The sequence below is a fragment of the Rana temporaria genome, chromosome 8 (assembly GCF_905171775.1).
Source record: "Rana temporaria chromosome 8, aRanTem1.1, whole genome shotgun sequence".
Classification (NCBI taxonomy): domain Eukaryota; kingdom Metazoa; phylum Chordata; class Amphibia; order Anura; family Ranidae; genus Rana; species Rana temporaria.
This window is the reverse complement of record NC_053496.1, coordinates 110,365,418-110,621,579: the sequence shown is the minus strand read 5'-3', so window position 1 is coordinate 110,621,579 and position 256,162 is coordinate 110,365,418. Positions and strand designations below refer to the sequence as shown.

The 256,162-nt window shown below is 44.5% G+C and overlaps 1 protein-coding gene across 1 annotated transcript; it reads right to left on the bottom strand.

Annotated features, from left to right (window-relative positions):
• Window positions 1-53,011: 53,011 nt before the first annotated feature.
• On the bottom strand, window positions 53,012-229,652 carry LOC120910433 (microsomal triglyceride transfer protein-like). Its single transcript, XM_040322192.1, has 18 exons — window positions 227,948-229,652; window positions 220,992-221,179; window positions 215,203-215,340; window positions 206,565-206,672; window positions 199,411-199,527; window positions 175,975-176,114; window positions 175,033-175,189; window positions 150,897-151,048; window positions 145,122-145,290; window positions 126,575-126,682; window positions 116,228-116,440; window positions 111,129-111,343; window positions 110,776-110,873; window positions 108,478-108,599; window positions 103,753-103,977; window positions 88,724-88,848; window positions 73,267-73,437; window positions 53,012-53,534 (listed from the first exon to the last, which is right to left on the bottom strand). The coding sequence occupies exons 1-18, from the start codon at window positions 229,650-229,652 to the stop codon at window positions 53,363-53,365; spliced, it is 4,323 nt and encodes a 1,440-aa protein (XP_040178126.1). The 3' UTR covers window positions 53,012-53,362.
• Window positions 229,653-256,162: the final 26,510 nt, after the last annotated feature.

The following is a 256,162-nucleotide window of genomic DNA, read 5'->3' as shown; positions in this document are numbered from 1 at the left end:
GCTGAATTTGGACCTGAAACGGACCAACAAAGACACACGTTTTTCCAGCGATTCGCAACGGACCTGCTGCACGGATATGTGAACTGGCTCCAAAGGGAGCCAGTCACATTCTCCTGCTATGCGAATGGGATGTGGATGTTTTTTTTTATAAAAATCCCAGCAGTGATGAAATACCACCAAAAGAAACCTCTATTTGTCTGAAGAAAATTATAAAAATTTCACATGGTTATAGTGTAGCATGACCGCGCAATTGTCATTCAAAATGTGACAGCTCTGAAAGCTGAAAAATAGGCTGGGCAGGGGCTGGGCTGGGAAAATGTCCTGTAGGTAAGTAGTTAATATCTTGCTGGTGGCAGAACATGTGCCCACATGTCGAGGAAAAAAGAAGACATGCTCTCTTTTTGGCTCGACGAGATTCTCGACAGTTTCCTCATCGAAAAGTGTACACACGACCGGTTTCCTCGGCAAAAAAAAAAAAAAACAGCAAGTTTCTTGCTGGTTTTTGCTGAGAAACTCGGTTGTGTGTACGAGGCTTCATTGCAAGATTTTCCAGCAAGATTATCTCTTCAACACAGCCGTGTGGCCATCAGAACAGGTGATTATTGTGTGCTTGCTTTGCAGGGAGTCTAATTAATCCAGCGGTCAATTTAGACAAATGATCACAATTTTGAATTTGAAAAGACAGCTTAAACCTGCAGGCCTGAATTAACGTCTAGCCGCCAACCAGTTTCTTATAGAACCCTAATGCCCTGTACACACGATAGGTTAGTCTGGTGAAAACGGTCTGATGGATTTTTCCATCAGTTATCCAATGAAGTTGACTGATGATCAGTCGTGCCTACACACCATCAGTTAAAAAAACGATCGTGTCAGAACGTGGTGACGTAAAACACAATGACGTGCTGAAAAAAATGAAGTTCAATGCTTCCAAGCATGCGTCGACTTGATTCTAAACATGCGTGGATTTTTAACCGATGAAGGTGCCTACAGACGATCGTTTTTTTCTATAGGTTTTTTATCCATCAGATAATTTTAAAACAAGTTCCTATTTTTTTTACTTATGGATAAATAACCAATGGGGCCCACACACGATCGGTTTGGTCTGATGAAAACGGTCCATCAGACCGTTCTCATCAGACTAACCTATCGTGTGTACGCAGCATTAGGCTTGTGGTGGAGATAAAATTAATCAACTGTCACGTTACAAACCATCAAAGAACTTACCATCTCGGTTCACACATATGCAATGCGAGAACCCATGTGAATCCAACAGGGGGTCCCACATCGCATAGGACTCGCAGGCAGTTCACACTCCCTTATGCGAACCGCTGGGAGTGTCAATACAAAGTTAATGACACCCCCCAGATCAGTTCTCATTTTGCAGTGCGAACTGTCAGTTCAAACATGATTTAGATTGCATGGGTGTGAATACCCATGCGATCCAATTCTGGTGCGGACCAAAAAAGGGTCCTGCAGGACTTATATCGCTTTGAATTGCGTTTTTTGGTCCATCCTTCATGTTCCTGCCCTGCTCAGTTCTGTCTCAGAGCTCACCTCGATCTTGCAGCCATCCACCTGCTGCTATACAGGCTCCGCTAGTCCGCTGCTTTTTCCAAAGGAGAGAGAGGCCGGAGGGGGGTGCATATTGCAAATGTATATCACTGCTGGCGCCTGCAGGACCTGCAGCCGGAACTATAGAAGCCATATCAGAAAATGTGGCTGGTTTACTTCATGGCTGTGGTCCCTAGTCCCTGCTCAATCACCTCCCACTCGCAGCACAGCTGTTTTTGTCGGCCCGAACCTGACCCCAATGGTGACTGTGATACACAGACATGTTGCAGCAGTCAGCACTAGCACTCTAGCAGTGAAAGCGGCTCCCAGTTGATGGTGGCTTCACATGTGGATTCTCTGACCAGAAGTGCATTCTTTGACCAAAAGTGCCTGAGTTAAAAACCTGGAGTTTGCTATCAACTGCTTCTGTTTGCAAGGGTTGATTTTTTCCCCCTCTTTTTCTCTGACACTTTTTAAACAGCTTTTTTTTTCCTTCTCCTTTCTGCTAATTAAGGGGAGGGTTTAATTGTTCACAGGTGTGGGTTTGTTCACAGGTCTTCACAGGTGAGTATAAAGTGGCTGTACAAGCTCCCAGAGGAGCTGGCTCCCAGTTGATGGTGGCTTCACATGTGGATTCTCTGACCAGAAGTGCATTCTTTGACCAAAAGTGCCTGAGTTAAAAACCTGGAGTTTGCTATCAACTGCTTCTGTTTGCAAGGGTTGATTTTTTTCCCCCTCTTTTTCTCTGACACTTTTTAAACAGCTTTTTTTTTCCTTCTCCTTTCTGCTAATTAAGGGGAGGGTTTAATTGTTCACAGGTGTGGGTTTGTTCACAGGTCTTCACAGGTGAGTATAAAGTGGCTGTACCAGCTCCCAGAGGAGCTGGCTCCCAGTTGATGGTGGCTTCACATGTGGATTCTCTGACCAGAAGTGCATTCTTTGACCAAAAGTGCCTGAGTTAAAAACCTGGAGTTTGCTATCAACTGCTTCTGTTTGCAAGGGTTGATTTTTTTCCCCCTCTTTTTCTCTGACACTTTTTAAACAGCTTTTTTTTCCCTTCTCCTTTCTGTTAATTAAGGGGAGGGTTTAATTGTTCACAGGTGTGGGTTTGTTCACAGGTCTTCACAGGTGAGTATAAAGTGGCTGTACCAGCTCCCAGAGGAGCTGGCTCCCAGTTGATGGTGGCTTCACATGTGGATTCTCTGACCAGAAGTGCATTCTTTGACCAAAAGTGCCTGAGTTAAAAACCTGGAGTTTAAAACAGGAGGTAAGACAGGAGTCTTCATTATTTTTTTCAATCACTGATCCAGAACAAGCTTGCAGCTAATAAAGTTGGAACTCTTGATATACTGAGAGCCCCCGGCGGCAACTCGGTATTCACCGGCTTGGCGCCCACCCCCCCCCCTGATACACCATTCACCTGCCAGCTGCACATCAATCCCCCCTGACACCAGCAAGACCCCCCTCTTCCCTAGGGCTTGAACTGCATCCCGGTAGCTACCGGCGCACGCCTCCTAGGAGTAGGACGTGTGGCCCACGGGATGTAGATAGGTAGGGCCCCCCCCCCCCCCCCCCGATTCATCGCCACGACCTGCCAGCTGTTCATCAACCCCCCCCCCCCCTCGGACACCAGCTGGACCCCCCTCTTCCCTAGGGCTAGAACTGCATCCCGGCAGCTACCGGCGCACGCTTCCTAGGAGTAGGACGTGTGACCCACGGGATGTAGATAGGTAGGGCCCCATCCCCCCCCTTTCATCGCCGCGACCGAGTGGCTCCCCGCTCCTCCCCTCCAGATACCAGCCTGCTACCCCCTTGTAATTGGGTCACCTACCACCATCTCCTGACTCAATAACTACCAGTTGGCAATCCCCCCCTGCCCCCCCCCCCTCGAGGTCACCACCTTGGCTCTTTGCAGCCAGAGTGGTGGTCATCTTGCAACACCCTAGCCCCACTCCCCCTCTCTCAAATACCATTTGTACTTGATCCAGGGTTCGCCCGATTGCCTCTCAAGGGGTCAGGAAGGAATTTTTTTCCCTGTCGTAGCATATTGGCGTAGCACAACCAGGGTTTTTTTCGCCTTCCTCTGGACCAAGTCAGGATCGAGGATTAAGTTAATCCTTGATAATCCCCCCTCCCTCCTCCTCCTGGTGTTTGGCGACTATGGTTAATCTGCAATACTCTGCAGAAACCATTGGGGATCTGAGGCAATTTGCCGCAATACTACCAGCCATCACTAAAAAAGCCCTAAGAACTGAGCGACTTTTGAGAATCGATCGACTATCAAAAATCTCAGCCGTGTACCCCAGCCTAAGCATATATCATGTGCTTTGATCAAGACAAGATCGGCAGTAAAACACCGACTGGAAATCCATGATTTCATTCTACAATATGATTTAGACTGCCTCTTTATTACAGAGAGCTGGCTTACAGCCGACTGCAACACCATTCTAGGAGAACTGGTGCCAGAAAACTATCGTATCATAACTGAAAACAGAATAGGGCAAAGAGGAGGAGGACTGGCGGTGATCCATAAGACTCATCTTGCAATCACTAAACATGTCCTTCAAAACCCTCTTCCATTCATGGAAACCCTTACCCTGCAACTACAAACAAACTCCCAGGAGACCGTCCGGATTCTACTCTGCTATAGGCCACCTGGCCCAAAATCGCAGTTTCTCCCATCATTGACGGACTTTATCTCCACCTATAGCCTTAACAGCAAACACCTTTTGCTGCTCGGGGACTTCAATCTCTGGGCCAACTCCCCGCAAGACCCCGTTGCCGACGCCTGCATTGATCACTTCGAAGGATTAGGGCTACAACAACTAGTATGTGGGCCCACACATGCTTCAGGTCACACACTCGATCTTATTTTCAGACAAGATCTGGAAATAAAAATCTTGGAAAATGAACCATTGCCATGGACAGATCACCATGCAATTAAATTCATTATTTCCGATTTCCCACCCTTAACTAAAACATCAAATCTAGTGACAACACACTGGACTAGATGTCAGAAGAAGCTCCACTTGGAACTCTTCAAAGCCACGTTAAGGAAAAAAATAAATACAATTCAGCCGCATCAAACGGCTGAAGAAACGCTGGATACCATAAACACAGCCCTATTACAGTCAGCCGACTTAATAGCGCCGAAACGTAAAACCTGCATCCGGAAAAATAACTCCAGCTGGTTCAACAACCAACTGGCATTACTGAAGCAAGAGCGTAGAAGGGCGGAAGCCGCCTGGAAAAGAAGCTCTTAAGATGAGAACCTCATTGTCTACAAAGCAACAACAAGAAAATACCACAAAGAAATCTTCAAAGCCAAGAAAAACTATTTTTCCGAGGCTATCAACAGCGCCCTTAATCGCCCACGCGAACTCTTCAAATTGGTCACTCAGACCATAAATCCAGGATGTCTTGAAGCCCCCAATTCGGACTCACAAGAATTTTGCAGTGAATTGTCGGATTACTTCATTAATAAAATCGAGGGGATCCGACAAAGCATTCAGCAAAAAAATTCCCCCCTCAACCCTCCCCGTAATGATTTACACAATACCTGCAGTAATTCACCACAACCAGGTAAGTTCACGCTGGAACCTATCTCTATCCATGCCACTAAAAATATCATCGGTACTCTGCGTAACAGCACCGCGCCGAATGATATCATCCCCACTAAACTGCTGAAGGAATGCGCCGACATCCTGGCACCTCCTATCACGCAGCTTATCAACCAATCCTTCAGGGAAGGCATAGTGCCCTCCCAGTTGAAGGAGGGTATAATTCGACCCATCTTGAAGAAACCCAACCTGGACCCCAAGGACCCACTCCACCGTCGTCCAATAACAGGCCTAAATGTACTCTCAAAGGTAATGGAAAAAGTAGTGGTACAACAGCTGCAACAGCATCTAGATACCCACAACCTACTTGACCCATTTCAATCGGGATTCCGGCCTGGACACGGGACAGAAACCGCATTGCTCAAAATATGGGACGACGCTCTCGAGGCCGCAGACGAAGGAGAATCTTGTCTTCTGGTTCTGTTGGACCTAAGCGCAGCCTTCGACACAGTAGACCACAAGCTTTTATTGACTCGGCTAGCTGAAGTAGCCAGAGTCGCAGAAGGCGATTTATCTTGGTTCTCCTCTTTTTTGGAAAACCGATCGCAAATAGTGAAGTTAGGACCTTTCACTTCTGAGAAACGCACATTATCGTGCGGAGTCCCTCAAGGATCCCCCCTGTCGCCGGTGTTATTCAACATCTATCTTCGCCCTCTTTTTGAGATTATTAGCAGTCAAAAACTGCTCTACCACTCATATGCAGACGACACGCAACTATATTTCCGCATTTGCAATAAAAAGGATCATCACCTCAATCTAAAGACATGCCTCTCTTTGATAGAGGACTGGATGACAAAGAGTTATCTTAAACTCAACGGAGAGAAAACAGAACTTCTCCTGTTTCACGCCAAACGTATGAATCAACCTACAACAACTTGGACCCCCCGCCCATTCTGGGCAAAATCATCACCCCTAGCGCCAAAGTAAAAAGTCTCGGGGTCATCTTTGACTCTCACATGACATTGGACGCACAAATAGGGTCAGTAGTCAGCGGATCTCACCATCTGCTGCGCCTACTACGCAGACTTACTCCTTTTATTCCCAAGGAAGACATATCGGTCGTGGTGGGAGCTATTGTAAACTCAAGATTGGACTATGCAAATGCCCTTTACCTCGGACTCCCCAAGTACCAAATCGCTCGTCTACAAGTCGTTCAAAATACGGCCGCTAGACTTGTGACTGGGAAAAAACCTTGGGAATCAATCTCACCTTCACTGAGAACCCTTCACTGGTTACCAGTAAAAGACAGAATCACTTTTAAAGCACTCTGTCTAACGCATAGATGTATCTATGGGAATGCTCCCGATTATCTATGCGAAAAAATAAAAGCTCATAATCCCAATCGCGTTCTGCGATCCACCAATCAAAATTTACTCCAGATACCCAAAGCCAGATACAAGTCCAAAGGAGAAAGGAGATTCGCGGTCCAAGGGCCTAGACTATGGAACGCTTTACCAACCAGCATTCGGTTGGAGGAGAACCACTTGACGTTCAGGAGAAAGATCAAGACTCATCTCTTTTGATACCAAAGGAGACAGGAACAACAAGCGCCCAGAGGCGATTAAGTTCACATGTGCTGCGCTATATAAGTTTTCATTCATTCATTCATATGATTGATTAGGCATATATTACTATATTTTATTTATTGAATAAATAGGAGTCTCTATACAGACTCCTATCTTATTTATCAACAATGCAGCTCAGACTGCACAGAAAGGGACTGTCTTCGGTTCCTTTTATCTGTCTCAAAAAAGAGACTTTAGAAATTTGTTTAGACCCCTTATAATAAAATAATAATAATAATGATAATAATATAAAATGCAAAAAATGTAATTGTACCTGTACAGAAAAAAATTATTGTAAAAGAGTAAATAGATAAAACAAAAAAAAATACCAAGAGCCTTTTTACCCAGCGGTCTTTGTAAAGCGGATCCGCCTGCTCAGCAGGGGGTGGGGTTTCCATAAGCTATGCCAGTGGTTCTCAACCTGGGGGTCAGGACCCCCTCGGAGGTCAATTGATGATTTGCCAGGGTTCACCAAATCCTGGGCTGTTCCTGAAGCCCGTACCATTCTCCCAGCCCTTTTGCGGCTACCCAGCAGGGTGTCTCTGATGCCCGTGGCCACCCAGCTGGGCTGTTCCTAAAGCCCATGGCCGCCCACTCAGCCTCTTAGCAGCTGCCCATTCAGTTTACGGCATGCCTGGGTGCCCGAGACTAAAGGTCAGCTGACTGCTGAGGATTGTGAGGTGGGAGGGGCTGGAGGAGATCCTATCTCCTGATTTCCTAAGAGGGGGAGGAAGAAAGAAAAAGGGAGAGAAAGAATAAGAGAAAAAACAAGAAAGACAGCTAGAAAGAGGGATGGGGGAAAAAAAGAAATTAGGATAGCGAGAGATAAAAGGGAAAGGAGAACAAAGAGAGAGTGGTACATCCTAAAATGTACCATATGAGGTTTTAATACTGTACGAGTGGAGGGGACTTAGGGAGCACGAAATGTCCGTGAGTTAGGGGCGCAAATTACTTGCCTTGCCTTGGGTGCAGACAACCCACGCTACGAAAATAATGTTACTGTTAGGGGTCCACACAACTAGGAAAATTTTATCAAGGGTTCAGGGCACTAAAAGGTTGAGAACCACTGCGCTATGCAGAGGGGACACGTACACAGCCTGCTCTCCTCTATAGGGCAGTTCTGTTCATTGCCATCCGACCTGCCAGACAGATGAGGAATAGATCCAGCATCTGTCTGTTTTTTGTGGAATTGGATCGGATGGCAGCGTGTGTCAATGGACAGGAAGGGGTGGGATAAATTTAGATGGGGATGTTCCCGATTTTAGTCTTGCCTGGGGCAGCACAAAACCAAAATACACCACTGCTCACAAACTACTTGTCTGTGTAAAAATGGGGTTACCCATCAGCAACATGGTCTCTGTAAAGATTCTCAATTACATTGTACATTAACAATTCTGTGGACCAATATATATAAAGAAGGAATGAAAATACTACAAAATGCACATAGTTCTAGCCTATTAGCCATGGCATCAGGCCTAGTTTTTGTGCAGAATAACATCAATAAAAACGTGTGTAATATGAGTCCATGTCTGAAGATGGGAGATTTCCCAGTCCCAGAACAGTAACTTAGATTTGAAGTTTGTTGATCACATATTTTGTGCGGAGCTCAATCACTGTCAGTTCTCAGCAGCGGCTTTACATTCCTTAAGCGTCATTTGGTGAATTCTGTTATGCCCATGACACCCAGGAGTAGAGAGGATTATGGTGGAATGTGGTGTTAATAGAAGTCCTCTCATTGACAGGCTATCATGTTCCCACCATTGGAAGACTTACGCTGTGTTTAAGGGGCTCCGATAAGTGTTGTTCTCTTGGCATGGATTTTCACACCATCTCCTATTACAGACAGAAATGACTTGTACCTCAGATAGCAGTAAAACAAATTATCTCAGCAGTGTTTCACAAAGTCTGCTTCACTGATTATTATGGATTACTTTAAAATTATTATACATTGTTTCCTGACCTATTGATCCAGCCAGTAATCAATCCACTGGCTCAACTGATATAACCATTTCTTTAAAGTCCATTATTTTGTTTAAAAAAAAAAATGAAAAAAATAATGTGCATATATTTGCTGAAAGAGAAGTGCACGGTCATGCGACGGTGTAGACAGAAACAAAATTGACATCCTTTTTTTCCCCAAAAATAGAGCTTTCATTTGGTATTTGATCACTTCTACGTTTTTTTCTTGCACTATAAACAAAAAAAGAGCGAAAATTTGAAAAAATTGCTGCTATAATACATATTCCAAAAATATATATATAAAAAAAAAAATGTATCCATCAGTTTAGGGCGATATATATTTTTCTACACGTTTTTTGTTAAAACATATCGCAATAGGCATATATTGAATTGTTTGCACAAAAGTTATCGCGTCTAATAACGACAGGATCGATTTAGGGATTTTTTTTTTTTTTTTCCTGGTAATGGCCACGATCTGCGATTTTTAGCGAGATGTCTGTATGCGCAGGAGTGCCATTCTAGCAACGTATATTGGCGTGAGCCGGTCAGTAAGTGGTTAAAAAATCCTGCATACATTCTATGTAGACATAGCTCCCAACTGTCCCTGATTTGGAAAAAAATCCCCCTGTCCCCTCTTTTTTCTCCTCCTTTGTCCCTCAGTTTGATCTGATCTATATAGTTGTATATAAAATGCACTTTTTATTTTTCAAAAAGTGTTTCCCAGTGCTAAACCTTTTATCCAATTTCTGAATTGCTGCATTTGTAACTTTAAAAAAACAGTATAAAGGAATCGTAGAGGTTAAAAAAAGCACTTGTGGGTTTAACTAATCATTTGTTAAAAAAAGAAATTAACTCATGTACAGTGGCATGTGGTTGCCATCATCCCTTAGTCAATCATAAACTGAAAAAACCTCAATGAGAGTGGGATTTTCAAGGCAACAAATATAAAGCGCAAAAATTCATAAAAAGGTATACATTTATTACAAAACATGTATATAATAGAAAAACATTATCAACAATGAACAAAAAATGTCATTATAAGAACAATCCAAGTGATACTGTCCGTCAAAACATGCCCGTCATCAGCAAGCTGTTGGCATGCAAGACAGTTAGGCAGACACGTTTCGAATGTGTGACATTCTTCTTCAGGGTAATTTACAGTATCGGATTCTAAAGTAGAAAAATACAAAAAATACAAAATAAATACATATTGAGCACTCAAAAAGCTGATCATCGCCATACCACATCCCCAAGAGTAGACGTGAATAATGACTCACTTTTTCCTTAAAAAGCATGTGTATCAATGTCTCAGGATGTACATCTCACAAATTCCCTGATGGCCATATTCACTCTTGGCGCCAAGCATTAAAAAGGCTCACCATCCCTCCAACCCATAGGGGGGCAGAATGAAAAGATTCAATCAGACGACATTCAAAAATCCTCTCATCATATCACTGTGGTGAAAAAAAAAATATATATATATATAATGAGAATATAAATATAGATCCACAAAAGGGGATTGATCATGTAAAAGAAAGTATGAAAAATAGCCCCCCAAGGGGAGAGAAACACATGTTCCTCATTGATTATAAAATTAATGAAGGTTCTTACCATGTTTCAATGGAGAAAAAATTCCAAGAAATATCCATATGAGGATCCATATGTCCCAAGAAGAACCAGGCCAATGGAAAGGCAAAAAGTGTCGTTATTAATAGAGGCAGAAAAAAGCATTTAGTGGCCTCTTAACCCTCCTGGCGGTATCCCCGAGCGTGACTCGGGGTTGATTTTTTCTACCAAAATCGGTAACCCCGAGTCACGCTCGGGGTAGATATGCAGAGCCTGCAGCGTGCGCTGGCTTACCTTCTCCTGGATCCAGCGATGTCACCACGCTGTGTGAGCGAGCGGGACCTCGCTCGATTCACACAGCGTCCTCCTGTGCCGCTGATCTCCGTTCCCTGCGACGTTACGACGCACGGGAGTGGAGATCGGCGCCAAATTCAAAAAAGTAAACAAACACTATACATACAGTATACTGTAATCTTATAGATTACAGTACTGTATGTAAAAAAACACATCCCCTTTGTCCCTAGTGGTCTGCCCAGTGTCCTACATGTCATTTTATATAATAAAAACCTTTCTTTCTGCCTGAAAACTGTAGATTGTCCATAGCAACCAAAAGTGTCTTTTTCTGTCAAAAATGATTTTAGATCAGCTAGAAAACAGCGATAATAAATTATAATCACTTGCAGAATTGTGCGATAGCGATTTGCGGGGAAATTCGTCATAAAAAAAAATAATAATGACAGCAACAATTCTGCAACTGAGCAAATTTCAGTGATTTTGAGTTGATTACATTATTGAATAATTTTTATTTTAATTATATTATTACTTGCTATAATTATTTATAATTATTTATTATATAATAATTAAAAATTTAGTTTTTAAAAAAATGTCATACCCGGGATGCCTATTAGATTCTTGTTTGGTCAGATTTAAGTGAGTTATTCCTAAAAATCACAGGCCTACAGTATAAAACACCAAATTTCCTTGCAAATAATTGTACCGCTTTTCAGCATGTTTCAGAAAGAATCATACCGCCAGGGAGGTTAAAAAGCCCTCCTGGTCATCCCACAGGTGCGAGGAGAGTGATGTCGAAGTGCCCCTCTTGGCGTCCGTAAATACTCACCTTGTCCTCGTTCCAGGTGGTGAGTTCCGCCCCTATTTGCGACCATTCCATACGGTCGATTACCTAACAAAAACAGGATCGTCATGCGTGCCGCGTCATCAAGACGCGACATGCATGGGAAGCCGTCATTCGTCGGCTTTCGCGAACGTCATTTTTCGGAAATGACGTTGCGCCCATCTTGGTCATGGGTATTGGCTCTATCAGGGAAACTGGCAGCCGCTCACAAAGAGAAACCGATTGGTCTCAAATCGAAAAGCAAAAAACGGCACAATCCCCAATGAGGGGGACATTGAATATAGCAAAAAGGATCCCTTAAAAATGGAAAAAATAATGCCATATATATCGCGGCAATTATCTCCAAACCGGAAATCGTGCAGCGACCATTTTACTTATGGGCTCCATCGTACCCGAAACCCGGCGGCCACTCCGAAGGAGAGACCCCCCCCAGCTAGGGTACAATTGGAGGAGGCAAATATAGTTTCTTAACAGGGAGAGATCTAATTATAATATAAACACTCCCAAAGTCACCCCAGAGGGAAAATACCCCAAAAGCCGCGGAGATAGTCTCCGAAACCGGAAGCGTCGCCGCGGCCATTTTGCTTAGGGGATTGACCACCTCTGAGGCCTTGCTGGTCCTAAAAAGATGGAAAAAAGAAAGAAAAGGACCCGACCAAGGTTGAAAATTAATAAAAAAAATACAAATTTAAAAAAAAAACGGAATGTAAAAGGGGGAGGTATGTCAGATGGCGCATATACCCTTTAGGAAAAGCCACGGGGGATAGCCCCACCGATATAACTTGGAGGGACGTATATGGAGGGAATTGGATTCCCTCTAAAACAAATCTGATGCTCAGTACAGGATGAAAAGACCTGAGCAATATGACATAAGGATCAAAAACCACCACTGCCAGGGGGTAGCCTTAATGGATGTAGTTATACATCCCAGTGGGCGTAGAAAAACAGGGTATACCTGTATCCCTCCCCCTGGCAGTGGATGGGAGAGGGATTAGTGAACCCCAAGAAACCTGCCAGGCATCAAGGTAAAGGGGGAGGTAGAGAGTTGTAAAATCCAGAGACATTTACCACATACAATTAGTAAGTGCCAATATGTTAAACAAAAAACTATATGCATATTTTGACAGCAATTTGTCTAGAAAATATAAAGCATAAAAGGTCAAACAAGACCAAACAAAAAATCTTATTCATATATCTCCAGGAGCTAATTTAAATCAAAAGAGAGGAGAAAAGTCTCCCATACGGTCTGTCAAATAGAGTGTACCAGGGAGGGTAAGAGGAAATATAAATCCATCAAAGCTCTATCAAAGAACGAGGGCAGGAAATTAATCCGTCTTCCCCAAGCTGAAGCCCTCCAAGAAGGGTCTATAGCTTTCCATTTCATTTAGTCCGGGGGGGGGGGGGGTGGCCTTCAGATACCTAATCCAGCGCATTTCACGTTGGAGCAGGACCTTGTTCCAATCCCCCCCCCAGAGTGGAATGTGAACCCTGTCCAAAACGGTGAAATTAACCATGGGCATGTGGTAATTGTGTTTTTTGGCCACATTTCTACCTAGAAGAAGATATAAATTACCTATCCTCATGGAATGTATATGTTTTTCTACTCGTTTATGGAGTTCCTGTTTGGTTTTTCCTATATAAAAAGAGCCACACTGGCACTGCATGAGATATACAACTCCCCGAGTCTTGCAGTATGCAAAATGTCTCAGGGAGAAGGTCTCTCCATTGGGCAGTGCCAGTGTGGTTCTTCTACCTATAACCCTGCACTGGGGAAAGTGCAATGAGTTTTGCTAGGATCTTTTTTAAGATTACCCTTATATTCACTTTGGACCAGCATGATACCAATCGATCCAGCTTGTCTAAAAGTTATTTGTGGTCTGTTCATTATTAGATTTTTGAGGATGGGGTCATCCGTAAGAATGGGCCAATATTTCGAAATTATTTCCCTTATTCTTGAATGTTCATTTGAATACCCAATAATAATTCTTGTGTTATTTTCTTCCATCTTTTTCTTTGTTTTTGGCTTAAAAATCTAATCATTTGTTTGGCATAATTCTTCTTTAAGGAGACGTGGAAGGGGGGGAGGTGTCCTATGCCTTCATACTGTATGTTTGCTAATAGATGTCCCTCGTTCCCATCTCAAAAGCTGGGAGGCAGGGGCGTTGCTAGGTGCCAAAAAGACCAGGGGCTTCAGCCCGAAGCCAAGCCGGCACCGGGGGGGGGGGGGATTTGCGGGCGCCGCCGGTGGAGTGGCGCAGGGTGACCTACCTGACACATGCCCAGACCTACGTGAGTGTGTGTATGTGTCAGTACACACTGACATAACCTGCATACACAAACACTGACCTGTCCTGACTACACTGACCTGACTACACTGACCTGACCTGCATACACTACACTGACCTGACTACACTGACCTGACCTGCATACACTTCACTGACCTGACCTGCATTGCATACACTGACCTGACCTGCATTGCATACACTGACCTGACCTGCATTGCATACACTGACCTGACCTGCATTGCATACACAGACCTGACCTACATAACCAATCACTGACCTGACTACACTGACCTGACCTGACTACACTGACCTGACCACACTGACCTGACCACACTGACCTGACCTGACTACACTGACCTGCATTGCATACACTGACCTGACTACACTGACCTGACCTGACTACACTGACCTGACCTGACTACACTGACCTGACCTGATCTGCATACACTGACCTGACCTACATACAAAATCACTGACCTGCATACACTGACCTGACCTGACCACACTGACCTGACCTAACCACACTGACCTGACCTGACTACACTGACCTGACTACATTGACCTGACCTGACTACACTGACCTGACCACAGTGACCTGACTACACTGACCTGACCACACTGACCTGACCTGACTACACTGACCTGACTACACTAGGAGTCGTGGAGAGCCTCCAAACCGAGCGGAGATGTCGCATTGCTCGCCGGGCGGCATTGTAATTCCCGCCTTCTAAGCTTGCGGCGCCTATGATGGACGTCACACGTCCCGCGGTCCCGTTGGGCCAGTAGGACGTCTATCATAGGCGCTGCAGGCTCCAAAAGGCGGGACCTGCTCGGCGGCACTCGGGGCTATTTATTAAATGCTCTATGGCCGAGACTCTGGGCTTTTCATCGACCCATTCGGGGCTCCAGCCTACCCCTAACAACGCCTGCTGGGAGGTATGTATGTAGAGGTCAGCAAAACTGCCCCCCCCCCCTACAATCAGCACAAATAAAAACTCAAGTGTGTTTCTTTAGTGCTACGTTTGTAATGTTTTGTGCCATAACAATTTCCATGTGTGCTGCTTGTATTTTTAAGATATTAGCATATTGGTTTTTCCAGACTATGACATCACCTGTTCCCCCTACAGCAGACAAATGAGACAAAACCGGGCTGGTTGGCTAGTGCCACGTTTGTACGTCGTTTGCGTAAGTCGTCCGTGAATGGCGCTGGACGCTTTAGCGCAATGCACGTCGGGTAATTTTCCCAACGGAGCATGCGCAGTATGTTCGGCGCGGGAACGCGCCTAATTTAAATGGTGCCCGCCCCATTTAAATTAGGCGGGCTTGCGCCAAGCGGATTTACGTTACACCGCCGCAAGTTTACAGGTAAGAGCTTTGTGAATCAGGCACTTACGCTGTAAACCTGCGGCGGTGTAACGTAAATCACATACGTTACGCTGCCGTGGAGCAACGTAATGCTTTCAGAATCTGGCCCTTAGTTTCCACTTTTGATAGCAAAAGAAAAAAGACATTTGCTTTAGAACACAAATGATCAAAGGTCAGTAGGTACAGTAACCACATGTTTTGTAATATATTAAAAACCACACCACAAGTAAAAATGTGTGGTTACGTCAACTGAAGTAATTTGTTATGTCTGCTCAGCTCAAACAAGCCAGGGACACGACGTGTGAGAGGAGGGATTGGTCATGTGTGTGATTACCGTATATACAGTTGGCCCAGTTTCAGCCTGGATCATAGATTCAGACGCGTGGGATACTTCTGCCGAGATGAAAGCCTGACCATGAGACTTCAAGAGGAAGCACAGACATAACCGATATCTCTCTTGGTTTATTTATTTTTTATTGTAACTCAGATCTCACCATATTAGTCACGTGGTGGGTTTTATACCATGGCTAAAGGACCATTCAAGTGGTTGTAAAGAGAAGGTTTTTAATGCATTCTCTGCATTAGGGTATAAAACCTTCTGTGTTCAACTTCCCCCCACCTCCCCTAAATACTTACCTGAGCCCGATCTCGATCCAGTGGTGCGCCCCAGAGCACCGACTCGCTCCTCTCTCTTGCTCCTCACTGGAAATGGAGGCAGCAGTGGGAGTCATTTGCTCAATCACAGCTTGTAAAGAGAGAAGGGGGGATTTTAGAGGCTGAGCCGTGCTGTGTGTGTCAGTAGACACACAGCCCAGCTCAGGATCAAGTTTGCATGAGTGCCTCCTTAGCAGAAGTGGGCAGGAGCTCAGAAGAGTAGGACCTGGGCTTCTATGTACAAAACCATTGCGCAAAGCAGGTAAGTATGACAGGTTTGTTATTTAAAAAATAACTTTAAAATCACAGGTAGATTACCAGTTAGTTTATGAAATTTTTAGCCACTTGCTGACCACCTTATCACAGATTTACTGCTACAGGGCAGAAGCTGTGCGCAGGATCCCATATATATATTGTGGGAGATTAGCTCATGGGGATCACCTTTTCTCAGAATGAAGGTCAGTGTACAGTAGAGCTGCACGATTCTGGCCAAAATGAGAATCACAATTTTTTTGCTTAGAATGAAGATCACGATTCTCACGGCGTAAAATCTTTTACATTTATACAAAAAAAAAAAAAAAAAATGGGCTAACTTTACTGGCTAGTTTTTTAATTCATTAAAGTAAGTAAATTTAAAGACTGCTGCGCAAATACAGTGCAACATAAAATATTGCAAAAAACGCCATTTTATTCTCTAGGGTCTCTACTAAAAAAATATATAATGTTTGGGGGTTCTAAGTAATTTTCTAGCAAAACATTTTTTTGTGCCAGATCCAGAGAGAATTACATCCGCGTAGCGTATCAGAGATACCGTACCTTACCTGGCGGAATTTCGAATCCTCAACGATTTCACGCTGTAAGTTACGGCGGCGTAGTGTATTTCTGGCGGCGGAATTCAAATCGGCGATTAGGGGACGTGATTCATTTAAATGAAGCACGTCCCCGCATTGAATGAACTGCGCATGCGTCGTCCCGAAATTTCCCGCCGTGCATTGCGCTAAATGACGCGTCGAAATTCTAATTTCGACGCGGGAACGATGGCCATACTTAACACGGCAAGTCTATCTATACGCCGCAAAATACCAGCTTTAACTATACGCTGGAAAAAGCCGACAGGAGACGACGTAAGAGAATGCGTCGGCCGCGCGTACATTCGTGGATCGTCGTAAATCGCTAATTTGCATACCCGACGCGGAAAGCGACGAGAACGCCACCCATGGGATGCCAAAGTATTGCATCTAAGATCCAAAGGCGTACGAAGCCGTACGCCTGTCGGATCTTACCCAGATGCTGTCGTATCTTGGTTTGAGGATTCAAACTAAAGATACGACGCGGGAAATTTTAAAGTACGCCGGCGTATCAGTAGATACGCTGGCATACTTGCTCTGTGGATCTGCCCCAATGATTTTAACTTGAAAAGAGCTGTCAGAAAAAGGTTTGGTGTTTAAGTGGTTAAACGTTCCCTAATTTACATACAGAAGTTTATTCCTTTGATGTGATACAATGTTTAGACTTAACATTCCACTGATAAAGAATCAGAATCAAAACTTGTCAGGCTGCCCAGACTTTGACTTTTGGCTGAGAGTAGAGAGGAAATTATTTTCATGTCAAAGATCGTGAAACCCTGTGTCAAGAATTGCAACGGGAAAAAAGATCGCGATAACGATTCTTGACGATTAATTGTGCAGCTCTGGTGTACAGGCAGTTTCTTTAAAACCTGGCGTGTTGCCAGCTTTATTTACAAGTGGTTTGCAATAGTCATAAAAAATAAACAAAACAGTAAGAGCCCATTCACACAGGGGCAACACGACTTCTAGCATGACTTTGGGAGGAAACTCAGACATGACTTGAGTATGAATCATCAGGCAACTTACAAGGCAACTTCATGTCGCCTCCGGGACAGGAGGCTTTCCAGTGGCCAATCAAACAACAATCAGCTCTGTGGGAGGGAGGTTTGCCTGAGAAATGTATGTTATCTTCCTGTATTGTGAAAAAGGAGGGCGCTAGAAAGTGATTATAAGAAACACTCATAAATATTAAATATACTAAAGTGTTCTCACTTTAGTATATTTAATATTTATGAGTGTTTCTTATAATCACTTTCTAGCGCCCTCCTTTTTCATAATACAGGAAGATAACATACATTTCTCAGGCAAACCTCCAAATACAAATCATAAAATTCTCCCAAGTGGATAAACCAGTGATATACAATTAGTGGTAATAAATCTTTAAAATAAATCACCAAAAAGTATTGCACACATAATATAAGTCCATAAAGAAAGTGTTTGACTCTTTCTAAGGAAAAATATACAAAGCAAAAAAGATAAAAAAAAATCCCAATTGAAAAAAAAACAAATAATGTGATTAATTTCCAAAATCCATCCACCAACAAAAAACAAAATCTTGCTGTAAAAGGATTGTTGTCCAGACAGTGTAGACTTGTTCCTTCACCATACACAAGGATAAGACACCCAAAGTGCACAGAAGGGGAATGTGCTTACCAGATTCAATGGATCTTTTTGATTAGAAAAAGATCTCATGCGCTTAGCAGGAGCATGCCTGCACACTTGGCCATAAACAGGAGATGTGGGTATTGGCTCAAGACCTCCATTGCAGCGATGGAACATGGAATGAAAAAGCCAAAACTTCCATAGTGCAAACCATTTAATAAAATAATAAAATGACAGAACAAAAAAGGCCAAATGGCCGCTTACATTAAAAGGGGGGCTGCAGACTCGTAATTAAAAGCACTTGTGGTTCCTCCACTACCTCTACGGCGTGCGTTCCACCAGTCGGAAGCGCAAGCCAGATTGCCGGATGTGATGTAGGGAGTACATGTGACCAGGCTGCGCCGCAACGTACGTTTCGTAAAATTAATGTCTTCAAGCAGGCGCCTGCTTGAAGACGTTAATTTTACGAAACGTACATCAAATCCATTTGTTCCCTTAGTAAAAGCAGCACACATAGTACAGACAAACACTGGCTAGGCATGCATTTAACCCTTTGATTGCTCTAGATGTTGAACCCCTTCCCAGCCAGTGTCATTATTATAGTGACATTGCATATTTTAGCACTGATCACTATATTAGTGTCTGTGGCTCCCACAAAATGTCAAAAGAGTCAGTTAGTGTCTGATTGGCAGCCACAATATCCCAGTGCCGCTATAAGTGGCTGATAGCAACAATTACTAGTATAAAAAATAAATATTCTAATATATATCCCATAGTTTTTAGACGCTATAACGTTTGCGCAAACGACTCAATATACACTTATTGGGATTTTGTTTACCAAAAATATGTAGCAGAATACATATTGGCCTAAATATATGAAGACATTTGATTTTTTCGTTTTTTTTTATTGGATATGTTTTATATTATCAGAAATTAATATATATATTATAGAATTATAATATTATATATATATTTTTCAAAATTTTCGCTTTTTTGTTTATAGCACAAAAAAAAAAAAAATGCAGAAGTGATCAAATACCACCAAAAGGAAGCTCTATTTATGGGGGAAAATGACATAAGTGTCAGTGTCGCATGATCGCACAACTGTCAGTTAAAGAAACGCAGTGCTATATTGCTAAAAGTGGCCTGGTCATGAAGGTGGGTAAATCTTCCAGAAGTAAAGTGGTTAATAACACTGCAGAATAAATATGAAAATATTTCAGGGACATATTTATTTCAAAGTAAGTGTATAATGGAGATAAATGTTTTCTAGTGTGCAGCTGACAACTCCCAGTAATCCCACTCAGCAATAATGAGCTGAAATGACAGCTAACATAGAACAAGAGGCTGTACTGAAATTCTATATACATGTCAAACTTCTTTTGTGTAAAAATAATTTGCTTTATTTGTGTATTTCGTAAATTACAATACAAACTTTTGATTTTAGTTTTGAAAGCAGTAGAGAAATGTTACAATTTCTGCCAATCTTTTTGATGTTGTCTGTGTTTTAGTTGGGCAGTCCCCTTATCTTCCTATGTGGTCACCGGTACAGGCCAGGAAGAACAATCTATCCAATGTGGGTCAGAATGTGATCTGTATGGAGCCATTTTCTAGGCTAATAAGCAAAGGACTTTCAAACAAATGCCATGGGAGGCTGGACAGTGCCCTTGGGGATCCTTGTGCCGAATCTGCCCACTGGCCATCCCGTCCTTCAGTGCACCCACTTTTATTTTAACACTCTTACAACTTAATATATGAAAATGAAAAGTGTATTCCAAGTCTTCAGTGTATGCTTTCAAGATTTAACAGTGAAGCCTCGTACACACGATCAGTCCATCCAAAGAGAACGGTCTGATGGACCGTTGTCATCGGTTAACCGATGAAGCTGACTGATGGTCCGTCGCTCCTACACACCATCGGTTAAAAAAACGGTTGTGTCAGAACGCGGTGACGTAAAACACGACGACGTGCTGAAAAAAACGAAGTTCCATGCTTCCAAGCAGCATGCGTCGACTTGATTCTGAGCATGCATGGATTTTTAACCGATGGTTGTGCCTACTAACGATCATTTTTTCCCATCGGTTAGGAATCCATCGGTTAATTTATAAAGAAAGTTTATTTTTTTTAACTGATGGTTAAATAACCTATGGGGCCCACACACGATCGGTTTTGACCGATGAAAACGGTCCATCAGACCGTTGTCCTCTGGTTAACCTATCGTGTGTATGAAGCCTAAGGAATATATTTTGGGCAAAAAATGTGAAGCCTGCCCCTATGACAAGGTAGTTTTGAACAAGACACTACAATAACACTAACTGCACATCTTTTCAATGCCCCCAACACCTACCTATGTCTAGATAAAACCCCATAACCTAACAATCTCTATAAAAGTGTAGTACCCCCTAGCTAGTGTGCTAGAGTGCTAGATATTGTTGTTATTAGTGTAGGTAAAATGTTCAGGCTTGGCTGGCAGCCAAGTCTGTGTTTGGTTTATCTGGGTCTGGGCAGAGACTCAGGAAAGGCTGATGACTCACAGACAGCACCCCTAAGACCCCGTACACACGAGAGGATCCATCCGCTGAAAAATCTCAGCGGATCGGTTTCAGCGGATAGATCCCCTGGTGTGTACGTTCCAGCGGATATTTATCCGCGGATATTTCCGATTTCCAGCAGATAAAAATTTGTAGACATGCTTACAAATCTATCCGCTGGAATCGGCTCCAGCGGATCGATCCGGTGGTCTGTACAAACTCACCGGATCGATCCGTCCGAACCCGTCCCTCGCATGCGTCGTAATGATTCGACGCATGCGTGGAATTGCTTATATGACAGCGTCGCGCACGTCGCCGCGTCATCATCGCGGCGACGGCGCGACACGTCACCGCGGTGTCAATTCGGCGCGGATTTCGATCCGATGGTGAGTACACTCCATCGGATCAAAATCCTCAGAGGATTTATCCGTGGATAGGTTGACAGGGGGCATGCCCCCTCAAATGCTCCAGGCCAGCCCAGCTGGGGCAGTGGAGTTTGAGTGGAAGATAGAGATGGAGTGTTAGGAGGAGACTTCCAGAGACCCTTTAGGGTAGCACCCTAGTTTAGGGGGGTTGACCTTGGGTCTGGGAGCTTGGATGCGGAAGGGACCCTCTTCATGACACACAAAGGTGTCTTGGCCAGTGGCACGGGTGCAGGTGTGAGAACAGTAGGGGGAGAACATTGCTGGGCAAATCTTTAAGAAGGAAGACAGCTGGCTGGTGAGTTTTAGAGTCAGGAGGACTGAAAGGCAGTCTGAGAAGACTCTGTGAGAGCAGTCTGGGATGGATGCAGAGCAGGGACATGCAGTTAGGGGAGGCAGGTGAGGCAGAGCATCAAGGGTTGTAGCTCGGTGATCTGAGGTCATTGAGGGTAGGTAACCTAAGTCCTACCCCACCACTGGTAATAATGTGGGGTGCCTATGACCTATGGTTCCAAAAATATGGGGCTCCTTGCTCAGCCTGTCAGAAGCTAAATACAGAGCAGCCACTTTAAATACAAACTGGCACACTCTGTTTGCAGCAGACTGAGAGGTTGAGCTCACAGTGCCTCTCACTTCTTGTCAGAGGCACTGAGCTCAATAAACAGCTTGGAGTCTTGGACCAATAGTAAAGTACCATTGGTCCCAGCTGTCCAATAAAAATGCTGCAGTGGAGCCACGCCTCTCACTTCAGTGTCATAGAAGGGGGCATGTGTCTAATAGACACATGCTCCCTTCCAGCTCAGCCATCTTAACTAGAAGGAAAAAACAGGTGTTTATGTGTATAAAATTTACCCACAATCCCATGTTTTTCTCACGCAGTTAAGAGGGAGAATGAAAATCTGCCGCTGTTAAAAAGGTATTGTTATAATCAACCTAAATCATATATTTATATGCTATATGTTATAAGATAATAATTTATTATTTATCTATTTACTGTGAAATTACTGGTTTGAAGTTATAACTTCAAACCAGTAACTTTTTCATTGTTCGCTCTCATGTCTCTCATCTTTCTCTTGGCAATGCCCCATAGATTCTCTATGGGGTTCAGGTCAGGCGAGTTTGCGGGCTAATCAACCACAGTAATCCCACGGTCATTGAACCAGGTTTTGGTGCTTTTGGCAATGTGGGCAGGTGCCAAGTCCTGCTGGAAAATGAAGTAAGCATCCCCATAGAGTTCGTCTGCAGAAAGAAGCATGAAGTGCTCCAAAATCTTTTGGTAGATGGCTGCGTTGACCCTGGGACTTAATGAAGCACAGTGGACCAACACCAGCAGATGACATGGCTCCCCTAAAGCAACACAGACTGTGGGAACTTCACTTCAAGCATCTTGCAGTGTGTGCCTCTCCATTCTTCCTCCATACTCTGGCTCCTTGGTTTCTGGCTCCTTGGTTTCCAAATGAGATGCAAAATTTGCTCTCATCAGAAAAGAGGACTTTGGACCACTGAGCAACAGATCAGGTCTGTTTTTCTTTAGCCCAGGTAAGACGCTTCTGACGTTTGTTGTTCAGGAGTGTCTTGACAAGAGAAGTACGACATTTGAAGCCCATGTCCAGGATCCGTCTGTGTGTGGTGGCTCTTGATGCACTGACTCCAGCCTCAGTCCACTCCTTGTGAAAGTCCCCAACACTTTTGAATGCCCTTTTCCTGACAATTTTCCTCTCCAGGCTGCGGTCATCCCTGCTGCTTGTGCACCTTTTTCTTCCACACTTTTCCCTTCCACATAACTTTCTATTAATGTGCTTTGATACAGCACTTTGGGAACATCCAACTTATTTTGCAATTACCTTTTGAGGCTTTCCCCCCTTATGTAGGGTGTCAATGATGGTTTTCTGCACAACTGTCAAATTAACAGTCTTTCCCATGATTGTGATTCCTACTGAACCAGACTGAGAGACCAATTAAAGGCTCAGGAACCCTTTGAAGGTGTTATGGCTTAATTAGCTGATTTAACTGTAAACAGAAGCAGAGGAAGTGATGTCACTCTCCCCGTGTCAGTCTTTTGGTCCGGCGCCAAGGAGAGAAGACATCTCACAGTACACTGACAATAGTACACGTGGGCACACTTTTCACCCCCCCCCAATCACCCCCTGCACCCCCAGTCACAGTGTCACCGTTTTCTGTGTTCATTTATTTACTAATCACTGCATTTGGTGTCATTTATGATTGAAAAAAGTGTTAGGGCAGTTAGTGGTAGGCCTCTTTAGGGTACCCCCCTAACCCCCAATAAAGGTTTACCGCCTTGACCGCCCCCCCAGGTAACCCTTTCACCCCCTGTCGCCAGTGTCACTAAGCAATCTTTTTTTTGATCACCATATTAGTGTCGCGGGTGACGCTAGTTAGCCTGTTAGTTATTTAGGTTCACTGTCAGGTTTTTATAGCGTCAGGTACCCCCATATACTACCTAATAAAGGTTTTAACCCCCTGATTGGATCAGATCTATACTAGTGTCCCCAGCAGTTTAGGGTTCCCAAAAACGCAATGTGTTAGTGGGATCAGCCCAGATGTGTTAGTGGGATCAGCCCAGATACCTGCTAGCACCTGCATTTTGCCACTCTGCCCAGCCCACCCAAGTACAGTATCGATCGATCACTGTCACTTACAAAACACATAACTGCAGCGTTCGCAGAGTCAGGCCTGATCCCTGCGATCACTAACAGTTTTTTTGGTAGCGTTTGACTCAGTTGCTGACAGCCTAGGTGCTTTTTTTCCTTTGAATCTCAGTAGTTGTACCAGCAAATTTAGAGCCCAAAATGGCAAATCGAAGGTACACTAGTGAAGAGGCCTACACGTTTCTGAGCATGACAAATAGTGAAGAAGTCACTCATCTGTCAAATTCAGGCTGAGAATACGATCCTGTAGACGACAGCGGCTCCATGACAGATAGCACTGATGACAAAGTTGAGGTCCCTGCTCATACTTCTGGTGAACTGGCAAGTACCAGCGGCCTAGTACACCCTGGTCGTAAATCCAGCACTGCAATAACACTTGGTGACTAGTGTTGAGCAGAATATGCCATATTCGATTTCGCGATATATCTCGAATATATATTCGAATATTCGAGATATATTCGCTAAATTCGAATATTCGTGATATTTTATCGAAATTAATTGATTGCGATTTTTCGCTATTGCGAATGCGAAAATAATTGCGATTTTTTAATAACTGCGGTAGGAGCGCTCTGATTGGCTTAGAATATTCGTGATATTTTATCGAAATATCGCAACATGCGAATGCGATATTTATTGCGGAATTTCGAGATATGCTGGAGGAGCGCTCTGATTGGCTCAGAATATTCGTGATATTTTATCGAAATATCGCAACATGCGAATGCGATATTTATTGCGGAATTTCGAGATATGCTGGAGGAGCGCTCTGATTGGTCTCAGAATATTCGTGATATTTTATCGAAATATCGCAACATGCGAATGCGATATTTATTGCGGAATTTCGAGATATGCTGGAGGAGCGCTCTGATTGGCTCAGAATATTCGTGATATTTTATCGAAATATCGCAACATGCGAATGCGATATTTATTGCGCAATTTCGAGATATGCTGGAGGAGCGCTCTGATTGGCTCAGAATATTCCTGATATTTTATCGAAATATCGCAACATGCGAATGCGAAATTGATTGCAGATATTTCGAAAACTGCTGTAGCAGCACTCTGAAATCGAATATGTATGATATTTTAACCAAAATACATATTGCGATTGCGATTTTTTCGATCGCGCATGTGCAATTGCGCGAACAACACGCGACCATTTCCTGGAGCCTTGCCAGTTTCCAACTTATGATCGCAGCGCAATCACACAGCAACATGGTTGGAAGCAATTTCACTAAGTCTGAGGAAAAGTTGCTGATTTGTGTAAGTATTTTGACCACTGTTATTTCATCATCTTCAACTGCATTTTAGTCTAGTTTAAAAGTTAGTATATATGATCAGATATTAGTATTTCACAAAAAATGTGTCTCCTGCTTTTACAAAACTACAAGTCCCAGCATGCCTGGACAGCTGCAGACACCCTGGTTGGCAAATGTGTATTTAGGCACTTTTCCTTGTTATTTAGCATAATGAATTTAACATTTTTTTGGACATAGGACGTATGCGAACGTCCTGACTTCAGTGTCCTCAAGGCCCAAGGACGTTCGAATACATATTGCCCTTTAGATGTTGCAGAACTACAACTTCCAGCATGCCTGGGAATGCTGGCACTTCTAGTATTGTAAGTTCTGCAGGCCCCCGTTTTTCAGGCCTTTATGCACGGGTCTCTAAACTGTGGCACCCTAGATGCAGCAAAAGTAAAATTCTTAGCATGCACTGACAGACCGTGGCTGATGGGAGTAGTAGTTTTGCAACAGCTGGAGGTGGACTGGTCTTGAAACCCAGAGTTAGGTAACAAACCCGTAGTGTTTTGCAACCATCCTGCCTCCAGCTGTTTTTTTCCTGTTGAAAAGCCTGTGGCGTGCAAAACACAACCCAAAAACTCCACCCGGTGCAAGGAAAAATTTGCACACACCTAAAGACTGACATCACAAAAAACTGCGGCGGTTGCATACGTCAGTGGTCCTCCGAAAAGGTCCCGTCTCTGACCCCCCGGGGCGTTAGGCTCCTGACAGGGAAAAGAGTTACTGTGGTCCATACAGCCGAAGCCATATGGACCCATCTCGGTCCAAGCAGCGCAATCAACACGCGAACAACACGCGACCATTTCCTGGACCCTTGCCAGTTTCCAACTTTTTGATCGCAACGCAATCGCAGAGCAAGATGGTTGGAAGTAATTTCACTGTATCTGAGGAAAATTTGCTGATTTGTGTAAGTATTTCGACCACTGTTATTTCATTATCTTCAACTGCATTTCAGTCTAGTTTAAAAGTTAGTATATATGATCAGATATTAGTATTTCACAAAAAATGTGTCTCCTGCTTTTCCAAAACTACAAGTCCCAGCATGCCTGGACAGCTGCAGACACCCTGGTTGGCAAATGTGTATTTAGGCACTTTTCCTTGTTATTTAGCATAATGAATTTAAAATTTTTTTGGACATAGGACGTATGCGAACGTCCTGACTTCAGTGTCCTCAAGGCCCAAGGACGTTCGAATACATATTGCCCTTTAGATGTTGCAGAACTACAACTTCCAGCATGCCTGGGAATGCTGGCACTTCTAGTATTGTAAGTTCTGCAGGCCCCCATTTTTCAGGCCTTTATGCACGGGTCTCTAAACTGTGGCACCCTAGATGCAGCAAAAGTAAAATTCTTAGCATGCACTGACAGACCGTGGCTGATGGGAGTAGTAGTTTTGCAACAGCTGGAGGTGGACTGGTCTTGAAACCCAGAGTTAGGTAACAAACCCGTAGTGTTTTGCAACCATTCTGCCTCCAGCTGTTTTTTTCCTGTTGAAAAGCCTGTGGCGTGCAAAACACAACCCAAAAACTCCACCCGGATGCAGTGAAAAATGTGCACACACCTAAAGAGTGACATCACAAAAAACTGCGACGGGTACATACGTCAGTGGCCCTCCGGAAAAGGTCCCGTCTCTGACCCCCGGGGCGTTAGGCTCCTGACAGGGAAAAGAGTTAGCAACGCATATCTCCCCTATACGTGTATCCTGTGTTGTTAATAATATATTCATAATTATGCAAATGATAATGGCTGCTATATTTATGCAAAAAAGGTGGCGACCGAAATGGCAGGATATAAAATCTGTCATGTTACCCCTGTCATTGATTAATAAGGCGAGAATGCTTCCAATTGTTGAATAGCATACATTTACGTCATATATCCATAAGGCTGTCAACAGAAGTATTACAATATACTTTGTTCTTCATCTTGCAGAAGTTCCTGAAACAGGATACGATAAGCTGCGGAGGCAGCCAGAGAAAAGGGCTGTGGTCAGCGCCCTAATCGCTGACTTTGGCGGCCAACACGACCACAATGCAATTGTGAAGAAGTGGTCTGACCTGAAGAGGCGCCAAATGGATCAGGTCAGACGTCTTCGGGCTAAATATCATCCAGGTAAGTTATTGTTGACAGTTATGTTTTTTTTTTAAAAAGTGTATTTTGTGCGTGAACTCGAAAGAGAGAGGAGCCGGCCTGCAGGAGTTGGGAGGCCTCCCCCAGAGGCAATCTGCCACCTTTCTCCATGCCCCGGTTGGCAATGGCGGGTGTGAGGGGGTCCTCCCAACCCAACCTCGCATAGCACACCCACCAGGGGCGGGGCTGAGACCACCAAACTCAATTCACAGGTAGCCGAGAGCGGGATCCGAACCCCTAGCTGCAGAGGTGAATCACTTGTCAGTGCAGTGGCAATCGCGTGGAGCCACCGCAGCTCCTTTGGTGACAGTTATGTAAGGTCATATGTAATTCATGTAAGGTCAGATGTTGTTAACCAAGATGCCATGTTGTGCTAACATATATCACCACCAGCCAAGGTATTCATAGTACTGTTGAAAAAAGACATGGGACAGCAGACAGGAACACAGAAGTTATGTGGGAACATAATTTTCCCATTGCTTTGCATGGGACTTTAAAGAAAAACCCCGACCATGGCAAGTGGGGGTGGGTAAGGTTTAAACCACCTATCCTATGTTTGTGGCTGACATATAAGTAACCTGTGTGCCAAGTTTCATATAAATATCTTTAGCCGTTTGTACGTGATGCTGGAACATACATACATACATACATACATACATACATACATACATTTATGCACACACACACACGTTGAGTTTTATATATATAGATTACCACTAAATTCCTGTGTTAGGAGTGGGGTTGTTATAGTAATCCCGTGTGCTCCATCAGGCCCTTTTTTTAACATGAGATGGTCTGAACAAAACAAAGTAGACAAAAACAGCTCATTTTAACATGGTTGCATCCCAGCTCACGCTCAGTCCCCTGTAGTGCCCACAAGACCCTTTAATATAACATTGTCCCATTGGTTAACTGTCTATATAAATCAATTTGTATTCATATACAATACAGCAGAGTACACAGAATTTGCATACGTCATTAGAAAACATTTTTATAATATATGAACATTGTGTTATTATAGGAGCTCCAATGCCAGTTGTCCGCGCCAAGCGCAGAAGGCGCCAGGCCGATGAGGAGGAGGAGGAGGATGCGGCAGAGGAGGATGCGGCAGAGGAGGAGATGCATGAGGAGGAGCAGCCAGGGCCCTCCCACTCCCCAACCCCAGCTCCTGTTGAGGAGCAAGCTGAGGAGCTTCCCCCCCCCCACCACCCCAACTTCTCAAGCAGAAGAGCAGGAGGAAGAGAGCGGTCCTGTGAGCCTCATTCAGGAAGGTAAATATGTGCACAATGATTAATAACATTTCAACAACAAAATGTAGATATAAAAATGGACAACATATAAAGCGCACCTGTCAGATTGTAGAACCATAATATGGTATTGATGCTAGAAGTATACAGGTAGTGCATAATTATTAGGCAAGTTGTATTTTTTGAGGATTCATTTTATTATTGAACAACAACCATGTTCTCAATGAACCCCAAAAACTCATTAATATCAAAGCTGAATTTTTTTGGAAGTAGTTTTTAGTTTGTTTTTAGTGTTAGTTATTTTCGGGGGATATCTGTGTGTGCAGGTGACTACTATTACTACTATTACTGTGCAGAATTATTAGGCAACTTAACCAAAAAATAAATAGATAGCCATTTCAATGATTTATTTTTAACAGTGAAACCAATATAACATCTCAACATTCACAAATACACATTTCTGACATTTAAAAACAAAACAAAAACAAATCAGTGACCAATATAGCCACCTTTCTTTGCAAGGACACTCAAAAGCCTGACATCCATGGATTCTGTCAGTGTTTTGATCTGTTCACCATCAACATTGCGTGCAGCAGCAACCACAGCCTCCCAGACACTGTTCAGAGAGGTGTACTGTTTTCCCTCCTTGTAAATCCCACATTTGATGATGGACCACAGGTTCTCAATGGGGTTCAGATCAGGTGAACAAGGAGGCCATGTCATTACTTTTTTTTATTTAATACCCTTTCTTGCCAGCCACGCTGTGGAGTACTTTGACACGTGTGATGGAGCATTGTCCTGCATGAAAATCATGTTTTTCTTGAAGGATGGTGACTTTTTCCTGTACCACTGCTTGAAGAAGGTCTCTTCCATAATCTGGCAGTAGGACTGGGAGTTGAGCTTGACTCCATCCTCAATCCGAAAAGGCCCCACAAGCTCATCTTTGATGATACCAGCCCAAACCAGTACTCCACCACCACCTTGCTGGCGTCTGAGTTGGACTGGAGCTCCCTGCCCTTTACCAATCCAGCCACGGGCTCTTCCATCTGGCCCATCAAGACTCACTCTCATTTCAGCAGTCCATAAAACCTTAGAAAAATCTTTCTTGAGATATTTATTGGCACAGTCTTGACGTTGCAGCTTGTGTGTCTTGTTCAGTGGTCATCGTCTTTCAGCCTTTCTTACCTTGGCCATGTCTCTGGGTATTGCACACCTTGTGCTTTTGGGCACCCCAGTGATGTTGCAGCTCTGAAATATGGCCAATCTTGTGGCAAGTGGCATCTTGGCAGCTGCACGCTTAACTTTTCTCAGTTCATGGGCAGTTATTTTGCACCTTTGTTTTTCCACACGCTTCTTTTGTTTGATGATCACGCTTCAGAAGCTTTGCAACTTTAAGAGTGCTGCATCCCTCTGCTAGATATCTCTCTATTTTGGACTTTTCAGAGTCTGTCAAATCCTTCTTTTGGCCCATTTTGCCAAAGAAAAGGAAATTGACTAATAATTATGCACACCTGATATACAGGGAGTGCAGAATTATTAGGCAAGTTGTATTTTTGAGGATTAATTTTATTATTGAACAACCATGTTCTCAATGAACCCAAAAAACTCATTAATATCAAAGCTGAATATTTTTGGAAGTAGTTTTTAGTTTGTTTTTAGTTTTAGCTATTTTAGGGGGATATCTGTGTGTGCAGGTGACTATTACTGTGCATAATTATTAGGCAACTTAACAAAAAAAAATATATACCCATTTCAATTATTTATTTTTACCAGTGAAACCAATATAACATCTCAACATTCACAAATATACATTTCTGACATTCAAAAACAAAACAAAAACAAATCAGTGACCAATATAGCCACCTTTCTTTGCAAGGACACTCAAAAGCCTGCCATCCATGGATTCTGTCAGTGTTTTGATCTGTTCACCATCAACATTGCGTGCAGCAGCAACCGCAGCCTCCCAGACACTGTTCAGAGAGGTGTACTGTTTTCCCTCCTTGTAAATCTCACATTTGATGATGGACCACAGGTTCTCAATGGGGTTCAGATCAGGTGAACAAGGAGGCCATGTCATTAGTTTTTCTTCTTTTATACCCTTTCTTGCCAGCCACGCTGTGGAGTACTTGGACGCGTGTGATGGAGCATTGTCCTGCATGAAAATCATGTTTTTCTTGAGGGATGCAGACTTCTTCCTGTACCACTGCTTGAAGAAGGTGTCTTCCAGAAACTGGCAGTAGGACTGGGAGTTGAGCTTGACTCCATCCTCAACCCGAAAAGGCCCCACAAGCTCATCTTTGATGATACCAGCCCAAACCAGTACTCCACCTCCACCTTGCTGGCATCTGAGTAGGACTGGAGCTCTCTGCCCTTTACCAATCCAGCCACGGGCCCATCCATCTGGCCCATCAAGACTCACTCTCATTTCATCAGTCCATAAAACCTTAGAAAAATCAGTCTTGAGATATTTATTGGCCCAGTCTTGACGTTTCAGCTTGTGTGTCTTGTTCAGTGGTGGTCGTCTTTCAGCCTTTCTTACCTTGGCCATGTCTCTGAGTATTGCACACCTTGTGCTTTTGGGCACTCCAGTGATGTTGCAGTTCTGAAATATGGCCAATCTGGTGGCAAGTGGCATCTTGGCAGCTGCACGCTTGACTTTTCTCAGCTCATGGGCAGTTATTTTGCGCCTTGGTTTTTCCACACGCTTCTTGCGACCCTGTTGACTATTTTGAATGAAACGCTTGATTGTTCGATGATCACGCTTCAGAAGCTTTGCAATTTTAAGAGTGCTGCATCCCTCTGCAAGATATCTCACTATTTTTGACTTTTCTGAGCCTGTCAAGTCCTTCTTTTGACCCATTTTGCCAAAGGAAAGGAAGTTGACTAATAATTATGCACACCTGATATAGGGTGTTGATGTCATTAGACCACACCCCTTCTCATTACAGAGATGTACATTACCTAATATGCCTAATTGGTAGTAGGCTTTCGAGCCTATACAACTTGGAGTAAGACAACATGCATAAAGAGGATGATGTGGTCAAAATACTCATTTGCCTAATAATTCTGCACTCCCTGTAGAGTGTTGATGTCATTAGACCACACACCTTCTCATTACAGAGATGTACATTACCTAATATGCCTAATCTGTAGTAGGCTTTCGAGCCTATACAGCTTGGAGTAAGACAACATGCATAAAGAGGATGATGTGGTCCAAATACTCATTTGCCTAATAATTCTGCACTCCCGGGATGTGTTAGACACATAACAAGTGTATACACATGATAATGATTGATTAATAAGCAAAAAAAAATATTTATTTATTTGGTAACGTTATTTGAAATCCAAATGTTTTTTTATTATATCCTAAAAGCATCAAGAGATATGAGGAGGCAAAACAGACTCATCGAAAAGACCCACCAGAGGATCCTGCAAAACCAGCGGAAGATGAGCTACCTCACCCAACAAAATGCTCTGCTAGAGCAGCAGCTATCGGGTCAGATTGCGGAAATGCACCGCATTCAGAAACGCATTGAGAGCTATATTTAAATTTATTTTTGTATTAAAAAAACTTATTTTTTGGAAATGTTTCATTTCTTTTTGAGATAGAGTTGTAGGTTTTTCAACACATCTAACTTCACATCAAACAAATCAACATCAACACATTTAACTTCATAATAAGCAAAAACATTTTATACTATTATTTTATTTAACATTAACCTAGGACAAACTAAAGCACATGACACAGACACGACGAACACAAAATAAACTGTTGAAAAATGAACATAACAAAAGCAACAATATATATATATATACAAAGAGAGAGAGAGGGAGAGCAAGAAAGAGAGAGAATGCAGATGAGCTCTTGCAGTCAGCCCAATGGTTGCAGTATAAATGCCGCAAAACAGGGTTTAACATAAGGTTCATTGTTATAGTTACACTTGCTGTTTAGATCCGGTCTGGTAGTCCGGTCTGGTAGCTTGTAGCGGAGGCTGTTGGTGGATCCGCTGTGCCAGAGAGGTCATGAAGCTTTACTCAGCATGGAGGCAGCAGCAGGAGTATTAAAATATAATATAACTAGACAATGCATTTCCTGAGGAAAATGCGAGTGGGAATGCTGAATAGCTTAATTGGTGAGCCCCTTGCCAAAGACATTCACCATAACCACTACACTATCTTTAGGACACACAGCTTCTTTCTCTATCTGCAAAGTATAGAGTATGCTGACTTCCTGGTCGCCCCTCCCCCCTCAATAGGTTTCCCCTCCCCCCCAGGTCAGTGAGGAGGAATATTGCACTGAGGTCAGGAAAGTTATTTATGGAAAGAAATAACATTACAAACGCTTTAATTCACAGATCTAATACATGATTTAAGCCTCCAAACAAAGCTTAATAAATCCTCAAACGTACATGCAATTGATACAACGACTACACCGTTTGAAATACACGGCCCTTGTAAACGCATCGATATGAAATTTATGTAGATAAACTTAAAAATGTGGCCATGTCTGCGATTTAGAAAAGAGCGTCTTTGTGAGTTCTGCAGCAACATTTTTTAGATAATTTCACATGAGAGTCTATGAGACATAATTTCTGGCTGTTGCTCCAATAATTAAAACTAAAATACGTATCGCAGAATTGGTCACATTGCCATAAACCAGACAAGCATAGCTACGTTTTGATATAAAAATTGTGTATGAAAAGTAGATCTTGTGGGCGTGAGACCAATTTGTTTCCCCTTTTTGTAAAGATATTTTTAATTACAAAGATCTCCAATGTTAAGGTCACATGACAGACTCTAAATCCCCTCCATAGGATTACATTATAACCTATTGCATTTTTGTGAAAAATTCGCAAAACGTAAATTGCGTTTTCACCAAAAAATTGTAAACGATAACGATCTGAAAAGTCATAGCCGGATAGCTAAATATTTTGTGACCGCTTTAAAGTTTTTTCAGTGTCTGTAAGTGAAAGTATGAAGTAGCTGAAACTTTTGGCATGGCATGTGAATTCAAAGGGGAAAAGGATGTTCTCATTGACTTCAATGTTAAAAAAAAGGGTCTAAAAGCTTAAAATTTATAAAAGTGTAAAAAGTAGAAAAAAACTTGAAGAAGTCCCATCATTAGCTGAACGAGACGAACATTTTTACAGTTGAATGGTCTCAATAGCTGAAAGTATGCCGAAGTTACGCAGAACCAAAAAACGTAAGGAATAATAAGATTACTAAATTTACGGATATCAATACTGGAAATGTTTATTAAAGCATTCACACTAATTAAGATTAATACATTTACGGGTATCCATACTAGGAATGCTTATTAAAGCATTCCCACTAAGTATCACACAGGCATGATTTACAAGCAGTAGTGGTAATAGTAATACATAGCATAAAAACACTTGGGGAATACTTTACAGCATCAGTAGTGGTCATAGTAGTCAATAGTGTACCAAAAAATTGGGACACAGGTGTCTTGACTGAGCTGTAATAGTAGTAGTAGACATTGACAATACAGTGTCAAATCACTCAGGCAAGAGGTGCCATGATGAACAGCAGTCTTAATAAGAGTATATAGGGTGTGAAATAACTGCTGACATAGGTGTCTTGACTGGGCAGCAGAAGCAGCAGTAGTAGTATTAACAGTAGTAGTTGATACAGAGTCATATCACATGGGCAGGAGGTGCCATGATGAACAGCAGTAGGAATAGGAGTATATAGAGTGTCAAATAACTGCTGACATAGGTGTCTTGACTGGGCAGCAGCAGCAGCAGAAGCAGCAGTAGTAGTATTAACAGTAGTAGTTGATACAGAGTCATATCACATGGGCAGGAGGTGCCATGATGAACAGCAGTAGGAATAGGAGTATATAGAGTGTCAAATAACTGCTGACATAGGTGTCTTGACTGGGCAGCAGAAGCAGCAGTAGTAGTATTAACAGTAGTAGTTGATACAGAGTCATATCACATGGGCAGGAGGTGCCATGATGAACAGCAGTAGGAATAGGAGTATATAGAGTGTCAAATAACTGCTGACATAGGTGTCTTGACTGGGCAGCAGCAGCAGAAGCAGCAGTAGTATTAACAGTAGTAGTTGATACAGAGTCATATCACATGGGCAGGAGGTGCCATGATGAACAGCAGTAGGAATAGGAGTATATAGAGTGTCAAATAACTGCTGACATAGGTGTCTTGACTGGGCAGCAGCAGCAGCAGAAGCAGCAGTAGTAGTATTAACAGTAGTAGTTGATACAGAGTCATATCACATGGGCAGGAGGTGCCATCATGAACAGCAGTAGGAATAGGAGTATATAGAGTGTCAAATAACTGCTGACATAGGTGTCTTGACTGGGCAGCAGCAGCAGCAGAAGCAGCAGTAGTAGTATTAACAGTAGTAGTTGATACAGAGTCATATCACATGGGCAGGAGTTGCCATGATGTACAGCAGTCTTAATAAGAGTATATAGAGTGTGAAATAACTGCTGACATAGGTGTATTGACTGGGCGGCAGCAGCAGCAGAAGCAGCAGTAGTAGTATTAACAGTAGTAGTTGATACAGAGTCATATCACATGGGCAGGAGGTGCCATGATGAACAGCAGTAGGAATAAGAGTATATAGAGTGTGAAACAACTGCTGACATAGGTGTATTGACTGGGCGGCAGCAGCAGCAGCAGAAGCAGCAGTAGTAGTATTAACAGTAGTAGTTGATACAGAGTCATATCACATGGGCAGGAGGTGCCATGATGAACAGCAGTAGGAATAAGAGTATATAGAGTGTGAAACAACTGCTGACATAGGTGTATTGACTGGGCGGCAGCAGCAGCAGAAGCAGCAGTAGTAGTATTAACAGTAGTAGTTGATACAGAGTCATATCACATGGGCAGGAGGTGCCATGATGAACAGCAGTAGGAATAAGAGTATATAGAGTGTGAAACAACTGCTGACATAGGTGTATTGACTGGGCGGCAGCAGCAGCAGCAGAAGCAGCAGTAGTAGTATTAACAGTAGTAGTTGATACAGAGTCATATCACATGGGCAGGAGGTGCCATGATGAACAGCAGTAGGAATAGGAGTATATAGAGTGTCAAATAACTGCTGACATAGGTGTCTTGACTGGGCAGCAGCAGCAGAAGCAGCAGTAGTATTAACAGTAGTAGTTGATACAGAGTCATATCACATGGGCAGGAGGTGCCATGATGAACAGCAGTAGGAATAGGAGTATATAGAGTGTCAAATAACTGCTGACATAGGTGTCTTGACTGGGCAGCAGCAGCAGCAGAAGCAGCAGCAGTAGTATTAACAGTAGTAGTTGATACAGAGTCATATCACATGGGCAGGAGTTGCCATGATGTACAGCAGTCTTAATAAGAGTATATAGAGTGTGAAATAACTGCTGACATAGGTGTATTGACTGGGCGGCAGCAGCAGCAGAAGCAGCAGTAGTAGTATTAACAGTAGTAGTTGATACAGAGTCATATCACATGGGCAGGAGGTGCCATGATGAACAGCAGTAGGAATAAGAGTATATAGAGTGTGAAACAACTGCTGACATAGGTGTATTGACTGGGCGGCAGCAGCAGCAGCAGAAGCAGCAGTAGTAGTATTAACAGTAGTAGTTGATACAGAGTCATATCACATGGGCAGGAGGTGCCATGATGAACAGCAGTAGGAATAAGAGTATATAGAGTGTGAAACAACTGCTGACATAGGTGTATTGACTGGGCGGCAGCAGCAGCAGAAGCAGCAGTAGTAGTATTAACAGTAGTAGTTGATACAGAGTCATATCACATGGGCAGGAGGTGCCATGATGAACAGCAGTAGGAATAGGAGTATATAGAGTGTCAAATAACTGCTGACATAGGTGTCTTGACTGGGCAGCAGCAGCAGCAGAAGCAGCAGTAGTAGTATTAACAGTAGTAGTTGATACAGAGTCATATCACATGGGCAGGAGGTGCCATGATGAACAGCAGTAGGAATAGGAGTATATAGAGTGTCAAATAACTGCTGACATAGGTGTCTTGACTGGGCAGCAGCAGCAGAAGCAGCAGTAGTATTAACAGTAGTAGTTGATACAGAGTCATATCACATGGGCAGGAGGTGCCATGATGAACAGCAGTAGGAATAGGAGTATATAGAGTGTCAAATAACTGCTGACATAGGTGTCTTGACTGGGCAGCAGCAGCAGCAGAAGCAGCAGCAGTAGTATTAACAGTAGTAGTTGATACAGAGTCATATCACATGGGCAGGAGGTGCCATGATGAACAGCAGTAGGAATAGGAGTATATAGAGTGTCAAATAACTGCTGACATAGGTGTCTTGACTGGGCAGCAGCAGCAGAAGCAGCAGTAGTATTAACAGTAGTAGTTGATACAGAGTCATATCACATGGGCAGGAGGTGCCATGATGAACAGCAGTAGGAATAGGAGTATATAGAGTGTCAAATAACTGCTGACATAGGTGTCTTGACTGGGCAGCAGCAGCAGAAGCAGCAGTAGTATTAACAGTAGTAGTTGATACAGAGTCATATCACATGGGCAGGAGGTGCCATCATGAACAGCAGTAGGAATAGGAGTATATAGAGTGTCAAATAACTGCTGACATAGGTGTCTTGACTGGGCAGCAGCAGCAGCAGAAGCAGCAGCAGTAGTATTAACAGTAGTAGTTGATACAGAGTCATATCACATGGGCAGGAGGTGCCATGATGAACAGCAGTAGGAATAGGAGTATATAGAGTGTCAAATCAGGAAAAAAGAAAATTGCGCTAATCGAATAAGAATTAAGTGAATAAATGGGAAGGCTGCAATAGCGTGAACTAACACAAAACAAATATAAAAAGGAAAGAAAAATTGCGCCAACCAGTAATATAATAATATGAACAGTGAAGTCCTTTGTGTTTTCTACAAGTGGAACACAGAAAAAAATGGGTGCACCATATGAGTGCATAAAACATGAACAAATTATTAAAAGTCCATAAACGAAAATGTGTGCACCATATAAGTGCATAAAACATAAACAAATTGTTAAAAGTCCATAAACGAAAATTCCAACCCGGACAGCACCCAGTGTGAAGATGATTGACAGTTGTGACCCGCCACCATATGGACTGAGGCTTACCAAAAGGTAACTTGATAACAGCGTTATTCAAATTACTGTAGGATACTTCCAAAGCGCCGGATAACAGCCAGGAATAGATCAGGTCACGGTCCCTTTAAGAGATCCACGATGGGATGCAGCAGCATATACTAACGATAATCGTCCTCATAGCATGTCACAGCCCAGTCAGTGCCTATCATCATGGCACCTCCTGCCCATGTGATATGACTCTGTATCAACTACTACTGTTAATACTGTTAATACTACTACTGCAAATTTGCTAGACACAGATCAGGCTGCATTGCTGCACACTAATCGGGCTGCATTTGATGGACACTGGCAAGGCCGCATTTGATAGGCACTGACTGGGCTGTGACATGCTATGAGGACGATTATCGTTAGTATATGCTGCTGCATCCCATCGTGGATCTCTTAAAGGGACCGTGACCTGATCTATTCCTGGCTGTTATCCGGCGCTTTGGAAGTATCCTACAGTAATTTGAATAACGCTGTTATCAAGTTACCTTTTGGTAAGCCTCAGTCCATATGGTGGCGGGTCACAACTGTCAATCATCTTCACACTGGGTGCTGTCCGGGTTGGAATTTTCGTTTATGGACTTTTAACAATTTGTTTATGTTTTATGCACTTATATGGTGCACACATTTTCGTTTATGGACTTTTAATAATTTGTTCATGTTTTATGCACTCATATGGTGCACCCATTTTTTTCTGTGTTCCACTTGTAGAAAACACAAAGGACTTCACTGTTCATATTATTATATTACTGGTTGGCGCAATTTTTCTTTCCTTTTTATATAGAGTGTCAAATAACTGCTGACATAGGTGTCTTGACTGGGCAGCAGCAGCAGAAGCAGCAGTAGTATTAACAGTAGTAGTTGATACAGAGTCATATCACATGGGCAGGAGGTGCCATGATGAACAGCAGTAGGAATAGGAGTATATAGAGTGTCAAATAACTGCTGACATAGGTGTCTTGACTGGGCAGCAGCAGCAGAAGCAGCAGTAGTATTAACAGTAGTAGTTGATACAGAGTCATATCACATGGGCAGGAGGTGCCATGATGAACAGCAGTAGGAATAGGAGTATATAGAGTGTCAAATAACTGCTGACATAGGTGTCTTGACTGGGCAGCAGCAGCAGCAGAAGCAGCAGTAGTAGTATTAACAGTAGTAGTTGATACAGAGTCATATCACATGGGCAGGAGTTGCCATGATGTACAGCAGTCTTAATAAGAGTATATAGAGTGTGAAATAACTGCTGACATAGGTGTATTGACTGGGCGGCAGCAGCAGCAGAAGCAGCAGTAGTAGTATTAACAGTAGTAGTTGATACAGAGTCATATCACATGGGCAGGAGGTGCCATGATGAACAGCAGTAGGAATAAGAGTATATAGAGTGTGAAACAACTGCTGACATAGGTGTATTGACTGGGAGGCAGCAGCAGCAGCAGAAGCAGCAGTAGTAGTATTAACAGTAGTAGTTGATACAGAGTCATATCACATGGGCAGGAGGTGCCATGATGAACAGCAGTAGGAATAAGAGTATATAGAGTGTGAAACAACTGCTGACATAGGTGTATTGACTGGGCGGCAGCAGCAGCAGAAGCAGCAGTAGTAGTATTAACAGTAGTAGTTGATACAGAGTCATATCACATGGGCAGGAGGTGCCATGATGAACAGCAGTATTAATAAGAGTATATAGGGTGTGAAATAACTGCTGACATAATTGTCTTGACTGATCCAGAGGAGTCATGGGAGAAAATCATGTGGTCAGATGAGACTATAATATAACTTTTTGATCATAATTTCACTAACCGTGTTCGGAGGAAGAATAATGATGAGTACCATGCCAAGAACGCCATCCCTAATGTGAAGCATGGGGGTGGTAGCATCATGCTTTGGTGGTGTTTTTCTGCACATGGGACAGGGTGACTGCACTGTATTAAGGAGAGGATGACCGTGGCCATGTATTGCGAGATTTTGGGCAACAACCTCCTTCCCTGAGTTAGAGCTTTGAAGATGGGTCGAGGCTGGGTCTTCCAACATGACAATGACCCAAAGCACACAGCCAGGATAACCAAGGATTGGCTCTGTAAGGAGCATATCAAGGTTCTGGCGTGGCCTAGCCAGTCTCCAGACCTAAACCCAATAGAGAATCTTTGGAGGGAGCTCAAACTCCGTGTTTCTCAGCGAGAGCCCAGAAACATGACTGATGTAGAGAAGATCTGTGTGGAGGAGTGGGCCAAAATCCCTCCTCCAGTGTGTGCAAAGCTGGTGTAAAACTACAAGAAAGGTTTGACCGCTGTAATTGCAAAGAAAGCCTACTGTACCAAATATTAACATTGATTTTCTCTGATGTTAAAATAGTTATATTCAGCACTGTAAATACATCAGGTCCGGGGCTTTATCAGGGAATGCATGACAAGGGACCCTTCAGCGCCCTGAACCGACGACGGGTGCCAGAAAGTCACCGCCGATCCAGGACTCATTCATCTTTATGAATGTGAGTCTGTCCACGGAGTCTGTGGACAGACGGGTCCTCTTGTCCGTGACCACCCCACCTGCCGCGCTGAATGTCCGCTCAGATAGTACGCTGGAGGGGGGCAAGACAATAACTCCAGCGCATACTGAGCGAGCTCGCGGCAGGTGTCCAATCTGGCAACCCAGTACTCCATGGGGTCGTCGGTGCTCATACTGTCAGAAGCACCGACGGACGCCATGTAGTCTGCCACCATGTGGGCCAGCCGCTGGTGGTGACTGCTGCTGCTGCTGCTGGTGGTGGTACTGGGTCGCTCGGTTTGGAAGAACATCCTCATCTCTTCCATTAGGTCCCCTGCTCGGCTGCAGCTGGGTGCAGCCACCTGCTGGGTGAGATGAGGGGGGACAACTGGAGGCCGGGGAGTTGCCTGCTCCAACCGTCTGACAATGGCTGCCTGCAGTTCCTCCATCCGGTGCTGCCTCCGGCTGGCTGGGATGAACTGCTCCAGTTTCCCCTTGCACCTGGGATCCAAAAGGGTGGCCATCCAGAAATCATCCCTCGTCTTGATGGTCTTAACCCGGGGGTCCCTCCTGAGGCATCTCAGCATGTGGGCAGCCATGGGGAAGAGCACAGCCCGCTGTGACTCCTCAATGCTGGCCAGGTGAATGAGGTGCGACTCTTCATCCCTGAGGCGCTGCTGGTCAAACTCAGACATGCCCAACCCCCGGACTATCGGTGCCCCCAACACCGGCTCTCCCTCCTGACCAGGCCCTGACTCCGGGACGACACCAGCAACCACCTCCTCCTCCTCTTCATCATCATCCTCCTCCTCCTCCTCCTCGTCCTGGCCCTGGTCTCGGTGGAGCATTGCTGACTCCTCCTGCTCCACCAAGGCACTCTCCCCAGCCTCGAGCAGGCGATCTAGTGTCCTCTCCAGCATGAACAGTATTGGCAGCACGCTATTGAGGCCAATTTGCTCACTGCTGACCATCTTGGTCGCCTGCTCGAAGGAGGACAACACTTGGCAGACCTGGTTTATCTGCCCCCACTGCGCACAGGCGATGAAAGGGAGTTGTGGTGAAGCCCTCTCAGTGCCTAGTTCCATCAGGTACTCCCTCACCGCCCTTTGCTGCTCCCACAACCTCTTCAGCATGTGGAGGGTGGAGTTCCACCGCGTCACACTGTCCACAATCAGCCTGTGAAGGGGCAGATTGTACTTCCGCTGCAATTTGGACAGGGACGCGGTAGCGGTTGGGGAGCGCCTGAAGTGGCTGGCAATCCTACGCGCCTTTGCCACAATGTCACTCAACCCTGGATAAGTGCGCAGGAACTTCTGCACCACCAGGTTGAGGACATGTGCCAGACAGGGCACGTGGGTCAGACTGCCAGCACTAAGGGCGGCGAGTAGGTTGCTGCCGTTATCGCAGACAACCATACCTGCCTGGAGCCTTCGGGGTGTCAGCCACTTCTGGACCTGAGCCTGAAGTGCTTTCAGCACTTCTTCTCCAGTGTGTCTCCGGTCCCCTAAACTAACAAGCTGGAGCACGGCCTGACAGCGCACGTGCCCCACACTTGAGTAGCTACGGGGGCGCTTGCTGGGAGGCTCAGCAGCTGCGGAGACAGTGGCTTGAGGGAGACCAGCAGTTCTCCCCTGGACACCCCGGGGCGGCACCACAAGATCGGTTGCCGCCGATCCCTCACCGACGCCTCGGAGGGAAACCCAATGGGCCGTGAAGCTGATGTAGCGTCCCTGCCCATGCCTGCTGGTCCAGCCATCCATTGTCAGATGAACCCTGTCGCTGACAGCGTGATCCAGCGACAGGGTTACATTCTGCACAATGTGCTGGTGTAGGGCAGGGACACCAGTCCTGGCAAAGAAATGGCGGCTGGGGACACGCCATTGGGGTTGGGCCTGCTCCAACATCTGCCTGAAGGGGTTGCTGTCAACTATGTTGAAGGGCAGCAGATGTTGGGCAATAACCCTTGCCAGGAGCCCATTGAGGGAACGCACACGTCGGTCTCCAGGGGGGAAGGGAGTGGTGCGGTCAAAGGCGTCTGAAATCGACGCCTGGCGCCGGACGGCAGTGCGGGACACAGACGTGGAGGGTGCTGTGGAAGTAGAGGTCTGGCTGCCGGTACCAGTACCTCTACTAGAGGGAGCGGGGGGGCATGACCTGCTGGAAAGAGATGAAGATGTGGCAGGGGCTGCTGTACCCTGCTCACTTGTGGTGGTGGCGCTGCTACCACCACCACGCTTCATCTCGTCATACAACGCCCAGTGGTTTATCCTCAGGTGCTGGTTCAGGGCTGTGGTACCCACCCGAGCCAAACACTTCCCTCTCTTCACCCTCACTTTACAAATCCGGCAGATGGCCACGGTAGGGTTGTCTGCCACCAGGGTAAAGTAATTCCAGACAGGTGACTTCAGCACCGCCCTCCTGTCAGATGGGGTGACGCTTACTTGCACCTGCTGGGACTCGGTGCGCACAGGTGGAGCTGCCTGCTGCTGCTGCTGCTGCTGCTGCTGCTGCTCCTCCTCCTGACACCTCCTGCTGCCATCACCAGTGGAGACCCTGACGATGGTCTCCCTGGTGGTGACCTGGCGCACCGTTTCACCAGGGTGCCTACCTTCCCCGTCGTCACTGACGTAGTGAGCCGACGCGTCAGATGGCAACCATGATGGGTCACCCTCTTCGCCCCCAGAGATGTCAGACCAAGGGCTGAAATGTGTTGGTCTGAGGGAACCACCTGACATGGAGCCTCTAGCCTGGCTCCGCTGTCCCCTCACCCACGCCTGGGTCTGACTAGGTGCTGCTGTTTCCTGCACCAAAACAGCAGCACCAGTTTGAAGGGATGTCTCTGGGATACTGCCAGCAGGTATCCCATCCTCCTCATCCATCCCTTCGAAAAGGTCCTGACCATCAGGACAGAGCTGGAGGTCTGCCTGATGCATGGCCTCCCCCAAGAGATCCCTCTCACTGTCGCTGTCGAACAGTAAGATGCTGGACTCTTGGGGGCTGGGGGGGGGTAGTACAGGCACCGGTGTAATGGTGGTACTACTGTGAGTCGGGACCGACGACTCAGTGGCACTGCTGTGCCCCATGTAGTCCACCACTACTTGAGCCTGAGATGGCAATATCGGGCGGCTGCCCGATGGGAAGAACTCCCGGATCAGGCGTACTCCCCTTGCACCCGATCCTCTACCACTAGTAGGGGCACGAGAGGTACCCCGTGCTGGCAGCGATCCAGCACTGGGAGTAACTCCCCTACCCCTGCTGCCACGGCCACGGATGCCGCTCATTATTGCTGATATGTGTGTGGGGGGGGGTAAACTTTATTTGGGGGGGGAAAATGTGAACAAAATGTGTTTTTGTGTATTTTTTACAAGACAGGCACGCAGACAAAGACGTACACAGACAGCTACTAAACTATAAGAAAAGTAGTACACCAGACAAGGACTACAAAATTAAAGAAAAAAAAAAAAGCACTAAACAAACACTAACTTTTTTTTTTTTTTTTTTTTAAACACAAAACACAGACACTAAACACACACTAAGCTAAGCTAGATGAAATAAATGTACACTAACAGTGTGTACACTTACTACACAAAATTTAACTAAACTGAACACAAAACTTAGCTTTTATAAAAGCTCTTTAGGGAAAACTAAACAAAATGTGAACTGAGATGCCTATCAAATATCACTGAACAGCGAACCTGCAAGATCTAACAGTAACACAAGATGAACAAAACTTAGCTTTTAGAAAAGCTCTTTTATAAAGCTCAGCAAAATGTGTTCTGAAATCTCTTGCAAATATCACTGAACAGCGAGGATTGCAGGATCAAACAGTAACACAAATGAAAAAAACAGCACAAAACAGCACAAAACGTAGCTTTGAAAAAAGCTCTTGGGTCTATTGCTTTGAAAAAAGCAGTTGATATACTGGAAAAGATCCACTGGAATCACTAAATAGCAATGCTGGTGATGATCTAAATCAATCAAGAACAAAGACACAGGAAACCAGGAACACAGAAACAGCCTCCACACTCTAGCCAGCTTCTGCAATGAAATGGTGCTGGGAGTGAGCTTATATAATGTCCATGCAGGCAGGTTCCTATTGGTTGCTAACCTGTGACGAGTGTGGAAGGAGAACTCTGATTGGCTCTGATGCAAAAGGGCGGAGCAAATAATCGCGCAATATTCCTATTGCCGAATATTCGCATTGCGAATATTCGGCAATATAAAATGATCGCTTCAGCTACTCGGCCCAATGGCTCTAATCATACCAGCAATGCTTTCAGACGTCTATGGAGATCACTAGGATGTGATCTGTTTTAAAAATGAAACTGTAAAAATCGCTCTGATGCGGAAGATCGGGGCGAGGAAAGTAATCGCGCGATATTGCGTTTGCCGAATAATCGCATTGCGATCTTTCTGGAAAATTCAATGAACGCTTCAGCTACTCGGCCCAGGGTCTCTAATGATACCAGCAATGCTTTTAGACGTCGATGGAGATATCTAGGATGTGATCTGGTTCAAAAAAAAAATTGTAAAAAATCGAATATTCGGAATTGCGAATATTCACCGCGAATTTCGAAATATAGCGCGATTTCTCGAATATGCTATATTCGAGTCGAATATTCGCAATGCGAATATTCGTGAGCAACACTATTGGTGACGTGGCGAGTCCCATAAGTACAGTTCAAGCTGGCGAGGTGGCAAGCACAAGTAGTGTCCCGCTGCCACCAAGAAGACAAAGACAGGCCCATTGTGCCCATAGTGTCCTTCTGCAGCACCTGTACTCCCCCCATTCACTGGCCAACCCGGAATTCAGGTTGATTTTACGGTACTTGATTTTTATTTGCTGTTTTTCACGGAAGATCTCTATTGATCTAATTTGCTCGTTGTGAAGTGGAGGGATAATAATATTTTTTTCAATCTGTTCTCTCTTCACGCAGACACGACTATCCAAATTCGTACAGAGACTGGTGTTGTGGAGAAACCCCTCTGTGTCCACCAATATAACCAAAATATGAGAGGGGTGGACGTGACCTCAATGACCAGTTGTTGGCGCTGTACCTAGTTGCCCATAAGTCCAGACACTGGTACAAAAAAGTGTCTGTATACTTATTTCAATTGGCTTTGCTGAACGCTCATGTGCTATACAGAGCTTCAGGATGGACTGAATCTTTTCTTAAATTCTAGGAAGATATCGTCAGAGCCCTCCTGTATCCAGGCGGTGCTTCACCTCACCCTCCCCAACCAAATGAAGTAAGCTGGCTGCATGAGAGGCATTTTCCCTATGTCCTCCCTGGTACCCCTACCCAACGAGCTCCCAAAAGAAGATGTTGTGTCTGTAGCAAGCATGGATATAGATGTGACACCCGTTATTATTGTCCACGCTGTCCTGACAATCCTGGTCTTTGCATTGGTGAATGTTTTGAATGCTATCATACACTAGTGGAGTATTGGCGTAGGGTAAAGCATTTCATAGAATAGGACACACTTACACAGGGTCTCCCAAGATGCCATCGCATTTTGAGAGACCCGAACCTGGAACCGAATCGTTACATTTACAAAAAAAAGTGTAAAAAAAAAAATATATATATATATATATATATATATATATATATATATATATTTATATATATATATATATATATATATAAATTTAAAAAAATAAAATAGTTGTTTTATTGTTCTCTCTCTCTCTCTCTCTCTCTCTCTCTCTCTCTCTCTCTCTCTATTCTGCTCTTTTTTTTTACTGTATTCTATTTTGAAACGTTTTATTGTTGTTCCATTTTATCATGTTTGCTTTTCAGGTATGTCATTTTTTTATACTATACTGTTTACTGTGTTTTATTGTTAACCATTTTTTTGTTTTATTTTAAAGCATGTCGTGTTTGGTATCCATGTACTCAGCCTAAGATCATCTTTTTTATTTCATGAAACATTTGGGCAATATAGTGTGTTTTAGTGCAATAAAATAAAAAAAGTGTGTTTACGCCCTTAGAAATCCTAAAGGCGGTGATTGGTTTTTGGGGCCCGTATGCGGCTAGGCTCACAAAAAGTCCCATACATGTGGTATACCCGTACTCAGGAGAAGCAGCAGAATGTATTTTGGGGTGTAATTTCACATATGCCCATGGCATGTTTGAGCAATATATTATTTAGTGACAACTTTGTGCAAAAAAAAAAAAAAAAGTTTTGTAATTTTCCCGCAACTTGTGTCAAAATATAAAATATTCCATGGACTCGACATGCCTCTCAGCAAATAGCTTGAGGTGTCTACTTTCTAAAATGGGGTCATTTGGGGGGGTTTTGTGCTATTTTGGCATTTTATGGCCTTCAAAACTGTGATAGGTAGTTGTGACAGAACCCACTGTCACTGTGTGTTTTGGAAGGGACTGTGGGCTGGCCTGTTACCCACAGATTATGGCCCAGAATACTGTAGATACTGGAGACCTGAAGACAAGCTGGCATTGAGATAATGTAATGTAATGCTACAGCCCTTCTCCCCCCATCCCCCCTCTTGTTGCTGTGTCTAATTGTGTGGGTTCATTGCACATAGACAATGGTCTAGACTGGAGACGTCTCTCCGCAGGGGATGTGTATTGAGAGGCTGCCTGCTTACCATAATCTCATTATGTTTATCTGTAGCCTGTTTCAATGTACAAATGTTCAGTTCCCATTGGTTGTTCCTTGTCCTTCTCCCCTCTTCTCCCTAACTGTGTGTAAAACTGTATGTCTTGGATTTAATAAACAGTTTTGTGCTCTGCATGTTTAACCCTCAACACCTATGTGGATTGTCTAGTGATTGAGGGGTTAAGGGCTGGTTATGGCGAATCTGCAGGCTGCGGGTGCGTTTGGAGGACAGGAGACACAGGTCTGGTGGATATGCCCACCTGGGATATCTGAGATCCGTCACAGTAGTGATGGGTAGTGAGGAGTGAAATCAAAAATTTACGCCCTTAGAAATCTTAAAGGCAGTGCTTGGTTTTCGGGGCCCCGTACGCGGCTAGACTACCAGAAAGTCCCACACATGTGGTATCCCTGTACTCAGGAGAAGCAGCAGAATGTATTTTGGGGTGTACTTTCACATATGCCCATGGCATGTGTGAGCAATATAGCAATTAGTGACAACTTTGTCATTTTCCCGCAACTTGTGGCAAAATATTAAATATTCCATGGACTCAACATGCCTCTCAGCAAAAAGCTTGGGGTGTCTACTTTCTAAAATTGGGTCATTTGGGGACGTTTTGTACTATTTTGGCATTTTATGGCCTTCAAACATGTGATAGGTTGCGAGGAGTGAAATCAAAAATTTGCGCGCTTCGAAATCCTGAAGGCGGTGCTTGGTTTTCGGGGTCTCGTACGCGGCTAGGCTCCCAAAAAGTCTCACATATGGTATGCCCGTACCCAGGAGAAGCAGCAGAATGTATTTTGGGGTGCAATTGCACATATAACCATGGCATGTGTCAGCAATTCAGTCACTTGGGACAAAAAATGTAATATTCAATAGGCTCAACATGCCTCTCAGCAATTTCCTCGGGGTGTCTACTTTCCAAAATGGGGTAATTTGGAGGGGTTTTGTACTGCCCTGCCATTTTAGCACCTCAAGAAATGAGATAGGCAGTCATAAACTAAAAGCTGTGTAAATTCCAGAAAATGTATCCTAGTTTGTAGACGCTATAACTTTTGCGTAAACCAATAAATATATGCTTATTTCATTTTTTTTTACCAAAGACATGTTGGCCTAAATGTACGACTAAAATTGAGTTTATTGGATTCTTCTTATAACAAAAAGTAGAAAATATAATTTTTTTTCTAAATTTTCGGTCTTTTTCCATTTTATATCGCAAAAAGTAAAAATCGCAGAGGCAATCACATACCATCAAAAGAAAGCTCTATTTGTAGGAAAAAAAGATGCAAATTTTATTTGGGTGCAACATTGCATGACTGCGCAATTACCAGTTAAAGCAGCGCAGTGCAGAATCGCAAAAAAATCCTCTGGTCTTTAGGCAGCCTAATGGTCCGGGGCTGAAGTGGTTAAGTTGCATTAGTGAAATAAATGAACTTTTGCATGATATTCACATTTTTCGAGTTTCACCCGTATATGGCTGTGCAGATCTGGTGAGTGGTTCATCTTACCACACGTGGTGGTGGAGCACTTTGTTGCGTAAAGAAACAGCCATGGATATTTTCATGGTGTATGGACACTGAACTCAAATGCATAAAGGCTTTGAATGTATAGTTGTATGGACCCTGGTGAAAGAAATCTTTATAGACGCTAATTAAAAAATAATTTGGCCATTTGTCCGCAAGTAATTTTCATATTTATTTTTCATAATTTTTGTTCATTTCACTGTTACTTTTGTTTTATTTAAAGAGGAATGTATTTATGGATGTGCATATAGAGATAGAAGTAGCGCCCACTATAATGATCTATTTACATGGGGGCAGATCCACAAAAGGATCACTGATACGCTGGCGTAATTTTAAATTTCCCACGTCGTATCTTTGTTTTGAATCCTCAAAACAAGATACGACGGCATCTGGGATCAATCCGACAGGCATACGTCTTAGTACGCCGTCGGATCTAAGCTGCAATTTTTCGGCGGCCTCTAGGTGGCCTTCCCGTCGAAATCCGCGTCGAGTATGCAAATTAGCTAGTTACGGCGATCCACGAACGTACGTCGGCCCGGCGCATTTATTAACGTTGTTTGTGTTCGGCTTTTTCCGGCGTATAGTTAAAGCTGCTGTTCTGAGGCGTACTCAATGTTAAGTATGGCCGTCGTTCCCCCGTACAATTTTGAATTTCTTACGTCGTTTGCGTAAGTCGTTCGCGAATAGGAATTTGCGTAAAATGACGTCACCGTCGTAAGCATTGGCTTGTTCCGGGTTAATTTCGAGCATGCGCACTGGGATACCCCCACGGACAGCACATGTGCAGTTTAAAAAAAACGTTGTTTACGTCGGGTCACAACGTATTTACATAAAACACGCCCCATCACTTCCATTTAAATTCCGCGCCCTTACGCCGCAACAGATACACTACGCCGCCGTAACTTACGGTGCAAATTCGTTGAGGATTCAAACCAAAAAAAAGTAAGTTATAGCGGCGTAGCGTATCTTAGATACGCTACGCCCGGCGCAATAATGCGCTGTTGTCTGTGGATCTACCCCATAGTGTTTTTTGTATCTAAAGGGGCAGCTGCTAATTGCACTTAAATATACTGTAGGAAGATTGGCGCCCTTTATATGCTACATTTTTTATTTTAGGAATACATGATTTTACATTTTGAGCATAGATACACTTTAACATTGACCAATGTATATGTACAATCAAGTTCTTACGATAAATCCAACTGACGCTTATTAGAAAAGCATAGTTATACTTTCAATACTAATTCCTCTTTTATCCTTATTTTGCTCCATGCTGTAATCTCCATAATTGCCAGATTCTGTCTGATTGGCTGCTATACACAACACAGCTATTTTTCCTTGAGGCCCGTTGTCACTCATGCCATGCTGTCCTTGAATTAAACTGCTAACTTGCAGGGAGGAAATAGGAACTACTGATTTTCTCAAGATCACACAGTTATGCTAACTACTGAGCTGATTCATTCCCATGGATATCTACCAGGGGGTAGTCTGAAAAGAAGTAGCTGTTTGCTAGAAGGAAATGTAAAAAAAACTCCTGTTTCCTTCTCCAAACATTATTTTTTTATTTATTTTTTAAGCAAAATAGCCACTTTGGTGATGTATATTTGTACTGTATATATGTTTGGGATATACTGGATGTACAGTACCTATTAAACTGGCAATTTGAAAATGAAATGTATTACAAAGATTTCATGAGCCCATTGAATACAAAAGGGAATACAGGGATACAATCGGGAACATTTCATCACAGGAAAATAATGTGAATACCACCGTGCACCAGGTGCAAGTGGGAGCATTCAAGTCCATACACATCAGAAAGACACATGTGTTTCAAAGACAAAGGCTGCATACATGTTGTGTCCATGATACTTGGTGGCGACATCAAAAGTTAAACTACTTTTGCATTTGGCAACCAGTACGGCCACTGAATGCAATATATTTACAGTGGGTATAGAAAAAATCACCCCCTTAAGGTCCCTTTCACACTGGGGCGGTTTGTAGGCACTATTGCACTAAAAATAGCGACCTGAAACAGCAGCTGTTGTTTCTCCAGTGTGAAAGCCCGCTAGCAGGACAGCTCCAAAAGTCCTGTTAGCTGCATCTTTGGAGCGGTGAAGGAGTGGTGTGTTTACCTCTTCTTCTCATTGAAAGCAATGGGAAACCGTGGCTATACCGCTGGCAATGCGCCTCTACAGAGGCGCATTGCCGGCGGTATTAACCCTTTCCGGCTGCTAGCAGGGGGTAAAAACGCACTGCTAGCATCCAAATCCCGCCGCAATTCCGACGGTGGCGCTTTACTGCCACCGCACCTCCTGCCCCAGTGTGAAAGGGGCCTTAGCCATGTAAACCTGCATTGACAATGTAGAGTGTGTCCAGCACAGAGCGCAGTGATCTCCTCCTCCTCTTCCATGACACAGCCTGGAGAGCCTCAACTTCTAAAACTAGCTTTCCCTGCACTGGGTCCCCGGGATCTGCTCAGGATTATTTCGACATCCTGACCCTCCCAGTGTGGAGGCAGAGAGCGGGGCCCAGCATCCAGACAGCGGATTCCACAACCTTATGTTATGCTTGTCCATTGGTGGCTTTGAGTGATTACACGTGCTTCACGTGACTTCTCTTGTAATAAGAGGGTCATGGCAATTTGGTAAACAGACACTTCTACTATACTTTGAGTGATGGTGAATGTTGGTGACACTTTTGGAGTTAAACACTTTATCAAGATTCAACTGGATTTTTTTTGGACTTTAATTTCACTTATGAAATATAAGTACACCATATGATTGACTCAATCCTTACTTTATATAGTCATCTTTCACTTTGAATTTATGTACTCTATATACACTTATTGTTCTATTTATTACTGTCCTTTTATACTGTGTGTATATATATATATATATATATATATATATATATATATATATATATATATATATATATATAATATACACACACACACACAGGTATATATATACAGGTGGTTCTCAAAAAATTACCATATTGTGATAAAGTTCATTATTTTCTGTAATGTACTGATAAACATTAGACTTTCATATATTTTAGATTCATTACACACAACTGAAGTAGTTCAAGCCTTTTTATTGTTTTAATATTGATGATTTTGGCATACAGCTCATGAAAACCCAAAATTCCTATCTCAAAAAATTAGCATATTTCATCCGACCAATAAAAGAAAAGTGTTTTTAATAAGAAAAAAGTCAACCTTCAAATAATTATGTTCAGTTATGCACTCAATACTTGGTCGGGAATCCTTCTGCAGAAATGACTGCTTCAATGCGGCGTGGCATGGAGGCAATCAGCCTGTAGCACTGCTGAGGTGTTATGGAGGCCCAAGATGCTTCGGTAGCGGCCTTAAGCTCATCCAGAGTGTTGGGTCTTGCGTCTCTCAACTTTCTCTTCCCAATATCCCACAGATTCTCTATGGGGTTCAGGTCAGGAGAGTTGGCAGGCCAATTGAGCACAGTAATACCATGGTCAGTAAACCATTTACCAGTGGTTTTGGCACTGTGAGCAGGTGCCAGGTCGTGCTGAAAAATTAAATCTTCATCTCCATAAAGCTTTTAAGCAGATGGAAGCATGAAGTGCTCCAAAATCTCCTGATAGCTAGCTGCATTCACCCTGCCCTTGATAAAACACAGTGGACCAACACCAGCAGCTGACATGGCACCCCAGACCATCACTGACTGTGGGTACTTAACACTGGACTTCAGGCATTTTGACATTTCCCTCTCCCCAGTCTTCCTCCAGACTCTGGCACCTTGATTACCGAATGACATGCAAAATTTGCTTTCATCCGAAAAAAGTACTTTGGACCACTGAGCAACAGTCCAGTGTTGCTTCTCTGTAGCCCAGGTCAGGCGCTTCTGCCGCTGTTTCTGGTTCAAAAGTGGCTTGACCTGGGGAATGCGGCACCTGTAGCCCATTTCCTGCATGTACACGGTGGCTCTGGATGTTTCTACTCCAGACTCAGTCCACTGCTTCCGCAGGTCCCCCAAAGTCTGGAATCGGTCCTTCTCCACAATCTTCCTCAGGGTCCGGTCACCTCTTCTCGTTGTGCAGCGTTTTCTGCCACACTTTTTCCTTCCCACAGACTTCCCACTGAGGTGCCTTGATACAGCACTCTGGGAACAGCCTATTCGTTCAGAAATTTCTTTCTGTGTCTTACCCTCTTGCGTGAGGGTGTCAATGATGGCCTTCTGGACAGCAATCAGGTCGGCAGTCTTACCCATGATTGCGGTTTGGAGTAATGAACCAGGCTGGGAGTTATTAAAAGCCTCAGGAATCTTTTGCAGGTGTTTAGAGTTAATTAGTTGATTCAGATGATTAGGTTAAGAGCTCGTTTAGAGAACCTTTTCATGATATGCTAATTTTTTGAGATAGGAATTTGGGGTTTTCATGAGCTGTATGCCAAAATCATCAATATTAAAACAATAAAAAGGCTTGAACTACTCCAGTTGTGTGTAATGAATCTAAAATATATGAAAGTCTAATGTTTATCAGTACATTACAGAAAATAATGAACTTTATCACAATATGCAAATTTTTTGAGAACCACCTGTATACAGTATATATTTAGCACAACACTTTATTACTCTTCTATATTCACTGGGAAGGATACCTTCTTTAAGTGTTTGCAGCTTCTAGGATGACTATGGTTGGTGTATTTTGGGGTGCACAAGTTCATGGTTATTTTTTATTTATTTAATGTAAGTTTACTGTCCTGCAAAGCATCATTGTATATTATGGTGTTGCACAAACAGAATGTCTATTCTTATTCTGTTCTTTTAAAAAACTTAGATTTTTAATGAATTTGTGTCTTTATTAAAATGAATGTCAAGCAACATCAACCGTGAGGACCTATATATTAGGTGAAATATTAGGTGGATTCTTTCCTAGAGTCTTTGAGATCTATGGCTTGTTTTCTTGTCTTCATTCAGAAAGACAAACATTTCTCCAACAATGGAAGCACACCTTAAACCTCAGCTTTATATAGAGCGACTCAATCACAGACTGATTTTCCTTCACAATGGATTTTATTGACCTCTTCAAATTACAAAGTCATCGTGCAGCTGTGTAACAAGTTTTGTCGACATGCCTGGTAATTAGCGGGGCGCAGTACATGGCTGTGGGAGATATACATCTGTCACTGTCATGCTGTCAATTTTGTGATTACTTCCTCCTCTGCCTTCTGTAAGACGCACATCTCTGAGTTTGCACGGTGAAAGAGAAAATCTCGCCCCCTCAATGTTGATTTTCTTCCTTTTCGCACAGTATGGGTTGTGTGTGCCTCTGGATAGGTTTCTGTTATAATGTATGTCTCTCTGCAGGAAGAAAGAGGAAAATAGATGTTAGTTATGAGCAGCATATAGACATGGTATTTGTACATGCTGTTAAAAGCGTTACAAACATTTTATCAGCCTGAATCTCAGGGCTTAAATACACCTCAACATCACACTGCACCACAACGCATGTTGTGTTCATTCAGAATAGCACTGGCACATTTCACCACACCACAAAGCATAGCAATGCACTACACTGTGTAGTGGTGTACTGCCTCAGAAAAAATGCTGCCTGTGCATTTGTGTTCTGTTCCCAGATAGCAAGCAATTATGCTGTAAGTTTGAAAATGACTTGCTAAGCTATCGCTAGACTTAGCAGGCTTCACGGGTTTGTTGCACAATTGCAGCAAGTTTACATTGCATGACTCCAGATCAAGTTTTGTGCAATAGTCAGCCCACCACAGGGGTTACTGTGGCTGAATTTTCATGCTGTAGACTTGCAGAGCTCTTGCCGTAGACTTACCACTGCAACTTTGATTTTGTTAGAGACTTGCCACGCACATTTGCTACAAATTGGAAACTAGAACTTGTACTTCAAGTGCTCTGCGTGTGTACAACTTACCAGTGAAATTGTGCAGCAAGATAATAGACTTACAATTCAACACTGACACAAATTTGTGGCAAGTTATCCTTGCTATCTGGGTATATGTTGGCGAACCCATTCAAAATTAAAAGGTGGCCTTAATGCAACACCCATATGTTGCATTAATGCAATGCATGAAAACAGAGAAGTGTGAATGGGCCCTAAAAGAGATTTTGATGGCATGTTTTAGCAGTTTATCAATACCGACCTGTTATACATTTCAGTAATACTCCCTGTCAAGCCACACAGGAATGAGAGAGGTTAAAATTGTAGTAGCCTTCTAGATCTTCAAAGAGACAGGAATTCTTTAGAGGATGTAAAGAAGGATTGTAGGGGATGCAGACCCAGAAGATGTAGTGTGCAGGATCTTGACACTCCATCTGTGTATATTAGCAGACATTAAGGTCTGCATTGAGCTCTTGGACTGGAAATCCCCAGCGCCGTACCGATCACCCCCTGACTGTCCCCCATATGCTCCTCTAATCCCCCTCCATTCTCCTCCGGTCCCCCTCCATGCTCCTCGGCCCCCATCATTGCTCCTCAGCCCCCTCTGTCCTCCTCAGGACCTCCCCTGTCCCAGATCTGTCAGGATGATAGAAAAGGCTCCTTCGTTTTCCAAAGGCACAAAGTCAGTGAACACTGACTCTGTTCATTCATAACTGTCACTGAGCATCGTAAACTGTTTTTATAAATGGAGAGGAGCCTCTGTCTCTTGTCCATTCATCTTCAGTGCATCTGAGGCTGCAGAGAAAGGGACTGGGGAATGTATGTCCTCAGTCCCTTTTTCTGTCAGGGTCTGTTAAGACCCCTGATCTCTCACTAAATCCACCCCCAACAGGGCTAAAAAAAAAAAGAATTGTAATTAATACATTTTTAAAAATTTAAAATGTAAAAATAATAATAAGAAAAACAAACTGAAATGCAATAAAAAAATTGAAAACGTTTTTTTTTTCTTTTTCTTAATAAAAATAAAGGGCCAGATTCTCAAAAGAGTTACGCCGGTGTATCTACTGATACACCGGCGTAATTCGAAATTCCCGCCGGCGTATCATTGTTTTGTATTCGCAAAACAAGATACGCGGGAATTAGGCTAGGATCCGACTGGTGTAAGTCACTTACACCGTCGGATCCTAAATGCAATACAACGCTGACCGCTAGGTGGCGTTTACGTTCAGGTCTCATTTGACTATGCAAATGAGCCTGATACGCCGATTCCCGAACGAATTTGTGTCGCGTACTCGTCGTTTCTGTAAGCGTAAGGTTACCCCTGCCATATGAGGGGTAACCTTACGCCAGTCCGCCGTATGCCATGTTAAGTATGGCGTCGGGTCCGCGCCGTCTTTTTCCGTCGGTTACGTTGTTTTCCTAAGTCATTCTTGAATACGACTTTACATCAATGGCGCTCACGTTGGCGTCATTGACGTTTTCCGTCGTGAGCTGGAGCATGCGCACTGGGCTATTTTTCAGCCCGGCGCATGCGCAGTTCAATCAGCGCGGGGGCGCGCTTAATTTGAATACAAGCCGCCCCCCTTTGAATTACGCGGCCATACGCCGGGCCATTTACACTACGCCGCCACAAATTACGGAGCACGTGCTTGGAGAATACGGGACTTGCTCCAGTAAGTTGCGGTGGCGTAATGTAAATGGCTTACACTACGCCAACGCCGATTCTACGAGAATCTGGCCCAAAATGTCCCTTTAAGGCCGTTGAGCGAAAGTGAAGTTTGACGTTGCTTTCATCATCCAACGTCATTGAGTTGACTGGGGGCCATCATTCCCTCACTCGACACAGTGCCTCAGAGGGGAAGGATCTGATCGTCTCCACCGCTACCGATGGCTCGGAGACGACTGAAACGAGGCTAGTGGGGGATGGGCACCTCTCCCGCCACCGATTAAAATTGATCTTACGGCGAATCCCCCACGGAGATCACTTTTATTCGAAAGTAAGCCGTCCGCCGTTTAAGAATATACCGGAGTTATGGCATCTATCTGCTGCCATAACAACGGTATTCAACGTCAAAGTATCGACGTAGAACGACGGTGGGCGGTCCGGAAGTGATTAATGTCCACTCCATCAAACTGATATCCACCCATCAAGATATTTTGATATTTTCATACCCTCTCAAGAGTCAACCTGTGCTTGCATTGGGGCTGAGGGCTCTTGAGAGGAGTACTATAGCAGGGTGTTGTGATGTTTCCAGGGAGCCATGTACAGCATCCTCTCCCCCCAGCAAATATCTGCCTACATAGAGAAGCACTGTGACCTACTGATTATGCCACTGGATCTAACACACTCAGTCCTGGTGCAATGAAAGAACTTGTATTGAAATAATGCTGAAACAATTCACAAATAACCCGGTGGGAAGGCTGCACAATCGGGAACACTCACAGTTCTAAAAGTGTGTAGAGAGAAACGAACTGACAGCATCTGTAGAGAGGGGAAGAATGCAGCTTGGCCATCTTGTGCCCGATAGTCAGGTGTCGAGAGAGGTTGCAAACCCTACACTTTCTCTTCTAATTTTGGAACCTGGGGCTTTTTTAACGTTTGAGTTAAAGGTTTAAAATACGGACCTTTGTAAGCACCCCTGTCAGTGTCATAGCATGAACCTATATATACAGTATATACACATACACACGCATGTGTGTTTGAGCTTTGGCGTGCACACCCAAATGCAATAGACATATGGTCAATGTTGAATGGTTTGTCGCATCCCTGTAACTGATACATATGCAAGTGAGATTATTCGGTTGAAAAACAGCAGACCTATTGGCCAGATCCCCAGATTAAAATAAATAAATAAACTAATGCCAACATAAAATCTAATGCTGGCCATACACTATACGAAAATTCGGCCGAAAAATCGGTCGTTCAGACAGTTCTTTCGTTTTTTGGCCAGTTAATGGGCACAAAATCGCTATTCGTTGGGACGTTTTTGAGCCGAAAAAACGAAGGACACATTTGAAAATTTTCTGCCGAACGAACGATAAATTGGAAGGTTAATGTGTTTCCCTTCCAAACTTTCTGCACTAGGTATATGTAAAAAAAATGAACCAAATTTTTTTTATTTACCGTATTTTCCGGCGTATAAGACGACTGGGCGTATAAGACGACCCCCTAATTTTCCAGGAAAATTTTTGATTTTGGGATATACTCACTGTATAAGACTACCCCCTTCTTACTAGTCTTTCTGGAAGCTGAGGGGTAGCCAGAACCGCTGACAGAAACAGGCTTTTTCAAATCTCACTGTGCCATTACATTCCTCACTGTGCCATTACATTACATGCCCAGATGCCCAGACTGTGCCACTGTGCCATTACATGCCCCCACATTGCCATTGTGCCATTACATGCCCCCACATTGCCACTGTGCCATTACATGCCCCCACATTGCCACTGTGCCATTACATGCCCCCACATTGCCATTGTGCCATTACATGCCCCCACATTGCCACTGTGCCATTACATGCCCCCACATTGCCACTGTGCCATTACATGCCCCCACATTGCCACTGTGCCATTACATGCCCCCACATTGCCATCACTTGCCCCCACTGTGCCTGAACTTGTTGCCCCCCCCCCCCCCCCCCCAGTGCAATAACACTCACTTTTTTTCCCCAGCGCTGACAGTCTAACATGCTGCGATCGCGAGCGTGTATTGATTTCAAAGCCGCGCCTTCACTGCAGAGTGTTCTGTGATAGGAGGAACAAAAATTTTCCCAGCAGCGCCTCTGTTATGTTTTCCGCCTATCACGGATGTCTTCTCATCTCGTCCGAGGATGAGAAGGCATCTGTGATAGGAGGAACAAAGAACAGAGGCGCTGCTGGGAAGATTTTTGTTCCTCCTATCACAGAACACTCTGAAGAGAAGGCGCGGCTTTGAAATCAATACACGCTCGCGATCGCAGCATGTTAGACTGTCAGCGCTGGGGAAAAAAAGTGAGTACTGAGACTGTACCCGGCGTATAAGACGACCCCCGACTTTGGATGCATGTTTTTGCATCCAGAAAGTCGTCTTATACGCCGGAAAATACGGTATGTCCACTGAACGATTTATCGGTCATTACATGATGGCACTATCGTTTGCGCTCACGACCGAACGTTCGTTTTGTTCGTTCGGACGATTTTTCGTGGAGTGTATGGCCAGCATTAGACTTGGTAAACTGAAATAAAATAAAGGTTTGCTTTTGGATTAATACCACAAATCACATATAATTTGTAAACTCGTGGAACTTTAAATGTGAAGGCTTGTTTGGTGGTGCAGTTTATAAACTGCCCAGTGCACAATAAATTTAGAAGCAGCCATCTATTTGTGAGTGCCATTAAAGTGATGCTTTTTGCTGCCGTAGGGCAGATGTACTCTTCTCTGTACTATACTCTGTGAGCAGTAATATCTCTTCTTTGTGGCTTGTGATAAAGCAGACTATTGGTAAACCAGGCCACTCTCATCTGCTTTTTATCAGCAATCTAATAGGAACATGAGTCATATTTTGTCTGGGGAAATAGAATTCTGGGTGGCTTTTACAGCATACAAATTTGGAGGACTGTTAAATAATGCAAGAGATAGGGGTGTCTTTTGTGCTGTGATTCAAGGTTCACTGAAAATATTATTATTTTGTAGCAATTATCTATAAAGCAGCTGTAAGCATTAAAGAAACAGGACTAGATTAAAGTATGCCTTATCTTTTAAAGGGAATTAGCCCTGAATTAAAAAATACATATTGAAGAATTATGTAAAAAAAAAAAAAATATTGGGCTTACAAATGAATTTTTGGGTTTTAAAAATATTATTCTCCTGCTCTATTAGTTAAATACCGTACTTATTGGGGTATAGCGCGCTCCCGCGTATAGCGCGCACCCCTAAAGTTGGCCAGAAATTCCTGTGGAAAAAAGGATTTTGTACACAGTTTTGGTGTCTTGCGTGGCGTCCATTGGCGGCCTCGTCGGGTCCGGCGTCCGTCTGCGGCTTCGGGTGTCCTCTTCGTCGGGTCCGGCGTCCTTCTGCGGCGTCCTCCTCGCTCGTTTCCCGCTTTCCCGCGCCGAGTTTGAATACTGCGCCGGCATATACCGAGCGCAGTACACTCGGGCAGGCTCGGCTACTGTCGCGCTCACGTCCTGTACGTCCAGGACGTGAGCGCGGAAGGAGCCGAGACTGCCCGACTATACACGAGTGTACTGAGCTCGGTATATGCCGGCGCAGTATTCAGACTCGGCGCGGGAAAGCGGGTATCGGCGTATATCGCGCACCCACGATTTTGCCCCGATTTTCAGGGCAAAAAAGTGTGCGGTATACGCCGATAAATACGGTAGATACTCCAGGAAGCAAAAAATAAATAAATCAGTGAACTGATATTTCTATCCTGAAAAAACTGCAATTGTGCAAAAAGGTAGAAAGTACATTCAATGAACTTTTGCACTCACTGGCCACTTTATTAGGTACACCTGTTCAATTGCTTGGTAATACAAATTACTAATCATCCAATCACATGGCAGCAGCTCAATGCATTTAGGCATGTAGGCGTGGTGAAGATCAAAACGAGCATTAGAATGGGGAAGAAAACTGAAAATTTCCTATCAAATACTTACCGTAATTTTTCTTTCCTGATAGACTCCATAGCAGCATACGTGTGGGTTGGCCCCGCCTCCATAACTACCCAATAGGACACCTCTCCCATAAATCTTTTCTCTGGACTACCAGCCATGTCCCATAACTAGCCCACACCAAGCATTGGGAGGTGTGTTTGGCGAGTTATTTACCACACGTATGCTGCCATGGAGCCTATCAGGAAAGGAAAATTACAGTAAGTATTTGATAGGAAATTTTCCATTTTCCTGACAGGCTCCATGGCAGCATATGTGTGGGAAATAACTTGCCAAACACACCCGGGTGGGCAAATTCTGAGAAAAGAAAAGAAATGTATTTAACACCGTCAACCGACAAGAATTGCAAACCAAAATTAACGGATGACAAGGCAGCTGGTTCAACACAAAAGTGAGACACAAATGTGTTGATAGACGACCAGGAAGCCGATCTACAGATTACTTCAGGAGCGACATGTCGAGAAGCCGTCCTAAAGATCGAGATACTCAGAATTGAGTGTGCAGTCACTGCCTCTGGAGGAGCCAGGACTTTCGCTTTACAAGCCCTTTGAATGGTCTGCACGATTCATGCAGCAATGGATCTAACCGAAGCCCACTTTCCTTTGTTTTTCCCGTGCAGAAGGATGAAAACAAAATCCGTTTGTCTAAATGGTACCGTAATTTCCAGATATTGACTTAAGACCCGTACACAAGATCAAACTTTTTGACAACAATTGTCCGAAGGACCTGTTTTTGCAGACAATGGGCCAGATTCACAAAGAGTTACGCCGGCGTATCAGTAGATACACCGACGTAACTCGCAATCTAAGCCCGTCGCATGTTTAAGTGTATGCTCAAACTGAGATACACTTAAACCTACCTAAGATACGACGGCCTGCGCCGTCGTATCTTAGGGTGCAATATTTCCGCTGGCCGCTAGGTGGCGCTTCCATTGAGTTCGGCGTAGAATATGCAAATTAGTAGATACGCCGATTCACGAACGTACGCTTGCCCGTCGCAGTAAAGATACGCCGCTTCCGTAAGAGGTATGCCGGCGTAAAGATAAAGCTGCCCACTAGGTGACGTATCCTATGTTAAGTATGGCAGTCGTTCCCGCGTCAAAATTTTGAAATTTTACGTCGTTTGCGTAAGTCGTCCGTGAATGGGGCTAGACGTAATTTACGTTCACGTCGAAAGCAATGACGTCCTTGCGACGTCATTTGGAGCAATGCACACTGGGATATTTTACGGACGGCGCATGCGCAGTTCGGTCGGCGTGGGGGCGCGCTTCATTTAAATGATACACGCCCCCTACCTGGCGAATTTGAATTCCGCCGGGGGATTTACGATACGCCGCCACAACTTTACAGGCAAGTGCTTTGTGAAGAAAGCACTTGCCTGAAAAGCTTGCGGCGGGGTAACGTAAATGAGATAGGTGAGCGGATCTAAAGATCCGCTCACCTATCTGAATCTAGTCCATTATGACAGTGTGTACGCTCCATCGGACACACTTTTTCGCTTTTTCATCGGACAAATGTTCGCTGTGAGAACAGACAAACTTTCCGGCAACAAATGTCCTACATCAGCTAATCCGATCGTGTGTACACAAGTCAATTGGACTAAAGTACAAACACGCATGCTCAGAACCAATTCTAAAGATCAGCCAACAATAGCAGAAGCTGACCAAAGGGTGGCAGTAAAGAGCAAAAAAAATGCATAGACCTGCTACAAGTCTCTTTCTACTTCTCTCTTCTCTACTTCTCTATTGCCAAGACCTCTCATTTACCCCTTGTCTTTATGGACCTTGCTTTGTGCAGTGGTGCACAAAGCAAGTGGTGCACTTTGTGCATGTGGTGGAGGGGGATTATGATGTGGGGTTGTTTTTCAGGGGTTGGGCATGGCCCTTAGTTCCAGTGAAGGGAACTCTTAAGGCATCAGCATGCCAAGACATTTTGGACAATTTCATGCCAACTTTGTGGGAACAGTTTGGGGATGGTCCTTTCCTGTTCCAACATGACTGTGCACCAGTGTACAAAGCAAGGTCCATAAAGACATGGATGAATTAGTTTGGGGTGGAGGAACTTGACTGTCCTACACAGAGTTCTGACCTTAACCTGATAGAACACCTTTGGGATTAATTAGAGTGGAGACTGCAAGCCAGACCTTCTCGTTCACATCAGTGTCTGACCTCACAAATGCGCTTCTGGAAGAATGGTCAAACATTCCCATAGACACACTCCTAAACCTTGTAGACAGCCTTCCCAGAACAGTTGAAGCTGTCATAGCTGCAAAGGGTGGGCCAACTCAATATCGAACCCTATGGACTAAGACTGGGATGCCATTCATGTGTGTATAAACTTGGCAAGCGTCCCAATGCTTTTGGTAATAAATATCAAGTACAAATTTTAGGAACTGCAACCATTTATATACACTGCGCCCTCCCCCCCCCCTACATTTTCAGGGGTTCGAATATAATTGGACAAATTAATATAATCATAAATAAAATAAAACATTTTTAGATTTTGTTGAGAATCCTTTACAGGCAGTGACTGCCTGAAGTCTGCAACCCATAGACATTACCAAAGACTGGGGGGTAGATTCACGTAGAATGGCGTATGTTTGTGCGGGCGTAACGTATCCTATTTACGTTACGCCTCCGCAACTTTTACAGGCAAGTGCCGTATTCTTAGAAGAAAGTTGCGGCGTAGCGTAAATAGGCCGGCGTAAGCCCGCCTAATTCAAATTGTGAAGAGGTGGGCGTGTGTTATGTAAATTAACCCTGACCCGACGTGATTGACGTTTTTACACGAACGGTGCATGCGCCGTCCGTGGAATTTTCCAGTGTGCATTGCTCCAAAGTACGCCGCAAGGACGTCATTGGTTTCAACGTGAACGTAAATGACATCCAGCCCCAATCACGGACGACGTACGCAAACTACGTAAATTTTTCCAATTTCGTCGCGGGAACGACGGCCATACTTAACATTGGTACGCCATATATATGCCTCATATAGCAGGGTTAACTTTACGCCGAGAAAAGCCTAACGTAAGCGTAAATGTACTGCGTCGGCCGGGCGTACGTTTGTGAATTTGCGTATCTAGCTGATTTACATATTCTAGGCGTAAATCAGCGTACACGCCCCTAGCGGCCAGCGTAAATATGCAGTTAAGATCCGACGGGGTAAGAGACTTACGCCGGTCGGATCTAATAGAAATCTATGCGTAACTGATTCTATGAATCAGGCGCATAGATACGACCGGCCAGACTCAGAGATACGACGGCGTATCTGGAGATACGCCGTCGTATCTCCTTTGTGAATCTACCCCAGGATTTCCTCCTTTCTGATGCTTTGCCAGGCTCTAACTGTGCAGATGTCTTCAGTTGTTCTTTGTGTGTCTTTCTGCCTTCAGTTTTGCCTTCAGAAAGGGAAATGCATGCTTAATTGGGTTGAGATCAGCTGATTGTCATGGCCATTACAGAATATTTCACTAATTTTCCTTCAAAAATCTCCTGGGTTGCTTTTGCAGTGTGTTTGGATAATTTTCCATAATTTTCCATCTTTTTCCATCTGTACTGTGAAGTGCTGTTCAGTCAACTTTGCTGCATTTGGCTGAATCTGGGCTGACCGTACATCTCTAAACACTGCAGAGGTCATACGACTGCTTCTGTCTTCTGTCACATCATCAATAAACACCAATTACTCAATTAGTAAGCCATGCATGCCCATGCCATCACACTGCCTCCACCATGTTATACATATGACGTTGTGTGCTTTGGTTCATGAGCTGTTCCAAGCCTTCTCCACTCCTTCTTCTTCCCATCATTCTGGTACAGATTAATCTTAGTTTCATCCGTACAAAGAATGCTTTTCCAGAACTGGTCTGACTTATTTAGATGTTTTTTGGCAAAGTCTAATCTGTTTTTTCTATTCTTCAGGCTTATGAACGGTCTGCTGCCCAGCCTGATGAGCCACTGTCTGCTGCCCAGCTTGATGTCCCAGTGTCTGCCTTCCAGCTTGATGTCCCGGTGTTTGACTTCCAGCCTGATGTCCCGGTGCCTGCCTTCCAGTCTGAAGATCCGGTGTCCCAGCCTGAAGATCCGGTACCTGTGTCCCCGTTTGAAGGTCTGGTGTTCCAGTCTGAGGTTTCGGTGGCCGTGTCTCGGCCTGGGGTTTCGGTGGCTGTGTCTCAATTTGAGGTTTTGGTGGCATTATCCCAGGAGATGCAGTGCCTGTTGCCCGGTCTGGTAAACCAGTACCTGTTACTCGGCTTTCTGGACCAGCGCCTGGTGTGCAGCTCACGGATCCGGGCCTGTTACCCTGCCCACTGTGCCAGGGGCCCGTCACTCTGCTTGCTGAGCTGGTGCCTGTTACCCAGATTGCCCAGATGTGCCCGCTGTCTGCACCGATGTGCCTGCTGTCTGCCCAGATGTGCCCGCTGTCTGCCCAGATGTGCCTGTTCAGCTTAAAGTGCCTGATGACCAGCCTGAAGTACCCTCATCCTTTGTGCAAATCGATACCATAGATGATGGACAATTAAGTCTGGCTGGAGCGTCCGGAGGCCTCTCCTTTAGGGGGGGTACTGTGAGGAAAGGCTTCACCCACTGGTGGCGCTGTTGGTCCTATGGATTGCAGTACTAGTGTCCATCAGCGTGTGTCCTCTTGTAGCCAGTATCTTTGAGAAAGGATCTCACCTGCTGGTGGTAATGTCTTATCCATGGGCTGTAGTACCCGCATCCACCAGCGGGTGTATTCTGGCAGTGTGGGGCAGGCAGCACTTCCTCCGCTAAGGCTGTCACATGAGGACAATCACTGCAGTCCTGTAAATACCCGGTGAGCCCTCACATGCTCGCCTTGGTATTTCTCTCTCCCTGACCCTGCCATCCACTGGACCACCAGGGATGGCCATATAGACCACCAGGGATAAAAAAAAGGATGCCACCCTAGACCACCAGGGATGAGGAGGACACAAAAAATGGATGCCAATCAGTGCCGCAATGGATGCCAATCAGTGCCCACAATGGGCATCACTGATTGGCAGGCATTGTTTGGCACTGATTGGCATCCATTAGTACAACACATACAATAGTGCCCATCCGTGCCACCTATCAGTGCCCATCCATGCCGCCTATCAGTGCCCGTCCGTGCCGCCTATCCGTGCCCGTCCGTGCCGCCTATCCGTGCCCGTCTGTGCCGCCTATCCGTGCCCGTCTGTGCCGCCTATCCGTGCCCAGCCATGCCACCTATCTGTGCCACCTATCCATGCCCATCCGTGCCGCCTATCCAAGCCCATCCATGCTGCCTATCCGTGCCGCCTATCAGTGCCCACCCGTGCCACCCATCAGTGCCGCATATTAGTGCCCATCAATGCCACCACATCAGTGCCACCTCATCGGTGCCCATCAGTGCCACCTTATCAGTGCCCGTCAGTGCAGTACCATCAGTGCCCATCAGTGAAGGAGAAAATGTACTTATTTACAATGTTTTATAACAGAAACAAAAAAAAACTTTTTTTTTTCTAAATTTTCGGTAATTTTTTTATTTTTTTGCAGAAAATAAATATCCCAGAGGTGATCAAATACCACCAAAAGAAAGCTCTATTTGTGGGTACAAAATGATAAAAATGTTGCTTGGGTACAGTGTAGCATGACCGTGCAATTGTCATTGAAAATGCAACAGCGCTGAAAGCTAAAAATTGGTCTGGGCGGGAAGGTGTATAAGTGTCCTGTATGGAAGTGGTTAATGTGCACAATGAAGCCAAGGAAAGAATTGAAAGACTCTTGGCTGGCTACAAAAAGCGTTTACAAGCTGTGATACTTGCCAAAGGGGGCAGTACAAGATATTAACTCTGCAGGGTGCCCAAACTTTTGCAGACGCCATTTTTTTGTTTTCTGTCATTTTGAAAGTGTAAATGATGGAAATAAAATCTAACTTTTTTTTGACATATTATAAGAATGTCTAATCTGTAATTTGATGCCTTTTGGAGATGTTTCCATCTTTCCTTGGCTTCGTTATGCACATTAATACAAATTTTTACCTGGGGTGCCCAAACTTTCGATCCCCACTGTGTGTGTATATATATACACACAAACACACACACAGTATACTATTATATATATACATATATACACTATTTATTTGTGCTGAACATGGCACATAGCCTTAAATATTTTTTTTTAACTGTGTGCTCTTTATCTTGTCATAATAAGTTTGTCAGTGGGATTCCAGTGAACACAGAATCCTGCTGCCAATTTTGTGATATAACCTTGTAGTACTGCAGTTACAAGTCTATTAACATTATTTTTTTTACCGCAGCTCACATGAAACTAACATTTCCAATGCTATTGAAATCTATTTTCCTCTCAGCAGGCAGATTGCACTATACCACCTACATTCCCTGACACAGTCTATTCCATTTTATAGGACCAGTAAATCTAATACAAACTTCTACTACAGAGACTCTGTATTTGGATCCACCGAAGAGTCTTCTGAGTGACTCACTTTTTAAGTTTTTATCAAATCAACAAAAGTTATGGAATATTTTAGTGGATATAATGTGAATGTCAGTGGCGGCTGGTGCTCAAAGTTTTTTTGGGGGGGGCGCAAACGAAAAAAAAAAAAAGAAAAAAATTGCAGCCTCACTGTGCCCATCAAATGCAGCCACTGTGCCATCAATTGTCACTACTGTGCCATGCCATCAAATGCAGTCACTGTGCCATGCCATCAAACGCAGCCACTGTGCCATCAATTCGCACCACTGTGCCATGCCATCAAACGCAGCCACTGTGCCATGCCATCAAACGCAGCCACTGTGCCATCAATTGTCACCACTGTTCCATGCCATCAAATGCAGTCACTAGGCCATGCCATCAATTTGCACCACTGTACAATGCCATCAAACGCAGCCACTATGCCATCAATTGTCACCACTGTGCCATGCCATCAAACGCAGCCACTGTGCCCATCAATTGTCGCCACTGTGCCAGTTGTCACCACTGTGCCCTTTAATTGCCGACTCTGTGCCCATTGATGTCACTGTGCCCTTTAATTGCCGCCACTGTGCCCATTGTCCCCACTGTGCCAACTGTCACCACTGTGCCCATTGTCACCACTGTGCTCATTGTCACCACTGTGCCCTGTAAAATGCCCCACCCGGCACTTACCTATCTGGAAGTCAGCCATCCTCCTAGTCCTTCCACGTCCCTCGATGTCTTCTCCCGTCCACAATGACGCTTCAGCCAATCAGGTTACCGATAACCAGAACCGTTGAACCTGATTGGCTGAGACGCCTGTCAGTCTTATCCAAGGAATGCACCCCCCGTACGTTCCCTGGATAAGCATCCGGAAGGCTGAGGACTGTACTCAGAAAGCCCATCAGAGACACTGGCAAGTGACAATCCGCAACGTATGGCAGGTGACGTGGCAAGTGACAATGCAACGTGTGGCAGGTGATGTGCCAAGTGACAATGCAACGTGTGACAGGTGACGTGGCAAGTGATGATGCAACGTTTGGCAGGTGACGTGGCAAGTGACAATGCAATGTGTGGCAAATGACAGTGCCAAGTGTGGCAGGTGACGTGGCAAGTGACAATCCGCAACGTGTGGCAGGTGACGTGGCAAGTGATAATGCAATGTGTGGCAGGTGACATGGCAAGTGACAATGCAATGTTTGGCAGGTGACGTGGCAAGTGACAATCCGCAATGTGTGGCAGGTGACGTGGCAAGTGACAATTCAATGTGTGGCAGGTGACGTGGCAAGTGACACACTCGGGGCTCCCACTGATTCTGTAATATGGTGAGTTGAACTATATCATTTTATATTACAATGTAAAAATAGAAATAATGCACTTGAATCATCCGGACAACGTGTGGCAAGTAAATATCCGCAACGTGTGGCAATTGACAATGCAACGTGTGGCAATGCAACGTGTGCCAGGTGACATGGCAGGTGACAATGCAACGTGTGGCAAGTGACAATGCAACATGTGGCAAATGACAATGCCAAGTGTGGCAAGTGACAATGCAACGTGTGGCAGGTGTTGACTATATCATTTTATATTACAATGTAAAAATAGAAATAATGCGCTTCAATCATCCGGACACCATAACAACCATGGTGCCGGGATGATTGAAACGCCAACACCAGCCATTTCCCCGATAAATTGCCCGGAAAAAAAACAAACATATTTTCTGGCAGTGCCCCTCCCGAGCAAGTGACAATGCAACGTGTGGCAAGTGACAATCTGCAACGCGTGGCAAGTGACAATCTGCAACGTGTGGCAAGTGACAATACAATGTGTGGCAGGTGACGTGGCAAGTGTCAATGCAACGTGTGGCAAGTGACAATGCAACGTGTCGCAATGCAACGTGTGCCAGGTGACGTGGCAGGTGACAATGCAACGTGTGCCAGGTGACGTGGCAGGTGACAATGCAACGTGTGGCAAGTGACAATGCAACATGTGGCAAGTGATAATGCCAAGTGTGGCAGGTGACGTGGCAAGTGACAATTCGCAACGTGTGGCAGGTGACGTGACAAGTGACAATGCAACGTGTGGCAGGTGACGTGACAAGTGACAATGCAATGTGTGGCAAGTGACAATGCAATGCCACTTGCCACACGTTGCATTGTAATTAGCCAGGTGGCAGGTGACGTGGCTAGTGACAATCTGCAACGTGTGGCAAGTGACGTGGCAAGTGATAATGCAACGTGTGGCAGATGATGTGGCAAGTGACAATGCAATGTGTGGCAGGTGACGTGGCAAGTGACAATGCAACGTTTGGCAGGTGACGTGGCAGGTGACAATGCAACGTGTGGCAAATGACAGTGCCAAGTGTGGCAGGTGACGTGGCAAGTGAAAATCCGCAACGTGTGGCAGGTGACGTTGCAAGTGACAATGCAACGTGTGGCAGGTGACGCGGTAAGTGACAATGCAACGTGTGGAAAGTAACAATGCAATGTGTGGCAGGTGACGTGGCAAGTGACAATCTGCAACGTGTGGCAGGTGACGTGGCAAGTGACAATGCAATGTGTGGAAGGTGACGTGGCAAGAGACAATGCAACGTTTGGCAGGTAATGTGGCGAGTGACAATCCGCAACGTGTGGCAAGTGACAATCCGCAACGTGTGGCAGGAGACGTGGCAAGTGACAATGTGCAATGTGTGGCAAGTGACAATCTGCAACGTGTGGCAAGTGACAATCCGCAACGTGTGGCAGGTGACGTGGCAAGTGACACACTCGGGGCTCCCACTGATTCTATATTATGGTGAGTTGAACTATATCATTTTATTTTACAACATAAACATATTTTTTGGCAATGCCCCTCCCGAGACTAGACTCTGGATCGGCCCCTGCCCTATACTGATGTCTGAGGCCAGCTTTACCCTGTGTTACTGCTAGACTTGCAGCATAGGAGTCTGGTAACTGACTGGTGTGGACAGCTGCAAAAACAGTAACAAGAAAAAAAAAACTGACACATCTATGGCCATAATGTTAACCCTCTGCAATCTCCTGGGAGTGTTTTGGGTTTTTGCCTGCATAATCATATGACAAATTTGCAGCTGTTATAAAGCCACTGACAGGATGACAACCCTGTTATTATAAAGGATGTTTAAAAGTGACATTTGGAAGTATTAAATTACATTACTGAACAGGAGTCATCTGTGTCTTTGAAAATAAGCTACCCGCCATGGCATCTTCGTTACATATGTACTCAGTCCCTTAGGGCTCATTCAGACGGCAGATTAGTGCCATCCTCTGTGCAGATCTGCTGGCAGGTGTGTGTGTGTGTGCGTTCACCTTGGAGCTGTGTGCAGGCTGCCTATAGAAGTGGATGCACATGCAGCGTCGTCACAGACACAAGTTGACATGTGGGCAGGAGCGGGTACACAGATCCGAATTCAGAGCCTCCATGCACCTGCTCCTGTCCACATGTCAAACTTTGACATGTGTTTGTGTCTATACCACTGCTGCATGTGCACCCACTTCTATGGGCTGCCTGCACACAGCGCCATGGTGAGTGCACACGCATCTGCCAATGGTTCTGCATGAAGGGTGGCATTAATTTGTTGTCTGGATGAGCCTTAAAGTGGATGTAAACCCAATTCATGAAATTTGAGCTGGGCACATATCTGCAGTATTTTGTTTTCTCTCTTCAAAGAGCTAAGTCCTGTAGCTCTCTCCTGAACAGTTCCTCTGTTATCAGCCTGATAACTCCTGACAAATTCTAGGCACATCAGATAAAAGAAACCTGAAATTTCTGTCAGGGGAGGCTGCTATAAAACACTCAGGGCCAGCCCTACCATGGGACCCGATGGTACCATTGTACCAGGCGGCACTTTCAGGGGGTGGCAAATTGTCGCACACCCGCCATCCCATTTCGCCAGCTCCCCTCTCCGCTCCTCCCGTTCCGCTCTCTGCCCACTGTGGGGCTAATGGCTGAACGCCCGCCTGCTCCGCTCAACGCTCCTCTGTGCGGCTAATTCCCGCCCGCTCCTCCCGTGGGCGACGAGCGCCCTGTGACTGACCTCACGGACAGAGTCATATGCGGGTGGCGGGGCTGGCCTGTAGGCAGGGGCGGACTGGGCCGGGTTGCAAGATGGAGATTTCCCCCCAGGCCGCTTACATAATCTTTAAAACGTCCGCGGCCCGTGGTGCTGCCGATTGGCTAGCTGGCTGCTGCTGCGCTGCATTGTGGGAGTTGTAGTTCGGCCGCGCTAAAGGTAAGGAACATATTAGCGCAGCAAACTACAACTCCCACCTCCCAGGAGTCTCAGAGGCAGCCAGGCAGGTCATATGGCACGTCAGGGGAGGGTCAGGGTACGAGCGGCATCAAGAACATCACATGTGACTCGTGGGCTGGCTGTAGAGAAGAGAAGTGACCGCACTGACCGTGACAGAAAGAGAAACATCATCATCATCACCCCTCCCCTGAAGAGGTGCAAGGACCTGGCTCTCCACTGAAAGGCCGTTAAAGTAAGGCGTGATGACCTCTGTTAAAACGTATTTATTACTGTATACCCTTCCTTCAGTAGTATGATGCATAGCATAATCAGCCAGCACCCCCCCTTCCAGTAGACTCAACCAGCACCCCCCCCTGCCAGCACACTCAGCCAGCACCCCCCCTCTTGCCTGCCAGCAGGCTCAGCCAGCACCCCCCCCTGCCAGCAGACTCAGCCAGCACCCCCCCGCCAGAAGACTCAGCCAGCAGACTCAGCCAGCACCCCCCCTGCCAGCAGACTCAGCCAGCACCCCCCCTGCTAGCAGACTCAGCCAGCACCCCCTCCCCGCCAGCACAGAAGACTCAGCCAGCACCCCCCCCCACTCACCAGCCAGCACCCCCCCCCACTCACCAGCAGACTCAGCCAGCACCCCACCAGCAGACTCATCCAGCAACCTCCCCCCTCATCTAGTAACCCCCCGCCAGTGGACTCATCCAGCAGACCCCCCTCATCCAGCAACCCCCCGCCAACACACTCATCCAGCAGCCCCCCCCGCCAGCGGACTCATCCAGCAGCCTCCCCATCTAGCAACCCCCCCCCCGCTAGTGGACTTATCCGGCAGCCCCCCTCATCTAGCAACCCCTCCGCCAGCGGGCTCATCCAGCAGCCCCCCCTCATCTAGCAAGCCACCCGCCAGTGGGCTCATCCAGCAGCCCCCCTCATCTAGCAACCCCCCCGCCAGCGGACTCTTCATGCAACACACGCACGCACATAGCCACCCCGACCCCTATCTGGTTTGCGGAGCCGACTGATCCAGGAGGACCCCCGCCCACTGTCTGCCCGGCATTTACCCCATCATCTAGCTCTAATCAGGTTATTAAAAAAAAAAACTGCCCGCTGTAATTCATGTGCCCGGTGACCCGAAAGGGGCCAGATGCATGAATATGGGGTGGCAGTGGATAGATTCATGAATCTATCCACTGCATATCGAGGGTGGAGAGGAGAGAGTGAGCGGCACTCGGGCACCCCTAATGGGCACTGTCTGCACTGGTGAGGCTGCACTGATGGGCACTGTCTGCACTGGTGAGGCTGCACTCCTATACACATGTATAGAGTCATGACCAGCCCTCATTATACTCCTACCTACATACATGTATAGAGCCATGACAGGTCCTCTTTATACTTCTATATACACGTATAATGCCATGACAGGTCCTCTTTATACTCCTATACATGAATAGAGCCATAACAGGTCCCTTTTATACTCCTACCGTGTTTCCCCGAAAATAAGCCAGGGTCTAATATTAATTATGCCAACAAAAGACACAGTAGGGCTTATTTTCAGGGTAGGTCTTACCCTCCCTGCCTGTCAGGAATCCCCAGTGTGCCATTCTGCGCTTCCGTGACCCGCCGGAGCTCTCTTCCCCACAATTATATTACAGAAACACACACATTGTACATTATATACTACTATAATAGAGTGGATTTTACAAGCATTTTTAACTAGGGCTTATTTTCAGGGTAGGTCTTATATTGCAGCCCTCCTGGGAAATAATGCTAGGTCTTATTTTCAGGGTAGGTCTTATTTTTGGGGAAACAGGGTATATATGTAAACAACCATAACAGGTCCTCTTTATACTCCTATATACATGTATAGAGCCATGACAGGTCCACTTTAGTTATGATAAAAAAATAATGGATGTGGGGGCATTTTGGTGGGCGTAATTTTTTTGTGGGGGAGGGGGCAGCATTTCATTCTTGGTACCAGGCAGCACAATGTCTTGGGCCGGCACTGAAAACACCCCTGAGAGTCTCTGCCTATGAGGAGAGGGGGTATGTGCCTCCAATCAGCAATTTTAGCTATTGTATATTGGCTGTATGCCCAGACATCACACTTTTTGTTAACCAGGAAGAGAAAATTTCCTAACGCAATCTGAAGTTTCTAAACGGTATATAAATGTGAAGACAGCAGATATACATGTAAAAGGGAAATCTCAGGCCTCATACACACGACCGAACATGTCCGCTGAAACTGGTCCGCGGACCAGTTTCCGCGGACATGTCCGACCGTGTGTACGGCCTAGCGGACCGGTTTCCTGCCCTAGCGGAAAGGTTTCCAGCGGACAAAAGTTTCTTAGCAAGCTAAGAAACTTGTCTGCTGGAACCATGTCCGTCGGACATGTCCGATGGTTAGTACGACTCATCGGACATGTCTGCTGGTTATGACGTATAACCAGCGGCCCCGAAATCCCGCGCATGCGTCAAATTGATGCGTGGAAGCATTGAACTTCCGTGTCAGAGAACGTCGGTGTCTTCTACGTCACCGCGTTCTCTGTCCACGGGGATTTTGGTCTGATGGTGTGTACACACATCAGACCAAAAGCTCCCAGCGGACCGTTTTCATCGGACATGTCTGCTCGTGTGTACAAGGCCTCAGTGTATCATCTGAGGCTGTTCACTTCACTGGGTGTATGGAGGGTTTACATCCACTTTAAATTCCTGAAACTTTTACATAGTACATGTATTTGTACTAATTCTGTCATGGAGGAAACCGCTATAAACATTTTCATATACATGCAACCTTCATTTAACTATTTCCAAAGCACATATCCATTACCTGTAAGGAATATCATCATGCCGCAGCTCCATACACAATGACGCTGGAGACTTAGAAACTGTTGTTGTGGTGTCTTGGTCAATAGTGCCCTCTGCTTCAACCTTAGCTGTCATGTCAACATGGAAGAAGGAGGTGTCAACTTCTGTCTTCAACTCAAACACAAGACCAGCTCTGTCATAAAAGAAAACACATGGTCACATCCAGTGGTGCAGCTACACATTCTTTCACCCTAGGGCAAAGACTTAGTTCAGTGTTCCAAAGAGGATGATGTCAATAAGGCAGTGAATTTTGTCAGTGTTTTTTTTATTTTTATTATAATTTTTTTTTACAATCCCTGTTGGGGGGGGGGGGGGGGCTTTAGTGGAATATCAGGTGTCTAAACAGAACCAGGTGACGTGGCCGGGTGGCCCTGCCCCTTGGCTATTTAAGAAATGTCACGTTAGGCAGACCGCGTGAGCATACGTTGCGTGCAGAGCTTTTTTTTTCTTTTTTCGGGTTTGGTGGCGGGCATTGTGATTGATAATGGATCAGGGGACATTGTTTTTTTTTTTTTTTAATAAAGGACTTGTCAAAAGCTCTTGTACTAGCTTTATTCACTTTTATATTTTTTTGGTGAATGGGTAGGAGTACTATGTAACCCATTCTCATTCACATAGGGGGGCAAGGATCTGGGGGCCCCTTCTTGTTAAAGGGGGCTTACAGATTCTGATAAGCCACCCGCCTGCAGACCCCCACAACCGCAGCCTAGGGGTGTGGGGAAAAGGCCCTTATCCGCATCAACATGGGAACAAGGTGCTTTGGGGCGTGCAACCTGGTATGGTTCAGGAGGGGGTGGGAGCACTTGCTCATCCCTTCCCTTTCCTGACCTGCCGGGCTGCATGCACGGATAAGGGTCTAGTATGGATGTGGGGGTGGGCCCCATGCTGTTTTTTTCACAAAATGTTATTTTGAAGCAATTCTTTTTTTTTATTCAGCTGTCAGCTGATGAACCCAGCTGACAGCTGATGACTCTTTGGCTTATAAGGACATAGTGGCCTTCCCGGCCTGTCACTTGGCAACCAGCTATATACAGTGTTTTTAAAGGGGAGAAAAAAAAAACACAAAATGAATCAAAAACACTCCATTGAAGTCTATCATACACAAAACACAATCTACTGGGGGGATAAAAAGTCCTTGACCCCTTTAAAAAAATGCAGCACCACAAAATGCACAAATGTGAACTACATCTATTAGAAACAATGTTAAATGGACTGTGGACTGTGGAGTGAACATAGGGATAGTCTAGTGATTACATAATAAATAAAAAATAAAAAACTGCACTAATGTGAGTCACAGCTGCTGTTGACCCCGTTTTATAGGAGGTCAAATACGCTTTGGCTTAATACCCAGCTAGGGCCTTTGCACACCTATAAGTCCTCTTGGGTGCCTACATCTATCCTCCCGATAGTGATGTTGTCAGGGAAATGGCCGTAGAAGAAGTACTGGCAATCTTGTCAGTAGAAGAAATGGGCGTCATAGACACATCATGTGACAGGTGGATCCTCCTGCTGGCCTATTCTCAGGGAAATGGCCATAGAAGAAGTACTGGCAATCTTGCCAGTAAAAGAAATGGGTGCCATAGGCACATCATGTGACAGGTGGATCCTCCTGCTGGCCTATAAAAGGCTGTCACTCTCTGATAAAAAATGCTGGATTGTCGTCAGCCTTTCTGAGCCTCTGTGCTACTGCTGTTTGGATTTCCTGTTGTGACCCGGCTTGTTCCTGACCTGTCTGATCCGCTCTCCTGGTTTGACCCCCTGGCTTGCTTTTCTGACTTGTTACCTTCTCCAGCACCTGATCCCGGATTGTTTCACAGACTTTGCTTCAGTTATCTGTTCCTGCCTGTTTTCCTATACCAGACCTTTGGCTTGTCTCCATTCCTGCAACCTGAATCTCCTGCCTGCATCCACAGTGTTTGATCCCCAGCTGGCTTCCACTGTTGCTCCTTGTGCACACCTTGCCAAGTGTTACCGAGGATTCCTAGAGACTGCAGCCCAGCGGTGTTTCCTGTATTCTCCAGTATTCTTCAGGCACTCGCCAGCTTTTCTCTCCTGGATCCATTCTCTGGGCACTACACCCTCTGTACCCAACCTCAGAGGTGTACTGCACTCAGCCACAAGGGGAGCCCTGTCGGCATTTCGGCCTTCAACCAGGTACGTGACAGATGTCATATAAGCATCCAAAAACAAAAAGCGCTCCACATGGCATAAAACCATATGTACTTTATTAAAAGCTACTTTAGATTGCACTTACATCAAGTATAGTCTTAAAACACCTTTAAAAATGGAAGCTCCGACCTGCACTCATACAGCACCTGTCCTTCTGTTTCCCACGATCACAGTGACATTAGTACGTCGTCCACCCTATGCGTTTCATCATAAGTTGACGTCTTCCAAGGCGGAAGACGCCAACTTATGATGACACGCCTAGGGTGGACGATGTGCTGACATGACCACGATCGTGGAAACCCGGAAGGACGGTTGCTGTATAAGTGCCGGCTGGCACTTATGTTTTTAAAGGCATTTTAAGACTATACTTGATGTAAGTGCAATCTAAAGTAGCTTTTAATAAAGTACATATGGTTTTATGCTATGTGAAGCTATTTTTGTTTTTGGATGGTTATATGACATCTCTACCGGGAGGATCGATGTAGACACCCAAGAGAACTCACAAGCGTGCAAAGGCCCTAGCTGGGTATTAAGCCAAAGTGTGTTTGACCTCCTATAACACGGGATGCTGGTAAGCAAGCATTTTGCCATTTGGTGGTGGTGATATCACAGGACGATTTCTTCCAGTTATGGTGGTGGATGCCGTTTGATTTTCAATCAATTATCTTATTTCTACACTTTTGGACTTTTTCTAATTTATGAATTTTTCACTAATTATTAGGATTGTGTTAGCGCAACTCATTTTAAAATATAATGTTTACATAAGCAAGAAATATGTGTATCCTAAGGCCGTTCAGCTTGGTTTTATGCAGTTAAATGCATTTAAATGTAGGTGACTTAATCTGGAAAATATAAAGTTTTTTGCATTTTGCCACTCAGCTGACCGGAGGGATTTGCACTGCAATATAAATTGCTACTTATTTCTGGTGGGGAACCTGCAAAGCTTTTGGCCAAAAGTTTTTCAAATCAAGAACTGTGTGAATCCCAGCAATTCGCCAAAAACCCAGGCATGCAGTAACCCCTAATATCATTAGAGATGATGTTTTGCATCTTTTATCATTTATTTTTTATTTTTTATTTATAGATAACCTTCAAAAATAACACATTGTTCCCTTTTCCCCTCCCTATCTCCCGTTTATACCCCCCCCCCCCTTCATCCCCCCTTTTTTTTCCCATACCAGCATTGAATTCTTGCAGATAATTGGGGAATTATTGTTTTAGGGTCTCTTATGTTGAATCTTATGCCGCAAAACTGCATTTCATTGTGTTTGTGACTTTGATTGCAATTTCCGATTGTTTGTGACGACAGCCATGTACCATTGTTATGTAGTTGGTTTTTATTTTAATAAATACATTTTCTTAAAAAAAAAAAAGAAAATAACACATCATATTTTTCACATAGTGGTGAACGAATTGGTAAATCAGGAAAATCTGAATATATTTTGATCCTGCTGATTATATGCATGCTAATTTGTCAAATCTGCAGCGGGTCATAACTCATGAGTCAATTTTACCTTAATTTATGAATACTTCTGATAAAATATACATACACATAACATTCCGCTTAATCAAAAATGAGGAAATCGCAAATTCTCCTATAATCGCCACCATTTATCATGGATCTTGTGCAAGAGACAGTACTGTGTGTGTGCTAAGTAAAGTGGATCTCAGCAATGTCTCCAGCATTTGATGTGCTTTGCATCAGCATGCTGGCTTTACTGGCAGTGATATATATTTTATAAAGATATGACACATTATTTAATAGGATAAAACATCACACAGAGACTGCTAAGTTAATGGGTTCACTTTCAAGTTTAAATCACACAAAGATCATCTGAAACAGCATGTAAATTTATGACTCCTATCAATTTTAGCCATAGCGCTGCAAAATGCGCAAGTATCTGGAGATGTACCAATGGCTCCATCTTGTGGAAGCATGTAAAATATACAGTCAGGTCAACTTAAAGGAATCTATACTGCGAGCGGTACTATAAATAGCCACTTATTACTGTATAAATGTCACTGGCAGGGAAGGGGTTAACACTAGGGGGCGATCAGAGGTTAAGTGTTCCCTAGGGAGGTGTTTCTAACTGTTGGGGGAGAGCACTGACGCAGTAGAGAGAGAGAGATCGCTGTTCCTGATAGGAACAGCAGATCTCTCTCTACTTCCCTGACAGAACGGGGGATCTGTTTGTTTACATTGACAGATCCCCATTCTGGCTGTCTGAGGAGCGGTTGCGGTCACCAGACATCGGCTTCGGCGCATCGTCTCTGGCATCGCGCCCCCTATAGTTTTTAAAGCGGGCAACGTAAACCTACGGCAGTTTGCACAGCCGTATAATGACGGTGTCTGGTCGGCAAGAGGTTAATGCTCATAAATGTGCACGAAAAAGCCTAAAAAAAAGGAGTTTTTGGCATTTTCAAGTGTACATTGATTATAGTGAAAAAATTGCAAAGGGGAATGCTTTGTAAAAAAGGCTTGTAAAAGCCACTGTTCATAAAAGTGCTTAGAAACTCTTGTGCGATATGAGCCACTATGAACATTTTTTTATGGTGATTTTTTTGCCAGAGGTTCTGTCATTTTTTTCTCTCCCTAGTGTGCATGGACTCATACACCGATCGATGACTTCAGTACATTCTTAAGCCTCGTACACACGATAGGTTAAACAGAGGACAACGGTCTGATGGACCGTTTTCATCGGTCAAAACCGATCGTGTGTGGGCCCCATAGGTTATTTAACCATCGGTTAAAAAAAAGCCAACTTGCTTTAAATTTAACCGATGGATTCCTAATCGATAGGTCAAAACCGATCGTTAGTAGGCACAATCATCGGTTAAAAATCCACGCATGCTCAGAATCAAGTCGACGCATGCTTGGAAGCATTGAACTTCGTTTTTTTCAGCACGTCGTTGTGATTTCTGTCACCGCGTTCTGACACAATCGTTTTTTTAACCGATGGTGTGTGGGCGCGCCGGACCATCAGTCAGCTTCATCGGTTAACCGATGACAACGGTTCATCAGACCGTTCTCATCGGATAGACTGATCGTGTGTACGTGGCTTTAGTCTTTGACCTGGAACAGGTATGCAGATCAGGAGCTCCAGCCTTTTCTAATCTGCATATTCACTTGAAGAGCCGCCTCTGCTGACAACAATGTCGCCGCGGCGTTAAGCTCCGGCCAGCAGCGGGTTAGCATGCCTGTAAACTCCACGGCCAGGCAGTGAAGAGAGGGGTCGGAGCGTGGCTGAGTGTTAAGGAGGAGGCGGGGCCAGCGCTGTGTAGTCCGGGGGAGAAGGGGAGGAGATTCCAGCAGCCAGAGCACAATTCCCGCTGCTCCGGAGATCGCGCCCCCCCAGCCTTCACCCCCACCGCTGGAGTGCTCAGCGAATCGGTCCCCGCACACCAGGAGGAGGCATCTGGCATGCTGTGGAGGGGTAGAGGAAGGTACTGCGGAGGAGGCCCCACGAACGCTGTATGGAGCCGATGGTAGGAGAGAAGAAGTGTCCGAGCGGCAGGCTGGGAGGCGAGATGAAAGAGCAGCGGTGAGTGCTGCTGCAAAAGACCTGCGAGCCCGAGGAGCCAGTGAAGCCTCATGCAAAACTGCAAGTAAGTTTTTAGAGGCTACAGACCTTTCACTGTTGTCACAGTGACTTTGATTAACTCTTTGGGGGGGGGGGGGGGTTAATTTACAATGGTAATTTTAATATGCAGCATGGAGGGGGTTAATGTACTGACACTGGTCACTGATGCATTGGTGACCAGTGGCAGTTAATTAACCCCTTTGTGCTGCATTATTGACACCAGTGTCAGTGTTAATTAACCCCTATATGGTGCAGCATGAAAGGGTTGATGAACACTGACACTGGTGTCACTAATGCAGGACAAAGGGGTTAATTAACTGCCACTGGTCACCAATGCATCAGTGACCAGTGGTGTATTTGATACTGCCCACCCCATACACTCCGCACCCCTCTCCTGTACATACCACCCACCCCATACACTCCGCACTCCTCCCCTGTACATACCACCCACCCCATACACTCCGCACCCCTCTCCTGTACATACCACCCACCTCCATTCACTCCGCACCCCTCTCCTATACATACCACCCACCCCATACACTCCGCACTCCTCCCCTGTACATACCACCCACCCCATACACTCCGCACCCCTCTCCTGTACATACCACCCACCCCATACACTCCGCACTCCTCCCCTGTACATACCACCCACCCCAGACACTCCGCACCCCTCTCCTGTACATACCACCCACCCCATTCACTCCGCACCCCTCTCCTGTACATACCACCCACTTCCATTCACTCCGCACCCCTCTCCTGTACATACCACCCACCCCATACACTCCGCACTCCTCTCCTGTACATACCACCCACCCCATACACTCCGCACCCCTCTCCTGTACATACCACCCACCGCCATACACTCTGCACCCCTCTCCTGTACATACCACCCATGTGTAAGGAGGGGGGGTCAGTATATGTGTAAGGAGGGGGGGTCAGTATATGTGTAAGGAGGGGGGTCAGTATATGTGTAAAGAGGGGGGTCAGTATATGTGTCAGGAGGGGGGGTCAGTGTATGTGTAAGAAGGGGGGGTCAGTGTTTGTGTCAGGAGGCGGGGGTGAGTGTATGTGTCTGTGATTTTTTTAATATGCAGCATGGTGGGGGGACGGGGGTAAATGCACTGCCACTGGTCATAGTAACTGATGTATTAGACCCCTTTCACACTGAGCCGCCCATAGCCTCGGCGGTAAAACGCCGCTATTTTTACCGCCGACAATTGCGTATAGTTTACTGTGTTTGTGTGTGTGTTTTCAAAAATTAAGTGGGCCGGTCTGGATGAAGTCCAGGGCCAAATTTTTGTCCCAGTCCACCCCTGGTCCTATGTCTACATAAGTTCGTTAGTAGGTGTCCCTCATTTCCATCTCAAAATGTTGGGAGTTATCAGGCTGATAACAGAGGAACGGGTCAGGAGGGAGCTACGGTACATAGCTCTTTAAAGAGATATCAAAATACTGCAGATATATGTGCCCAGCTCAAATTTCATTAATTGGGTTTACATTAGGGTGAACAGACGTCCCTGGTTTCTGGGGACAGTCCCCGGATTGAGGACACTGTCCCAGGAGCCCGCTCATCTCCGGATTTGTCCCTGGATTCAGTGGCTTTGTTAGGGGAATGGACCGGGGTGAATGGCTCAGTGGTGTCAGTATTGTGCTCCTCCCATCTCCCTGCCTTATGCTTAGATTCTGAACACTGCTGAGTCCACCTCCTGCTGCCAATCTTCTCAGATTGGCTGGTATACTGGTGTAGCGCCTGATTACTTTCCAGTACCAGTGCTATGTTAAATTTAGAGGGTGTCAGAGAGTTAGTCCACTCTGACCATGTTGATTTTGTTGATTTGTTTCTGGGGTGCTGATCTCACCCCAGGTCGGCAGGTGGCAGCAGTGGAGTCAAGGTTTGGGTGCTCTTGCCTAGCAGCCTATCAGGAGGGTTTGGCCTCGCTGTGCATGCTGGGAGAGGGTATTTAGGAGGCAGACGCCATCATCCAGGGTCTCTCCTCGTGTGGCGCCCACCTTTAGGGTAGTCACTTCACGCTGCCCCGGCGAATGGCCTTCCGGGCTGGGGGTTGCGCGTGCAACGCAAGGATCCTGGCTTCGGGACCACGTTGGCCCGGAGCAATTGATCTGCCGCTTGGGGACTCTGTAATCGACTGGGTCCCACCTATGAAGGTCCTGGGTTGTTCGTCCAGTTGGAGGAGGCCATACAGTGGAGAGTCTGTCTGAGGAGTATCAAGAGAGGCTGGTGTTTTCCGATAGGGGCCTGACTATCCATTTGGGACCAGGGGAACCGCACACTGAAGGGCTGGATGTTGGCCGCCCGTCAGTCGGTACCCTAATGCAAAACTACCTGAAGGAGATCCAGGTGCCAAGTTTGCTAAGGAGGATTATCTCCGCTGCTCATTTACCAGGAGGGTCTGTGGCAGAGACTTTTTCCTAAGGTTTAAGTAACATTCTGGCTGCCAGGCCGGTGAGAGAGGCCTGTCCAAGTGCACTATACCCACTCAGGCCGGAGTGGTGAAAGAGACGTTACACGTGGGAGCAGGACTGTTTCCCTATTCCTGACATCTGGATCTGCTATCTTCATTCCTTCTGAATCTCTACTCTTCACCAAGTTTATTGTTTTTACCCGGCTGGGTAATAAAGAGCACAGAAAAAGACATTCCGTTACTACAACTTTCACCAATCACCCCTAGACATCATACAAACACAAGGTAACATGTCACCCAAAACAAACCAGCAGCTCCTTCGGGGGTAGTGCTACACTGGCTACAATAGATCCTGCCTCTTTCCCTGCCCACCTTTTACTCATAGCTCTGTGCACACTGCCCGGGCTGTGCCGTGCTGCTGGGCTAGGATGATGTCCTTATATGAGAATTAGGGGGGGGGCAGGCTTTACTCCTGCTCGAGAGTCTCCTCTGTCCCACCCACTTCTGTTCTGCACCATCTTCTGCCTGCATGATGACTTTGGAGCAGTGAGCCTAGGAAACTGTACTCACCACAATACAGGAAGATGACACACAAGGTTACTTCAAATAATTTTAATTGGTACTCACCTCTCCGCCGGCTTCCAGGCCTTCAGGGAGTTGCATCGGAGATCCAGTGACGTCACAGACACCGGCGGTTCTTGCCGTGTCCATCTGAAGTGCTCCTTTGCTGTGCCTTCATATCTACATGCCGGCGGGACCTTACTATCTGCCACACGCAAGGGCTGTTACACTTCCCTCTATCAACCTGGGATTCTACAACTATCCACTGGGTGTTGTGATAGTTCCCTTCACGGGACATTTACATGCCGATGAACTGATGTTAACCTCTCCTCATCTGGATTCAGCAGTGGCATCGTTGTACACATTTTATACCAGTATCATACTTAGCAACATGTTTTTATGACTGCTTTTGTTACCGTTTGGTATTACTCGCACCATTTTTACAGTTTATGTAGCTACAACGATTTTATCTCCAGTGTAATATTTATTTTGTTACCTACTTGAAGACTATAAAAGTTTTAATGCTATTCCCATTAAGCGCTGCCTTTGTGTGTTTTTTTGTATCCTGCTATCCATTTTTCCAGTGGTTGGTAGCTGCACTGGGAATCAGCCTGCAAGGAGGAGATTAGCTAAAAGTAGTTGGATCTGTATGTGCGTTATAATTAATCGAAATTAGTCGATTAATCGATTAAAAAAAAATCTATTAATCGAACACAAAAATTTTGATCAGTAACAGCCCTAGAATTTATTGTTCACCTCAGTCTTTACGAGAGAAACGGGGGGGGGGGGGTCAGTAACCAAGACTGCAATGTTTATCAACATGTAGGGATGAGCTTTAAGTTCGGTTCGAACATGAGTTTGACTCGAACAATTTGTGGTGTCCACGGCAAATTTGAAAGCCGCGGAACACCCTTTAAAAGTCTATGGGAGAAATCTAAAGTGCTAATTTTAAAGGTTAATATGCAAGTTATTGTCATAAAAAAGTGTTTGGGGACCAGAGTCCTGCCCCAAGGGACATGTATCGATGCAAAAAAAGTTTTAAAAATTGCAGTATTTTCGGGAGAAGTGATTTTTAATAATGCTTAAAGTGAAACAATAAAAGTGAAATATTCCTTTAAATTTCATACCTGGGGGTGTCTATAGTATGCCTGTAAAGTAGCGCATGTTTCCCATGTTTATAACAGTCCCTGCACAAAATGAAGTTTCTAATGGAAAAAAAGTCATTTAAAACTACTCGTGGCTATAGTGAATTCTTGGGTCCCGGCAATACAGATAAAAGATAAAAGTCATTGAAAAAAACGACATGGGTCCCCCCCAGTCCATTATCAGGCCCTTTGGGTCTGGAATGAATATTAATGAATATGAAAAATCATGTTGATGGGGACAAGGGCCTCATCCCCACAACAAAGTAAAGTCCTTTAATAAAAGAATAAATAAAAAATCCAGCGCCGTAATCCTTCCACGAGTCCAACCTGCTGCTACACAATGATATCGCCTCCACAGGAGGCTCCCGGCCAAATGACGCACGACCCATCTGACAGCTCTTTTATAACTGAGGGACGGGTGACCCAGCCCCCTCTGACGTGTCACAGGAAGCCCCCGTTGCGTCAAGGGGGGTGGGGTCACCCATCCGCGTCATGGGGGGCCCTTCCCTCGGTTATAAAAGAGCTGTCAGGATTACGGAGCTGGAATCTTTTTTTATTAATTAAAGGACTTGTCACAACTTTGTGTGTGTGTTTTTTTCCATTTTTTTTCACTTTTTTGGGTGAAATGGTAGGGGTACAATGTACCCCGTTGCCAATTCACATGGGGGGGCGGAATCTGGAGGTCCTCTTTGTTAAAGGGGGCTTCCAGATTCCGATAAACCCGCAGACCCGCACAACCCCTGGGCAAGGGTTGTGGGGAGGAGGCCCTTGTCCCCATCAACATGGGTACATCCTCCCCATGTTAAGGGCATGTGGCCTGGTACAGTTCAATGGGGCACTCTCTCGTCCCCCCATTTTCCTGCAGCCTGCAGGTTACGTGCTTGGATAAGGGTCTGGTATGGATTTTTGGGGGGAACTTCAGGACATTTTTTTTTATTTGGCGCAGGGTTCCCCTTAATATCCATACCAGACCTGAAGGGCCTGGTAATGGAATTTGGGGGGACACCTATGCATTTTTGGGGTTTGGGGTTCCCCTTAATATTCATACCAGACCCAAAGGGCCTGATAATGGATTGGGGGGGAAACCCATGTAGTTTTTTCAATGTCCTTTATTGGAATATTCACTTTTATTGTTCACATTGGGATTGCAGATGCAGCTTCTGTCATGCGCTTTACAGGCGTTTTTTTATAAATGCTAAAGCGCCTGAAAAACACCCCAGTGTGAAAGGGGTCTTAAACTGCGTAGATGGTTCTTTACTGTTAGAGTGCTAAGGATGTGAAATTCTCAAATAAAAAATAAAAAAATTAAAAACTATTAGATAGCACCTTAACGACCACAACATACAGAGATATACAATGTAATATAAACATAAAAGCACACACACAGGTTGGACTTGATGGTCTTTTTTCAACCTCACCAACTATGTTACTATGTTACTATGTAAGGAATGTACACATCCCTTGTAATAGAAAAACCCAAATTCTTTACCTTTAAAAGCAAAAAAATAAATAAAAAACTACTTCCAGCCTGCAACGGAATTGACATCATGGCATCGCTCCGGTACTCCAAGGCCATAGAGGTGATCAAAGAGTAGCCAGCTGCACTGTCGGATCATTTCTCGGGTGGAAATGATAAACCCAAGAAACACTGACTTTCGGGCGGGAGGGGGAGGACATCCCCTCCTGCTACTTTGAAAAGCATTCCAGTGGATCATGAGCTGCTTAAAACAGCTTTCATGAGAAAAGATAGGAAGAAATAAGGAGAACCTGCGCTTAGAATTGGGCCAAATATAAGACTGCAGCCCCCCTAATATATTCCCCCTAAAGAGAGCATAAAAAGTAATGATGAAAGTATGAAGAGGGTGATGGCGCTGTCTGGATATCCCCCTAATTTGCAGAGGTGATATATAAGCTGTACACTCACACAGTGGATCAGCAAGCTGGGTTGCCTGCTAGAAATATAGTAAAATGTGATCCCAGGATGGGATGAGAAGTGGTGTCTAGCTGTGAAAACTGTGAGGCCGCCTACACACGGTCGATCCATCCGATGAGAATGGTCCGACGGACCGTTTTCATCGATTCACCGCTGAAGCAGACTGATGGTCTGATGTGCCTACACACCATCGTTCCAAAAACTGATCGGGTCAGAACGCGGTGACGTAAAACACACGACGTGCTGAAAAAAACGAAGTTCAATACTTCCAAGCATGCGTCGATTTGATTCTGAGCATGCGCAGGTTTTGAACCGATGCTTTTGTGTACTAACCATCGGTTTTGACTGATGGTCAGCCGTCCATCGGTTCGATTTTAAAGCAAGTTCTCTAATTTTTGTCCGAAGGACAACAGACCGATGGGCCATACACACGGTCGGTTTGGACCGATGAAGCTGGACTTCGGGCCGTTTTCATCGGTTTGGACCGACCGTGTATACGCGGCCTGAGTGAACCTGCCCGTGATAACAAAAATGCTAAAGGCTCTAGCAGATGGATATCTTAGAATCACGATACCCGTAGCTAGTGTTAGACCACAGTGGGTGGGTAGTGTGTAATGTGCATAGGCGCCAGGCGGGGACACGCACACTTGCAAGCACGTCACTTCCGGGAGAGCCAGATGGGATGTCTACGCTATACAGCTGGAGCGCACGGCGTTTGTAATCAGCACGGCTGACACATTACTACCTGGAAGTTGGCTGCCAGTTTAATTATTTTAAATTTGTTTTTATTGGCAAAATTTTTTGTTTAAGCCAAGCTTGTTTCCTGCATCCCCCCAAGCACTAGTGGGGGTATTTTTACTACACTATGGAAGCCTGTTTTTTATATTTCTTCTGATAATTGTGGATTTTTGGGAGCGGATCACAGTGTATCCAGACTGACCCGAACACCGTCCCACAGCAGACATACAAGGAGAGAAAAGGATACCTACAACAGAGGCGTGGAAGCCTTATACTACATGCTGTCTACCCCTACAGGGGTTAGGCTATCTGGTGAGTGGGGACCCTGGTGGGGGAGCATCGAAATCACCTTGGAAGCACTATTGGTCGTATAGGAGCACTCATCTGTCACGGATTGTCTATTTACATGTCACAAACTGCATCAAGATATTCTATGGATGGGACTTTTTATGCCGTCACAGACTAGTCACTTGATATGCTGATTCTCATTTATTTTGATCCACTTCTGGACATTTGATTATTATATATTTATATATATTTTGTTTTATATTTATACATTGCACATTATTGAGGGGATACCCACATGTTTTAGCTAGCACTCTCCTGAGTGATTGGGGTATTATTGTGCCTGACATAGTGGTTTGTGGTGGTATATATATATTTCTTGCACTATTAATTTAAGTGGCACGTATAGCATAGGTGTGCGCATATATACACACAATTTTTGGTTATTTTTGGTTGATTACTTATATTGGTCTATTATTAGCCCATTGTGGTTTTGTGGTATAACTACCGTTTACACTCCCACTGACATAGCGCACAACTGTGCGCCTATGCACATTACACACTACCCACCCACTGTGGTCTAACACTAGCTACGGGTATCGTAATTTTAAGATATCCATCTGCTAGAGCCTTTAGCATTTTTGTTATCTTGGGCAGGTTCACTCACAGTTTTCACAGCTAGACACCACTTCTCATCCCATCCTGGGATCACATTTTACTATATTTCTAGCAGGCAACCCAGCTTGCTGATCCACTGTGTGAGTGTACAGCTTATATATCACCTCTGCAAATTAGGGGGATATCCAGACAGCGCCATCACCCTCTTTATACTTTCACATAGCTTTCATGAGAAAGCCAGCTACCAACTGCAAAAAATTATACCAGGGTTATGGCTGAGATCTTCAGCCATAATCCCTGTAAACTAGGCATGTCCAAAGACAAAAGATATATATCATATTTATCGTTCCTCCAGGGAGGAGGCAAGACGAGTGCCATCAGATTACATACAGGAGAATCTCCTGTTTACTTGGCCGTCTCTGTAATAGGAAGTCCCATCTCCTGGGCTGGCACTGGACTTTGTATTAAAAAAGGCGCAGAGTAAACAGGAGATTCTGCAGCATGTAATCTGTTGGCGCTCGCCATATCCCCTCCTTGTCCCCTTCGAGGCTGCAGATGGGCATGGATCAGGCTGCAATGATGGCAATGGCGAGGCTGAATTCATGGCAATAGTGAGCCTGCACTAGGGGCTGCATTCATGGCAATGGTGAGGCTACATTCATATCAATGGTAAGGCTGCCATCATGGCAATGGTGAGGCTGCAGATGGGCACTGATTAGGCTGCATTGATATGCACTGACCCTTATTTTGCCTTACAGTTCCTTTTTTTAAATTTAATTTTTTTCCTGAAACTTCCCTCTTAAAGTGAAGGTGTGTGTTATACACAGATAAATAGGGCATATCCAAATAACATGCCTGAGCTCATCCTTAAGCCTAATTCACACCTATGCATTTTTAGTGCTTTTTGCAGAATTGCACTACAGATCGTGTTCCATAGGAAACCATGTTTAATGGACTGTAGTGCATATCTGCAAAATGAAAAAAGCACTAAAAATGCATAGGTGTAAATCGAGCCTTATGCCGGGTACACACGAGAGGATTTATCTGCCGAAACGGCCCTCCGGACCGTATCCGCGGATAAATCCTCTGGCGGATTTTGATCTCCTGGTTGTACTAACCAGGAGATCAAAATCCCCGCGGAATTCCGTCCGCGGTGACGTGTCGCCGCGATGATGACGCGGCGACGTGCGCGACGCTGTCATATAAGGATATCCACGCATGCGTCGAATCATTAAGACGCATGCGAGGGAGGGAATCGGACGGATCGATCCGGTGAGTCTGTACAGACCACCGGATCGATCCGCTGGAGCCTATTCCAGCGGATAGATTTCTTAGCATGCTAAGAAATTTTTATCCGCTGGAAATCGGTCGGCCCGAAATATATCTGCGGATAAATATCCGCTGGATCGTACACACCAGCGGATCTATCCGCTGAAACCGATCCGCGGATCAATTTCAGTGGATCGATCCTCTCGTGTGTACGGGGCCTTAGACTCTTTACCACACACAGCCACAAAGGCAAGAGAATTCTTGTTGGGCAGTGCATTAGTTAATTTGCATTTCATTTTAATGATTCAAAGAATGTCAGGCAAAATGGTCGGCCCTCATGCATGTTCACTTCATCAATACTGGCCTTCTTTGAAAAAAGTTTGGACACCCTTGCCGTTAATCATTTGCAAACCACAACTTATATATAGGTATTGCGGTTAGCAAGTGGTTAAATAAGTTGTAACATCAACAGTAAGTTTTGGGGATAAAAGTCTTCTAAAACACGTAACCTTAGAACATTTTAAATAGATAATTTTATTACATAAAAAAATCTCATCTCACGTTTATGCATGTTGTAAAATCTGCAGATCCTTTTAAAAGTTATCTCCATGATAAAACATGCAGTGATTGTAATCAAGTCTACAAATTTTACATGACTTTTTCTTTTACAATGTTTAAGCAGAAAATGACATCATACTTGGCATTGATGTTTGCCTTTGTTTGCTGGTCCCAGATGCTGACAGCAATGTTGGTTGAGATGTCGTAACCAAGTCCACCCTGATACTGGACCATGGCCTGTAGCCCAGACTGCATTGGCAACCACTGAAAGAAAGGGAAACATAATGACCAAATTAAACCTGCATAATCTTTATGTATATCAGGCACCTATGCCAGAAGGCATTTGAGACATCTTATCAAAATGTTCTGAAATGTAATGATATCATAGATTTTGCATTGCATAGCACTCAAGATAATCAGGTTTGCTTAAAATGAAACAAAAATAGCTGTTTGTTTCACCCCGAAGTTGACTCACTAAAGACAAATAGGAATATTCACTGTGCAAAATAAATTTTCCCTTAGCTTTGTGAATGAGGTGAAGCTCTGCTGACTTCCAATATCCAATCATGGGCAAGCAAAAACGTATTTTTCTTGTATGTGATTTCACTACATTCACTAATATTGGAATACCTTTGTGCAACAATTACATCAAGCAGTAGATGGCAGTGTTTATAAGTTGGTAGCTACATCTATGGTTAAACTCTGTCTTTTATCTATAATAAAGTTCCTTTCCTGTCTGCAATTAAGGTCCATGTGGACTGTGCAATCTCTGTTTGTTCTGTGGGGCTATATACAGAATTTCTAACAGGTTATGGGCCCAGACACCCACCCAGAGAAAAGCTGATAGCCCAGACACCCACCCAGACACCTAGAGAAAAGCTGAGAAACCAGTCATAGCCAGCTACCACATATAAGTTCAAAATACAGCAACAGAAAGAAGACTGCATGAAAATAAAATGGCCAGTAACACAGCTGCAACAAAGCTGTCAAGCTATCATTTGCAAATTTGACAAACCAGAACTACCAGTCTTGGAAATTCAAGATGAAAATGCTGCTAATAAGAGAAATTATGTGAAAATGTATAAATTAAGTCAGGACAGAACACCCTTCAAACAAGTTGATAGAGCAAGATCAGAAAGCTCTAAGCACAATCTCTCATAGCATAGAAGATTGATCAAATTATACATAAATGTAAGTGTCAAACTGCTAAAGAAATGTGGGAAGGATAACAAAAGGCGCATAAACGAGCTAATCTCAGCAATAAACTGTATTTGATTAGAAAGGTATATCACACCAAGCTGATGAATGGCCAGGATATGCAGGATTACATAAGGCACACCTTGAAAATGATTGAACTCCTGAGAGGTATAGGATAAGAAATAAAAGATTTACATGTCACAGCACTATTACTCAGTGGTTTACCAGAAAGTTATGAAATGCTTGTCACAGCACTTGATGCTCATCCAGATGATGAACTGGCAATTGAATATGTTAAGGGAAAGCTTGAGGATGAATATAAGCGTAAAACAGAAAGCATTATTAGCAACAGTGCTTCTGTCGCAGAGTTTGCTTTAACCGCTTGCCGACCACCCACCATAGTTTTGCGGCGGCAGTTCGGCTCGGCTGCGCAAAATCACGTAATATAACATGATTTTGCATTGCGGCCACTAGCGCCCCCTGCTCGCCCCTGGTGCTGACGCGTGTGCCCGGCATGCACGATCACCGTCGCGCACCCGCGATCACTCGTGACAGTGCGAGAACCGGGAGCTGTGTGTGTAAACACACAGATCCCGGTTCTTTCAGGAGGAGAAATGGCTGATCGTATGTTCATACAATGTATGAACAGCGATCTGTCATTTCCCCTAGTCAGTCCCAACCCCCTTCAGTTAGAACACAATAAGGGGAACACATTTAACCCCTTCCTCGCCCCCTAGTGTTTAACCGCTTCCCTGCCAGTGCATTTTTACAGTAATCAATGCATTTTTATAGCACTGATCGCTATAAAAATGCCAATGGTCCCAAAAATGTGTCAAAAGTGTCCGATGTGTCCGCCATAAGGTCGCAGTATTGATAAAAATCCCAGATCGCTGCCATTACTAGTAAAAAATCAGAAACCCTGTTGCTTGCATACAAACCTGTTTAGTGTCTTCATTAAGGAAGTAAACATTACACACGTGTTCTCATACCGGTTATGTAAAAAGAGGGGGTAAATATTGCATAGAAGTGATAAGTTTGTAAGCTGCTGTGCTGTACCGCTAATGACCCCGAAACTAAGCATATACACAATCGTTCGCGTTTTGATAAGGGTAATAACAGGTACGGTGGGACAGTCTTAGTTGTGTTCGCCAATAGGCAAATTACAGAAAATTGCCTCGGTATCCACCCGGGGGGCATCTTGCTGTGCAGCACAGGGGTTCTCAGCTACGGCTGGGTGTATGTAACCTTATTCTGTGTTCATTTTGGGGTTTTGGTTTAATACCTTGTTACAGTAAAAGCAAAGAACTGTTTCACAAAAGTTGGTGTCAAAGTTGCTTTCCTCGTTCGTGACTTCGCTGTATCCTGGAGAACCCACCCCAGTACACGGTTTACAACTTGGCGTAGTCGGCAGGATACAGCGACCGTTGTGGACGGGAACGCAGCGGAAGACCTTCCCCTGGCGCCAGTGGCAACAGATCAGAACCCAGCCCAGGTTGTACCAGCGCAAGGCCAGCCTGCCCCCAATGCCATGCCCGCCCCAGTAGGATACATCCCCATAGGGGCGCTGCTGCGTCATCTGCCAAAGTATGATGGCCAAAACATGACGTTACAGGACTAGGCTGAAAGGGTGCAGAGTGCAATTAGAATGTGTAACCTAACCCCTGAGCTGCAGGCAGAGGTTGCGTTGGGAGCTCTAGAGGTTGACGTCAGGCGGGCAGTGATGGTAAGGCCTGAATCCAAGAGGGACACCCTAGAGAAAATATTCTCCCTGCTGGAGAGAGCATTAGGGGACCGTGCTAAAGTAGTGCAGATGAGAAGCCACTTCTTCAACCGACCACAGAGGGAGGGTGAGACCCTGATGCAGTACTCTAATGCCCTACAGTAGACACTCAATGAAATACAGCAGCGGGACCCAGAGGCCATGGGAGCCTTTTGGGAAGTAGACCAGCTACTAAGAGATCAGTTCATAGTAGGGCTCTCCAACAAGTTCCTACAGGACAAGCTGCAAGAAATCACCCGGACGGCGGCCGACATGACATTCTACAGTGTTTACCTAGCCGCCGCGGAGAGAGAGGAAGAGCACATGCCTGTGACAGCGAGAGTAGTGAGTAGCACCCATGCTACAGGACGTCAGTCTGCATCTGAAGACTCTGATTCCTTAAAGGATACGGTCCAGGCCCTGCGGACAGAGTTGAAAGAGCTCCGGCTGGAAGTGTCCCAGATAAAGTCAGGATCGCCCCGGCCCCCGAAACTGACCCCAATACACCACATCACTCCACCCAGGATAACTCAGGTGCGGGGGCACGTCAAAAGAGGACCCCTCTGTTGGGCTTGTCGACAGTACGGCCATATAGCCAGAGAGTGCCCAGAACAGATGAAGTCTGAGCCGGCGATAAAACTTTCGACTGCTGCAGTAGCTGGGCGTACTGCGGCGGTACACCAGAAACTAGGCCCTATGTGTGAGGAACATGACCTGTATGCCAGCAGCCCCGTTATGGAAGTCGAGTTGGAAGGCCAGAAGGTACGCTGCCTAGTTGATACAGGGTCAGAGTGCACCCTTATGCCCCTGAAGTTCTTCGAAAGGCACTTCCGGCATATGATGGAGCCCGAAGACGGGAGCGTCATCAGGCTGACGGCTGCCGATAACCGAGAGATGGACGTCCGAGGGATAGTATGGATGTGGGTCCAACTGTTTGGGCAAGACATTGGCAAGAAGGGAGTCGTGTTGGTGGACCATCCGTCTCGGGAAGGAATGGACGTGACCCTAGGTATGAATGTACTGAGGGATCTAGACCATCAACTCTATGCCAAAGAAGGGCCGAAGTACTGGCAACGGGCCACCACACATCGGCCGACCCAGAAAGTTTTACAACAGATGGTGAGGAGCTGTAGTCTGCAAAAGAGTAACATGTCCGGTCGGCCTATTGGAGACGTGAAGGTGCCACGGAGGACCTCGGTGAAGACTCTACCTCGACAAGAGTAAATTTTGATGCTGCCGGTGGGGGCTGGACGACGACTGAATGGACTGGAGGTCCTCATTGAGCCCTCTTATCAAGAGAAAACACAGATTCGCCCACTGGTAGCCCGGGCCCTCGCCATTGTGAGAGACGGGTGTGTGCCTGTACGCTGCCTCAATGTTGAAGACGGTGAGCTGACCATTCCCGGGAACACCCTGCTGGCCAAAGTCTATGTGTCCGAAGGGGATGTCTCTCGACTACGGGGTTTCACGCTACAGCCTGATAGGAGATCAGCCTGGACCTATTCTATAGAGGTTCAACAAAGGGAGGCCCCGACGATGGAGTGGAATGGTCGAGTGACCATGGACCAAATGGGGGTGGACTGCAAGACTCTGACTCCCGGACAACAAAAGTTGCTGGAATTTCAAGAGGCATTTTCGCAACATGATGGGGACTTCGGGTGTGAGTCCGCCATTGAACACAAAATCCCTACCGGCAATGCGGCACCAATCAGGGAACATTACTGGCAAATCCCACCTAAAATGTACCAGGAGGTGAAGGATATGGTAGCCAGCATGTTGGAATACCGGGTGATCCAAGAGTCAAAGTCCCTGGGGGGCTCCAGTAGTCTTGATGCGGAAGAAAGATGGGAGTCCCCGATTCTGCGTCCATTGGAATCTGAATGCTCAGACCGTCCGGGATGCTTACCCACTTCCGCAGATTGAGGAGTCGTTGTCAGCCCTGAGCCATGCAAAATTCTTCTTGACTCTTGACCTGGCCAGTGGATATTGGCAGGTACCGATGGCTGAGAAGGACAAATCGAAGACTGCTTTCATTCTACCTATGGGACTCTACGAGTTCAACCGGATGCCATTCGACCTGTCCAATGCCCCAGGAACATTCCAGCGGCTGATGGAGTACTGCCTGGGGGATCTCAACTTCGAGTCGGTATTGATATACCTAGACGACATAGTAGTGTTTGGGGCCTCCTTTGAAGATCACCTCCAGAAGCTGCGACAGGTCCTAGGACGGCTACGAGACCATGGGCTCAAGATCAAGCCCAAGAAGTGCCAACTGTTTCGGTAACAGATCGAGTATTTGGGACATGTAGTCACCTAGGAGGGGGTAAAGCCGGCCCCCCAGTAAGATAGAGGCCGTCCAGAAGTGGCCCCAACTGCGGACACTAAGAGAGGTGTGGGCATTCTAGGGACTGGCCGGTTACTACCGGAGGTTCATACCCAAATTTGCTCATTTGGTGGGCCCGTTAAATTAATTATTAAGGGGCACTGCGTGGGGCCCAAAGAATTGCCCCATCGAGTGGGGATCCAGACAGCAAGAGGCCTTTGAAGCAGTGAAGGAGGCGCTGATCAGAGCCCCGATTCTAGCTTATGCCCAGTTCGACACCCCATTCCTGTTGTACACTGACAGAAGTCTACATGGTCTGGGGGCCGTGTTATCCCAAGTCCAGGATGGACGTGAGAGGGTCATTGCATATGGCAGCCGGTCTCTGAGGGAATCAGAGTGCAACCCTGACAATTACAGCTCCTTTAAATTGGAACTACTGGCGCTGGTGTGGGCCATGACCGAAAGATTTGCGGAGTACCTGACAGGTGCAGAGGTGACCGTGATGACGGACAACAACCCGTTAGCACATCTGGAGAATGCCAAACTTGGTGCGCTTGAACAGAGGTGGATGGCTCACCTTTCTAAGTACCAATACAGCATCAAGTTTCGGTCAGGCAGGGAGAACAGCAACGCTGATGCACTCTCCCGAGTCCCTGTAGGGTTGTCGGCTCAGAGTACCGACGAGGAGCTGGAAGATACTGAAACGCCTGACCTTGGTCGTTTACCCCTGTTCCAGGATGTGGCACATTCAAGTGGGGTGGCGTCTGGGATGTCTCTGATGCTGGGAAAGTCATTGGCCGATTGGGAGAGAATCCAGAATGGCTGCCCGGACTTGTGGAAAGTGAAGGAATGGGTTCGGACTAAGATCTGGCCACGGCCAGAAGAGCGAGCCAGACTGTCCCCAGAGGGCCAAAAGTTGTTGAGACAGTGGGACAAGTTGACCATTACCCAGGGACTCCTGTGCCGGACCATATACTTACAGACAGAGCTGCAGTACCGACAACAGATTGTCATCCCCATGTCATTGGGACCGGAAGCCGCCAGGGAAGCCCATGAAAGGGGAGCCCATTTCGGGTGCGACAAAACGTTCAAGTGGCTCTAACGGCTGGTATATTGTCCAGATCTGGCTGACATGGTGGCCAAGGCATGTCTTAAGTGTCGACCCTGCGGGTTGAGTAAGAGTACTGAACAGCGGGCCCCTGTCCAGACCATCCAGACCTCAGCACCCCTGGAGCTTCTGATGATTGATTATGTGCAGATTGGATATTCTACCTCAGGACACTCGTACTGTCTAGTCATGACAGATCACTTCACCAAGTATGCGGTGGCTGTACCCACCAGCGACCAGACAGCAGAGTCACCCGCTGAAGCGGTCTGCAAACACTTTATTCAGGTGTTCGGTTGCCCACAGAGAATACATTCGGACCAGGGAGCGTGTTTCCAGGGTACTCTAATGTATGAACTGTATCAGCTGTATGGGATCGAACGCTCCCACACCACTCCGTATCATCCCCAAGAAAACGGGGCGTGCAAACGCTTTAACCGCATCTTGCTCCAGATGCTGCGGACTCTGGAGGATAGCCTATAGGCCCAGTGGCCCGAATACCTACCTGAACTAATGTGGGCCTATAACAACAGGGTGCACAGTACCACTGGATACTCTCCCCATATGCTTATGTTTGGGAGAGCCGGACGGGAGATTGAAGACCTTCACATGCCCGACCCGATGGAGCCACCACCAAGAAGTACCACCGCATGGGTGCAGGAACACCAACGCCGACTGAGAACTATCTACAAGATTGTAGGGGAGCGCCTAGGGCAAGTGGTACACCCCAACCCGAGACTAGTGCAGAGGGATGGGTATGCCCCGGGTGATCGGGTGATGGTCAAGGCCAAACGGCCATCTGGGAAGTTGGATGGGCGGTGGGAGGCAGTTCCATGCACGGTGAAAGGGAGGGTAAACCCTGCCATTCCAGTCTATGAAGTAGAGCCAGTGGGGACTGGAGCACGCTCACGAAACTTGCACCGTAATATGTTAAGACGTTGTAATTTTGATGAACCAGTGTGTCTGGAGGAGATGCCTTCTCACGCTCAGAGTACAGAGGAGGAGGAGGAAGAGAAATGGTGGGTTTTTCCTGCCCAGGTACCCAGCGAGGCCTCGGCTGAGGCACATTTGCCACCCAGAGAGAGTGCTGAACCAGAAGTAGCTCCTCCGCTGACAGATATGCCTGATGTCCCCAGTACTTCTGAGTCCCTTTCTCTAAGAAGATCAATAAGGCCCAATGCTGGTGTGCCCCCACGGCGCTATGCCCAGGATGAGTTTATTGTATGTAGTGGGCAAACTATGTTTCCTACGACCAATTACTATGCCCACTAACCTGGTATCAACAGAGTGTTACCCCAGATGATGCAAACTATTGTGAAACGCGTCGGGACTCTGCTGCTGCCATGCACTATTTCTTATTGATGTCCTTTTTATTCAGCAAAACTGTAAGTGTTTTTAACCGTTATTAAATCTCAACATTGTTACGGTATCACACTATGTGCCTTCGTTTTCCTTTATGCACTTTGGATACGGCCTGATCCTTTGAGAATTACCTCCAAGTTGCTGCCATTCCCCCCTGTGCTGGTTTACGTGATGTCTTCAGGGTATCCTCCCAATCGTATATCCAGATCCGGTTGATGTGGTCTTCACCAACTTACATTCAGCTTGTATTGACCCTTTAAGCGTATGCTTATTTGGGTTCAATACCTCTGGTAAGCCTCCGCTTCTGGTGGTGGTCATTTTCACAAATCATTTACTTTGATTCACCGTGGTGTTTGGAACCATTCACTTGATTACTCATCCATCAACAGTTTATTTTTAACTATCTACTGTCATTGATTTATTATATATGGACTTTTTCATTTGATTACACTGTCAATTGGTGTTAACACAGATTATTAGTACCATATCATCATCATTATTATTATTTTTAGCGCCACAAAATTGTTTTCTGTTTTTTCACTGCTTTCTTGTTTCACTGGATTGTTTGTGGCTGCTAAGTATTTGGATAGCGCAGATTTATTTTTGTTTTTGTATGCCCACTAACCTGAAAGTTGCCATTTTAAACTGTCCAACAGTAAAAAAAAAAGCACATGGAGCAACATGCAAGTAATAATAATAATAATAATAGGAACACAGGACAAATACATACTTTTTTTGAAGGACTTTATTGATCCTCCTGTACTGGTCGTGCTCCCTCAATTTCAGGTCTGACCAGCGTTTCCTCAATTGTTCTTTGAATCGCCATTCCCCGAAATTCCTGTGCAGACTCCTCACAACTTTAGACATGATCTTGGCCTTTCTCACATTAGAGTTCTTGTACAACCCATGCTTCCCATCATAGTCGGTCCTCCTCAAGATGTCCACCATCACCACAATCTCCGCAAAGGACAAATTTGAGGCCTTATATCTTCTCCTGGATCGGGACGTTTCTGGCTCCGGGCTTTCCTCGTTGTTCATGGAATTATCAGCCACCTGCTGTGTCTCCGTCATGTTCCTCTCCCACTGCGCGCCGAAAGAGAAGGGGCGGGGAATATACTAGAAAGAACGTCAGGGGAGTTTCACGCATGCGCAGTGTATATAAAGCTAACACGCATGTGCCGTACCTACGTTCTGTGTGCGGAGTAAGGAGTAAGCGCTGAACGTGAGACCGGAAGCTTCATTTTAACTTGGGTCATCAGTGGCCTATACTGCTTCGAGATTATGGTCTATATGGGTGTAGCGCTACCCCCGAAGGAGCTGCTGGTTAATTTGGGATCGGCGTATTAAGTTACCAAATTCTTCTGTCTAATGACAATGCTTGTGAGTGTGGATAAAAGAACAAGTGTCCAGCAAGTAGCGTGAGGTTTTTTAATCCTTTTTTCCGGAGCCAACAAGGCAAACATCAACATGACACACAGTATAGGAAAAAGGTTGATGAGTAGGAAGGACTTGTAGCGTCAGGCCTTGGATATCAGAAAAACATAGAGAGCAAGCCTGCTCTCGGCTCAGATCATTTAAACGTCGCCACCCTCGTCAGGGTGGATAAGTGCCCCTTGGACAGGCAATTAAGTTGGACCTGGCAGCCAAAGGGTCGCTCGCAATAATCAGATCACTGGGAGGAAACAATGCCTCTGCCACAGGCGTAGTACATTTTTTTGGTATAATTGAAGTGTAAGGATAGAGAATCCTCCCAGCAAGTTTTGTTCTACAGGATCACCCACTGACAGCAAAAGAAAAATACCTGTCACGTAAACATCTGAGTGTTTGCATATATATATATACACATGATGTGTACTGTACAATAGCAAGGGTTGATTTAGCGCATTCATCCTATTTTATCCAATAGCACCAGACATTCCACCCACAACTTTATGGATGGCACATAAGGTGGTTATGAGAGGCCATTTGATCAATAGTGCCTCAACCAAAAAAAAAATCTGAACTCGCTGATATAAGATCTCTTACAAGAGATCTAGATTTCTTGTATCACAGGAACAACCAAGACCCCTCCAGTAATCTTTTTAAACAAATTCAAGAAAAACGCACAGCCTTATACCCCATACACACGACCGAACATGTCTGCTGAAACTGGTCCGCGGACCAGTTTCAGCAGACATGTTCGGTCGTGTGTAGGCCCGAGCGGACAGGATTCCAGCGTACATTTGCCCGCCGGGCCTTTTTCCAGCGGGAAAATATTTCTGAACTTGTTTTAAAACAGCCCGCTGGAATCCTGTCCGCTCGGACATGTTCGGTCGTCTGTACAGACCTACCGTACATGTCCGAGCGCCCGCCATCCCTCGCATGCATCGAATGACTTCGACGCATGCGTGGAAGCATTGAACTGGCAGGGCCGCCCACGTCGCCGCGTCATCGTCGCGGCGACGGCGCGGCCATGCCCCGCGTATTGTTTACGCGCGGATTTCTGTATGATGGTGAGTACAGCCACCATACAGAAATCCCCGGGCAGACATGTACGGTGAAAACGGTCCATCGGACTGGTTTCATCGTACATGTTTGCTCGTCTGTACAAGGCAGGTACAAGACTCATTACTTACATCAGATACAGAAAAAGCCCTTAGATGGTCTAAAGCTAGATTTTTGCTTAATAGCAATTCATACTCTACCTTGTTTGCCAGAAAACTAAATCAAACAACAAAACCTCCCCTCACCTATAAATTAAAGAATTCACCAGGCAACTTAGTATCCCATCCCAAATAAGTCATGTACATATTTTTAGACTTCTATAAAAAGCTTCTCTCTACTAGTCCCCAATCCTCACCTAAACAATCTTCCCTGAACTGGCTCAATGATATCACACTACCCATTCTATCTAACCAACAAATAGAGATGCGCAACGCTCCATGCTCAGACAAAGAAATTAATAGAATTATAAGCTTGTTAAAAACCTCTGAGCTTCAGGCCCTGATGGATACTCCACATGCTATTATAAAAAAATTGCCTCCACATTAACCCCACACCTTACAAAATTATATAATCATATCCTACAAGAAAATCATTTCCCATCAGAAATGCCAAAACCAAATAAAGATCATTCCATCCCCCAAAATATCGCCCAATTTCAGTCATTGATAATGATCTTAAAATATTTGGCTGAATGCTAGCTGACAGATTAGCTGCAATTATTTCCCCATTAATAAATCCAGACCAAACAGGATTCATCCCGAACAGACAAATAACGGATAACATAAGACTGACTACAAACATCATTCAAGAGTCTAACTTACACTCTAAATCTACACTCCTACTCAATCTTGATATACACAAAGCCTTTGACAGCATCAGCTGGTCATAGTTAGACACACTACTCCCTAGATACGGCATAAACACCAAATTCTTACATGGTTTCAAAGCCCTTTACCATAACCACGCATCAAACTCTTCGGCAATAATTCTGACTTTTTCCCTGACTTTTATTCTTTTTTAGAGCCCTTCCTCTTACATTGCCCAAAAATACATTAGATTCTCTCTCCAAAGAGAAATCAACAAATTCATTTGGCAAAACAAAAAACCAAGGTTTAGCTACTCCTTAATGTTTAGACCCCAACTAAAAGGAGGTCTAAATATCCCAAATTTATGGCTATATTATCTGTCAGCCAGATTCACCCAACTAGAACAATGGTATGCCCCAGCCTCCCAAATCCCCTGGCTCCTGTTCGAAGAACAATCAGTCCTCCCTTACCACCTACAAGGACTACTCTGGTCCAAGTCTATTTCACCACATAAAATAAGACCGTTAAATATAATTGTAACACATTCCCTACAACTGACAGACAAGATACCAAATTTAACATGTGTTCAGACATCCCTCCCCTAGTATCCTTTTCTAGGAGACCCTCACTTCACTTCCTTAGATAATAACCAAAACTTATTAGCAAAATGGAAACTGCATAATCTAACAAATCTAAAATTACTTACCCATAACAATACATGTTACTCTTTCACTGAGCTACAAACAAAATATGACCTTTCACCTACGTAACATGAAAATTATACAAAGATAAAACACTTCTACCAAAAATACTACTCACTCACTCTAAACCTTTCATTCTCCTCTGAACAATGGGAGACCATTTTTGAAAACCTACACAAATGCACCAAAACTACCACCATCAGAGAATCTGCCACAAACTGCTTTATAGGTGGTATCTCATCCCTGCCAAGCTCAACTCATTCTACCCATCAACATCCCCACTCTGTTTTAGGGGCTGCCCTGCACATGGGACACTACTACATATATTTTGGGATTGCTCCCATCTAAAAAACATTTGGCACAATGCATGTCTCATAATTGATCAAATTTCAGGCAGAAAGATCCCACCAACACCCCAAATGTGTTCATTCAACATACCATGACCACAGGTTCTTAACCGTATGGCAAACATCAAACTATCAGAGAGAATACACCACACATTATATGATACCATGCATATATACCAAAAAAAATGGTCTTTATGGGAGACCTCACTATTGGTGTAGTATCCACTACTGTTATTCTACTTAAAGGGGTTGTAAAGGAAAACATTTTTTTCCCTGAAATAGCTTCCTTTACCTTAGTGCAGTCTACCTTCACTTACCTCATCCTTCGATTTTGCTTTTAAATGTCCTTATTTCTTCTGAGAAATCCTCACTTCCTGTTCTTCTGTCTGTAACTGAACACCGTAATGCGAGGCTTTCTCCCTGGTGTGAAGAAAGCCTCTTGAGGGGGGAGGGGGTGAGCAGGAGTGTCAGGATGCCCACTAACACACAGCTCCTTTCTCTATCTGCAAAGTAGAGAGTGTCCTGACCCTTCTGCTCGCCCCCTCCCCCCTCAAGAGTCTTTCTCCACAGGGAGAAAGCCTTGCATTACGGTGTTGAGTTAAAGACAGGAGAGGAACAGGAAGTGAGGGTTTCTCAGAGGAAATAAGGACATTTATAGGCAAAATCGAAGGATGAGGTAAGTGAAGGAGGACTGCACTAAGGTAAAGGAAGCTATTTAGGGGAACAAAAAAATTCCCGTCGGAAAAGCATACAGGTGAACGGTTTTCCCGCTAGGATTTTTTTCTTGATGGGAAAAAAGAGATCCTGCTCTCTTTTTTGTTTGCATATTGCATATTTTTGCATATTTTTGCATATTGTGAAATATGAAGTTATGCCGAGTAAATAGATACCTAACATGTCACGCTTTAAAATTGCACACACTCGTGGAATGGCGCCAAACTTTGGTACTTAAAAATCCCCATAGGCGACGCTTTAATTTTTTTTACTGGTTACATGTTTTGAGTTACAGAGCAGGTCTAGGGCCAAAATTATTGCTCTCGCTCTAATGTTTGCGGCGATACACATGTATGGTTTGTACACTATTTTCATATGTGGGTGGGACTTACATATGCATTCTCTTCAGCGTATGAACACAGGTGGATTGTATTTTTGTTTTTCTTGTTAATTATACTTTCTTTTTTTTTTATTTGACACAAAAAAAATATATGATCACTTTTATTCCTATTACAATGAATGTACACAGCGACTATGATCGTTCTCATGGTGTAGGGAATCGCCGGCTGAAAAAGATGTATCTACAGGCATCATTCAGATATACCCGCTCAAAGTCAAGGACATCATATGACGGCCAGCGGGCGGGAAGTGGTTAAACCAGATGAGTAAATCTGGAGATAATGGGGCAGATCCACAAAGATCTGCACCGGCCCCAGCATATCTAAGATACGCTACGCCGCCGTAACTTACCTGGCTTTGGTTTGAATCCTCAACGAACTTGCGCCGTAAGTTACGGCGGCGTAGTGTATCTCTCACGGCGTAAGGGCGCGGAATTCAAATGCGGCGGGTAGGGGGCGTGTTTCATTTAAATGAAGCGCATCCCCACACCAAACGAACTGTGCATGCGCCGTCCCTAAAATTTCCCGCCGTGCATTGCGCTAAATGACGTTGCAAGGACGTCATTGGTTTTGACGTGAACGTAAATGGCGTCCAGCCCCATTCACGGACGACTTACGCAAACAACGTAACATTTTCAAAATTAGACGCGGGACCGACGGCCATACTTAACATTGAGTACGCCACCATAAAGCAGCTTTAACTATACGCCGGAAAAAGCCGAACGGAAACGACGTAAACAAATGCGACGGCCTCGCGTACGTTCGTGGATCGTCGGAAATAGCTCATTTGCATACTCGACGCGGATTACGACGGGAACGCCACCTAGCGGACGCCGAAAAATTGCATCTTAGATCCGACGGCGTACGAAGACGTACGCCTGTCGGATCTAACCCAGATGCCGTCGTATCTTGTTTTGAGGATTCAAAACAAAGATACGACGCGGGAATTTTGAAATTACGCTGGAGTATAAGTAGATACGCGGGCGTAATTTCTTTGTGGATCTGCCCCCATGTTTATAGTAAGGGAATTTGTGCATTTTTTTAAGGGACAAACAATCCAATGTATGAGTTTTGCAGATGGTGTCTTCTACATCCACTAATGCAACCTCTTGGGTTATGTTTGACTATGTCCCAGGAAGGTCTCAACTTTTGGCAAGACACATATACAAATAGAGTGTACAGTAGTAATGGGATATATGGCTCAATTAAGTGTTGTGTAAGCTTGAGAAAGAGGCCTGGGATGGGCAGGGTGGCCTCGAAATGCTGGCTCCTCCCCTCTGGCATCCCGATGACATCACTTCTGTTCTGCTCTGCATCCCACAAGACGCCCTCTGCCATCTTGTTGGTTTTTACTTCCTCATCTAAAATGTCATCCAGCCTGACTTTCCAGGCTGCAAGTTTTAGAGGCTTCCCATCACAGATGCATTATAATTACATCATGCATCTGCATACAAAATTGCCATTTTGTCTTCTTCCCGTGTGAGTTTCTAATTGACTAATGTTTCTCAGTACATTAATGCTGCACTTAGTTTGGCTCCCTCAGTGTGTTCTCTTGGTCCTGCAGGTGTATCCATCCACCCAGTATTCCTATCCTAGTTTGAGGTTCCCTGTTGTTGTGAGATTGTGCATCGGAAGCCCTTATTATGAGCCTGATTATAACTGTCACAATGTGAGTTGCCATTTTTCATTTCACCACAATAAATCCCTTAATACACTACACTCAAATTGCGCCCTTCTGTTCTTCTACTCTATAAAAATATAATACCTGCTTCAAATTTACATGTCCAGCATTCTAAAGGGACTAAAGAATTTGTGAAGATCGGCTGAAACACGTAAACATTGGTACATACACTGCGCTTTTAGACTGATGAGAATGTCCAGTGTTTGACACTTCTATACACATAGATGCAAATGTTCCTTGCACAGAGATGTCACATAAGTCTTAAACAAGCAAAAACTTTTGAAAATATACCTGCAGATAATCAACTAGTAGAACATTTCCTTTCACCGTACTTAAAGGTTCTCCACTTGCTGAAAGCACTTTAGATATTAGGTCCATGTATCCTTGGAAATATGTCACTGGCCGCAGCTGGACATCAAACAAGGCAGTTGACAATGCAACTGATGCATCTTCTCCTTCATCCTCCCTTTCCTCATTGTCGATCAGAAATTCCAACCCTTGAGCTTCAACAACGAACTATGTGTGAAAAGTATATATAAGGAGCTTCATCATTTTAATTCAAATTCTTCTACAAAACATAATATGCCGGTGAATGTGACATAAAAACTTTCAGCATAAAAATAAAAGGCAATAACAGCAAGGGGGATGATTTATAAACATTCATAATTGAAGTGTGATTAGTGTAGTATCAGTTCCTTCTGTATTCTAAAGTGATGTGCTGCAATAAATTATTCTTACCAGCAGAAAGCAGTCCATATACACTCACCGGCCACTTTACTAGGTATACCTGGCTAGTAGTGGGTTGGATCCAGTGGCGGCTGGTGCTCAAACTTTTTGTGGGGCGCAAACAAACTGAAATAAAAACATCAATTGCTGCCACTGTGCCCATTAAACGCAGCCAATGTGTCCATCAAATGCAGCCAGTTTGTCCCCTCAAATGCAGCCAGTTTGTCCCCTCAAATGCAGCCGGTTTGTCCCCTCAAATGCAGCCAGTTTGAGCCCCCAAATGCAGCCAGTTTGTGCCCCCAAATGCAGCCAGTTTGTCGCCCCAATTGCAGCCAGTTTGTGCCCCCAATTGCCGCCAGTTTGTCCCCTCTAATTTCAGCCAGTTTGTGCCCCCAATTTCCGCCAGTTTGGGCCCCTAATTGCAGCCATTTTGTCCCCTCAAATGCAGCCAGTTTGTGTCCCCAAATGCAGCCAGTTTGTGTCCCCAAATGCAGCCAGTTTGTGCCCCCAATTGCAGCCAGTTTGTCCCCTCAAATGCAGCCAGTTTGTTCCCCTAATTGCAGCCAGTTTGTCCCCCCAATTGCCGCCAGTTTGTGCCCCCAATTTCCGCCAGTTTGTGCCCCCAAATGCAGTCAGTTTCCCCCCAGCCCAGCACTTACCTTCCTCAGGTCAGCGCCATCCTCTCCATGCTTCCTCAATGTCTTCTCTGCCCTCGATGTCGCTTCATCCAATCAGGTGACCAGTAACCAGACCCGGTGCACCTGATTGGCTGAGAGGCGGGGCAGTGTTAGGGAAGCGATTCCCTAACACAGCACTGTTTAACCAGGGAATGCACAGTCTGTGCGCCCTCTGGTTAACCATTTGGAAGCTGATTAGAGCCTGCAGGCTCTAATCGGGAAGCCTATTAGAGCATCTCGCTCTAATCAGGCACTTCCAAAACATGCCCACCGCTGTTATTCAGATGGCCGGCGCTCAACAGGGGGCCGGACATCTGAATAGTGGGTGGCAGCGGCAACAATACATTGCTTCATGCAATGCATGAAGCTATGTATTGTTGATTGATGGGTGCAGAGAAGAGAGGGCGCGGCGCTCCTGCGCCCACTATGGACGCACCGCCACTGGTTGGTGAGATGATTTGATCTTTGTGACATGGTGCATTATCCTGCTAGAAGTAGCCATCAGAAAATGGGTACACAGTAGCCATAAAGGGATGGACATGGTCAGCAACAATACTCAGGTAGGCCATGGCGTACAACTGATGCTCAATTAGTACTAAGGAGCCTAAAGTGTGCCGAGAAAATATCCCCCACACCATTACACCACCGCCGCCAGCCTGAACCATTGATACAAGGCAGGGTGGATCCATGCTTTCATGTTGTTTAGGGCACATTCTGACCCTACCATCTGAATGTTGCAGCCAAAATCGAGACTCATCAGACCAGGCAACATTTTACAATCTTCTATTGTCCAATTTTGGTGAACCTGCTGCGAATTGTAGCCTTGGTTTCCTGTTCTTAGCTGACAGAAGTGGCACCTGGTGTGGTCTTCTGTTGCTGTGCCCATCTGCTTCAAGGTTCAAAGTGTTGTGCATTCAGAGATGGTATTCTGCATACCTTGGTTGTAACAAGTGGTTATTTGAGTTACTGTTGCCTTTCTATCATCTTAAACAAGTCTGCCAATTCTCCTCTGACCTCCAACATCAAAAAGGCTTTTTTATCCACACAACTGCTGCTCACTGGCTATTTTCTCTTTTTTGGACCATACTCTGTAAAACCTAGAGATGGTTGTATGTGAAAATCCCAGTAGATCAGCAGTTTCTGAAATACTCAGACCAGTCTGTCTGGCACCAACAACCATGCCACTTTCAAAGTCACTTAAATCCCCTTTCTTCCACATTCTGATGCTCGGTTTGAACTTCAGCAAGTTGTCTTCACCACATTTAGATACCTAAATGCATTGAGTTACTGCCATTTGATTGGCTGATTAGCAATTTGTGTTACCAAGCAATTGAACAGGCGTACCTAATAAAGTGGCTGCGGAGTGTATGGTCCCCTTTTTTGACATAATCATAGGGGTATTTTCACCAAAAAAAGCTGGATCTATATTCAAATCATTCACCTAACCAACACAAACTCTCACTATGTTTTGCCTAAGGCCTCGTACACACGACCGAACATGTCTGTTTCAGCGGACATGTTCGGTCGTCTGTACGTCCGACCGGACAATTTTCCGGCGGATCGGACAGGTTTCCAGAGGACAAATGTTTCTTAGCATGCTAAGAAACATGTCCGCTAGAAGCCTGTCCGTCGGACATGTTCGGTCGTCTGTACGACTTACCGGACATGTCCGCTCGGCCGAAAGCCCTCGCATGCGTCAAAGTGATTCGACGCATGCGTGGAAGCATTGACCTTCCAGGGTCGCGCACGTCGCCGCGTCATCATCGCGGCGATGGCGAGGCCACATCACCGCGTATCCTGTACGCGGGGATTTTGGTTTGATGTTGTGTACAACCATCAGACCAAAATCCGGCAGCGTACATGTCCGATGAAAACGGTCCGGCGGACCGTTTTCATCAAACAGTCCGTCCGTGTGTACGAGGCCTTATACATCTATTTCCTATGATCGCATGCTCCATCTGGTGGCCAAAATGCAACATATTCCTGAAATTAGAAAAATACAGCATTATGGCCACTAGATGGAGCTGACCATTCAATGAAATAAACATTTTGGCGAAAATGCAGTAATAACCCACAATTCCCCCAGTCTGTTTTACAAGAACTCAATCTATAGGAACAACAAACCTGTCATAATAAGCGACACTGGAAGCATTTCTTGGTGAAGCCCAACATTATATCTAAATGTGATCTTGGCAAAATACCATATGCTGTATGTAAAATCTGAAGCTGGAGCTTGCAATCCCAGTAGAATGAAAAAGCTACAGAGAGATTTGGGGTCATTTGTACTGAGTATCAAATAGGAGAATAATGTATGAATGTATAATGTATTGTAATATAAAAGGTACCCTCTGTAAAAAGTTATTGGATGTAAGAACTGTAGGTGTGATTGTTGGGGGAAACCTGCTACTAGACAAGGCTCAGGAATGTGCCAGTCTAGAACCAAGGCTCCATTTACACCTGAGCGATCCGAATCGCAGACGGAATCGCCACAATTCTGCCCACGATTTGAAATCCCGGCAAATTGCGGGACATTTGTGCAATGCCATGACTTCTTAAAGCGATTCGAAGAATTTCAAGTAAACCATAATGATGTTGTTAGCCTAAAGCAGAAACACCGTGTTTCCCCGAAAATAAGACGTACTCCGAAAATAAGCCGTAGCGGGATTTCGACGCAAGATCGAAATATAAGACATCCCCCCGAAAATAAGTCGTAGCGATGGCGTGTCGAATCCCGGAAAATAAGACGTAGTGATGGCGTGTCGTATGCGTAGCGGCGCGGGCGGGAAAACAAGACGTGATAGGCGTACTGTACTGGTGCGGAGCTCAGGAGCTGTAAATAAGTCGTGCAGCCCTTCTTATCTGCTCCACGGTATCTCTGAGGCCCCGTACACACGACCGAGATTCTCGGCAAAATTCAGCCAGAAACTCGGTCGGAGCTGGATTCTGGCGAGAAACTCGGTCGTGTGTACATGTTCTCTATTATCTCGTTGGTCAATGGGAAAAGTCGGCCCGCCGAGTTCCTCGGCGGCTTCCACACTGAACTGGACGAGGAACTCGATGTGTTTGGCACGTCGAGTTCCTCGGTCGTGTGTACGGGGCCTAAGTGACCGGAGAGGTGTCGGCAGCCCTATATATACGGTAAGGTCGGCTCCCCCTGTCAGGTGAAAGTGAAAGTAAAAAGTCTCCTCAGTGAAGTGAGGAGAAGGACGCTCTGTACTCAGGGGAAGAAGTAAAGCTTCTCCCCAGCACTGACCAGCAACAGTCTCTCACCCCACACAAACACCAGGGGATAGTTGAATAAATGTAGATTGTTGTACCATACTGTTGTACCATACTTGCCGGTAAAAAAAATAAGACATCCCCCGAAAATAAGCCATAGTGTGATTTCTGGAGGAAAAATAAATATAAGACGGTGTCTTATTTTCGGGGAAACACGGTAGTAGAGGGCTTGTATACTGCAGTGAATTTTTCTATTACAGTTTAGCTGATCACAGGAATGAATGAGTTGCTTTAGTGAGGAATGGGGGAAGGCAAGGGGGATTTCTGTCTTCTCACAGTCTTTATCTCACCGTATCATATGTCATCATACAGTATATACAGCTTTAAATCAAACCTGCATTGTCTTGAGATGATGGTTGCTGTCAAACAATGTAATGTCAAATGCACTTCTTTTCAGTAGCCCAGAATCGGCGAAGAGAAGGTCAGCACCATACGTGGAAGCCAGATCATCTGTAGCTAAATAAAGTAATATAAATATATTGAACTACCTTTGCCTAATTCAGCAAGCATTTGCACCAGTTTCAGTAACCTTTACCGACATGGACAAAAATCCAAGTAGATCTCACAATTGCCACTTTAACCACTTGAGCTCTGGAAGATTTTGCCCCCTTCATGAGCAGGGAATTTTTGTTTGCTATTCAGCACTGTGCTACTTTAATTGGCAATTGCGCGGTCATGCAGCACTGTACCTAACACGTTTAAATAGAGCTTTCTTTTGGTGGTATTTGATTATCACTGGTGTATGTTTATTTAAAGCCAGCAGCTATGCTTTTTGTAGCTGCTGACTTTTAATAAACATAAAAAAAGGCTGGAACTCCACTTTAATCTTTAATACAGTTTCTGATTTTAATAAAAGGTTTCTATATTCTCTGTAACCATTTGGTTGCCCTTAAAATCCCATTGGAAGAACTTAGTAAAAATATACATTCTTCACCTATTGCTAGTTATCTGTCACTTGATGTTCCCCAAACTTGATTCAGATTGATAGTTGCTGCATTATTAGGCAATGTTCAGATCGAAACATGCTATTTTAATTCTTACACCGACATACATCTGCTGACTTATATCATTACTTACTAATTCATCTAATACTGAATATAAAAAAAAAACAGTTAACAATGACTACTCTGCCAACAGGAGTTTATTTAATTAAGCACGCCATCTTCAGACATTACTCATATCACACATGCCATGCTTATATTTAGGAATGGTGCACATGGCTGTTAATGCTCTGCTTCTACCCGTCTCTGCTTTCCGTTTCAGCGTTCAGTAACTTGACTGAGATCTCAATTTTGCGCTTGGTTTCACAGACAGAGGAGGAGGACAGGAAATAGACATGGCATTCACAAATATAATTAGTTCTCTGTGCTCATGAGGGCTTAATACACAGAAACCTCTAAAGAAAAGGATGAAAGAAGGAAGGCTGACCATACGAGATACTAGATTTATGTGACTATCCTAGATCACATAAATGTTTAAATTAAAATGTTCATTAGTTTATTTATTTACAATATTAAGTTACTGAATTATAATGAAAAAATGTTGATGTACAGTAGATCTCCCTTCGATTCATTACATGCAAAGTTAGAAATGTGGCAGAAATAATCCATTTCCATATGGTACGTCTATTTAAATAGAACATAACATGACAATCCAAAAGTTTCAAATTGACATGCAGTAAATGTAATTTGCAATAACACAGTCAGGTAAGGTCATGATGACTCAAGTTAACAGCAAAGAGAACTCAAAACTGATAATTCAAGTGGGCTGAGTGACACAGGGATTCCTTCAGAATAATCTCTGTAGTGGGGTTCCCTCTTCTAACACCACCACCATGTAGTTAATTTCCTCCTACCAATAAATAAGTAGTACAATAAACAGGGAGAATCAAATCCTTCAGTAATGACTTTGGCAGGTGGGCAGACTTGAAAGTTCAACATATCTTGTCCATGCAGAAATATAAAACAACATTTTCAGGCACTCCGCTAGTGCTTGCCTAAATATTGGTGGACAATACCAGAAAAAGCTTACAATTAATGTTGTAAAATATTATTTTGTCATTTCTGCATTAATCTCACTAGTTACCTGCAGGGCCGCTGATAGGGGGGGACCACCAGCCCTCCTGCAGGGGGCCCAGGCAAACAGGGGGGCCCTGACAGAAAAGGGAATCATTGTGATCGGATGGAGGGGCAATTACAGAATTACTTCCCCTGCACTGACCCCCTCCCTGTTCTGCCTTCTTTTGATCCCCCCTCTGTGCCCCCTGTCACTATGCTGTCTCCCCCCCCCCCCCCCACGGCACTGCTGGCTTACCTGTCTCGTATAAAATAACAAATTATAAAATAAAATACATTTTAATATATTTTAACATTCTTTAAAAAATTATATAAAAAAAGTTTAAAGATTTTTAAAAACTATTTTAAAAAGGGCCAATTCACACGGGTTCTCTGTTATGTTTGTGTCCGCTAAGAATGATTTTAGTGTATTTAGTTGGTGAAAATATTGTTTGGATATATTTTGGGGGGGCCCTGTCAGGTAGGCTGTACGGGGCCCCGTGATTTCTAACAGCAGCCCTGGTTACCTGTTATATCCCACAACAGAATTTAGGTTCATAATAAATTAATGATCTTACCAGTCAATAATCCAGAAAACACAACAGATCTTCCAGGTTGTGACAAATACCAATAGTTATGGTGAAATATACTTTTACTATTGTTCTTGCTGAGTTTCCTGCATAACAAAAACACAGAAACATTGTACGTTCGGTGAAGTTATATATACATAAGCCTTAGAAGTAGATATAACTGACTAAATGTGCTGTAAAGCTCACATTTCTTATTTCTAAAATGGATTTATATAATAAAAAAATATTTTTAGATCGAAAATATGCTTAGCTCCAGCTCAATTCCCATTCTTCTAGTAAATATTTCTTCATAGATATTCTTACATTCCAAAGCATATTCCATTCTAAAATTGAATCATTACTTTAATGGGTGTTGGAGGTTCAGCCTGTTGTGCAGCTTGGATATCAGTAATTTGGAAGATTCAATGTCCATCAGTTGTAAGCCCGCTGAAATATTTGTAAGCTCCTCCAAAGTGCAATCTGCTAACAAAAGAGTCTCTGCTGCCATAAGCCGACTCTTTTTATCGTGAAGTTGGTGTGTTTGATGGAGAATACTCTTCATGGCGTCCTTTACCTCCTAAAATAAAACATGAATTATTTCTTGCTTGCAAACCTTATGTTTTATATAACTAAGAATATCCATCACAATGAACAGCCCACATATTATTTATGCAATTATAGATAAAGAAAACTGACTGACATGGTGTTCAACTGGTTTCCAAGTGGGCCTAGGTGGCCCTTCAGTGCTCATTTGGTGTCCCTCTACACCTTAAAAAATATTTTGTGCTACATAGAATTTTTGCTTCATCAACAAAGTTAAGCACCTATAATCAGTAAAGAGTGTAATTTTGCTTTCAACATTTGTACTAAGAACCTTACTAAGTTATGATAGTTTATATGGTGTATATTATAGCATTACACATCAATATTATATACACACACGATTTGATGTATCATTGCACATATAGTAGTATATATCAGCATTATTTGCACATGTTGTTTATATCTCATGTTTTATGTATATATCGTTGTATATGTACTGATGTCCCCAATATTCAAAAATTACACTTGTTAGAGATGTTGATTACTGAGAGGAGAAGTATAGGTCAAGACATCCTTTTTAAGATGTGTAACTGTCAGTATATGTAGGCTCTGATGATGTCCTAATTGACGAAACACGTTGGAAAGAGCTGAATGCACTGCTGCTGTCTTAGGGTGAAGGCAGCAGTGTTTTATGTATGTTTTTTTTATGTTTTTATTTGTTTTGTTTTAATGAACCCAAATCATTTCTTTATATAATATTTTCGCACAGTTTGGGAGATTAGGTTGTGGAACTTCTGTGTTACACAGGCCAGTAGAGTCCACAGAGAAGTTTCAATCACTGGAGTTGTCTGACAGTTTGATCTTATTATTAATGTTCTAAAGCTGATGTAACCTAAGTGCATGGTGGTCAGTCTCTGGTAAATGTGCATTCCACTTATTTGGTGACAGTATCCACATGAGGGGATCTTTTTTACAGAGAGATTGTCTTCTATGTTTCGAGCTTGTAGTCAGAGTCTTCATTCGTGACATGCAGTAACCCTAACTACCAATACCTGCGGTGTGCCTTGATCTAGCTACTCGGTACGCCTAAAAGAGGGCATACCCTGAATAGGAGTATGAGAAATGTATGAGGTATATGAAATGAAAAAATTGGGGAATGGGAGAGTGGAAACCAGGAAGATGAGCCGACGAGGGACATGCCAGAGGAGGAGAGATATATACTCCCCCAGACTCCTCCTCAGGCCAGCCTTCTAACTTGTAGTCAGAGTCTTCATTCGTGACATGTGGTAACCCTAACTACCAAGACCTGCGATGTGCCTTGGTCTAGCTGGTCGGTACGCCTAAAAGAGGGCAAAAAGACACAAAGGTAGGTAAAGTGTGAAAAGCTTTAATGAAACGGGTAACAGTTAATCCAATAAAGTGGCGAATGCTCTGCAAACTTCTGTATGAGGTTCAGGAATGTACTTGATAATGTAATATGGGACCCTCTGCTTAGAAGCTGCAGACGCAGCCCCGATCCTGAATGAATGCCCAGAGAATAGCTTTGGATCTAAACCTAACTTGGCACGTAAGATCCTGACATACCTAATTAATTTTTTAAAAGTAATAGGATGCGTAGGGAATGGGAGCAGGGGGCTATCCAAAGGAGTCGCTACGAATAAATTGCAAAGAGAGTCAAGTACCTCAACCGGGCACCAACTGCTGTTGGTTCGGTAGTATTTTACCACAAACCCCTGACCTGTCTGCCTATTCCTGTTGTTGGGAAGCCGTAACTTGTAATGCTCAGGGAATCTGGAGAGACTATCTCTGAGCAGAACAGGAGCATGTCAGCTGGCTTTGAACACTTCCCCGGGTCGGAGGAACCCAAAGAAACTGAGCTAAATAGCTGCCTTGAGCACTAAGCTAAGACCTGAGCCAAAAGGGGAAGTAGACAGCATGTCCGACATATCACGGAAAATATGGCTGTTAATAGGTTGACGAGACAACTGAGATGTTCCCTGGGTTCTCTGTATACCCCTTAGCATGGCTTTCAAAGGGTGAGCCGCAAAAATGGATGGACTCTCAGGCGCATGCAGGGACCTAAAATTCTGAATACTGGACAAACACAGCTTGATGGTACTAGCAGACAATGCCAGCTAACTGTGGCAATACGCAGTAAAAGTCATGACATAGTTGATATCCTTGGGGCAACTGCTAGGGTATAAAGACATAAACCTAAGGAAAGTCATCCAACCCATCATGTACGCTCTCAGCGTATTCCTGGACAAGGACCTATTGGCCAGATCGATCGCCTGAGTCCAGAAAGTGTTTAATCCATGACCAATAGCAAGTAAGGGGTGACTGGATGGCCCTTCCGTTCTGCTGCTGGATGCTGTTAGAAAAATTGTGGCATGTTGAGACGAGATAAAGCATCAGCTGCGCCATTGCTATCCCCACTAATAAACTGAAATGAAACTTGTACGTCAAGTCCAGCCATGTCAACCTGCGCATAAAAGACTAAAGGGACCCGATCTACCTTTATTGACAATTTTGGCTGCGGCCAAATTATCTGAAAAGAAGATGACCAAGTTGCCTGACCAAACTGAGCCCCATGTGATTGCTGCCGCCAGAATTGGGTAGATTTCAAACAATTCTGAAGTGGGAGTAAACTTGGGCAGATGGAAATCCTCTGGGGGCCAACGGCTGGCCAACCATTCACCGGCAAAAATGGCTGAAAAACCGACTGAAGCGGCAGCATTTGAAAACATTTTGGGAGAACTATCTATTGGATGCAAAATAAACATAGAGATGCCATTCCAATCACACAGGAACTGATCCCACATGATTATATCGGCTCAGGCACATGGATCTGTACCAGCGTGAACACTGGCAGAGACTGTGCACTTCCGCACAAGAACAGTGACGCAATAGGTGGAGCGCAAACAATTCCGTCTGCGCTCCACGTTGTCCAGCGCCGAACCCCCACGTCATCACTGTGAGACCCGCCCACACAGCACACTCGTGTCATGCAGAGAGAGCCAAAACCAACTAGGCTAGACAGACACTTCCTTTGATCGTCGCCATTTTGGTGAAGGCCAGGCTCATGAGGCACACTGATACACTCCCAGAGTGTGTCACTACGAAATGGCTAATTCTTATAAATGTATTTATTGATTGCTATACTTGCATTATTGCACTCCATGGGACCAAATATCTTGTAGAGCGGCCGGGTCTCTCAGACTGTAATTATTGCAACTGCCACAACGGCTTGCAGGGGCAGGCAAAAAATGCTTGTTTGCTCTAAGGTTGCAATTATTGTCCTGTGTTGTTATGGTGTCAGGGGATAAATGGTACCTGATTCAAGATGCATGGAGCAAAGGGTCAGATTGCAGGAAAACAGGATCAGATCCTGGTTCAGGTCAGTCTCTGCCCTGCAGGTAGTTGAAGTGGAGTCATTAACCTAAACTGTAGCATTGATGTAGTGACATGAACCAACAGGTGCTTATTGGTAGGGCAAGGCAATGCTCAGATATCAGCTATTCCACGAAGCCATACAGTAATTTTTCAAGACCCTTTTCTTATTGTTAATGAAGACAATTGGTCACTGGCTCCTGAAATGGATGTTCTACCTCCTGAACGTTGTGTTAATAAAAAAAAAAAAGGAAATAAACTGGAATTTAAATAAAACAAATGAGTCTAGAGTGCATAGTATTCTATTAAAGCCCAACTCTAGCCAAAGCGTTCTTTTTTTTGTGTTGTTGTTTGATAGGAAAGTGAGGAAGAGTTACCACCTCTCACCATTTGTTATTGCTGTGTTTCTATATTGTAATATTTATCCTCATTTCCTGTCGATGTGACAGACAGAATAGGAAATGAGTGGAAGTAGCACCAGTTCGGACAGGAGAGTGGTGTCAAAAGAACAAGAAATTACCCCAATGTGTACACATACTGTATTAAAATCTAACTAATATAGAGAAAAGCTAGCACGCCAAAGTCCTGTCCAAGGTGCTTATAAGTGTTTTTTTATGGAGCTCCATTAAGCACTTTTGGCTTTTTTCTATAATGTCTTTTACACTACGCCACCTTCCGCCACATCTAGAGGTTCGATTTTTTTTTACTAGAGTTAGGCCTTAAGCTACAAAATGTAATTGTTTGCTGCAAATGATTTCAGATTATACCTCTTCTATTATATAAATGTAACATTAAAACACGCCAATTATTTTACTTTCCCTAACAATGGTGCATTGTAAGACTGGGAAGCGCCTGCCATGTATCAGAAAGACAGACATGGTATTTGGTTGGGAAATATAAGGAATTTATCCAGAAGAACAGATTACCCTGAAAATATAAATACGCAATAGAAATGGCGCACAGTGAAGGACACAAATTATTAATATATTTTTTTTACACAGCCTAAGATCATGTTACTCTAGGTATATATACAATCAAGAGAAGAACATATATGTATTGTTATTATAGACCCTTCACCTTACTTAGTAGAATTAAGTACAGCCTCACAGATGCTCATGCTCTTATTATTACCCTTTTCCTGGCAATTTTTTAAGTCTTCATAAAAAATAAGCTCTGGGCAGCCAACATTGTAGCTGCTGAAGGGCTAAAAGAAACAAAAAAAAAATAGAAAATGTACTGGGAAAATCGATTTACATTTTGCTAAATAGAATATGTTAGTGCAGGGATTTTCAGTATACAACATATTCATTACGACAAGGTTTTTACAATATAAAAACAGCAATGAGGTTATTTAGTAAGTAGTTGTTCTTAGAGACACTGGCCATTCACAGCAGGCATTTAACAGAGAAAACTATTATTTTTTCTTGTAGGTGTTGAGTGAGGTGAATGTACAAGGAACATACTGTATAATGTAGGGAAGAAAGAAGTCAAGTTATTGATGCATTTGTCTGTATCCAGGCTTCAGTACCTGATCAGATAAATCGTATGATGGGAAGGCCTGCAGAGCAGACAAGGCTGTACTGCACACCTCCCCTGTGTGCTCCTCTGCATATTGAAGTAGAGTAGGGATGGTTTCAGGCAGCTGAGCATTCTTCAAAGATAGAAGGTATATTTTCATCTCACCATCATCCTCTGCATTATTCAACCCTTCCAAAATCGTGGCCTTTGCTAGTTCAACATCCTGCAAAAGAAAAAAAAAACAGAAACAGATTTATCAAGTTATTTATCGTATGTCCAACTTTTTTTTGGACAAAGTGCAGCAGGGCTATAACTAGTGTTATGTTTTAATTAATGTCTGCTGCACCATTGGGAGCATTTTGTTCACCTGCAATATACATAATTGGAATTGGACAGCGCTACTTTGTAACATATACAAAAAAAAACTGTGTAAATGTGTACACTAATCCCTACATGTCACAATGTGTGTCACGTACATTGTGACATGCAGGGATTAGTGTACACATTTACACAGTTTTTTGTATATTTTATATTTATTTTTGCATATATTACATATGTAGCACTATCCCAGAGGGAGCTGCTGGTTTAGATTTGGGCCTTCCGTTACCTAAAGCCTCGTACACACAATCAGTCCATCCGATGAGAACGGTCTGATGGACCGTGTTCATCGATTAACCGATGAAGCTGACTGATGGTCCGTCGCGCCTACACACCATCGGTTAAAAAACGATCGTGTCAGAACGCGGTGACATAAAACACAACGACGTTCAATGCTTCCAAACATGCGTCGACCTGATTCTGAGCATGCGTGGATTTTTAACCGATGGTTGTGCCTACTAACGATCGGTTTTGACCTATCGGTTAGGAATCCCATGTGTGTACGAGGAAACCTATCGTGTGTACGAGGCCTTACTGTTCCATACAATCGTTTCAGGGGTTTTTCCTTGAAGAGTTGTCCACAGAAATGTTTGCACGAAACACAAAGTCTCTTTCAAGGTTTTTATTGAACAAAGTTCTCCAACAGAGGGGTAGAGGGATGGGGAAAGACTCAGGTACCTTTGCTTTGCGGATCACGGGTACAACTTAGATCAAGAGGATTAACTCAGCTCCACTCTGGATTTCAGCAACTACCAGATAGGCCTACTCTCACTGGCCTAGCAGCTGGCGCGAAGCTCATCAAAGTCTCTGCCACAGACTTAATAAGTGTTGTCAGGCCGTCCCACGATCTTCTGCCACAAGATCGCGTAACCACTCACACACTTTGCACAGTTCCAATAAAGTACACAACTCACGGTGCCAAGGATCTTTCAGCCGGGCTGGCAGCACAGTGAGGTAAATTTGGCAGGGTAAGTCAAAAATAAAGCACTTTAAGTTATGCAAGGCAAGGTGTTGACAATGAGTAAAATCTCAAATAACTTAAACACACTATAGACAAACAGGTGAGAACATGGTGGGACATTACCACATTGGAACAATATGTTAAAGAGGGTATCAACCCAAAAAGACTGAGTTGGGATATAGCACCCAACGATGGTTTGGATAGTCAAGAAACCACAGAGGAATGGTATAATTTTTTTTTTAACACTAATGAACAAAGATTATAAATAAAATACAAACTTTAGGAGAACAACTTAACTCTATATTGAACACGTCTGAATACAAAGACAAAATGGCACAAATACAAGAATATATCATATATATAAAAAATTCCACCGGGACACCAATGATTATAAACAAGGCTTGGTGTATAAATTGTAGGAAAAAATAGAAGAAATGCCACAGTCTGGGGAATCTTCCCCAGAAAGAGAGAACATAGCATACACTCAAACTCTCACACCCAACAACCAAGTAAGGGGAGGAAAGGATCTTGTAGGAGGTAATAGGTATGAATTGAGAGACACTTCACAACAACGTAATAGACCACAATATGAGAATAATACACCACGTTATAATATGCCTACAAACAACAGATATGAATCCATCACACCTCACACCCCACCACCACCCCCCCCCCCCCTCCACCCTTCAGAGGAGACCCCTGTTACCAAAGACCTATAAACATAACAGGTACCCACTTTATTATGGAGGGGATATTTGGGAGAGGGGCCATGGCAGACCTCCCTGGAGAGGACAGAGGGGGAGAGGAGGATATTGAGGTCCACCCAGGTGTTCCACAAATTATTGGAGACCGAGAGGAGGGTACAGAGGTTACCCCCCACAAAAGTATACAGGGGAAAGATACCAACCACAATACAATGGAGAAGGAAGAGCAAAGGCAGTATAGGAGGCCAGAAAAAGAAAAATAGAAGTTTAGATGGAGGAATTTTTAACTTTAGTAGTATACAATTTAATGATGAGGAACTCAAAGTCTTGGAATTGGGTCTGAAATATGCTCCACCCAAGAATATTAATACATTTAGAACCTTCATAGATTTACCTAAGTTCATTAGAAGAGTAAATATTAAGAAACATTTTGCTATGAAAGCTCAGGATATTACTGACACAGATTCACTGTTTGAACAAAGTGGACTGAGGAATAAGTCCACATGTAACCCTAGGCACGGTAACAATCAATGTCTTGATGTGTTTAAATTATGGTTGAACAAGACATAGAAGAGACCCATATCCATCCCATTAGGGGTAATAAAGAATCCAACAGGGCCTTAAGCAATTAGAAAAAAATAAAGATATTATTATAAGACCAGTGGATAAGGGGGGGGGGGGGATAGTGGTATTAAATAAAATGGATTATAAGAACGAACTAAACTGCCTAATAGAGGACAAAGAAACATACAATAAACTAAGAGGATACCCTGTGAATAAATTAAAAGCCACCTTAACTAAAAATAAATAAAAAAAAGCCCAAGAAAAAGGCATATTGGACAAAAAGGAAGCCCAATATCTAATCCCGACAGCACCTAAGACCCCTATTAAATATCAGGTTCCCAAGATACACAAAAACATCCAGAAACCCCCAGGATGCCCCATCATTAATGGGGTAGATTCTCTATTCTCCAGAGTTGGGGAGTACTTGGGTCTTTACTTACAGCCCATTGCTCAACAATTTCCATCCTATACAAAAGATAGTAGGGATCTCATTAATTTCATCAAGGATATCCTGACCAAAGATCACACGTTCTTAGCAAGTATAGATGTTGATTCATTATACACTAATATCAGACAAAAAGATGCAACTTTGGCTATTAAATGGGTGTTGGAAACTAAAACAACGTTACATAACACACAAAAAGACTTCATGTTGGATCTATTGCAATTGGTGATGGAAAATAATTACTTTTGGCATGACAAACAATACTACAAACAAATAAGGGGAGTCGCCATGGGAGCAAACATTTAAATGGGAGTCAGAGGAAATATTTGGAAGAAACATCCCAGGATTAAAAAAAAATACAACAGATACATTGACGACATTTTCCTAATTTGGGAAGGCAGTGAGAAGTCTTTGAAAGAATTTTTACAACATATTAACATTAACAAATATAACATTTCCAATATGTTGATTAATAGATTTGAACAAAAGGCATACAGATAACAACAACTTATCAAAACACAACAAAAAGTAGGATTAATGGACAGGAAGCAATTCCTTATCCCTAAACCAAAAAAGGAAGGAAAATACAATATGACCTTTTGTACAGAATTGAATAGACAACATAAACACATAGAAAAAATCATTTAAACACATTGGCCAATTCTACTTTGAGATCTGGTCCTGGCTAAGGCTTTAACATCACGCCCAAAGTTTATCTACAAACCCCCCCGCCCCCCCATTTTGAAGGACAAAATTGACAAAAGTATCCTTGACCCCCCCAAAGTCACTTTCCTTGATCAAACAGGCTTCTTTAAATGTGGTAGATGTTTAGTATGTAGAACATGCAAAGGAGATAAGAAAAAAATCACTTTAAATCTAGATCTTCAATATATGAAATTATCAAATTTATAACCTGTGGCACCACTCACGTACCTCTTAGAATGTGAATGTGGTCTCTCCAATATGTGGGTAGGACAACAAGAGAACGTAGACCCCTTTCACACTGAAGCGTTTTTACAGCGTTTTATGGTTAAAAATAGCGCTATTAAAACGCTCTACATGCATCTCAATGGACCCTTTCACACTGAGTCCTGCAAGCAGCATCTTTGGAGCAGCTTTTGGGCACTGAAAAAAAAAAACGCTCCAAAAACGCCCCTCTTCATTTAAATGAATTGAAAGTGCTGTAAAAACGCCTTAAACTTTCACACTGAGGCGTTGCACTGGCAGGGCATTGAGAAAAGTCCTGCAAGCAGCATCTTTGGAGCAGCTTTTGGGCACTGAAAAAAACGCTCCAAAAACTCCCCTCTCTATTGAAATCAATTGAAAGCGCTGTAAAAATGCCTTACCCTTTCACACTGAGGCACTTCAAAAACGCAGCGTGAATGCGGCCGGCGTAAGCGCGCCTAATTCAAATTAGGCTGAGGGGGCCTGTTTTATGGTAATGGAGGGTGACTTGACGTGTACATATCCCAGTGTGCATTGCGGCAAAGTACGCGGGAAAGGACGTATTGGTTTCGACGTGTACGTAAATTACGTCCAGCCCTATTCACGGACGACTTACGCAAACCACGTAACATTTTCAAATTTCGACGCGGGAACGACGGCCATACTTAACATTACTAGTCCAACTATTTGATGGAATAACTTTACGCTTGAAAATGCCTTACGTAAACGGCATATCTATACTGCGACAGGCGCGCGTACGTTCGTGAATAGGCGTATCTATTGATTTACATATTCTACGCCGAGCGCAATGGAAGCGCTACCTAGAGGCCAGACTAAATATTGCACCCTAAGATACGTCGGCGCAAGCCGTCGTATCTTAGATAGGTTTAAGTGTATCTCTGTTTGAGAATACACTTAAACTGAGGATGACGCAGATTCCGAGTTAGGTCGGTGTATCCAACGCCGGCCTAACTCTATGTGAATCTAGCTATTAGAGTATAAAAGACTGCCAATTACAGACTCCATAAGCTTCTGATGACGCCCAGTGAGAGGGGAAAAACACGCCAAGCTAAGGAAAATCTGTGAAGGTTGTATGCCAAGGCAGCAATTTTGCATGACTTTGCATGAAAGATTTTTGATGTAAGTGTAATATTTTTTGAACCTTTTAACCACTTTAGCCCTGGACCATTTGGCTGCCCAAAGACCAGCGCACTTTTTGCGATTCGGCACTGCGTCGCTTTAACTGACAATTGCTCGGTCGTGCGATGTGGCTCCCAAACAAAATTGACGGCCTTTTTTTTCCACAAATAGAGCTTTCTTTTGGTGGTATTTGATCACCTCTGCAGTTTTTATTTTTTGTGCTATAAACAAAAATAGATTTTCGAATTTTGAAAAAAAGCTATATTTTTAACTTTTTGCTATAATAAATATCCCCCAAAAATATATAAAAAAAACTTTTTTTCCCCCCTCAGTTTAGGCCGATGCGTATTCTTCTACATATTTTTGGTAAAAAAAAATCGTAATAAGCGTTTTTATGGCATTTTTATAAAAAAAAAATTCACTAGTAATGGCGGTGATCAGCGATTTTTATTGTGACTGCGACATTATGGCAGACACATCGGACACTGGTTACTGTAAAAATAATACTGGCAGTGAAGGGGTTAACCAGTAGGGGGCGCTGAAGGAGTTAAGTGTGTCCTAGGGATGTGTTCTAACTGTGGCTACGTGTGACATGACACTGATCACCGCTCCCGATCACAGGGAGCTGTGATCAGTGTCCTATCACTAAGAAGAATTGGGAAATGCTTGTTTACATCAGCATTGACCCGACGCTTCCATCTCAAACTTGATTCAGAGCATGCGTGGAATTTTGTGTGTCGGAATTGTCCACACACGATCGGAATTTACGAGAACGGATTTTGTTGTCGGAAAATTTGAGAATCAGCTCTCAAATTTTTGCTGACAGAAATTCCTAGAGCTTGGGTTTTGCAGATTCCTCTGTGCTTGTTGCCTACATCACCAAACACATACAAACTTCCAAGATATATTTGAATCCTACTTACTGACTTATTTTTACACCGGAAGTTTTGTGTGCAAAAGGCAGCAAGAAGCCTGCAATAGGTGTGCTTGGAAATTCTTCTATTGCATCATAAATGAATGTTCTAAAATCACCAGTCTACCAGCAGTACAAAGTGGGATGGCCTGGTGGGCAGTCAGTCTGTGCGCCCTGTAAGCATTTCAAGGTTCCATTTTCAGTTGTGATTGGAATGTCCCTTAAAGCAAGACTTTAATGAACTGTAAAGTATATGTTGATCTACTATAAACTGGCTGTGAGCCATTTCATAAGATTACTGTCAGTTTTTAATACACTTGTACAAAGTTTTATGTTCCAAGCTAACTGTGAGCGTTTGCCAAGAAATAGATGTACACATTTAACTCCAAAACCACTAGTCATGGTGTAAAAAGTTATGTTGCAGGCATGTACGTGTATTCTATCCTAAAAAAAAAAATATTCTAAAATCAAGAACTGAAAACAAGAATGGCACACCTTTCCATCAAAACCACATCACAAGTACTTTAACACAACTGCAACCACACATTTCTCACTGGTCACCACTGTACCTACACACTTCTCCGCTCAACAACATTGCACTTACATACTTTTCCACTGGTCACCACTGTACCTACACACTTCACTGACCAACACAACAACCACTCACTTCTCCACCTACTAACTATACAACCACACACTTCTCAACTGACCAACACTGCAACCACAAACTTCTCTACTGGTCCCCAGTCACCATTTCACCTACACACTTCTCCGCTTAACCAACATTGCACCCACACACTTTCCACTGGTCACCACTACAATCACACACTTCTTCACTAACCAACAACACGGCAACACACTTCTCTGCTGGTCACAACTTCACCTACACACTTCTCCACTCACCAACATTGCACCCACACACTTCTCTACTGGTCACACTGCACCTACACACTTCTCCACGCACCAACATTGAACTCACACACTTTTCCACTGCTCACCACTGTACTTACACATTTCAACATGGCAACCCCACACTTCTCTACTGGTCACCACTAGACATGTGCAGACTGGAATATTTTGTTTTGTTTTTTCGTTTTAGTTTGGAAAATAAATGTATTTAGTTACTCCCGAAAATCGTTTTGATTTATTTTGTTTTTTTCTTTGGGGAATAGCTTTCGTCCGAAAATCCAATAATACTTGGCTTCTGTCAAATGGTCAAAAGAATATTCGCCGGAACGTCGAATCTTTGTTGGTTTCTGTCTAATGGTCAAAAAAATCAAAAAAGTCGAATCGTAAATTTCTGTTCGAATATTCCGCCTACAAGAATTCTAATGTTGTATGACTAGTAATAATGTCGAATCTATTCTCTATAATGTCGAATCTATTTTCTCATAAATCGAAATCTATTCTCTGTAATGTCGAATCTATTATTTCTATAGTGTCGAATCTTTTCTCTATAATGTCGAATCTTTTCCCTATAATGTCGAATCTCTCTATATGGAATTTTTACCGCAACGAAAACGAAAATAAAGCATTTTTTATGTCGGATCTTTTGGTTTTCGATTCTTGCACTTTCGTTATCGTTTGTTAAAACGATAACGAAAAAACCTGATTTTCGGACGAAAATGCATTCTAACGGAAACGAATGCACATGTCTAGTCACCACAACATCCACACAATTCAACACAGGCCAACACTGCAACCACATACTTCTCCACTGATCACCACTGTACGTACACCCTTCTCGACTCACCAACATTGCACCCACACACTTCCCCACTGGTCACCACTACACCCACACACTTCTCTGCTGGTCACAACATTTCACACACACACACACACACACACACACACACACACACACACACTTTTCCACTGGTCACCACTGTACCTACATACTTCTCCACTGACCAACACTAAAACCACACACTTCTCTACTGGTCTCCACTGCACCTACACACTTCTCCACTCACCAACATTGCACCACACACTTCTCCACTGGTCACCACTACACCCACACACTTCAACACTGACCAACACTGTAACCACACACTTCTCTACTGGCCACCACTACATCCACACACTTCTCCACTCTCCAACATTGCATCCACACACTTCTCTACTGATCATTGCTACACCCATACACTTCTCTCCCGACCAACACTGCACCACACACTTCTCCACTGAACAACACTGCACCCACATACACTGTATGTTCACACTTCTCGACTCACCAACATTGCACCCACACACTCTCCACTGTTCACCACTGCACCTGCACACTTCTCTACTTACCAACATTGCACCCACACACTTCTCTACTGGTCACCACTACATCCACACACTTCTCCACTGACCAACACTGCAACCACACCCTTCTCTACTGGTCACCACTGCACCTGCACACTTCTCCACTCTCCAACATTGCATCCACACACTTCTCTACTGATCATTGCTACACCCATACACTTCTCTCCCGACCAACACTGCACCACACACTTCTCCACTGAACAACACTGCACCCACATACTTTTATCCCTGATCACACTTCCACCCACACATCTCTCCAGTGGCCTCTGCTGCACTCACACTCTACTTATATTGCACTCACACCCTTCTTCACTGTCTGCCACTGCACCCACACAATTCTGTAGTGACCACCACTGCACCCTAAAAATATATATTCAAATTGTGCAGTGCTACACTTTACAAAAATCTATTATCCACTTATAAATATGTGATTAACCCCCTCGTGTTAGAAGATAGCACATTTATTTTGTGATGTTTATGTGAATAATGTGTGGTGTTTTCTGGGGCGGTAGTGGGGGGCTTATTCACACATGTATTTTTAAGTGGTTTACACTCTGAGGGATTTTTGTAAAGTGTAGAAGACGCATTTTTATGTTAACTACTGCACCCTTCCTCTTCTTTACTGACCAACACCGCACCCACACACTTTTCCACTGACCATCACTGCACCCACACACTTCTCTAGTGACCAACAGTGCACCCACACTTTTCTACACTGATCAAAATTGCACATACACTTCACCAACCTCCACTGCACCCAAACACATCTACGTTGACTGCCACGGCACCCACGCACATCACCAGTGACTGTCACTGCACCTACTCTCTTCTACACTACACTGCACCCATATGCTTCTCCATTGACTTCCACTGCACCCAAATATTTCTCCAATGCCCAACAGTGCATCCACACACTTCTCCGCTAAATAGTACTGCATGCACACACTTCCCTACTGAAATCTGCTGCATCCACACACTTTTGCACTAACCACCACTGCATCCGCACACTTCTCCACAGACCTACACTGCATCCACACACATTTCTCCCTGATCAAAGTTGCTCCCACACTTCTGTCCACCACAATCATACTCTTTTTACACTGATCAACACTGCACCCACACGCTTCTATACTCACCGCTACTGCACCCACACAACTCTCCAGTGACCCACACTGCACCCACGCATTTCCCCTCTAACCACCACTGCACCCAAACACTTCTCTAGTGACCAACACTGCCCTCACACACTTTAACAATGTAAGTAGGCACACTCAGGTGTCTTAGCCCAAAGACTATTACCAAATTATTCAATAAAAGTCCCAGGAAAGTCCATTAGGTAATGTGGCAGAGCCCATTCACATGGGCAAGCTAATCTTGAAGCTATAGTAAAAAGCTCTGTATGCAAACAAGGAAACAACATAAGGAGGGAAGCACCTCTAAGTGTAGCATGGATTATAATTGTATTAAAGAAATGCCAAAGAACCACTCACAATTAAAATTTATGTAAAACCTCATCAGAAGTTGGCACTGTGCCCACTCACTACTTCACTGACCAACCCTGCACCACCTACTTTACTCCCTGGTCACAGCTGCACCCACACTTCTTCACTTATGAATGCTGTACCTGGGCACTTCTCTATAAACCAATGCTACTACAGCCAATTCTCCACTTTATGTTGTATGACATACCACTGTTGCACTATGCTACGCATTCCATTACATTCCTGAGACTGCTAAACTCTGTACAGTGCAGTGTACAGTTATTAAAAAAAATATATAGGAACTTGGAATTTCATTCAATGCAAAACTCATTCAATGAGCAGGCATTCTTTTGTAAGCACATATAAACAAAAGTATACTTGGGAAAGAAATCATTTTTCAGAGTACACGTCAAAACATATCTGGAATCAATAACAGTCATGACAACAAACCCCTTAGGACTTCAGGGATAATGTCAACCAGAAAGGAAAGTCTTAAGGAATTAATGGATGACCTACCTCTTCTTCACAAAGGTCCATTCTGCAGATCTTGCCAATAATTGCTCCTGCTATAATAATTCCTGTTTCCATAATCTCTGGGGTTGCCACTTTTGCTCTAAGCTTATCCTGTAAATGAAAGTCAGTTCTCAATTTTTATACTTACACCACAGAATATATTATTTTTTGTATACGAAAGCAATCAAAAGCTGTTATATGTTACAGTGTGTTATCCATAGGTAGTTGTAATAAAAAGAAATATAATGCTACATGCTACAACATTTCTCCCACCTGTCTGGACATTCCGTACCTTCATTAAAGCGGAGTTCCAACCACAATTAGCATTTTTTAAATGTATGTCCTTTCATCCTGCGTTTTTATAATATAAATCTGGTCACTTACTATTTTACAATCCGCCGCCGATCCGCATAGATATTCAAAAAAGATAGTTTATAAAACTATATCTACACCGTTGTCATTTTGCTTGTGTGCATTGTGAAGCCTACAGGCACTTACTTCCTGGAAGTCTTGGATGGGGAGTGATAATTGGACAGCGCACTGCATCATGGGAAATGATGACACACATTTCCCAGGAGCATTAGAGGGAGATGATGTCAGAATCCTAGGTGGTTTTAAAGGCAGATTTCGTGGGACCGCATAGCAACAGGCATTTCCAGATGAGTAAAAAAAAAAAGTTTTCTTTTTTTTTTTCTTTTTTAGTCGTAAGCTACAGTTTAAAGCAAAATTGTTTTTTTGATGGAACCTCCACTTTAAAGCTGAACTACAGAAAAATAAACACAAAGGGCCAGATTCAGGTACATTGGCGTATCTTTGTGCCGGCGTAGCGCATCTCATATGCGCTACGCCGACGTAACATTGAGAGGCAAGCTGAGTATTCACAAAGCACTTGCTCCCATATTTACGCCAGCCTAACGTAAATAGCACAGCATAAGCCCGCCTAATTCAAAGTGGGCAGGTAATGGGCGTGTTGTATTAAAATGAATCGTGACCCCATGTAAATGAATGGCCGTACGAACGGCGCTTGCGCGCGCATGCTCAGAATCACGTCGCATATACTCCCCAAGATACGCCGGCTCAATGCCTACGACGTGAATGTAACCTATGCCCAGCCCCATTCACATACGACTTACGTAAATGACGTAAAATACGACGGCTGTTCCGACGTTTCCGACGTCCATACCTTAACATGACTTACCCCTGCTTTATGAGGGGTAAACTTACGCCGGACGTACGCCTTACGTAAACGGCGTAGATTACTGCGATGGGCGTAAATACGTTTGTGAATCGGGGTATCTTGCTCATTTACATATTCAACGCGTAAATCAATGGAAGCTCCCATTGCGGCCAGCGTAAATATGCGCCCAAGATACGACGGCGTAGGAGACTTACATCGGTCGTATCAAGCCAAAATTCAGGCGTATCTTGTTTCCTGAATCAGGCGCATCAGGCGCATCCTAGAACTTACGCGGCGTATCACCATATAAGTCGGCGGAAGTTCTCTCTGAATCTGGCCCAAAATCAAAGCAGCTATGTATATTAATTTAAAACCATAGCATGTTTTTTAAATGTGTCTGGTGTAAGTACCTGAATTTACTTTGATTATACTGTATATTTTTCCTGTAATCTCCAAAACTGGGAGAGGGAGGGTCAGACTCAGCAGTAAAACCAATTAGGTTTTTCTGTATTTCAGTGTGCTGACAGGGAACATACTGCCAGTAGAAGAGACCAAAGTGAGCAGAGGGATGGTTTCTTCAATATACTGCTGTTTCTGCATTACTCAATCAGCAGGCTGAGGGTGTGCTAGACTAACCTATGCTGCTAAATCCATTGGCCCAGATTCAGGTAGATTCGCGCAATATTTGCGTGGGCAAAGAGCAAAAATTTTTCTCTGCGCCCACGCAAATATTGCGCTTTGCCTGCGATTCACGGAGCAATTGCTCCGTAAATTGCGTGGGGGCTATGCTAATTAGCCCTGCGTAAGGGCGCCTAATGTAAATGATCCCGCCAGGGGCGGGAATCATTTAAATTAGGCGCGCTCCCGCGCCGAGCGAACAGAGCATGCTCCGTCGGGAAACTTTCCCGACGTGCATTGCGGCAAATGACGTCGCAAGGACGTCATTTGCTTCTAAGTGAACGTGAATGGCGTCCAGCGCCATTCACGGTTCACTTACGTAAACGACGTAAAATTTGAACGTCGCGAGCGGGAAGCGCAGCTATACTTTAGCATTGGTTGCGCCTGCTATTAGCAGGAGCAGCCTTATGCTAAAGTCGCCGTACGGAAACTCCGTACCTTGCGTGCGCAGGGCCCCGCGCAACTTTTGTGAATCGGTGGTAGTATGCAATTTGCATACTATACGCCGATCACAATGGCCGCGCCCCCTAGCGGCCAACGCAAGAATGCAGCCTGGGATGTGAAGGCATAAGGAGGCTTATGTCTGTCACATCCTAGGCTGCAGTCGGTGTAACGAGGTTCCTGAATCAGGAGCACTCGTTACACCGGAGCAAGTAAGCCCTTGCGCCGCGCAACCTATGGTTGCGCGGGCGCAAGTGCTTCTTGAATCTGGCCCATTATGTCCAGCTCCTGTATGTGCTTTCTGGCAGGGGTGCTTGGCTAAACAGGATTAGCAGTCCTTCAGCATGTAAAACAGTGCACACATACACATATGTCAGTTGCCTATACACCTTTTTGCACAAAGTTTACTTTATATTACTTTTAATATAGGCTGGGTTTGCCACAAATGTGGGTGTGGTTGTTGTGGTCAGTTAAAAAAAATGATCGAGTCCAACGCGGTGACGTAAAACACAACGGCGTGCAGAGAAAAATGAAGTTCAATGCTTCCAAGCATGCGTCGACTTGATTCTGAGCATGCGCGGGTTTTTAACCAATGCTTTTGCGTACTAACCATCGGTTTTGACCTATCGGTTAGGCGTCCATCGGTTGAATTTTAAAGCAAGTTCTAAATTTTTGGACCGAAGGATAACTGACCGATGGGGCCCACACACGGTCGGTTTGGACCGATGAAACGGTCCTTCAGTCCGTTTTCATCGGTCTTGACTGATCTTGTCTACGCGGCCTTAGGGTTATACTGCCATCTACAGAATAAATAGCCACTGGGCACATAGAAACGGCAGGCCTTCCCCCTTGGAACACACCCACTTAACACCTGCACAGTTGTAGCAAACAGTATGATAGAAAATGAGGGGAGCGAGCTGTGTCCCTCAAAGGTTGCTAAGAAAAGGATATTATCATAAGTACAAAAATCACATTTTCCTTATCATCCACTGAGGCAGAGATGTATTATGGCCTAGGCCGACAAGGCCCAGGCCTAGGGTGGCACTTTTTGTGGGGGGCAGCGAAAAAGCCCACCCTGTCCTCCTGTGCTCATCCCACCCTGTCCCCCTGTCCTCATCCCACCCTGTCCCCCTGTGCTGATCCCACCCTGTCCCCCTGTGCTGATCCCACCCTGTCCCCCTGTCCTCATCCCACCCTGTCCCCCTGTGCTCATCCCACCCTTTCCCCCTGTGCTCATCCCACCCTGTCCCCCTGTGCTCATCCCACCCTGCCCCCCTGTGCTCATCCCACCCTGTCCCCCTGTCCTCATCCCACCCTCCCTCTGTCCTCATCCCATGAAAATGACAGGACGGGTCTTAAAAAGGAAGGGGTGCATCATATATAAAGTAGGGGGTGCGCGAGTTTCACCAGGCCTAGGGCAGCACAAAACCTAAATACACCCCTGCACTGAGGTACACAGTTTCATGATAATTAAGCAACCTAGGGACATCTAAAAACAGTCCAAACTGAGAGGCAGACATGCCAAAACATACACAGGTGAACCAGCCCAACAAGAGCAAAAACAGAACAAAAGGCAACCAAGGTCGTTAATAATCCCTTGCATAACCTTTTGGTCAAAACTGGTATTTGCAAAGGCAGACGCATCAGTCTTGTCAACCATTTGTAAAGAAGACTCGGTTATAGCTGTGCAGATTTGAAACATAGAGGCCTGATGATGAAAAGCCTAAGAAATACTCACTTCCCTGGTGGGGTGAGCTTTAATGGGAAAAAGAAACAATTTATTTCTAAACTCATAAGGGCAGATCCACAAAGGAAGTACGCCGGCGTATCTACTGATACGCTGGCGTACTTTCAAATTTCCCACGTCGTATCTTTGTTTTGAATCCTCAAAACAAGATACGACGGCATCTGGGTTAGATCCGACAGGCGTACGTCTTTGTACGCCTTCGGATCATAGATGCAATTCTTCGGCGTCCGCTGGGTGGCGTTCCCGTCGTAATCCGCGTCGAGTATGCAAATTAGCTATTTCCGACGATCCACGAACGTACAGGTGGCCGTCGCATTCTTTTACGTCGTTTCAGTTTGGCTTTTTTTGGCGTATAGTTAAAGCTGCTATTTGGTGGCGTACGCAATGTTAAGTATGGCCGTCGTTCCCGTGTCGAATTTGAAAATATTTTTTTTTGTTTGCGTAAGTCGTCCGTGAATGGGGCTGGACTTAATTTACGTCCACGTCAAAACAATGACGTTCTTGCGACGTCATTTAGCGCAATGCATGGTGGGAAATTTAGGGACGGCGCATGCGTAGTTCGTTCGGTGCGGGGACGTGGTTCATTTAAATGAAACACACCCCCTACTCGCCGATTTGAATTACGTGCCGTTACGCCGCGAGAGATACACTACGCCGCTGTAACTTACGGCGCAAATTCTTTCTGGATTCAAAGCTTTGAAAAGTACGTTACAGCGGCGTAGCGTATCTTAAATGCGCTGCGCCCATGCAATTGTACGTGAATCTGCCCCATAGTATTGCACAATAACAAGTCTAATCTATCTACAGCCAACAGTGTATCCAGGAGCCAGAGAACCTCTTTTAGGACCTTCTGAAGTTACAAAAAGATAACATTTCTGCCTAAAAAAGCAGTGTCAGAAAGGTAAACCCTGATTGCCCTCAACATATCCCAGGAATTGAGAGAAATCCTAGAGGTGAGCTGATGCCAGACACAGGGAGGGCAATACAATAACTTCATGAAGTGAAAAGCAGAAACCACTTTGGGTAAAAAGAAGGTCCTTGGTTCTAAAACAACCTTGTCTATGTGTAACAACAAATGGGGCCTCCTAAAGGACAATGCTGATTACCCATAAACCCTTCTTACCAAAGTGATGGCCACAGGAAATACTAACTTATGGGATAGCAATGTCAAAGATATTTCCCAAATAGATTCAAAAGAAATTCTTCATACCACCGAAAATACTAGATTTAAATCCCACACTTGGATCACAGGGAGCAGCATTTGAAACCCCTTTTATAAAAGTACATGTCAAAGAATAATTAGCAAGAGGACATTGAAAAAGAGGGGACAGTGCAGACTCATGACCTTTGAAGATGCTAAAGACTAATGCCGCGTACAGACGGTCGTTTTTTGAGATGAAAAAAAACGACGTTTTAAAAAACGTCATTTAAAATGATCGTGTGTGGGCAAAACGTCGTTTTATGTCTTCAAAAAAACGACCAAAAAAAAATTCGAACATGCTCGAATTTTTTGTGTCGTTTTTCAAAACGTCGTTTTTGTTTCACAGAAATTGACCGTGTGTAGCAAAAAACGACTTATAAAACGACGTTTTTAAACCCGCGCATGCCCAGAAGCTAGTTATGAAGTGAGCTTCAATGGAAAAAAGTGGTGAAACGTAACCTCGCTTTGCTAGAGCATTGTGAAAAAACGATGGTGTGTAGGCAACTTCGTTTTTGAAAATGATGTTTCAAAAACGTCGTTTTATTTCATGATTTAAAACTTCGTTTTTTTTCATCACAAAAAACGACCGTCTGTATGCGGCATAAGGGCCAGATCCACGTACATCGGCGCATGTTTACGTCCGGCGTAGCGTATCTCAGATACACTACGCCGCCATAACTTACAGCGTATTTCCCGTATCCACAGAGAATTTGCGCCATAAGTTACGGCGGCGTAGTGTAACTGTGTCGGCGTAAGGGCGTGCAATTCAAATCACTAAGTTGTGGGCGTGTTTTATGTTAATACGTCTTGACCCAACGTAAATGAAGTTTTTTTTTTAACGGTGCATGCGCCGTCCGTGGGGGTATCCCAGTGTGCATGCTCCAAATTAACACGCAACAAGCCAATGCTTTCGACGTGAACCTAATTCTACGCAAAGCCCTATTCGCGAACGTTTTACGCAAACGACGTAAAATTCGACGCTGGCCCGACGTCCATACTTAACATTGAGTATGCCTCATATAGCAGGGGTAACGTTACACCGAAAAAAGCCTTACGGAAACGGCGTAAAAAAATGCGCCGCCCGGACGTACGTTTGTGGATTGGCGTATCTAGCTAATTTGCATACTCGAGGCGGAAATCGACGGAAGCGCCACCTAGCAGCCAGCGTAAATATGCACCTTAGATCCGACGGCGTACTAAGACGTACGCCAGTCGGATCTAGCCCAGCTTCAGGCGTATCTTGTTTTGTGGATACAAAACAAAGATACGCCGGAGCAACCTAGAAGTTACGCGGCGTATCAATAGATACGCCGTCGTAACTTCTTCGTGGATCTGGCCCTAACTGGTGGTATACCCCCAAATGGAAGGGAAAAAAATAACAAAGCCCACTAAAAAATCCCCAGACACTTACACCAGTATAAATAAATCTTCTAGGTTTGATGGGGAATCTTGCTGGAAGAAGACAGGCCTATTATTACCAGGTAAGAATTACAGAATCCCAAAAATATGTACAGTGGAACCTCAGATTGCGAGTAACGCGGTTAACGAGAGTTTCGCAATACGAGCACTGTATTTTAAAATATCCTAACTTGGTTTGCGAGTGTTGTCTCACAAAACGAGCAGGATTCAGACCAAAGCGGTGTTCAGTACCGCGTTTGGCCTGAAGTGGGGGGGTGCCGGAGCCAGAAAGGAGTCTTTCCGAGGTTTACCGAGGTCAGCCGAACTGTCCTCGGGCCTTTCCAGCCATTTCCAAGGCTCTCTGGCGCCCCTCACCTCTGGCCGCATGTGGTATTGCATGCCATTGAAGTCAATGCAGAACAAATTATTTTCGTTTCCATTGACTTCAGTGGGGAAACTCGCTTTGATATGCTAGTTCTTTGGATTACGAGAATTCTCCTGGAATGGATTATGCTCGTAATCCGAGGTTCCGCTGTATATTTCAGAACCTTGTTTCAACAGCCAGGTAGTCAAAGCCACTGAAAATTAGGGGGGAAAACTGGTCCATGGGATAACAGATCTGACTGATCGGGTAGAGGCAACGGAGCTTCAGCTAACAGATGATGTCCTGGATCCTAAGATTTCTAGTCACAGTACTTTGCATATGCCAGCTGGTCACAGTGCCAGTGGCCTCCTACTGAATATGTGCTGGCTGGACACAGTTCAGTATCTTCTAGTAGCCTCTGCTGAGCATGTACTGGCCGGACTGCTAGCACCTCTACCGCTGTGCACAGGGCACACTCCTGAAGGTAAAAAGAAGCATCAGAATGGGGGTAAACTTTCTTGGTTGAGCTTAACCACTAGCCGACCAGCCACCGCAGTTTTACGACGGCAAGTCGGCACAGCTGCGCGAAATCACGTAATATAATATAATTTCGCATTACAGCCACTAGGGGCGCTCGCTATAAAAATGCCAATGTTTTTGTTTTTTTCAAAATTGTCGCTATATTTTTGTTTATAGCGCAAAAAATAAAAACCACAGAGGTGATCAAATACCACCAAAAGAAAGCTCTATCTGTGGGAAAAAAAGGACGCCAATTTTGTTTGGGAGTCACGTCGCACAACCGCGCAATTGTCAGTTAAAACAACGCAGTACCGAATCACAAAAAGTGGCCTGGTCATTGACCAGCAAAATGGTCCGGGGCTGAAGTGGTTAATGTAAAGAGCAGTTTTACCTTCAGGGTTTATTACAAACTGAACTGTGGCAAACCATCAGTGATTTATTACATTGCTTGGAGTACTTGCTAAAAAGTTTGATACCATCGATCCTAGCACTCGCAAACAGCTTTGCAGGGAAGATGGATGTTGGGATTGAAGTTGCTAAGCCTGAATCAGCAGTTGCATCAGTATCTTCTGATTCTCAAGATATCTTTAAAACATGTCTGCGCTACTGTATAAGGATTATTTTGGGACTAAACACCCCCATCCCATTAGAAAATACCTAGGGCCAGATCCACAGACGAAGTACGCCGCTGTATCTACGCGTCGTATCGTTGTTTTGAATCCTCAAAACAACATACGACGGCTTCTGGGTTAGATCCGACAGGTGTACGTCTTCGTACGCCTTCGGATCTAAGATGCAATACTTTGGCGTCCGCTGGGTGGCGGTTGCCGCGTCGGGTATGCAAATTAGTGATTTACGACGATCCACGAAAGTCGTCTGTAGGCGGCTTTTTCCGGCGTATAGTTAAAGCTGGTATTTTGCGGCGTATAGATAGAATTGCCATGTTAAGTATGGCCGTCGTTCCCGCGTCGAAATTTGAATTTTTTTTTCTTTTGCGTAAGTCGTCCGTGAATAGGGATGGACGTAACTCACGTCTAAGTTAAAAAAATTACGTCCTAGCGACGTCATTTAGCGCAATGCACGGCGGGAAATTTCGGGATGACGCATGCGCAGTTCATTCGGCTCGGGGACGCGCTTCATTTAAAAGAAACCTGCCCCCAACCCGCCCAATTTCAAATCCGCCGCCAGAAATACACTACGCCGCCGTAACTTAAGGCGCGAACTCGCTGAGGATTCGAATATACACCAGGTAAGGTACGGCGGCGTAGTGTATCTCTGATACGCTACGCCGATGCAATTGTATGTGGATCTGGCCCCTAGTGATTAGTCTATCAACTCGTGACCTCTGTGTATTAATGTGTTGGTTGCTTAGCCGTAAACTATGATCAATCAGAAATATTGATATAATCATACTAGCAACATTAAAGTAGTGGTCAACAAAGTATAAACAAACATTTCATTATTTTAAACCCCCTTACACACGGGCTGAATGTCGGCCAACATTGTGCCTGTTAAAAAAAAACAGCCGACATTCGGCCCGTTTGTATGGCACCCTGTCCAACAGAACGCCCGTTTGGCTGGCTTCTGTCAGAGGAGCATGCCGGAAAATCAGCAGCCGATCGGCTACTGATCAGCGCTCTTAGCCAATGGCAGAGAGTGCTGATCAGACTGTTCTGGTGGAGGAGCCGTCCCCCTGTCAGAACACAACAGCTCAGTGCGGGAGATCTTTGTACTGATGTCGGGTCATTAGTACAGTGGCTCCGACTGGAGCTGAGTTATTTTTTTCGTTCTACTGGTAGATCAGGCTGGATATTGGAAATCTTCTCTCCAGTTAGACAATGAGGGGCAGATCCACAAAGATCTGCCCCGGCGCACCATATCTAAGATACGCTACGCCGCCGTACCTTACTGCAGTTTGGTTCGAATCCATAAAGATTTTGCGCCGTAAGTTACGGCGGCGTAGTCTATCTCTCGCGGCGTAACGGCTCCTAATTCAAATCGGCGAGTAGGGGGGCGTATTTCATTTAAATGAAGCGCGTCCCCGCGCCGAACGAACTGCGTCCCTAAATTTCCCGCCGTGCATTGCGCTAAATGACGTCGCAAGGACGTCATTGTTTTGACGTGGACGTAAATTACGTCCATCCCGATTCACGGACGACTTACGCGAACTAAAAAAAAAATTCAAATTAAATGCGGGAACTACGGCCATACTTAACATAGCAGGTGTAACTATACGCCACAAAACAGCAGCTGTAACTATACGCCGAAAAAAGCCAAATAGAGACGACGTAAAAAAATGCGACGGCCGCTCGTACGTTCGTGGATCGTCGGAAATAGCTAATTTGTATACTCGACGCGGAAAACGACGTGAACGCCACCCAGCGGACGCCGAAAAATTGCATCTTAGATCCGAAGGCGTACGAAGAGGTACGCCTGTCGGATCTAACCCAGATGCCGTTGTATCTTGTTTTGAGGATTCAACACAAAGATACAACGCGGGAAATTTGAAAGTACGCCGGCGTATCAGTAGATACGCCGGCGTACTCGCTTTGTGGATCTGCCCCTGAGTGTACATGCACAGACTCTTTGCCATCCTACACGTGTCTCTCCTCAGTAGGAGCTCTGTCTGAGTTCACACTGATGGTACTAGAAACTAAACAATGGGAGATTAATTTTGCAGTTTAGTGACCTTACACAGCCTTACTTCAGAGAATACAATGTTTTTTTTTTTTATAAATTAACAAACATGTCATACTTACCTGCAGTGTGCAATGGTTTTGCACAGAGCAGCCCTAATCCTCCTATTCTAAGCTTTCCATCTGCGCTCTGTGCCCCTCCCCCTGCCAAGTGTCCCCATAGCAACCTGCTTGCTATCGGGGAACTCATGTGTGTTCGATCGCGAGCCCCGCTCTAAGTAGAGCGCTTTCACACTGAAGCAGTGCAGTTTTCCAGCAGCGCAGCACAGAGTACTGGTGGTTTTCGTATAGGTTATTTGCGGTTTGCCATAGACTTCTATTATGTCCCATGGTTTTGGTGTGCTTTCTCAAAGCAAAAAGTGAAAGAAAGTGTATCATATCCAGTAAAGCAGAGTTCAGAGGTCAGTGCTAAGTGAGGCAGAGTTCAGAGGTCAGAGCTAAGTGATGCAGAGGTTGGGGTCAGTAGTGACACAGTAGTGCAGTAGTAAGTGACCCTTTGTCTCACCTCTGTACTGCTTATCTCTGTTCTCTGTTTATTCCCTGGGACTCTGCCCATTACTCATTAATGCAGCTCTAACTCTGCTCCCCCTTCTCCTATTCCCTGATCCAGTAGGTGGAGCTAAATTACAGCTACACATAGCTCTGTCTACTGGACCAGGGAATAGGAGAAGGGGGAGAAGATCTGAAGCTGCAGTACCTTGAGTACTGTGATGAGTCCCAGGTATAAGAACAGAAGTAAGCCAATTCTATTTCTGTGTCTCCCCTGCAGCCAGGGGTGGACTGACAACTCATGGGGCCCCCGGGCAATAGGAGATTATGGGGCCCCCAGGTACTAGATTTTGGGGGCACACAGTATACACATACAGTACGCATACACAGTATACACACACACAGAATACACACACACACACACTGAAAAGGTACTGGAGAGGCAGGGCAGCTATAATCTTGGGATTTTCGACCAAAAGTATGTCAGTAAGGGACATTTCAGGGACAGATGTAAAAAAAAACGGATTTTTACATGCTGTCCCTGGTTTTGCTGAGGCAACCCTGATAGGGCCCCCTAGTGGCATGAGGCCCTCGGGCAGTGCCCGAGTGCCCGCATGGTCAGTTCACCCCTGCCTGCAGCTGTGCTGGTCACAGACATCTACGGAGGAAACGCTGTTTTTTTTTATCCCAGGGAGAGGGAGTATGACTATGATTGGCTTGTAGCACTGCCCGTACTGCCATTGCTGCCCTTTAGCACCCACACTGTCAATCACAGCCCTGCCTTCCTACTCCCTTTGCCGGAAATTACCACCAGCCCCCTCCCCAGAATAAACAGTATTTCTTCTGTAGCTGCCTGTGGGGACACAGAAGCTAATTAGTGAAGATGAGTGTCGGAATGGCTCTGGGTTTCAGCCTGGATTGGCAGGGCATTGAGATTTAACTCAGGTCTCGAGACAGTCCCGCCCAATCCAGGGCAGTTAGGAGATATGCACATGGGTCGATTAGGATGTGCCCAGGCACATACAGCATAAACAGTGTGCATGCCCTTTGCCCAGTGAATTGACAGTCCCCAGGTGATACACAGAGATAAAACAAATCCTTCTACATCTATAGATTTCTCTCTTCTCTACAGCTGTTCAAAGTGCACAATTTATACAGCTTCTCTGAGCTTTTAGAAAGCAGGGGGCATGAAGCAGAATTTACACTCTGCAGAGCTAAGGAGAGCTAAGAGCTGATTGGAGGGAAGGGACACGCCCCCTTCACATAGCACACAGGAACAGAGCTGAGGATGTCAATCTCAGGCTGTTTGCCCTGGCTGGGCTATAGCCACATGCCTGGTTTTGCTTGCCATCTGGTAAGCAAGTTATTCTATAGGAGGTGGCACACTTGGTTGAGTGATTCACTATGGTGTTAATGCTAGAATAAGTAATTTATCATCTTACCAATGTTTCATCATTGAAGCACGATATATAATTTTACTACCGAATACATTCATTTAACTACTTGGATTATACTAGCGCAGCTTTTCCTACTAAGGCCCCTTTCACATTGGACCTGTAGCCGCGGTGGCGGTATAGCGCCGCTAAAAATAGCTGCGCTATACCGCCGGTATTGCCGTGGCAATCGGCCGCTAGCGGTGCTGTATTAACCCCCGCTAGCGGCCGATAAAGGGTTAATACCGCCCGCAATGTGCCTCTATAGAGGCGCATTGTGGGCGGTATTGCCGCGGTTTCCCATTGTTTTCAATGGGAAGGAGCGGTGAAGGAGCGGTATACATACCGCTCCTCTCGCCGCTCCAAAGATGCTGCTGACAGGAGATTTTTTTCTCTCCCGCCAGCGCATCACCTCAGTGTGAAAGCCCTCGGGCTTTCACATTGAGTCTGCAGTAAAGGAGTTTCTCTTATCGTCCATGGACGGACACAGCTCCTTAAATCTTGACAAGTGGGTTATGTTCCCTGTTTACAGGAGAGGACTAGGCAGAAACATGTTAAATAGTTAAATACATGTTACATTAACAGAGTTGAACAGCCCCGCCCAGGGGGCGGTCCCTCCAGACATAACCCTCCTCACTGCAGCTTGCAGCCTCAGTTTCGTTCTGCCTAGCAAAGGAGAAGGACGTATGGCTCCCTTTGGGCCCAGCGCCCTGAGGAGAAATTTTATTTTATTTTACTTTTTCTTGAAGAATCTTCTTTCAACTGTTGGCTGAGAGACAGGCTGGATAATATAGATCCTTGTAGTCTACTCAGTCCGACCAGCAAGCGTGGGCACACCTTTGCAAAGAGGCTTGGTCTGCCACGCCATACCTCATGACTCCTGAGGTGGCCGGTGAGCTTTGCTCCGAGGTCCACATATGACTGGGCTGTGGTGTTGTCTCACTCACAGTGGACCGGGCCGACAGCTACCTCCATTTCGGTTGTAGTTCTGTCAGGAATGCGTCAGCGAGTCCTCGCTTGGACGGGTAAGTACAGTCCCTCCTGCTTCGGTGGGTTGGCACGGCTGGGCATTCCTGGGGTTCGGGGGTCCCTTCCCCTTACTTCCCTGCTCCTTTCCCTTGCTGCATTGCTAACATTGCCACTGTCAGGGGGGAGGGGGCCTTCCTGAGGGGACTGTGTTATCTGGCCTGTGTTTTTTCTTTTTTGTATTGGGCTTTCCTGTGAGGTAAAAAGCCCTGTGATGAGCACAGATGTTTATGATTATACTTCAGCAGACGCTGACTGATTGGTGACACCTGTAATGGTTTTGCTTTTTATGCTGTATCTGTGTCTTATCCTTAAATAAAACAGCCCTAGGGGGCTTTTCCTGTTAAAACACAGGTCCCTGCAAATGTTACCTCACGGTTCTTTTCCTCACAGGCAGCGCTGGGCAGTCTCCTCCTGAGGGAGTCCCCTGGTTACCCCTGGTCAGCGCAGCAAGTGGGTGAGAGGCCCTGAATAGGGCTCTAGGAGCTTTTGTCTATTTGTATGGACAGGTGTGCATATTATAATACACACTATATGTAAATATTGGAGTCAGTATCTGGGTCCTTCCCCACATGCAAGTGGTGGCAGCAGGTGTTAGCACCTGGGATTCCCACAGAGTTTTTATTGTTAGTCCTGGACACAGTTTGTGCCAGGGTGGGGGTGGACTGCGGGCGGGCGGTAAAAGAGTGCCCCCTTCCCCGTTATCCCCTGGGGAATGCTCTGTTATGGAGCCATGGACCAGGTACCTAGTTAAAAAAAAAAAAAAAAAAGCAGAATAAGGCATTTATGGGTGCGCTTTTTACTGCTGCAAGGGACTCTCCTAAGCTGCATAGTGCAGCTGGGTTTCCGCCGAGGGCTCGGTCTTTTTTGGATCACACAAATCAGACCGCTGTGTAGGTTTTTTCCTTCTGTGCCCTTCTTTGATAATTTCTGAGATGCGGCATGAGAAAAGCCACTGAGAGCTTTTGTAGTCCCTCACCGCCGGGCGGGAACCCCCGCTTGTATGGATCTGACTGATAGAAGATCCGAAGTACTGACCCGTTCCATGTTTACCATGCTGGGGTCTGGCTTGCGGCCTATTGTGGCCACTACACTGGGGTCTCAGTGGTCGCTGGCGCTATTTTTTTGGGAGGTTTTTCAATTACATTGAAAACTCCCATTGGTGCCCATTTTGTCGTAGCCACGCTATGGCGCAGCTTACATTGTGCTGGCCATTTTCCTGTGGCCGCGTTCTGAACGCTCGGCGGCCATCTTGGAGTAGTCCTGACCCCTAGTGCTGTATACAACTCACAGAGTGAGCATATTGCACCAGACAGTGGAGGAGCACCGACTCTCTCCTGAGGTTATTAGCCTAGCGGACCAGCTGGTCCAGGGCCTCATATAGGTCTGTGATGCTTCATTGAATGCTGCGCCCTTGTTATCCAGGGCGTCTGTTTCAGAATGGTTTTATGCACACGGTGGTGTAGTGCTTAACTCCATTACTTGGCAGCAAAAGAGTCATTGGTTCGAATCTGCACACTGACGCCAATCTGCCTGGAGCTTGCATTGTCGCTCCCTGTGTCTGCGTGGGTTTCCTCCGGGTACTCCGGTTTCCTCCAAAGACATGTGTGCATACACCTACATAATATACATACACACGATGTGTGTGTATTATTTAGGGGCAACCCTCCCAGGCCGTCAAAGGCCCAGCTGGGGGACTAATCTGTCCCTGGGTGCATAAGCCGATCACGCCGGCACCCAAATCCTGCCAATGTATATAGCCTTCCCTCCCTGTCTCTAGGTGGGAGGGGCGGCTTGCAGGTTCACAATTCAGTGAAACCTCCCTGCTCTCCGACTAGTGGGTCTGCGAGGTGGTCTCTTCGGAGTACTAGATAGGGTTTCCTCCTATCCACAGAACAAAGTTCTGTCCTTGTGTCTTCCCCTCCCGGCCCGTCGGTCTGCCTTGGGCAGTGTGGGATTTGCTAAGCTGCAAGGTAATTTTACCTTTCCTGCAGGACGAGAGTTTTGGGGTTTTCTATGGGCCTCAGGCCCTAAATACCTTTGTGAACGTCGGGTAGTTCCGCATGGAATCCATTTGTTCGGTGGTAGCTGCGCTTCATCCGGGGGATGTCCTGACGTCCTCGGACATCAGGGACGCATACATGCATGTCCCGTTTTGCACATGTCACAGTGTTTTTTTCTGTGCTTCGTGATGAGAGAAGGGTCTCTGTCAGCCTGTGGCCCTCCCTTTTGATCTGGCGTCGGCACCATGGGTTTTCAGCTAGGAGCTCGCACTTATTTGAATTTTGTTGGGACAGCGAGGCTTTGCCTCATTGGCTACTTTGACGACTTTCTTCTGAGAGCAGCTTCTGTCTCCGACCTAGTGGATGGGTTATTCCCATTCAGACCCTCCGAAGATTCGGGTGGATGTTAAACGTTTAGGCCAGAAAGTGTAGCTCAGTGGCAGCAAGCCTGCCCTCCATGTGTGCGACCCTGGGTTCAAATTATGGGCATGCTGGGTTCCGACTCAGCGTTGGAGTATCTAGTGTTGATCCAGACTCCTCAGTGGCAAAGGTCCTTCTTCCCCTGGAGAAATTGCAGACTCTTCAGTCTGCGGAGAAGGAATTGGCATCACGCAATCGGTCTTCTCTCCGGGCGCCTGCTGGTTCGCGGTCTGTGGGTAGCCTCCTTCAAGGTGGTACTGTATGCCCAGTTCCACACCCTGGTTTTCCAGTGGAACTACTGTCCAGGTGGTAAAAATCTCTTGTCTCTGAAATCATTAGATTCCTGTGCGCCACCTAGTCAGAGTCTCTCTGAGTTGGTGACAGAGATTCCCGACTCTTCGGTCCGGGAAGTTGTTCCTTCCTTCCAGTGGTCGGTGTTTACGACGGATGCCAGCTCACGGGTTGTGAACCTGGAGGTTCACAAAACTGGGGGGTCCAGTCGGCCCTGAGTCGCTGGACTTGCGTGGACCTATGACCACACCTCCTTGAATGTGTCTGGTCTCGGTAGCTACCCAGGGTCAGGCCTGGCTAGTGCCTGGTGGGAGACCGCCTGGGAATACCAGGTGCTGTCTACTGTTCATTGTCCTACTATTTTAGGCGATCAGGCTATGCTTCTCCTTGTGGTCGACCGATCTGGTTTCAGCCGGACAACGCCACGGCCGTGGCTTCAGTCTACCATCAGGTATGCCGGCAGGCGGACTACTGGAGTCGCCAGATGCTGGACCAGGGCGACTGGTCTTTGTGCTTGGGGTGTTTCGGCTCCCTTGCAGGAGGTGAGCCTCACATGGCATGGATCTCCTGGCAGCTTGTCTCCGCCGCAAGGGTGTCAGTTAGTGGCCAGGTCTAGTGATCTTGTACAGACGCGTCAGTCGCGCTGGTGGCCCTGTGTTGTCTGTATCAGTGATTTTTTGCCATTCCTCCATGGTAGTTGCTTCCTCGGCCGCTCCACAGAGTGGATGCTGAGGAGATCCCGATGATTCTAATCGCTCCAGATTAATCTCGGCGTCCTTGGTACGCTGATATCGGGCGCCTGGTAGCGGAGGCACCCTGGCGATTGCCAGGGCAGGAGGTTCCTGTCTCAAGGTCCCATACTTCCTCCTGTTGTACAGTCACTGACTTGCTTAACATGGTTATTGGAAGCCAGACTTTAGGTGACCAGGGTCTGTCTGACTCGGTCATCTCAACAGGGCACCGTAGTCTTCTTCCGGAGGATCTACCGTCGCACCTCTCTTGGTGCGAAGGGATGGAGTGACGTCCACGGGCGTACTCTCGGTGTCCAGGGTCCTGCTGTTTTTAAAGCTTGGATTGGATCTAAAAATTGCTTAAAGCACCGTTTGGGGGCAGATTTCAGCCTTGGCTGTGTTCTTTTAGTGGCCTTTTTGCGGCCCGTTCCCTGGTGGGTCCCCTTTTTTTGTGTGCAAGGGGTTTGTCATATACTTTCCCCTCTTGGCCCATCTCTTCCTCCATGAGTTTTGACTCTGGTGCTCTCGGTTCTTTAGGAACCTTCCTTTTGGAAACATCAGAGAGATTTTCTCTTGACACTATCTCAGAAGGTGGCCCCTTTAGTGGCCTTTACCTCTGTTAGAAGAGTTTCTGAGTTGGCGGTCTTGTCTTGCAAGCCGCCATGCTTGATCCCCCATAAGGATTAGGTGATGGTGCGCCCGCAAACTTCCCTTCTTCCGAAGGAGGTTTCGGCCTTTTATACTTTAGGCGTGGTACGCGCTTTGCGGGTATACCAGCCTACTACGGCTCCATTTCGGAGCTTCTGACTCTCTTTTGTGTCGGTGTCTGGTCCACAAAAGGGCCTGGCGGTCTCGTCGACCACCATTTCTCGGTGGATCGGTCAGGCCGTCATACAGGCCTATGCTCCTAAGGGCGGGCCCCCCTTTCCGGTCACGGCACTTTCGGGTTTTTTTTTTTTTTTTTTTTCCGACATCATGCGTCGGTCTCACAGGTGTGCGAGGCGGCGATTTGCTTGTCCGTTCACGCTTTTTCCAGAATTTACATGGTTGCTGTGAGTGCATCTTATGATGTTTTTTTCAGCCGCTAGTTTTTGCCGGCGGCTGTTTAAAGTTGCACCTCCTCCGTTGAGGAGCTCTGCTTGTTTTGGGGTGAAGTTAAAATTGTTTTTACTGATATATTTCCCACCCCTCGTTTTTTGACACTGCTTGGGGACGTCCCACTTGTCAAGATTTAAGGAGCTGTGTCCGTCCATGGACGATAAGAGAAAATAGGATTTTTTGTACTCACCGTAAAATCCTTTTCTCTGAAGTCCATGGACGGACACAGCTCCCACCCCTCCTTTTTAGGTTTGTACTGCTTGTTACGAACTGAGGCTGCAAGCTGCAGTGAGAAGGGTTATGTCTGGAGGGACCGCCCCCTGGGCGGGGCTGTTCAACTCTGTTAATGTAACATGTATTTAACTATTTAACATGTTTCTGCCTAGTCCTCTCCTGTAAACAGGGAACATAACCCACTTGTCAAGATTTAAGGAGCTGTGTCCGTCCATGGACTTCAGAGAAAAGGATTTTACGGTGAGTACAAAAAATCCTATTTTTTCAGGCGGGATAGCAGCGCTATTTTTTGCGCTGTACCGCCTGAAAAACTCAATGTGAAAGGGGCCTTATTCTTATTTTGCGTATATCTCACATTAAGCTGCTGCTTCCTGGTTACTACTGGTTTAATTGAAACAATAGCGCATTTTGTTTCCCTTTATATGTTTGCTGTACCTCCCTCCCTGTCACCTTTTTATCTCTTGGTGTCAGGAAAATTTGTCAGAAGTGACTCATGCAGATGGTAGAGGAATGAGGCAGCAGACTAGAATAACAGTGCTCTGGATTGAGACACGCACTCACTATAGAGGGATATGCAAGATAGCTTTAGTATTATATGACTTACTAGCACAAGCTTCAGGAGTTCTATAGAGGGTTGTGATGCAAAGGCTGCAGAATATAAAAATTTCTCATGTATCTTTGCTTGTTTCTTTTTGGTAAAATCCAGGAAATCTGAAAGTGCGAATATTGAAGCCTGTGACTGGGCTGCGACTGCTGCATCAATAAAAAACGGTCTGCAACATAATATACAATTCATCAGTTTCTGAATAGAAATCACTATAATCAATAAAAACATTAATCCAGTAACAATGATATCTAATAGATAGATAGATAGATCCCATGTGCATACATACATTAAAGCTGAGCAGAGTTTTAAATGATTTAAAAGTACCCTAAAGTTAAAGTGTTTGTTACCCCAACACTTATTCCTGGTCTGTCACTGCTGTACCATGTACTTATATGAGAAAGTATCCTGTTCTCTTCATATGTATTCCTTTACGTGGAAGCTCAGTGTACCGCTGCTTCTCCTCCCCCAGCTCTTATGCAGCTGAGAATAGAGGGAATGTGATCATTTATAAAAAAGACAAAAAGGGGATTTATAATGTTTTTTTATATTTATACACAAATGTTTTGCCTTTCATTTCTATTTTGAACTGAATAGGTTGTTTTACAATGGGATTGTTTACAGTCAGTTTAAACTCCCCATCATAACTTGTACATGTAATTTACTATAAGGTCATACGTTTGTTGACACCCAATCATCACATCTATACAAGCTTGTTTGACATCTCATTCCAAAACCAGAAAGTTGATGTAGGTATTTGTACCAATTAGGAACGGTATAATGTTGTTGTACCATATGCTGTAATTTTAACATTACTTTAACCACTTAACCCCTGGACCATATTGCTGCCCAAAGACCAGAGCACTTTTTGCGATTCGGGACTGCGCCGCTTTAACTGACAATTGCGCGGTCGTGCGACGTGGCTCCCAAACAAAATTGGCGTCCTTTTTTTCCCACAAATAGAGCTTTCTTTTGGTGGTATTTGATCACCTCTGCGGTTTTTATTTTTTGCGCTATAAACAAAAATAGAGCGACAATTTTGAAAAAAATGAATATTTTTTACTTTTTGCTGTAATAAATATCCCCCAAAAATATATAAAAAAACGTTTTTTTCCTCAGTTTAGGCCGATACGTATTCTTCTTTCGTTAAAAAAAAAATCGCAATAAGCGTTTATTGATTGGTTTGGGCAAAAGTTATAGCGTTTACAAAATAGGAGGTATTTTTATGGCATTTTTATTAATATATTTTTTTTACTAGTAATGGCGGCGATCAGTGATTTTTTTGGGTACTGCGACATTATGGCGGACACTTCGGACACTTTTGACACATTTTTGGGACCATTGGCATTTTTATAGCGATCAGTGCTATAAAAATGCATTGGATTACTATAAAAATGCCACTGGCAGTGAAGGGGTTAACACTAGGGGGCGGGGAAGGGGTTAAGTATGTCCCTGGGTGTGTTCTTACTGTGGGGGGGTGGCCTCACTAGGGGAAACACTGATCCTCTGTTCATACATTGTATGAACAGAAGATCAGCATTTCCCCCCCTGACAGGACCGGGAGCTGTGTGTTTACACACACACCTCCCGGTCACCGCTCTGTAACGAGCAATCGCGGGTGCCCGGCGGCGATCAAGCCCGCCAGGCACACGCACGGGAGTCGGGGGCGAGCTGGGAGCTACGGGCTCTGGCCCAGGAGAGCCGACCTGCTGCCGTATAATGACGGTGGCTGGTCGGCTAGTAGTTAACATTTTAACATTACTTTACTTAACTTTACTGGAAACACCTGACTGCAATATTTTTGAGGAGTATCCACATACAAAGAACAAAATACAAAATGCACGAATGCAACCAATCCACGTTCATTTTATATTGATCTATCTGTGATGAACTGATTGTTATGGGTTGCAGTGTGTATATAGTTAAAGTGATACTAAACGTACACTGTTTAATTTACATGTCCCTACTATTTCTGTATATCAGGGGTCTCCGAACTTTTCAAACCAAGGGCCAGTTTATTGTCCTTCAGAATTTAGAAGGGCCGGATTGTGGCCAGCAGGGGTAAAAAAAATTCTCAGGCCCAGCATTGGTGAGAGTAAATATGGCCTCAGAGTTTGTAGTCAGTAGGATAAGGAGTAGTGCCCCTATTAGTAGGAGTAATTGTATCCCATCATTGGTATCAGTGAAAGAAATTGTGCCCCCTTGTTGGCATCAGTGGGAAGAATACTGCCTCATATCAGTGGGAGGAATAAAGCCCCAAGGGCCGGATAAAGGCTAGCCAAGGGCCACATCTGGCCCTTGGGCCGCAGTTTGGAGACCCCTGCTGTATATGGATGATGGCACTGTAATTATTTTAATAGAATAAAACATCTACAATGCCTTGAATGCCTCTTGAAATTTTTCCACATTTTGTCATGTTTTTTTCCACATTTTGTCATTTTATTGGGATTTTACGTGGTAGACCATCACAAAGTGGCACATAATTGTGAAGTGGAAGGAAAATTATAAATCGCTTTCAATTTAAAAAATAAAATACAAATCTATATAAGTGTGGCGTGCATTTGTATTCACCCCCTTTACTCTGATTACTCTGATACTCCTAACTAAAATCAAGTGGAACAAATTGCTTTCAGAAGTCACCTATTTAGTCAATTTAATTTTAGTATAAATACAGCTGTTCTGTGAAGCACTCAGAAGTTTCTTAGAGAACCTTAGTGAACAAGCAGCATCATTACGGCCAAAAAAAAAATACCAGACAGGTCAGGGATAAAGTTGTGGAGAAGTTTAAAACAGGGTTAGGTTATAAAAGAATATGCCAAGCTTTGAGTACTGTTCAATCATCCGAAAATGAAAAGAGTATGGCACAACTGCAAACCTACCAAGACATGGCTGTCCACCTAAACTGACAGGCCGGCCAAGGGGAGCAATAATCAGAGAAGCAGCCACGAGGCCCATGGTAACTCTAGAGGAGCTTCCGAGATCCACAGCTCAGGTGGGAGGATCTGTCCACAGGAATACCATTGTTGAAAGAAAGCCATATGAAGTCCCATTTGCAGTTTGTGAGAAGCCATGTGGGGGGCACAGCAAACATGTGGAAGGTGCTCTGGTCAGATGAGACCAACATTGAACTTTTTGGCAAAAAACAAATGTCACTGCCCCTACCTATGACTGGTCTATACAGTAAGGAGCACTGGAAAGGGCGCGTATACATACAAAAACAACATAGAATATCCAAGCTCAAACTTAACGACCAATCAGCCACCAACCAAATTCACCTGTCTAACAGTATGCGTTAAAAACAGAGGTTTACTTGCAAGCATTTGCAAATGCATGTGTAAGCTGCAGGCCCCGTCAAGGCTCTCTGTGTACTGCAGTCCTAACTCTAAAATTGAAAGTCTCCTCAGTGGAAGCACATGCATGCTGATGGATAGATAAAGGGCAGGTGACTGGAGGTAGCCCAGCCCTCCTTAAAGGATTGAACTTTTTGGCCTAAAAGCAAAACGCTATGTGTGGTGGAAAACTAACACTGCACATCACCCTGAACACACCATCACAACCGTGAAACATGGTGGTAGCAGCATCATGTTGTAGAGATCAGAGATGTGCGGTGAGGTCAGTGGCTGGTGAGGCACTGGCTAGTATCAGAGCCAGGTACACACAGGTTACATTAGCGTGAGAGCAATAATACTAGCACTAAACCTCCTCTGTAACTCTAAGCATGTAACCTGTAAACATTTTTAAAGCGCTGCATGGAGATTTTTAAGTTCCGAAGTTTGACGCCATTCCACGAGTGTGCGCAATTTTAAAGCGTGACATATTAGGTATCTATTTACTTGGCTCAACATCATCTTACACATTATATAAAAAATCGGGGCTAACTTTAGTGTTTGTAGTTTAGTCAAAGTACAGACCTAAATACAATTCAGAATCTGTGACAAGACTTGAAATTTGCAGAGGCTCTCCATCCAATCTGACAGAGCTTGAACTATTTTGCAACGAATAATGGGCAAAAGTTTCACTCTCTAGATGTGCAAAGCTAGTAGAGACATACCCAAAAAGACTTACAGCTGTAATTGCAGTCAAAGGTGGTTCTAGAAAGTATTGGCAAAAACATGGTGTGGGTGTATTTCTGCTAGTCGCAGGCTGTGTCATGACCCTCCAACCTGTGTGTTAGAATACTGGGGAGGTGAAGCCTCCATCAATCTACATGTAATAGGCTACCCTTATTGTGTTTAGCTGGTTAGTGGGCATGGAGGAGGAGGGAGGGAGTGGGCTGTCATTTACCACTGTGTATACACCCACATGTGTGACCCTATAGACACATGGACTGCTCAGATGTGATAGGGAGGAAAGGCTCAGCATAGAAACTCACTGAAAGCTGAGCATGTGCAGAGCTGCCAACACTGCTAAATCCCTAGCGGTAATGGGGACACGACAGAAGGTGGAGATAGAGAACAGCAGGATCAACCAGTTTTTTTGCAGAATACAGAAAACAAATCTCATAGTGACTGAATGAGTATGAACAGCATGGAATACAGCATTTAATGATAGTTTTACATGATGTGGGTTTAGTGACACTTTAAATAAAACTCTATTATGTAGTTAAAATTTAATATAAAGTATGTTTGTCAGGTACTAATCTCCAAAAGCAGGCTCTTTTATATATGCTATAATTTGTTACTTTGTGATCAAAGGGAGTGTAAACCCTTGTGTTTTTTCACCTTAATGCATCCTATGCATTAAGGTGAAAAAACTTCTGTCAGTCACCGGCCCCCCAGCCCTCCATTTTTCTTACCTAAGCCCTGAAACTTCACCCAGCGGAGACATGCTCTTCCTCTGCTCTGGGTTCTCGGCTCTTAATTGGATAGATTGATAGCAGCGCAGCCATTGGCTCCAGCTGCTGTCAACCAAATCCAATGACGTGGGCGCAGGGCTGAGTCCGGCATTCGTGTCTATGGACGCAAATGCTGGACTCGGAGCGAGGTAACCCCCCCAGGAGAGCAAGGTAACCCCCCAGGAGAGCGCTTCGCTTAGGGGATTATCTGATGCGGGGAGGAGCCGCAAGAGCCGCCGGGGGACCCCAGAAGTCAAGGATCAGGGCCAATCTGTACAAAATGAGCTGCACAGTGGAGGTATGTATGACAGGTTTGTTATTTAAAAAAAAAAAGCTTTACAATCACTTTAAAAATGAAATACCGTATTTATCGGCGTATACCGCACACTTTGTCCCCCTCAAAATAAGGGGAAAATCGTGGGTGAGCGATATACGCCAATACCCGCTTCCCGCGCTCAGTTTGAATGCCTGCGCGACATATACCGAGTGCAGTACACTCGGCTACATTCGGCCAGGCTCGGCTTCGCTCGTGCTCACGCATAAACGTCACAGAGCGTGAGCACGAGCGAAGCCGAGCCTGGCCGAATGTAGCCAAGGGTACTGCACTCGGTATACGTCGGCGGAGGCGTTCAAACTGAGCACAGGAATCGGCGATTCGACAGGGAGATGGCGCGGGAGAAGCCGGGAGGACACCACCGAAGCCGCAGACGGACGCCGAACCCGACGAGGCCGCCGATGGACGCCGCGCAAGACACCAAAACTGTAAGTACTAAAATGTTTTTTTTACAGGAATGCGGGTCCACATTAGGGGTGCGTGCTATACGCCGGAGCGCGCAATACCCCGATAAATATGGTAAGTTGTGCAGAAACATATATACCAATATATATTTACTATATTCACTATTCTATGTGTCTACAGCACATGCATATACAGTACTCACAGTAAATCAGGTGATGCTGCCTTGAAGATCTGCTGAATATCCCTCTGTTTGGCATACTTAAAAAATTTCACAAGTGCATGAAAGTGTTTGACAGTTGATATCTTAGGGACAGTCAGTTTTTTTCTTTTGGAAATTGCCAAGTACTTCTTGAGCTGAAAGGGAAATGAAAATCATGAGTATCTCAGCCTTAAAAACACATTAACACATTATATAAGCTAGGACTTGATTTGCAGACATGCTTTATTGGCTTGGGCTTAGAGTGGCATGACCATATGGAGAGGCCCAAACTGTTTTACTTGAAACCCGAAAGCCTGTCTGTGTTAGTATTAGGCCGCGTACACACGGTCGGTCAAAACCGATGGAAACGGACTGAAGGACCTTTTCATCGGTCCAAACCGACCGTGTGTGGGCCCCATCTGTCAGTTATCCTTCGGTCCAAAAATTTAGAACTTGCTTTAAAATTCAACCGATGGACGCCTAACCGATAGGTCAAAACCGATGGTTAGTACGCAAAAAGCATCGGTTAAAAACCTGCGCATGCTCAGAATCAAGTCGAAGCATGCTTGGAAGCATTGAACTTCATTTTTCTCAGCACGTCGTTGTGTTTTACGTCACCGCGTTGGACTCGATCGTTTTTTTAACTGATGGTTGTAGGCACATCAGACCATCAGTCAGCTTCATCGGTTAACCGATGACAACGGTCCTTCGGACCATTCTCATCGGATGGACTGATCGTGTGTACAGGGCTTTAGACATAATATGCAACACAAAATGCACATGTAGCACTACCCCCACAGGAGCTTCTGAGTATTTTGGGCGGCATGTTACCTCTATTTCCTCGCCGTCCAGGGCAGTAGAAAAGAGTTGAAAAAGTTCAATGTCCACATTTCACACTTCTTTTTCTAAGGTTTATTTGCAGAACTTGGCAAGAAAGACGAAGTGGTTGAAGGGGTGGAAGTGTAAATAAGTAGATAGGTTCAGGTGCATAATCTCAATTAGGAAACACTCCTGCTTCCAGCAAACAGTTCTCGTCGCCACTCTAGCCAGAGTGGGTATTGCTCACCCGGATAGGTCCCTCTCACTACCCTAGCAGCCGGGATGGCGCACGGAATAAAGTACAGTCTCTGCCACAGACCTTCCTTTATGAGGAGACACTTTCGGTCCAGCATCCCCTAGCACAGGATTCAGCACCCGGTACTCTCCAGACTAGCTTCTGTAGAACTCAGATCTGACAGGCGACCACCATCAAGCCTCTCAGTGTATGGTGCATCCTTCAATGAAGTTTCCAGGCCTTCTCCCAAGATACCAGCCTCTTGCATGGTTCTCTCCAGGATAAGTCCTCCACTGGCTTCCTTCATCATGTGGCTTCCTCCCTCCAGGACAGACAGCACAGGATCACCACAACCCCAGACTAACGTGGTCCCGGAGCCAGGATTCAAGAGCACGCACCCCCAGCCAGGCTGGCCACAAGGTCGTTGGACGACAGACCGATGACCTCGGACCAATGGCGTCTGTCCCTTAAGTACCTCTCCACAGCATGCACAGCGGGACAATCACCCCCACTGATTGGCTGCCGAGTGGGACACCCAAAACACCCTGACTCTGCTGCTGACACCCATGGCATGGGATGGTAATAACACCCCCAGGCAAACAATGGTGGTTTCTCCCAGCACAGCCATGGCTGGAACAGAGACTAAATTGCCCATAATTACATTTGTCAATTAACAACTCAGACCCCCTCTAAATTTAAAGCAGCGCCCGCCCAACAGGAGCAGGCCGCTACACATTGTATATGTGGAAATAATTGTGGCATACTGTTTAAGCAGTAGAAGATTTTTGTACAATAGACATGGGCAAGATAACAAAGAAAAACATTATTGGTATTCATCAATTCTTTGTGCAAGTTAAAAAAAGACTTTCTAATTCACCTTTTGTGCAAAAACATTCTATTTTTTGAATTTGCCAGTGTGACAGACTTTTATGCAAATATCAAATATGCTTCAGTCTAATTCTCTCCCTGCTAGTTTAATGCTGTGTGTTAGATGAAAAGGTGATTTCATGTGTGACTCATCTCTCTGTGAAGACTGTTAATATGTTAAATAAGGCTAGCTTTTGAAAGGCCTTTAATTGTGTGATAACACTGTCTAAAACCTATTGATGCTCAGAGGTGTGAATAGGTGTCAAGCGGGATGCGGAGACGAAACGTCTGCCTAGGAAACTCAGTGTGTGAAGGTGGTTTGTTTGATGCCATTAATTAAGGAATGTGCAGTGATTAGACATGATAATTATAGGCCGGTGCCGACCTGTCTAGAATGTTGTAGTAATTAGCCTTAGTGTGATTAGGGGGGTGGAGATCTCATTGTTGCTTTAATGCCTGGTACTGTATATAAAGCTGAGAAGAAACCATTAAAGCCTGTCTTGTTCCAGCATTAACCTTGGCTCCTGTGTGGATTATTGGGCCATCCCAGGGAGTTCTACTCATGGAATACTGGGTGATTTGCTTTTATGGAAAGAAGGGAAGACTTTGACGGGGATATCTTCCACTACCGTCACAAATGGTTGGCAGCAGCGGGATTTTCCCTTCTACTCTCCTTTACACCCGGATTCCAAGCAGACACTGGAAGAACTACTGGAAGTTCGTGGAAGGATTGCTAGCAACAAAACCAAGCGGGTCATCATAGCAGAATTAATGGAGCGAGACCAGGAGAACTTGGTTGCAGCAACGCCAGCAGTACAAGAGATGGAGACACCAGTGATTCAGGAGGAGGAATCGCCAGCCAACAAACTAATGAGAGAGAAGCTAGCATGGTTCGGTCCGAACCCAACGGCGGATGTGGTGCTGAAAGTGATGGACCTGTTAGCGGAGGAGGCTAAACAAATAAGAGACGCAGAACTACAGTTAAAACTGGCAGCAGTCCAACAAGCAGCCGCACATTCTCCGAACAGTGAGTACAGAACAGCAGACACAAGGAAGATTCCGTTTAGCACTTTTAAAGCTTTTGATGAAAAAGACTGTGAAATTGATAACTACCTGGCAGATTTTGAGCGACAATGTAACCTGCACCGAATAGCTAGAGGAGAGTGGGTTGCAATATTGTCAGGCAAACTGTCAGGCAAAGCTTCTGATGCTTTCCGGACCGTGCCAGATCAATATATCCATAGCTACGCCAGGGTTAAAGAAGTGCTCCTGGCTCGTTATGCAGTAACCCCAGAGTCCCACCGACAGAAGTTCAGGGACTCACGCAAAACCACGAAAGACTCTTACGCGGAATGGGCATGCCAGTTATCCCTGTCGGCCTCTAACTGGGTTAACAGCAGCCAGGCCACCACCGCAGAGGACATTTTGCAACTAATGCTTCTGGAGCAATTTTACAATCACATCCAGACGGACGTCAAAGACTGGGTGAGAGATCGCAGGCCCATGACTCTAACAGAGGCCGCTAAGTTGGCAGATGAATATGCGGATACTCGCAAGACGAACCAGGTCACACCACAGGTACAACCTCCATGACCAACGGTGCCCTCACACCCACCAGCCGCTAGATACCAACCTCCTAACAGACCGATGACATCTAGCCCTCGCTATCCACGCCAGGAGGACAACGAACAACGCTGCTTCCGGTGCAAACAGCTGGGTCACTTCAAGCAGAATTGCCCCCTGAATGACAACACCAGGTCAAATTGGTCTCAACCTGGGTACCGCCCACCAGCAGCAGCCCATTGTGTAGACTCGGCTTGGGATCCCCAGGAGCTGGGTCAGGAAGAACCATTGGGCACTCCTTACGAAGCCCTCATGGTACAATCTGTTATAACGGACAACAGGGAACACCATTGTCAGCTGGTCATGGGCGACAGCCATGAGCCGGAGGGGCCCTGGAGGGAGCTGGGCAGAAAGAGGCTCCGCCGGCCACCCTCCAAGAAGAAGAGGTCCTGGAAGCCGTATAACAAGCTGACCTGGGAGGAGAAGAAGCGACTGGAGGAGAGGGAGTCGCAGCGGACGTCCCAGATGCGGGCTGAGAGGTTCACCAAGGGCCCACCGGTGGCCCCTTACACCACCACCCAGTTCCTGATGATGAAGGACCACGTGGAGAGCCTGCAGGACATGAGCAAGCAGGAGCTGATCCGTGAGTACATGGAGCTGGAGGAGTGCATAAGCCGCATGGAGGAGGAGAACAACCACCTGAGGTCACAGCAGGCTGACCCCCCCAGGCTCCATGAACTGGAGATGGAGCTGGAGAAGCTCAAAGAGGAGAACCGGCGGCTGCAGAGGGAGCAGAGGGTGGCTGACCCTATGGGGTACTGATCCCCCCCCCCAACTCTGAGCACCAGTGCTACAGCATTTCAACAAATATAACTTTTTCTTTTTTTTATGAATCTCCTGGGATTGTCACGCCAAACGGAGTTAACCTCGGACTGAAAAGCTCTGAACCCGTCAACCCTACTGGACCAGGAAAGGTCCAACCGAGTTGCCGGAGCAGGGAGAAAAAGGGGGGCCATTGTGACGGACTTTTATGCAAATATCAAATATGCTTCAGTCTAATTCTCTCCCTGCTAGTTTAATGCTGTGTGTTAGATGAAAAGGTGATTTCATGTGTGACTCATCTCTCTGTGAAGACTGTTAATATGTTAAATAAGGCTAACTTTTGAAAGGCCTTTAATTGTGTGATAACACTGTCTAAAACCTATTGATGCTCAGAGGTGTGAATAGGTGTCATGCGGCATGCAGTGACGAAACGTCTGCCTCGGAAACTCAGTGTGTGAAGGTGGTTTGTTTGATGCCATTAATTAAGGAATGTGCAGTGATTAGACATGATAATTATAGGCTGGTGCCGACCTGTCTAGAATGTTGTAGTAATTAGCCTTAGTGTGATTAGGGGGGTGGAGATCTCATTGTTGCTTTAATGTCTGGTACTGTATATAAAGCTGAGAAGAAACCATTAAAGTCTGTCTTGTTCCAGCATTAACCTTGGCTCCTGTGTGGATTATTGGGCCATCCCAGGGAGTTCTACTCATGGAATACTGGGTGATTTGCTTTTATGGGAAGAAGGGAAGACTTTGACGGGGATATCTTCCACTACCGTCACAGCCAGGCCTGCTTATCGGTCAATTAACTGCTTGCCGACCAGCCGCCGCAGTTATATGGCGGCAGGTCAGCTCTGCTGGGCGAGAGCACGTAGCTATATGCCACCTCGCCCAGCAGCCAATAGGGGCGCACCCCTCGCTCGCCCCCAAACCCTCTTACGTGTGCCCGGCAGGCGCGATCGCCGCCAGGCACACGCGATTGCTCGTTACAGAGCGAGGACCGGGAGCGGTGTGTGTAAACACACAGCTCCCGGTCCTGTCAGGGAGAGAAATGCTGATCTTCTGTTCATACAATGTATGAACAGAAGATCAGTAATTTCCCCATGTCAGTCCGACCCCCCTACAGTTAGAACACACCAAGGGAACATACTTAACCCCTTACCCGCCCCCTAGTGTTAACCCCTTCACTGCCAGTGGCATTTTTATAGTAATCCAATGCATTTTTATAGCACTGATCGCTATAAAAATGCCAATGGTCCCAAAAATGTGTCAAAAGTGTCCGAAATGTCCGCCATAATGTCGCAGTACTGAAAAAAAAAACGCTGATCGCCGTTATTACTAGAAGAATTTATTTTTTATAAAAATGCCATAAAAATACCCCCTATTTTGTAAACGCATTAACTTTTGCACAAAGCAATCAATAAACGCTTATTGCGATTTTTTTTTACGAAAAATATATAGAAGAATAAGTATCGGCCTAAACTGAGGAAAAAAAAAAATGTTTTATATATTTTTGGAGGATATTTATTAAAGCTAAAAATATTCATTTTTTTCAAAATTGTCGCTCTATTTTTGTTTATAGCACAAAAACTAAAAACCGCAGAGGTGATCTAATACCACCAAAAGAAAGCTCTATCTGTGGGGAAAAAAGGACGCCAATTTTATTTGGGAGCCACGTCGCACGATTGTCAGTTAAAGCGACGCAGTTCCGAATCGCAAAAAGTGCTCTGGTCTTTGACCGGCAATATGGTCCGGGGGTTAAGTGGTTAATATGATTTCTATTTAGAAAGCCAATTGGTTTGTCATAAAGTCATTGGGCAGGTATCATGCTTTTTGTGCTCTATCCTATGGTAGAAAACATTTGTCTACATAATTTAATATTTTAAAAAGAGTTGGATCCAAAATTAAGAGGAAATATCTAAAAGCAAATGGGCCAGAGAAAAGGAGATACACAGCGAGGTGCCAAAAATGGCAGGTGACCAAAGTAAATGAGACATGCAACAAGAAGGTGATTGCCCATAAAAAAAAAAGACAGAATAATACAAGAGGAGGTACTGTATATGGCAAGGATCAGTTTAGGAAAGAACAAGATGTTAGGTTGACAGAAAAGAGGCATCGTGATCAACAAAATATAGCACAAACTAGTACAAAGACAAACAATGGGGCACGTGGATAGTGAAGGCTCAAACAAGAAAGAATGGGGACCTCAGACAAAGAATAGGGCAAACAAAGTCCTCTAAGGCCCCATACAGACGACCGAACATGTCTGCTGAAACTGGTCCGCGAACCAGTTTCAGCAGACATGTTCGGTCGTCTGTACGGCCGATCGGACAGGATTCCAGCGTACATTTGCCCGCCAGACCGTTTTCGAGCAGGCAAATGTTTCTAAACATGTTTAGAAACATGCCCGCTGGAATCCTGTCCGTCGGACATGTTCGGTCGTCTGTACAGACTTACCGTACATGTCCAAGCGGCCGCCATCCCTCGCATGTGTCAAATGACTTTGACGCATGCGTGGAAGCATTGAACTGCCAGGGCCGCGCACGTCGCCGCGTCATCGTCGCGGCGACGACGCGGCCTCGTCGCTGCGTATCGTGTACGCGCGGATTTCTGTATGATGGTGTGTACAGCCATCATACAGAAATCTCCGGGCGGGCATGTACGCTGAAAACGGTCCGGCGGACCGTTTTCATCGTACATGTTTGCCCGTCTGTACGGGGCATAAGAGGTCTAAGAAAATGCATTTGACTCTTTTTCTTATATGTTTGATTGCTCATGATTCTGACCATGTCTTTAGACATTTATAGCCAGATTCACGTAGATGTGCCTAACTTTAGGCGGACGTAGCGCATCTCATATACGCTATGCCGCCGTAAGTTAGAGAGGCAAGTACAGTATTCACAAAGAACTTGCATCCTAAGTTACGGCGGCGTAGTGTAAATGGGCCGGCGTAAGCACGCGTAATTCAAAGTAGGCAGTAGTGGGCGTGTTGTATGGTAATGAATTGTGACCTCTACTACGTAAACGACGTGAAATTCGACGGCTATCCCGAGTCCATACTTAACATTGGCTGCTCCATATTTTTGGTGGTTTATCTTTACGCCTGAAAACGCCTTACGTAAACAGCGTATCTTGCTGCGACGGGCGTGCGTACGTGCGTGAATAGGCGTATCTTGCTAATTTGCATATTCTCAGCATAAATCGCCATACATGCCCCTAGCGGCCAGCGTAAATATGCAGCTAAGATACGACGGCATAGGAGACTTACGCCGGTCGTATCTTAGCAACAGAGAAGCGTATCTCAGTTTGAGCATACGCTTAAAGATACGACGGCGCGGATTCGGACTTACGACGGCGTATCTACTGATAAGCCGTCGTAAGTCTCTATGAATCCGGCTATTACTCTTTAACAATAGAGAGAAGTTTTTAGAATGAACTGCACATTCTCTGATAAATATTCTAAAATCCCTCACTACAGTATATTTTGTTCAGCTGCCAAATGACTAGCTTTAAAAGACAGGGAATGGATATGTATCTTCAAATGTCCTGTTTCAATGTGTCCTAGAAGTAGCTATCTCTTTGGACCTAATACTTAGGCAGCCTTGAGATTAGCTGACAAGATGCCAAGCCTTCAATTATCAGAATGTGCAATGTAGAACTGATGACCTTCTTGTGATATACTGAGGTCAGCCACCTGACAAGGAAGTTTTTGTAAAGTCCATCCAAGTCCCTAGAATCATTTAACAGGAGGAGAATGGATACAGCCAATTGCAGATAATAAGTGCATTTTATTACACAGCAGTGAAAACCTCTAACAATGAGGATTGTAATCAAGGCAAATTGGGTATTTCCCACGAAAAATAGGAACTTCACTCATATATTTTTTTTTGTTAAAAGTCAGTGGGCCAGATTCATGTAGATCAGCGGATCTTTAGATCCGCCAGATCTACCTGTTTTACGATCCGCCGGTGCAATTTAGCGAGGCTAGTGCATGATTCATAAAGCACTTACCTCGCAAATTGCACCGTTGGATCCTAACTCCCCCCGGCGGAATGCAAATTCCGCGGCTAGGGGGAGTGTACAATTTAAATCAGGCGCGTTCCCGCGCCGATTTAACTGCGCAATGCGCCGCCGGCGAAAAAGCCCAGTGCGCATGCTCCAAATGACGTCGCTAGGACGTCATTGTTTTCGGCGGCTAGGTTACTTACGGCCATCCGTATTCCCGACGTACTTACGCAAACGACGTAACAAATTTAAAACTCGGCGCGGGAACGTCGGCCATACTTAACATTAGCTACCCCTCATATTAGCAGGGGTAGCTATCCGCCGGAAAAAGCCGAACACAAACGACGTTGAAAAAGAGCGACGGGCGGGCGTACGGACGTGAATCGGCGGTTCTCCTCATTTGCATATGCGACGTGTAAAAAAAAAGCGACGACACCTAGCGGCCGGCGGGAGATTACAGCCTAAGATTCGACTGGTGTAAGTCACTTACACCAGTCGGATCTAAGGGAGATCTCACAGATCCGACCGTCGGCTCTCACAGATACGACGGCGGATCAGGAGATCCGCCGTCGTATCTCTTGATGAATCTGCCCCAGTAACTACAAATATTGTAGTTACTAGGGTAGATTCATGTTGGGCCGCGCAATGATACGGCGGCGCAGTGTATCGTCTTTACGCTACGCCGCCGTAACTTACAGGAGCAAGTGCTGTATTCACAAAGCACTTGCTCCGTAAGTTGCGGCAGCGTAGCGTAAAAGGGGCCGGCGTAAGCGCGCGTAATTCAAATGATACGGTAGGGGGCGTGGATCATTTAAATTAGGCGCGTTCCCGCGCCGAACGTACTGCGCATGCGCCGTCCCTAAAATATCCCGACGTGCATTGCGGTAAATGACGTTGCAAGGACGTCATTGGTTTCGGCGTGAACGTAAATGGCGTCCAGCCAACGCGGGAACGACGTCCATACTTAACATTGGCTGCGCCTCTTAATAGCAGGAGCAACGTTACGACAAAAACGACTTACGCAAACGACGTAAAAAACTACCGCCGGGCGCACGTACGTTTGTGAATCGGCGTAAGTATGTAATTTGCATGCTCTACGCTGACAACTACGGGAGCGCCACCTAGTGGCCAGCGTGAGAATGCACCCTAAGATACGACGGCGTAAGAGACTTATGCCAGTCGTATCTTAGGCTAATGTCGGCGTATCTAGCTTTCTGAATACAGAAAGTAGATACGCCGGCGCAGCTTAGCAATTACGCGGCGTATCTATGGATACGCCGGCGTAATTGTTTTGTGAATCTACCCAAGTGACTATTAACTGTAGTACTAAAATATAGTCATATTCTATAATACTAAAATCAAGTATTTACCAGTAAATGGATTCCAGCACCGTCTTCCCACAGCACCACCAACCTGTATTTGAAAGCCAGCGGTGACCTTATTGATGTATCACAGCAGGCTCAACACTGCACATACATGAGATTGCACAGCGCAGTGATACTGGTCCTGCAGCCTCCTGGCCGGGACATGTGATGTGTCAGAGGAGGCTGCAGATGGGGAGGGGGGGCAAAACAAATGATGCCATCCTCACCAAGGAGAGAATTAGGGATGTTAGAGAGGGCACCAACAAAAAACAGTACCCCTCCAAAAAAAAAATCAGTTACAGGTTCCGGAATTAGCAGTACTTCACTTTTTGAGTGGGGTTCTGCATTAGTCTTCAAATAGCTATAGTCATCGGAAATGTAAACTGTAAATAAAGCAGCACAGAGGATGTAGAGCTAAACAGGTACATTTAAAAAGCATCTCATGTTATAGTAATAATTTGTGATTAGGTTCTCAGAAGATACCTTATGCTGTATAAGGATCATGGGGCAGATTCACATAGAATTCGCGTTGGCGTAGTGTAAGCCATTTACACTACGCCCCCACAACTTACTGGAGCAAGTGCCGTATTCTCAAAGCACTTGCTCCGTAATTTGCGGCGGCGTAGTGTAAATGGCCCGGCGTATGGCCGCGTAATTCAAAGGGGGGGCTTGTATTTAAATTAAGCGCGCCCCCGCGCCGATCGAACTGCGCATGCGCCGGCCGTAAAAATAGCCCAGTGCGCATGCTCCAGCTCACGACGGAAAACGTCATTGAAGCCGACGTGAGCGTCATTGACGTAAAGTCGTATTCGCGAACGACTTAGTAAAACAACATAACCGACGGAAAAAGACGACGCTGACCCGACACCATACTTAACATGGCAAACGGCGGACTGGCGTAAGGTTACCCCTCATATAGCAGGGGTAACCTTACACATACGGAAACGATGTAAACGACGACGAGGCGGCGCAAAATCGTTCGGGAATCGGCCTATCAGGCTCATTTGCATAGTCAAATGAGAAATGAACGTAAACGCCACCTAGCGGCCAGCGTAGAATTACATCTAAGATCCGACGGTGTAAGTGACTTACACCTGTCGGATCGACGCCGTATCTATGCGTAAATGATTCTAGGAATCAGACGCATAGATACCCGGGGCCAAAAACAGAGATATACAACGGGGTATCTTGAGAGCTGCTGGTCTCATTTCAGAATCCTGGTTTTGGCTGTGACATTCTCCCTGTCTGTCTGTCTACCTGCAAGGTAATTGATGTAGCCAGTCTCTGGGTGGTGGCCAGGCACTATAGCATTGAATATAAGACCTGGGGGCAACCGAGTACCGATAGGACTGCTTGCCTTATGGGAAAGAGTGCTGCTATAGGTAAAGAACACAGAAACTAGCTATAGTGTTTGACAACCTGCATTAGAGGTAAGCATGACAGATAAGAAGGAGAAGAAGAAGGAGGAAGAGAAGGAAGAGAAAGAGAAGCCGGCATTTTGGCTCAACTCATAAGTTTGGTGTTGCCAGGCTAGAGGCAGACATACAATGCTGTGAAAAAGTATTTGCCCCTTTTTTTTTTTGCATATTTGTCACATTTAAATGAATCAGATCATCAAATAATGTATTATTACACAAAGATAACCCGAGTAAATACAAAATGCATTTTTTTGTGCCACCCTTGGAGGGAACAACTGGAATCAAGCGTTTGCGATAACTGGCAAGGAGTCTTTCACATTGCTGTGAAGCAATTTTGGCCCACTCTTTTTGCAGAATTGTTTTAATTCAGCCACATTGGAGGGTTTTCCAGCATGAATGGTCTGTGTGAGGTCATGATACAGCATCTCAATTGGATTTAAGTCCGGGCTTTGTCTAGGCCACTCCAAAACCTAAATTTTGCTTTGTTTGAACCATTTCTAGGTGAACTTGCTGTGGTGTTTCGGATCATTGTCCTGCTGCATAACCCAAGTGCACTTGAGCTTGAGGTCATGAACTGATGGCTGGACATTCTCCTTTACGATTTTCTGGTAGAGCTCAGAATTTATGGTTCCATCAATTTCGGTAATTAGTCCAGGTCCCGAAGCTGCAAAGCAGCCCCAGACCATCACGCTTCCACCACCACGTCTGACTATTGGTATGATGTTCTTGTTATGAAATGCTGTATTAGTTTTATGCCAGATGTAACAGGATGCACACCTTCCAAAAAGTATTTTTTTTCCTCATCAGTCCACAGAATATTTGCCTAAAAGTCTTGGGATAATCAAGATGTTTTTTGCTAAATGTGAGATGAGCCTTTGTGTTCTTTTTGGTTAGCAGTGGCTTTGGAACTCTCACATGGATGCCATTTGCCCAGACTCTTTCTTATTGTTGAATCATGAACACTGATCTTACCTGAGGCAAGTGATCGGAAATTCCGACAAGAAAACCATGGATTTTTTCCCAAGGAATTTTGGCTCAAACTTGTGTTGCATACACACGGTCACACAAAATTCCGACCGTCAAGAGCGCGGTGACCTACAACACTACAACGAGCCGAGAAAAATGAAGTTCAATGATTCCAAGCATGCATCAAATTAATTCTGAGCATGCGTGTTTTTCACATGCAAGTGCAAGTCTATGGGACCTGGAAGAGATCCACGCTGTGTCCATGCATGCACGAGTCACCGGCATCTCTTCCTGGTCCTATTAAGGTGTTTTAGGAAAATACAGCATTATAGCCACTATTTGAAGCTGACGATCACAGAAAATTTACTTTTTAGGCAGAAGACAGGATTATTCATGACAGTTAGCCAAATGTTTGCATCATTTGATCAGCATTTGTATTATTAATAGACCCCATAGTGTCATTTTATGTATATATCTACATCTACTTTAATGTACATTGAGTGAGTTATCTGACTTGTTCTGTGTTGTATAGAAACTAAATATAATTCTTTTCAAGAACAAACATATTTGGCACTACATTATGCATAGTTTTGTGAAGCTCAACAGAAGGAAATTTAGCCATTATCTAAAGATTTTTTCTTTTGTAGCGCAAAGGAGTTTGAAAAAGGGAGTCATCAGCAAGGAACACTCCGTGTAAAGTACAGTACTGTGTTCAAGGACATTGTAGCATTGTGCCAAAATACACATGTGCTGCTAGCTATATTGAATGTAGAAATATTCCAGCTCCGCAACATTTATTTTATGAGTGCTACAGTCAAACTTAAAGGGGTAGTAAAGGAAAAAAAATTTTTTCATAATAAGCATCCTTTGCCTGCAAACATTCCTCTTTTCACTTCCTCATTGTTCGTTTTTGCTCAGAAGTTGCTCTATTTCTTCTCTGTTCTGTTCACTTGCTCGCCCCCTCCTGGGAACTACATCTGTGCGGCAGGACGCTCTCTACGTGTTAGAGACTTCAAGGAGGTGAGAATTACTGGGCGTGCCGCAATGCATACTGGGAAATGTAGTTCTTACATGAACGAGCGTGGCAAACCAGGAAGTGAATAAGAGAACAGAAACTAGAATGACGGAGGTGATATAGATGAAGGATATAGATGAAGGAATTTAATAGGTATTTACTTGTTTCTTAACAGAATCATTACACTATTCTGTCTGTCTACCTTGCATACATTAACCACTTGCCGACCGCGCACCGTCGAAATACGTCCACAAGGTGGCTCTCCTGGGCGAGATCACGTAATATGACGTCCGACGCGTGAACGGAAATTGGGCGCGCGCGCGCGCCCCCCCCGCCGTTCCCGATGATCAGATTCGATGCAGAACTGATCAACCACCAGGTCCAGGCCAATAAAATCTGGCCTGGACCTGGTGATCGCTCTAACCAATGGTTGTCTTCCCCTGGCAATGTTTTGTAAACATTGGCAGGGGAAGTACTGCTCTCTCCCTCGTGTCGGTCTTTCCGTTCCAGACCGAGAGGGAGAGAGCATCTAACCGTGAGTTGCACAACACTACACTGACACCAGGTCACGTAGGCACACAATTCACCCCCCGATCACCCCCCAAATTAACCCATTCACTGCCTGTCACTGTGTCACCCAGTACAGCAATCAGATTTTTTTTTGATCGCTGTACTTGTGTCATTAGTGACAAAAATAAGTGTTAGGGTAATCAGTCTTAGGCCCTAAAAAGTCTAGGGACCCCCCCTAACCCCCCCCCAATAAAGGTTTAACCCCTTCATTACCCCCTGTCACCAGTGATCACAGTATAAGTGTCACGGGTGACGCAGTTTAGCTAGTTAATTTTTTATAGCATCAAGGCACCCGCCATATTTTTTGCTATAAAGTTTTAACCCCCTGATCGCCCGGCGGGTGATCAAAGTTTGGTTTTAGCGCCAGATAGGGTCTGCGTCGCCCCAGGCAGCGGCCAATAGCGCTAACACCCACGCACGCACCATACGCCTCCCTTTAGTGGTATAGTATCTGATCGGATCGATACTTGATCTGATCAGATCTATACTAGCGTCCCCTGCAGTTTAGGGTTCCCAAAAACGCATGGTTAGCGGGATCAGCCCAGATACCTGCTAGCACCTGCGTTTAGCCCCTTCGCCCAGTCCAGCCCACCAAAGTGCAGTATCGATCGATCGATCACTGACACAAAACACAAAAACACATAACTGCAGCGTTCGCAGAGTCAGGCCTGATCTCTGCGATCGCTAACAGTTTTTTTGGTAGCGCTTGACTCGGTCACTAACAGGTCAGGTGCTTCTTTGCCTGTGAATCTCACCACTGTACCCCTAAATTTAGAGCCCAAAATGGCAAATCGATGGTACAGTGATGAAGAGGCCTACTTGTTTATGAGCCTGACAGATAGTGATGAGGAGGTCACGCATCTGTCAAATTCTTGCTCAGAATACGATCCTGTAGACGACAGTGGCTCCCTGACAGATAGCTCTGACGACGGAGTGGTCCCTGCTAGGGTCAGGCGTACCAGACCCCGATCTTCTGCTGTCGCTGAGGTGCAAGAACCGCAGGGCTCTCGTATGGAGGAGAGAAGTACTAGCGCCGCTATTCCTTCTGGTGAACTGGCAAGCACCAGCGGCCTAGTACATCCTGGTCATATATCCAGCACTGCAGTAACACTTGGTGACGTGGCGAGTCCCATAAGTGCAGTTCAAGCTGGAGAGGTGGCAAGCAGGAGTAGTGTCCCGCTGCCACCAAGAAGAAGACGACAAAGACAGGCCCGTCCCCATAGTGCCCTTCCTGCTGCATTCGCCAATCCTGATTGGGTACCCACCACTTCTGCAGCACCCGTACTTCCCCCATTCACTGGCCAACCCGGAATTCAGGTGAATACAGTTGATTTTACGTCACTGGATTTTTATTCGCTGTTTTTCACCGAAGATCTCTATAGATCTATTGTGGACCAAAGCAATTTGTACGCTGGTCAATTCTTCGCCGCTAATCCCCAGCTGTCCCTTGCCAGAGATTGGAAGCCAATTACGGTTTCCGAATTTAAGATCTTTCTGGGCCTTTCCCTCATCATGGGCATTACTAAAAAGAGTGAGCTGCGGATGTATTGGTCCACGCACCCAGTTCACCATATGCCCATTTTCTCTGCCTCCATGGCCAGGACACGATACGAGCAGATCTTGCGGTTCATGCATTTTAGTGACAATGAACTCTGTCGTCCTCGGGGAGACCCTGAATTCGATCGGCTCTACAAAATTCGGCCCCTCGTAAACCACTTCAACGAACGGTTTGCAGCCTTGTATAATCCCCATCAAGTTGTCTGCGTTGATGAGTCCCTGGTTAAGTTTTCTGGCCGCTTGTCATTCAAACAATTCCTTCCCAGCAAGCGTGCCAGATACGGGGTCAAGTTGTATAAGCTCTGTGACAGGGCAACAGGCTATACATCTAGCTTTATGGTTTACGAGGGAAAAGACAGTCACGTAGAGCCGGAGAATTGCCCTGATTACATAGGGAGCGCTGGTAAGATAGTGTGGGAATTGGTGTCACCCTTATTCGGAAAGGGGTACCACTTGTACGTGGACAATTATTACACAAGCGTGCCACTTTTTAGTCACCTTTTTGATTATGGAATTGGCGCATGTGGCACCGTGCGACCTAATCGCCGGGGCATCCCCCAACGGCTTGTAGAATCCCGTCTTAGTCGGGGGGAGAGAGCCTGCTTACAGTGTAATAATTTGTTAGCAGTGAAGTGGAGGGATTCACGGAATGTTTTCGTTCTGTCCACGCTTCACGCAGACACGGCAGTCCAAATTCCTACGGCGGCTGGTGTTGTGGAGAAACCCCTCTGTATCCACGAGTACAACCTTAACATGGGAGGGGTGGACCTCAATGACCAGTTGTTGGCGCCGTACCTAATTGCCCGGAGGTCCAAACGCTGGTACAAAAAAGTGTCAGTGTATTTGTTTCAATTGGCTTTGCTGAACGCTCATGTGCTATACAGAGCTTCAGGACGGACTGGATCCTTCCTAAAATTCCAGGAAGAGATCGTCGAAGCCCTTCTGTTTCCAGATGGTGCTGTGCCCCACCTTCCCAACGCAAATGCAGTGAGCCGGCTGTATGAGAGGCATTTTCCTTTTGTCCTCCCTGGTACCCCTACCCAAAAAACCCGCCAAAAAAGATGTCGTGTCTGCAGCAAACTCGGATTTAGGCGTGACACCCGCTTTTATTGTCCCGACTGTCCTGACCAACCTGGTCTCTGCATTGGTGTATGTTTCAAACGCTACCACACACTAATTGAGTTTTAGCGTAGGGTACAGCACCACACAGTCCTAGGCACACCAACACAGGGTCTCGGAATATGTGATGGCCATCACATTTTGAGAGACCATAATCTGCAAGGTTCAGTTTACAGTTTTCTTACAGTTTTTATAAAAGTGAAAAAAAGTGGAAAAAAAATTAAAAAAACTCACACAAAAACACAAAAAAAATATAAAATAAAAAATCCAAAAATAGTTGTGGTTGTATTTTTCTCCTCTCTTTATTGTTCTCTTATGTTCACTCTCTACTGTCCACTCACTATTGTTCTATATCTATTCTCTCTATTTTTACAATGTTTTATTGTATTTGCTTTGCAGGTATGGTATGTTATACTGTAATGTTTGTTTTATTGTTAACCATCATTTGTTTAGCAGGTACGCCATTCAGTTGCATCGCGGATTTATTTAGCGTGACAGCAACAGCGTTTGCTCCCACGATTTATAAAGCTGTGACTCCAACGCTGTAGGAGGTGATTTCACCACCACGGTTAAAAAAAAAGCATATATGCCGAAGCATGGGGGCAGCAGGGGCGGAGGAGCGATTTTGCTCCTAATGCCGCGTACATACGGTCGAAATTCCGACGGAGGCTTGCCCATGGAAAAGTTCGACCGTGTGTATGCGGCATAACTTTTTATGCGGGAGGATGCCCCCATGCTTCGGCATGTATATTTTTTAGGCACAGGTTGCGTTAAAATTTTTTTTATTTTTTACTGTATTTATTTTTTTGGTATTTGCTTTGCAGGTATGGTATGGTAAGATCTTAATGTTAAAATGTAATGTTACTTTGTTATAATGTTTAACCATCATTTGCTTAGCAGGTACGCCATTCAGTTGCAGCACGGATTTATTTAGCGTGACAGCAACAGCGTTTGCTCCCACGATACATAAAGCCGCGACTCCAACACTGTGGGAGGTGATTTCACCACCACAGTTAAAAAAAGATCATATATGCCGAAGCATGGGGGCATTAGGGGCGGAGGAGCGATTTTGCTCCTAATGCCGCGTACATACGGTCGAAATTCCGTCGGAAGCTTGCCCGTGGAAAAGTCCGACCGTGTGTATGCGCCATAACTTTTTATGCGGCGTACATACGTGTGTGAGCGGCATAACTTTTTTGCGGGAGGATGCCCCCATGCTTCGGCATATATAAATGGTGCGTGTATGCCCATCATTAGAAGTGGGTGGATGAAGGGAGGTATTCTAATGGTGGGCATACCCACCGATCAATCTTTTTTTCGTTCAGCCAACAGGCTGCATGAAAAAAAAAAAAGATTACAATACATGTCCAACAAGAACCATCAACGTATGGTATGTTGCTGGACTTTGAATGGTTATACCAGAATGATGCCTGCGGGTTTAGGTATCATCTTGGTATCATTCTTTTCAGCCAGCGGTCGGCTTTCATGTAAAAGCAGTCCTAGCGGCTAATTAGCCTCTAAACTGCTTTTACAAGCAGTGGGAGGGTATGTCCCCTCCCCGGATATAAACTGCGCCATTGGGAAAGTGGGAAAACATTTTATCACACCGATCTTGGTGTGGTCAGATGCTTTAAGGGCAGAGGAAAGATCTAGGGTCTAATAGACCCCAATTTTTTCAAAAAAGAGTACCTGTCACTAACTATTGCTATCATAGGGGATATTTACATGCCCTAAGATGGCAATAAAAATTATAAAAATAATAAAAAAAAGTAAGGAACAGTTTAAAATAAAATTAAAAAAGCAAATTAAATAATAATAAAAAAAAAAAAAAAGCACCCCTGTCCCCCCCTGCTCTTGCGCAAAGGCGAACGCAAGCGTTGGTTTGGCGTCATATGTAAACAGCAATTGTACCATGCATGTGAAGTATCACCGCGAAGGTCAGATCGAGGGCAGTAATTTTAGCAGTAGACCTCCTCTGTAAATCTAATGTGGTAACCCGTAGAGGCTTTTAAAAATGTATGTAGTTTGTCGCCACTGCGCATTTGTGCGCAATTTTAAAGCATGTCGTGTTTGGTATCTATGTACTCGGCCTAAGATCATCTTTTTTATTTCATCAAACATTTGGGCAATATAGTGTGTTTTAGTGCATTAAAATAAAAAAATATGTATTTTTGCCCAAAAAAATGCATTTGAAAAATCGCTGCGCAAATACTGCGACGTAAAAAAAAATGCAACACCCACCATTTTAATCTGTAGGGCCTTTGCTTTAAAATAATATATAATGTTTGGGGGTTCAACTTAACTTTCTTGCAAAAAAATAATATGTTTTTATGTAAACAAACAGTGTCAGAAAGGGCTTTTTCTTCAAGTGGTTAGAAGAGTGGGTAATGTGTGACATAAGCTTCTAAATGTTGTTCATAAAATGCCAGGACAGTTCAAAACCCCCCCAAATGACCCCATTTTGGAAAGTAGACACCCCAAGCTATTTGCTGAGAGGCATCTCGAGTCCATGGAATATTTTATATTTTGACACAAGTTGTAGGAAAGAGAATTATTATTATTTTATTTTATTTTTTTTGCACAAAGTTGTCACTAAATGATATATTGCTCAAACATGCCATGGGCATATGTGGAATTACACCCCAAAATACATTCTGCTGCTTCTCCTGAGTACGGGGATACCACATGTGTGAGACTTTTTGGGAGCCTAGCCGCGTACGGGACCCCAAAAACCAATCACCACCTTCAGGCTTTCTAAGGGTGTAAATTTTTGATTTCACTCCTCACTACCTATCACAGTTTCGGAGGCCATGGAATGCCCAGATGGCACAAACCCCCCCAAATGACCCCATTTTGGAAAGTAGACACCCCAAGCTATTTGCTGAGAGGTATGTTGAGTATTTTGCAGATCTTGCTTTTTGTCACAAAGATTTGAAAATTGAAAAAAGAAAAAAAAAAATATATATATATCTTTCTTCATTTTCAAAAATAAATGAGCGCTGTAAAATACTCACCATGCCTCTCAGCAAATAGCTTGGGGTGTCTACTTTCCAAAATGGGGTCATTTGGGGGGGTTGTGTGCCATCTGGGAATTCCATGGCCTCCGAAACTGTGATAGGCAGCGAGGAGTGAAATCAAAAATTTGCGCCCTTAGAAATCCTGAAGGCGGTGCTTGGTTTTCGGGGCCCCGTACGCGGCTAGGCTCCCGAAAAGTCCCACACATGTGGTATCCCCGTACTCAGGAGAAGCAGCAGAATGTATTTTGGGGTGCAATTCCACATATAACCATGGCATGTGTGAGCAATATATCATTTAGTGACAACTTTGTGCAAAAAAAAAAAAAAAAAAAAAAAAGTTTGTCATATTCCAGCAACTGGTGGCAAGATATAAAATATTCCATGAACTCAAAATGCCTCTCAGAAAATAGCTTGGGGTGTCTACTTTCCAAAATGGGGTCATTTGGGGGGGTTGTGTGCCATCTTGGCCTTTTATGGCCTTCAATACTGTGATAGGTAGTGATCGGTAGTGAGGAGTGAAATCAAAAATGTATGCCCTTAGAAATCCTGAAGGCCGTGCTTGGTTTTCGGGGTCCCGTACGCGGCTAGGCTCCCAAAAAGTCCCACACATGTGGTATCCCCGTACTCAGGAGAAGCTGCAGAATGTATTTTGGGGTGTAATTCCACATATGCCCATGGCATGTGTGAGCAATATATCATTTAGTGACAACTTTGTGCAAAAAAAAAAAAAAATTGTCATATTCCCGCAACTTGTGGCAAAATATTAAATATTCCATGGACTCAACATGCCTCTCAGCAAATAGCCTGGGGTGTCTACTTTCCAAAATGGGGTCATTTGGGGGGGGTTTGTGCTATTTGGGCATTTTATGGCCTTCAAAACTGTGATAGGTAGTGAGGAGTGAAATAAAAAATTTGCGCCCTTAGAAATCCTGAAGGCGATGCTTGGTTTTCGGGGTCCCGTACGCGGCTAGACTCGCAAAAAGTCCCACACATGTGGTATCCCCGTACTCAGGAGAAGCAGCAGAATGTATTTTGGGGTGCAATTCCACATATAACCATGGCATGTATGAGCAATATATCATTTAGTTACAACTTTTTGTAATTTCTTTTTTCTTTTTTTTTTTTTGTCATTATTCAATCACTTGGTACAAAAAAAAAAAATATTCAGTGGGCTCAATATGCCCCTCAGCAGATTCCTTGGGGTGTCTACTTTCCAAAATGGGGTCATTTGGGGGGATTTTGTGCTATTTGGGCATTTTATGGCCTTCAAAACTGTCTTAGGTAGTGAGAAGTGAAATCAAAAATTTGCGCCCTTAGAAATCCTGAAGGCGGTGCTTGATTTTCGGGGCCCCGTACGTGGTTGGGCTCCCAAAAAGTCTCACACATGTGGTATCCCCGTACTCAGGAGAAGCAGGAGAATGTATTTTGGGGTGCAATTCCACATATAACTATGGCATGTGTGAGCAATATATCATTTAGTGACAACTTTTTGTAATTTCTTTTTTTTTTTTTTTTTTTTTGTCATTATTCAATCACTTGTTACAAAAAAAAAAAATATTCAATGGACTCAACATGCCTTTCAGCAGGTTCCTTGGGGTGTCTACTTTCCAAAATGGGGTCATTTGGGGGGGTTTTGTACTTCCCTGCTATTTTAGCACCTCAAGAATTGAGATAGGCAGTCATAAAATAAAAGCTATGTAAATTCCAGAAAATGTACCCTAGTTTGTAGATGCTATAACTTTTGCGCAAACCAATAAATATACGCTTATTGGCATTTTTTTTACTAAAGACATGTGGCTGAATACATTTTGGCCAAAATGTATGACTAAAATTGAGTTTGTTCGATTTTTCTTATAACAAAAAGTAGAAAATATCATTTTTTCTCAAAATTTTCGCTCTTTTTTCGTTTATATCGCAAACATTAAAAATCGCAGAGGCAATCAAATACCATCAAAAGAAAGCTCTATTTGTGGGAAAAAAAGGACGCAAATTTTGTTTGGGTACAACATTGTATGGCCGCGCAATTGCCAGTTAAAGCAGCGCAGTGGAAAATTGTAAAAACACCTCTGGTCTTAAGGCTGACAAATGGTCCAGTGGGAAAGTGGTTAATATTAGGAAAAAAATTTTTTTCCTTTACAACTCCTTTAATATATAATGCATAATTACAAATGTGTGGTTGCTATGGCTACCCAGTATCACTATGTTTTGTTATTTAAATTATTTAAACCCAACCTCAGCCAAAACCTTTTCTTGTAGACAGAAATGTTATTCCTGGTTGTAATTTTACTTCTGGTTCATTCTTACACCTGTCACACAGACAGAAAATGAGTGGAAATGTCCAAAAAGGAACATAGCATTAAAAATAAATCCCATCGGAGGTTTTAACTCTTCTCATTTCTAACCAAAAATAAAAAGAAATATGTTGATATTTTGTCTGGAGTTGGCTTTTACCACTTGCCATCCTTAGGCCTATTTAAAAAAAACTGTGTTTCAATTGGTTAAAACATGCTCATGGCTGCAAATGCAGATGCCTGGTTTAATTTTTTTCAGTGGATTATTGGCTGTTCAGTAAAAGTGATCTGGGCAGCTTTACAGCCACATGATCAATGAAAATTCATCTGCAAGTAATGGAAATGACAAGCATTTTATCACTTCTGGTTTCAGTTCTTCCTATGGGGAATAAATAAAGTAATATAAAGTAATTGCGCAAAACATTCATATATAAACAATATGAAGACACATAAACATCAAAAAGTGCAAATAAAGGTGCTGAGTGATCAAATCTTAACTAAGAAGATGACACTGGAAAAAATAGTGTCAAAGTCCAAATGTGAAAGTGACAGATAGGCTGCTGTGAATGGGTGTCCACTAATCCCAGAGGAAATGGAAACTCCACCAAAGACACCAGTCTGGTCTCCCAGAACTCTCACCTCAATGATGGAAAAATAGAGCGGTCAATACATCAAACTCCACCTCACGGCAGTCTCCTCAATGTCTCCTGATACCAACGAGTGTGAACCTCATGGCTGAATGTAGTACCTAGAAGGTCTCAAGCCAGGGAAACAAGAGGGACAAAAGAGGGCCTCCAATGATGTAGTATAAAGTAAAATAGGACATTTATTGAAAACTGGCTTGAGACCTTCCAGGTACTACATTCAGCCATCAGGTTCACACCCGTTGGTATTAGGAGACATTGAGAAGACTGCCGTGAGGTGGAGTTTGATGTATTGACCTCTCTATTTTTCCCTCATTGAGGTGAGAGTTCTGGGAGACCAGACTGGTGTCTTTGGTGGAGTTTCCATTTCCTCTGGGATTAGTGGACACCCATTCACAGCAGCCTATCTGTCACTTTCACATTTGGACTTTGACACTATTTTTTCCAGCGTCATCTTCTTAGTTAAGATTTGATCACTCAGCACCTTTATTTGCACTTTTTGATGTTTATGTGTCTTCATATTGTTTATATATGAATGTTTTGCGCAATTACTTTATATTACCTTATTTGATCTATTTTGTTGTTGTGTATACACCACTCAGTTTTTGCTGCAATTATTTTCACTTTATACTAGGAAGACGTTACCCACTTAGTAGCGCAGAAGCTCACACATATTGGTCTTCCTATGGGGAAACACTGCGAGGGAGCATACATACGGCCACGATTCCCGGCCAAAGCTTTCCCCACAGTTTTCCCGACGGGAAACCTGGCCGTGTGTGTACATGGCGAAAGTTACCGAGCAGGTTCTCGGTTTTCCCGTCGGGATTCCCGGCGGACTTTATACCGTCGGGAATACCGGTCGTGTGTACAGGGCCTACGGTTCTCTGACAAACCTCTGAGAGCTTCACAGAACAGCTGTATTTACACTGAGATTAAATGACACACAGGTGGACTCTATTTACTAATTAGGTGACTTCTGAAGGCAATTCTTTCCACTAGATTTTAGCTAGGGGTATCAGAGTAAAGGGGGCTGACAAACGCACGCCAAACTTTACAGATACTTTTTTGTAAAAAAATAAAATCAAAACCATTTATCATTTTCCTTCCACTTCACAATTACGTGCCACTTTGTGTTGGTCTATCACATAAAATCCCAATAAAATACATTTATGTTTTTGGTTGTAACATGACAAAATTTGGAAAATTTCAAGAGATATGAATACTTTTTCAAGGCACTGTATGTCTATACTTGATATTTTTTAAAACTAATAATGACATTGAACAGAAATAAACATAGATTTATGTTTCTTTTTACCCCTGCATGCTGGGAAGAGTTAAAGGATCACTAAAGGAATGTTTTTTTTTGCTGAAATGACTGTTTACAGGGTATAGAGACATAATAGTTTACTGATTCCTTTTAAAAACAATTAAAAATAGATAAAAAGCAATCATATAATGTGCCTCTTAGATGCAAAAACGAAAGTGAAACTAGTTTAGTCTTTGCATGTTATTTTACGCCTCTGTGCTGGACAGTGCCATAGAGAGTCATGGCTAGGAAAACGAAACTAAAGTCTCCCATGACTTTTTTCATAAGGAGCCAGACAACCAGGAAGTGTCCACAACAGAGCAGAATTACAGCAACATCAGAGCAAAAACTAACAATGAGGACATGAAACCAAGACTGCAGTAAGGTAAAGGAAGCTATTTAGCTAAAAAAAAAATTCCTTTATTGACCCTTTAAGCTTTGGGATACTTATTTTCAAAAATCTAGACCTGCATTTAAAAGTATATTTTCTACAAAGAAGATTGTCATAGCTCATTAAAGATGGAAAAAAAGTGATGAAAGTGTCAAAGTAGTGCTATCATACCAAATTGGATTCATCTGATGGTCCTGGATGTATTGGAGGATGGCTTTGGAATGGAACCTTGCTGTATTTTTCAGGCAGCTTTCCCAGTACGACCTCAATGCTCTCTCCAACAATCTCTAGAGGACCGGGCTTGGAGGACATAAGCTCTAACTGTTGTCTAGAAGAACAATACAAGAGTTCACCTATAGACAAATGGTAATATAATTTCAAGCATAAGGCCCTTGCTATATGTGTAGGCCAGTTACATACCTCCTGTTAGCCATGACTAAGCACTGACTCAAAGTGTGAAACTGCTATCCATACTTTTGTTGCATTTTTGTAGTGCATTTTCTGTTCTGATTTTACAATAAAGACAACCGAAAGGTCTGTTGGAGTGCGGCTGTCCATTTTTCTTAACCTCTATCAATTACCTTCCTGACTGTGCTAACTGGCAGAAGGGGCTGAGCAGAATTATACATTTATTGGCAAATAGGGAGTTTACATACTATCAGGGGTGTATTTAGGTTTTGTGCCGCCCTAGGCATGGTGAAACTTGCGCACCACCTACTTTATATATGACGCACCCCTTCCTTTTTAAGACCCGCCCTGTCATTTTCATTGGATGGGGACAGGGTGGGATGAGGACATGGGGACAGGATGGGATGAGGACAGGGGGGCAGGGTGGGATGAGGACAGGGGGGCAGGGTGGGATGAGGACAGGGGGACAGGGTGGGATGAGGACAGGGTGGGACGAGGACAGGGGGGCAGGGTGGGATGAGGACAGGGGGGCAGGGTGGGATGAGGACAGGGTGGGATGAGGACAGGGGGGCAGGGTGGGATGAGCACAGGGGGGCAGGGGGGGATGGGATTTCGCCACCCCCGCAAAGTGCCGCCCTAGGCCTGGGCCTTGTCGGCCTAGGCCATAATACATCACTGCATACTATAGACATTGTAATTCATTACCTAGAAGTGATGTGAGTTCCAAGGAGAGATCCCAAGTTGGCAGACAAATTATAACTTTCCTGAGAAACGGCTTTCTGGAATGTTGTGCCATTAAGTAACAAATATCCATTACTGGAGGAGTTCCAAGATACCCCAAAAACCTTAAGGAAATGAAGAGAAAAAGTATGCAGTACTTGATATGCAGATAGACTTTGGTATCTATAGTAACAGATAATAATCACAGTAAAAAAGCCAAACTTGTTTTTAAACAGAATAGGGAAGGGCTTTTCAATACTTTTTCACTGTTGCATCACCAAACGAATTTCATAGATAGAGGAAGCTGAGAGGTGTCTGTGTCCTTTTTTAGGAAATGTACTTCCCTTCTGTTGGGGCCTGATTATCCAATATGTAAGGAGTACAGGGAAGGAGAGTGTAGCTGTAGTTTCAGGGGTGAAGGGAAATTATGTGGGTAAAGCAACAGTGTGATGACAATAAAGGGAAGGTCGTGGTCAGATATACTTGCTTTTGCCAATGTGTGACCTTATATGGTAGCTCTACACAGAAAAGTCAGCCTAGTTGTGTCCTTCTTTACAAAATTTGATTTATTGCTAAAAAATAGGTGTACTTTAAACCTGCAGGATGGAGTTACAACAAATTCTATTTACTATAGGTACCGTATTCTGAACTGATAGAAATGAGGATTTTTCATGTTGATGTCAGTGGACATGAATCCTCCTATGAAAGTTTCCTATGAGCAGAAAGTCTCTGAACCAATGTATGGCTGATAATGATACTTGAATATGATGATACTTACATTTGCTTAATGGAAAAATCCAATTCTGATTTCCTTTTAATACTAACAATGAAAAAAAACTTTTGTGGTCAGGGTATCTGACTAGCATCCATACTAATAAAGCCTCTGACACCACTGCCTTGCCTGGCTGAACCCGGGCTAACGAAGTAGTAAACACTCTTGACAGTACTAGGGTTGCCAGTTCGAACCCCAACCATGACATTACCTGCCTGGAGTTTGCATGTTTTTCCTGTGTCTGTGTGGCTTTTCTCCCACACTCTACAGACATGCTGATGGGTTAATTGAGCCCTGTCTAAATTGGCCCTAGTATTTGTATGTATGAATGTGAGTTAAGGACCTTAGAATATACTCATCTTCAGTAAACTGGGGAAGCCAGAAATGTAGGAAAAAGAGGGCAAAATGGGTAAGATAGGCTATACATAAGATATATAGTAGTGAGCCCGTCACACAATGGAATGGAAGAGTGATTGTTTGGTTTTCTTTTGGTAGTTTTGGGGATTAGGGTAGGGTAGGATGAATACTGAGTATGGGACAGATACCATGGTCAGAAAAATAGGGGATAGAAGAAGTCCTCCTTCACTCCCATCCAGGAAAGGATGGGTTTGTACACAAGAGAGGGGAGTGGAGAGGGACAGGGTGGGATGGGTGGAGGGAGGTCAAGTGAGTGTAAGGGGGAAATATAAATGTGATTTTCAATGGTGTGGTTTAAATACCCTATGGACTCTTCCCAATAAAAATGGGAAGCACAGGATAAGGTGGAGGGATATACTCCCCCCAGACTTTAGATATAATGTTGGATAAAAAAAATAATTGTTATTCAGTACTATCCTGGAATGTCCACGTATAACAAGTTGCACGGACATATGAGTACATATATCACATACTCAGTGGGGCAGGTAATAAATTACTTTTATATTGTACTCAATACCGACCCTATCAGAAAAAGAGGGTTGGCCATGTTGAATGAACTGGCAAGTCAGACAACCCCTTTTCTTACACTGGAAAATACCAGTTCTGTTGTCGAAATAGGACCTAATGTGCATAACTCTCTCCTATCTTCTCTCTCTACTCTCCTCAGCTTGCTCTCCCCCTGTTGTGCTCCAAGCTTCATTTTGGACCTGCTTTCCCCGATCGTATGATGTCATGTTTGGGGGTTCCCATCCACCAGCTCCGGTTGGTAGCTGCTCCGGCTGCCTCTCGGCCCCTCCTTTGCTTCCTGGCTGCCCCATCATTTCGCCACACCAAGCCAGCCCACCACCAACTGTTGCTTAAGGTACTGTCACAGTGAGGAGCACACTTTGCAGTTGTTCCATCTATGCAACAAGATGTCTAGATAATTGTTCATCCAATCATATGTTATTATTAAATCAGCACATGCTTTTATCTCATTGAACGTTTTAATTATTTGACTGTTTGTCCTTTCAAGACTGTCCCGATCAGCGCTTCCTATTTGTAGTTTTTTTTTTTTGTAAATTTATGAATATCCTATTTGTGAAGAAATCATACCCTTATTTTAAAATCTAGTTGACCTCCATTAAAATCAAGGCACCCCACAATAGAGAATGCAGCTTTAGCTTATATTGGGCTATTTTTAAGTCTACTGGTATAAGCATTAAACAGCTGGAATATGAAATCTGATAACTTTTGGACTCATTGACGTTTTAGATCTTTCCTGTTGTCTCATAGCCAAGATCCCTGCTAAACCATAGTCAAGGTCCCACAAGCTATCCCGGTGAATTCTCTAGAACTACATTTCAGGGAGACAACATTACTAAAACATTTTTTTTTAAATACTTATAGTGTTTTTCCTAGTACTCTTCAGCTCTAATTCTGATTATGTGGGTGTACCATTTTCAAAGTGCATTTGAAAACTTTGGCTGGATTAAAAATAACAGAAAGTAATAACTTTGTCTTTATCAGATATATACTGTATATATGTAACAATAAGCCAGGGACAGGATGAATAAAAGTAAATACTTAAGCTGGCAATACATGTATAGAAATCTCTTGTAAGAAAGAAAGAAAGAAAGAAAGAAAGAAAGAAAGAAAGAAAGAAAGAAAGAAAGAAAGAAAGAAAGAAAGAAAGAAAGAAAGAAAGAAAAAGAAAGAAATCCAACAAATTCCCCCATCCATACTAACAACACAGATGTTTCTAATTTTTAGGGACCCTTTAATGACTGGAAAAGTACCACTGGATTGGCGTAAGGCCTATATTTAAAAAGGGTTCAAAGTCTTTACCAAGCAACTATAGACCTATTAGTTTAACTTCTATAGTCGGGAAGATACTGGAGAATTTAATAAAAGACCACATAGATGAGCTCTTGCTGGAAAAAAACAACAGACAGCATGGAATGATGAGAGACAGAAGTTGTCAGACACATCTGATTTCTTTTTATGAGAAGGTAAGTAAAACATTGGACAGTGGGGTGGCTGTGGACGTGGTATACTTGGATTTTGAAAAAGCGTTTGACACAGTTCCCCACACTCGGCTAATGTGTAAGGTAAAGTTTACAGGCTTGGAAAACTCAGTTTGTAAATGGATAGAAATCTGACTAAAAAACTGAATTCAGAGAGTAGTGGTTAATGATTCTTACTTTGAATGGTCCAAGGTTATCAGTGGTGTAACGGAAGGTTCATTGTTGGGACCCTTACTTTTTAATATCTCTTATAAATGATATAGGGTCTGGGATTAGAAGTACCATTTCAGTCTTTGCAGATGACACCAAGCTATGCAGTGGAATAACATCCTAAAGCCCCTTTCAGACGTCCGCTCCGTCTGTCCGTTCATTACAAGTCCGTTAACGGACTTGCAATGAATCCCTATGGGGACGCATCCGTTAGCGGATGGAGCATCCGCTAGCGTTCGCGTAAGTCGTGGTTCCGCTTTTCCAAACGGAAGAACCCCTATTTTTCTTCCGTTCGGCGGAGCGGAACTGATGCAGACGGACAGACGGTCCATCTGCATCAGGTTCCCCATAGGGGACAGCGGAGCAGAGACAGGGCGGTCCCTGCACTGTGTGCGGGGACCGCCCTATCCACCGACAGCTGAGCGGGGATCCCCACTGAGCCGACGGAGACACACGGAGCGGACCCGGAAACGGTCCGCTCCGTGTGAAAGAGCCCTTACAGGATGTCTCCAATTTACAAGCCGACCTCAATGCTCTGTCTAATTGGGTAACTAAGTGGCAAATGAGGTTCAGCTCAGTACAGTAGATTGCTTTCAGAAAGGCCTAGTTTCTTACCTAAATGTACATAATATAACTGGATACTAACATTTACAGGTAAATTGGTCCAGGTAATATCCGATTAAATCTTGGGGGATCAGGAAGAATTTTTTTTCCCCTGCTGGAGCAAATTGATTCATGCTTTGCCGTTTTTTTTTTGCCTTCCTCTGGATCAATTGCAGGTATAGAATTGAGTATATAGGATAGTATCATTTTTGTAGTCCTTTTTATTGGTTGAACGACAGTAGATGGACTTGTGTCTTTTTTCAACCAGACTAATGCCGCGTACACACGATCAGATGAATTTTTTTAATCTGAAATTCCGATCGTGTATGGGCCCCATCTGAGTTTTTTCAGATGAAAAAAAAAAACGATAGGAAATTCCTATCGTCTGTGTGCAACTCCGACGGAGAAAAAACCCATGCATGCTCAGAATCATGTCGACACATGCTCGGAAGCATTGAACTTCATTTTTCTCAACTCGTCGTAGTGTTTTACGTCAGCGGGTTTTATACGGTCGGAATTTGGTCTGACAGTGTGTATGCAGGACAGCTTGAACAGAATTCCGCCAAAAAATTCTATTGGATTTTAGGCCATCGGAAAATCCTAGAGTGTGTACGGGGCATAACTATGGTCCGTAACTATGCAACTATGGATGATTCACCTGCTGCAGGATATTGTATTCTGACAGCCAGCTGTGCTCACATCCCATTGGATACAGGCATTCCTTAGGCCCCTTTCAGACGTACGGACAAACGGTCCGTTTATTACAAGTCCGTTTACGGACTTGTAATGTATCCCTATGGGATTGCAGACGTTAGCGGATGATGCATCCGCTAACGTCCGCAACCATCCGCCTCCGCAAAGATCCGTTTTTGCGGATGGAAGAAAACCCTATTTTTCTTCCGTCCGGCGGAACGGATCGGATAAATACGGACACACGGTCCGTATTCATCCGATTCCCCATAGGGGAGAGCGGAGGAGAGACAGGGCGGTCTCTGCACTGTGTGTGGGGACCGCCCTGTCTGCCGACAGCTCAGCGGGGATTTACGGAGGAATCCCCGCTGAGCCAAACGGGCTAACGGGTGAAAGAGCCCTTAGTCAACAATTTTCCACTTGGCTCCTTTGACATCACTCGCATCATTTGCCAAAAGTTAATAAAAATGTTTACTTTTGACAGTCCAGGTGAAATCAACCACTTCATGCTTGATATTTTCTTGGTCCCTAATAAAAAATAAAAATAAACATAATAATTGGCCTCCACAAGATTTTGCAGACTGCACAACAGAATATAATTCTTTGTTACCATAAATTTGCAGGCACTGCCGTTTCATTTATCAGTATTTTTCAAATTTAAATCCAAAACTTTTTTGAAGTTTTAGAGTAGGAAATAATTTAAACCTTGTCAGGAGACTTGTGGCCATGGCATGTGTACAGCCCTTTCAGGCTGTGATGTTAGAATCCCCTCGACCCCCAGGTACCCACTGGAATTCGAACATTACAGCCTGACAGAGCTGTACACGTGCCATGTCTGCTGCAATTTTAACTTAGACTGCAGAGTTTCACAGACAGCCCGTCTATCTGACTTGACCATTAGGCTTAATGGGACCGCACTGCAACTGTGTGCCTTCTAATTTCTGCTATACCGCCCCTAAAGAGTAATCCAATGTGAATTGCTTTTTTAGAGTGCACTATGCATTACCACCTGTCTGAAAGGACTTTCACTTCCTCTCCTGTAGACACAAAAGGAAGTAAGAGAAAATCTCTGCAAACTTAGGGCAATCCCCTATTAGTTCTCACTAGAACAAGTATCCCTTTTGGAAGAAATCCTCTGTTCCCATTCTGGTGACAGCTCAACATTTTGGGCTTCCGGTCACTTTCAGTCCCAGTGACAATGGGTGGCCCCCGATGATGATATGCTATGGGGTCTGTTTATGAAAAAAAAATGATTTTTGAATGTCTCAAGCATTCGCACAGCCATCATAAATATTCCCCATAATTTGCCCTAAAATGTTTGTTTCCTGTGTTTATTGGCTCCATCTACTGGCCATAATGCAGTATGTTCCTGAAATACCTCAATCAAGAAAATACTGCATTATTGCCATTAGATGAAGCTGACAACCATAGGAAATAAATATATTTGCCACATTACGTGGCTTATTTGTGAGATGACTTTGGAAATTCATAAATTTCTACAAATGGATATATTTGTATAATATATATCTGCATCCTCTTGATCAATACACTGAATGCAGGGTGCTGTTCATGAGGTGGAAGCATAATACACTGCACTCACAGTATTTCCTCAACCCGAGGACATCTTGTGGCAGAAAAGAGATACTGCTGGGAACAGCTCTGGATCAAAGGTGAGTACTGAAGCCAGAGCGGTCATTTTTTTTAAAACCTCAGGGGCATGGGTGTCAAACTCATTTTAATCATGAGGTGCATCAGCAGTATGCAGAAGTGCGTTATGTACAGAGTGCAGAGCTCAGAAGAGCTCAGGTTTAATGAGTGTGCCATGCACAGAGTGCAGGTTTAACCACTTAAGCCCTGGACCATTTTGCTGGCCAAAGACCAGAGCACTTTTTGCGATTCGGCACTGCGTCGCTTTAACTGACAATTGCGCGGTCGTGCGACGTGGCTCCCACAAAGCCGCTTCTTAAAGGGGGCGTATGTATACATCCTTTAGCGCAGCCGTGCTGTTCTGCCAACGTATATTGTCGTGCGGCGGTCTGCAAGCAGTTAAGGAGTGTGCCATGCACATAGTGCAGGTTTAAGGAGTGCCCCATTCACAGAGGGCAGGTTTAAGAAGTGCACCATGCACAGAGTGAAGGTTTAAGGAGTGTGCTTAGGAGTGCAGGGTTTAGGATCGGATTACAGGGTTTAGGGGTGCACTTTGCACAGTGTGCAGGGTTTAGGGGTGCGCTATGCACAGTGTGCAACCCCAACAACCCTTCCCAAAGCTTCCTCGTATCTCTTTCTCCTACCTTGCCTGGCTCTAGTACCTCTCTGTGCAGGCTCTGCTTCACCTTGCAAGGAGCAGGAGCGAAAGGTGAAAGCTGGAGGTGGGGGAATGGAGACTATTTTTCTTGCTTTACTTTGCATCACTCTCCTTGCGAGTATAACAAGGGCCTGTCATGGCTCTATAGATGTATAAAGAGGACCTGTCATGGCTCTATACATGTATATAGAGGACCTGTCGAAACTCTTTACATGTAAAGGAATATAAAGAGGACCTGCCATGGCTCTATAAATGTATATAGGAGTATAAAGAGGACCTGCCATGGCTCTATAAATGTATATAGGAGTATAAAGAGGACCTGCCATGGCTCTATAAATGTATATAGGAGTATAAAGAGGACCTGTCATGGCTCTATACATGTATATAGAGGACCTGTCGAGACTCTTTACATGTAAAGGAATATAAAGAGGACCTGCCATGGCTCTATACATGTATAAAGGAGTATAACGAGGGCCTGTCATGGCTCTATACATGTATATAGAGGGCCTGTCATGGCTCTATACATGCATATAGGCGTATAAAAGGACCTGCCATGGCTCTATACATGTATCCAGGAGTATAAAGGGACCTGTGAATTGCCGGCGGCCACAATGTGCGCAAACTAATCAATGTACGCTAATTGTGTTTTGTTTTGTTTTTGGTACCAAAAATATGTAGAAGAATACATATTGGCCTAAACTGAAGAAAATAGTTTATTTTTCTAAATTTTGGGGATATTTATTCTAGCAAAAAGTTAAAAAATATATATATTTATAGCACAAAAAATAAAAACCGCAGAGGTGATCAAATATCACCAAAAGAAAGCTCTATTTGTGGGAAAAAAAGGACATCAATTTTATTTGGGTGGCGGAACGGGCTGGCGGGCATCAGTGCTGCCTGGTACCCATGGTACCACCCGGTCCCATCATAGGGCCGGCCCTGCTCCTTGCTCCCTCTCCTACTTTTGTTCCTTTAAATGTTCCCCATGAATGAAACCAGATCAGGAGGTAGTCATCTCTTTTTATTTGAAATCATTTCTAAGATCTGATAATCGGCAGAACATGTTCCCATAAAAAGCTGATAATCAGAGACTTGGAAGCAGAGCAGGAAAGAAGCATGTTGGACGACTGCCTAGTATGCAGCTATTATGAAACAGCTGACGCACGTACTGGACTTCACCTGTCAGGTTGCCCTGACCCTTTCCACTGCACCAAAGACAGTTCCAAAGGTGAGTTAGTGATAGGAGCCCTGGAACTAGACCACCAACCATGTCTGATGCGGTAAAAAACAAATTAAAGGCAAATCTGTGTTGATTTATGAAGCTGAAAGGACAAATATATGTGATGAATAAGCAACTTTTCAAATAGATTTTTGGTCTATCTTTCTAAAATGAACCGGAGACGTTGCTCAAAGAAAGTCGGTGTTAGGCTGTAAGATGTAAAACCAGTGCCATGGAGGACTGAAGGGATTACATATGGCTGATGGTTCTAGGACTTTGTTTTAACCCTTTCCAAAGTAGTCAGCCTGAATTTACAGTAAACTGTATGTAAAGCCAAAGCTTTATTTTTTTTTGATAAAGTGGGAAATAGTTTTATACTCTGTCACGTTTTTTTGTTGTTGTCACTGGACTCACCATTTCTATTTGTCCCAAAGGTCACCTAGGCTCTGAGGAAAGGGGTGCGCCCCAGAAACGCGTCAGCCATTTCGCCGGCTTGGCATCATCCGATCCTCGCTATCATCAGGTTTTGCTGATTGCTTGATAAACGATCTTTCAAACTCCTTTTGTGAGTAAGACTATTGCTTTTTATTTTATTTAAAGTGGAGTTCCACCCATAAATATAACATTACATCAGTAGTTTTAAAAAAATGCCATTAGTCCTTTACGAATTTTTTTTTTTTTTTTTTAGATGCCTTCAAAGTGTTGTTGCTAGGCAGAATAGTTAATCTTCCCACTTCCTGCACCTAGGTGCTTAATGCTTCCTAACCTACACCGCACAGACTCCTGGGAATGTAGTGGGTGTAACTTTCCAGCAGTCTGTGCACTCCCCAGTCTCAAATAATCATGTGACTTGGACAGCACAGGTGCTGAAACCTGATCTGACACTGCTTGTGCAGCACTGAGCATGTGCGAGATTTGCAAGGCTGAAATCCAGGAAGTCATACAGTCTGGCTTCATGATGCCCACACTTAAGATGGCCCCAGTCAATTTCTTTTTTATAAAGTGTCTAAATGCTGTAACAACCTAACAAAACGGACCTTAGTTTTACAGGCCAACTTTACTAGAATACATTAAGCTTGTGTATTACAGGGGTATTTATATTTAAAAAGTGAAATTGTGGCCGGAACTCCGCTTTAATAAAAAACCTTTTATATGGTAATGCACTAGGTCGGTGCGTCCTCCTTTTTCTTTTTTTCTTTTTTTTTTCTTTCTTTTCTATTCGTCCCAAAGACCATTGGGCCAGATTCACAAAAGAGATACAACGGCGTATCTCCTGATACGCCGTCGTATCTCTGTGCTACGGCCATCCTAACTATGCGACTGATTCATAGAATCAGTTACGCATAGCTAGCCCTAAGATCCGACAGGTGTAATTGAATTACACTGTCGAATCTTAAGGATGCAATTCTAGGCCGGCCGCTAGGTGGCGAGGCCATTGCGGTCGGCGTAGAATATGCGAATGAGTAGTTACGGCGATCCCCGAACGTCCATGCTGCCCGTCGATCTAACTTTACGTCGTTTCCGTCGAGTTATGCCGCGTAAAATTAGGCCTACCTCCTAGGTGTCCTAAGCCATGTTAAGTATGGCCCTCGTTCCCGCGTCGAAATTTAAAAAACAACGTCGTTTGCGTAAGTCGTCCGTGAATGGCGATGGACGCCATTTACGTTAACGTCTAAGCAAATGACGTCGGTGCGACATCATTTAGCGCAATGCACGTCGGGTAATTTACCCGACGGAGCATGCGCAGTACGCTCGGCGCGGGAACGCGCCTAATTTAAATGGTGCCTGCCCCATTTGAATTGGGCGGGCTTGCGCCGAGCACATTTACGTTACACCGCCGCAAGTTTACAGGTAAGAGTTCTGAGAATCAGGCACTTACGCTGTAAACCTGCAGCGGTGTAACGTAAATCACATACGTTACGCTGCCGTGGAGCAACGTAATTCTTCGTGAATCTGGCCCATTGTCACTGAGACAGAAATTAAAAATTGTAGCGTTGTCAGTGTCACCAGAGCAAAATGTAAGATTAATCATCCAATGGGGAGTATTGGCTCTTGTCACATGATATTGTTAAGACCTGGTGATTGGCCACTCACGCAGAGTATTGCAGTAGTAGTGGGTTGACTGGTAGGCTAGAAAGAGGTCCTGAATTCTGTTTACAGTAAATCCTTTCTAAGAGAAATTTAGAGAGCCATTGCTGACCTGCTTTTGAAAATGCTAGTTGCTAGTGTGATGACCCTCTGACTTGAATACTTTCTGAGTTACTAAAGGCAAATAGACTGTAAACTTTGCACTTTAAAGTCAAAGGGTCAACACAATAGCAACTTGCATTTTCAAAAGCAGGTCAGCAATGGCACTCTTTACATTCCTCTTAGTAAATAGAATTAAGGGCCTCTAGCTAGCAGTTGCACTCATTCTCCCCAGAGCTTAGTCAATGTGATGAAGCTCTGCCGATTTCAATCATCCAATCATGTGCGAGCAAAAACTCAATTATTTTTTTTCCTTGCACCTGGTTGGGTGTTTTTTACAAAGTGAAGTGTCACCACACCCATGAAGCTCTTAGTGCAACTTTGCAAAGTGCACAGTTTATTTGCCTTTAGTTAATCAACCGCAAAAGTATTACGCCGGCGTATCTACTGATACACCGGCGTAATTCTAAATTTCCTGCGTCGTATCTTTGTTTTGTATCCACAAAACAAGATACGACGGCATCTGGGATCGATCCGACAGGCGTACGTCTTAGTACGCCGTCTGATCTAAGCTGCAATCTTATGGCGGCCGCTAGGTGGCGTTCCCGTCGAAATCCGCGTTGAGTATGCAAATTAGCTAGTTACGGCGATCTACGAATGTACGTCGGCCCGGCGCATTTTTTTACGCCGTTTGCGTTAGGCTTTTTCTGGCGTATAGTTAAAGCTGCCATTGAGGCGTACTCAATGTTAAGTATGGCCGTCGTTCCTGTGTACAATTTTGAATTTTTTACGTCGTTTGCGCAAGTCGTCCGCGAATAGGAATTTGCGTAGAATGACGTCATCGTCGTAAGTATTGGCTTGTTCCGGGTAAATTTCGAGCATGCGCACTGGGATACACCCACGGACGGTGCATGCGCAGTTTAAAAAAAACGTTGTTTACGTCGGGTCACAACGTATTTACATAAAACACGCCCCCATCACTTCCATTTGAATCCCCGCGCCCTTACGCCGCAAAAGATACACTACGCCGCCGTAACTTACGGCGCAAATTCGTTGAGGATTCAAAACAAAAAATAGTAAGTTACAGCAGCGTAGTGTATCTTAGATACGCTACGCCCGGCACAATAATGCGCCGTTGTACGTGGATCTACCCCTCTGATTTCTTGGCCATATTTAAGAGAATATAAATAATAAAAAAAAAAATTCACTCATGGTTAGTGTTTGGCTGAAGCCATTTATTATCAATAAACTGTGTTTACTCTTTTTAAATCATAATGACAACAGAAACTACCCAAATGACCCTGATCAAAAGTTTACATACCCTGGTGACTTTGGCCTGATAACATGCACACAAGTTGGCACAAAAGGGTTTGAATGGCTATTAACCTCCCTGGCGGTATGATTCTTTCTGGTTTTAGGTGCTGAAAGCGGTACCATTATTTTGCATGAAAATTTAGCGTTTTATACTGTAGGCCTGTAATTCTTAGGAATAACTCACTTAACCACTTAACCACCAGCCGCCGTCTACAAACGGCGGCAAGGTGGTTGCTTAACTGGGGGTCGCCGTTCTGAAACGGCGCCCACCAGAAGCAGTAATGCGCGCCGCCTCGGGCGCGCACACAGAAAATTCTGTGCGCGCCGGGTCTATGAGACCCGGCGCTACACAGATCACGGTAACTGACCGGCAACGGCGGTCTTTTACCATGTGATCGCGCCGTCCAATGACGGCGCGATCACAGGTAAACAAACCGGCGTCATTTGATGACGCCGGTTCCTCCCTCCTCTCGCTGTACCGATCGGTACAGTGTGAGAGGAGAGCGCGGATGGCAGCAGCAGTGTGGGATGGATCTGTGACTATTGCAGTCACAGATCCATCCATCCCTGCTCAGCCATCCCTGCATTAACCCCTGAAATACTCTGCCTTCCCTGTGCAATACTCTGCATTAACCCCCTGCAATACTCTTCCTTCCCTGTGCAATACTCTGCATTAACCCCCTGCAATACTCTTCCTTCCCTGTGCAATACTCTGCATTAACCCCTGCAATACTCTGCCTTCCCTGCGCAATACTCTGCAATGCTCTGCCTTCCCTGCGCAATTACTCTGCAATACCCCCTGCGCAATACTCTGCAATACCCCCGCGCAATACTCTGCAAAACACCCGCGCAATACTCTGCAAAACACCCGCGCAATACTCTGCAAAACACCCGCGCAATACTCTGCAAAACACCCGCGCAATACTCTGCAAAACACCCGCGCAATACTCTGCAAAACACCCGCGCAATACTCTGCAAAACCCCCGCGCAATACTCTGCAAAACCCCCGCGCAATACTCTGCAATACCCCCGCGCAATACTCTGCAATACCCCCGCGCAATACTCTGCAATACCCCCGCGCAATACTCTGCAATACCCCCGCTCAATACACTGCAATACCCCCGCACCAATACTCTGCAATACCCCCGCGCAATACTCTGCAATACCCCCGCGCAATACTTTGCAGTACCCCTTGCGCAATACTCTGCAGTACCCCCGCGCAATACTCTGCAATACCCCCGCGCAATACTCTGCAATACCCCCGCGCAATACTCTGCAATACCCCCGCGCAATACTCTGCAATACCTCCGCGCAATACTCTGCAATACCCCCGCGCAATACTCTGCAGTACCCCCTGCCAGTACTCTGCAGTACCCCTTGCGCAATACTCTGCAGTACCCCCGCGCAATACTCTGCAGTACCCCCCGCGCAATACTCTGCAATACCCCCCGCACAATACTCTGCAATACCCCCCGCACAATACTCTGCAATACCCCCCGCACAATACTCTGCAATACCCCACGCACAATACTCTGCAATACCCCCCGCACAATACTCTGCAATACCCCACACACAATACTCTGCAATACCCCAGCACCAATACTCTGCAATACCCCCGCACCATACTCTGCAATACCCCCGCACCAATACTCTGCAATACCCCCGCACCAATACTCTGCAATACCCCCGCACCAATACTCTGCAATACCCCCGCACCAATACTCTGCAATACCCCCCGCACAATACTCTGCAATACCCCCGCACCAATACTCTGCAATACCCCCACACCAATACTTTGCAATACCCAGAAAATACTCTGGGGGAAAAAATGCGTTTTAACCACTTCCCGCCCACGTCATATGACGTCCTTGACTTTGTGCAGGGATATCTAAATGATGCCTGCAGCTACAGGCATCATTCAGATATCATTTTTTTCAGCCGGCGATTCTCTACACCATAAGAACGATCATGGCGGCTGTTCCGCCTCTTGATCGTTCTTACGGGAGGCAAAAAGGGACGTCCCCACTCCCTTTGCCCTCTGGTGCTTCTTCTGACTCACCGCTGCGATCGAAGCCAGGATCGTTTTTTTTCTTGTTTTTTTTCAGGCTTCCCAGCCTAGAGGTGAGATGTGGGGTCTTATTGACCCCATATCTCACTGTAAAGAGGACCTGTCATGCTATATTCCTATTACAAGGGATGTTTCCATTCCTTGTAATTGGAATAAAAGTGATCAAAACATTTATTTTTGGGGAAAAACGTGTCAAACTAAAATAAATTAAGTAAAATGAACAATAAAAATAAAAAAAAAATATTTAAAGCGCCCCTGTTCCCGCGTGCTCGTATACAGAAGCGAATGTGTACGTAAGTCCCGCCCACATATGAAAACGGTGTTCAAACCACACATGTGGGGTATCGCTGCGAACGTTAGAGCGAGAGCAATCATTTTGGCCCCAGACCTCCTCTGTAACTAAAAACATGTAACCAGTAAAAACATTTAAAACGTCACCTATGGGGATTTTTAAGTAGCGAAGTTTGGCGCCATTCCACAAGCGTGTGCAATATTGAAGGGTGACATGTTGGGTATCTATTTACTCGGCGTAACTTCGTCTTTCATATTATGCAAAAACATTGGGCTAACTTTAATGTTTTTTTTTTTAAAAAGCACAAAACTGTTTTATTTCCCAAAAAAATGCGTTCGAAAAATTGCTGTGCAAATACCATGCGCGATAAAAAGTTGCAACGACCGCCATTGTATTCTCTAGGGTCTTTGCTAAAAAAGCATATATAATGTTTTGGGGTTCTATGTAATTTTCTAGCAAATAAATTATGATTTTTCCATGTAGGAGAGGAATGTCAGAATTGGTCTGGGTGTTCCAGAACGCCTGATGGTGCTCCCTGCATGTCGGGCCTCTGTATGTGGCCACGCTGTGTAAAAGTCTCACACATGTGGTATCGCCATACTCGGGAGGAATAGCAGAATGTGTTTTGGGGTGTAATTTGTGGTATGCATATGCTGTGTGTGAGAAATAACCTGCTAATATGAAACTTTTGTGGAAAAAAAAACAAAAAAAAAAAAAACCTTGATTTTGCAAAGAATTGTGGGAAAAAATGACAACTTCAAAAAACTCACCATGCCTCTTTCTAAATACCTTGGAATGTCTTCTTTCCAAAAAGGGGTCATTTAGGGGGTATTTGTACTTTTCTGGCATGTTAGGGTCTCAAGAAATGAGAGAAATGAGAGAGTACATCAGATGTGATCAAATTGATCAATTTTCAGTAATTGGTACCATAGCTTGTAGACCCTATAACTTTCACCCAGACTAAATAATATCCAATTTTTTGTTTTTTTTTTACCAAAGATATGTAGCAGTATACATTTTAGGCCAAATTTATGAAGAAAAATTCATTTTTTGCAAAATCTTATAATAGAAATGAAGAAAAATTCATTTTTTTACAAAATCTTCGTTCTTTTTTCATTTATAACGAAAAAAATAAAAACCGCAGAGGTGATCAAATACCACCAAAAGAAAGCTCTATTTGTGGGAAAAAAAGGACAAAAATTTCATTTGGTTACAGTGTTGTATGACTGAGTTATTGTCATTCAAAATGTGAGAGCACCGAAAGCTGAAAATTGGTCTGGTTATTAAGTGGGTTTAAGTGCCCAGTTGTCAAGTGGTTAAATCTGTCCAAACCAGAGTCTAGTAGACATCTCGGGTATGATAAAGTTTGAAAAACAAAATCATAAATTATAATATAATACATAACTATAAATAATTATAACAAATAATAATATAATTATAATAAAAATTATTCAATAATGTAATCATATCAAAAACACTGAAATTTGCTCAGTTGCAGAATTGTCGCTGTCATTACTTTTATTTTTTTATGACGAATTTCCCCACAAATCGCTATCACTCAATTCTGCAAGTGATTATAATTTATTATCGCTGTTTTCTAGCTGCTCTAAAATCACTTTTGACATAAAGGGACACTTTTTGGTTGCTATGGACAATCTACAGTTTGCAAGCAGAAAGAACAGTTTTTATTATACAAGAGTACATGTAGGGCACCGAGCAGACCACTAGGGACAGAGGGTGTGTGTATTTTTTACATACAGTACTGTAATCTGTAAGATTACAGTATACTGTATGTAATGTGTTTATATACTTTTCTGAATTTGGCGCTGTTCTCCGCCCCGTGCGTCGTAACGTCGCAGGGAACGGAGATCGGCGGCACACAGGCACTGTGTTAATCGAGCGAGGGCGCCGCTCGCTCACACAGCGGGGAGGCATTGCAGGGTCCAGGGACAAGGTAAGTAACTTTGCCTGTGGCTGCTGCGAGGCGATCCCGAGTCTGGCTCGGGAATACCGCTTTTGGTACTGAAATCTTACCCCGAGCCAGACTCTCGGGAATACCGCCAAGGGGGTTAAAGGTAACCATCCTCACCTGTGATCTGTTTGCTTGTAATTAGTGTGTGTGTGTGTGTAAAAGGCCAATGAGTTTCTGGACTTCTGACAGACCCTTGCATCTTTCATCCAGTGCTGCACTGACATTTCTGGATTCTGAGTCATGGGGAAAGCAAAACAATTGTAAAAGGATCTGCGGGAAAAGGTATTTGAACTATATAAAACAGGAAAGGGATATAAAAAGATATCCAAGGAATTGAGAATGCCAATCAGCAGTGTTCAAATTCTACATTAAGAAGTGGAAAATGAGGAGTTCTGTTGAAACCAAACCACGGTCAGGTAGACCAACTAAAATTTCAGCCACAACTGCCAGGAAAATTGTTCGGAATGCAAAGAAAAACCCACAAATAACTTCTAGTGAAATACAGTACTCTCTCAAAACATGTGGTGTGGCTGTTTCAAGATGCACAATAAGGAGGCACTTGAAGAAAGATGGCTGCATGGTCGAGTCATCAGAAGAAAGACATAACTATGCAAATGCCACAAAGTATCCTGCTTTCAATATGCCAAACAGCACAGAGACAAGCCTAAAACACTCCGGCACAAAGTCATTTGGAGTAATGAGACCAAAATGTAGCTTTTTGGCCACAACCCTAAACACTTCATTTGGAGAGGAGTCAACAAGGCCTATGAGGAAAGGTACACCATTCCTACTGTGAAATACAGAGGTGGATCGCTGATGTTTTATGGATGTGTGATCTACAAAGGCATAGGAAATTTGGTCAAAATTGATGGTCAGATGAATGCAAAATGTTATCAAAAAAATACTGGAGGATCATTTACATCCATCATCCAGGAAGCTGTGCATGGGACATACTTGGACATTTCAACATGACAATGATCCAAAACACAAGGCCAAGTCATCCTGTCATTGGCTACAGCAGAGTTAAGTGAAGGTTCTGGAGTGGCCATCTCAATCTCCTGACCTCGATATCATTGAGCCACTCTGGGGAGATCTCAAACGTGCAGATTATGCAAGACAGCCAAAGGAATTTACAGGAACTGGAGGCTTTTTGCCAAGAGGAATGGGCAGTTTTACCATCTGAGAAGATAAAGAGCCTCCTCCACAAATACCACAAAATACTTCAAGCTGTCATTGACGTTAAAGGGGGCAATACATGGTATTAAGAACTGGGGTATGTAAACTTTTGATCAGGGTCATTTGGGTAGTTTCTGTTGCCATTATTAAAAAGAGTAAACACAGTTGACTGATTCTAAATGGCTTCAGCCAAACACTAACCATGAGTGCCAGAAAAGTTTTTGTGTTATTCATATTCTCCGATAAAAATGGCAAATAAATCATAAATTCTGCCAGGGTATGTAAACTTATGAGCACAACTGTGTGTGTGTGTGTATATACATACATATAAAGAAAAAGATCCAGGGCTTGCTGCACTTAAAAATGTATTGCCGTCTACCTCACCTGTAAAATAGTATACACCCAGGAACGAGCACTGGTAATATACTGGGAATCCCTAAAGAGATGGCTATGAGTGGGTCATTCTCCTGCACGTAGAAAGATGTTTCCTGAATTTGTACAGGCACCATTGGATCACAAGATTTTCTAATACAGATATCATCAGTATAACTGACACGTAAGCCTGAAAGACTGTTACAAAGATCAATATCCATGGAGGTACATGAAGTTTTTTAAATTGCAATTTATTCCAAGGGGCTTACGTGTACGTTTGGTGCCTATTTTGTTTTCACAAGATATGGATTTTAAAACGAGATTTGCTCAAATAATCTACAAATGTTCATTTGACATTAACTGTTCAATTTTTACAAAAATATCCCTGACTAAACAAATATCGGACATTGAGGCACAGTTGGATATAGCTGGGTCAGGAGGAAGTAACAAAAACAAAAAAAAACATGTATGAACAAAATGGAAACTTTCATAAACAACAGGAAGACACGGAAGAGAAAGAAATTGGAAAAAGATTGGGATTATTACACACATGAAAGAGTCTACAATTGGACCAATCCAAACTACTATCGATTTAAAGTGGTTGTATACTCATATTGTTAACTTTAACCTAAAGGTAAGCCTATAATAAGGCTTAGCTGTAGGTAAAAAAAATATCTCCTAAACCGTAATATTCCCCTTGCAATGAGCCGCTGACTCGTTCTAAGGTTAGTATTTCATAATGAGATAGTACAGCGCTACAAGGATTGATATTGACCACCAAAAACAAAATGAAAACTAAATTGGTGAAATAAACTGTGACAAAAATGAAATAAAAGATCAAGCTAGGAATAGTCCAAAAAACATGATCCACATCCAAGCGAATAGATGAAAGAAAGTTCATAAGTGATATTCATATATAGCTAAATTGGAATAAAGATCCTCCACCAAAAGGGACACCCGATAGGTGAAAATTTAGTCTCCTTACCAGATGAAAAGATCGATTTTGCAGCGGTCTCATAGGGCTCTGGGATGTTTAAAAGTCTTCCCAATAAGACTACTTCAAAGACTGGAAAGTGTAGAAACAATTCCAAACTGTGTGCGTTCCACCAAGTAAGTATCGATTCAAAGATTTCTTTTTCTGACGTATGAGAATTTTCGTGACTTTAGTAACCTATTCAATTTCTCCTTGCGACTAGTAAACGAAAAAAGTCGGACGATCTGTCGTCCGATTTTCGGATCGTGTGTACGTGGCATAAGTGAGTTATGAATGACTTTTTGTATATGTATAGATTATAATCGGCAGATCAGGTTGAAAACCTAATTTTTTATGCGGTCAAATGTGGATAATTTTATTGTTGCTCTATTGTCTATAAAATAATTGGGTTTAAGAAATAAAAGTCGTGTTACACCGTCTACTTCTGTAGCAACAGTGGAGTTGTATATAACGAAAACAGAGCAGGATATTAAGGTTTTCTTGCATGATCGATCGATATGAGACCATTCGCCAAACAATTTGAGCCACAATGAAAAACAAGCATTAGCCTCCCTGTCGGCTAGGCAAGATATAACTATCAGACTAAAAACTTAAATACTTGCGCTAGATGACAATTTTTTTTAACCACTTCCGGACTGCCGCATGTACATTTACGTCGGCAGAATGGCACGGACAGGCACATTGGCGTACCTGTATGTCCCTGCCTAGACGTGGGTCGGGGGTCCGATCGGGACCCCCCCCCACGGTACATGCGGCGGTTCCCGTGGCTTCAGGAGCGATCCGGGACGACGGCGCAGCTATTCGTTTCTAGCCGCCACGTTGCGATCGCTCCTTGGAGCTGAAGAACGGGGGGAGCCGTATGTAAACACGGCTTCCCCGTGCTTCACTGTGCCGGCTGCATCGATTGAGTGATCCCTTTTATAGGGAGACTCGATCGATGATGTCAGACCTACAGCCACACCCCCCTACAGTTGTAAACACACACTAGGTGAACCCTAACTCCTACAGCGCCCCCTGTGGTTAACTCCCAAACTGCAACTGTCATTTTCACAATAAACAATGCAATTTAAATGCATTGTTTGCTGTGAAAATGACAATGGTCCCAAAAATGTGTCAAAATTGTCCGAAGTGTCCGCCATAATGTCGCAGTCACGAAAAAAATAGCTGATCGCCGCCATTAGTAGTAAAAAAAAAATAAGAAAACTATCCCCTATTTTGTAAACGCTATAAATTTTGCGCAAACCAATCGATAAACGCTTATTGCGATTTTTTTTTACCAAAAATAGGTAGAAGAATACGTATCGGCCTAAACTGAGGGAAAATAAATGTATATATGTTTTTGGGGGATATTTATTATAGCAAAAAGTAAAAAATATTGGATTTTTTTCAAAATTGTCGCTCTATTTTTGTTTATAGTGCAAAAAATAAAAACCGCAGAGGTGATCAAATACCACCAAAAGAAAGCTCTATTTGTGGGGAAAAAAGGACGCCAATTTTGTTTGGGAGCCACGTAGCAGCATATTGGTCCGGTCCTTAAGTGGTTAATAATAATGAGATAAACCTGAAGCAGCTGTCAACAGAGTGCTAGAACACCAAATGATAAATATACATACATACATACAGCGCTGCAGAGATGAAAATGCATATGCTAATATAAAGTGCTTAAAGGGGTTGCAAAGGTATGATTTTTTTTTTTTTAAATAACAAACATGTCATACTTACCTCCACTGTGCAGTTCGTTTTGCACAGAGTGCAGAGTGCACAGGTCCTGCTGTTCTGGGGTCCCACGGTGGCTGTCTCGGCTCCTCCCTGAAAAGCTAACACCCTCTGAACTCCCGTGTCATACAGTTGCCATCCATAGACGCTGAGTGTATAACTCGGTCCCGCCCCCTGGCGGCCACGTCATTGGATGCTGCTATCAATCTATCAAATCAACGGCCAGACTCCGTGGAGAAGAGGGCGCCGGGGATGCGCACAGCAGGTGAACGGGCTCAGGTAAGTAAAACGAGGGGGCTGAGGGGCCCATGACAGTGGGGTGTTTTTTCACCTTAATGCATAGGATGCATTAAGGTGAAAAAACAAGAACCTTTCCAACCCCTTTAAGTGCTCAAGAAAAATATTTTGCTTAAGTGCTCCACATATAACACATTCAAATATATTACATTGGATAATAATAAACAGTCTCTAATATTGTGCTGGGTGCTCCAAACAGATAACGTGCTTTAGTGCTCCAATGATAATTTCAGGTGCTGTGTGCCACACTCTTATGGACCCTCAGCTTTGCAGTCTGTGGGTCATAAACCCTGTGACCTATTGATCTGGTGAGATGAGGCTCCAAAAAACAGAAAGAGAAGCGGATAGTAACTAAGGATGCTCGAGTCGATCGTAATTTGTCGAAAAAATTTAAAGCGGGGGTTCACCCTATCGACGAAAAAAAATTTTTTTTTTTCTTTTACCATAAAATCAGGCATTGTAGCGCGAGCTACAGTATGCCTGTCCCGAATTTTGTACCCCCGTACTCACCTTGTACGCGTAGATCGAAGATACCGGGGAATGGGCGTGCCTATGGAGACGGAGGATGATTGACGGCCGGCTCTGGCGCGTCACGCTTCTCCGGAAATAGCCGAAATAGGCTTGGTCTTCACGACGCGTGCGCATAGCCTGTGCGCAGGCGCCGTGAAGAGCCGAGACCTACTCCGGCTGTCTTCGGGGAGAGTGACGTGCCAGGGCCGGCCGTCAATCATCCTCCCTCTCCATAGGCACGCCCATTCCCCGCGGGAGCCGAAAAATACGATCTCCGATTACAAGGTGAGTCCGGGGTTAAAAAAATCGGGACAGGCATACTGTAGCTCGCGCTACAATGCCTGTCTCGATGGTAAAATCGTGTCGGGGGGGTGAACTACCGCTTTAAGTTTTTAAAAAAAATTCTTGCATTGATAAATGTCCCCTGGGGCAGGACCCAGGTCCCCAAACACTTTCTATGGCAATAACTTGCATATAAGCCTTTAAAATTAGCACTTTCGCTTTTTCATGTTCGTGTCCCGTAGACTTTAATGGCGTTCGCGTGTTTGTTGAAATTTTTTGCCTGTTCTCAAGTTCTGTTGCCAACCCATACTGGGAGTGTGTTTGGCTCATCCCTAATAGTGAAGTACTGCAAGGTAACACAATAAGCGCATTGCAAGCGCCACTCAATAGAAAACAGACTGATCTTGATGACGCCCTGGGGGAGGGCTGAAACGTGTTGACCCTTAACCTTGGTGAAGGTCTTTTGTGCATTATAAAGGGGACCCCATAAAATAATGCAGTAATAATGTAGTAATGCACAGAGACACACAGGGGTTGATTTACTGAAACTGGAGGGTGAAAAATCTGGTTCAGCTGTGCATGGTAGCCAATCAGCTTTTAACATCAGCTTGTTCAATTAAACTTTGAAAAAAAACTGGAAGCTGATTGGTGCATAGATACAGGTTGCAAGAAAGAATACATAGAAAGTAACTGTGGAAAGACGTGGTGAACTCTGTGGGTACCCAGATCACACTGGCAGCCACTTGCTAAGTCACTAGGAACTATTGGGGGGGGGTGCAATTTTGGGGTGAAATTCCACATATAACCATGGCATGTGTGAGCAATATATCATTAAGTGACAACTTTAAAAAAAAAAAAAAAATGTTGTCATTATTCAATCACTTGGGACAAAAAAAAAAAATATTCAATGGACTCAACATGCCTCTCAGCAGGGGGGGGGGGGGGGGGGGGGTTCTGGCTACAGGGTCACTAGAAGTCTCTAAGAAAATCAGGGACACTGTCAGGGGAAAGACGATAACTGGGGGGCCCCTTGTAAAGGTGGCTTCCAGATTCCAAACGTCCCCCCATCATCCCCCACAGACCAGCACATCCACCAAGCCAGGGATGTGGGGAAAATGCCATTGTCACCATCAACATAGGGAGAGGAGAGAGAGAGACATACTGGAGGGATTTACTAAAACTGGTGCGCACAGAATCTGGTGCAGCCGTGAATAGTAACCAATCAGCTTCTAGTTTTTATTGTCAAGCCTTAATTAATTGAGCTGAAGTTAGAAGCTGGTTAATTACTATGCATAGCTGCACCAGATTCTGTGTGCACCAGTTTTAGTACCCCCCCCCCCCCCACACACACACACACTGTGTGTTGCGGTTTGTTGAACTGCTAGAAAAGTACATATGCGTTATTTTTTTGGGATCCACTGTGGTACCTGGGCAGCCCATTACACATTAACATGCAAAATAAGGCACAGATCATGGTAGCATTTGGCAGCCCTTCAAGTTTCTTGCATATGCATCTTACCAATGACCTAGGAGTTGAGAACAAAGGAAAACTCCTCAAAGCAGTTACAGTTAATTCTGGGTATGGATGCTTTTATTTGTGTCCTTGTAATATTACATAATGTTCTCACAGTGCCGATCCTGACCTCCCTGGGGCCCTAAGCAAAATGACATGGCACATTAAAAATGAGAAGCTGGGGGGCGCTGACGACAGTGACATGTCACATTAAAGAAAGTTGAGAAGCGGGGGGGAAGGGGTGTTATGCTGTCGGAAATGACATCTTACATTAAATTGAGAAGCAGGGGGTGCTGACTTCTTACCTCTTCTCCCATGCAGCCAGCAAGTTGAGAAGCGGGGTGAAGGGGCGAAAATGACTTCTCACCAGGCGGGGCCTCTAGTAATTTGGGGGGCCCTTCGCAGCTTTGCGGGGCCCTAAATGGCTTGCATAGTGAGCCTATAGGGCGTGTTCTCAAATAAAGCGCTAAACTTGTTTCTAATATATGTATTAGACAACTGCTTACCTGGTGATCTGCCTCATAGCCAAATGGTGATCTTATACAGCTGCTTAGATCTTTTGTCTTGTTGATGAAGTCCTCAGAAACATTATAAGTAACTTGACACTTTCCTAAAGCATCTTCCTGAAAAAGTACACATATAAAGAAAAATACGATGAGCACTATAAGGAACGTTCCTGAACCAAGGTCTCTTTTACTAAATGAAATGCACACTTACCAATGGCATTCATGTACTCATCCACCTCCGATTTATAAAGAACAGCATACAGTACATTAACCACTTCCAGACCGCTATACGCATATATGCGTCCACACTTTAAAGATGGATATCTCAGTAACGGCAGCAGCTGCTGCCACAACCGAGGTATCTATCTTTAGTGTGAGCGGTTCTGTAAAAGATAACGGTGGTCTCCGCGGCGGATTCGCCGCGAGATTGCCGTTATCGGAGCCGTCGGTAGCGGCGGAGGCGATCGGGTCCGCTCGGCTGCTGTGTGGGGATGCGAGTGAGAGAAAAATCGCCCCCACCCGTCCCCATAGCTCTGCTGGGCGGAAGTGACGTCAAAACGTCAGTCCCGCCCAGCGTCTTAAAGAAACATTTTTTTCCATTTTTTTTTTTTTTTTTTGCATTTTAGTGTAAATATGAGATCTGAGGTCTTTTTGACCCCAGATCTCATATTTAAGAGGACCTGTCATGCTTTTTTCTATTACAAGGGATGTTTACATTCCTTGTAATAGGAATAAAAGTGATCATTTATTTATTTATTTATTTTCCAGTGTAAAAAATAATAAAATAAATAAAAATAATAAATAAGAAAAAAATATTTTTTTAAAGCGTCCCGTCCCGATGAGCTCGCGCGCAGAAGCGAACGCATACGTGAGTAGCGCCTGCATATGAAAACGGTGTTCAAACCACACAAGTGAGGTATCGCCGCGATCGTTAGAGCGAGAGCAATAATTCTAGCCCTAGACCTCCTCTGTAACTCAAAAAATACAACCTATAGAATTTTTTAAACGTCGCCTATCGAGATTTTTAAGGGTAAAAGTTTGACGCCATGCCACGAGCGGGCACAATATATAAAAAATTGGGCCAAATTTATTGCTGTCTTATTTTTTAATTTAAAAAAGTGAATTTTTTCCAAAAAAAGTGAGCTTGTAGGACCGCTGCGCAAATATGGTGTGACTAAAAGTATTGCAATGATCGCCATTTTATTCTCTACGGTGTTAGAAAAAAATATATATAATGTTTGTGGGTTTTAAGTAATTTTCTAGCAAAAAAAAAATGTTTTAGTCTTGTAAACACCAAATCTGAAAAACACCCACGGTACTGAAGTGGTTAATAAATGCCTGCTACAAATATACCTAGCAACGTGTCACACTGGAAGTAAAAGATTACCATTACCAAGTCTTCCCTGTAACTTAATATGACTATGAACAGCTTCAGCTCTTTTGCTATGAATTTACAAATTAATTGCTCCACGTGCCTGCAGCTACAGAGGTCAATAAGGGTTTGTTTTAAATCATACTTAATGCTTTTTAGGAAATACTTAAATTTACATAGCCTAGCCACGATTACATGGTACATAGATCTAGTGTGCCCTGTATACTTAATCCATGGTCTCATTCAAAGAAAGTGACACTAAACGATACACTGACCAATTGCCTTTTATTTAATGTTTCATTAAATGATTTTTAGTGCTTTTCTGTCTCCTTGTAAAGAACTCTGAGCTCCCCAGCCTCTTTTCTCCCTCACTTTCTTATGTTTGGAACAAGAAATGCATGTAAGCTGCAGTCATGTGTACCACTTCATGCACACTACACATCTCAAAACCTATAGCCCAATGTGGCTAGTTAATCTCGGGAGTAAGCAAGAGAAGATAGCTTCGGTCCTGCATACAGTGGAACCATTGAGAACAAATATAGCCACTCTTCTAACAGGAAGTCAGGTGCAGATTTGGAGGAGGCTGGGAGCAATAAAAGATTTCTTTTTTATTAAAAATTCATATTTAAATTATATTTTTTCTTTTGTAAACCAAAAAGCCCAATACATTTTCTGATTGGTTATATTGGACCACTACAAGTTGAAAATGTTGACACATTAATAGTAATTTACAGACAAAATGCTTTGCAGTTAAAGGGTCACTAAAGGAAAACATTTTTTTTGCTGAAATGACTGTTTACAAGACATAAAAGTTAACTGATTCATTTTAAAAATAGATTAAATTCAATCATATAATGTACCTCTAGTTTCACTTTCGTTTTTAAACTGGTTTCATGTTTCTGTGACGTAAAGAGACCCACAGAACAAAAACAAACAAATCCAGGGCAGTGTTTTGTTTTTAAAATGAATCTGATTGGTTCTGAGGAGCTTTAGACACACAGCTTGGACCACAGTGAAAAGCTGCCATGAGATTTTTCATAAGGAGCCAGACAAGCAGGAAGTGTGGAGATCAGAGCAGAATTACAGCAACTTCAAAGCAAAAACGAACAATGAGGACATGAAACCAGGACTGCAGTAAGGTAAAGGAAGCTATTTAGCTAAAAAAAAAAATCCTTTAGTGATCCTTTAACTCATACCTAAGCTGAACATAAATACCAATTCTTTTGATTATTCATTAACACCGATTTCTAGATTCTGGAGTATTTACTGATATTTCCAGTCTTGTCAGGTTTATAGCAGACCTCCTAGGAATATCTGTCTGTCTCTGGTCTCCTTATTTTCTAATTCTTGGGAAATTGGATACGAGGCCCTGGAGCCCAATGGTTTCTTTATTGGTTTGCCTTATATTTTTGTTTTCATTAAATGGTATGTCAATAGTGAATATGGAGAGTCTGAATATTGGTCTGGCAGCTTCTGTAAACCAAAAGGGCTTCTCATGGCACCTTGGGTTGAGGTAGAGATAAGTGAGAATCAGTGGTGACTGGTGGTATTTTTTTGGGGGGGGTGGTAAACAGTGCACTCGCCACCCCCTCCCCCCTTCCCGGGTCGGTCGTGCACTTACCTCAGCCATGGGTGGATACCGCGACTCTCATCCATGGGCATCACGAGTGGGCATCTCCTTCCCCTGCTCGCCAGCTACTGTCTCCTCCCTCCTTCTTGGCGGCCAATCAGAATGCTTCTCCTTTCAGCCAATCGGCAAACGTGTCTCACACCCGCGCTTGCTGATTGGCGTAGAGGTGATTCAGTGTTAGAATAGCGAATATACATTTGCTATTCAAACACACCTGGTTGGGCTCCTAGCGCAATGCTCGGCATACAGAGCCCACCCTATTTAGAAGCCTATTAGAGCCTATTAGAGCCTCTGGCTCTAATCAGGTGCTTAAAAAAAATGCTGCTGTAATTCATGCGCCCATCTCTGATGAGACCAAGATGAAACGTATTTGGTTCAGATGGTGTAAAGTGTGTGTAGCTTCCTTTACCTTAATGCAGTGCTGTTTTCATGTCCTCATTGTTCGTTTTTGCTCTCAAGTTGCTGTAATTCTTCTCTGATCTTCACACTTCCTGGTTGTCTGTTTCCTGATAACCACAGTACTGGGAGCTTTCTCTCTGTGGCCACTAATCAAGGAGGTGTGATTACTGTGTGTCTAAAACCCCTCAGCACCAATCAGTATTGGCTCTGTGGCTCTGTACATCACAGAAGCAGGAAACAACATGCAAAAACGAAACTAGAAACTGCAGGTACATTATATGATTGATTTTTATCTATTTTTAATCGTTTTTAAAAGGAATTAGTTAACTATTATGTCTCTATACCCTGTAAACAGTCATTTCAGCCAAAAAATGTTTTTCCTTTACAACTCCTTTAATACTGTCTCATATCATATACATAATGTCATAACATGGTCAAAACACAAACAAATAAAGTTTATTGCATACAAATAACATTATAACATAATAACATGTAAATTCATGATATTAACACAATAACAGATGCACCAGAATTTGAGATCCATATTCACATGATTGTAACAAAATCATAATACATTGGTGTAGGCCAGTAAACCATAGTCAATTAAATAATTGGTAATACTCTTGAATTGTAAAATCATGATAGTATCTATATAGCTTGACACGTTTCATGGATAACCTTAAATCTTCAGGAGCAGATGCAAAATCAGCATCTATAAAAGTAATGTAATATAGGATTACAATGGGGCTATCCAAAAGAAAGGAAGGGGTGGGGGGTATTAAAAAAGACTATGGTTTACTGGCCTATACGTACCAATGTATTATGGTTGTGTTACAATCATGTGTATATGGATCTCAAAGTCTGGTGCTTCTATTATTGCGTCAATATGAATTTACATGTTATTATGTTATAATGTTACTATGTCATTTGTACGCAATAAACTATATTTTTATATATTTGTGTATTTTGTCCATGTTATGACATTACGTATATGATATGACACAGTGTTAATAAGTTATCTCCTAGTATGAACCTGCTAGACACTCCTTGTTCAGGTTGCCAATTTGGCATATACTCCCTAAGATACGTCGGCTCAATGCTTTCGACGTGAATGTAACCTACGCCCAGCCCCATTCACGTACGACTTACGCAAACAACGTGAAATCCGACGGCTGTTCCGACGTCCATACCCTAACATGACTTACCCCTGCTTTATGAGGGATAACTATACGCCGCACGTACGCCTTACGTAAACCGCGTAGCTTACTGCGACGGGCGCAAGTACGTTTGTGAATTGGCGTATCTAGCTCATTTACATATTCAACGCGTAAATCAACGGAAGCGCCCCTAGCGGCCAGTGTAAATATGCACCCAAGATACGAATGGCGTAGGAGACTTATGTCGGTCGGATCAAACCGAAATTCAGGCGTATCTTGCATTGAGAATAAGGCGCATAGATACGACGGCGCATCCATTGACTTACGCGGCGTATATAAAGATACGACGGCGTAAGTCGTTCGTGAATTCGGCCCTATGTATGCCTGGACACATAGGCTAACATGCAGGGGATTTTAGAAGCAGGGGGAAAAAAGGCAGATGCCCCTAGAAGCGGCTTTAAAAATGTCCAGTGTGCATGAGGCCTTAGGGGGAACCACTCCATATATTTTTGTTGTTTTACAGTAAAAACAGGGAAAAAAACATATAAAAAAAAGACATTCATTGGCAATCCTGTAGAGACGTTGATTCAGCACTGGACAGCTCATCAAATACTGCAGTGTAATGCTCATTTAAAGCTCTGTACTTCCTGTACTTATCAATGAGCCTCCCATGAAAATTTTCCTATCCAAATGAAAAAATATCAGAAGCCTTTTAGTATGCAAAGTGAAACAAAAACTACAAAAGGAAATATTAGCCCTTTTTGTGAACTTTAACCACTTGGCGCCCGTGCTATAGCTGAATGACGGCTACAGCGCGGACCTCAAATGCCGGGAGGACGCGTTGCGATCACCCGAGTCACTGAGACTCGGGTGATCACAGATCCGAGTAGGGGGGCGGTCATGGCCCCTTACCACACGACCAGCTGTCAGCAAATGACAACTGATCATGTGATGTAAACAAAAGCCGATAATCGTTTTCTTTTTCTTCTCACGCTGACAGCAAATCACCAGCTCATGTGTAAGGGACATCGGTCCTGAAGAGGAAGGATGCAAATCTGCCTCCTCTGTGCAGTCAGTGCCACCTGTCATTGCCACCTGCAAGTGCCCACAGTGCCCACCAGTGCCACCTATGAATGCCCATGAGTGCCACCTATCAATGCCCACAAGTGCCATCTATAAATGCCCACAAGTGCCACCTATCAATGCCTCATCAATGCCACCTATCAATGCCTCATCAGTCCCCATTACTGCCACCCATCAGTGCCCATTACTGCCACCCATCAGTGCCCATCACTGCCACCTATCAGTGCCCATCACTGCCACCTATTAGTGCCACTTCTCAGTGCCCACCATAGCCACCTATCAATGCCCTTCAGTGCCACCCATCAGTGCCACCTCTCAGTGTCACCAGTGCCGCCTATCTGTGCCCTCCAGTGCCACCTATCAGTGCCCACCAGTGCCACCTATCAATGCCCACAAGTGCCATCTATAAATGCCCACAAGTGCCACCTATCAATGCCTCATCAGTGACACCTATCAATGCCTCATCAGTGCCACCTATCAATGCCTCATCAGTCCCCATTACTGCCACCCATCAGTGCCCATTACTGCCACCCATCAGTGCCCATCACTGCCACGTATCAGTGCCCATCACTGCCACCTATTAGTGCCACTTCTCAGTGCCCACCATAGCCACCTATCAATGCCCTTCAGTGCCACCCATCAGTGCCACCTCTCAGTGTCACCAGTGCCGCTTATCTGTGCCCTCTAGTGCCGCCTATCAGTGCCCACCAGTGCTGCCTTATCAGTGCCCATCAGTGCAGCCCATCGGTGCCCATCAGTGTAGCCTCATCAGGGTACATCAATGAAGGAGAAAAATTACCCATTTGCAAAATTTTATAAGAAAATATAAAAAATATATATATTTAAAAAAAAACGCACAGGTGATCAAATACCACCAAAAGAAAGCTCTATTTGTGGGAAAAAAATATATAAAAATGTAATTTGGGTACAGTGTTGTATGATCGCGCAATCGTCATTCAAAGTGCGTCAGCGCTGAAAGCTGAAAATTGGTCTGGGCAGGAGGGGGGTTAAAGTGCCCAGTAAGCAAGTGGTTAATGCACTAAGCCAATGGGTAGATGAAAATCAGCATACTTATTTGTTTAATATGTACATCAAATTTTTGTAACATTATAAACAAATTACATACATATACAAAACAAAAAACATAGTAGTAGAAATATTAATGGAAAGATAAAAAAAAAAAAATACACATCCTAAAAACAACAATAAAAACAATAGTACCTGAAGCTGAACAGGCTAAATACAAGAAAAAATAAACAATATGTAAAATATTATGGATGGAAATAGATCTTTTCTGGAGATATCTCCCTAAAGTGACACCAAACTAATTTTTACATAAATTTTTTCAAAAATATCAAGTATACCATGGCTTGTAGAGAACAAAGGAAGAGGGAGATAGAAGGTACATTTTACTTATATTTAATCATATTACGTTTATTTTATTTTAAAAAAAAATGTTTAGTTTCACCTTCAGGTAACATAGCAAGGTAGGTACTGTAAACTGTAATATTACCTCGGAATGAGTCCCAGGCTGAGGATTAAACTGGAATAAACTGACAAGTCCTCTTTTTAAATCCAACACATGATTGTTGTTTTCCCCTGTGCTGTACAATCCAATCACCTGAAAAATATTACATTTATATTATTATACAGGAATTCAAAACGACTCTATCATTTCAAAGGGCCATTAATCTGTTTAACTGCTTAAGGTCTGTCCTATAGCAGTTTTATTCTTCCAGGTAGCGGGAGCTGAGCTGGCATCCGCCAATCCTACGGTACACAGGCAGAACAGCAGTCTGCCTATGTAAACAGGGCAGATCGCCGTTCTGTCAGGAGGGAAGACATGGATCCTGTGTTCCTGCAAAGCAGGGACATAGATCCATGCCTTCCCCTGGTCAAAGAACCTCCCCATAGTACACAGAAACACTGGCTAGGCGCACAGTTAACCCTTTGATCACCCTGATGTTAACCCCTACCAAGCCAGTGTCATTAGTAGAATGACAGCGCTTTTTAGCACTGATCACTTTATTAGTGTCACTGGTACCCAGAAAGTGTCAAAAGTGTCAGCTAGTGTCAGAATGTCTGCCGCAATATCGCAGTCCCACTATAAGTCGCTGATTGCCACCATTACTAGTAAACAAATAAATAAAAATAAAAATATCCCATAGTTTGCAGACGCTATGGGCCAGATTCTCAAAGGGCTTACGACGGCGCAACGCCATTTGCGCCGTCGTAAGTCCTAATCTGGCCCGGCGTATCTATGCGACTGATTCTTAGAATCAGTTACGCATAGATATCCATTAGATCTGACAGGCGTAAGGCTCTTACGCTGTCAGATCTTAGATGCAATTTTTTTCCCGTCGCTAGGTGTCGCCGACGTCGTTTTCCCCGTCGTCTATGCAAATTAGCTATTTACGTGAGATTCCCGAACGTACGCGGGGTCGACGCAGTGAATTTACAACGTTTCCGTAGCTTTTTATATTAGGGGCAACCAATGTTAAGTATGGGCGTCGTTCCAGCGTTGAAATTTAAAAAAGTTCGTTGTTTGCGTAAGTCGTCCGTGAATGGCGCTGGACGCCATTTACGTTAACGTCGAAACCAATGACGTCCTTGCAACATCGTTTAGCGCAATGCACGTCGGGAAATTTTAGGGACGGCGCATGCGCAGTACGATCTGCGCGGGAACGAGCCTAATTTAAATGATCCACGCCCCCTACCTGGATCATTTGAATTAGGCGGGCTTGCGCCGGAGAATTTACACTACGCCGCCGCAACTTTACAGGCAAGTGCTTTGTGAGTCAAGCACTTGCCCGTAAAACTTATGGCCGCGTAGCGTAAACGAGATACGTTACGCCCGCACAGTTTTACTCCAATCAAACAAACAAATCAATATAAGCTCATTGGGATTTATATTTACCAAAAATATGTAGTCAGAATACATATTGGCCTTTTCAATTTTTTTATTGGATATGTTTTATAGCAGAAAGTAAAAACTTTTTTTTTTTTTTTTAAATGCCAGTTGTTTTTTTAGTTTTTTTGGCACAAACAAAAATAAAAACCACAGAGGTGATCAAATTCCACCAACAGAAAGCTCTATTTGTGGGAACAATGCACATACATTTTATTTGGGTACAGTGTCGCACAATTGTCAGTTAGCGTAACGCAGGTCCGTATTGCAAAAAATGGCCTGGTCATGAAGAGGGGGGGGGGGGGTAAACCTTCCGGAAGTGTATTGTTATATTTGGCAAAAGGAGGTGCCAAAGAGAAAAAAACATTTTTGGCAATTGGTACATGGACAGCTGTAAATATATGAAGGCTTCCAGCTTCCATTTGGGGGTGTACCAAATATATATGTAGATTCCCCATCTGTGATCGGGGATCCCGAGGGTTCTGTGCTTCTCCATTTAAATCATTCTTCCAATACAGAACCCTTCACTGGCCTTGAGTATATAAGTTGTTCAAGACGTACATTTGGTCACAGGGGTGTAGGAAATATTTTCATAGTTATTTCCACTGTCCTACAATGAAGGAAAACACCTTGTTTTTTTGGGGTATTTAGAGGTGAGAACATGTATATACAGTATCTCACAAAAGTGAGTACACCCCTCACATTTTTGTAAATATTTTATTATATCTTTTCATGTGACAACACTGAAGAAATTACACTTTGCTACAATGTAAAGTAGTGAGTGTACAGCTTTTATAACAATGTACATTTGCTGTCCCCTCAAAATAACTCAACACACAGCCATTCATGTCTAAACCGCTGGCAACAAAAGTGAGTACACCCCCTAAGTGAACATTTTCAAATTGGGCCCAAAGTGTCAATACTTTTTGTGGCCATCATTATTTTCCAGCACTGCCTTAACTCACTTGGGCATGGAGTTCACCAGAGCTTCACATGTTGCCACTGGAGTTCTCTTCCACTCCTCCATGACGACATCACAGAGCTGGAGGATGTTAGAGATCTTGCGCTTCTCCACCCTCCATTTGAGGATGCCCCACAGATGCTCAATAGGGTTTAGGTCTGAAGACATGCTTGGTCAGTCCATCACCTTTACCCTCAGCTTCTTTAGCAAGAGAGTGGTCATCTTGGAGGTGTGTTTGGAGTCGTGATCATGTTGGAATACTGCCCTGTGGCCCTTGTCTCCGAAGGGAGGGGATCATCCTCTACTTCAGTATGTCACAGAACATGTTGGCATTCATAGTTCCTCAATGAACTGTAGCTCCCCAGTGTCGGCAGCACTCATGCACCATGCTTGACTGTAGGCAAGACACACGTGTCTTTGTACTCCTCACCTGGTTGCCGCCACACACGCTTGACACAATCTGAACCAAATAAGTTTATGTTGGTCTCATCAGACCACAGGACATGGTTCCAGTACTCCATGATCTTAGGCCCCGTACACACGGTCGGACCAAACCGATGAGACTGGCCCGTCGGACCGTTTTCATCGGTTCACCTCTGAAGTGGCCGTACGGCCTGATATGTGTACACACCATCAGTCCAAAATCCGATCGGGTCAGAACGCGGATGCGTAAAACACACGACGTGCTGAATAAAACGAAGTTCAATGCTTCCAAGCATGCGTCGAATTGATTCTGAGCATGCGCAGGTTTTGAACCAATGCTTTTCTGTACTAATCATCGGTTTGGTCCGATGGGGCAGCGGTCCATTGGTTCGGTTTTGAAGCATGTTTAGAAATTTTGGACCGAAGGAAACCAGACCGATAGCCTATACACACGGTCGGTTTGGTCCGATGAAACTGAACTTCGGTCCATTCTCATCGGACCAAACCGACCGTGTGTACGGGGCCTTATGCCGGGTACAGACGAGAGGATTGATCCGCGGATTTGGATCCGATGGCGTGTACTCACCATCGGATCAAAATCCGCGCCGAAATCCCATCGCGATGACGTGTCGCGACGTCGCCGCGATGATGATGCGGCGACGTGCGCGACGCTGTCATATAAGGATACCCACGCATGCGTCGAATCATTACGACGCATGCGAGGGAGGGAATCGGACGGATCGATCCGGTGAGTCTGTACAGACCACCGGATCGATCCGCTGAAGCCGATTCCAGCGGATAGATTTCTTAGCATGCTAAGAAATTTGTATCTGCTGGAAATCGGTCGGCCCGAAAAAAATCAGCGGAAAAAGATCCGCTGGGATGTACACACCAGCGGATCTATCCGCTGGAACTGGTCCGCAGATCAATTCCAGCGGATAGATCCTCTCGTGTGTACGGGGCCTAAGTCTGCTTGTCTTCAGCAAACTGTTCGCAGGCTTTCTTGTGCATCATCTTTAAAAGAGGCTTCCTTCTGAGACAACAACCATGTGATATTGACACTTTGGGCCGAATTTGGAAATTTTCACTTAGGGGTGTACTCACCTTTGTTGCCAGCGGTTTAGACATTAATGGCTGTGTGTTGAGTTATTTTGAGGGGACAGCAAATTTACACTGTTATACAAGCTGTACACTTACTATTTTACATTGTAGCAAAGTGTCATTTCTTCAGTGTTGTCACATAAAAGTTATAATAAAATATTTACAAAAAGTTGAGGGATGTACTCACTTTTGTGAGATACTGTACCTTCTGTTTTAAAGTGTTACTACACCCAGGACCCTGCATTCACTACATCTGGTCTCTCACAGTACACAGAACATGGAAATGCAAACATTTTAGTACATATAAAATTATAAATACCCTTTCTCATCAGCAGTACATAGCAGTCTTGTGACTTCTATTAGTGTTTGGTTAAAGTGTGTAGGAGGAGTTTTAATTCTTCTCTGACTGTCCTATGAGGCTGCAGGACCCCGGACAGTGCTGATTGGCCCTGTGCTGATCACATGCACCCTCCCAAGAGACAAAAAAACTAAAGCAGTACACACCAAACTGACCATGTGCACAGTGACTCAAAAGGCTCTGTCTTACCAGGAGAGGGATTGAGGACAGTGGAAGAATGGGAAGATCAGAGAAGACAGGATCAAACAACATTTTTACACAATGTGCAGAATTAACCCCTTTAGGTTCCACAATGGCCCGGATTCAAGTAGCAATTGCGCCTGTGTAACCATAGGTTACACAGCGCAATTGCTTACTTGCCCCGGCGTTACGAATGCTCCTGATTCAGGAACATCGTAACGCCGACTGCAGCCTAAAATCTGCATGGCATAAGGCTCTTATGCCACGCATATCTTAGGCTGCATTCTAGCGATGACCGCTAGGGGGCGCTCCCATTGTGCACAGTGTATAGTATGCAAATTGCATACTAACACAGATTAACAATGTTGCGCGAGCCCTGCGTACACAATTTACGTCGTTTCCGTACGGCGTGTTTAGCGTAAGGCTGCCCCTTCTAATAGCAGGAGCAGCCAATGCTAAAGTATACCCGTCGTTCCCGCGTCGCGACGTTCGAATTTTACGTAATTTGCGTAAGTGATTCGTGAATGGCGCTGGACGCCATTCACGTTCACTTTGAAGCAAATGACGTCCTTGCGACGTCATTTGCCGCAATGCACGTCGGGAAAGTTTCCCGACAGAGCATGCGCTCTACGCTCGGCGCGGGAGCGCGCCTAATTTAAATGATTCCCGCCCCCTACGGGATCATTTACATTAGGCGCCCTTACGCAGGGCAAGTTTACACAGCGCACACGCAATTTACGGAGCTACTGCTCCGTGAATCGCGGGTAGCGCAGTAAATTTGCGGGGGCGCGGGGCAAATACGCTGCCCTGCGCCTCCGCAAATAAGGGGCAAATCTACCTGAATCCGGGCCAGTGAGTATAACACGCATGCTTTACTACATATACAGACTGATTTTACTGTTGTGGGTCTAGTAACACTTTAAGGGCTCATTTACAACAGATGCAGCCAAAAGCATTTTTAAACGAGCTTCAGATGAGCAAGAAAAATTAATAAAGTTGAATTAGCCTAGTTTACACCTTTGCAGCGCTTTCATGTACATTTTAAAAAGAAAGTAAAGCATACTGCATTTTTTGCATATAAATGTATCGGAACATACATGAATGCACCACAAATTTATGTAACAAAATAAAAAACCTAAAAAAAAATCCTAAAAAACGCACTATAAACAGGCCGCAAATGCCTTGAGAACGCATCACAAATGCATTACAAATGCCTGTAAACACACATGTGGTCCTGCAACGTGAATGTGGGAAATGTGGTGTAATTGAGCCCTTAGAAAGCTCTTTTGTACTGTAGGAAGAAAATAAAAGCTTGGTTTACAGACAGCAAGGTCCTTCTCAGATAGGTGTGCAGCTGCCATCTTGTGGTAAAATAGACTTTACACATCTTTTATGGATTGTGTAAAGGGCAGCAGAAGTCTTTATGGTATGAATAAGGACAAACATTTTTTTTATTTTGTTTTGATTGAGTGGAGAGGGATTAGAAAATCTGTCAGGCTTTCATTGATCTCTGTATGCTCATTGGTCACTGATTTTGAACATTCTATATTTACCTATCTGTTCCCTAATGCACATTTTAGTTTGGGCAATGCATCCTTCTAGAACCTTAGGGGCAGATCCACAGAGCAAGTACGCCGGCGTATCTACTGATACGCCGGCGTACTTTCAAATTTCCCGCGTCGTATCTTTAGTTTGAATCCTCAAACCAAGATACGACGGCATCTGGGTAAGATCCGACAGGCGTACGGCTTCGTACGCCTTCGGATCTTAGATGCAATACTTCGGGGTCCGCTGGGTGGAGTTTGCGTTGTTTTCCGCGTCGGGTATGCAAATTAGCGATTTACGACGATTCACGAACGTACGCGCGGCCGTCGCATTTTCTAACGTCGTCTGTAGTCGGCTTTTTCCGGCGTATAGTTAAAGCTGGTATTTTGCTGCGTATAGATAGACTTGCCATGTTAAGTATGGCCGTTGTTCCCGCGTTGAAATTTGAATTTTTTTTTTTTTTTGCGTAAGTCGTCCGTGAATAGGGATGGACGTAACTCACGTCCTAGCGACATCATTTAGCGCAATGCACGGCGGGAAATTTCAGGACGACGCATGCGCAGTTCATTCGGCCCGGGGACGTGCTTCATTTAAATGAATCATGCCCCCTAATCGCCGATTTGAATTCCGCCCCCAGAAATACACTACGCCGCCGTAACTTACGGCGCAAAATTGTTGAGGATTCGAAATTCCGCCAGGTAAGGTACGGCGGCGTAGCGTATCTCTGATACGCTGCGCGGATGTAATTCTCTCTGGATCTGGCCCTTATTCTTTTTTTGTTAAGAGGTTTTGGTCCTGCCGCACTCTCTCGCTGATTCTCCCTAACAGTGAAATAAATGATGGTCAGTCTCTGCTTCAATATATACAAGTCAAAGTGTGCCAGTTCTGGGCGTAGGATAAGGTGACCAGATTTTTCAAATTAAATCTGGGGACATATTTTTTTGTTTACTAGTAAGGTGGCAATCAGCAACTCTCTGCCCATCGCCCCGCCGCCACCCGCCTCACAGCAAGTCTCACTCTCCGGGCCCCGGCTACTACTGGGTGGGGAGTGGAGGAAGATCACTCCACCGGAGAAGGCATCTTCAGCTGGCCGGGACTTGAGCCAAGGCAGAAGAACGTGTGAGCGGAGATGGATGGGCATGCACCCGAAATTGAAGAAATAATCTCTCCGCTCTTACCAGCACATGATCATCAGAAAGGGGCACAGATATTGGGAAAAAATACACCCCTCTAAGCTAGTAAGAGCGGCAGAGCGGGGGGGGGGGGGGGGGGCAATTCAGAATGTGTTTTTTAATTCTGCACTGACTGAAATTGCCCCAGCCCCTGTTCAAATCCAGTCTGGGGACAAAACCGGGGACAGACTTGGTCCAGGGACAGTGTCCTTAATCCGGGCACTGTCCCCGGAAAGCGGGGATGTCTGGTCACCCTAGCGTAGGAGGAATCGGGATGATAAACACATCTGCTGTGCTGTGACTCAGAGGAGGGAGAGCAGACACAGATCACTGATGAAGAAAAGGTAGTTGTATGTCTGTTCACTGAGCAGAGAAAATGTGGCATGTAAGGGAGCAAGAAGTGGATTAAGTGGAAGTTCCACTTTTGGGTTGAACTCTGCTTTAAGGGCTCTACAAATCCCATCCATTCTGGGCTGTAAGATACACGTTGATGACCATATAATACCGTATTTATCGGCGTATAACGCGCACATTTTTCCCCTTAAAATCAGGGGAACATCGTGAGTGCGCGTTATACGCCGATCCCCGCTGTCTCTGAGCGCCGCCGACAAAGACCGAGCCGAGTGTACTGCGCACTCAGCTAGGCCATGCTCGGCTCCGCTCGCAGCCACGCTGAGAGAAGCCGAGAGGAGCCGAACACACCAGAAATCCGGCTCTGCACAGCTCGACCGAGGCACCAAACTCAAACACACAACGCTGCAACCTCCGTCGCGCAGACAGACGCAACGGAGACCGACAAGGCTGGATGGACCGGCAGACGGACGCGACAGACACAGACAAGGCTGGACAGATCCCGCGCAAGGCCGCAGATGGGCGCCGGACAAGGCCGCCGATGGACTCTGGGCAAGACAGCAGACGGACACCGACAAGGCTGGACAGACCCCGTGCAAGGCCGCAGACGGACGCCGGACAAGGCCGCCGATGGACGCCGGGCAAGACAGCAGACGGACACCGACAAGGCTGGACAGACCCCGTGCAAGGCCGCAAACGAATGCCGGACAAGGCCGCCGATGGACGCCGACAGCAGACGGACACCGACAAGGCTGAGCATCCAAAATGTAAGTTTTTTCCTAAACTTCCCTTCTAAGCTTGGGGTGCGCGTTATACGCCGGCTCACGGTATACCCCGATAAATACGGTATCTCTTTCTATTCACTGACTAGCTTTACATCACTACAATCTCCTATCTGCAACAATCATCACAATAGCTTTTGCTCCATGCTGCTGCAATGCACTCTTGTATCATCCTATTGTCCACATGCTACTAGATCACTACTTTCCACCACTAGATCACTACTGTAGAAAGGAATTCAGCAATGTTATATCACCGGGAGTCAGTTAATGATCATTACAACAGGCAATGATGCATATTTAAAATTAAACTAATTTTAGAATACAAAAATAAATGATGAAAGAGAGCGTCCATCATCACTTCACAATTTACCTTCCCAGCATGCCAGTGGAACAGAAAGGGTAACATCAAGCCTTTGGTCTTCACATCTTCTTTTAGGTGTTGAGCAGTAGTATCCTCCTTTCTGTTAGGAATCGCTTTTTTCTTATTTATGTAAGTAAAATTGTTGAACTAAAAGTGAAAAAAAAAATGCTGGAAGTTACTTTACAAACCAGTTTTGTATGTAAGACAATATGACCGGTAATACATATTTTTAAATAGTTTTGTTACAGCATCTCCTTCCAAAAGCTGCCATTGTTCATTGGTGCACATTAATGCACGTTTTTGAGAAATCATTATTTAAGATTACTGCCTCTTTCTGTCCTAGGGACATTACTAGCACTGTTTCTTATGAATTGGTAGCATTTTCCAGAATGAATGTCTTATGCCGCATACACACGGTCGTTTTTTGTGATGAAAAAAAAAACGCCATTTTTAAAAACGTCATTTAACCACTTGACCACTGGGCACTTAAACCCCCTTCCTAACCAGACCAATTTTCAGCTTTCGGTGCTCTCACAATTTGAATGACAATTACTCAGTCATACAACATTGTGCCCATCTGAAATTTGTGTCCTTTTTTTCCCACAAAGAGAGCTTTCTTTTGATTGTATTTGATCACCTCTGTTTTTTTTATTTTTTGCGCTATAAAAGAAAAAACACTGAAAATTATGTAAAAATAAAAAATAAATTCTCGTTTCTGTCATATTAGCAGGTATTGCGGAGTATTGGGGGTATTGCAGAGTATTGGGGGTATTGCAGAGTATTGGTGGTATTGCAGAGTATTGGTGGTATTGCAGAGTATTGGTGGTATTGAAGAGTATTGGGGGTATTGCAGAGTATTGGGGGTATTGCAGAGTATTGGTGGTATTGCAGAGTATGGGGGGTATTGCAGAGTATTGGGGGTATTGCAGAGTATTGGGGGTATTGCAGAGTATGGGTGGTATTGCAGAGTATGGGTTGTATTGCAGAGTATGGGTTGTATTGCAGAGTATGGGTTGTATTGCAGAGTATTGGGGGTATTGCAGAGTATGGGGGGTATTGCAGAGTATGGGTTGTATTGCAGAGTATGGGTTGTATTGCAGAGTATGGGGGGTATTGCCGAGTATTGGTGGTATTGCAGAGTATTGGGGGTATTGCAGAGTATTGGTGGTATTGCAGAGTATGGGTGGTATTGCAGAGTATGGGGGGTATTGCAGAGTATTGGGGGTATTGCAGAGTATTGGGGGTATTGCAGAGTATTGGTGGTATTGCAGAGTATGGGGGGTATTGCAGAGTATGGGGGTATTGTAGAGTATGGGTGGTATTGCAGAGTATGGGTTGTATTGCAGAGTATGGGTTGTATTGCAGAGTATGGGGGGTATTGCAGAGTATGGGGGGTATTGCAGAGTATGGGGGGTATTGCAGAGTATGGGGGGTATTGCAGAGTATGGGGGGTATTGCAGAGTATGGGGGGTATTGCAGAGTATTGGGGGTATTGCAGAGTATTGGTGTTATTGCAGAGTATTGCACAGGGATGGATGGATGGCTGGATCTGTGACTGCATTTGTCACAGATCCAGCCCACAGCAGCTACTGCTGCTTCCGCTCTCCCCCCTCTCCTCTCACACTGTACTGATCGGTACAGAGAGGAGAGGGAGGAACCGGCGTCATCACATGACGCTGGTTCGTTTACAAGTGATCGATGCGTCATTTGACGGAGCGATCACGTGGTAAACGGCCGCTATCAGCCCAGGGGGCGCGCGAGGGGAGGGACGTCCTCCCAGGGGGCGCGCGAGTCCCAGGGACGTCCTCCCAGAACAACTCGACCACGCTGTAGACGTCTTTTGTCTATGGCGCGGTGGCAAAGAGGTTAAAATGACCGTGTGTGGGGAAAACGTTGCTTTATGTCTTCTGAAAAACGACAAAAAAAAATTCAAACATGCTTCAATTTTTTATGTCGTTTTTCAAAACGTTGTTTTTTGTGTCATAAAAAATGATCGTGTGTAGGCTAAAACAACGTTTTTAAACCCGCGCATGCTCAGAAGCAAGTTATGACGCAAGCTTGAATGGAACAGAGTGCCGCCGTACGTGCTGAAGGTAACCGCGCTTTGCTAGAGCATTTTGAAAAAAACGATGGTGTGTAGGCAACGTCGTTTTTTAAAATGAAGTTTAAAAAACTTCGTTTTTTTTCATGAGAAAAAAACGACGTTTTTTTACAAGACAAAAGACGACCGTGTGTACGCGGCATGAGCGGACAGAAAAAGGTCAGTGCAATGCTTGTCAATCAATGCATCAATCCAGACACATTACTGTTTTCTGTAATCATCTGCCTAGCAGAGGCGAGAAAAGAAATTACTTTTGCTAGCTAAAATATGGCAGCTGTGACTGTAAGGATTGTTCTGTAATGATAACACTGTGCATATACAGTATTTCATTTTAGACCTGGGCCTTTCCTAAGCCAAATGGGAGTGCCCTCTATTATCTTAATGGTCTTACAGCAGATCTAAAGCAAAATAGCAATCCACAATGATCATGAAGTGGGTTAACTTGCCATTTTGGTTATAGAGAATATAGCCCAACTCTGAAAAAATGTAAAATGATCCCTTGCAGTAGGGGTAAGCCTGCACTTCAAAGGTTGATAGCTCCCTTTGTCTAGGGCAGAGGAGAAACAATTTTACTTACCTGATCCCCTACCTGATCCCCCGCTCCCTCAGCAGATGATGCTCCCCCACGCTTCGGAGGTGGACTGTACCTCTGCATCATCACATCCATTGCAGAGCTATGGACCCTACCTTGTTTCTGTCAGGACCCTAGACTGCTGGAGCGAGCGCGGACTGGTCTAGTTGAGGGGAGGAGCAGGGGATCATTAAATAAAATCTTTTTATTGTTCCCCTAGATCAAAACAAGTGATTCTAAAGGTTTAAGGTTCTTTACCTTCATGCAATCTATGACGCTCCCCCCTCACACCCCTATAATACATACCTAAGGCCAATCTTGATCCAGCGATGTGTATGTAGCACTACCCCCGAAGGAGCTGCTGGATATATTCGGGCGGCATGTTACCTCAATTTCCTGGTTGTCCAGGGTAATGGATGAGAGTTGAAAAAGTTCAATGTCCACACTTTACACTTCTTTTTCTAAGGTTTATTTGCTGAACTTGGTAAAGAAAATAAATAAGTGATTGAAGAGGTGGAAGGGTAAGGCCCCTTTCAGACGAACGGCTGTTTTGCCGCAGCTAAAAGCATGTTTATGTTTTGTTGGAATTCAAGACTCCAGGCACAGCGATCAGCTGCATTTGTACAGTACTTTTAGCTGCGGTTGCGTTTAGCCGCGGCACGATATTAAATGGGGATCCGACTTGGATCCCTGCCAATACCAAGCACTGTTTCTAGTATGAATCTTGAGGGGGAACTCCACGCCAAATTTCAACTAAAAAACCGGCATGGGTTCCCCCTACAGGCGCATACCAGGCCCTTGGGTCTGCTATGGATTTTAAGGAGACACTCCCTGCGCCGAAAAAACCGGCGTGGGGTTCCCCCCTAAAATCCATACCAGACCTGTATCCTAGCACCAGCCCGGCCGCTCAGGAAAGGGGTGGGGACAAGCGAGCGCCCCCCCCCCTTCTTAACCATGCCAGGCCGCATGCCCTCAACATGGGGGGTAGGTGCTTTGGGGCAGGTGGCCCCCCCACCCCAAAGCACCCTGTCCCCATGTTGATGAGGACAGGGCCTCTTCACGACAACCGTGGCCGTTGGTTGTTGGGGTCTGCGGGAAGGGAGCTTATCGGAATCTGGGAGCACCCTTTAATAAGGGGGCCCCCAGATGCCGCCCCCCCCCCCTAGGTGAATGAGTATGCGGAATAAAAAATGTAAAAAAAAAAAACACATGACACAGGGTAAAGTAATTTATTAGTCAGCTCCGGCGCCCCCCTCTCTTCTTTAGCTCTTTTAAGAGGGGGGGCTGCTTCTTCGATGTCTTCTGGGGGGGGGTGTGCAGGTCATCGCCACCGTCTGGTTCTGTTCCGCCGGGGGGGGGCGCTTTCTTCTTTAGCTCTTTTACAGCGGCCCCCCCTTTCCGGGCGTCCTCCGACGTGTTTCGGCGAGGGTGACAGGGCTTCTGACGCCGTCTGCTTCTGCTTCTGCTTCTTCGATGTTGACACGTTGCTTTCTCCCGCTGGAATGGCGTGTGCGCGGCTCGCACCGATTTATATAGGCCTCTTATGACGTCAGTCCCATCATGCTCCGGTACCACCGGAGCATGCTGGGACTGTGACGTCAAAAGAGGCCTATATAAATCGGTGCGAGCTGCGCACACGCCATTCCAGCGGGAGGAAGCGACGTGTCAACATCGAAGAAGAAGCAGAAGCAGACGGCGACAGAAGCCCTGTCCCCCCCGCCGAACACGTCGGAGGATGCCCGGAAGGGGGGGCCGCTTAAAAGAGCTAAAGAAGAAAGCGCCCCCCCCCCCCTGCGGAACAGAACCAGACGGCGGCGATGACCTGCACATCCCCCCCCAGAAGACATCGAAGAAGCAGCCCCCCCTCTTAAAAGAGCTAAAAAAGAGAGGGGGGGCCCTGGAGCTGACTAATAAATTACTTTACCCTGTGTCATGTGTTTTTTTTTTACATTTTTTATTCCGTCAGGTGAATGGCTAGGGGTACGATGTACCCCATACTCATTCACCTAGAGTGGGGGGCCGGCATCTGGGTGCCCCCTTATTAAAGGGAGCTCCCAGATTCCGATAAGCTCCCTTCCCGCAGACCTCGACAACCAACGGCCAGGGTTGTCGGGAGGAGGCCCTGTCCTCATCAACATGGGGACAGGGTGCTTTGGGGTGGGGGGCCACAGGGCGCCCCCCTGCCCCAAAGCACCTACCCCCCCAAAGGTCTGGGGGATAAAACATATTGGGCCAGATCCAGAGAGAATTGGATCCGCGCAGCGTATCAGAGATACGCTACGCCGCCGTACCTTACCTGGCAGAATTTCAAATCCTCAACGATTTTGCTCCGTAAGTTACGGCGGCGTAGTGTATTTCTAGCGGCGGAATTCAAATCGGTGATCAGGGGGCGGGTTTCATTTAAATGAAGCGCGTCCCCGCGCCGAATGAACTGCGCATGCATCGTCCAGAAATTTCCCGCAGTGCTTTGCGCGAAATGACGTCGCAACAACGTAATTGATTGAACTTGGACGCGAGTTACGTCCATTCCTATTCACGGACGACTTACGCAAAAAAAAAATTCAAATTTCGACGCGGGAACGACGGCCATACTTAACATGGCAAGTCTATCTATATGCCGCAAAATACCAGCTTTAACTATTCGACGGAAAAAGCCGACTACAGACGACGTTAGAAAATGCGACGGCCGCGCGTACGTTCATGGATCGTCGTAAATTGCTAATTTGCATACCCGACGCGGAAAAAAACGACGCGAACTCCACCCAGCGGGTGCTGAAGTATTGCATCTAAGATCCAAAGGCATACGAAGACGTACACCTGTCGGATCTTACCCAAAAGCCGTCGTATCTTGGTTTGAGGATTCAAACTAAAGATACGACGCAGGAAATTTGAAAGTACGCCGGCGTATCAGTAGATACGCCGGCGTACTTGCTCTGTGGATCTGGCCCATTGAGTGCACAGAGCACTGGAGTGGAGGGCAATAAACCAAAAGGTTGCTTTTAGGCATAAATAAACTAAATTATTAGGATAAGAATACACATGATATTTAATTTGGGTGTTAATTCATCACCAACTTGTTTTAGTAAATAACTTGTGTGTGCTTAAAGATTGATTAAAAATGTATACCTGTAAATATACTAGTTGTTCCTCTGGTTGGGTCTGGTTCCTCCATAGAATGTATGTCTCCATATTGGCGTTAACCTCCAGCCGCGTTTGTGGTATTGACGATCTAGCAACATTTGCAATTTGCATATCCAATGTGTATTCATACTGGTACAATGTTTGTGGATTAAAGGATGGAACTCCTGAAGATCCTGTGACAAAAAGCATGAAACATAATTGTTTTATATACATAGTTTTTGTTATAAACATGACAAACCATAGCCACATTTTCACAAATTATAAATGTAATCAGTATTTTTTTCAAAACCAGTCCCACAATTTTACCAATTCCAGGACCCTGCATTCACTATATCTGGTCTCCACTCCTACAGTACACAGAAGGAGTTTTTATACTGCACTGGCTGGCCTATCAGGATGCAGGACCCCATGCTGATCACATGCATTCTCCCCCCAAAAATACTCTCTAGCAATGCACACCAAACTGAGCATGTGCAGCCTGACTACAGTAACTCAGTCTTATGCAGACATGTTTTGGGGATAATGCAAGAAGGGGAGGATCTGTGCATGCATGATCAAACAGCCTTTTTACACAATGCAGAGGATTAACCCCTTAGGATTCACAGTGAGTATGACAAGCGTGCTTTGTACGGCATATACACACTGGGCCGGATTCACAAACAGTTACGCTGGCGTATCAGTAGATACGCCAACGTAACTCGAAATCTAAGCCCGTCGTAAGTTTAAGTGTATGCTCAAACTGAGATACACTTAAACCTAGCTAAGATACGACGGCCTGCGCCGTCGTATCTTAGGGTGCAATTTTTCCGCTGGCCACTAGGTGGCGCTTCCGTTGATTTCGGCGTAGAATATGTAAATTACTAGATACGCCGATTCACGAACATACGCTTGCCCGTCGCAGTAAAGATACGCCGTTTCCGTAAGAGATACAGTGGGTGACCGCGATATTGTGTCAATCTCGCTCCCTTTCTCGGCGAGATTGACCACCTGCGAGCCCCATCGCGGGAGCCAGCGCCAAGCTGGCTTGCCGCGATAGAGACAAAGCCGTCATAGAAGCGACGGGAGATCCAACTTGGATTCCCGCCAATTCTAGCGTCGGCATTTGGTATGCATTCCTGAGAGGGAGAACTCCACGCCAAATTTTAAATAAAAACCCGGCATGGGTCCTCCCCCCCAGGAGCATACCAGGCCCTTGGGTCTGGTATGGGTTGTAGGGAGACCCCCCCCTACGCCGAAAAACCAACGTAGGGGGTCCCCCTACAATCCATACCAGACCCATATCCAAAGCACGCTACCCGGCCGGCCAGGAAGGGAGTGGGGACGAGCGAGCGATGTACCCCATACTCATTCACTTAGGGTGGGGGGCCGGTATCTGGGGGCCCCCTTTATTAAAGGGGGCTCCCAGATTCTGATAAGCCTCCCGCCCGCTTACCCTGACTACCAACGGCCAGGGTTGTCGGGAAGGGGCCCTGTCCTCATCAACATGGGGACAGGGTGCTCTGGGGTGGGGGGGCCTCGCAGTGCGCCCCCCTGCCCCAGAGCACCCGACCCCCCCATGTTGAGGGCATGTAGCCTGGTACGGCTCAGGAGGGGGGGGCACTCGCTCATCCCCACTCCCTTCCTGGCCGGCCGGGTAGCGTGCTTTGGATACGGGTCTGGTATGGATTGTAGGGGGACCCTCTACGTCGGTTTTTCGGTGTAGGGGGGGTCTCCCTACAACCCATACCAGAACCAAGGGCCTGGTATGCTCCTGGGGGGGGGAACCCATGCCGTTTTTTTATTTAAAATTTGGCGTGGAGTTCTCCCTCTCAGGAATGCATACCAAATGCCGACGCTAGAATTGGCGGGAATCCAAGTCGGATCTCCCGTCGCTTCTATGACGCGCACGTTGGAATGTGCTTTGTCTATTCCAGCGAGTGCGAGATATCGGCACCATGTCGCCGAGAATCAGCGCGATGCTGTCATGCTAAAAACACAATATCACAGTCACCCACTGTACGCCGCGTAAAAATAAAGCTGCCCCCTAGGTGGTGTAGCCAATGTTAAGTATGGCCGTCGTTCCCGCGTCGAAATTTAAAAATGTTTACGTTGTTTGCGTAAGTTGTCCGTGAATGGGGCTGGACGTAATTTACGTTCACGTCGAAACCAATACGTCCTTGCGGCGTACTTTGGAGCAATGCACACTGGGATATGTACACGGACGGCATGCGCCGTTCGTTAAAAACGTCAATCACGTCGGGTCACCAATAATTTACATAAAACACGCCCCCTCATCCTAATTTGAATTAGGCACGCTTACACCGGCCCCATTTAAGCTACGCCGCCGTAACTCATGAGGCAAGTGCTTTGTGAATGCAGCACTTTTTTTTTTTTTTCTTACCACTTCAGCTTTAACCGAGCGCTAGAGACCAGCTCATAGTATAATGCTTGCCTTCGTCTCCATTTACAGTTTTGCATCATCTGTGGTATATTTTGCATTATGTTTATTTCTCTCCCTTTTTTTTTTTTTCCGCAAGGTACATTGGGCCAGATTCACAGAAGAGATACGACGGCGTATCTCCTGATACGCCGTCGTATCTCTGTGTTCCGGCCGTCCTAACTATGCGACTGATTCATAGAATCAGTTACGCATAGATAGCCATAAGATCCGACAGGTGTAATTGACTTACACTGTCGGAGCTTAAAGGGTCACTAAAGGAAAAAAAAATGTTTTATCTAAATAGCTTCCTTTACCTTACTGCAGTACTGGATTCATGTCCTTATTGTTTGTTTTTGCTTTGAAGTTGCTGTAATTCTGCTGTGATCTCCATACTTCCTGCTCGTCTGTTTCCTTATAACCACAGTACTGGGAGCTTTCTCACGGTGGTCTAAGCTGTGTCTGAGGCCCCATACTCACGAGCAAACATGTCTGCTGAAACTGGCCCGCAGGCCAGTTTCAGCAGACATGTTTGGTCGTGTGTGGGCGCGAGCGGGCCGAATTCCAGCAAACATTTGCCCGCCGGGCCTTTTCCCAGCAGACAAATATTCCTGGACTTGTTTTAAAACAGTCCGCTGGAATTCTGCCCGCTCGGACATGTACGGTCGTCAGTACAGACCTACCGTACATGTCCAGGCGCCCGCCGTCCCTCGCATGCGTCGAATGACTTCGACGCATGCGTGGAAGCATTTTAAAGGCGGGCCGCCCACGTCGCCGCGTCATTGTCGCGGCGACACCGCGTCATCGACGCGGCGACACCGCGGACACGCCCCGCGTATTGTTTACGCGCGGACTTCTGTACGATGGTGTGTACAACCATCGTACAGAAGCCCTCTGGCAGACATGTATGGTGAAAACGGTCCGACGGACCGCTTTCACCATACATGTTTGGTCGTGAGTACCCGGCCTCAAACTTCCCAGAACCAATCAGATTCATTTTAAAAACAAAACACTGCCCTGGATTTGTTTGTTTTTGTTCTGTGGGTCTCTTTACTTCACAAAAACATGAAGCCAGTTTAAAAGTGAAAATGAAACTAAAGGCACATTATATGATTGATTTTTATCTACTTTTAATCATTTTTAAAAGGAATCAGTTAACTTTTATGTCTCTATACCCTGTAAACAGTCATTTCAGCAAAAAAAATGTTTTCCTTTAGTGACCCTTTAAGGATGCAATTCTATGCCGGCCGCTAGGTGGCGAGGCCATTGCGGTCGGCGTAGAATATGCAAATGACTAGTTACGGCGATCCACGAAGATCCGCGCATTCGTCGCAATCCCGTACGTCTTTGCTAGTCATTTTTACCCGTCGCAAAGTTACACCTATGGCCGTCGTTCTCGCGTCGAATTTCGATTTTTTTTTTTTGCGTAAGTAGTCCGGGAATACGCACGTCGCATTTAAAAAAAAACGTCGGGGCGTCGTAATTTCGCGCAATGCACGTTGGGAAATTTCCTAACGGAGCACGCGCAGAACGTTCGGCGCGGGAACGTGCCTAATTTAAATGGTGCCCGCCCCATTTGAATTAGGCGGGGTTGCGCCAAGCAGAATTACGTTACACCGCCGCAAGTTTACAGGTAAGAGCTTTGTGAATCAGGCACTTACGGTGTAAACCTGCGGCGGTGTAACGTATTTCTTTCTGAATCTGGTCCATTATTTCTTAGAAGTAATTAGATAATGCCTTCACTTTACTGAAGTTTTACATAATTGAACTCAAAAAACAACAATGCCTTCCACTCCACTCACTCCGTCCCCTGACCTCCCCCCCCCCCCCCCCCACAACACATCGTGGCTCCCAGGACTCTATTGACATTCTAATGTGATTAATTCCGAATTTATTATTGTTGTTATGTTTTGCCGTTATGGTTACCCTTTCTATAGATATTTGTAGTTCTTAATTTCAATAGTTTTTTATTGAGGTCATAACATGAATCGTGACACATTACAGACATCTGAGTCATCCACATCACAGCGAGAGGTATCAAGTAGCACAACGAAGTAAACATATCCCCATTGCACACTAATGGGGCAAGATACTATCAATAGGGAACAATGCCTTAACATGAAAAAGTGAATTACAAATATTCAAACCCCTGGTATCCAATTGTCACTGCGTGGATGGGAACAGGACTCATCTCTAACGAACGTCTGATGATAGTGATCAACAGTTGACCAACATAACCCATAAACATAAATTTAAGTGGAACTGAACAATAGGTAGATGGAAGTAGAAAGGAGGTAAAGAGTAGAGAGAAAGGTGGGAAAAGGTTGGGGAGGAAAGGTAGGGGAAGAGAGAGGGAGATGAAGAAGAAGAAGAATATGGAGCCATAGTAGGACAAGCATATCTAATATTATAGTCTAACAACGTAGTCTAACATTTTAGTCGGAGACCACCAATGAAAACACATTCAGGCATTAGGAATGATACCATCTGTTCCAAGGTTCCCAGCATTTTCGGATGCCAGATCTGCCACCCAAGCCATAATCAAACATTTGTTCGTAGGTGCCGTGGGTGTGGATTGTTTGTATAGTTTCGGTCAGGCCCGGAGGCGCGGGGTCCTTCCAGTGCCGGACCAAAACCAGCCTTGCCGCTAGTAGTATATGGGATAGCAGGATTCGTGAGTCGTGGGGTACCGAGTCCATTCCCAGGGAGAGCAATGCCATCCCTGGTTCCTGGCTCAGAGGCAGGCCCACCACTTGATTGATCAGCTTAAACACTTGATTCCAGTACTGGGTGATTTTGGGGCACGCCCACAGCAAATGGTGCAGTGTGCCAGTGTTTCCGCACATTCTCCAGCATAGGGGGGAAGCCTCAGGGGCAAACCTCGATATGCGGTAGGGAGTGAGATACCAACGAAGCAGGAACTTTTGAAACAGCTCCCACAGATTGGCGCTCCTGGTGGATGAGTATGTGACCCTGAGTGCTGTTGTCCACTGTTCTTCTAAATATACCTTATTGAGATCCCTTTCCCATGCTCTCATAGGGAGAGACTTCTGAAACACACATTTATTTTGTAGTATAGAGTAAAATAGCGAGATACCCCTTGCTTTTGGTGACTTAGAGAGATAGTATTGGCGGACCTGCCACGGAAGCGAAATGGAAGTCTCTTTGAAACCTTTCAGGAAATGACAAACCTGCAGGTACGTGTAATAGTCAGTTGAAGGTAGGGATAGCTCTAGTTGAAGGGATCTAAAGGTCTTGAGGGCGGGCCCTATGTATAAGTCTGCTACTGTTAGCCTACCCCCAGGGTCCCATTTAGCGAGTGAGATATTAGGGATGAACAGTGATAAAGCTGATAGAGGAATCATTAAAGGTGAGGATCGTTGTTCAGGGGATGGATGTAATACCAGTGACTTCCAAGTTGCAATAGATCCTTGGATCGTTGGACTCATCGCGGGAGATGGGTGGGGCAGGAAGACACTGGAAAGCAAGTAATCATAGAGATTTTCCCCTGGAATCTGATGGCTTTCCAGTACCGACCAAAGACTAGGATCCGAGGAGGGGAACCACCCTTTCAGCTGGGCCAGGATAGAAGCTGAATGATAATCTTTAATGTGTGTATGGCCTATCCCCCCTACTGATCTATGTTTTATTAACCGGCTGAATGCGCATCGAGCCCGCTTTCCCCCCCATAGGAACTTATTAATCAGGGATTGTAAAGAGGAAAAAAAGGAGGCAGGGACCGGGATGGGTAGAGTCCTGAATATGTAGATGAGTTGGGGAAGAATCTGCATCTTAAAGGCCGCAAGGCGGCCTGACCAAGAGAGTTCAAAGTTCGCCAGATTGTTTAATTTAGATGGAATTGACTGTAGGAGAGGGTAATAGTTTTCTTTGGCTAGATCAGAAGGTTTGGGGGTAAGAGTTATGCCGAGATAAGAAATTCCTGCGTCTCTCCAGACATACGGGAATCTTTCAGTTAAGGATTGTTTGAGCGCAGGTGGGACGCCCATTCCCAACACGTAGGACTTAGCGTCATTGACCTTATAGTAGGACACTGAGGAGAATAGATTTAACGTCTCTTGGACCGAGGTTAGGGAGGATTCTACGTCTGTGAGCATAAGGATGATGTCATCCGCGAAAAGGCTTATAGTGTGTATCGAGTCCTTGCTCCTGAACCCCCTGATCCTGGGATGTGAGCGGATGTACGAGGCCAAGGGTTCCATGAGCAAGTTGAAAATAAGAGGGGAAAGGGGGCACCCCTGACGTGTCCCATTAGTAATATTAAAGGGGGAGGACAACATGCCGGATATATATACCTGAGCTGAGGGATTGGTGTAAAGTGCCATTATCGCAGAATGAATCCCACCCGTAAAACCAAACTTGGCAAGGACCTTCGCTAAGTAATCCCAGTGAATCCTATCAAACGCCTTCTCTGCATCCAAAGCTAGGAGCAGAGAAGGCGTTTTGGTCACATTTGCTGCGTGGATGATATTAATTAAACGCCTTGTCGCGTCTGCCGTCTGCCTACCCTTTGTGAACCCTGATTGATCCATATGGATCAAAGTCGGTAGTATGTCAACTAACCTATTTGCGATGAGTCTGGCATAGAGCTTCAGATCGTTGTTTAGCAAAGAAATCGGTCTGAAGTTCTGTGGCGTAATTGGATCTTTCCCAGGTTTTGGAAGTGCCACAATAAGAGCACGTAGCATCTCAGTAGGGAAGGAAGAGGAGGAGGCAGCAGTGTTATAAACATCCGATAGATAGGGAGCGAGATCAAATTTAAAAGATTTAAAGTACTCCCCTATGAACCCATCGGGACCCGGAGATTTGTTGATAGGAAGGGAGTCAATCACTTTAATAATCTCCGGGACCGAGAAGGGCGTATTAAGTTCATCCAGCTGAGCTGGCGTGACTCGGGGGAGGCTGACCTTGTCCAGAAAGGTGGATATCATGGACTCGGTGGGCTGAATCGTGGTTTGATCCTCCTTCAAATTGTAGAGAGAATTATAGTAACAACTAAATGCATCTGCAATGGCTTGTGGATGATATAGCTTGTCCTTCGTGATAGGATGTAAAATGTAGGGAATTTTAGTTTTGTATCTGATGCCCCGAAGGCGATTAGCCAGGAGCTTCCCAGCTTTGTTGCCGCTGACATAATATGACATCTTAAGGCGCCTAGTCGCTAAATCAAAATTATCGAGTAGTATTAGTCGCAAATCATATCTGAGTTGTGATAATTGAGCAGATATTAACTGAGATGTGTCTTGTTTGTTTTGGACTTCTAAGGTGTGAATTTTGGTGACCAGGTCTTGTATTTGCTGTCTCCTCCTTCTCCTAACCCCAGCCCCCATTTTTATAAGAATCCCCCTCATATATGCCTTATGGGCATTCCAAAGAGTCATAGGATTGGCAACAGAATTAACATTGCTAGAGAAAAAATTAGTCAATTCTTCCTGCAACTGAGCCTTGGTGGAACCATCCTGGATCAGCTTCGAGTTGGACCGCCAGACGAAGCATGAATTCACGCCCGGCGAGTCAGCAACCGACAGCGTCACCGAGGCATGGTCTGACCAGGTGATGTCGTTGATTTTGGATGCAGTGATTTTGGGCAGCAACCATTTGTCCGTGATGAAAAGATCTAGTCTAGTATAGATTCGGTGACTTGATGAAAAAAAAGAAAAGTCCCTTTCTGATCCATTGAGACACCTCCAAGCATCGTAAAGTTCCTGAGCGTGAAGGAGTGGTTGTAGCGAATGGCGATGCCGGGTTGTACAGGACGTTGAGTCCATTAATGGGTCGGGAGGGAGATTGAAATCTCCGCAGAGAAGGAGGTAGCCCTTCTGAACTTTCTTAGCCTTCCTAAGGACTTGGTGAAGAAATCGTATCTGATGGTTATTGGGCGCATAAACATTAACTATAGTGTACGTAGTAGAGGCAATATCACATACAAAAATGTGGTACCGGCCCAAGGGGTCGGCCAGTTCGCTGTGTTTAGAAAATGCCACCGTGTCTCTGATTGCAGTAAGTACACCACCCTTTTTAGCCGATGAACTTGCTGTAAAAACATGCGGAAACTTAGGGTGAGTACAGGAGGGCATTTTCTGTTTATGAAAGTGGGTCTCTTGTGTACATAGTACATCTCCCTTATGTTGGATAGCCTCATTCCACATAGATTTCCTCTTCACTGGGTGATTCAAACCCTTGGCGTTGATCGTCAAGAATGTGACAGGCATGGATATTCTTGAGCAATGAATGGTGCATAGTAAAAGATGGGTACATCACTTACTTTTTGTGGTGCTTGTACGTGGTGAGGAATATCATCTAACAAATGGCAGGTTCTCGGCAGGAGTGGTGGGTCTCCAGTTGTTGGAAGTATCGTAGTGGCTCCAGCTACGAAGAAGCGGTTCCAGGTAAGGAAGGAAAAAAGAAGAAAAAGTTGAGGTGAAACAAACAAAGGGGATGGGGTAGGTCATAATGACCTGGGTGTAGCGTGTACAAACGCTAACTCAGAGTAGGGGAAAAAGTCTAGCTCGGTTATTACTCCTTAAGCAGGGGTACAGCTTTGAATTAAGTAGTTTGGTAACACTGTTCGGCGGGCTTTTTAGCGGTGTGAGCGGGCGTTTTTTGGGTTGACAAGTTGCCAATCGTTGCCCACTCGTGACGGGTCTCCCTTGGTTGAGCCCCTTGAGTCCTCCTCGGGGATGATAAGCCAAGTTTTGAGCAGCTCCAATCCCTTGGAGAGGGAGTCAACAATAAAGTCCTTTCCCTTATTTGTAATGATAAGTTTAGTGGGGAATCCCCACTTGTAGGCAATGTTGTGATTGCGCAGGGCCTTTGAGATAGTGTTCAAGTTGCGCCTCTTCTGCAGTGTATACTGTGACAAGTCCGCAAAAAACTGCAGATCCCTATGTTGTTCAGGGACAAGATCTTTGTTGCGGGCTGCTCTCATTAAGCGCTCCTTAATATGGTAGAAGTGGAGGCGTAGAATAACATCACGGGGCACATTGTCGGGTAGATGGGGAGGTTTAGGCAACCTATGGATCCTGTCCATGGTGACATCCAATGCTGATACACCAGGCAGAATGGAGGTTATTATGTCAGTAACATGATCTAACAAGTTTGGTTGTTGAACTGTTTCGGGGATCCCCCGGATTTTAAGGTTATTCCGCCTTGCGCGGTCCTCGATGTCTGCGAGTTTGGCCCTCATCGCTTCCATCTCCTCATCTCTGGCGTCATGGGCATCCACCAAGTTATTGATGGTGTCAGCGTACTCCCCCATTTTTGTTTCCACGTGGTCCACCCTGGCAGACACATTATGCAATTCTTTCCCAAACCTGCGTATGCAGGACATCATATCACCATGCAGCGAGGTTCTAAGGGACACCAACATGTCCTTCAGTGTGGTGTCCAGCACAGGCTGATTCATAGTAGGGAAACGGTCGATGGAATCAGGGAGTTCCCTGGTATCATCCCCAGAGTCCAAACCCGCACTAACCTCTGAAGTAGGAACTGTGCTATCTAGCTTAGGCCGCGTCTTCTCTGGGCTCCCCGAGGCGGAGGAAGGGACAGGAGACTGTTTTCTAGCCGATGGGGAGTTTCTTTTTGTTGTTGTACTCTTGGATTGATTAGTCTGTGGAGTGCTGGCAGCAGATGGTCCGGGAGACCCGGCGCCGTCTTGTCTTTGCTCCCACGTGAAGAATTCGGTCAGCTTCTGAGGCCTCTGGGAGCCCTTGCGTTTGTTCGTCATTTCTCAGGTGGTCAGTGGGATGTTAACGCCAGGGAGTAGGGTTATGATCGCCGCCGATCAGGTTATGAGCGGATGCTGTGTCCCCGTTTTACCGGAGCTCTGCTCTTATGTGGCCATTCCAGTCCCCCCCCCTTTTTGGGGAACTAATTCAGCATATCAGTGTGTCCCCAGGGAGGAATAGAGGTGCAGTTCAGGGGGAGAGATAGAAGAGGCCTCTGGGGTGCATCAAGATGGCCGCCAGAACTCACCATAGACACCTTTATGGGGCCGGTAGGGATCCAACTGCGGGCTCCGGGTGGGGAGCTAGGTGTCCCCGATATAGTTGTGGAGCAGTACCTGGCCAGGGGTCCGGGATCAAGGGTAGGAGCAGCGTTCTCCCGAGAACCGGAGTCGCAAGATGGCCGCCGCGTATAGGCCCAAGCCGCGGCCTGGATTTGCGGACGGCCGGAGGTCCCCCGATCGCCGTGTCAGAAATCGCCTCCAAATATACCTCCTCCTGGGGCACTGCTGCGGACGGGTCTTGAGGTAGTCGCCGCCCCTCGTAACGTCGCGGTCGCGGTACCGGAGCTCGGAGAGTCCCCAGGCTCCACAGGCCCCAAGATGGCGGCGGGTCAGCGATGGATGGCGCCGGCTGTACTTCTTCCAGCAGAGCGATCCGGTGCCCTAGAGAGCTGATTCAGGTATGGATTCGCTCAAGGGAGACCCAAGAGTCAGGGCACAGAGACCAGGAGGGTTAGAACGCGATCGCCCGCATAGGATGGCGATGGATGTAGCCGGGCCTGGCGGAGCTCCTCCAAAGCACGTCTCCGATATTTGTAGTTCTTAGTTGATTGGGCCTGGGTCGTTATTTTCTCAAAATGTTTCAACAACCTACTCTCAATTTTTCCACGTAGCTCCATGTTTTTTTATACTCTTGCCACTTTTTCCATTTTTCCTTGGAGTCTTTATTTATCTCAACAACGCTCTCCTTTAACTCTTCCATCCTATGGGTTTCCTCTACTGCATCTATCAATTCCCATATCTGTGGGCTTTCGGCTTCCTGCCACTTTTTTGGTATAAGCCTTTTCGCAGCGTTAAGCAAGTGAGGTGTGAGTGACTGCTTATACTTTTTAATTCCCTTTTGAGTTCCATGGAAGAGGACCACCCAGGGATCTTTTTTAATCTCTTTACCTGTGATCCTCTTTTATTTGGGCCAAAATGAGATCCCAGAATTTTTCGGGCAGGTCCACCACAGATGGGCCATCGGGGAATGTGGTGTAGAAGGCTGGTGAGATGATTCAGCGGTTCAAAACAGCCCTGACCCATGGAGGCAAGTGTCCTACTAGACCTCTGAAGGTATGCTGTGGTATCTTGCACCAAGCCGTCAGTAGCAGATTTTTTAAGTCCTATAAGTTGGGGTTTGCATGGATTGTGTTCCAGCACATCCCACAGATGCTCGATTAGATTGAGAGCTAGAGAATTTGGATGCCAAGTCAACACCTCAAACTTGTTGTGTTCCTCAAACCATTCTTGAACCACTTTTGCAGTGTGGCAGGGAGCATTATCCTGCGGAAAGAGGCCACTGCCATCAGAGAATACTATTAACATGATGAGGTGTACTTGGTCAGCAACAATGTTTAGGTGTTCAACTAACATCCACATGAATGGGAGGATCCAAGGTTTTCCAGCCGAGCATTGCCCAAGGCATCACACTGCCTCCGCCGGTTTACCTTCTTCCCATACTGTATCCAGGTACCATCTCTTGTCCAGGTAAGCGAAGCACACACACCCAGCCATTCAGATGATGTAAAACAGGGGTCACCAAACTTTCTAAACAAAGGGCCAGTTTACTGTCCTTCAGGTTTTAGGGAGGCCGGAACGTAGCCAGTAGAAAATACTCTGGTGTCAGTGGGTGTAAACAATTATTGGTTTTAATGGGAGGAATAGTGGCTCATTGTTATGACTGGGAAGAATAATGCCCCATCAAAGCCACGAGCTCCGTGAGCGTGCCCGCGGGACCCGCGGACTCGATGTCCGCCTGTGTCCCGTGATCGTCTCACGGAGCATTTCCCTATTCTGCCTAGTGACAGGACAGTGATAATAATAAAAATGCCATAAAACTATCCCCTATTTTGTAGACGCTATAACTTTTGCGCAAAGCAATCAATATACGCTTATTTCGAAAAAAAATGACCATAAATATGTAGAAGAATACATATCAGCCTAAACTAAGGAAAAACTTTTTTTTTTATATATATATTTTTGGGGGATGTTTATTATAGCAAAAGGTAAAAAATATAGATTTTTTTCAAAATTGACGCTCTTTTTTTGTTTATAGCGCAAAAAATAAAAACCGCAGAGGTGATCAAATACCACCACAAGAGAGCTCTATTTGTGGGAAAAAAAGGACGTGAATTTTGTTTGGGTGCAAAGTTGTGCAATTGTCAGTTAAAGCGACGCAGTGCCGAATCTCAAAAAATGGCCTGGTCATTGAGATTCATCCTTTCTATTTGTCCTGTATACCATTATCATTGAAATTCAAAGTAAAAGAAAATCCCAAATTTTTGGTTGTCCCCAGAAAAATGGGGGGAAATGGGGACCTGGGGGGAATACCTTTGACAGGGATTTCCTCTCACTTCCTGTTTGGCTATGGGACAGGAATTAAATGGAAGTCTCCCCAAAAAGACACAGATGGCGAAAGAAAATCTGAAAGGGATAATAACCCTCCCTTACGCTATACAAAATGAAAAAAGAAAATGAAAATTTTATACTAAATACTTACCACAATTTTCCTTTTCTTGTATTTTCCTATTTGCTACATATATGTGCAGATTTGTTTCAAAATAATTTAAACAACCTCACCCAAAATCACGTACCTGTAAGTTGTTATCCTGGGTGATGCCTGCAGCCAAAGGCATCACTCCAGTACTGTTTTTTAGATCGGACGGTCAGCTTTCATGGCATTATCAAGCCTTGTACACACGACCGAGGAACTCGAGGGGCGAAACACATCGTTTTCCTTGTCGAGTTCCTTGTTAGGCTGTCGAGGAACTCGACAAGGCAAGTTTCTCCATTCCCATCGAGGAAAAAGAAGACATGCTCTATTTTTGGCTCGACAGGATCCTCGAATCAATTCCTCACCACGGATTGATTCAAAGTTACATCTAACCAGCGGCGCTTAGACGCTCACTTCACAGTGGGCATTTGGCGCCTAATTAAGCTCAAAAATCAATCATCAATCAATCAATCCTCGACAGTTTCCTCGTCGAAAAATGTACACAAGACCGGTTTCCTCTGTAAAAAAAAAATCCCAGCAAGTTTCTTGCTGGTTTTTGCCGAGAAACTCGGTCGTGTGTACGAGGCCTAACAAGCAGCAGGAGGGGAAAAATTGTCACGTATATGTAATTATATTTTATATTTTTCCTATTAGTAAAAAAAAAAAAAAGAAAAACACATAACACATATGTTACATCCTTGTCTGAGATGGAAATTTCCCAACCTGTGCTGTCATTTTCTACTTGGATTGATATAGGAAAATTGATTGAGTCTTTCCTTCATTTTTCCATTTTTCACAGACAAAATTGGACTAAACAGTATGTGCACAACTTACCTAGCATATCGTTTTATTTAATAGGGTGTTTCATTTTTATACTGTGTGTAAAATCCGATGATTAGTGGAAAAATGGATATTACCGCGCTTATCAAAGGAGGGGAAACAGAGAGGGGAAGAAAGGGGGAGGGGAAATGAAAGTGATGAGAAGTGGAGGTACAGCTGCGGCACTGGAAGGTGTATCAAACCATAAGCAATTGAAAATGGGGAGGGTAGTGCTGCGCTAATCAGTGGTGAATGGATAAGTGAATAAACAGGTGGGGGAGGGGAATGAAAGTAGGTGTAATTGAAATGAGGAGCAATATAGCCCAAATGGCATCAGCATAAAAATAAATATAAATGATCAGTGAACAATAACAGTAATGGTGCAAATCATATAACTACACAGGTTCCTCTTAATGTGATGAAATACACTATAAGTAATGGTGCAAAAAAAATTCCAGGTAACTGTGCTAAGTGACACTCCTATACTGGTGATAAACAGTCCATCAACAGAGTTTGAAAAATATTAGCAAAAAATATAAGTAAAATTTCAAAAGTCCAAGAAAGCAAAAGTGCAAGTGTAGGTCCGCAATATGGAGTGAGAGGAAAATGGGTATCCAGTGATCCTTTTAGGGTAAGTAAGGATGTCCCCTTACCTTACTGCTGTAAGGTAACAGCATATAGATCCAACCACATTAGATGGTTCACTCGATGGGCTCTGATCCAACAACGGCAGGTCCTCCTTGGAGTTCTCGTCCCAGATTGGTCAGTTTCTCGCCCCAAAGAAATAAAGCATCGATGGTGTGATACCGTTTTCAAAATTTTAATTCTCAAAGAAAATAGACAGGGGTACTCACATAATCCAAAATACAATTGAGCATGTAAAAAAGAGGGGCAATCTGTCGCCAACGTCACCTCCGATACCTCTCAGTGGACTCATGCGCATTCGTCACTATCATGTGACTTCCTCAGGAGTAGTGAGAGGCATAAATGGGATCCTTTTTATAAGGTGACTTGTTTAGTAGGCTGTAAGTAAACTCAGCTGTTTGACATGTAAATAATGCAGCTGCAGCCATTTTCCCGTAGTCTGCTAGGCATTTAATAGTAAAATCAAAAAATCAAAAAATTTCGCCCAGCATATAAAATATTTAAATTAGTAGCATTCAAATGGTGGGTGACAGATATGACATCTCATTTATATGGTTAACAATGAAAAAAATTGAAAAAACTTAAAAGCTTCAGCCAGGGGACGGAGACCATGGGGGGGGCAAACACAGAAGTCCCATTGTACCATCATAACATTCTGTGTTGACAGTACACAGCGTTCTACAGGAAGTCTGGCAGCCGCCATTTTGTTGTAGCTCAGAAGACGTCCCCAGCATCTCACAGAGCGCTGGGGATACGTCTTACAAAAGTGAGCCATTCTGTCTGATGTCTGGTCGGGGGCCTGCATGGGGCCCCCCGACCTCGGCCAGCATCACAAATAGGCTTCCATCACGTATCGGCGGCGTCTATCAAAACGAGCGCCGCCGGAAGTGGAGCTGCAGCCACCTTGCAGCCACCGGAAGTGGAGCCGCGGCCATTTTTTTTAAGCCAATGCTTGTTAAATGGTGACACACGGCGTCCTCACAAGGGAGCACTCGAGGGAAACAATTAAAAACACAGGGGAGCAGGAATTTATGTGTATATACACACTCATAATGCACCGAGAAGATTGAGGCTCAATTGGTATATTAAAAAATATTAAGAGCCAGAATAATTTGTTAAAAAATATATATATGTTAAAAAGTATAAAAAATTTAAATGAATGTATGTCGACATATTTAATTTCATTGAATGGATATGCCACATAAGGTTAAAAGACGTAGATGACGTGTGCGAACAGATCCACATATACAGATTAAAAACAATCTACGTCATCAATATTAGATAGCGAAAAGGAGAGAACAGAGAGGGTAAGTGAAGCAAGAAATAAATCAAAAAATAAAGTCTTATCGGTCACTTAAAAAACAATTAAGATCAAAATCTATGTTAAGACCTCGGGGAGCAAAAGTATCCAGAGTAAATATCCAGCGAGATTCTAACTGGCTCAATGTTCTAACTTTATGCCCGCCTCGCCAGTGTCTCACATAGGGCTCTATGCCCCAAAATTTAAGATGTGTCGGATCTTTATTGTGGTGGGTAAGGAAGTGTCTTGATACACTATGTTTATCGAAACCTTTAAGGATGTTTTGGACATGTTCTTTTATACGCACTCGTAATGCTCTTTTTGTCCGGCCTATGTATTGTAGACCGCAACTGCATTCGAGTGCGTATACAACTCCCTCTGTGTTACAGCAGATAAATTCTTTTATTTCGTATACATCTCCTGTACTAGTTGCAGTAAAATCTTTCCTCTTCTGGTTCGGTTTGTGAGTTCTCAAACATGCGTAGCATCTTTTGCATGGAAAAAAACCTTTACCAGTGAAAAAAGAGAGGAAGTTGTTTTTATTTTTAGGCGGATCAGGCACATTTTTAACAATTTTGTCCCTAATAGTAGGTGCCCTTTTATATACGAACTTTGGAATCGGTGGAAGGACACCCCCCAGTTCTTTGTCAGCCAGTAGTATATTCCAATGGCGTCTAATGACTTTTTCAATGCATTTATGTTGTATACTGTAATCGAAGATGATAGGCATCAAGTCTTTATGCATTTTTTGTTTCGGCTTATCACTCATAAGAGTCTGTCTATCCATTGTTGCCACTTCTGCAATCTTCTGGTTAATAAGGGAATTGTCGTATCCTTTTTGTTTAAACCTTTCTCCCATGTCTTTTGCTTGGGTGAGAAAAGTATCTTTGTCTGTACAATTTCGTCTTAGGCGCATTAATTGCCCTTTTGGAATGTTAACCACTTGCTTACTGGGCACATATACCCCCCTCCTGCCCAGGTGAAATTTCAGCTTTCGGCACTGCATCGCTATAACTAACAATTGCGCGGTCGTGCGACGTGGCTCCCAAACAAAATTGACGTCCTTTTTTCCCCACAAGTAGAGCTTTCTTTTGGTGGTATTTGATCGCCTGTGCGGTTTTTATTTTTTGCGCTATAAACAAAAAAGTGAGACAATTTTGAAAAAAATACAATATTTTTTACTTCTTGCTATAATAAATATCCCAATTTAAAAAAAAAAAAAACATTTTTTTTTCTCAGTTTAGGCCGATACGTATTCTTCTACATATTTTTGGTAAAAAAAAAAAAAAAAAATCGCAATAAGCGACTGGTTTGCGCAAAAGTTATAGCGCTTACAAAATAGGGGACAGAATTATTTTTTTTTAATTATTTTTTTTTAATAGAAATGGCGGCGATCTGCGATTTTTAATGGGACTGCGACGTTATGGCGGACACATCGGACACATTTTTGGCGCCATTCACATTTATACTGCGATCAGTGCTATAAATATGCACTAATTACAGTATAAATGTGACTGGCATTGAAGGGGTTAACACTAGGGGGTGAGGAAGGGGTTAAATGTATCCCTGCTTAGTGTTCTAACTGTGGGGGAAGGGGGGTGACTGGGGGGGTGACCGATCTGTGTCTCTATGTACAAGAGACACAGATCCGTCTCCTCTCCAGAGACAGCATCGCTGTCTCTGTGTAAAACGGCAATGAGAGATGATCTCATATGTTTACATATGAGATCCTCTCTCATTGGCCGCACAGATCGCCTCGCGAACGGCCACTCTGATTGGCCGTTCGCGGCGATCTGTAATTGGCTGTGTCCGAGGGACACGGCCAACACAGATTTTCCCCGCAGCGCGCTCTGGAGCGCGCGCGGGGACCGCCCTAAGGGGCGGCCGTCAATTGACGGCAGTTTGGAAATTGGGATCCGCACTGTAGCCGTCAATTGACGGCAGGCGGATCCCAAGTGGCTAAAAAGCCAGTTTCTGTGATGACAACTTTCAAGCGGCAAGTAGCTATTACGATCCACATTTTTAAAATGAGTTTTAGACCGGAGTTCGTTATTTTCTTGTTCCACCTCTAGGTCTAGGAATGTGATCTTTTTGTTGCTGATTTCCCAAGAAAGTTCAATGTTTCTGTCATTGGTATTTAAATCTTGTAGAAAATCTGCTAGCGTTTCTTTCTCGCCCCTCCACAGTATGAAGATATCATCAATATATCTTTTATATATGTACAGATCATCAGGAGGTTCAGAGAAGATTTTCCCTTCTTCCCATTGGGCCATAAAAAGCCCAGCTACACTAGGGGCAAATTTTGCCCCCATGGCTACGCCGGTTTTCTGGAAAAAGTAATTGCCGCCATACCAGAAGTAGCTATTTTTAAGACAAAAGTCCAAACTTTTTACCAGATATTTTCGTTGGATGCAGGGCAACTGGGAATATTTCCTGAGGCCCCATTTGACTGCTTCGCATGCTTGATGATGTAGTATGATCGTGTATAACGACGATACGTCTGCTGTTGCTAGCCAAAAGGGTCCATCATCTCTTGGTATATCATCCAGGCATTGTAACATCTGTTTTGTGTCTCTAAGATACGCTCTTGTACTCTGAACTACTGGCTGTAAATAGAAGTCAATGTATTGCCCCATTCTTGCAGTTAAGGAATCAATTCCATTTACTATAGGTCTGGGCGGTGGATTCGTGCTGTTCTTATGTATTTTGGGGAGTGAGTATACAATAGGTGTGCGACATGATGTAGGGATCAGATATTGTGCTTCTTTCTTATCCAGGATTCCTCTTTTTAGTCCTAAATGTACAATCTGTTCCAAGGCTTTTCTGCATTTAAACATGGGATTACTCAGAAGGCGGTTGTAGGTGTTGGTATCTCCTAGCATTTGTTCCATGCTCATTTTATACTGTTCCTTGGAAAGTACCACAATGCCACCACCTTTATCGGCTGGTCGAACTACTAGATCCTTTCTTTTCATCAATTTGCGTATTCCACTCCTAATATGTTTCGGTTCTTCTTGTTTTTTCACTTTCAGGTCCATTAGTTCTCCTGTGACCAATCTTTTAAAGACTTCCACACATTTATTATCTTTCACAGGCGGATTAAAAATAGATTTATTCTTCAGATTACTATGTCTAATTTCTTCATCTGGATTGGCAGTCCTAGTTTTGTAAGGGTTACTGATCATATACTTTTGAATATTTAATTTCCTTACATACTTTTGAATTCCTATATATGTCTGGAATTTATCCAGATTTTTCGCTGGTGCGTATTTGAGGCCTTTATCTAGGACGCCAATCTCTTCGTGTGTAAGTGGGAGTCCACTTAAGTTGAAGATTCCCTCTCCCTTTCTGTTCTTTTTCTTTTGTGTTCTCTTTCCTCCTCGCTTTCCCCGTTTCTTTCTGGGGTTCTTCTGTAGGTTCTTATTTCCTCTGTATGTCGAGGCGGATGGTATTCTTGACCTCTCTCTAAAAAAGAAGAGGTATTGGGATTTTGATGTCTTTCCACTCTATCATCCACTGTTCGCTGTTCTAGGGGTGCATAATAATTCCGTGTAGGGATTCCAATCCCTACACGGAATTATTATGCACCCCTAGAACAGCGAACAGTGGATGATAGAGTGGAAAGACATCAAAATCCCAATACCTCTTCTTTTTTAGAGAGAGGTCAAGAATACCATCCGCCTCGACATACAGAGGAAATAAGAACCTACAGAAGAACCCCAGAAAGAAACGGGGAAAGCGAGGAGGAAAGAGAACACAAAAGAAAAAGAACAGAAAGGGAGAGGGAATCTTCAACTTAAGTGGACTCCCACTTACACACGAAGAGATTGGCGTCCTAGATAAAGGCCTCAAATACGCACCAGCGAAAAATCTGGATAAATTCCAGACATATATAGGAATTCAAAAGTATGTAAGGAAATTAAATATTCAAAAGTATATGATCAGTAACCCTTACAAAACTAGGACTGCCAATCCAGATGAAGAAATTAGACATAGTAATCTGAAGAATAAATCTATTTTTAATCCGCCTGTGAAAGATAATAAATGTGTGGAAGTCTTTAAAAGATTGGTCACAGGAGAACTAATGGACCTGAAAGTGAAAAAACAAGAAGAACCGAAACATATTAGGAGTGGAATACGCAAATTGATGAAAAGAAAGGATCTAGTAGTTCGACCAGCCGATAAAGGTGGTGGCATTGTGGTACTTTCCAAGGAACAGTATAAAATGAGCATGGAACAAATGCTAGGAGATACCAACACCTACAACCGCCTTCTGAGTAATCCCATGTTTAAATGCAGAAAAGCCTTGGAACAGATTGTACATTTAGGACTAAAAAGAGGAATCCTGGATAAGAAAGAAGCACAATATCTGATCCCTACATCATGTCGCACACCTATTGTATACTCACTCCCCAAAATACATAAGAACAGCACGAATCCACCGCCCAGACCTATAGTAAATGGAATTGATTCCTTAACTGCAAGAATGGGGCAATACATTGACTTCTATTTACAGCCAGTAGTTCAGAGTACAAGAGCGTATCTTAGAGACACAAAACAGATGTTACAATGCCTGGATGATATACCAAGAGATGATGGACCCTTTTGGCTAGCAACAGCAGACGTATCGTCGTTATACACGATCATACTACATCATCAAGCATGCGAAGCAGTCAAATGGGGCCTCAGGAAATATTCCCAGTTGCCCTGCATCCAACGAAAATATCTGGTAAAAAGTTTGGACTTTTGTCTTAAAAATAGCTACTTCTGGTATGGCGGCAATTACTTTTTCCAGAAAACCGGCGTAGCCATGGGGGCAAAATTTGCCCCTAGTGTAGCTGGGCTTTTTATGGCCCAATGGGAAGAAGGGAAAATCTTCTCTGAACCTCCTGATGATCTGTACATATATAAAAGATATATTGATGATATCTTCATACTGTGGAGGGGCGAGAAAGAAACGCTAGCAGATTTTCTACAAGATTTAAATACCAATGACAGAAACATTGAACTTTCTTGGGAAATCAGCAACAAAAAGATCACATTCCTAGACCTAGAGGTGGAACAAGAAAATAACGAACTCCGGTCTAAAACTCATTTTAAAAATGTGGATCGTAATAGCTACTTGCCGCTTGAAAGTTGTCATCACAGAAACTGGCTTTTTAACATTCCAAAAGGGCAATTAATGCGCCTAAGACGAAATTGTACAGACAAAGATACTTTTCTCACCCAAGCAAAAGACATGGGAGAAAGGTTTAAACAAAAAGGATACGACAATTCCCTTATTAACCAGAAGATTGCAGAAGTGGCAACAATGGATAGACAGACTCTTATGAGTGATAAGCCGAAACAAAAAATGCATAAAGACTTGATGCCTATCATCTTCGATTACAGTATACAACATAAATGCATTGAAAAAGTCATTAGACGCCATTGGAATATACTACTGGCTGACAAAGAACTGGGGGGTGTCCTTCCACCGATTCCAAAGTTCGTATATAAAAGGGCACCTACTATTAGGGACAAAATTGTTAAAAATGTGCCTGATCCGCCTAAAAATAAAAACAACTTCCTCTCTTTTTTCACTGGTAAAGGTTTTTTTCCATGCAAAAGATGCTACGCATGTTTGAGAACTCACAAACCGAACCAGAAGAGGAAAGATTTTACTGCAACTAGTACAGGAGATGTATACGAAATAAAAGAATTTATCTGCTGTAACACAGAGGGAGTTGTATACGCACTCGAATGCAGTTGCGGTCTACAATACATAGGCCGGACAAAAAGAGCATTACGAGTGCGTATAAAAGAACATGTCCAAAACATCCTTAAAGGTTTCGATAAACATAGTGTATCAAGACACTTCCTTACCCACCACAATAAAGATCCGACACATCTTAAATTTTGGGGCATAGAGCCCTATGTGAGACACTGGCGAGGCGGGCATAAAGTTAGAACATTGAGCCAGTTAGAATCTCGCTGGATATTTACTCTGGATACTTTTGCTCCCCGAGGTCTTAACATAGATTTTGATCTTAATTGTTTTTTAAGTGACCGATAAGACTTTATTTTTTGATTTATTTCTTGCTTCACTTACCCTCTCTGTTCTCTCCTTTTCGCTATCTAATATTGATAACGTAGATTGTTTTTAATCTGTATATGTGGATCTGTTCGCACACGTCATCTACGTCTTTTAACCTTATGTGGCATATCCATTCAATGAAATTAAATATGTCGACATACATTCATTTAAATTTTTTATACTTTTTAACATATATATATTTTTTAACAAATTATTCTGGCTCTTAATATTTTTTAATATACCAATTGAGCCTCAATCTTCTCGGTGCATTATGAGTGTGTATATACACATAAATTCCTGCTCCCCTGTGTTTTTAATTGTTTCCCTCGAGTGCTCCCTTGTGAGGACGCCGTGTGTCACCATTTAACAAGCATTGGCTTAAAAAAAATGGCCGCGGCTCCACTTCCGGTGGCTGCAAGGTGGCTGCAGCTCCACTTCCGGCGGCGCTCGTTTTGATAGACGCCGCCGATACGTGATGGAAGCCTATTTGTGATGCTGGCCGAGGTCGGGGGGCCCCATGCAGGCCCCCGACCAGACATCAGACAGAATGGCTCACTTTTGTAAGACGTATCCCCAGCGCTCTGTGAGATGCTGGGGACGTCTTCTGAGCTACAACAAAATGGCGGCTGCCAGACTTCCTGTAGAACGCTGTGTACTGTCAACACAGAATGTTATGATGGTACAATGGGACTTCTGTGTTTGCCCCCCCCCCCCCATGGTCTCCGTCCCCTGGCTGAAGCTTTTAAGTTTTTTCAATTTTTTTCATTGTTAACCATATAAATGAGATGTCATATCTGTCACCCACCATTTGAATGCTACTAATTTAAATATTTTATATGCTGGGCGAAATTTTTTGATTTTTTGATTTTACTATTAAATGCCTAGCAGACTACGGGAAAATGGCTGCAGCTGCATTATTTACATGTCAAACAGCTGAGTTTACTTACAGCCTACTAAACAAGTCACCTTATAAAAAGGATCCCATTTATGCCTCTCACTACTCCTGAGGAAGTCACATGATAGTGACGAATGCGCATGAGTCCACTGAGAGGTATCGGAGGTGACGTTGGCGACAGATTGCCCCTCTTTTTTACATGCTCAATTGTATTTTGGATTATGTGAGTACCCCTGTCTATTTTCTTTGAGAATTAAAATTTTGAAAACGGTATCACACCATCGATGCTTTATTTCTTTGGGGCGAGAAACTGACCAATCTGGGACGAGAACTCCAAGGAGGACCTGCCGTTGTTGGATCAGAGCCCATCGAGTGAACCATCTAATGTGGTTGGATCTATATGCTGTTACCTTACAGCAGTAAGGTAAGGGGACATCCTTACTTACCCTAAAAGGATCACTGGATACCCATTTTCCTCTCACTCCATATTGCGGACCTACACTTGCACTTTTGCTTTCTTGGACTTTTGAAATTTTACTTATATTTTTTGCTAATATTTTTCAAACTCTGTTGATGGACTGTTTATCACCAGTATAGGAGTGTCACTTAGCACAGTTACCTGGAATTTTTTTTGCACCATTACTTATAGTGTATTTCATCACATTAAGAGGAACCTGTGTAGTTATATGATTTGCACCATTACTGTTATTGTTCACTGATCATTTATATTTATTTTTATGCTGATGCCATTTGGGCTATATTGCTCCTCATTTCAATTACACCTACTTTCATTCCCCTCCCCCACCTGTTTATTCACTTATCCATTCACCACTGATTAGCGCAGCACTACCCTCCCCATTTAAAATCCGATGATAATGCAGTAGATTTACTAAAACTGGAGTGCAAAATGCGGTGCAGCTGTACTCTTTGTCTCACATAAATGGGTATGTCTAGATTTCTCCCAAGTCCACTCTATCACTATACAACCAAGGGAAATATCAGACAATTCTGCCCTAGTTGCTACGCTGACCCCTGTTGGGTCGTGGACCTGTACTGTGTGGCGATTCAGCCCCTTCTGGCTATCATTCTTCCATTCCCACTCTCACATTTAATCTAGTTTTTCTACCTTTCTTGATATTAATGCCATCATTACCCCCTGAGGTGTAGTATGGGACACGACAAAAATCTTTCCTACGAGGCCTCCAAATACCCCAAATTTGCTCTATCAAGTCTGCTCCTAGACCTAGAGGAAGAGTGGGCTGGTAAGTTGGTGCTGGTATCAGAAAATAGATCCATCCGTGGTCCTATCCCCACGAAATTGTCAACCAGGATGGAGGCAATCTGCTCTGCATCAGTTACTCACTAGGAGAGCAACCAATAAACAATTCTGTCGAAAATGTCTCTCCTGGGCAGCAGGTTAGGGAGGGGGTTGACTGCTGGCTCTGATTGGTAGATCTCTGCCAACCTACTGCCCATATGGGAGCCATCCAAGATGGTACCAGGTAAATTCGTACTCAATTTACTGAAATCCTTTGCTCTCTTTAAGGCCTTGTACACACGACCGAGTTTCTCGGCAAAAACCAGCAAAAAACTTGCTGGGAGATATTTTTTTGCCAAGAAAACCGGTTGTGTGTAAATTTTCGTTGAGGAAACTGTCGAGAAGCTCGACGAGCCATTCCTTGACGGGAATGGAGAAAATTGGCTTGTCGAGTTTCTCGACGGCTTCACAAGGAACTCGACAAGCAAAACGATGTGTTTCGCCCGTCGAGTTTCTCGGTCGTGTGTACGAGGCCTCAATTGTTTCACACCACAAGATTTGCAGCCTCTTATTGCATCAAAAATAACTATTGCAATAATTTGGGGGCTGGATTAAAGATTTAGTGTAGTCATATCTCCCAACTGTCCCTGGTTTGGAGGGACTGTCCCGGATTTGGAAGAAAGTCCTTCTGTCCCTCTTTCCACTTAATTTTTCCCTCATTTTGGTCTGATCTATATAGTTGTTTATAAAATGTACTATTTATCTTTCAAAAGGTGTTTCCCAGCGCTAAACCTTTCATCCAATTTCTAAATTGCTGCATTTGTAAATTTTAATAGCCAGTAGAAAGGAATAGTAGTGGTTGGTAAAAAAAAAAAAAACACTAGTGGGTTTAACTAATATTTTTTTTGTATAATTCTCCTTTAAGGGGGTGTGGAAGGGGGTGTGTCCTATGCCTACATACTTTTGCTAATAGGCGTCCCTCATTCCCATCTCAAACAGTTGGAAGGTATGGTGTAGTATAACACTCCAATAGGAGAGGCAGCTGAGAAGGAAAGAGGGACAGAGGGATTTGTCTCCAAAGAAGGACAGTCCGTACAAGTAGGGGGCAGTTGGAAGATGTGTTAAGCCTCGTACACACGGCCGAGGAACTCGACGTGCCAAACACATCGAGTTCCTCGGCCAGTTCAGCCCTGAAGCCGCCGAGGAGCTCGGCGGGATGAGAGCTCCCATAGAACAACGAGGAAATAGAGAACATGTTCTCTATTTCCTCGTCGAGCTCCTCGTCGGCTTCCTCGGCCGAAAGTGTACACACGACCAGTTTCCTCGGCAGAATTCAGCCAGAAACTCGGTTGGAAGCTGAATTCTGCCGAGGAAACTGGTCGTGTGTACGGGGCCTTAGGGGTGGGAGCTGAACTGGAACAGTGACGGAAGCTGATGGTGATGGGTGGAGGGACAGAAGCAGATGGTGTAGCTAGGGATCAAAAAATGCATTGACATCTCATATTTGGGGATGCAGAACATTTGCACTTGAAAGGGCTGTCCTACGTGCAACATTTACCCCAAAGAAGCTCCGGAACTTTAAAGCGGATTGTGGTGTGTTTTTAACTGTGCTTTTTGGTGCGTCGCATTTCTAAAATGCAAGGGAAGAAGTGTAAGTTACCATGACTTACCTCCATCTGGAAAAGTTTCTTTACTGGCTATTTCTGTCTTCAGCATTCTGAATCCCAGATATAGACCTATAGCTAGATTCAGGTAGTTTGCCGCAACTTTAAGGCGGCGTAGCGTATCGTATTTACGCTACGCCGCCTTAAGTCAGAGAGGCAAGTACTGTATTCTCAAAGTACTTGCCTCCTAACTTATGGCGGCGTAACGTAAATGCGGCGGGCGCAAGCGCGCCTAATTCAAAATAGTCTGAGGGGGCGTGTTTTATGTTAATATGCTTTGACCTGACGTGATTGACATTTTTTTGGAACGGCGCATGCGCCGTCCGCCTACATTTCCCAGTGTGCATTGCGGCTATTGATTTCGACGTGGACTTAAATGACGTATATCCCTATTCACGGACGACTTACGCAAACGACGTAAAATTTTCTAATTTCGAAGCGGGAACGGCGGCCATACTTTAACATTGGCTACGCCACCTAGGGGGCATCTTTAACTTTAGGCGGCCTATCTCTTACAGAAACGGCGTATCTGTACTGCGTCGGCCGGGCGTACGTTCGTGAATAGGCGTATCTAGTGATTTACATATTCTACGCCGACCGCAATGGAAACGCCACCTAGCGGTCAGCCTAAATATTGCACCCTAAGATAGGACAGCGCAAGCCGTCGTATCTTAGATAGGTTTAAGTGTATCTCTGTTTGAGAATACACTTAAACTTAGGACGGTGCAGATTCCGAGTTAGGTCGGCGTATCTACTGATACGCCGACCTAACTCTACCTGAAACTAGCTACAAGTATGTGGCATGTAAAGTCAGAACTCTGGATCTGCATATTTGTTCCAGGACAGTGGCTCGAAAAGTACTGAAGCCAATAGATCTTAAAGGGAATGACAGAACCCATATTACCCTTGGCACAGTTTTCCTTTAAAACTTTGGCCATTTTAAACAGTCACCTAAGTACTGAGCTGCACTTTTCCTTTTTCTATCTGGCAGTGCCTTAAAATGTTGTCATGTGTGTTTGTTCTTGTAGTTAATTATAGTGCAAATACTCCTCAGCAAATATTTAATTTCGCCGAACACATACAACTGTGTCAAGAAATATCCACTTGACAGTTTGTCTCATTCTTCCAGTGTAATTTAAAAAAAAAAAAACACATGAGCATAAGCTATGAGGGCTCCAAAATGGAGAGGGGAGGGTGGAATAGACCACAATGAATTTTTTTCAACCTCTTGCCGACCGCCACACAAACGTATACGTCGACAGAATGGCACGGACAGGCAAATGGGCGTACATGTACATCCCTTTAAATTTGCCGCCGTGTGCGACCCTGCCACGAGCTCCGTGATCATGCCCGCGGGACTCGCGGACTCGATGTCCGCCGGTGTTTCGCAATCGGTCACGGAGCTGAAGAACGGGGAGATGTCAGTGTAAACACATCTCCCCGTTCTTCCTAGTGACAGGTCACTGATCGTCTGCGCCCTCTCATCGGGAGCATCGATCCGTGACGTGTCACTTGTAGCCACGCCCCCTAACAGTTAGAATCACTCCCTAGAACACACTTAACCCCTTCCCCACCCCCCTAGGGGTAAACCCCTCTCACTGCCAGTCACATTTACACAGTATTCAGTGCATTTTTATAGCACTGATCACTGTATAAATGTTAATGGTCCCAAAATAGTGCCAAATGTGTTCGATATGCCCACCATAATGTCGCAGTCACGATAAAAATCACTGATCGGCGCCATTACTAGAAAAAAAAAAATATTTATAAAAATGCCATAAAACTATCCCCTATTTTGTAGACGCTATAACTTTTGCGTAAACCAATCACCAATTACCGAAACCGTAAAAAAAACGTAAACCAATTACTAAAAATATGTATTGGCCTAAGAATACGTATTGGCCTAAACTGAGGGAAAAAAAATGTTTTGCAATTTTTTGGGGGATATTTATTTTAGCAAAAAATATTGCTTTATTTTTAAAATTGTCGCTCTATATTTGTTTATAGCGCAAAAAATTAAAACCGCAGAGGTGATCAAATACCACCAAAAGAAAGTTCTATTTGTGGGAAAAAAAGGAAGTCAATTTTGTTTGGGAGCCACGTCGCACAGCCACGCAATTGTCAGTTAAAGCGGCACAGTGCAGAATCGCAAAAAGTGCTCTGGCCTTTGGCCAGCCAAATGGTCCGGGGCTGAAGTGGTTAAGTATTACAGCGTTATACAAAATGTTGGCCCTGTACAGAAACAGAACAATACGTATAACACAACAAAGCATATAGTTCACAGATAATTTGAGTCATATTTATTCACATATATACATGACAAAACTTTATATACGTATTTGTATATGTGTATTGGTATCATGATCCATAGAAGACGCTTGAAGAACTATACTTTAAATCAAGGACGTCCAACATTCTGACCTTTCTAGGCCACATTGGAAGAAGAGGAATGGTCATGGGCCACACATAAAATACACAAACAATAAGGATATCTGATGAGCAGAAAAAATCAGGCTGATCACAAGTTAACAATCACTGATATAGATCTATCTGAGTAATAAAACTACATTTTTTTTTTGTAATATTTTTTATTATAAAAGTAAAAGATGGGAACATAAACCTAGTGTGATATTTTACACTGTTTTTGATAAACGAATGCATCAGTATCTGGTTTGATGGACGTAGTAGCAATTCTTCATGAACGCTCAAGGTGCTCATCAGATATTTTGGTTGTAATTTTGCATATTGTGGGCCAGATTCTCAAAGGCATTACGACGGCGCAACACCATTAGCGCCGTCGTAACTCCTCATCTGGCCCCGGGTATCTATGCGACTGATTCTTAGAATCAGTTGCGCATAGATACCCATTAGATCTGACATGCGTAAGGCTGTTACGCTGTCAGATCTTAAAAGTAATTTTTTTTCCCGCATCATCGTTTTCCCCGTCGTTTATGCAAATGAGGTAAGTACGCGAGATTCCCGAACCTACACGCGTCTGACGCTGAGAATTTACGTTGTTTCCGTAGCGTACACGACGCGTAAGGTTGCCCCTGCTATTAGCAGGGGCAACCAATGTTAACTATGGCCGTCGTTCCCGCGTCAAAGTTTAAAAAAAATACGTCGTTTGCGTAAGACGTCCGTGAATGGCGCTGGACGCCATTTACGTAAACGTCTAAGCAAATGACGTTGGGGCGACGTCATTTAGCGCAATGCACGTCGGGTAATTTACCCGACGGAGCATGCGCAGTACGCTCGGCGTGGGAGCGCGCCTAATTTAAATGGTGCCCGCCCCATTTGAATTGGGCGGGCTTGCGCCGAGCGAATTAACGATACACCGCCGCAAGTTTACAGGTAAGTGTTCTGAGAATCAGGATGTAAACCTGTAAACCTGCGGCGGTGTAGCGTACAGCACATACATTACGCTGCCCAGGAGCAACGTTAATGTATGAGAATCTGGCCCTGTGTGTTTCATTCCTGAAAATAGGTGTTGCCAAAAACTAACGACATGAATAAGGCGCGATTTTGAGGAGTCCAGTAAAGAGACACTGTCAAATTTTTCTCTCCTACGTGTTTTTACAAAAAGCTTTTTAAAAAAATAAAAATTTTTAAGTAAGTTTACAATTTTGTTTTAGAGAGCGATCTTCTCTGCCGCTTCCGGGTATGGGCTGCGGGACTGGGCCTTCCTATTTGATTGACAGGCTATCGACGGTCGCATACATCGCGTCACGATTTTGCGAAAGTAGCCGAACGTCGGTGCGCAGGCGCCGTATAGAGTCGCACCGACGTTCGGCTTCTTTCGGCTACTCGTGACGCGATGTATGCGACCGTCGGAAGCCTGTCGGAAGCCTGTCAATCAAATAGGAACGCCCAGTCCCGAAGACCATACCCGGAAGCGGCGGAGAAGATCTATCTCTAAAACGGTAATTACTGCTTCGATTTAAAAAAAAAAACACCCGATTCCCCTTGACAAAATGAGCCTCAATCTAATGTTAAAAAAAACATTTCGGGTGAACTCCCGCTTTAAATCTGTCCAAACAAGAGTCTAGTAGACATCTCGGGTATGATAAAGTTTGAAAAACAAAATCATAAATTATAATATAATAAATAACTATAAATAATTATAACAAATAATATAATTATAATAAAAATTATTCAATAATGTAATCAAATCAAAAACACTGAAATTTGCTCAGTTGCAGAATTGTCTTTGTCATTACTTTTATTTTTTTATGGCCAATTTCCCCACAAATCGCTATCGCTCAATTCTGCAAGTGATTATAAATTATTATCGCTGTTTTCTAGCTGCTCTAAAACCATTTTTGACATAAAGGGACACTTTTTGGTTGCTATGGACAATCTACAGTTTGCAGGCAGAAAGAACAGTTTTTATTATATAAAAGTACATGTAGGGCACTGGGCAGACCACTAGGGACAAAGGGGGTGTGTATTTTTTACATACAGTACTGTAATCTGTAAGATTACAGTATATTGTATGTAATGTGTTTATTTACTTTTTTGAATTTGGCGCCGTTCTCCGCCCCGTGCGTCGTAACGTTGCAGGGAACGGAGATCGGCGGCACACAGGCACTGCGGGGAGGCATCGCAGGATCCAGGGACAAGGTAAGTAACCTGTGCCTGTGGCTGCTGCGAGGCGATCCCGAGTCTGGCTCGGGGGTTACCGCTAATGGTACTGAAATCTTACCCCGAGCCAGACTCTGGAATACCGCCAGGGGGGTTAAAAAGGGGATTAACTTCAGAGATGAAGCGATAATTCTCCTACTCTATAAGACTCTGGTCAGGCCACATCTGGCGTATGCTGTCCAGTTCTGGGCACCAGTCCTCAGGAAGGATGTGCTGGAACTGGACAGAGTCCATAGAACGGCAACAAAACTAATAAAGGGTCTGGAGGACATTAGTTACGGGGAAAGGTTACGAGCACTAAACTTGTTCCCCAATAGGGATAAAACTTTTCCACATAAGGGAATTTAATAAGACATGCAGCCATTCACTAAAATTAGAAGAAAAGGGGTTTAACCTTAAACTGCGTAGAGGGTTCTTTACTGTAAGAGCAGTAAGAATGTGGAATTCCCTTCCACATGCGGTTTTAGCAGAGAGCATCGATATTTTAAAAAAACTATTAGAAAAGCACCTGAACGACCGCAACATACAGGGATATACAATGTAATACTGACATAAAATCACACACATAGGTTGGACTTGATAGACTTTTGCCTTTTTTCAACCTCGCCTACTATGTAACAATGTAACTATGTAACATCAAACCAGAAGCTTCACATTTATTTATGTATGGTGTTGGGATTGTGACTTTTGGACTTTATATATTTATTTGCCTTTTCAATCAATACTTGCTTTCTCTTAATACTGTTTACACCAAGTTTGTATTATTTACCATGATGTTTTTAGCGTCATCATCACCTTTACATTTGTTTTTTTATATGCTTCATATTAGATAGTTTTGATAAATCTAATGTTGATTATATGGCCCCATTCACACGAGGCGGATTCCGTTCCTACGGAGTCTGCCTGCTCCCGCCAGCTTAGCGGGAGATCAGTCCGCAGATCTCCGCTGAGCCGACGGATCACAAGCTCCTCTCTGCTCACTGAGCGGGGAGGGGCTTGTCGGGCACCGCTGTGTCCTATGGAGCGATCTGATAAAAACGGACAGCATGTCCATTTTCATCAGATCTTACCCGATCCGCATGGACGGATGGGGATGTGCCCCCCATACATCTGTTTTTAGCGGATCGGATCGGGTCGGATGTCAGCGGACATGTCCGTTTTCATCAGATCTTACCCGATCCGATCCGCATGGACGGATGTGGACGTTCCCCCCCATACGTCTGTTTTTAGCGGATCGGATCGGGTCGGATGTCAGCGGACATATCTCCGCTGACATCCGACGCTCCATAGGATTGCATGGAGCGGCCGTTCAGGTCCGCCGTCAAAACTGACAGGCAGACCCGAACGGTCCGTCGTGTGAATGAGGCCTAAGGGCTAATTTTGCTCATTCCAGATGCAACATTCTCAACGTGTGAGAGAGGTACTTTTTTGGGGTGGTTTATAGAGATGCTGTGCAGGGCAAAGTGATAATGGGGGTTATTTACAAAAGGCAACTCCACTTTGCACTACAAGTGCAAAGTGCACTTGAAATTGCACTGAAAGTACACTTGGAAGTGCAGTCGCTGTAAATCTGAGGGGAAGCTCTGCTGATTTTATTATCCAATCATGTGCAAGCTAAAATGCTGTTATTTATTTTCTTTGCATGCCCCCCCCCCCCCCCCCCCCCTGGATCAACAGCGACTGCACTTCCAAGTGCACTTTCAGTGCAATTTCAAGTGCACTTTGTACAAAGGGGATTTGCCTTTCCTAAATAACCTCCAATGTCTCCGCAAAAGGTCCCCCAATTATGCTATATTCAACTTATTATTATTGTTATTATTATTATACAGGATTTATATGGCGCCAACAGTTTACGCAGTGCTTTACTATGTAGAGGGGGGACAGCACAATTACAGTACAGTTCAATACAGAAGGGCCTTGCCCGTAGAGCTTACATTATAAAGGAAGGGGGGGTAGTACAAAAGGTAATAGCTGCAGATAATGATTTTATGGGGTTGGCTCTGGGACAGTTGTTAGGTGGGTGTGGGATAGTCTTCCCTGAATAAATGAGTTTTCAGTGATCTCCCAAAGGTGGAAAGGGTAGGGGCTGATCGGACATGTCAGGGAGAAGTCCTGAAGGCGAGCATGGGAGGAGGTAACAAGGGCGCTAGAGAGCAGAAGGTCCTGGGAGGAGCAGAGGGGACGATTTGGACGATATCTGCAGATGAGGTTAGTTATGTAGATGGGGCGATGTTGTGAATGGCCTTGTATGTTGTGGTTAGCATTTTGAATTTTACACGGTGGGGTAGGGGAAGACAGTGAAGGTATTGGCAGAGAGGAGCAGCAGCCACGGATCAGTTTGTGAGGTGTATTAGTCTAGCAGCAGAATTCATAATAGACTGAAGGGGGGATAGCCTGCGTAGGGGGAGGGAATTAAGGAGAGAGTTGCAGTAGTCAAGGCGGGAAATAATCAAGGAGTGAATAAGTTGCTTTGTGGTGTCATTAGTCAGGAATTCTGGAGATGTTGCGGAGGTTAAGGTGGCAGGATTTAGCCAGTAATTGGATGTGGGGGCTGAAGAAGAGGTCCGAGTCAAGGATTACACCCAGCACCCTGGCATGTGTAGAGGGATCAATGGTTATGTTGTTGATATTAATGGTAAAGTCATGGGGGGGATCGTGAAGGAGGAAATATAACAAGCTCAGTTTTAGAAAGATTGAGTTTGAGGAAGTGGTGTGACATCCATACCGATATGTCATTCGGTAAGTTTGAGATCCGTGAGGAGATCGAGGGGTCAGTTGAGGAGTGGAGAGATAGATCTGGGTGTTGTTGGCATAGAGGTGGTATTGGAAGCCATGGGAGGTTATCAAATGGCCCAGGGAAGAGGTATAGAGTGAGAATAGGAGGGGCCCAAGGAAAGAGTAAGAGGAGCGGAGGAGATGGAGTTGTAAGTGACGCTGAAAGTGTGCTGAGTTAGGTAGGAGAGCCAGGAAAAAGCAGAATCACGGAGGCCAAGGGAGTGTAGTTTGCTGAGGAGGAGCAGGTGGTAAACTGTGTCAAAGGCAGCAGAGAAGTCTAAGAGTATGAGTATGGAGTAATGGCCATTGGTTTTAGCAGTTAGTAGGTCATTGGTGAGTTTTAGTAGGGCAGTTTCAGTAGAATGTTGTGGGCGGAAGCCAGACTGTAGGGGGTCAAGAAGGTTGTTGTCTGTGAGGTAGCAACTCATTTGGTCATGGACAAGGCATTTGATGAGATGGGAGGCAAACGGGAGGAGGGAGATGGGTCTTAAGTTATTGAAACAGGTGGGGTCTAGTGAGGGTTTTTTTAAGTATGGGGGTAACCAGTGCATGTTTGAGAGAGGAAGGAAAGGTGCCGGAGGAGAGGGAGAGGTTGAAGATGTGGGGATAGAGTGGGAAGGTGGTTGCTGCAATTGAGAGGGGATGGGGTCCGAGGGACAAGTAGTGAGGTGAGCCATGGAGAGAAGTTTTTCAACTTCATCGGTCGTAACTGGGCAAAAAGAGGAGAGTATTGAGTGTGGTGTTGGACTTGATGTGTTGGGTAGGGGAGGATTTTCAACGCTGGATATCCCCATGCGAATTGTGTCGATTTTTCTTTTGAAATGGTTGGCAATCTGTTGAGCGGTAGACATGTGCACACTGAAAAATGTTGTTTCATAATTTCGTTTTCGTCCGAAAAATAAATTTATTTAGTTACTCCCGAAATTCGTTTTTCTTTATTTCATTTTTCGTAAAAAAAAATGCATTCGTCCGAAAATCCAAATTAAGGTCGAATCTGTCATTGAAGGCTTTTGGTGTCTGTCGAATGTTCTAAGAAAAAAAAAAAGATTTGACAGAATCTTTAAAAAAAAAAAAAATGCCTCTCTATGTCGAATGTTCATGTCTCTCTATGTCGAATCTTTTCTCTCTATGTCGAATCTTTTCTCTCTATGTCGACTCTTCTTCATGTCTCTATAATGTCGAATCTGTAGAATAATATTGGACTAATAGAATTAAGGTTAGGCACATTCGACCGCAACGAAAACGAAAATAAAGCATTTGTTTATGTCGGATCTTTCGGTTTTCGTTCTCTGTGCATTCGTTATCGTTTGTTAAAACAATAATGAAAATACCTGAAATTCGGACGAAAATGCATTCGGAAGAAAACGAATGCACATGTCTATTGAGCAGTAAGCAAGTTGGTGGGTGGGGGCAGTGGGGGGTGAAGTAAAGAAATTAACGGTAGAATAGAGTTGGCGAGGTTTGGATGAGAGGTTTTTTAATCAGAGTGTTGTAGTAGGTTTGTTTAGCAGTTTGGAGGCAGAAGTTGTATTTGAGAAGGGCAAATTTGTAGAGGGTAAAGTCTTGCAGGGATTTAGAATTACGCCATGCTCGCTCAAGAGCACGGCTGCATCTCTTGAGACTTCTGGTGTGACCTGGACCTGGTTCTGCGTGTAGAAAGAGGAGCAAGAACATCTAGGGAGGATGACAACGTGGTGTTGTAGATGGAAGTGGTTAGGTCTGGGCAGCAAAGGGGAGCGATTTTGTCATAAAGGCCATCAGTAGCAGAGTGAAGAAGGGAAGGGTTGAGGTTGGGAAGGTTTCTGTGGGTAGTGGTTTGTGGGTTGGCAGCATGGGAGGTAGGAGACAAGGAGAATGTGAAACGGATAAGGTTGTGATCAGAGAGAGGAAAGGGTGTGTTAGAGAGGTTGCAGGCAGTGCAGCGATGGGAGAATACAAGGTCGAGGGTGTTACCCTTGGAGTGAGTGGTGGTTTGTGTCCATTGTGTTAGGTTAAAAGAGGAGGTTAGGTTGAGTAGTTGAGAAGTGGTTGCAGTATTAACATTGATTGGAATGTTAAAGTCACCTAGGATGATGGCAGGCACTTCAGATGAGAGAAAATAGGGTAGTCATGCAGAGAAGTCATCCAGAAAGCGTGACACTGGTCCAACTTACCATCTCTGCCTTACC

Coding starts and splice junctions, on each gene's coding strand:
- LOC120910433 (XM_040322192.1), bottom strand. CDS start 229,652: ATGCCTGTCACATTCTTGACGATCAACGCCAAGGGTTTGAATCACCCA. Junction 221,180..227,947: donor TCAATCAGGGTTCACAAAGG/GTAGGCAGACGG, acceptor TTTTTGTCACAG/GATCTTCAGGAGTTCCATCC. Junction 151,049..175,032: donor CATCAGATGAATCCAATTTG/GTATGATAGCAC, acceptor TTTCCCTTTCAG/CTCAAGAAGTACTTGGCAAT.